This window comes from Dendrobates tinctorius, unplaced genomic scaffold (genome assembly GCF_039654945.1).
Source record: "Dendrobates tinctorius isolate UK_male_01 unplaced genomic scaffold, ASM3965494v1 ptg000163l, whole genome shotgun sequence".
NCBI classification, from domain to species: Eukaryota; Metazoa; Chordata; class Amphibia; order Anura; family Dendrobatidae; genus Dendrobates; species Dendrobates tinctorius.
This window is the reverse complement of record NW_027361830.1, coordinates 6,016,461-6,304,818: the sequence shown is the minus strand read 5'-3', so window position 1 is coordinate 6,304,818 and position 288,358 is coordinate 6,016,461. Positions and strand designations below refer to the sequence as shown.

Here is a 288,358-nt window from a genome sequence, read left to right as displayed (position 1 = left end):
GGGAAAGGTCAGAGAGGCCCAGTGCCTGTGCACTGCAGTAATTTGCTCTGCCCTCAACAGGACAGAGAAATACGCCTGCACAGAAGTGGGATGCCGGAGAGCGATGAAGCAAGCAGGAGGATGGGGTAACAAGAACATGGGAGGCGCCGGACCCGGACCTGCGACATCCATCGGACCGGACCACCCCCCCAGGTGAGTATAATAAAACTTAATTTTTCTTATCTTTCAGATCGGACCGGGGCTCATCTACAGCATTATAGTATGCTGTGGATAAGCCCTGAAAGGCAGTGGCTGCATCTTATAGTGGCCAAAAGAGGTTCCCTTTAAGTAGCATAAACCTGCTGACAGATTCCCTTTAAGAAAGGCCCAAATGTTTTATTAAGGTTTAGGTCAGGAGAGATAGAGGGACATATCAGACAAGCAGTGGAGTACTTAAATGCATGCAATGGGGCATTGTCCTGCATAAAAACCAAGGTTTTCTTGAACAATGCAGACTTTCTAGTTTTCTAGTACTACTGCTTGAAGAAAGTGTCTTCTAACAACTGGCAATAGGTTGGGAGTTGATTTTGAGTCCATCTTCAACTCGTAAAGATCCAACTAGATCGTCTTTAATAATACCAGCCCATATCAGTACCCAAACCCTACCTTACTGGCATCTGAGTGGAAGTGGAGGTCTGTGCCCCTTTATTGATAAAACACTGGCCCATCCATCTAGTCCATTAAGTGTCATTTTCATCTCATCAACCATAAAACTTTGGAAAAAGCTATCTACAGATATTTCTTGGCCCAGTCTAGACATTCCAATTTGTATGTCTTGTTTAGTAGCCGCTGGGTTTCGCTTCAGGTTTGATTCATTAATGAGCATGTTTTATCTAAACACATTTTTGTGACTCTGTTGACTGTTTTGAAAAGTACTGCATCTGTCACGCTGCTGCAATGCAGGTAGATGCAAGCTCCATTAGATGGCAATAGAGTGGAGGGAGAACTGCACACATCAAGAGCAGACCTGCAGCGAGGCTACCAGTAGGTGGCAGCAGAATAGTCAAACAAGTCTGGTCGATATTAGTCTGTAGCGCACTACCAAAGGAATAAACAAACACAGAGTCAGAAACAAGCCAAATGGGTGAGTACCGGTCAGGAGTAGATATGCCAAAGACAAGAGACAAATAGCAGGTCAGGGTCCAAGCCAAGTCAAATACCAGAGAGTCCAAAACATGAAAGGGGGAACACAGAGTCGGGACGGGAAGAGGGGAACAAACAGACATGGGCAAAGTCAGCAACAGCAGAAGCACAAATCAGGATTTACACAGGTTCAGCCATAGGCAGAAACTATAACTGACACCGCCTACAGGATGCAGTGAAGAGAAATAGCCAGCCTGGCGCCAGAACAAGGCAGAGAAAAGTTAATCCTTGACATGATCAGACAGGAAAGGGAGACAGGATACAAAACCAGGCCTATGTCATGACAGTACCCTCCTCTCAAGGGGGGCCACCAGACCCCCAGGCTTCCCAGGATAATGAGCGTGAAAGGCCCAAACCAAGCGATCAGCATGGACAGATTGCACCAGGACCCACGATCGATCCTCAGGACCGTAACCCCCTCCAGTGAAACAAATACTAAAGTGAACAGCGGACCATGCGAGAATCCACAATCCATTCCACTTCATACTCAGTCTGACCATCCACAGAGACAGGTGGCGGAAGGGATGGTGACCCAACAGAGGAAGGTACAAATGACTTCAGGAGGGACTTATGGAACACATTGGGGATCCAAAGCGATGGAGGAAGGTGCATGCGACAGGCAACTGAGTTGACAACCTCCATGATCTCATAAGGGCCAATAAACTTGGAACCCAGCTTAACAGAAGGAACCTTCAACCGTATGTTCTTGGTAGACAACCAAAACTTATCTCCTACTAAAAATACCGGCCCTAAAGACCATTGCTTGTCAGCAAAATGTTTATGTTTGCCCCTGAGCCTCCCGAATGTTCCTCTGGACCTCCCTCCACACCTCCCCCAACCGCTGAATTGCCGAATCAGACCCTGGACACCCTGAATCCAGCCTGAAAAATGCACCAAAATGGGGTGAAAACCATAGTTACAAAAGAACGGAGAAGTGCCAGTGGACTGATTAATCAGATTATTAAATGCAAACTCAGCAACGGGCAATGAAGAGCACCAATCATCCTGCTGAGACATGGCAAGACACTGCAAAATTTGTTCAAGTGACTGGTCCTCTCCGTCTGACCGTTGGTCTCGGGATGGTAGGTCGAGGAGAAAGTCAGGCTAATACCCAACCTTTTACAAAAGCCCTCCAAAATTTGGACACAAATTGTACCCCATCTATCAGAAACCACTCTCAGAGGCACGCCATCTAACCGCACCACGTGCTCAACAAACAACTTAGATATTGTTTCTGCTTTAGGCAGACCTGCCAAAGGTACAAAATGTGCCTGTTTACTGAATCTGTCAACCACCACCCAGACCACAGTTTTGCCATTGGAAAGAGGGAGATCAGTGATAAAATCTATGGACAAATGAGTCCAACATCTATCCGGAATTGGCAATGGCACCAATTCCCCAGGTGGCCGGTAATGGGAAGCTTTAGCACGGGCACACGTATGACAGGAGGACACAAACGCGGCAACATCAGAGACCATAGAGGACCACCAAAACAGTCTAGCAATAGCTCTTCGAGTGGCTGAGATTCCAGTATGCCCACTAAGAGCCGAATCGCGGAACTCCAGGAGCACCCTCAACAGGTACTGACCAGTAATGAAGAGCTTGTTATCAGGCAATGATGGAGGAGCAAGAGATTGAGCCTCACAAATTTTCCACTACAATTCTGAGGACATGCCTGCCATGACCACCCCTTGCTGAAGAATGCAGGAAGGAGGTTTGGGAGGTGATATAGGATCCAAGCTGCAAGATAAGGCATCAGCCTTGACATTCTTGGAACCAGGTCAAAATGTGATGGAAAAATGAAAGCGTGAAAAAAAAGCGATTACCTTGCCTGTCTAGGAGTCAAACATTTGGCAGACTTAATGTAGGACAGGTTCTTGTGGTCCATAATCACTGTGATTCGATGAACAGCCCCCTCCAAAAAATGCCTCTATTCTTCAAAAACCAACTTGATGGCTAAACTCCCGATTCCTGACATCGTAATTTCTCTCGGCAAGAGAAAATTTCTTAGAGAAGAAGGCACAAGGTCTTAAATGATTTAAAGTGATAGGTCCTTGGGACAACACCGCCACAACCCCCACCTCAGATGCGTCCAACTCAGCAATGAACGGTTCAGACGGATTGGTCTGGATGAAAACAGGGGCAGACATAAAACATTCCTTTAATGAAGAAAACGCTGACACTGCTGGAGCCGACGAGTAAGATCCGTGAGGGGCTTGAACACCTGCGAAAACCCCATAATGAATTTCCTTTAATAATTGGCAAACCCCAAAAAACGCTGAAGATTCTTAAGGTCTTTGGGTTACACCCAATCCACAATGGCCCGTACTTTCCCAGGGTCCAAATGAAACCCCTTGCAGACAAGATGAACCCCAGAAAGGACAGCTCTTGGCCGAAAAATGAGCACTTTTCAGGCTTAGCAAAAAGAGAGTTCTCCCGTAACCTTTGGAGAACTGCACGTAGATGACCAATGTGATCTTGTTTGTCAGATGAAAATACAAGGATATCATCTAAATAAACCACCATAAAGCGCTCAATTAAATCAGAAAATACATGGTTAAAAAGTTCTGAAAAACTGCAGGCGCATTAGTTAGACCAAAGGGCATGACCAAATTCTCAAACAAACCCTCAGAGATGAGAAATGTCATTTTCCACTCATCACCTCCCAAATACAGATAAGGTTATACACTCCCCTGAGGTCCAATTTAGAGAACCACTTGGCCCCAGATAATTGGTTGTAATTCCCAAAAATCGAGGCACGGGCGCCAAACAACATCTTTTTTTTACAAAAACAAATCCAGCCGCCACAGGAAAGACAGCGGGACAGATGAGACCTTTACGTAGGCTTTCTGAAATATACTCCTTCATCGCGATTCGCTCCAGGCCGGAAAGGTTGTACAGACAGGTCTTAGGCAATTTAGCACCCAAAATCAATAGTACAATCAAAAGGGTGGTGTGGTTGTAAGACCTTGGCCGCCGTTTCGGAAAAAAACATCCTCAAACTCCTTCAGGTACTCCGGAATACCCTCCAGATTAATGGATGACACAAGTACAGTAGCAAGACAACCCTTAGAACAATTACGACCCCATTTAGCAATATCCTGAGCTTTCCAGTCTATAACAGGATTGTGTAACTGTAACCAAGGAAATCCCAACACCCGTACCTCAGGAAGATTGTCCAGAACCAAACATGAAATAAGTTCCTGATGCAAGGAACCCACCTTGATGAGAAACCCCTTCAAGACAAATTTAAAAACATTCTTAGCCAGCGATGTTTTGTCAATGGCCACAATATGAATGGGAGTCTCAAACCTAACTGTCCCTAACTTACACTTGGTCACCAAGTTAGAGTCAATAAAGTTCATGGATGACCCACAGTCAATGAAAGCTGAAGTGGGCATGTAGCAATTCCCACTAAAAAGTTCCACTTCCAACAATATCTTATGAAATGAGGAAAAAGGTACCTGAGAGTCTGTGTGACCTCCTCGACATTCACCCAGACTCGGCAACTTGTTAGTCGGTGCGCAGGAGGGGCAGTCCTTTTTCCAATATCCGGGATATCCACAGTAAAAACATAACTTTCCTTCACGTCGCCGTCTCCTCTCCTTCTCCTTGAGGTTGGCGGCCCCCACCTCCATAGGTTCAGAAAGTGGCATAACATCAGGATTAGTAGGAAGCAAAGGAACATCTCGCTGCATTACACCTCTCTCCCCCAGCCTATGATCGATACAGATGGCCTGAGTCATAGCCTTCTCCAAGGAGCTGGGTGGTGGATGGAAAGCCAGAGTGTCCTTCAGATGATCCGACAGTCCCCTCCTGAACTGACATCTAAGTGCAGAGTTGTTCCAGGACACCTCAGTGGACCATCATCTGAACTCAGAGCAATACCATTCGGCAGAGAGCGTACCCTGGAACAGACCCATGATTGTGTCCTTTGCCACCCCGACAAGGTCTAGTTTGTCAAAAATAAGTCATAAGGCCTCAAAGAACCTATCCACAGACACATTCAGGGGCAGTCACAGGTAAAGAGAAAGCCACAATTGAGGACCCTAACGCAGTAAGGAAATAATTATCTCCACCCGCTGACTCTCATCTCCAGAGCATCGGGGTTTAAGACAGAACAGCAGCTTACAACTCTCCCTGAATGTACGGAATTTCTCCTTTTCTCTGGAGAAGGTATCTGGGAGCCTGACCGTAGGTTCAAGAGAGTGCAGCAAAACATCAACAGTGTCAGAGTGCTTACAGACAGTTTGGAAAATAGATCCTTGAAAAGATTTAACCATCCCAAAAGCTCCCTGTGCAGTTGGTCATGAGAAATGGCCAGAGCCCTATGTTCCACAGACAAGTCCTGCATCATTTACGTTAAACTAGACATCTGATCCGCCAAGTTACGGAGCGAATCCATAGAAAAGAGCAAATAAAAAAACTGTCTGCGGTCAGTTATAATGGCACGCTGCTGCTATGCAGGTAGATGCAAGCTCCCCTAGATGGCAATAGAGAGGAGGGAGGACTGCACACAGCAAAAGCAGACCTGCAATGCAGCAGTGAGGCTACCAGCAAGTTGTAGCAGAATAGTCAAAAAAGTCGGGTCAATATTAGTCTGTAACGCAGTACCAAAGGAATAAACAAACACAGAGTCAGAAACAAGCCAAATGGGTCAGTACCGGTCAGGAGTAGATATGCCAAAGACAAGAGACAAATAGCAGGTCAGGGTCCAAGCCAAGTTAAATACCAGCGAGTCCAAAACATGAAAGTGGGAACACAGACTCGGGACGGGAAGAGGGAAACAAACAGACACGGGCAAAGTCCACAACAGCAGAAGGACAAATCAGAGTTTACACAGCTAATCACACAGTAGGCAGAAACTATAACTGACACCGCCTGCAGCATGCAGTGAAGAGAAATAGCCAGCCTGGCGCCAGAACGAGGCAGAGAAAAGTTAACCCTTGACATGATCAGACCAGGAAAGGGAGTCAGGATACAAAACCCAGCCTAGATCATGACAGCATCCTTGTATCAGACAATTCACAAATTTTGACTTTTCAGAGTCAGTTAAATCTTTTTTTGGTCCATTTTATGTGAGAAACACCTGTTGTTTAATAATTCTGCACACCTTTATAAAGGGTCTTGATATCCTTAGGCCATACATTCCCTCATTAGTCGTTACACAAATATAAATCCCCTCATATGCTTCATCCAATAAGCATTCAAGGTTATACAGCTTGGAGTTGGAAAATATTCATAAAAATGATGATACTCACCTGCCTAATAATTGTGCTCACACAGTGCTTTGAAACAGTATTAATATCCAGTGAATGTTTCCACATTTTTTCACATTACACCCTCAAACTTAAATGTATTTTATTACGATTTATGTCATATACCAACACTAGGTAGCGAGTATTTCTGAAGTGAAAAGAAAATGATACATGGTTTTATAAATATTTCAAAAATCTAAATATGAAAATTGGTTTGTGAATTTGTATTCATCCCCCTGTTGTCTGATATCCCTAAATAAAATCCTGAGTTACTACTAATTGAATCCAAAAGTCACCTAATTTGTAAATTTAGTACACCTGTGTGTAAGTTAACCTCAGTAAAACTAAAGCCATTCTCAATGTTTGAAAACATTAAGGATCAAACAACATCATTAAAACCAAGGAACACACCAGACAGGTTAGGGATATAGTTGTGGATAAGAGTGAAGAAGGATTAGGCTATAAAAGAGAATCCCAAGCTCTGAACATCTCATGGTACACTGTCCAAACCATCATCCAAAAATAGAACAAGTATGGAACATCTACAAACCTACCAACACATGGTCATACAGCTGAATTGACATATCAAGCAAGGAGAGCACTGTCATATCTCCACCAAAACCTGCTTCTGCGCTATCCAGCCACCAAGGTTAGAGTGGCTAGGACCTGCACTGCACTCCAGTCTGACTGTGTGGGTGTGCCTGCTGCCCAGAAAAGGTTCAGCTTCATGCTCCTACCAATTGTAGAGCACCACACCCTACTAAAGCTTCCAGCTTGTTGCTGGAAGCTGCAATATATAGCTTTGTGCTTCCCTGGTTTAGGTCTGTGTTTTGAGCTTTAAATGTGTCTCTGTCTCTCATGCGTCTATCTAAACAAACAGCCAATGTCATAGCTTCCTCTAGTGACTGTGGGCAGGGACTATAAACCAACATGTCTCAAATCTTTCACAAAAGTCCCTGACAGTACTGACTACAAATGGTGGGGTCTACTGCCCAGTGTCTAAACTATGAGTAGCAGCCCTCAACTCTATTGACTCTGTCACCCTACGTACTTACCGATTTTGGATTTAGCAACAGCGACTTTGTCAGGGTCATCATAGATGAGGCCCAGAGCTGAAAAAAATGCCTCAACAGCGAAAATGCTGGGGAATCCTTAGGCAAAGAAAATGTTCACGTCTGCAGATCCCCACCGAGTAAAGACAAAATAATGCCCACTTGCTGACTCTCATACTCAGAGGAGACAGGACAGAAGCGAAAGTATAACTTACATGAAGTAGAGAAAATTGAGAACTTACTTCTCTCTCTGTCGAAGCAGTCCGGTAACTTTACCTAGGGTTCCACTGCGACATTAGCGTGTTGTTGATGACGCCTGATGTCATCAACTTCCAAGGACAAAGTTTAAAGCTGTGCAGCCAAAACTACACACAGTGCGTACTCCAAAACAACAACAGAAAGTAGTCCAAACAAGCAGAGGGTGAGAAGAAAGGCTAAGGACATGTTCACGCAGTCACACAGGAAAGACGGAAGAAAGTAAAATGAAACAAACAACAAACATAATACGTGGAAAACCTCCCAGACCCTAAAAGTAAAAGAAAGAAAAGGGAGTTAGGGAAGGGAGAGACAAACTGCAAGAAAAGTAACAGAGATTAGCAAGGTAAGATAAGGTCTCCAAACACCATCAAACTTGGAATATAATGAGCAAAGACTGCAAGTTCACGAGAGTAAAAGTAGCCCCCACCAAGATGTGGTTTAGACATCCAAAACGAGGAAGTGAAAACACCTTTAAGCCCTGTGATAAAACACTCCGGGATCGCCTTTGCTGGGGTCAAAGGTCACGTGCGTTCAGCATGAAACTCAGGCGCAGAGCTGGGATTCGGGTGTAACTGACCCTGAGTCAGGTTTATTAACGGTGAAAGCAATGCAAAAGGAAATAAAACATAAAACAAATCCTTGCCTGTCCGGCACTAACTAAACAATGGACAACCTAACTACCAACTGGCGGGCTTCTCCCGTCCAGCCAAACCACAGTTGCAGTGGGCACTGCTTCCACTCACGTGTGTCTCTCACACAGACAGGCTCTCTGTGTTCCCAGGCTGAGACACTCACACAACCACCTGGCATCCTTTTATATCCACCTCCCATTATTCATTAGCAAGCAGGTGCGATACTGACCAGACTAGGCCACATAGGAAAGGAATCTGGGCGAGATATACCTGCCCTCATCCACTATTCCCACATGATTCTCACAGCCCGTAACGACCAGGGGTATTTTTGATTTTGCATTTCCATTTTTCCCTCCCTTCTTTCCAGAGCCATAACTTTTTTATTTTTCCATCAATGTGGCCATGTGAGGGCTTTTTTTTTTGTGGGTTGAGTTCTACTTTTGAACGATACCATTGGTTTTACCATGTCATGTACTACAAAACGGGAAAAAAAATTCCAAGTGCAGTGAAATTGCAAAAAAAGCGCAATCCCACACTTTTTGCTAAGTTGACTAAATGCTAAAAGTGACCTGCCATTATGATTCTCCAGGTAATTAAGAGTTCATAGACACCAAACATGTCTAGGATCTTTTTATCTAAGTGGTGAAAAAAAATTCCAAAGTTTGTTAAAAAAAAAATGCCCCATCTTCCGAGACCCGTAGTGTCTCCATTTTTCTTGATCTGGGGTTGGGTGAGGGCTAATTTTTTGCACGCCGAGCTGGTGTTTTTAATGATACCACTATTGTGCAGATACGTTCTTTTGATCACCCGTTATTGCATATTAATGCAAAGTCACAGCTACCAAAAAACATAATTCTGGCGTTTTGATTTTTTTTCTCGCTACGCCGTTTAGCGATCAGGTTAATCTTTTTTTTATTGAAAGATCGGGCGATTCTGAACACGGTGATACCTAATATATGTATGTGTGATTTTTATTAATTGTTTTATTTTGAATGGGGCGAAAGGGGGTGATTTAAACTTTTATATTTTTTTATTTTTTTCACATTTTTTAAAATATTTTTTTTTTAATTTGGCATTCTTCAGTAGCCTCCATGGGAGGTTAGCTGCATCCCATACTTGATTGGCTCTGTTACATATAGGCGATGAGCAGATCGCCTATATGTAGCTGAATTACTGCATTGCTATGAGTGCTCATAGGTCTCCAGGAGACCTCTGGTTGTTATGCCAATGCATCGCTGACCCCCGATCACGTGACGGGGTCAGCGATGTGTGCATTTCCAGCCGCGTGGCCGGAAGCGATGGATAAATGCTGCTGTCAGCGTTTGACAGCGGTGTTTATCTAGTTAATAGGTGCAGGTGGATCGTGATTCCACCTGCGCCTATTGCGGGCACATGACAGCTGTTCAAAACAGCTGACATGTCCTGGTTTGATGCGGGCTCACCGCTGGTGCTCTCATCAAAGCGGGGGAGACGTCCAATGACGGACTATGTCCGTCATTGGACGTTAAAAGGTTAAAGAAGCAACCCTGCAAAGAAAGACAAGAGCATTAACAGCAGCTGGACAGAAAAAACACAGTCTGTGGTCCAGCAGGGAGGGAAACCATCCCATACACAGAGATCACCAGATCAAGTACCGAAGACAAGTCATTTGTTTCCACCCTTACCAACATTTTTACGTTTTGCATTATATCAATAAAGAAAAACGTATTTTTTAATAATTGGGTTGTAAACTCGGTCATTTTTCTCCGTCTTCCACGTGTATTGCCGATATGCCCTTGAGTATTTCCATGTTACACATTTAATGGCACATATGGTATTATCCCATATTGTACACGAAGAAACATATATTTCATTGCAATTTTGACTTTATGGTGTGTATTGCTTTTTCAGTTTGTAATTACATTTTTCTGACAATAGTAGTCTACAAAACTGATATTTGTGCCACCTGAGTGTGGCTGAGCATGAAAGCAGGTTCAGCTGTTCCTTGTGGTATCAAAGATCCCAGTACAGCAGGCGTACACCGATCCCTCACCCACCTCGCCTTTCTTTGACGTTCAATTCAAAGTTGTAAATTCTGGCCCAGACCCCGATAACTCATGCATGACTGATTGCTGCGGTGCCATGCTACAATTTATACTGTGGGTGTATTGAGGCCACTTTCCTGGTATCTGTCCCTCATTTGATGTGTTTTGCCAGCTTTTGGGCCCGTTTCAAGGTGTTGTGTATGAGTTTGTTTTTGCCTCACATTAACATGAATGGCATTTGGTTAGGTTTGGTGAATATTCAACTAATAAATAGTCGAATATTGGAAATTCAGGGATCATAATCCGAACCGAGCATTGAAATATTTGCTTATCTCTAGTAGGTACCAGTAGTTTTCTACATTTTTGTTAGCTGGCACTCTGACAAAGTCAGTTATCCAGGGGCATGTCAGTGGACTAAAGATCCGTTTACACAGAGCGACCGGTTGCACTAAATCACTGGTTGTAAAGCTGGTGGGTGTGAACTCATTGTGTCACAGTTGGACTTACCCTGGAGGGGCATTACTAAGCATCTACTGGATGTTCACTAGAGCCTCTGATGGTGAGGATAGGTTTTGTCGTCGGTAGTCATCAAGTAGCACTCCAGGCCAGTTCATGGGTCTGAAGCTGCTGATCGGAGGGCCAGAGACACACATACGAGGTACTGGAGGGAGAAGGCAAAGACATGGTCAAACAATCCGGGGTCAGGGCAGCCAGCACAGGTTCAGTATTCATTGCCAGAGTCAGGAGTGGAGAGGTTAGGATAAACCCAAGCAACTGGAAGCCAACAATCAGGCAAGGACTAGTGCGTGGACCTGCCTAATAAACCCACTGCTGCCAATGGATAGTTAACACCTATACAGTAAATAAACCAAACGTACAGTATGTAGAAGGGCTCAGGGGTGTACGGGGCGTGGAACAAATCTCTACCTCCTTTCCTCATTACAATACTACTTCCATGTACATCATTTATAGCCCGGAATCCTGCGCTTGTGCCCTGCACTCCCTCAAAAATTCATACCTTCTCCTGCCTTGTATGGGAAGAGCATGCAGCGATCTTCTGTGCAGGCGCCGGCAAGTCACTGTGACCTCCATCATGCTCTCCCCACTTCTTCCTTGCACAGTCATCGCTAGGGACCATGTGCACATAGCAATGACTAAGTAGGTAGAAAGTAGACACGTCACAACACATGCATGGGGAGCCTGTGTGTTGTGACTGTCACACAGCTGCGATATATGCAGCTTCGGTGCTGGACACCTAATTATCAGGAGCGATCCATGTATCTGGGCTCCTGCTGCAGGTATTCGGTAAGCTCTATTAGCGAGCCGAATAAGGAGGGAGCCGACGATTTTCGCTCATGACTAGTAGGAAATGGGGAGAGCACCTTATCGGCGCAGACACCGAAGGTCACTGGAGCGGAAGTCACAGACGCCTGCACAGAATATCCCTGAATTCAGCTGCCATAGAAGGGAGGATGAGGTATGTATTTCTGTGGAAGTGCAGGGCACAGGCGTACGATTCTGGGGCCATAATTGACTTGCATGGGAGGGCAATTATATTATAATGAAGGCAGGAGGCAGGGATTTTGTCCCAGAGCCTGGAACAAATCATTAAAATGAAGACAAAATATAACATTTCTCAGCAACAAGACCATTAATATGAGGCATACAGGTAGGACTAGTTTACCATTTCTATTACCTGTATGCCCATATTAATAGGTCATATTCATCCCTGGGGGTGACAGATTCCCTTTAACTTCCCAAGCACATAATGCCCAAAAAAGAGGGAAGTATGAGAGAAACCCAAGTATAAAATGAATAACTTTTATTGAGTATATAGATTAAAATATTATTAAAATAAGATATAGGGGAAAAAATGGAGCAGAGTGAAAGCCACCCTGAGGACAATCACAAACATCAATATCAAGTTACAGCACAGGTATGTATGGAATTGTTGAAAGAAGTCTCTATAAATAAACATATAAATCACATGATATCCTCCTCCATGATATCCTCCTCCAGAATAGGAGGCCTTGGATCAAGTGAACATCTTATACAGGGAAAATAAACCTGCCATATATATGGTGTATACCAGAAAAATGTATCTAGTCGTGTAATACTGCACTCTAGTGTACAGATAATAGATGGCAGACTAGAAACCTATAGAGCATGTATATTTGTATATTATGCATAGTGGCTCACTGAGACAATACCTCACAGGAATACAAAGTATATACACAATATGGAGACAAATGCAGCATTGCTAGGTAAAGATAAAGTGCAAGAGTGTGAAGAGCTAATCCAGTTAGCACTGAATGCAAAGTATTGAGAGAGACAATTCTTATAACATTTTAGCATGAATAGTACCTGAAAAAATGTGATGTCTGCTGTGGTGGATGAAAGCTGCAATGCACGTTTCACACTAGCTTCTTCCTATGGGCCATCTCGGCATGCTTGACATATCATTATCTGCAAGGAGAAACCGTACCCATTGAATCCCAGTCAGACACCTATCACCTGGCATAGCTACCGGGGGGGGGAGCAGAGGGGTCCATTTCCCTGAGCCCCGCGCTCTGAGGGGGCCCACCCAGAGCTATGCTACTGTAACTGTATTGGCATGCGCATCGCGACGTCAATACAGTTACATTCTGCAGCAGAGCAGGGAAAATCTATCTCCCTGTTCTGTCGCCAGGCCACTATGGGGCCCCTGAGCAGGCGGGGGGCCACAGTGCCAGCAGTGGGCACCCCGCCCGTCATCAGAGGTTCAGCTTCTACAGCAGCACTTAGCTTCTTCAGCTACACCAGAGTGGACCACAAAATGACAACGGAACGAGGAGCCCGGTGAAAACGTCATTTCGACCTCTCTTCCTGAGACCGACTTCAGCCCGCGAAGGTACCCGTCTACTAGGTTGTCCACCCCATTTTGGTTATCCTGTCTGTGCACGCGGCTGGTGGCCCACTCGACTACTATATCAGCTCTGATACAGGAAAGATGTATATCTTTGTACCGTGTTAGCCAGTAGATAGAAAAATATTCAGAATTGAGAGTCCTCAGTGGTTGATACCTTTTAATGGCTAACTGAAAAGATGGTAACACATTGCAAGCTTTCGAGACTACTCAGGTCTCTTCTTTAGGCTAGACTAATACAAAATCTGAAGAGTCACATATTTATGCACAATACAACACAGAAAAAATGCAATGGATAAGACAAGTGACGTGAAGCAGAACTATCAATATGGGAGAGGGAGAAACATAAATATAGGACCAGTGCATAGATAAGGAGTCTGGATGTTTTATAGTCCTCTGATTGGGGTCTCCTAATGTGTTGTGATGCCCCCACCAGGTTTTGAAAGCAAATTCCTTAATTGATGTAAAAAGACAAAAATCCATGCGACACATTCATTCCAGCACTGAGCGTGTCAAAGGTCGTCATAAATTTATACTCACAGACTCTTCTCTCTCTCTGAGATGTGAAGTTACCTTTCAATACCAGTAATTTCATATCCATGGTGTTGTGGTCCATCATACAAAAATGTTTTCCCACAGGTAGATCCATTCTTTTTTCTCTTATTGGGTGACGATGAGCATTCATCCTTGTTCTAAGCTTTTGCCCTGTCTCCCCCACATACAGACCCCCAGTTGGACATTTAGTACAAATAATTAAGTACACCACATTAGATGTAATGCAGCTGAAAGTACCTGGGATCTTGTAGTCCTGATGTAAGTTGGGGATCTTTATATTGTCCGTGGTCATTATAAATGGACAAGTTTTACATTTTTTCTGGTTGCAAGGAAAGGTTCCTGCAGCTGTTGGAGAGGACAGGGAGCTTCTGACAATGATGCTTCTTAAATTTGGGGGCTGCCTAAAACACAGCAGTGGGGGGTCTGGAAAAATGGATTGTAATCGGGCATCTTTTTGTAGTAAAGGTTGTAATTTCCGTGCAGCTCCCCTTAGCACTTACAGATTTGGGTTGTAGGTGACTACTAGAGGCACCCGGTTATTTTCTTCTTTAGCTTTGTAATGTAGCAGGTGATTCCTTGACATTCTGGTGGCTCTTGTAATTTGGTTTTCAATTGTTCTTGGATGGTAGCCCTGATTCAAAAAGGTCTTTTTGAGGCGACCAAGGTGTTTGTCTCTATCCATGGGGTTGGAACATATACAATTGTATCTGATGGCTTGGCTATAGATAATAGAGTTCTTTATGTGTTTTGGATGGAAACTGTCCCATTTAAGGTATGTTGGACGGTCGATTGGCTTTTGTTACAGGGATGTCTCTATTTCATTGTTTTTTAGCTTAATGATGGTGTCCAAAAAGTTAATCTCAGTGCTAGAGTAGTTGAGTGTTAAATTGACAGTGGGATGTGTTAGGCGTCAGATTCCTGGCACTGCACAGCAGGAACCCAGAGCCAGACATCCTGTGGTCTCCCATTCTCCTCCAACCGCTCAGACTCGTGCTCAGCAATCACAGTGAGCTAGGCATTCTCCTCAGACTCGTTCTGTGAGCCTGGATGTTGCTGCCACCTCAGGTGCAGCAATGGTAGCGCAACCTGCTTTGCAGGGAACCGCTCCAGAGGCTAAGTCCTCGGGCCGTGCTATTGGGCATGCCCGCAACGTGCCCTCTCAGTGGAGAGCAGGGGTCACATGTGCAGGTCCTGTGTCGGATCTGATTGGTCCTTCCCAAAGTATTGGAAGGTCCCGGAAGCGCATGGCTATAAAAGCCCCGCATGGTGGCTCGGCCATGCGCTAGTGTAGCATATTATTCTGTGTGTGTATGGTGATGGATGCATGGACTGGTGTCTGACTCATTATGAAACCCCTACCCTCGGATATTACGAGTGGTGACCGAGTGTGTATAGTCAGCTCCAGGGCTGTGGCAAGCTGCACGCCACTTGCTCCACGCCTACACTAGCGTCCGTCGGTGCCCGGTCCTCGGAGCCGACGCTTGCGGCTTTCTCTGCCGCTGCGCTGTAGTAACAGCAGCTATTGGTGTTCGCGGCTGCGACGCCACACGCAGGCCTCTGTGACGCTAACAGGGCCCGCGCCTTTGCTTTAGTGTTCGCCAAGCGACTCTGTGTTTGTACGGAGCCGCCCTTAGCGTTCGGGTGACGTTAACCCGAGCGCAGTACTGCACCTACTAGGTGCATCTGCCATTGTTCAGCAGTGGTCTTGTCACCTACCGCACGGTGGACCCCGGGCGGCGAACGCACCTACTATTATTTATATTTGGTGCGTTCCGCCGACCCTAACCTTACACTAGCGCCAGGGTCTGGCTGGCAATGGCAGACGTGCAGCAGCTGCAGCACTACATTCGGCAGCTGGAGAGCAGGTTGGTGGCTATTGAGAGCACCAACTCAGCTGCGAATGCTGCGCTAGCTGCTGCTCAGACAGTCGCCGAGGCTGTCTCACATGCGCCCACACTTTTGCCCTCGCCAACAATTTCTCGCCTCCCGCTCCCCGATAAGTATTCGGGTGACAGCGCCACCTGTAGGGGATTCGTTAGCCAGTGCTCCATTCAGCTGGAGTTGCTGGCTGCACGGTTTCCTACAGAGCGGGCTAAGGTTCGGTTCATTGTCTCCTTGTTGTCTGGCCGGGCATTACAGTGGGTCACGCCATTGTGGGAACGTGATGATCCCGTGGTTCAGGGACCTGCTCAGTTCCTCGCGGCTCTGAAGCAAGTCTTCTTGGGACCACGGGTCACACACGATACGGCTCTCCAACTGTTATCCCTAACACAAGGCTCACTCTCGGTTAGCCATTATGCTGTCCGGTTTCGGACACTGGCTTCCGAATTAGAGTGGTCGGACAAAGTCTTAGTCCCGATGTTTTAGAGAGGCCTGGCTGAACACGTCAAGGATGCTCTAGCCACTAGGGAGATTCCCACAAGTCTGAAGGAATTGATCGCCGTTTCCACCAGCATCGATCTCCGCTACACGGAGCGCGGGTTGGAACGAGCGCAATCCAGATGTAGGGTTAATTTGGCCCCCACCTTTACCGTGCCGCTGGAGGACCCCGCACAAGAGCTCTCTTCCTCTGAGCCTATGGAGGTGTCTCGCACCGGCACTAAGCCGCGTCCGATGCGAAGCTCTGTGCGCTGTTATCAGTGCCGACAGTTTGGCCATTCGGCTGGCATATGTCCTCAGCGACCGAAAAGACGACCACGTCCAGTGGTCGTAGGTGGTGGTCAATCCAAAATGGGACCCTTTTCACCCAAACCAGTGTTCCGGGGTACTTTAGATAGTGGGTCCTCCACCTGGGAGGCAGAGGTTACCCTGCATTCCGGGGCCGAGGGGAACTTTATGTCCTCGACTTTTGCCCAGAGTCACGCTATCCCTCTGGTGTTACTCTCACAACCTCTGTCCATTAGGGTGGTAAATGGGGCACCGTTATCGTCTCAGGTGACCCATCAGACAATCCCACTCGGACTCTCTATTTCACCCTCACATCAGGAGACTCTGTCCCTGCTTATCATGCCCAATGGCATCGATCAGGTGCTCCTCGGAGTTCCCTGGCTTCGTTGCCACTCCCCTCACGTTGACTGGGTTTCGGGGAGGATACTGGGCTGGGGCAAGGACTGTGAGGGAAGGTGTCTAAGGGGCATTGTTCAGGTGGCTTCCACTGAAGTGCCTGCGGATCTCTCCGCGCTCCCCAGGTCCTACCACCAGTACGCGGACGTCTTCTCTAAGAAGTCTGCGGAGACGCTCCCGCCACACCGTTCCTATGATTGCCCGATCGATCTCCTGCCAGGTACAGAGCCTCCCCGGGGCTGTGTTTATCCGTTATCACTCCCTGAGACTGAGGCTATGTCTCAATATATCCGGGAGAACCTGGCTAGGGGTTTTATCAGGAAATCTGTGTCACCGGCTGGTGCAGGGTTCTTCTTCGTACAGAAGAAGAATGGAGAGTTACGTCCCTGCATTGACTACAGAGGTCTCAATGCTATCACGGTTAAAAACAAATACCCCCTACCGTTGATCGCGGAGTTATTTGACAGGTTGCGGGGGGCCCGGATCTTTACTAAATTAGATCTGCGGGGGGTATACAACATGAACCGCATTCGCGAAGGAGATGAATGGAAGACAGCTTTTAATACCAGGGATGGCCATTACGAATACCTGGTTATGCCCTTTGGCCTTTGTAATGCGCCAGCTGTCTTCCAAGATTTTGTCAACGACGTCTTCCGCGACATGCTCTCTACCTCGGTGGTGGTCTATCTGGATGACATACTCATCTTTTCGCCAGATTTGACCACCCACCGGAGAGACGTCTGCAGGGTCTCCGACCGTCTGCGGGCGAACTCGCTATTCCCCAAGCTGGAGAAGTGCCAGTTTGAGCAGGAGTCCTTGCCGTTCCTGGGCTATATCATCTCGGCCCAGGGGCTGGCCATGGATCCTGCCAAACTACAAGTGGTAATGGACTGGCAAGAACCCATTCCCTCAAAGCGGTGCAGCAGCGCTTTTTGGGGTTCGTGAATTACTACCACCAGTTCATACCACACTTTTCCACACTGGTGGCTCCTTTGGTTGCTCTCACCAAGAAAGGAGCTAACCCCAATGCTTGGTTGGAACACGTCTCCAAAGCCTTCTCGGCTATAAAATCGCATTTTGCTGGCGCTCCCATATTACATCGTCCCGATGTGGATAAGCCGTTTATCCTTGAGGTAGACGCTTCTTCCGTAGGTGCAGGAGCAGTCCTTTATCAAAAGGATGCTCAAGGTCGAAAGCATCCCTGCTTCTTCTATTCCAAGACCTTTTCACCGGCGGAGAAAAATTACTCCATCGGCGACAGGGAGCTGCTAGCCATGAAGTTGTCTTTTTCCGAGTGGAGACATCTCCTGGAAGGAGCCCGGTTCCCCTTTCAGGTATATACAGACCATAAAAACCTGGTCTACCTACAGATGGCCCAACGCCTGAATTCCCGTCAGGCCAGGTAGTCGCTCTTCTTTTCCCGATTCCGCTTCACCCTGCACTACCTCTCTGGAGAGAAGAACGTCCGTGTGGATGCTCTCTCACGCTCGGTGGTCTCAGCGGAAGAAGGAGAAGCTGAGCCTCGGTTAATTCTCCCGCCGGAGAGTTTTACGACCGTGGCTCCAGTCGCTCTCGAGTCAGTACCACCGGGCAAGACCTTGGTGCCTCCTCAGCTATGGCCGGAGGTCCTCGCGTGGGCACATGCCTCCAGGGTGGGTGGCCATTTTGGCAATAAACGGACCACCGAACTACTGGCAAGGTCATATTGGGGGCCACATATGGCTCGAGATGTCAAGGAATACGTGCAAGCATGCGTCTCGTGTGCTCGGAACAGACCCTCTAGACAGAGGCCGGCGGGGTTGTTGTTTCCCCTGCCAGTGGCGGATAGACCATGGGAGATGGTTGGCATGGATTTCATAGTTGGCCTGCCCAAGTCTGGTGGCAGTACGGTCATCTGGGTGGTCACCGACCATTTTTCCAAAATGGTGCATCTGGTGCCACTTGCACGCCTGCCTTCCGCTCGAGGTCTGGCCACCTTGTTCATTAAGCACGTATTCCGTTTACATGGCATGCCAGACAAAATCGTGAGTGAACGAGGTCCTCAGTTTGCGTCTCGGTTTTGGAGGGAGCTCTGCAGTTTACTTAGCATCGAGCTAAATCTATCCTCCACCTATCATCCCGAGACGAATGGCTTGGTCGAGAGAGCCAATCAGACCTTGGTCACCTATTTACGGCATTTTGTCTCTGCCAGGCAGGATGACTGGGCATTAGGGTGACCGCAAAAAATCGATGTCGGAATTTTGTCCGTCTGGACCCCACAAAACGATTCCCCTTTCCAGATATTGAGATAGCCAAAATTTGAGCTCGATCAAACGAAGTTAACCCGTGCCGCTCGTCGCTCAAAGTTTGAAAAAATCCAAATTGAGGTTTTTTAAGATTTAGGTATTTTGCATAGTCTGTTAGACTATAAAGAATGTGACAACAACATTGCAGAAATAGCCCTGACCAAATTTTCGAACCATTTTTGGTATTTGAATGCAGAATTGGTGGGATTATCGTTTTTTGATCCCACCATTACAGACAATGAAAAGTTGTTAATGGCTAATAAATTGCTCAGTAGCACAGATGAACCATCAGAGCATGCTAGGGTTGTAAAGCCAAAAGTTAGGAAAGAAAAATTAAAAGAGGTAGGAAGTAACCGACTTTAACGACCTTCTGACAAAAGATGAAGAACAAAAGCAATATGTCCTGCAAGTTGTAAGCAAATGCCGAGCATTATATTCTGACGTTTCAAAAACTACTTTAATAAAAGCTCTAGAATAGATTAGATAACTATGTAAAATTATCAACTCATGTAGGTTAGCGTGCTCTGATGGTTCATCTGTGCTACTGAGCAATTTATTAGCCATTAACAACTTTTCATTGTCTGTAATGGTGGGATCAAAAAACGATAATCCCACCAACTCTGCATTCAAATACCAAAAATGGTTCGAAAATTTGGTCAGGGCTATTTCTGCAATGTTGTTGTCACATTCTTTATAGTCGAACAGACTATGCAAAATACCTAAATCTTAAAATACCTCAATTTGGATTTTTTCAAACTTTGAGTGACGAGCGGCACGGGTTAACGTCGTTTGATCGAGCTCAAATTTTGGCTATCTCAATATCTGGAAAGGGGAATCGTTTTGTGGGGTCCATACGGACAAGATTCCAACATTTTTTCCCCCCATGTGAGATCCGGTCACCCTACTGGGCATCCTTGCTACCTTGGGCTGAATTTGTCCTAAACAATGCGGTGGCTGATTCCACTGATCAGACGCCCTTTCTCCTAAACTATGGTCAACATCCACGCGTCCCTGTCCCGATGCCAGTGTCCTCCACTGACTCCAGGGTGGCAGACTGGGCAGTGGAGGCCCGGGACATTTGGGATCGCACTCAGGATGCTATTCGGGCATCTAAAGAAAGGATGAGGGCGTCCGCCGACACGCATCGGCGTACCGCGCCAAGATTCTCCCCTGGCGACATGGTATGGCTCCCTACCCGAAATATTAAACTGCGGGTCGAGTCTCCCAAGTTCACACCATGATACATTGGACCATTCAAGGTCCTCGAGCGACTTAGCTCGGTGGTCTACCGCCTGGCTCTTCCTCCACATTTGACCATTTTGGACGTGTTCCATATGTCCCTCCTCAAACCAGTTCACATGATCCGGTTTTCTGAGTCATCTGCCGGGTCATCAGACTTGTCATCTGACGAGTTTGAGGTTAACGCCATCGTGGGGCGCAGGTTTGTCCGTGGCAAAAAATTTTATATGGTGGACTGGAAGGGTCATGGTCCCGAGGCTCGGACCTGGGAGCCAGTGGAAAACATTCATGCACCGCTCCTGATCGCGGCCTTTGAGCGCAGTGAGGCTCAGAGGGGGGGGCCCTAGGAGGGGGGTAATGTTAGGCGTCGGATTCCTGGCACTGCACAGCAGGAATCCAGAGCTAGACATCCTGCAGTCTCCCATTCTCCTCCGACCGCTCGGACTCTTGCTCAGCAATCACGGCGAGCCAGGCATTCTCCTCAGACTCATTCTGTGAGCCTGGATGTTGCTGCCACCTCCGGTGCAGCAATGGTAGCGCAACCTGCTTTGCAGGGAACCGCTCCAGAGGCTAAGTCCTCGTGCCGTGCTACTGGGCATGCCCGCAACGTGCCCTCTCAGTGGACAGCAGGGGTCACATATGCAGGTCCTGTGTCGGATCTGATTGGTCCTTCCCAAAGTATTGGAAGGTCCCGGAAGCGCATGGCTATAAAAGCCCCGCATGGTGGCTCGGCCATGCGCTAGTGTAGCATATTATTCTGTGTGTGTATGGTGATGGATGCATGGACTGGTGTCTTACTCATTATGAAACCCCTACCCTCTGATATTACGAGTGGTGACCGAGTGTGTATAGTCAGCTCCAGGGTTGTGGCAAGCTACACGCCACTTGCTCCACGCCTACACTAGCGTCCGTCAGCGCCCGGTCCTCGGCGCCGACGCTTGCGGCTTTCTCTGCCGCTGCACTGTAGTAACAGCAGCTATCGGTGTTCGCGGCTGCGATGCCAAACGCAGGCCTCTGTGACGCTAACAGGGCCCGCGCCTTTGCTTTAGTGTTCGCCAAGCGACTCTGTGTTTGTACGGAGCCGCCCTTAGCGTTCGGGTGACGTTAACCCGAGCGCAGTACCGCACCTACTAGGTGCATCTGCCATTGTTCAGCAGCGGTCTTGTCACCTACCGCACGGTGGACCCTGGGCGGCGAACGCACCTACTATTATTTATATTTGGTGCGTTCCGCCGACCCTAACAGGATGAAATTGATTAAACTGTTCGTGGAACGTCTTTAGCTGTTGCTCAGATTCCGTCCAGATGATTAAAATATCATCAATGAAGCTGTAGTAGGCCAGGGGCCTGATGGGGCATGAGGACAAAAAGTCGCTTTCAAGCTTGGCCATGAAAAGATTTGCATACTGTGGAGCCATTTTACTTCCCATAGCTGTGCCAGTCTCTTGTAGATAGATTCTGTTGTCAAATTCAAAGTAATTGTGGGTGAGGATGAATTTTGTAAGTTTCACCACAGCATCAGCATCAGTCCCTGTGTTTTCCATGAAGAATTTGCAGGCATTTAATCCATCTTGGTGGGGGATATTAGAGTACAAAGATTCCACATCCATGGTGGCCAGGATGGTTCCTTCTGGTAGAGGACCTATTGCTGCTAGTTTATTCAATAGGTCAGTTGTGTCCTGAATGTAGCTAGCTGTATCCTTCACCAGTGGTTTAAGAATACCCTCTACCCATCCAGATACCTGCTCAGTAAGGGTGCCCACACACGAAATAATTGGTCTTCCTGGATTTCCAGACTTGTGGATTTTGGGAAGCATGTAGAATGTCCCTATTCTTGGAGTCTCTGGTATCAGGTCATCATCGGCTCTTATGGACTGGTCAGGCAGACAAGATACCAACTTGTTTAGTTCCTTGTAATAGTCCTGTGTAGGATCCGACTCCAATTTTCTATAGTAGCGTGTGTCCATAAGTTGCCTGTTTGCTTCCTTCATGTAGTTTGACGTATTCATCATGACTATTGCACCTCCCTTGTCAGCAGGTTTAATGATGATTTCTTTGTTGGTTTTTAAAGACTGTATGGCCTTTCTCTCCTGGGCACTGATGTTGGATGCTTGTCTCCTGTTAGTGTCTATGATTGTGGATTTTATCAAATGTCTGAAGGAGTCTATATATTTATCCAAATGAGGGTTGCGTCCAGGTGGGGGTGTCCAGTCTGACCTTTTCCTAGTTGTTAGGATCCCTTTTCCTTCGGTCTTCCAAATCTGGAAGTGCTAGGGGAGCTGCACGGAAATTACAACCTTTACTACAAAAAGATGCCTGATTACAATCCATTTTTCCAGACCCCGCACTGCTGTGTTTTAGGCAGCCCCCAAATTTAAGAAGCATAATTGTCAGAAGCTCCCTGTCCTCTCCAACAGCTGCAGGAACCTTTCCTTGCAACCAGAAAAAATGTAAAACTTGTCCATTTATAATGACCACGGACAATATAAAGATCCCCAACTTACATCAGGACTACAAGATCCCAGGTACTTTCAGCTGCATTACATCTAATGTGGTGTACTTAATTATTTGTACTAAATGTCCAACTGGGGGTCTGTATGTGGGGGAGACAGGGCAAAAGCTTAGAACAAGGATGAATGCTCATCGTCACACAGAGAAAAAAGAATGGATCTACCTGTGGCAAAACATTTTTGTATGATGGACCACAACACCATGGATATGAAATTACTGGTATTGAAAGGTAACTTCACATCTCAGAGAGAGAGAAGAGTCTGTGAGTATAAATTTATGACGACCTTTGACACGCTCAGTGCTGGAATGAATGTGTCGCATGGATTTATGTCTTTTTACATCAATTAAGGAATTTGCTTTCAAAACCTGGTGGGGGCATCACAACACATTAGGAGACCCCAATCAGAGGACTATAAAACATCCAGACTCCTTATCTATGCACTGGTCCTATATTTATGTTTCTCCCTCTCCCATATTGATAGTTCTGCTTCACGTCACTTGTCTTATCCATTGCATTTTTTCTGTGTTGTATTGTGCATAAATATGTGACTCTTCAGATTTTGTATTAGTCTAGCCTAAAGAAGAGACCTGAGTAGTCTCGAAAGCTTGCAATGTGTTACCATCTTTTCAGTTAGCCATTAAAAGGTATCAACCACTGAGGACTCTCAATTCTGAATATTTTTATATCAGCTCTCACACTCTGGCTGCCATTTCCACAGGGACTCTTCCACTGGCCTCCCTTTCTCAACAGCTCCCAGATACAGGCTGACTTTTCCACAGTGACTCTTCCACTGGCTTCTATATCACATCAGCTCCCAGTCTCAGGCTGACGTCTCTCCAGTGGCTCTCCCACTGGCTGCTGCTGTAAGCACTTCACTCTTCTTCTCTAACAAGGATGGCTGAGGGACTCCGCTTCACACCGTGTGTGTCAGTTAGGCTTCTCAGGAGCAATGCCTTCTAACTAGTACCAAGGGCTACACCCGGCAGAACTGAACTACTGTACACCAGGAAATCTATCTCCACTCAGTTCCCAGTTAACCACTCCTCTAATGTCCCCCTAGTTAACCCTCTAGTGTCCTCCTAGTTAACCCTCTAGTATTCTCCTAGTGGCCCCAATTTGAATGTGCTCAGTGCCCCATCTTGTGTCCATTCTCTATAACTACTCTATCTTTAACTAATACACATATTATACAATATGGCAGTGGAAACATATACACAGATAAGTACATATAACACATACAAGCATGACAATCATGAAAGCAAACAGTTGTAACAATATCTACAGGGCTAGGCCCTGGCACCTCATTACACCTTCAATGGTTTTTTAATTGTTTTTAACATGTGGTCTGTACCTTGTTTGTGTAATCCTGAGTAATCATGCTTTAATAAAATGTATTGTTTCTAATATTTGAAATTTATTCATGGTTATCCTGGCCATTTTTTGTACACACTCCTTTTTTCTTGAGTATTAACATAGTCATGTTTCAAGTGTGGGGCTAGTGATCCCTAGTATTAATTTGTGGTGCCCTCAGACTTCTTTTGTGTCAGTATTTGGCACCTGCAGTCAGAGATGAGCAGGAGCAGGAAGCAGCGCAGGAACCAGGATGAAGAGAGGTGAGTATTTATTTTATGGGGCTGCATAACACTACCGAGGCAGACTATGGGGGTGCATTACACTTCAGAGGCTGCCTATGTGGGTGCATTACACTACAAAGGATGCCTATACGGGTGCATTACACTACAAAGGATGCCTATGGTGGTGCATTACACTATAAAGGATGCCTATGGGGGTGCATTACACTACAAAGAATGCCTATGGGGATGCATTACTGTTATGAATGAGTCACCGTAGGAGGCAAAAACAGAAATACTAGCTAAGTCCCGAAAACCAGAGAAGTTGGCAGCTATCGGATTGCAGACCCCTGGACCTATCAACAACAACTAGCAGTAGCCGTGGGGGTTCCTACCGTGCCCTAGACCCCTCAATCACAGCTGGAGAACTACATAGCCTAAAGACAGAAAGGGAAATCTAAACTGCCCCAGAGCAGGCCCCAAAGCAATAGGCAGACCCCAACATATAATGACGGTGAAGCAAGATGAAAAAACGCTCACACAGATAGAAAAATAGGCTGAGCAAATGATGGGGCCCAAGCTAACTAGATAGGACAGGATAGAAAAGCTGCTGTCCGTAATCCGCCAAAACCCTATCAAAACAAGAGCCAACAGCTGATAGGGAAAAAAGCCCTGAAGACGCTAGGCTTCAAAAAGACTATATCAGTACTCAGGTATTTTTCTGAAGACAGAGCAAAAAGGAATTCAGCTCACCCCAGCAGGGAATGGCAGAAATCAAGGAAAACAATGCAAAACAAAACCAAAACACAAATGCAAAAAGTAGAGCAGAAAACTTAGCTTTTGAGGAGCAGGAATCAGACTGGTCTCCTAGAATCCCTCAGAGAGATCACCAGCAAGGCAGAAGGGCATCGGCTGCCTTATATCCAGTCAGTAATTCCTGTCACCCAGTCATCATCATCCTGCCCAGGTGCTTGGTAATCAGCCTCACTACCTTCCTTCACCAGAAGAGGAAGTTCATCAGACCTCAATGGTGAAGGGGAAAATGAACTCACAACAGTACCTCCCCCTTGAGGAGGGGTCACCGAACCCTCATCCACACCACCAGGGCGATCAGGGTGAGCCCGATGAAAGGCACGCACCAATCTTTTGGCATGAATATCAGAGGCAGAGACCCAGGAATTATCCTCCTGACCATAACCCTTCCACTTAACCAAATACTGGAGTCTCCGTCTAGCCAGACGGGAATCCAGTATCTTCTCTACCTCATATTCCATGTTACCTTCAACCAATACAGGGTCCGGAGGTGCCACCCCAGGAACTACTGGTTCAACAAACCTCTTCAACAAGGACTTATGAAACACATTATGGATTTTAAATGTAACAGGAAGAGCCAAACGAAAAGAGACCGGATTTATAATCTCCAAAATCTTGTAAGGTCCAATAAATCTAGGCTTAAACTTAGGAGAAGCCACCTTCATAGCGATATTTTTTGATGATAACCAAACCATATCACCAACCTTAAACTGGGGACCAATGGTCCTATGTCGGTTGGAAAACTGCTGGGCCTTTTCCTGGGAGAGAGATAACTTATCCACCACTTGGTCCCAGATCTGGTGCATTCTCTCCACCACAGTGTCAACACCTGGGCAGGCAGAAGGCTCCACCTGCCCTGAAGAAAATCGAGGATGAAACCCAAAGTTACAAAAAAAAGGTGACATCAAAGTGGCAGAACTAGCTCTATTATTTAAAGCAAATTCGGCCAAGGGCAAAAATGAAACCCAATCATCCTGATCAGCGGAAATAAAACATCTCAAATACGACTCCAAGGTCTGGTTTGTCCCCTCTCTGTCTGCCCATTGGTCTGAGGGTGAAAAGCAGAGGAGAAGGACAACTGAATTCCCAGCTTGGAACAGAAAGTCCTCCAAAATCTAGACACAAACTGAACTCCTCTGTCAGATACAATGTTCTCAGGAATCCCGTGCAAGAGAACCACCTGTTGCAAAAACAGGGGCACCAACTCAGAGGAAGATGGCAACTTAGGGAGTGGTACAAGATGAACCATCTTAGAGAACCTATCACAAATCACCCAAATAACAGTCATTCTCTGAGAGACAGGCATATCAGAGATGAAATCCATTGAAATATGGGTGCATGGCCTCCTGGGAACCGGCAAAGGCATCAATAACCCAGTAGAGCGAGAACAAGGTTTAGACCGGGAGCAAGTCCCACAGGACTGCACAAAATTCCTGACATCACGAGACAAGGCGGGCCACAAAAAAGACCGACTCACCTGATCTCTAGTACCAAAAATACCTGGATGACCAGCCAATGCAGAGCAATGAACTTCAGACATCACTCTCTTCTTCCACTGGTCAGGAACATACAACTTTCCACTGGGACAACGCTCAGGTTTGTCCTCCTGGAACTCTTCCAGAGCACGTCTCAAATCGGGCAAGATGGCAGAAAGAACTACCCTTTCGCCTAAGATGGTAGCAGGCTTGGTCACCACAGGAGAATCAGCAAAGAAGCTCCTAGAGAGAGCGTCAGCCTTGACATTCTTAGTGCCAGGAAGAAAAGAGACCACAAAATCAAAACGTGTAAAAAACAAGGCCCACCTAGCCTGTCTAGGGTTCAAGCGTTTGGCCGACTCCAGGGAAATCAAATTCTTGTGGTCAGTGAGGACCACGACTTGGTGTTTAGCTCCATCCAACCAATGTCTTCACTCCTCAAATGCCCATTTCAAGGCTAACAGTTCCCGATTCCCCACATCATAGTTACGTTCAGATGGAGAGAACTTTCGGGAAAAAAAAGCACAGGGATTCATTTTAGATGTTACAGGATCCTTTGGGACAAAACAGCTCCTGCACCAATCTCAGAAGCGTCCACCTCTACCTCGAACAGGAGTGAGACATCAGGTTGCCGCAAAACCGGGGCAGAAGTGAATCTTCGCTTCAGCTCCTGAAAGGAAGAAACAGCCTCCGGAGACCAATTCAACACATCAGCACCCTTCTTAGTCAGATTAGTCAATGGCTTGGCAATACTAGAAAATTTTGCTATAAATTTCCGATAAAAATTAGCAAAACCCAAAAACTTCTGGAGGGCCTTCAAAGAAGTGGGCTGAACCCAATCATAAATGGCCTGTACCTTGGCCGGGTCCATTTCAATAGTTGACGTAGACAAAATAAATCCCAAAAAAGAAATCCTCTGTACCCCAAAAAGGCATTTCGATCCTTTGACATACAGGGAATTCTCCCTCAAGTTCCGGAACACAGTCCGAACATGTTCCACATGAGAATCCCAATCCTTGGAGAAGATCAAAATATCATCCAGATAGATAATCAAAAATTTATCCACAAAGTCTCGGAAAATATCGTTCATAAAGCACTGGAAGACAGAAGGGGCATTAGTGAGCCCAAAAGGCATCACCAGGTACTCAAAATGTCCCTCCGGAGTATTAAACGCCGTCTTCCATTCATCCCCATGCTTAATGCGGATAAGATTATATGCCCCCTGAGGTCAAGCTTGGTAACCCAGCAAGCACCTTTAACTCTGGAGAATAGATCCGAAATCAGGGGTAACGGGTACTGATATTTAATAGTAATTTTGTTGAGGGCACGATAATCAATACAAGGCCTTAATGAACCATCCTTTTTAGCCACAAAAAAAAACATCACCAAAGGGTGAAGAGAATGGTCTAATATGACCCTTCTCCAACGCCTCCTTAATATAGGATCGCATAGCCTCGTGCTCGGGTACAGATAAATTGAAGAGCCGACCCTTGGGAAATTTACACCCCGGGCTCAGTTCAATTGCACAGTCATAACTCCTATGAGGAGGCAAAGATGCAGACTCATTCTCACTAAATACATCATAAAATCCGCCAAATAGTCAGGAACATCATGCGACTGAGGAGAGGTGGAAAAAACCGGAGCCTCACTAAGGGCACACCGACAACCCCAACTCACCAAAGACACAGATTTCCAATCCAAAACTGGATTATGAATTTGCAACCAGGGAAACCCCAGAACAATGGTATCATGCAAATTATGCAACACCAAAAATCTGCAATTTTCTTGATGGTCTGGGGCGACCCGCATTACCACCTGGGTCCAAAACTGAGGTTTATTTTTCGCCAAAGGAGTAGCATCAATCCCCCTCAAAGGGATAGGCGTCCGCAGAGGTGTCATTGGAAATCCACAACATTTAGCAAAATCCAAGTCCATTAGGTTCAGGGCTGCTCCCGAATCCACAAAAGCCTTGGCGGAAAATGTGGACAGGGAGCAGATCAGAGTAATTGCCAGAAGAAACTTAGGTTGAACACCACCCACAGAAAACGTGTGTGCAAAAAGTTTCTCTCATTTAGGACAGACAGAAATAATATGCGAGGCATCTCCACAAAAAAAACACAGTTTATTACACCTTCTGAACTCCTGACGTTGCTCCCTGGACAAAACTCTATCACATTGCATAGGTTCAGACATTTGTTCAATAGGTGGCAACACCTCTCGTACAGTCCTGCGTTCACGTAAACACCGATCAACCTGAATGGCTAATGACATAGAATCGTCAAGACCAGAGGGAACAGGAAACCCCAGCATGGTATCTTTTACGGCTTCTGACAAACCGTTGCGAAAGAGAGCTGCCAAGGCGTTATCATTCTAGGTAGTAAGGACCGCCCAGTTTCGGAATTTTTGACAGTACAATTCTGCAGAATCTCGACCCTGGCTAAATGCCCACAGGATCTTTTCAGCCTGATCAATAGCATTAGGTTTGTCATACAACAACCCCAAGGCTTGAAAAAATGCATTCACATTAGTCAGAATAGGATCATCTGGTTTCAAAGAAAACGCCCAATCCTGGGGATCGCCACGCAGCAAAGAGATGACAATTTTAACCTGCTGCGTGGAGCTCCCTGACGAGTTAGGCTTCAAGGCAAAAAATAATTTACAATTATTTTTGAAATTCAAAATTTAGACCGATCCCCAAAAAACACATCAGGAGTAGGGATCTTTGGTTCAGCAGCGTGTGAATGAGCAAGATAGGCGGAAATTCCCCGCACTTCCGCAGAGAGCTGCTCCACACGATCAGACAATTGCTTTATCTCCATTGAGAGAAAAAAAATTCCCCCTACGGCCTCAGAGACATAGAGGAAAAATATACACACTTTTTTTTTTTTTCAATTCTTTCCTGCTATTGAGTACCCTAGGATCTGCGGTATGGCTGGTGATTCTGTTATGAATGAGTCACTGTAGGAGGCAAAAACAGAAATACTAGCACAGTCCAGAAAACCAGAGAAGTTGGCAGCTATCGGATTGCAGACCCCTGAACCTATCAACAACAACTAGCAGTAGCCGTGGGGGTTCCTACGGTGCTCTAGACCCCTCAATCACAGCTGGAGAACTACATAGCCTAAAGACAGAAAGGGAAATCTAAACTGCCCCAGAGTAGACCACAAAGCAATAGGCAGCCCCCAACATATAATGACGGTGAAGCAAGATGAAAAAACACTCACACAGATAGAAAGATTGGCTGAGCAAATGATGGGGCCCAAGCTAACTAGATAGGACAGGATAGAAAAGCTGCTGTCTGTAATCTGCCAAAACCCTATCAAAACAAGAGCCAACAGCTGATAGGGAAAAAAGCCCTGAAGACGCTAGGCTTCAAAAAGACTATATCAGTACTCAGGTATTTTTCTGAAGACAGAGCAAAAAGGAATTCAGCTCACCCCAGCAGGGAATGGCAGAAATCAAAGAAAACAATGCAAAACAAAACCAAAACACAAATGCAAAAAGTAGAGCAGAAAACTTAGCTTTTGAGGAGCAGGAATCAGACTGGTCTCTTAGAATCCCTCAGAGAGATCACCAGCAAGGCAGAAGGGCATCGGCTGCCTTATATCCAGTCAGTAATTCCCGTCACCCAGTCATCATCATCCTGCCCAGGTGCTTGGTAATCAGCCTCACTACCTTCCTTCAACAGAAGAGGGAGTTCATCAGACCTCAATGGTGAATGGGAAAATGAACTCACAACACATTACACAACAAAGGATGCTTGTAGGGGTGCATTACACTACAGAGACTGCCTATGGGGGTGCATTATGCTAAAGAGGCTGCCTATGTGGGTGCATTATGCCATAGAGGCTGCCAATGGGGGTGCATTATGCCATAGAGGCTGCCTATGGGGGTGCATTATACTATAGAGCCTGCCTATGGGGACTGAAGTATACTATATGGAGATCTATGGGAAGTGCATTATACTATATGGAGGCCTATGGGGAGTGGATTATACTTTATATAGAGTCTGTCTATGGGGATTGCATTATACTACATGGAGACCTATGGGGAGTTCAATATACTATATAGAGTCTGCCTGTGGGGAGTGCATTATACTATATGGAGACCTATGGAGAATGAATCATACCATATGGAGGCCTATGGGGAGTACATTATACTTTATATAGAGTCTGTCTATGGAGAATGCATTATATAATATATAATATACAATATAGAGTCTTCCTATGGGGAGTGCATTATACTATATGGAGACCTATGGGGAGTGCATTATACTATATTGAGGATTATCTGGTGTATTATGCTATATGGAGGGTTTCTAGGGGGCCATCATACAGTGTGGAGATTACAGTGAAGGGGCCATCATACAGTGTTGGAGCCATTAAACAGTTTGGGGGATATTAAGGGGTCAGTATATATACAGTGAGGGGGCATTGTACTGTGTATAAGAGCATTATACTGTGTATAGAGGAGCTGTATATCAAGAACCCTGCTGCAGACTTACAGCAGGAGTCTGTGCACGAGATACAGAAGGACAAGGGGTGAAAGGGGAACGCTGCTGTGAGACTACCTGCCGAAGCGCAGGATGTTGTGAGTTCATTTTCCCCTTCACCATTGAGGTCTGATGAACTCCCTCTTCTGGTGAAGGAAGGTAGTGAGGCTGATTACCAAGCACCTGAGCAGGATGATGATGACTGGGTGACTGGAATTGCTGACTGGATATAAGGCAGCCGACACCCTTCTGCCTTGCTGGTGATTTCTCAGAGGGATTCTAGGAGACCAGTCAGTTTCCTGCTCCTCAAAAGCTAAGTTTTCTGCTCTGCTTTTTGCATTTGTGTTTTGGTTTTGTTTTGCCTTGTTTTTCTGGATCTCTGCTATTCCCTGCTGGGGTAAGCTGAATTCCTTTTTGCTCTGTCTTCAGAAAATACCTTAGTACTGATATAGTCTTTTTGAAGCCTAGCGTCTTCAGGGCTTTTTTTCCCTATCAGTCTGTTGGCTCTTGTTTTGATAGGGTTTTGGCGGATTGCAGACAGCAGCTTTTCTATCCTGTCCTATTTAGTTAGCTTTGGCCCCATCATTTGCTCAGCCTATCTTTCTATCTGTGTGAGTGTTTTTTCATCTTGCTTCACCGTCATTATATGTTGGGGGCTGCCTATTGCTTTGGGGTCTGCTCTGGGGCAGTTTAGATTTCCCTTTCTGTCTTTAGGCTATTTAGTTCTCCAGCTGTGATCGAGGGGTCTAGGGCACCATAGGAACCCCCCACGGTTACTGTTAGCTGTTGTTGATAGGTTCAGGGGTCTGCAATCCAATAGCTGCCAACTTCTCTGGTTTTCTGGACTGTGCTAGTATTTCTGTTTTTGCATCCTACGGTGACTCATTCATAACAGAATCACCAGCCATACTTCAGATCCTAGGGTACTCAATAGCAGGAAAGAATTGTAAAAAACAAAAAAATAAAAAAAAGTGTGTATATTTTTTCCTCTATATCTCTGAGGCCGTAGGGGGAATTTTTTTTCTCTCTATGGAGATAAAGCAATTGTCTGATCGTGTGGAGCAGCTCGCTGCGGAAGTGCTGGGAATTTCCGCCTACCTTGCTCATTCACATGCTGCTGAACCAAAGATTCCTACTCCTGATGTGTTTTTTGGGGATCGGTCTAAATTTTGAATTTCAAAAATAATTGTAAATTATTTTTTGCCTTGAAGCCTAACTCGTCGGGGAGCTCCGCGCAGCAGGTTAAAATTGTCATCTCTTTGCTGCGTGGCGATCCCCAGGATTGGGCATTTTCTTTGAAACCAGATGATCCTGTTCTGACTAATGTGAACGCATTTTTTCAAGCCTTGGGTTTGTTGTATGATGAACCTAATGCTATTGATCAGGCTGAAATGACCCTGTGGGCATGGAGCCAGGGTCGAGATTCTGCAGAATTGTACTGTCAAAAATTCCGAAAGTGGGAGGTCCTTACTACCTGGAATGATAAAGCCTTGGCAGCTCTCTTTCGGAAGGGTTTGTCAGAAGCCGTAAAAGATACTATGGTGGGATTTCCTGTTCCCTCTGGTCTTGACGATTCTATGTCATTAGCCATTCAGGTTGATCGGTGTTTACGTGAACGCAGGACTGCACGAGAGGTGTTGCCACCTGTTGAACAAGTGCCTGAACCTATGCAATGTGATAGAGTTTTGTCCAGGGAGCAACGTCAGGAGTTCAGAAGGCGTAATAAGCTGTGTTTTTTTTGTGGAGATGCCTCGCATATTATTTCTGTCTGTCCTAAACGAGAGAGACGTTTTGCACACACGTTTTCTGTGGGTGGTGTTCAACCTAAGTTTCTTCTGGGAATTACTCTGATCTGCTCCCTGTCCACATTTTCCGCCAAGGCTTTTGTGGATTCGGGAGCAGCCCTGAACCTAATGGACTTGGATTTTGCTAAACGTTGTGGATTTCCGATGACACCTCTGCTGACGCCTATCCCTTTGAGGAGGGGTTGATGCTACTCCTTTGGCGAAAAATAAACCTCAGTTTTGGACCCAGGTGGTAATGCGAGTCGCCCCAGACCATCAAAAAAATTGCAGATTTTTGGTGTTGCATAATTTGCATGATACCATTGTTCTGGGGTTTCCCTGGTTGCAAATTCATAATCCAGTTTTGGATTGGAAATCTGTGTCTGTGGTGAGTTGGGGTTGTCGGTGTGCCCTTAGTGAGGCTCCGGTTTTTTCCACCTCTCCTCAGTCGCATGATGTTCCTGACTATTTGGCGGACTTTTATGATGTATTTAGTGAGAATGAGTCTGCGTCTTTGCCTCCTCATAGGAGTTATGACTGTGCAATTCAACTGAGCCCGAGGTGTAAATTTCCCAAGGGTCAGCTCTTCAATTTATCTGTACCCGAGCACGAGGCTATGCGATCCTATATTAAGGAGGCGTTGGAGAAGGGTCATATTAGACCATCCTCTTCACCCTTAGGTGCCGGGTTTTTTTTCGTGGCCAAAAAGGATGGTTCATTAAGGCCTTGTATTGATTATCGTGCCCTCAACAAAATTACTATTAAATATCAGTATCCGTTACCCCTGATTTCGGATCTATTCTCCAGAGTTAAAGGTGCTTGCTGGTTTACCAAGCTTGACCTCAGGGGGGCGTATAATCTTATCCGCATTAAGCATGGGGATGAATGGAAGACGGCGTTTAATACTCCGGAGGGACATTTTAAGTACCTGGTGATGCCTTTTGGGCTCACTAATGCCCCTTCTGTCTTCCAGTGCTTCATGAACGACATTTTCCGGGACTTTGTGGATAAATTTTTGATTATCTATCTGGATGATATTTTGATCTTCTCCAAGGATTGGGATTCTCATGTGGAACATGTTCGGACTGTGTTCCGGATCTTGAGGGAGAATTCCCTGTATGTCAAAGGATCGAAATGCCTTTTTGGGGTACAGAGGATTTAATTTTTGGGATTTATTTTGTCTCCGTCAACTATTGAAATGGACCCAGCCAAGGTACAGGCCATTAATGATTGGGTTCAGCCCCCTTCTTTGAAGGCCCTCCAGAAGTTTTTAGGTTTTGCTAATTTTTATCGGAAATTTATAGCAAAATTTTCTAGTATTGCCAAGCCATTGACTGATCTGACTAAGAAGGGTGCTGATGTGTTGAATTGGTCTCCGGAGGCTGTTTCTTCCTTTCAGGAGATGAAGCGAAGATTCACTTCTGCCCCGGTTTTGCGGCAACCTGATGTCTCACTCCCGTTCCAGGTAGAGGTGGACGCTTCTGAGATTGGTGCAGGAGCTGTTTTGTCCCAAAGGGATCCTGTGACATCTAAAATGAATCCCTGTGCTTTCTTTTCCTGAAAGTTCTCTCCATCTGAACGTAACTATGATGTGGGGAACTGGGAACTGTTAGCCATGAAATGGGCATTTGAGGAGTGGAGACATTGGTTGGAGGGAGCTAAACATCAAGTCGTGGTCCTCACTGACCACAAGAATTTGATTTCCATGGAGTCGGCCAAACGCTTGAACCCTAGACAGGCTAGGTGGGCCTTGTTTTTTACACGTTTTGATTTTGTGGTCTCTTTTCTTCCTGGCACTAAGAATGTCAAGGCTGACGCTCTCTCTAGGAGCTTCTATGCTGATTCTCCTGTGGTGACCAAGCCTGCTACCATCTTAGGCGAAGGGGTAGTTCTTTCTGCCATCTTGCCCGATTTGAGACGTGCTCTGGAAGAGTTCCAGGAGGACAAAGCTGAGCGTTGTCCCAGTGGAAAGTTGTATGTTCCTGACCAGTGGAAGAAGAGAGTGATGTCTGAAGTTCATTGCTCTGCATTGGCTGGTCATCCAGGTATTTTTGGTACTAGAGATCTGGTGAGTCGGTCTTTTTGGTGGCCCGCCTTGTCTCGTGATGTCAGGAATTTTGTGCAGTCCTGTGGGACTTGCTCCCGGTCTAAACCTTGTTCACACTCTAGTGGGTTGTTGATGCCTTTGCCGGTCCCCAGGAGGCCATGGACCCATATTTGAATGGATTTCATCTCTGATATGCCTGTCTCTCAGAGAATGACTGTTATTTGGGTGATTTGTGATAGGTTCTCTAAGATGGTTCATCTTGTACCACTCCCTAAGTTGCCATCTTCCTCTGAGTTGGTGCCCCTGTTTTTGCAACAGGTGGTTCGCTTGCACTGGATTCCTGAGAACATTGTATCTGACAGAGGAGTTCAGTTTGTGTCTAGATTTTGGAGGACTTTCTGTTCCAAGCTGGGAATTCAGTTGTCCTTCTCCTCTGCTTTTCACCCTCAGACCAATGGGCAGACGGAGAGAACAAACCAGACCTTGGAGTCGTATTTGAGATGTTTTATTTCCGCTGATCAGGATGATTGGGTTTCATTTTTGCCCTTGGTTGGCCGAATTTGCTTTAAATAATAGCGCTAGTTCTGCCACTTTGATGTCACCTTTTTTTTGTAACTTTGGGTTTCATCCTCGATTTTCTTCAGGGCAGGTGGAGCCTTCTGCCTGCCCAGGTGTTGACACTGTGGTGGAGAGAATGCACCAGATCTGTGACCAAGTGGTGGATAAGTTATCTCTCTCCCAGGAAAAGGCCCAGCGGTTTTCCAACCGACATAGGACCATTGGTCCCCAGTTTAAGGTTGGTGATATGGTTTGGTTATCATCAAAAAATATCGCTATGAAGGTGGCTTCTCCTAAGTTTAAGCCTAGATTTATTGGACCTTACAAGATTTTGGAGATTATTAATCCGGTCTCTTTTCGTTTGGCTCTTCCTGTCACATTTAAAATCCATAATGTGTTTCATAAGTCCTTGTTGAAGAGGTTTATTGAACCAGTTGTTCCTGGGGTGGCACCTCCGGACCCTGTATTGGTTGAAGGTAACATGGAATATGAGGTAGAGAAGATACTGGATTCCCGTCTGGCTAGACGGAGACTCCAGTATTTGGTTAAGTGGAAGGGTTATGGTCAGGAGGATAATTCCTGGGTCTCTGCCTCTGATATTCATGCTAAAAGATTGGTGCGTGCCTTTCATCAGGCTCACCCTGAGCGCCCTGGTGGTGTGGATGAGGGTTCGGTGACCCCCTCCTCAAGGGGGAGGTACTGTTGTGAGTTCATTTTCCCCTTCACCATTGAGGTCTGATGACCTCCCTCTTCTGGTGAAGGAAGGTAGTGAGGCTGATTACCAAGCACCTGAGCAGGATGATGATGACTGGGTGACTGGAATTGCTGACTGGATACAAGGCATCCGACGCCCTTCTGCCTTGCTGGTGATTTCTCAGAGGGATTCTAGGAGACCAGTCAGATTCCTGCTCCTCAAAAGCTAAGTTTTCTGCTCTGCTTTTTGCATTTGTGTTTTGGTTTTGTTTTGCCTTGTTTTTCTGGATTTCTGCCATTCCCTGCTGGGGTGAGCTGAATTCCTTTTTGCTCTGTCTTCAGAAAATACCTTAGTACTGATATAGTCTTTTTGAAGCCTAGCGTCTTCAGGGCTTTTTTTCCCTATCAGTCTGTTGGCTCTTGTTTTGATAGGGTTTTGGCGGATTGCAGACAGCAGCTTTTCTATCCTGTCCTATTTAGTTAGCTTGGGCCCCATCATTTGCTCAGCCTATCTTTCTATCTGTGTGAGTGTTTTTTCATCTTGCTTCACCGTCATTATATGTTGGGGGCTGCCTATTGCTTTGGGGTCAGCTCTGGGGCAGTTTAGATTTCCCTTTCTGTCTTTAGGCTATTTAGTTCTCCGGCTGTGATCGAGGGGTCTAGGGCACCGTAGGAACCCCCCACGGCTACTGCTAGTTGTTGTTGATAGGTTCAGGGGTCTGTAATCCGATAGCTGCCAACTTCTCTTGTTTTCTGGACTGTGCTAGTATTTCTGTTTTTGCCTCCTACGTTGACTCATTTATAACAGCAGGACCTAAGAAAACACTTGACCACCAAGGGAGTGGCCGGAGGCAGAGCCAGACGCGGTGAGACTACCTGCCGAAGCGAAAGACCTAAAAAAACACGTGACCACCAGGGGAGTGGCCGGAGGCAGAGCCAGACGCCGAGTAGCGGCAATAACCGGAGAGTAGTGTGAACATGCCTAAGTCAAGCCAAGAGGTCAATGAAGTGCCAAAGAGTGAGACGCTAAGAGTGGTCAGGACGTAGCAGAAGGTCAGGTAGCCGAAGATAGCGGTGCATTATAATCAGAGCAGACAGGAGATTCGTAATAGTTGCAAGCCAAAGGTCAGAGCCAGAAACAGACAGTAAGGACAGAATCACAAAGCAATGCACAGAACGAGAAAACGGACCAGATCATACACGAGAAGGCAAATCTACTACACAGTATGCAAGCACACCAGGGGGTCAGACACGCAGCCAGAACAGATGTATCACTGACAAGGATCCCCAGACGAAGGCATGTAAATCTAGCCCTCCCCAAACCAAAAGGAGGCTATACAAAATTAACCCTGAGAGGACAGGGAAGGAACCCTATCCACAACCATAACAGTACTCCCCTCTTAATGGGGGACCACTGAACCCCCAGGCTTCTCAGGATGCCTGGCATGAAAAGCCCAAACCAACCGGTAGGCATGCACTGAACCAGCCGAGACTCAAGACCGATCCTCCAGACCATACCCCTTCCAGTGCACCAAATACTGCAGATTCTGGTGCACCCATCAAGAATCAACGATGCATCCCACCTCATATTCCAGATGGCCCTCAACCAATACAGGAGGACTAACAGACAAGGAGTCCTCCTCGACCGCTTCAAATGGTTTCAGAAGGGACCTGTGAAAAACACTAGATATTTTGAAGGAGGTGGGAAGTTGCAACCTGTAGGCCACCGGGTTGACGACCTCCACAATTTTATTTGGGGCAATGAACTTAGGACCCAGTTTTGCGGAGGGGACCTTGAGCTTAATATTGGGGGTGGATAATCACACCTCACCAACATGGAAAGCGGGACCCGATCCCCTTCTCTTGTCCACAAAAAATGTATACCTTCCCTGGGCCTTGGTGATGTTTCGCTGAACCCCTACCCACAGGGTCTTTAAGCATTGCACCCTCCGCCCCTGGACAGCCTGAGCCCATGCAAGAAAATTCCCCAAAATGCGAGTTAAACCCATAGTTGACCAGGAAGGGAGACATTCCCATGGACTGACTCACACGACCATTGAAAGCAAACTCTGTCATGGGTAACGCATCACAACAGTCCTCCTGTCTGGAAGATGCCAAACATCTCAGAATTTGCTCCAGGGACTGATTACTCTGGATGATAGGCAGAGGAAAAAGACAGAGTGATTCCCAACTTCTTACAAAAAGCCCTCCAAAACTTGGCCACAAACTGCACACCTCTGTCAGACACTACATTCATAGGCACCCCATGCAGATGAACCACATGCTGCACAAACAACCTGATCAAGGTTTCAGCAGAATGCAACGTGGACAGAGGTACAAAATGAGCCTGTTTGGAAAATTATCCACCACCACCGATACAATGGAGTTACCTCTGGATGGAAGGAGTTTAGTGATAAAATCCTTGGACAAATGTGTCCACGGTCTATTCGGAATTGGAAAAGGCACTAATTCCCCGGCCGGCCGGCAATGAGAATTTTTAGAACAGGCACAAACCCCACATGCAGACACAAACCTTTTAATATCTGCAACAAAAGAGGGCCACCAGAAAATCCTAGCAACTGCCTCCCGTGTGGCCAAAATACAAGGATGAGCACTCAATGCAGACTTATGAAACTCCCGTAGGAGTTTAAGATGGAAGTGTTCCGGTACAAGCAATTTACCCACAGGTTTATTACTGGGAGTCAGAGCCTGGGCCTCAAAAATCTCTCTCTCCAAAGCAGATGAGATTTCAGCGACCACCACCCCAGGCTGAAGAATGGAGGATGGAGGTTCAGGAGGAGACACCGGATCAAAGCTTCGGGACAATGCATCTGTCTTAACATTCTTAGACTCTGGATGGAAGGTTATAGAAAATTGAAACCAGGAAAAAAAGCGACCACCGGGCCTGCCTCGGGGGGGTCAATCTTTTGGCAGACTCGATATAGACAAAATTTTTGTGATCGGTGATCACGGTAACAGGATGAACAGCCCCCTCCAAAAAATGCCTCCATTCTTCAAAGGCCAACTTGACCGCTAGAAGCTCTCTACCCACATCGTAATTTCTCTTGGCAGAAGAGAACTTTCTGGAAAAGAAGGCACAAGGTTTGAGGTTGGTCAGCGTAGCGGGACCCTGAGACAAAACTGCCCCCACTGCCACTTCAGAAGCATATACCTCCACGATAAAAGGTCTAGATGGGTCTGGCTGGACCAACACTGGGGCAGAAATAAAACACTTTTTTAAAGTCAGAAAATAATTTTTCGCCAACATAGACCAATTCTTAACATCAGCCCCTTTGAGTGTGAGATCAGTCAGGGGCTTAACCACCTGCGAAAAACCCTTAATGAATTTACGATAATAGTTTGCGAAGCCCAGAAAGCATTGCAAACCCTTTAAATCATGAGGTTGAACCCAATCCGTAATAGCCTGGACCAGATCATACATGAGAAGGCAAACGGACTACACAGTATGCAAGCACACCAGGGGGTCAGACACACAGCCAGAACAGATGTATCACTGACAAGGATCCCCAGACAAAGGCGGGTAAATATAGTCCCCCCAAACCAAAAGGAAGCCATATAAAATTAACCCTAAGAGGACAGGGAAGGAACCCTGTCCACAACCATGAGACTACAGGGGGGAGACTCAGGACGTTATTAAATGTAAAGTGGGCACTTATTGTTATAGGGGAATTCAGGTTACTGTGACTGTCAAAGGGGCACACACAGGGCAATATTACTTTTTAGGGGACAAAATGTGGGTACTGTTTTCTAGGGCACTTGCACCTGGCATTACTATATTCTAGAGGGGTGCTTTAGAATTTAGAGGGCACATAGTGCCACACAATAATTGAAGTAATAGGGACACATATGGCAGCAGCGGCTCAACATTGAGGTATCAGCAGGATGAGGATGTAACGAATGGAGAATGGAGAGATGGTGAAGTTCACATTCCTTTTTTATTTTTAAAGTGGAACCTCGGGACCACGGTCCGGGGGGCTCCGAAGGGGGTGTAACTAGTGAGCCCCGGGTACCCGTAGTAAAGTCCCTCGGACAGGACCAGAATGGAATACCCGGAGGACACAGGTGCTACCTCCAGTTAGACCCCGGACACGTTGCAGCTTTCCCAGTGGCACCAAAAGGAGTAACAGATATAATAGCAGAGTCCATAGAGAAGTAGACACAGGTGAGGAAGATCCTGGTTTACATGCACATCTCCACTCTGCACACCTCGTACATGCGCGGCTCCACTCCACACACCTCGTACACACGTGGCTCTGCACACCTCGTACATGCGCGGCTCCACTCCGTACACCTCGTACACACATGGCTCCGCTCCCTACACCTCGGTGCTTGTACACACACGGCTCCACTCCATATACCTCGTACACACACAGCTCCGCTCCGTACACACATGGTTCTGCTCCCTACACCTCGGTCTTTGTACACTCACGGCTCCGCTCCATACACCTTATACACACATGGCTCCACTCTGTACACCTCGTACACACACGGCTCCGCTCCCTACACCTCGTTCACACACTGATCCGCTCCGTACACCTTGTACACACGAGGCTCCGCTCCGTACACCTCATACACACACGACTCCACTTCACACACCTTGTACACACGTGGCTCTGCACACCTCGTACACACGCGGCTCCGCTCCGTACACTTCATACACACATGGCTCCACTCCGTACACCTCGTACACACACGGCTCCACTCCCTACACCTCGGTCCTCGTACACACACGGCTCTGCTCCATACACCTTGTACACACACGGCTCCGCTCCGTACACACATGGCTCCGCTCCCTACACCTCGGTCTTCGCACACACATGGCTCCGCTCCATACACCTCGTACACACATGGCTCCGCTCCGTACACCTTGTACACACAGCTCGGCTCCTTACACCTCGTGCACACACGGCTCCGCTCCGTACACCTCGTACACAAGCAGCTCCGCTCCGTACACCTCGTACACACACGGCTCCACTCCGTACACCTCATACACACACGTCTCCTCTCCGTACACCTTGTACACACACGGCTCTGCTACATCCACCCTGTAAACCCCTACTGACCCCACACATAAACTTACCCGCATCCAGCACCATGGCAACCGGCACAGACACAGACAGCAGCGTCCTGCATACGCTGAGGCCCCTGATCATGTGACCCCTAACTCCTCCCCCTCCTGTGACCTCATCCCAGGTCCTGTGCACACAGAGCAGCCATCGCACGCTCCTGAAGGTGTGCCTTCCCCTTTCTACCTGCCTCAGGGGGTGAGACATGTGGTGCACCGTGGGCTGCGTGTTTGAGACCTCTGCTTTTCACTGACGAGGGGCAGCACCCGAAACACAGAGTCTGCAAACATAAATTCTGGTTTGGGATTTTATACTAAGTCATGTAACAAGGCTCGCTAACAGGGTCAACATTGACTTTTAGGATTGCTACTTCCTATAGGTGGCACTAGGGTTCTAGTCCTCTTCCTCTCTGAAGAGATCATTTGGAGATGGACTTGTAACTAGAGATGAGCGAACCTTTCAAGGTTCAGTTCGGTTAGATTCGCTGAATGATTAGACGTACCCAAACCCAATTAGATTCAATGGGAGGCCAAACCAAACGTATACACAACACCTTAAGGGGTGACAAAAAGCTTCGCAAATGGCTAAACGTAGGACTAGACACTATGAAAACTGGCATCAATTAACTTACAGTAGAAATTTGCAAATGGCACAGCAGCAGTTAGTCATGGGCCAAGCATGAGGTATCAGGGTGTGGCCCAGCATTTACAGCTTTGAATTGAAGTTTCAATGAGGACATGGTGGTTAAGGGAGCAGTGTAAGCCTTCTTAGCTGGGAGACCAGATTCCTCATGCAAAATCTTCAATTTTTTTTTTATTATTCCAGCCACACTCAGATGGCACAAACATCAGTTTCATACAGTACTACTGGTAGAAAAATATAAAGAACGTTACACTTGTAGGTGACTAAAAGTAAGTGTTTGCCTGCAGGTCTGGGAGCCACACTGCAACAAGCACCACACATGAAGGAGACCCAACTTGGAGTACAAATATTTCCCTGAAATATGGGCAGACAACAGGAAATGTTGCATCAATTTACCTACGGTAGAGATTTGATAATGGCACAGTAGAAGTCAGCCATGTGCCATGAATGAGGTATCAGGCTCTAGACGAGCATTTAGAGCTTAGACATGGTGGCTAAAAGAGCGATGTAAGGGTTCGTGCACACGCTGCGGATTCCGCTGCGTTTCCGCAGCGGTTTTGGCCGCTGCGGACCCGCAGCAGTTTTAGCTGCGGTGTACAGTACCATTCAAATGAATGGGAAAAAAAAACCCGCTGTGCCGACGCTGCGGAAAAATCCGCGCGGATTTGCTGCGGTTTTGAATCCGCAGAAAGAATTGACATGTCAATTCTTTCTGCGGAAACCGCTGCGGGTTCCTATCTCCACCATTGTGGAGATAGTGAATCCGCAGGACCAAAACGCAGGCAAAACCGCAGATAATCCGCAGGTCTTTTGACCTGCGGATTATCTGCGGTTTTTGCAAAATCCGCGCGGATTAATCCGCAGCGGATTCCGCAGCGTGTGCACGTACCCTTAGACTTCTTATCTGGGAGCACTGATACCTCATGCAACACCTCTTTTTTTCCCATCCACACTCAGGACAAACATCAACTCTTCCACTGGGACCATCACCTACTCATGCAGACTATTCAAAGTGTGCTCCAGCATGTAGATGATGCTGATAACGGCATCGTCAGTGCTAACCATCTTAGAAGCCATTTCAAAACTATGCTGAAGGGTGCAGAGGTCCTTCACCTGTGCCCACTCCGCAATCATGATTTGCCCCACATCCGGACCTCATTGGCCCAGGCTATGCAAAAAGACATACGGTACCAGGGCTCATTACTGCTGCCACAGATACTGCAACATGTGCAGAGTGGAATTCCACTGGGCCGGAATATTGCTAATCAAACTGTTAACCGGAAGGCCAAAAGACCTCTGTAACGATGCAAGTTGATGACCTGCAGGTTGCAATTGTCAGAAGTGAGCACACAATGATAGTGGTTTCTGCAGCAGCTCATCCAGGCAGAGATAGTTGCAGAGAAATTTCTCTACCATCAGGTTGAAGATGCGAGCCATGCAAGACACATGTGTGAGGTTGGCCCGGTGTAGGGCAGCCACAAGGTTTGCACCATTATCGCACATGGCCTTCAATGGCTTCAGGTTGAGTGTAGACAGCTATTGCTTACAAGTAGAGGGCAGGTGCCGGAATATTCACTGCTCTGCATGCCCGGGACTATGGATGTGTGGAGCAGTGAATATTCATCTTCTTTAATAGCAGGCACAGTGTTAGCCGCAGCCACTTGCTTCCCGCAGCCAGGCAATCACGTGTGCCTGCTACTAAAGAGAATGAATATTCACTGCTCTCCATTCCCATGGGCGTGGAGAGCAGTAAATATTCATTCTCTTTAATAGCAGGCACAGTGATCACCCAGCAGCTGCAGGAAGCCAGCGGCTGCTACCACTGTGCCCGCTATTAAAGATCAATGAATATTCACTGCTCTCCACACCCATGGGAGTGAAGAGCAGTGAATATTCATTCCCTTTAGTAGCAAGCACACTTGATCACCCAGGTACATCTGGACTATAAGACACACTCCCCATTTTCCTCCAAATTGTTATCACCACTCCTTCTTGTTGTGTCCTGAATGAAATGTGAATGGTAATTTTCTTTTATTATTTTCAAAATCTGTTTTCTTTGCTAGATATTCAGGTTTCTGCTCACCAGTTTATATTAAATGAAGTCCCCCATAATAATTTCTTCTCCCTGATTTGCTGCCTCATCCATTTGCTTTATGAGGATATTTTCTGACGCTTCCATTATATTTGTACACTTATAAGAAACTGCTACCAGTACTTTATTATTCTTTCTTGCTCCCCTTGCATCTCCACCCACAAAGACTCTACATTTTAATTGGCCTCACATATATTATCAATTAGGATGGGTTTTAGGGAAAATTTTACATATAAGCAAACCTCTCTCCCGTGCTTACTTGTGCTGTCATTTTCAAACAGACTACACTGCACAACACATTTCAGGGAAGTTCTTGTCCCCTGAGAAAATTTTATTGTATCTTATAGATTTTGATATGCTGAACATGAATATGTGCTCCAAAAGTCTGTATCATGTAAGGTTTTTAAGAAACAACAGTTTATAGTCTACATTATGACTTTCGAGACACTACATACATGTGCATCGATGTCAGTAGCAAAAGTCATTGTTCAAACGTGTTTTGCAGATGACTTTCGCTTATAATCCGTGTCAGATGCTTCTCGAATAAGATTCCAGCAATAGTCAGCCAGCATTGATGTACACCACTTTCCCTGGTACCTTTTCTCCATCCGTGCAATGTGTCTTGGTGAAATCTTTCACAGTGTTCATCGCTAACGGCACCAAGATTGGCTGGAAAATAGTCCAAGTGAGAATATAGAAAATGCATTTTTAGTGACATATTGCATTTGATCAAATGATATGCTTTGAGCATGTCGTCCATGAGTTGCTCAAAGTTCAGTGCCCTGCTGTTGCCAAGGAATTTGAAGGTCACATCTTTAAAGGCTCTCCATGCACTTGTTCAGCACCTTGCGAAAGACCATCAAAGCTACTGTCATTCATTATATCCCTGATCTATGGGCCAATAAAAATACCTTCTTTAATCTTTGCATCACTTATTCTTGGAAATTTCTGTCGCAAGTAAGAAAAGGCTTCCAATTCTTTGTTCATTGCTTTGATAAAATTCTTCATAAGCCCAAGTTTAATATGCAAAGGAGGGAGAAATATCTTTGATGGATCAACGAGAGAATTATGCTTAACATTCTTCTGTCCAGCAACCAGGTTTTCGTGTAGTGGCCAGTCCTTTCTGAAATAATGCATTTCTTGTGCATGACTGTCCCACTCACAAATAAAAGAACAATACTTGGTATATCCAAGCTGCAGTCCAAGAAGAAGTGCAACAACTTTTAGATCACCACATATGTTCCAGTTATAACTTCTATTAATGTGGGTGAACAGTAACTCCATATTCTCATACATTTCTTTCATGTGTACGGCATGTCCAATAGGTATAGAAGAATAGACATTTCCATTGTGTAGTAAAACAGCCTTCAGACTTAAAACTGACGAGTCAATGAACAGTTGCCATTCCTTCGGGTCATGTTCGCATCCAAGAGCACCAAACAACCCCAAGACGTTGTTGCAAAAGGTTAAAATGTCGACATGGTTGAAAAATTGAATAAGGTCTCCTTGTCAACTGCGAAAAACAGAAACTCTTGTTCCTGGTAATAAGAGATTCTGTTCTTGTAGCCTTGATCACGATAATTCTGCCTGCCTCTTTGACAATTTCAAATCTCTGACCAAGTGACTCAGATCAGCTCAAAGTCTGGGTCTGAAGCAGTTTCATTTTCCACTGACATTGTTAGTTCATCTTCATCGTCCTCCATTGTCCATACTTTGGGTGGCTTTAGAACACGAAGACTTTCATCGTGTGGCACTGGTCTTATGGCTGAAGGAAGATTAGGATATTCTATTGATTTCTTGTTCTTTGCTGAATATCCTGTTACATTTGTAAAGCAGAAGTAGCAATCTGTTACATGATCTCTCTGCTCTCTCCATATCATTGGGACAGCGAGTGGCAATGAAGGTCGTGATCCATTCAGCCATGGTCTAAGTATGTCAGTATTGTCTTTTGATTCCTCCCCTGCCCAGGAGATGTGGTATGCTCCTTACACGGTCAGCCGAATGATTCACTGCGCCTGCGTTGAATTCGCATAATAAGTGCTTGCATATGTGTTGATGAACGATTTATGTTAGTTCAGTGGAAAATTCAGAATATATTGTTTCAGAAAAAGTTCATATATGTGTTTTTAGAATTATAACATAATATTATGTTTCATATCATTTGTCCAAAACCTTACATGATAGGAAAAATCTGAAGTCATTTCTGAAATCAACATAAAAAAATCTATCAGGAACACTCTAAAATGTCAGAGAGACAAAACCTTGGTAACACAATGCTATAGCCCTGTGCATTAACAGCAGAGTCATAGCTGTTTTCTAGCCATGCCTTTCTGTTAGCCCCATGATATCATAATTTTCTTTAACAATATTAATTTTTGTTCATTGCTATTGTTGGTGAGGCTGCTGGCATCAGTAAACATGCATTTTATATTTTATTCTATCTCTTTTCCTTCTTTGTGCATTTTTCACCCCATGCCATCCACACTTTCATTATTTTTGCCCAGGTCACTATCTACACAATCTTCTCCTCCTGTACAGCCTTCTAGCAATTTTTTTTCCCCTAGTACAGTTGCACCCACTTAATTGAGGTGTAGCTCAGCCCTAAAATATAGCATGTACCCGACAGAGAAATCAGCCCAGTCCTCCATGAACCTGAAACCCTATTTAATGCTCCAATTGGTGAGCCACTTATTTATCTCCCTTTTCTTCCTTTGCTTCTCAAGTGTGGCACAAGGTATATTTTGTTTTTCAGACAATACTATTTTATTGCTTTAAGGTACTGTCACACTTAGCGATGTACCAGCGATCCCGACCAGCGATATGACGCGGTCAGGATCGCTGGTACATCGCTAAGTGGTCGCTAGTGAGCTGCCACACAGGCAGATCTCACCAGCGACATCGCTGGGGACGGGGGTCGCTACTTACCTGTCACACTAGGCAATCCTGCGTCCTCCCACCCACGTCCACGCTCGTCGCTCGTCTCTCCACAGGAAGCGCCGCAGGAAGCTGACGACGAGAAGCGGTCCTGGACGTTCTCGCGCGATCAGCGATAAGCAGCGGGGGGGAGTGGGATGTAGGTAAGTATCACACACAGCGATATCGCTAGCAATATCGCTATAACGTCACAAGTTATAGCGATATTGCTAGCGATATCACTTAGTGTGACAGGCCCTTTAAACTTACAGCCTAAATCTCTGAAATCATTATTCAGGGACATTCACTTTTTCATTGGTGTCAATATGCACCATGACCGCTGGGTCCTCATTAGCCTCTCAAAGTAATCTATAAAGCTGATCAAAGAACCTAAAACACTATTCAACAATATATTTCTTTCTGACAGTGTAAGGCAGCCAGGGTGGTAGCCTTGGCAACTGGCTATTCCGTTCCCACACCCTGGCACCTCACAGATGAAACAACAAGTCCCTTCAGCTCTGTATGCAATACTGTACTCACTTCAGCTGCTTGAGTTTCCACGTTCCCTGTTACTTCAGCCTCTGATGCATAAGTCCCATAAATCAATCGGTACTCCATATTCTTGCTCAACAGTGTAACTTTACTTAACAATAAAGCAGTCTTTACTTTGGCGGCACACATCATATACAGAGTAATTTTCCTTTCTTTCCCTGTCATCTGGACAGGTCCTGTTCTCACTAGCAGCTTCCTCTGCCTGGCAATCCCGGCTGTATCTTTTGAGACATTATGTGTCCCTCCTGTTCTTCCCATCACCACCTTCTTGTCAGCCCCATGTCCAGCTCCAATGGGAAGAGGTGCCTGGAATGCTTTCACTGCGGCTCTCACCCCGGTCATAGAACCGGATCCTAATTAGGGATGATCTCTTTAAGCTGGTGCCCATCAGCACGGTTACTCCCTGGGGCCCCTTACTGTCTCCACAGCTTTATCCCCATGGCTATAATCCTTTGTTCTGTCTCTCTCTGCTCACACGTCCTGCCCTTGGGCAGGCTGCCCAGCATCTGACACAACCAGGAAGTATCCTGACTAAACTCTTCTGCTCTGTGCTACCCCTCCTATCTAGTTAACCCCTGTGCTGCCTATCTCCTAACCTATTCTATAATACTTTCTATCTCTAGTCCTTAGCTCTATAATGCCCCCCCATCCCCTCTATTCTACCCTACTATGGTCCTATACTACCTAAGAGCCTTTTCTATTCCTAGGCCTATAAACAGTACATGACAGATACAATATCTAAACATTACATTACACATTACAGCACATGACATTACAATGTATAAATGGATCGCCCTCCAGGACAGTGGGGATACTTGGTACCAGGCCAGTATTTAAAGGGGATGTGTCACGGCAGCGGTGACCGGGTCCGTGGCCCTAGGTGTCCAATTAAAGGGATATTTACAAGGAAATAAAGTTTGTAATAAAGTGTTCGTGATGCCACCCGTGGTATTCGGTCAGGGAACCGACGCTGTAGTGCAGATCCTCTAGGATTATGATAGGGCAGCAGAGATGGTTAAGCTCTCCATGGGTAGAGCTGTATCCCAGGGCAGCTTGGATATAGATGTAAAAGTAATTTGGTAGATGTGGTGCAAGGCAGTTGACGCAGGAATAATTAGAGGACACAGCGGGTTGCAGTTCCAAAGGTTTACTCACTGTTGCCATGTCCTCCAGGTGAGGGGTCCAGCAAACTCCTAGGTAGATCAGGATACACCTTCACAGGACTCCTCTCAGTATATTCCTCTCCTGGCCGTCTCACTGTGCTGGCTTTCCACCTTTCCTGCCCAACACCTCACAGTCAGTGTTCCAAGCCAGCAGTCACAGACCTTGTTGGGTAACGTTCTCTCTGCGTTCCCTTGCTCCCTTATGGCTGCCTTTGCGGCAAAGATAACTGTGGCTTGTGGCTGAAGTGGGTCATCCTCACACCCAGGGCGGCGGGGTACTCGGTACGGGCCCGCGGATCTCCACGAGTGGGGTTGTTGTCATGGCAGCTATGACCCGGTCCGTGGCCCTGGGCGCCCATTGTAAATAGCAGAAATGTTCATTGAATGATTCGTGACGCCACCTGTTGTGAGTTCATTTTTCCCTTCACCATTGAGGTCTGATGAACTCCCTCCTCTAGTGAAGGAAGGTAGTGAGACTGATTACCAAACACCTGGGCAGCTAGATGATGACTGGGTGGCTGGAATTGAGGACTGGATGTAAGGCTGCCGACGCCCTTCTTCCTGGCTGGTGATTTTCCTGCTGGATTCTTGGAGACCAGTCTGATTCCTGCATCTCAAAGCTAAGTTTTTCTGCTCTTCTTTGTACTCTTCAGTTTTGTTTTTGTTTTGCCTTGTTTTTTGGGAGTTCTGCCATCCCCGGCCGGGGGTGAGCTGAATTCCATTTTTGTCTCTGATCTGTTGATATTTTGCTCTGTCTTCAGAATATACCTGAGTGCTGATATAGTCTTTTGAAGCCTAGCGACTTCAGGGCCTGTTTTTCCTATCAGTCGGTTGGCTCATTTTGATAGGGTTTTTGCGGATGGCAGACAGCAGCTTTCCTATCCTGTCCTATGTAGTTAGCTTGGGCCCCATCATTTGCTCAACCTATCTTTCTATCTGTGTTAGTGTTTTCATCTTGCTTCACCGTCATTATATGTTGGGGGCTGCCTATTGCTTTGGGGTCTGCTCTGGGGCAGTTTAGTTTTTCCCCTTTCTGTCTGTAGGCTATATAGTTCTCCGGCTGTGATCGAGGGGTCTAGGGCACCGTAGGAACCCCCCACGGCTACTGCTAGTTGTTGTGGATAGGTTCAGGGGTCTGCAATCCGATAGCTGCCAACCTCTCTTGTTTTTCTGGACTTAGCTGGTATTTTGTTTTTTCCTCCTTCGGTGACTCATCATAACAGCCACCTGTGGTGTTCGGCAAGAAAGGTGTTAAGCCGACGCTGCAGACAGATCCTCTGGGACAGATGGTGTAGTGCAGCAATGATGTTGTGGCCCTCCACAGGTAGGGCAGTAGTCCCAGAGCACTATAGGTGAAGAGATAGGGGAGAGACGTAGATGGTGCAGTGTCAGGCACAGAGATGTAGCAGTGCTGAGGGTGTTGGCGCAGGAATAAGCAGAGGACACCAGGGCATGTAGTTCCAAAGCTTTACTCACAGTCTGTTGAGCATACAGGTGCCCGCATCCTTGCCGTGTCCTCCAGGTCAGGAGCTCAGCCAACTTCCAGGCAAGATGAAGTACTCCGTTCCAACACTCCGCCAACATATGTGCCTTTTCTGAACGTCTCCCTTTTGCGCCTATAGTGAAGTACTCTCAGTACTGAGTTACACTGGAGTTCCTCCTGTCAGATGTTCCTATGAACTCTACTTGTATGGCAGACAGCTGTAGCCTGCTTCGGGGACACCTTGCAACCAAGTCCCAGCTCACTCACGTTGCTGTTGTGCCCCCAAGTCTTGTGTGGGAATAAAGTGGTGACAACTTCTATTCCTCTGGTGTCTGCTGCAGGACCATTAGTATCCATACAACTTCGGGGACCGTACCCCGGCCCTACGCTGTGAACTTGGGAAGGGTTCTGCTCTAACCCTAATACTCAGTCCTCCTTTTCTCTTTACGTTCCGTTCAAATCTATCTTTCTTATGAAGAGTCAGGCTTTCCATCAATGTCTCTTTCCTGTGCCAGCAGACCCAGGTCACTGAGGTCTGCTGCAGCACTTCCCTCGTCCATTACATTATTATTGTAATGCCTTTATGCATCTGTATCTGTACTTGTTCCTGCCTTGCTGCTGTAATGCTCTGAATTTCCCCATGGGGGGACGATTAAAGGATTATCTTATCTTATCTTATCCCTCTCCGGGGATCTTCTCTCACTGACTGACTGAGTCAGACTCACCAAATCCTAAGCTCTTCCCAATATTTTGATGCAGACTAAGCTCCACCCACCTCCCAGCACTCTTCGTGTTCCAAGCAGGAAGCCACCAAAGGGTGCTTTGCTACACTACTATGCTGTGTGTGATGCAGGTGTTGGAGTGTGGTCAGGTGTCTCCACCTTACCTGAATGGTGGGGCACCACACCTCAGGAGGAGGTGCAGTACTTCTGTAGCGACTGAACCCTCAGGGGCGCCACACAAGCACCTACAGGCGCTCCTGCCTCTGGCTTGCTAGTTGAGTCAGGTGATTTCTCCAGTAGCCTAGGGGGCCGGTACCCTACTGCAACCCGGTCTCTCCACTACTGGATCGGGCCCCATGGGTGGCATCCGCATTTCCCGTGCCCCTAAGACCCTTCCTGCCCTCTGGGGTTTCTATCTGTCTGTTTCTCTCCATCTGCAGCTCCTCTTGACAGGGAACTGCTTCACCACATGTCTGCTCACTTTCCTTCCCCTCTCTCAACTGTTCTGTTCAGCTTTCTTCCTACCAACTCCACCCACCTACCAACACCCTTTACTACCCAGCCAGGGATGAGACCACTCTCCCTCAGGGTACATCTAGGGTGCCCTGCTACTGTAGTGTGTGTTGGGTGCAGGTGTTCCCTCCTTACCTGAGAGTGGGGTACCACACCTCTGGATAAGGTGCAGTACCTCTGTGGAGACTGGACCCCCAGGTGCACCACATAAACATTCATAAACAATGAGGTGCTGCATGGGACTGTGTGAACAACGTCCCAAAGAAAGGAGACATGTCAGGTTCCCCGCCACCTCCTTACAACAGACTGTCCTATCTGTTCTCCTGATAATTGAATGCTGACTGCCAGACACTTTCCAGGCAGGCACTCCTCTGGCTTTCAGAAGTCACTCTGATGGCTTTCAGAGGACATGCATTGCTGCAGAAATGCTACCCCTTTACGGTCATCCCCTTCATTTGCCATCTTAGCAAACACTCTTCTCTATACCCCGCCTTCTGTCACCCAGCTAGCTGCTTCATTGTCCTGTTCTTCCATGCTACCATAGTCCTGCACATCACTGAATCTCGTCCGAATTTAGGACAAAACACACTTAGATCAAAACACTTGCTCACTACATTTTCCAGATGCATTTAAATGTATTTTATTATCTTTAGCTGCAGTACATCCTGCAATTCACTGCTCTTTTTGCAAAGATGAACAATATTTCATATTATTGCTGTGCACTCTACACCTACAATAGTTATATGTTTTACAAGTTTCTTCTGCGCTGTTTGCTGATGTAAAACTTTTAAACTTTTTAGCATTTAAATTCAAATCTTTCAAACAGATTATTACAACATCTCAACAAATCCGCTAAACCACAGGATATGAAATCTTATTACATAATGGACACATACACATACCAACTGTCCTTTTTAGTGTTGTTTTTTTTTCATCATAAAAACATTGTTTATTACCTCCTTCAAGGTCAGTTAGGGCCAATTTGAAATATTGAGTTGCATGCAAATCTTTAAAAACAGACTTACATTACTGTGTTGTATTTCATAAAGAGGTTCACACCTGTTAAAAGTTAATGTCCACTATTGCATATTTATATGCTGCTTTCACTAATAATAGAACATTTTTGCTATTCTGATCTAAAAAAATAATGTGATAATTTAATCTTGTCTGCCTGCATGCACCTCTCGTGACATACCTTCTTTTGTCTTTAGTGGCAGTTTCACATCATGCAGGAAAATCAGTTCAGTGCTGAGATCTTTGTAGCACTCATATATCCTGTGTTTATACTGTACATGAATCGGATTGATGATAAACAGAGGTTCAGTAGCGAAGGTTGTAGGTTTAAAAAATTGATACAAATCACATGCCATAATATTCTTGTCCACTACTGTAATACTGTACATTCTTGTTCTACTATAACAAGAACCAGAACGTTTGGCCGGGGCACAAGTGATCAGCTGACTTCAAGTAAAGAAGATACGTGTGGTCTATATATAGAGATGATTCACATAACAATTTTAACCACATAAAATTTGAGACATAAAACAATTCTTTACTGACATAAGGTTAAAATACAATGAGTACATACTAGGCGGCTACAAACAGCAGTAAGAGATGTGAAAATAAACCGATAGACAATTATAATTAAATCCATAAAGAGCTATTAAAGTGCATGGCTCCAAAAATAATTATATACACTGCTCAAAAAAATAAAGGGAACACTAAGATACCACATCGTAGATATTACTGAATGAAATATCGCAGCTGCAAATCATTATTCATTACATAGTGGCATGCGTTGAGAACAAGAAAACATAAAAATGATCAATGTAAATTAAAATTAATATCCCATGGAGGTCTGAATTTGGAAGGATACTCAAAATCAAAGTGGAAAATCAAATTACAGGCTGATCCAACTTCAGAGGAAATGCCTCAAGACAAGGCAATGATGCTCAGTAGAGTGTGTGGCCTCCACAGGGCCGGCTCCAGGTTTTCCTGGGCCCCAGGCGAAAGAATCTCAGTGGGCCCCTTTAGCACATACCATTATTCATGATGCACAGATACAGGAGAGAAATATAGGTATAGTACAATGCCAATGAATTCACCTACTTCTTAAATTACATGAGTTATAGCTATTGTAAATTCTATAATAAGTCAGAAACCGGCGAATCCTCACAGGACATAGAGTGACTGCAGACTTATCATTTTAGATCGGACAGTATAGTCCTCCAAATACACAAATAGTCCACAATATACATACATTTGGACAGAGAACCCTTAATTAACTAATATAACACAAGGAAACTTTGAGTATAATCCAAAAATTAATTTTATTCCAATATAAAAAATTTTCTTTGAATAATAAAGCAGAGGCTACTATTACACACTGAAGTACTATACACTGGCAAAATGTCTAAAAATAATGCACAGAGCCCATAATAAATAGTAACATTTCAATAAATATCATAAGGGCAACGAATGCAGTATATAATCATGATTTGCAAGATAAAAATGCTTAATGTATCACAAAAATGGTCATGACTAAATGCTGCTAGAGACCATAAATTTAATGAAGTATAATGAATTTCATAAATAGGTGTATCAAAATAACAAAATTATATATATAATTATTTAAATTAATGAAATAATTTATGTGTATACAAATCCATATACTAGCACAACAATAAAGTGCAAAATGAGTGCTTTATCTTGATAAAAGGCCAAGTGGTCACAATAAACAGACCAAGGACTCATGCAGCATTGTATAAAGAGATTTCAATATAAAGCAAAGACAGCAAAAGTTATCTTACACATAGCCAGTGGAAGTCCAGCGCCCCAATGCACGTTTCGTGACTCACTTCATCAGGAGGCCTTTATATAATGCTGCATGAGTCCTTGGTCTGTTCTAATGTGTCTCTCCCGTCCCATGTTTCCACTCCTAATGTGTCTACTTCGATCCTTGATCTCCCAGACCCCACACATTTATTAGCCCCTTCCCCTGGAACCCCTTCATTGTCCACCCCGAGCCAATCCTCCCGTCTCCACACCCCCCCTGGTCCATAACATTTCCCTCACATTTTGTAAAAAGTAATTTATTTTATTTTGTAAATAAAAAAGTGTTTGCCCCTTATCACTGCTTGTTCTTTGTCTCTTTTGTCGTTGGCAACATACACCGTGCGCCGTCAACACACAGATCGCCGTATACACACACACTGTGTTTTTTTCCACCTCATAGCTCCATGAAATACAATCTTCTCTTCCTTTTCTTTCTTGTGTCTGTCGTGGAGCTATGAGGTGGCAAAACCACAAAGATGACTGAAAATCCTCTCCCCAAAAAAAGTAAAACAACACTAGGGGTCAGCAGTACTCACCTGCCCAGGAGTCAGTACTATTTCACTCAGGATGCTGTGTTTTCTGTATCCTGAGTGCAGTAGTTCTGACACATGGGCAGGTGAGTAAAGATATGAGATGGATTTCCTCCATCATCTCTTCAGTGTGCATTAATCTATTGGACTAGCGATTAATGCAGACTGAAGAGACGATGGAGCTAATGAGAAGTTACCTACCGGGCGAAGTGTAAAGCTTGGGGGACATAACCAAAGTGGACAGGTGTTTTACTAAATTTTTTTTATTTAACATAAAACATTTAAAGTACATGTTAAAATTACAAGGCCATAACATTTAAGAAAATTACAAGAATATTCTAAACCATTGCATCTTGCCATACCACAAGTCCAATCTCAGAAACAAAGTAGTCTGCAAATGTATCCCTCATTTGGACAACTTCCCTTGTTGTCTTCAGAGGGTGATGATGGTAATCTGGCAACGGGTTACAAACAGGTTCACCAAGTTCGACGTTTGGTCGCTCTTTAGCCATTATGCTGTTGTGGAGAACCACATACGCCTTGACCATTCATCGACTGTCTCAATTTTGAGATTAATTGCTGTCCCTAAAATATGCCATTTCAAGACGAATACCAAAGGCACACTCAACATTTCTTCGTGCCCTGGTCAGTCGGTAATTAAAAATTCTTTTTGTGTGGTTCAAGTCCCAACTGGAGTATGGTTTCAGTAGGTTTCCACACATCTGAAAGGACTCATCACCAACCACAACAAATGGCATTGTCGGGCCTTGAGTGTTGAGAAGAGGTCGTGGGAGGGAGAAATTAAAATTATTACTATACAACCGTTGGCCCATGTCAGAGTTTTTAAAGGTCTGGGAGTCATTTCCACGGCCAAAAGAACCAATGTCCATGGCAATAAATCTACAGTCTGCAGCTGCAATGGCCATGAGCGCTATGGAGAAGTATTTTCTATAATTAAAGTACTTGGATCCACTTCAAGCCAGTTTGGTATTCCTAATATGTTTCCCATCCACTGCTCCCAAACAGTTGGGGAAATTAAAAATTTCCAAGAATTATCTGGAAGTTTTCTGCCAGATTTCCCTGGTGGGTAGGGGGATAAATTCTTGATGCAGAACGTCCCACAAAGCCCGGCAAGTGTCTGCAACAATCCCAGAAAGGGTGGAAAGGCCAATACGGAACTGGAAATGGAGCGATGATAGGCTCTCTCCGGTAGCCAGGAATCTGCCAAACAGAGAGAGAAAAAAAATATTTTGAATAATAATATTTCCGACAGGGGTTTTGAAAAAAAAAAAGGAAAAAAAAATAAGGGCATTGCAGAACAATAATTCTGACAGTCGTTTAGTTTAAAATATTATGCACCTTAGTGTCACCAGCAGACGTTCCTCAGCTGGAATCGCTCTACGGAGCTGGGTGTCCGGCCTGCTGATGTACACGACCCAGCAAATCCCTGAAGCTCTCTTGAGACATCCTTGTGTAGTCAAAATATTTCTCCGGGTTTTCACAGCGCTCACTGAATAAGGAGTGGTAGGCTCCACGGCTCTCCCGGACTTCAAGAATGGGGTGTTGCCAAAAGCTCAGACGCCGCCTTCTCCGTCTTTGTCCTTTCCGTTCTTGCTCACAAGCAAAGGCAAGAAACAAGTTGATATCTAAATCCAGATTAACCCCTTCACCCCCAAGGGTGGTGAGCACTTTGAACCCCCCAGTGCTTCACAGAAGTTTATAACGCCCGGGCGTGAAAATAAAAAATTCGTATTTTTTCCACAAACATGATCTTTTAGTCACCATTTTTTTATTTTCCCAAGGGTACCAGGAGAAATTGGACCCCAAAAGTTGTTGTCCAATTTGTCCTGAGTATGCTGATACCCCATATGTGGGAGAATACTACTGTATGGGCACACGTCGGGGCTCGGAAGGGAAGTAGTGACGTTTTGGAATGCAGACTTTGATGGAATGGTCTGCGGGTGTCATGTTGCCTTTGGAGAGCCCCTAATGTACCTAAACAGTGGAAACCCCCCACAAATGACCCGATTTTGAAAACTAGACCCACTAAGGAACTTATCTAGATGTGAGGTGAGCACTTTGAACCTCCAAGGGCTTCACTGAAGTTTATAATGCCAGGGCATGAAAATAAAAAAATCGTATTTTTTCCAGAAACATGATCAATTAGTCCCCAATTTTTTCATTTTCCCAAGGGTAGCAGGAGAAATTGGACCCCCAAAAGTTGTTGTCCAATTTGGCCTGAGTACGCTGACACCCCATATGTGGGAGAAAACTACTGTATGGACACACGTCGGGGCTCGGAAGGGAAGCAGTGACGTTTTGGAATGCAGACTTTGATGGAATGGTCTGCGGGTGTCATGTGCGTTTGGAGAGCCCCTGATGTACCTAAACTATTGAAACTCCCCACAAGTGACCCCATTTTGGACACTAGACCCCCCACGGAACTTATCTAGATGTGTGGTGAGCACTTTGAACCCCCAAGTGCTTCACAGAAGTTTATAACACTCGGACGTGAAAATAAAAAAATCATTTTTTTCCACAAAAATGATATTTTTGCCCCCAATTTTTTATTTTCCTAAGGGTAACAGGAGAAATTGGACCCCAAAAATTGTTTTGCAATTTGTCCTGAGTAGGCTGATACCCTACATGTGGGGGTAAAACACTGTTTGGGCGCATGGCAGAGCTTGGAAGGGAAGGAGCACCATTTGACTTTTTCCACTCAGAATTGGCTGGAATTGAGATCAGACGCCATGTTGCATTTGGAGAGCCCCTGATGTGCCCAAACAGTGGAAACCCCCAATTATAACTCCAACCCTAACCCCAACACACCCCTAACCCTAATCTGAGCCCTAACCCTAGCCCTAACCCTACCCCTAACCCTAGCCCTAACCCTAACCCTAACCCCAGCCCTAACCCTAGCCCTAACCCTAGCCCTAACCCTAGCCCTAACCCTAAGGCTGTGTGCACACGCTGCGGATTTTGCTGCGGTTCCGCAGCGGTTTTGGCCGCTGCGGACCCGCAGCAGTTTACAGTGTACAGCGGTGTACAGTACCATGATTCCCTATGGGAATCAAAAACCGCAGTGCAGACGGTGCAGAATTTTCCGCGCGGATTATCTGCGGTTTTCAATCCGCAGAAAGAATTGACATGTCAATTCTTTCTGCGGATTCTCCTGCGGTTTGCCATCTCCTCTATTGAGATGAAAAACCGCAGGACAAAACCGCAGAGCAATCCGAAGGTAAAACCGCAGGTCTTTTGACCTGCGGTTTCACCTGCGGATTTTACAAAATCCGCGCGGATGAATCCGCACCTAATCCGCAGCGTGTGCACACAGCCTTACCCTAACAGGAAAATGGAGATAAATACTTTTTTTTTAGTTTTATTATTTTTCCCTAACTAAGGGGATGATAACGGGGGGTTTGACTTACTATTTATGGCGGTTTTTATGTTTGGTGGCTGTCACACGCTAAAAGACGCTTTTTATTGTAAAATAGTTTTTGCATCACCACATTTTGAGAGCTATAATTTTTCCGTATTTTGACCCACTGAGTCATGTGAGGTCTTATTTTTTGCGGGACGAGTTGACGTTTTTATTGGTACCATTTTCGGGTACGTGACATTTTTTGATCACTTTTTATTCCGATTTTTGGGACGCAGAATGAACAAAAACCAGCGTTTCATGAATTTCTTTTGGGGGGGTGCGTTTACACCGTTCTGCGTGCGGTAAAATTGATAAAGCGGTTTTATTCTTCGGGTCAGTACGGTTACAGGGATACCTCATTTAGGTCGTTTTTTATGTTTTTGTCGGTTTTATGCAATGAAAACTATTTTATATAAAAAATAATTATTTTTGCATCGCTTTATTCTGCGAGCTATAACTTTTTTATTTTTTCGCTGATGATGCTGTGTGGTGGCTCGTTTTTTGCGGGACAAGATGACGTTTTCAGCGGTACCATGGATATTTATATGTGGCTTTTTGATCGCACGTTATTACACTTTTTGTTTGGCGGTATGATAATAAATCATTATTTTTTGCTTCGTTTTTTATTTTTATTTTTTAAGGGGTTCGCTAAAAGGGTTAACTAATGGGACAGTTTTATAGGGCGGGTCATTACGGACGCGGAAATACCTAATATGTGTACTTTTATTGTTTGTTTTTTTATTATTTCCAAAAAATGGATTTATTGAGGGAATATTTTTTTTTTTTTCTAATTTATTTGGCGATTTTTTTAAATTTATTTTTACATTTTTTTTTAATTTTTTTTTTACTTTATTACATAGTCCCAGGTGGGACATCACTGTCCTGTGACAGATCGCTGATCTGTCACATCACAGATCACTGTGACAGATCAGCAATCTGTCACAGGCATTGAAGAAGACTTCCTCTTGCCTGCGCTTTGCAGGCACTGAGGAAGCCAGCTTCCTCAGGTCCCTGAAGGCCCCCGTCGCCATCTTGGATTCGGGGGGCCTGGAGGATAGGAGCCCCCCCGCAGCAGCGCTGCACATTGCGCTGCCGTGGGGGGCTCAGGGAAGCACGGAGGGAGCCCCCACCCTGCCGATGCTTCCCTTTAACTCCCGGTACACCGCGATCATGTTTGATCACGGTGTGCAAGGGGTTAACGTGTCGGGGGCGGTCCGTGACCGCCCCTGACACATAGTGCCGGGTGTCAGCTGTGATAATCAGCTGACACCCGGCTGCGATCAGCGGCGCTCACCACGTGGGCGCCGCTGATCGCGGTAGACGTACTATCCCGTCCACGGTCATACGGGCCCGGGTACCGTGGACGGGATAGTACGTCGGATGTCAGGAAGGGGTTAAAATAGAAACTCTCCTTGCCAAGATACATCTTGACACAGGATGCAGGAGCAAAATCTGATGATTTCAGCTCTATAAGGGTCTATATAATGAAATTCCATGAGACACGCCGATTGGGCATGGCTTGTGTCCCAGAAAATCTCCTGGAAAAATTTTTTCACTATGGGAAGCATGCGAATAAAAAACGGAAGTGCATGCAAAAACGTATGCGTTTTTATGTGTTTTCATACGTTTTTGCATGCGTTAATGGTTGCGTACGAAACGCTGCGGACTCAACCGCAAATGTGAACCTAGCCTTAGCCCAGTGTGGTGCGGAAGCAGATTCCCTGTCTGCTTGGCTCTTCCTCCCAGTTAGTACAACCTCCCACATTCAGCCTTTGCAAAACATCTTCACACACAGAGCTGGGATCTCCACTCATCTCCTGGGCCAAGTGCTCAACGGCCATCAATTCAATCTACTATTGGTGCCATTAGAGCAGCAGTGACAGGAGGCAGCCCTGTCAGAGATTACTAGCTGTGATTTAGTGATGGTAAGTCTGACGCTCCGAGTTGGCTGATCGGTGCAGTATCAGATTTCTCATCCCAACACTGCACCGACCAGTGAGCTCCGAGCACAGACCCTAAATCTCTGTGTCCTGTCACTACTGCTCTCATTAATTCAGGCTGACCTCTGATCCTATCTCCCACCTACAGAGAATATATTCTGTGTATTATACCTGTGTACTATACACACATGCACACATACTCACAGATACACCTCTCTGCTCTATAGTATTCCTGCCTGCTTTCTGTTGCCCCATCTTTTCTCTGTTGCTCCTGTCTGTTCTCTGTTGCCCCTGTATGCCCTCTGTTGCTCCTGCCTGTTCGTTTGCTCCTGTCTGCTCTCTGTTGCTGCTGCCTGCTCTCTCTTGCATCTGCCAGCTCTCTCTTGCCCCTGCCTGCTCTAAGTTGCACCTGGCTACTCTGTTTCCCCTGCCTGCTCTCTGATATGCCTGCTTGCTCTCTGTTGTTTCTGCCTGCTCTCTGTAGCCCCTTCCTTTTGTGGCGCCCCCAGGAGTATGGCCGCCACAGTGGCTTTGCCTTCCTCCAGGGAGGGTGAAGTCTTGCTTGGAAGCAGTGAAGGGTCTCTCTTGCAGTTAACCTATACATGCAACACAGTTCCACTCCAGGAAAGCAGGGGGGACTCTGCACTGGAATTGAGGGGAGGAGTGCTCTCTGAGGGCTAAGAGGAAGGAGTGGTCAGTTAGTGTGAGGAGGTCCACGTGTGTAGACGTGTGGAGAGAAGCTGGAGGTTGAGCTGAGAAGGAGAGCTCCCTCACAGCGAGAGCGTATGAACTGGAGCCTGGTCTCCACGGTTGTACGGATTCTAACGTTCCTGCAACAGATACCAGAGGAGTAGGAGGCTGTAAATGCCCTACTCCGATCTAAGAATCGGAGGCACAGCAGCACAGAGTGAGCCAAGAGAGGAATACGGCTACAGCTGTCTGCCATACGAGGTAGTTCTAAGAGACAATAAGAGAAGTAGGAAGAACTTCAGTGTAACTCAGTACTAGGAGTACTTCACTCAAATAAGCACTAAGAAGGAGACTGCACAGCCCATCTGCTGAGAGAGAATCCCTGAGCTGCTTCCAGGCTAGCCTGCTCCAGTACCATCTGTAATCAGGACAGGACCCTGGACTGCATTTATCAAGTAAAGGTACAGAAATTGCACCCCGCTGTGTCTTTGTCTGCTTCCTACCCTTCCGGCACTGCTACATCCCCGTGCCAACCACATCTACACTGCCCTGGGACTACAGCTTCACCTGTGGGGAGCTTTTACATCTTTGCTGCACCATACCATCAGTCCCAGTGGATCTGCATGCAGCATCGGCTTAACATCTCACTTGCCGAACACCACAGGTGGCGTCACAAACTATTCCATTAACTACATTCCACCATTTCAATTCCCCCGTTGCTTGGGCGCCCAGGGCCACGGACCGGGTCACCGCTGCTGTGACACATCCCGCTGACACCGGCCCGGTACCGAGTACCCCACAGCCCTGGGAGGGCGACCCAACTTGGCATCACGAACAGGATCATGGAGCCCGGTACCCCCCCGGGTCCTGTGTGCCATAGACTGTGTTTGTGTAAAAGACTGTGTGTGAAATTGGCGTCAATTGCCGCCATTGCTGCGCTGCTTGGCGCACACGGGAAGAAAGTGGGGTGGGCCTTTGTGGACGGAGCCTGCCGCAGAGCGCGAAGAAGTGAAGTGCCGCGCGTGAAGAGAGGACAGCACGCGAGAAGGGGAGGAGCTGAGGCCTACAGCCCGGAGCGTTGGGCCTGCGAAGCGGCCGCCAGTGAGCTCACACATCCCTCAGCCCTGGCTAACTAGGGGGGGAAGAGAAAGTCTGCGCCGAGCAACAATGCAGCGGCGGACGCCGTTGCCAACCCTGCAGCACCGCAGGAAGGAGCGCCCGCCGCAGCGGTCTCCATAATGCCGCTGTCTTTGCCCTATATACCGGGAGCGGCCTGGCTACCACAGTACTCGGGCGAGTCACATACCCTGAGTGAATTTAAAGAGAGACTGTGCAGTTTGTTTAAAGTATACCCTCTGTCTGAAAGCCAGAAAGTGAATATCCTTATTGGACAGCTAACGGGTGCAGCACAGAGAGAGGTGAAAGCCTGGCAGCACACTGACAAAGAGACTGTTAAAAAGATTCTAGCCAAGCTGAAAAGCACCTTTGACACCTGCATGCAGCTGAAATCAAGATGCGATTCTTTGGATGAAAGCAGAGAACGCAGGACAGTATAAGGGACTATGCTCTTAACCTGCAGGAGGCGCTGCGAGCAGTTAAGCAAGTTGATCCTGACAGTGTGAAGGAGGAAGATAAGCTGTTAAAGGAGCAGATCAGTGAAGGACTCCTCTCCAGTACCCACAGAGGACAGTTGCGCATCATAACCCTGCAAAACCCTAATCTGGACTTTGCTGATTTTAAGGACAGGGCTATTCGGGTACTGCAGGAATCAACTGACAGCTGTCCAGCGCCCCCTAGGCACCCAGTGATCACCTACCACCAGGAAGCATCATCTTTCCCTTCCATCCCTGTGGAGGCTGATGCACAGACTCTGGATAAAGATCCTACAGAAGAGCTGCGTCTTCAGGTCCAGGAGTTGACCAAAGGGATAGCTGCACTTACTAAAACCGTGCAGTCCCTGCAGGTGTCCTCCAAAGAAAAGATCCAGCTTGCTTCCAGTCCAGAGGATGTCCCGTGGCTCCGGAGGAGGAGAGCCCCGCCACTCCGAGGAAGGAACAACGATCGCTATGACCAGGACGGACGTCCCATCTGTCGTCGCTGCTACAAGGCAGGTCATCTTGCAAGATTTTGTCCTTTAAACGAGCAACCCCTGGGGCAGAGGGCCAACCCCCAGGAGTAGGATCACAAGGCCCAAGGAACTGGCGAGCCAAGTATGTGGGAGGGAGACCGATCCTTCCTGTGGTAATTGACGGCATCCCCATGAACGCTTTGCTGGACACTGGCTCCCAGGTGACCACTATGCCCTATATCCTGTACAAGCGGTATTGGGCTGACTCTGAACTCACTCGTGGCCCAACTGATGAACTAACAGTAGTTGCCAGTAATGGTCAGTCTTTGCCACAGATTGGATGTAAAGAGATTACTGTTAAAGTGGGTCGGGTAGAGCTAAAGTCTCAAGGTCTGATAGTTGGGGATATTGATCGACGTGAATGTAATCCCATGATGACTCTTGGTACCAATGTAATTGAAAATTGTCTTTCCAAGGTTATTGTCTTGTTGCAACAGGTGGCTGAGACTGCTGGTTCCAGTGAACAACGAGTCCTGCAGAAGGAGATCAGAGCCGTGATGCAAAGACGACAGGTAGAACTCTCTGGCGGAGAAATTGGTAGTGTCAGAGTGAGTGATGCTTTCCCCATTGCAATACCCCCCAGATGTGAAATGTTGATTTGGTGTTGGGCAGCCATAGGCCTCAGAGGGAAGGATTACCAGGCATTGGTAGACCCAGTATATTCTGATAGCAGGCCCACTGTCCTGACAGCCAGAGGGGTGGTTGATGTACGTAAAGGGAGAGTACCTGTACGCCTTTTGAATTGTGGGGAGGAGGAGACCACAATACCTCGGTACGCCACAGTTGCTATGCTGCTCACTGTTAATAACAACTCTTTCCAGGCAGCAGAGCCCTTGGTCTCCCCTGATCAGGTGGTGGACAATGGCTCTGTGAAGCAGATGGAGGATTGGCACCAGCAACTGCAGGTGGGAACTGACTCTACACCTTCATACCAGAAAAATGGGGTTTACAGAGTGACACAAGAATATGAGCGGGTATTCAGCAAACACCCACTAGATTTTGGGCAGGCAAAAGGGGTCCAACATCATATCCCCACTGGAAACCATCCACCCATTAAGGAGAGGTACAGACCTATACCCCCAACACAATACCAATGTGCAAAAGGGATGTTGAGAGAGATGAAGGAAGCAGGGGTTATCAGAGACAGTTGTAGCCCCTGCCTGGGCAGCTCCAATAGTTTTTGTAAAGAAGTAAAGAAAAAGGATGGTACCATGAGAATGTGTGATGATTACAGGAAAATTAACAGCATTACACATAAAGATGCCTACCCATTACCTAGAATAGAGGAGTCATTAGCTGCACTTAAAACTGCTAACTACTTTTCCACCTTGGATCTCGCCAGTGGGTATTGGCAGGTTCCCGTAGCAGAGGCAGACAAGGAGAAAACAGCATTTACCACTCCAATGGGTCTCTGTGAGTTCAACTATATGCCATTCGGGCTCTGCACTGCCCCAGGAACATTTCAACGGCTGATGGAGTGCTGCCTGGGACACATGAACTTTGAGACAGTCCTGTTGTACCTTGATGATGTCATTGTTTTCTCCAAGACTTATGAAGATCATCTGGAGCACCTGGCTGAGGTGTTTGAAGCTTTGTCCAACTTCGACCTGAAGGTGAAGCCTTCCAAATGCCACCTCCTGAAGCCCAAGGTACAGTACCTCGGTCATGTAGTGAGTGCAGAAGGTGTGGCACCAGATCCTGACGAAGTCACAGTCATCCGGGACTGGCCGAAGCCCAGCAACCTCCATGAAGTACGCCAATTCCTCGGGTTGGTAGGCTACTACCGAAGGTTCATCAAAGGCTTCACTGAAATAGCAACTCCTATGCAAAATCTTCTGGTGGGGCAGTCCAAGAAAGCCAAACAGAAGAATTCCACATTTGAATGGACTGAGGAGTTGGAGTGGTCCTTCACCAGATTGAAGATGGCTCTCACAGGAGATGAAGTTCTGGCCTACCCAGATTATGACAAACCCTTTGTGTTGTACACTGATGCCAGCAACGTGGGATTTGGAGCAGTACTGTCGCAGGTACAGAATGGCAAAGAAAGGGTGATCTCCTATGCCAGCAGGAAGCTTCATCCCACCGAAAGGAACCCAGACAACTACAGTTCCTTCAAGCTGGAGTTCCTCGCCATAGTCTGGGCTGTGACTGAGAGATTCAAGCATTACCTAGCTTCAGCCAAGCTTACCATCTTCACGGACAACAACCCGTTGACTCACTTGGACACTGCAAAACTAGGGGCACTGGAGCAGCGATGGATGGCTCGGCTGTCTAACTATGAGTTTACCATCAAGTACTGGGCAGGGCACAAGAATGCCAATGCTGATGTGCTGTCCAGGATGCCTAATCTGCCAGATGCAGGAGAAGACCCTGAGGCTCTTGAAGAAATAGAGTTACCTCCCTTCCACCGGCCACTTGCGGCCCAGCGTGCACAAGGAGTGAGAAACAGATGGTCTGGTTTGAAAGAAGTCACCCTAAACCCATTGCCCCATCATGACTGGGCAGAAACTCAGGATAATGACCCCACAGTCCGCCTGGTGAAGGAGCTACTGTCACAAGCTGACTCCCGCCCAGAGTCGAATGCTCCTGAAGAAACACAGCAGTTGTGGAAGGAAAGAGGTCGGCTGTTCATTTATGAAGGAAAGCTGTGTCGGAGGAGTATCAATGCTCGCACTCATGAGCTGGTTTGGCAGGTGATAGTCAGAAAGAGGCATCAATGGTCCTGGAAGCATACCACAATGGAGCTGGACACTTCGGATGGAAGAAGTTGGAAGCATTGCTCCGGGAGAGGTTCTACTGGGCTGGTATGAGGAAAGCAATTGAGAGGTGGTGCCGGGAGTGTGGACAATGTAACCTGCGCAGAAAGGATTGAAACAGCCAGAGAGCTCCTCTACAGCCAATCATCACCAAACAGACACTGGAGTTGGTAGCCCTGGACCATGTGAAGCTGGTTCCAAGCCGGTCAGGCTACATCTATGCTCTTACCATTGTAGATCAATACTCAAGATTCCTGGTAGTTGTGCTTGTCAAAGATCAAACAGCCAGGACAGCAGCCAGAGCTTTCCAACAGCACTTCTGTAGACCACATGGATATCCTGAGCAGGTGCTTACAGATCAAGGTCCCGCCTTTGAGGCAGAAGTGTTCCAGGAATTCTGTAACTTGTATGGTTGTAAGAAGATCCGGACAACACAGTATCACCCACAGACCAATGGCATGTGTAAGAAGATGAACCAGGTAGGTATTGACCTGCGGAAGACCTTGCCTTTGGTGGAGAGGAATCTGTGGCCAGAAAAGTTGCCAGATCATGTAGACCTCTACAACCACATCCCTGTGAAATCCAAAAATTGCACTCCAGCCTACCTAATGAGAGCAAAGCCTGGTAAACTGCCTATTGATTTGGACATGGGAGTCCTGACACCTGAAGTAACATCACCAGATGCTGACTGGGATACAGAGAGGCAGCAACAGTACTGAAGAGTACAAGAATGTGTGGAAAAGAGTTTAGCTCAGGCAAGACAAAAGCAGGAGAGGAACTACAATCAGCATGCACCTGCAGTTCCCTTGTCACCAGGAGAACAAGTCCTCAAGAGGAAAAGAAGACTGCATAAGCTGGATGATCAATGGGAAGCTGAACCCTATACCATTCTACCCTCAAACTTTGACAATACCAAGGTGTGCCTTAATAGTAAAGATGGAGGAGAAACCTCAGCAGCGGTATCGAAGGATCGTTTGAAATTATGCACTGACCAGTTAAAAGAAAGAATGGAAGAACAAGATAACGTCCAACCCATAGAGGAAGAAAAGGTCAGCACCATACTTGGAGAATTTCCTGCAAATTGGACTAAAGTAAATGATGCAATAGTGGTGCCAGTGTTGACATTTCCCCAATTGGTAGCACAGGAAGACGTGACTCAAGAAAATCCTGAAGTTCAGGAAAATCAGGCAGCAGATGCCACACCAGCAGTGGAGCCAGAGAACCCTTGCCCTGCCAGTGGTGAACCTGTTGTGCCCATGGTGAGTCTAAGAGTTCGCAGACAATCTAGTATCCCTGTGCCATGCAGAGCCACCAGTAGTGTATCCAGTACATTACACACTACACCAGTATTACGCAGGTCTACCCATACTACACAAGGTATACCACCCATCAGATATCATATCTAGCTAAGTTAATGTAAATGTTGAAATTGTATATATATACAGTATGTAACTGTTCTCAAGTTTTGTGCCTACAGGTAACCTGTAAGAATTTCCTTTGAATTTGTCAGTTTTGTTTTATGGACATTGTACCACAGGACTTGTGTGGTCACCAACCTGTATATAGTTCACCATTTGCCCAGGAATGGACCATGGACATTGATGCTTGGACTTGTCATCACAGGACTATTTTTGAGCTCTTGGTTTTTGTACATTTTTCCCTTTTTCAAATCTTGTACAATTATATTTGCTATGTGTTCATATGTTTTCATGTTTTGTTCAGCCCCGCAGTGCTGACTTGCACTAGGGGGAATGTGGCACCCCCAGGAGTATGGCCGCCACAGTGGCTTTGCCTTCCTCCAGGGAGGGTGAGGTCATGCTTGGAAGTAGTGAAAGATCTCTCTCACAGTTAACCTATACATGCAACACAGTTCCACTCTAGGCCAGCAGGGGGGACTCTGAACCAGAATTGAAGGGAGGAGTGCTCTCTGAGGGCTAAGAGGAAGGAGTGGTCAGTTAGTGTGAGGAGGTCCACGTGTGTAGATGTGTGGAGAGAAGCTGGAGGTTGAGCTGAGGAAGGAGAGCTCCCTCACAGCGAGATCGTATAAACTGGAGCCTGGTCTCCACGGTTGTACGGATACTAACGGTCCTGCAACAGATACCAGAAGAGTAGGAGGCTGTAAGTGCCCTACTCCCATCTAAGAATCGGAGGCACAACAGCACGGAGTGAGCCAAGAGAGGAATACGGATACAGCTGTCTGCCATACGAGGTAGTTCTAAGAGACAATAAGAGAAGTAGGAAGAACTTCAGTGTAACTCAGTACTTGGAGTACTTCACTCAAATAAGCACTAAGAAGGAGACTGCACAGCCCATCTGCTGAGAGAGAATCCCTGACCTGCTTCCAGGCTAGCCTGCTCCAGTACCATCTGTAATCAGGACTCTGGACTGCATTTATCAAGTAAAGGTACAGAAATTGCACCCCGCTGTGTCTTTGTCTGCTTCCTACCCTTCCGGCACTGCTACATCCCCGTGCCAACCACATCTACACTGCCCTGGGACTACAGCTTCACCTGTGGGGAGCTTTTACATCTTTGCTGCACCATACCATCAATCCCAGTTGATCTGCATGCAGCGTCGGCTTAACATCTCACTTGCCGAACACCACAGGTGGCGTCACGAACTATTCCATTAACTACGTTCCACATTTCAATTCCCCCATTGCTTGGGCACCCAGGGCCACGGACCGGGTCACCGCTGCTGTGACACATCCCGCTGACACTGGCCCGGTACCGAGTACCCCACAGCCCTGGGAGGGCGACCCACTTTTCTCTGTTGCCCCTTCCTTCTGTCTGTTGCCCCTACACACGTGGTAAAAATTAAAAAGCAAAAAATAGTATCGGCAATAGAGTTGAGCGACTTTTGGTTTTTTAGGGTCGCGTTTCGTTTCGTGAAACCCGACTTTTCCAAAAGTCGGGTCGAGCAAGATCGTCCGATTATAAGGAAAAGTCGGGGTCGTCCCGAAACACGAAACCCAATGTAAGTCAATGGGGAATAAAAGTCGGCAGTGAGAGGAGGACAGGAAACACACCTACAGTGCCCATTTGAATGCCAAAAGCATCAATTCTTCTTACTTAAGCTTGTCAACCTTAATTAACTTCATAATACAAGTTATGCACTGAAAAATGGGGGTTATTTGGCTAAATTTGTGGGGGGGAGGGCTGGCTGCAGGTTTTCATGTGCCCTGGGCGAAAGAGCGCCCCTTTAACACATACCACAACTCATCATGCTCCGATACGGCAGAGAAATAGCGGTATAGTACAATGAAAAATACCTCACTTTTTACATCTCATGACGAGGCCCATCTATTTCTCCATACAAAATCATTGGTCCCATATAATGTTTGAAACAGTATATGATGAGCTCCACATAATGCTACAGTATATGTTGGTCCCCATGGATGAAGCTCCACTGTCTTATGGGCCCAAATAATGCTCCAAACATAATGGGCCCCATTTCTAATGCTCTAGTGTATAATGGGCCCTGTAAATGCTGCTCCAGTGTCTGATGTCCACCTTTGGAATGTTGCAGTGTATGGTGGGCCCCATCTATCATTCTCCAGAGTATAGTGCTCCCCAAAAATTGCTGTCCCAACATAGAAAACAATCAAATAAGTCTCCTCGCTAGGGAATCCCTGTACTTGTCTGGACAGGTGCTGTAGCTTGCTTAACAGCTCGCCAGCCGTTCTCACGCCCAGTATGGATTGCACGTGATTGCACAAAGGTTAGAAAGGGTACCGTATCCCTGGATAACATGTATGGATAGCGTACACATTCAAAATATATGTCTATACAGCATGAGGCAGGCTCAGACGGTGTTAGGCCCAGTATGGATTGCACGTCATTGCACAAAGGTTAGAAGGGGTACCGTATCCCCGGATAACATGTATGGATAGCGTACACATTCAAAATATATGTCTATACAGCATGAGGCAGGCTCAGACGGTGTTAGGCCCAGTATGGATTGCACGTCATTGCCCAAAGGTTAGAAAGGCTACCGTATCCCCGGATAACATGTATGGATAGCGTACACATTCAAAATATATGTCTATACAGCATGAGGCAGGCTCAGACGGTGTTAGGCCCAGTATGGATTGCACGTCATTGCACAAAGGTTAGAAGGGGTACCGTATCCCCGGATAACATGTATGGATAGCGTACACATTCAAAATATATGTCTATACAGCATGAGGCAGGCTCAGACGGTGTTAGGCCCAGTATGGATTGCACGTCATTGCACAAAGGTTAGAAGGGGTACTGTATCCCCGGATAACATGTATGGATAGCGTACACATTCAAAATATATGTCTATACAGCATGAGGCAGGCTCAGACGGTGTTAGGCTCAGTATGGATTGCACGTGATTGCACAAAGGTTAGAAAGGGTACCGTATCCCTGGATAACATGTATGGATAGCGTACACATTCAAAATATATGTCTATACAGCATGAGGCAGGCTCAGACGGTGTTAGGCCCAGTATGGATTGCACGTCATTGCACAAAGGTTAGAATGGGTACCGTATCCCCGGATAACATGTATGGATAGCGTACACATTCAAAATATATGTCTATACAGCATGAGGCAGGCTCAGACGGTGTTAGGCCCAGTATGGATTGCACGTCATTGCACAAAGGTTAGAAGGGGTACCGTATCCCCGGATAACATGTATGGATAGCGTACACATTCAAAATATATGTCTATACAGCATGAGGCAGGCTCAGACGGTGTTAGGCCCAGTATGGATTGCACGTCATTGCACAAAGGTTAGAAGGGGTACCGTATCCCCGGATAACATGTATGGATAGCGTACACATTCAAAATATATGTCTATACAGCATGAGGCAGGCTCAGACGGTGTTAGGCCCAGTATGGATTGCACGTGATTGCACAAAGGTTAGAAAGGGTACCGTATCCCTGGATAACATGTATGGATAGCGTACACATTCAAAATATATGTCTATACAGCATGAGGCAGGCTCAGACGGTGTTAGGCCCAGTATGGATTGCACGTCATTGCACAAAGGTTAGAAGGGGTACCGTATCCCCGGATAACATGTATGGATAGCGTACACATTCAAAATATATGTCTATACAGCATGAGGCAGGCTCAGACGGTGTTAGGCCCAGTATGGATTGCACGTCATTGCACAAAGGTTAGAAGGGGTACCGTATCCCCGGATAACATGTATGGATAGCGTACACATTCAAAATATATGTCTATACAGCATGAGGCAGGCTCAGACGGTGTTAGGCCCAGTATGGATTGCACGTCATTGCACAAAGGTTAGAAGGGGTACCGTATCCCCGGATAACATGTATGGATAGCGTACACATTCAAAATATATGTCTATACAGCATGAGGCAGGCTCAGACGGTGTTAGGCCCAGTATGGATTGCACGTCATTGCACAAAGGTTAGAAGGGGTACCGTATCCCCGGATAACATGTATGGATAGCGTACACATTCAAAATATATGTCTATACAGCATGAGGCAGGCTCAGACGGTGTTAGGCCCAGTATGGATTGCACGTGATTGCACAAAGGTTAGAAAGGGTACCGTATCCCTGGATAACATGTATGGATAGCGTACACATTCAAAATATATGTCTATACAGCATGAGGCAGGCTCAGACGGTGTTAGGCCCAGTATGGATTGCACGTCATTGCACAAAGGTTAGAAGGGGTACCGTATCCCCGGATAACATGTATGGATAGCGTACACATTCAAAGTATATGTCTATACAGCATGAGGCAGGCTCAGACGGTGTTAGGCCCAGTATGGATTGCACGTCATTGCACAAAGGTAAGAAGGGGTACCGTATCCCCGGATAACATGTATGGATAGCGTACACATTCAAAATATATGTCTATACAGCATGAGGCAGGCTCAGACGGTGTTAGGCCCAGTATGGATTGCACGTCATTGCACAAAGGTTAGAAGGGGTACCGTATCCCCGGATAACATGTATGGATAGCGTACACATTCAAAATATATGTCTATACAGCATGAGGCAGGCTCAGACGGTGTTAGGCCCAGTATGGATTGCACGTGATTGCACAAAGGTTAGAAAGGGTACCGTATCCCTGGATAACATGTATGGATAGCGTACACATTCAAAATATATGTCTATACAGCATGAGGCAGGCTCAGACGGTGTTAGGCCCAGTATGGATTGCACGTGATTGCACAAAGGTTAGAAAGGGTACCGTATCCCTGGATAACATGTATGGATAGCGTACACATTCAAAATATATGTCTATACAGCATGAGGCAGGCTCAGACGGTGTTAGGCCCAGTATGGATTGCACGTGATTGCACAAAGGTTAGAAAGGGTACCGTATCCCTGGATAACATGTATGGATAGCGTACACATTCAAAATATATGTCTCAGGAGGCAGGCTCAGACGGTGTCAGGCACAGTATGGATTTGACGGCCCAGATTACACAGCGGAGGAGCAGGGAGAGGTAAAGATTGCAAATGCTGGGGCCCTGGCCAAGCAAGGGGGGCCCACTCGTGGGCGTCGGTACTGGCACTGGGCCCCTCATAGTACAGCGGTGTGTCTGACGGCGGGTGTGCACCACCACCGTCAGAGACACTTGATTGCACTATGAGGGACCCTGTGCCAGTGCCCGCGCCCAAGAGTCGGCCTACCCACCTGTCCAGGGCAACGGCACTCGCACGGTGTCGTGCGCTAGGTGGTGACCCCGGCCATGGGGGGGGAGGCAGCACAGTTAGGGAGTTTTAGAAAGTGGCATATGTTGATGTTGGACATTCAACTGATGCAAAAGGCGAAATAGGTGAAGTACCAGGAAGAGGTGGACCAAAGCAAGCCATTTTTCTGTCACCCTATGTGTCATCAGGGGAAGGTGGGACAAAATCCTTGGAAATCCATGCATGGTTCATTTTAATGAAGGTTAGATCATCCACATTTTGGGTTGACAGACGGGTCCTTTTTTCTGTCAGGATTGATCCAGCTGCACTGAAGACTCTTTCCGATAGCACACTTGCAGCTGGGCAAGCGAGCTCCTGTAAGGCATATTGTGCCAATTCAGGCCAGGTGTCCAGTTTAGCGGCCCAATAGTCAAAGGGGAATGACCTGTGTGGGAGAACATCGATATGGGAGGAAAAGTAGTTTGTAACCATAGTTGACAACTGCTGTCTCCTGTCACTTTCCATCGATGCAGTATTACCAGTTGTGTGAGCGGTATTTGAAAAATCAGTCCACAACATTGTCATGAAACCCCTGTCTCCAACGCCACTTCTGCTGTGTGCACCACGAACACCTCTGCCAAGCTGCCCCCGGCCCGTACGGCTCGTGTGAGAACCATCACCGCTGCTGTGTGCTGGGAATGCCTCAAGCAACCGATTTACCAGAGTTGCTTGTTTATTAGCCAATATTAGGTCAAGGTTCTCCTGTGGCATGATGTTTTGTAATTTGCCTTTATAGCGTGGATCCAGGATGCTGGCCAACCAGTAGTCGTCATCGTTCATCATTTTGGCAATGCGGGGGTCCCTTTTTAGGATCCGCAAAGCATAATCTGACATGTGGGCCAATGTTCCCGGTGTCAATGATGCACTGCGAGTGCTGGGTGGAGGAGCACTTTCTGGCAAATCCACATCCCTCCAGTCATGCACAAACCCTGTACCAGACCTTGCCACGCCAACATTTTCACTTGCCCCACGAGATGCATCCTCCTCCCCTAAGTAATCATCCCCATCATCCTCCTCCTCCTCCTCCTCTTCTTCCTCCACCTCGTCCAGGAGAGGTCCCTGAGCAGACAATGGCTGAATGTCATCAAGGATTCCCTCCTCCTCTTCCTCCTCATCAACATTGGCTGCAGACGCCTGCTCCTTAAGGTGCGTCAAAGTTTGCATGAGCAGACGCATAAGTGGGATGCTCATGCTTAGGATGGCGTCGTCTGCGCTTACCAGCCGTGTGCATTCCTCAAAACACTGAAGGACTTTACAGAGGTCTTTCAGCTTCGACCACTGCACGCCTGTCAACTCCATGTCTGCTCTCAAAGTGCCTGGCCGTGTATCCTCCCACAAATGCATTATGGCCTGCCTCTGCTCACACAGCCGCTCCACCATGTGCAGGGTGGAGTTCCACCTTGTTGCAATGTCGATAATGAGGCGGTGGTTGGGAAGGTGGAGCAATCGCTGCAGCTTCTGCATACGAACGGAGTGTACAGGCGACCGGCGGATGTGCGCGCACAGTCTTCGCAACTTCTGGAGCAGGGCTGTTAACTCCGGATAATTTTTGAGGAAGCACTGCACCACCAGGTTCAAGGTGTGAGCCAAGCAAGGTATGTGGCTGAGTTTTGAAAGGGCTATGGCTGCCACAAAATTACGGCCGTTATCACTAACTACCTTGCCTGCCTCAAGATGTACACTGCCCAGCCATGACTCAGTTTGTCGCTTCAAGTACTCGGCCAGCACCTCGGCGGTGTGTCTGTCGCCCAAACACATCATCTGCAACACAGCCTGCTGACGCTTTCCACTAGCTGCTCGATAGGGGGACACATCGTGTGCAACAGTGGCAGCTGCAGATGGAGTGCTCGTACGACTGCGCTCTGTGGACGAGCTGTCGCTTCTGGAGGAGGAGGAGGAGGAGGAGGGTCGAACGCCTACAGCCAACTGTTTCCTATACCGTGGGCTAGGCAGCACTGTCCCACCACCGCTGTCCCCTGTGGACCCTGCATCCACCACATTAACCCAGTGCGCAGTGATGGACACGTAACGGCCCTGGCCATGCCGACTGGACCATGCATCAGTTGTGAGGTGCACCTTTCCGCTCACTGACTGCTTGAGTGCATGGACAATGCGGTCTTTCACATGATGGTGGAGGGCTGGGATGGCTTTGCGAGAGAAGAAGTGGCGACTGGGTAGGTCATAGCGTGGTACTGCATAGGCCATGAGTTCGCGGAAAGCTGTGCTTTCCACCAACCGAAAGGGCATCATCTCAAACGAGATTAGTTTGGCAATGTGGGCGTTCAAACCCAGTGTACGCGGATGAGAGACTGAGTACTTTCTTGACCTACTCATAGTGTCTGGGAGGGTGAGCTGGACTTGAGAGCTGCATATGGTGGAAGTAGCGGTGGACAGGGCGGACTGAGAGAGGGTTGATGATGGTGATGGAGTTGTTGTTCTTTCTGATGGCCTAGAATCAGTCTTTCGTTGATATAACAGTGGGATTCCCTGACTGCTGTGGCCTTGCAACGACACCTCAACATTTGCTGCTGTGCTAACCGGTGGGCTTACAGTGGGGGAAACAATGTAGCGTTGCTGACTACATTCGTTGTGATCAGTTGCACATGTGGCACTTGAGGTTTGGTGTTGTGTCCACGCTTGCAAGTGCATGCTGGCTAAATGTCTAAGCATGCAACTGGTATTCAAATTTTTCAGATTTTTCCCTCGGCTAAAGGTCTTTGCGCACTTCTTACAGATAACCTTGGCCTGATCATGAGGATTTTGTTCAAAAAACTGCCACACTGCACTCTTCCTACTTTGGCAGACATTTTGCGGCCTAGCATGCTGTGATCTTTTGACCCTCTGGACAAGCTGTCCAGCAACTCTTTTGATGTTTGGAACCTGTCTTTGGAGTGCTCCGGGCCTGCCAGATAACAGCTGTTGCGATGTCGATGTCTGCTGTGGATGCTCCTCATCTGAGCTATTGGAAGCAGCACCCTCTTCCCCCAATGGATGCCAATCTGGGTCAACAACTGGGTCATCCATCACCTCCTCTTCTATGTCATGTGCACCTTTCTCTGTGTCACCGTGTATGGTGGTATAGTGTGCGGGAAGGGGCACCTGAGTCTCATCAGGGTCAAAATCTGGCTCTGTACACTGCGAGGACAATGTAGTGCTCTGAGTGAATGTACCAGCAGAATCATCCATCAGCGGCTGTGCATCAGTGCACTCCATGTCAGATTCATCTTGGCCTGGGTAATTCACCATTTGACTTGATAATCCAGGCATGGTATGTGAAAACAGCTCCATGGAGTAATCAGTAGTATGGCCTGCGTCATCCTTCAATCTTGGTTGGGGTGAAGGACACAAGGAAAGGTGTGGTTCATGAACATGAGCCTCCAATGATGACTCAGTGCTTTTACTTTTTACAACTGAAGAAGAGGAGGCGATAGAGCTGGAGGCTGAGTCAGCAATGTAAGACAAAACTTTTTCCTGATGCTCTGCCTTTAAAAGCGGTTTGCCAACTCCTAGAAAACTAAGCGTTCGAGTCCTTATGTAGCCAGACGATGACGCAGGGTCAGCACCTCCTGCATTCGGTCCTATTTTGCTCTTGCCACTACCATCAGATCCACCACCAACACCATCATTACCAGCTGCCAACCCCCGCCCAATTCCACGGCATCTTCCACCAGCATTCCTCATTTTTGGTAGAAATGTAGACAAAATCCAACAAACTATATAGTAATGTAAAACAAGGTACAAGGTGTCTATAGGACAGGGGAGTTTTAGAATTTCTGCACACACTTGTGGACAGTGGACACTTGTGGATTGTGTGCGGCCCACTGATATCTGAGCGCTATGTGACACGCTCGATGGCACAGCTGCCTGTGACCAAAGTGACGAGAGGATAATGGAGATTTTGAATCTCTGCGTACACTTGTGGACAGTGGACACTTGTGGATTGTGTGCGGCCCACTGATATCTGAGCGCTATGTGACATGCTCGATGGCACAGCTGCCTGTGACCAAAGTGACGAGAGGATAATGGAGATTTTGAATCTCTGCGTACACTTGTGGACAGTGGACACTTGTGGATTGTGTGCGGCCCACTGATATCTGAGCGCTATGTGACACGCTCGATGGCACAGCTGCCTGTGACCAAAGTGACGAGAGGATAATGGAGATTTTGAATCTCTGCGTACACTTTTGGACACTGGACACTTGTGGATTGTGTGCGGCCCACTGATATCTGAGCGCTATGTGACACGCTCGATGGCACAGCTGCCTGTGACCAAAGTGACGAGAGGATAATGGAGATTTTGAATCTCTGCGTACACTTTTGGACACTGGACACTTGTGGATTGTGTGCGGCCCACTGATATCTGAGCGCTATGTGACATGCTCGATGGCACAGCTGCCTGTGACCAAAGTGACGAGAGGATAATGGAGATTTTGAATCTCTGCGTACACTTGTGGACAGTGGACACTTGTGGATTGTGTGCGGCCCACTGATATCTGAGCGCTATGTGACACGCTCGATGGCACAGCTGCCTGTGACCAAAGTGACGAGAGGATAATGGAGATTTTGAATCTCTGCGTACACTTTTGGACACTGGACACTTGTGGATTGTGTGCGGCCCACTGATATCTGAGCGCTATGTGACACGCTCGATGGCACAGCTACCTGTGACCAAAGTGACGAGAGGATAATGGAGATTTTGAATCTCTGCGTACACTTTTGGACACTGGACACTTGTGGATTGTGTGCGGCCCACTGATATCTGAGCGCTATGTGACACGCTCGATGGCACAGCTGCCTGTGACCAAAGTGACGAGAGGATAATGGAGATTGTGAATCTCTGCGTACACTTTTGGACACTGGACACTTGTGGATTGTGTGCGGCCCACTGATATCTGAGCGCTATGTGACATGCTCGATGGCACAGCTGCCTGTGACCAAAGTGACGAGAGGATAATGGAGATTTTGAATCTCTGCGTACAGTTTTGGACACTGGGCACTTGTGGATTGTGTGCGGCCCACTGATATCTGAGCACTATGTGACACGCTCGATGGCACAGCTGCCTGTGACCAAAGTGACGAGAGGATAATGGAGATTTTGAATCTCTGCGTACACTTTTGGACACTGGACACTTGTGGATTGTGTGCGGCCCACTGATATCTGAGCGCTATGTGACACGCTCGATGGCACAGCTGCCTGTGACCAAAGTGACGAGAGGATAATGGAGATTTTGAATCTCTGCGTACACTTGTGGACAGTGGACACTTGTGGATTGTGTGCGGCCCACTGATATCTGAGCGCTATGTGACACGCTCGATGGCACAGCTGCCTGTGACCAAAGTGACGAGAGGATAATGGAGATTTTGAATCTCTGCGTACACTTTTGGACACTGGACACTTGTGGATTGTGTGCGGCCCACTGATATCTGAGCGCTATGTGACACGCTCGATGGCACAGCTGCCTGTGACCAAAGTGACGAGAGGATAATGGAGATTTTGAATCTCTGCGTACACTTTTGGACACTGGACACTTGTGGATTGTGTGCGGCCCACTGATATCTGAGCGCTATGTGACACGCTCGATGGCACAGCTGCCTGTGACCAAAGTGACGAGAGGATAATGGAGATTTTGAATCTCTGCGTACACTTTTGGACACTGGACACTTGTGGATTGTGTGCGGCCCACTGATATCTGAGCGTTATGTGACACGCTCGATGGCACAGCTGCCTGTGACCAAAGTGACGAGAGGATAATGGAGATTTTGAATCTCTGCGTACACTTGTGGACAGTGGACACTTGTGGATTGTGTGCGGCCCACTGATATCTGAGCGCTATGTGACACGCTCGATGGCACAGCTGCCTGTGACCAAAGTGACGAGAGGATAATGGAGATTTTGAATCTCTGCGTACACTTTTGGACACTGGACACTTGTGGATTGTGTGCGGCCCACTGATATCTGAGCGCTATGTGACACGCTCGATGGCACAGCTGCCTGTGACCAAAGTGACGAGAGGATAATGGAGATTTTGAATCTCTGCGTACACTTTTGGACACTGGACACTTGTGGATTGTGTGCGGCCCACTGATATCTGAGCGCTATGTGACACGCTCGATGGCACAGCTGCCTGTGACCAAAGTGACGAGAGGATAATGGAGATTTTGAATCTCTGCGTACACTTTTGGACAGTGGACACTTGTGGATTGTGTGCGGCCCACTGATATCTGAGCGTTATGTGACACGCTCGATGGCACAGCTGCCTGTGACCAAAGTGACGAGAGGATAATGGAGATTTTGAATCTCTGCGTACACTTTTGGACACTGGACACTTGTGGATTGTGTGCGGCCCACTGATATCTGAGCGCTATGTGACACGCTCGATGGCACAGCTGCCTGTGACCAAAGTGACGAGAGGATAATGGAGATTTTGAATCTCTGCGTACACTTGTGGACAGTGGACACTTGTGGATTGTGTGCGGCCCACTGATATCTGAGCGCTATGTGACACGCTCGATGGCACAGCTGCCTGTGACCAAAGTGACGAGAGGATAATGGAGATTTTGAATCTCTGCGTACACTTTTGGACACTGGACACTTGTGGATTGTGTGCGGCCCACTGATATCTGAGCGCTATGTGACACGCTCGATGGCACAGCTGCCTGTGACCAAAGTGACGAGAGGATAATGGAGATTTTGAATCTCTGCGTACACTTTTGGACACTGGACACTTGTGGATTGTGTGCGGCCCACTGATATCTGAGCGCTATGTGACATGCTCAATGGCACAGCTGCCTGTGACCAAAGTGACGAGAGGATAATGGAGATTTTGAATCTCTGCGTACACTTTTGGACACTGGACACTTGTGGATTGTGTGCGGCCCACTGATATCTGAGCGCTATGTGACACGCTCGATGGCACAGCTGCCTGTGACCAAAGTGACGAGAGGATAATGGAGATTTTGAATCTCTGCGTACACTTGTGGACAGTGGACACTTGTGGATTGTGTGCGGCCCACTGATATCTGAGCGCTATGTGACACGCTCGATGGCACAGCTGCCTGTGACCAAAGTGACGAGAGGATAATGGAGATTTTGAATCTCTGCGTACACTTTTGGACACTGGACACTTGTGGATTGTGTGCGGCCCACTGATATCTGAGCGCTATGTGACACGCTCGATGGCACAGCTGCCTGTGACCAAAGTGACGAGAGGATAATGGAGATTTTGAATCTCTGCGTACACTTTTGGACACTGGACACTTGTGGATTGTGTGCGGCCCACTGATATCTGAGCGCTATGTGACACGCTCGATGGCACAGCTGCCTGTGACCAAAGTGACGAGAGGATAATGGAGATTTTGAATCTCTGCGTACACTTTTGGACACTGGACACTTGTGGATTGTGTGCGGCCCACTGATATCTGAGCGCTATGTGACACGCTCGATGGCACAGCTGCCTGTGACCAAAGTGACGAGAGGATAATGGAGATTTTGAATCTCTGCGTACACTTTTGGACACTGGACACTTGTGGATTGTGTGCGGCCCACTGATATCTGAGCGCTATGTGACACGCTCGATGGCACAGCTGCCTGTGACCAAAGTGACGAGAGGATAATGGAGATTTTGAATCTCTGCGTACACTTGTGGACAGTGGACACTTGTGGATTGTGTGCGGCCCACTGATATCTGAGCGCTATGTGACACGCTCGATGGCACAGCTGCCTGTGACCAAAGTGACGAGAGGATAATGGAGATTTTGAATCTCTGCGTACACTTTTGGACACTGGACACTTGTGGATTGTGTGCGGCCCACTGATATCTGAGCGCTATGTGACACGCTCGATGGCACAGCTGCCTGTGACCAAAGTGACGAGAGGATAATGGAGATTTTGAATCTCTGCGTACACTTTTGGACACTGGACACTTGTGGATTGTGTGCGGCCCACTGATATCTGAGCACTATGTGACACGCTCGATGGCACAGATGCCTGTGACCAAAGTGACGAGAGGATAATGGAGATTTTGAATCTCTGCGTACACTTTTGGACACTGGACACTTGTGGATTGTGTGCGGCCCACTGATATCTGAGCGCTATGTGACACGCTCGATGGCACAGCTGCCTGTGACCAAAGTGACGAGAGGATAATGGAGATTTTGAATCTCTGCGTACACTTTTGGACACTGGACACTTGTGGATTGTGTGCGGCCCACTGATATCTGAGCGCTATGTGACACGCTCGATGGCACAGCTGCCTGTGACCAAAGTGACGAGAGGATAATGGAGATTTTGAATCTCTGCGTACACTTGTGGACAGTGGACACTTGTGGATTGTGTGCGGCCCACTGATATCTGAGCGCTATGTGACATGCTCGATGGCACAGCTGCCTGTGACCAAAGTGACGAGAGGATAATGGAGATTTTGAATCTCTGCGTACACGTTTGGACACTGGACACTTGTGGATTGTGTGCGGCCCACTGATATCTGAGCGCTATGTGACACGCTCGATGGCACAGCTGCCTGTGACCAAAGTGACGAGAGGATAATGGAGATTTTGAATCTCTGCGTACACTTTTGGACACTGGACACTTGTGGATTGTGTGCGGCCCACTGATATCTGAGCGCTATGTGACACGCTCGATGGCACAGCTGCCTGTGACCAAAGTGACGAGAGGATAATGGAGATTTTGAATCTCTGCGTACACTTTTGGACACTGGACACTTGTGGATTGTGTGCGGCCCACTGATATCTGAGCGCTATGTGACACGCTCGATGGCACAGCTGCCTGTGACCAAAGTGACGAGAGGATAATGGAGATTTTGAATCTCTGCGTACACTTGTGGACAGTGGACACTTGTGGATTGTGTGCGGCCCACTGATATCTGAGCGCTATGTGACACGCTCGATGGCACAGCTGCCTGTGACCAAAGTGACGAGAGGATAATGGAGATTTTGAATCTCTGCGTACACTTTTGGACACTGGACACTTGTGGATTGTGTGCGGCCCACTGATATCTGAGCGCTATGTGACACGCTCGATGGCACAGCTGCCTGTGACCAAAGTGACGAGAGGATAATGGAGATTTTGAATCTCTGCGTACACTTTTGGACACTGGACACTTGTGGATTGTGTGCGGCCCACTGATATCTGAGCGCTATGTGACACGCTCGATGGCACAGCTGCCTGTGACCAAAGTGACGAGAGGATAATGGAGATTTTGAATCTCTGCGTACACTTTTGGACACTGGACACTTGTGGATTGTGTGCGGCCCACTGATATCTGAGCGCTATGTGACACGCTCGATGGCATAGCTGCCTGTGACCAAAGTGACGAGAGGATAATGGAGATTTTGAATCTCTGCGTACACTTTTGGACACTGGACACTTGTGGATTGTGTGCGGCCCACTGATATCTGAGCGCTATGTGACACGCTCGATGGCACAGCTGCCTGTGACCAAAGTGACGAGAGGATAATGGAGATTTTGAATCTCTGCGTACACTTTTGGACACTGGACACTTGTGGATTGTGTGCGGCCCACTGATATCTGAGCGCTATGTGACACGCTCGATGGCACAGCTGCCTGTGACCAAAGTGACGAGAGGATAATGGAGATTTTGAATCTCTGCGTACACTTGTGGACAGTGGACACTTGTGGATTGTGTGCGGCCCACTGATATCTGAGCGCTATGTGACACGCTCGATGGCACAGCTGCCTGTGACCAAAGTGACGAGAGGATAATGGAGATTTTGAATCTCTGCGTACACTTTTGGACACTGGACACTTGTGGATTGTGTGCGGCCCACTGATATCTGAGCGCTATGTGACACGCTCGATGGCACAGCTGCCTGTGACCAAAGTGACGAGAGGATAATGGAGATTTTGAATCTCTGCGTACACTTTTGGACACTGGACACTTGTGGATTGTGTGCGGCCCACTGATATCTGAGCGCTATGTGACACGCTCGATGGCACAGCTGCCTGTGACCAAAGTGACGAGAGGATAATGGAGATTTTGAATCTCTGCGTACACTTTTGGACACTGGACACTTGTGGATTGTGTGCGGCCCACTGATATCTGAGCGCTATGTGACACGCTCGATGGCACAGCTGCCTGTGACCAAAGTGACGAGAGGATAATGGAGATTTTGAATCTCTGCGTACACTTTTGGACACTGGACACTTGTGGATTGTGTGCGGCCCACTGATATCTGAGCGCTATGTGACACGCTCGATGGCACAGCTGCCTGTGACCAAAGTGACGAGAGGATAATGGAGATTTTGAATCTCTGCGTACACTTGTGGACAGTGGACACTTGTGGATTGTGTGCGGCCCACTGATATCTGAGCGCTATGTGACATGCTCGATGGCACAGCTGCCTGTGACCAAAGTGACGAGAGGATAATGGAGATTTTGAATCTCTGCGTACACTTTTGGACACTGGACACTTGTGGATTGTGTGCGGCCCACTGATATCTGAGCGCTATGTGACACGCTCGATGGCACAGCTGTCTGTGACCAAAGTGACGAGAGGATAATGGAGATTTTGAATCTCTGCGTACACTTTTGGACACTGGACACTTGTAGATTGTGTGCGGCCCACTGATATCTGAGCGCTATGTGACACGCTCGATGGCACAGCTGCCTGTGACCAAAGTGACGAGAGGATAATGGAGATTTTGAATCTCTGCGTACACTTTTGGACACTGGACACTTGTGGATTGTGTGCGGCCCACTGATATCTGAGCGCTATGTGACACGCTCGATGGCACAGCTGCCTGTGACCAAAGTGACGAGAGGATAATGGAGATTTTGAATCTCTGCGTACACTTTTGGACACTGGACACTTGTGGATTGTGTGCGGCCCACTGATATCTGAGCGCTATGTGACACGCTCGATGGCACAGCTGCCTGTGACCAAAGTGACGAGAGGATAATGGAGATTTTGAATCTCTGCGTACACTTGTGGACAGTGGACACTTGTGGATTGTGTGCGGCCCACTGATATCTGAGCGCTATGTGACATGCTCGATGGCACAGCTGCCTGTGACCAAAGTGACGAGAGGATAATGGAGATTTTGAATCTCTGCGTACACTTTTGGACACTGGACACTTGTGGATTGTGTGCGGCCCACTGATATCTGAGCGCTATGTGACACGCTCGATGGCACAGCTGTCTGTGACCAAAGTGACGAGAGGATAATGGAGATTTTGAATCTCTGCGTACACTTTTGGACACTGGACACTTGTGGATTGTGTGCGGCCCACTGATATCTGAGCGCTATGTGACATGCTCGATGGCACAGCTGCCTGTGACCAAAGTGACGAGAGGATAATGGAGATTTTGAATCTCTGCGTACACTTGTGGACAGTGGACACTTGTGGATTGTGTGCGGCCCACTGATATCTGAGCGCTATGTGACACGCTCGATGGCACAGCTGCCTGTGACCAAAGTGACGAGAGGATAATGGAGATTTTGAATCTCTGCGTACACTTTTGGACACTGGACACTTGTGGATTGTGTGCGGCCCACTGATATCTGAGCGCTATGTGACACGCTCGATGGCATAGCTGCCTGTGACCAAAGTGACGAGAGGATAATGGAGATTTTGAATCTCTGCGTACACTTTTGGACACTGGACACTTGTGGATTGTGTGCGGCCCACTGATATCTGAGCGCTATGTGACACGCTCGATGGCACAGCTGCCTGTGACCAAAGTGACGAGAGGATAATGGAGATTTTGAATCTCTGCGTACACTTTTGGACACTTGTGGATTGTGTGCGGCCCACTGATATCTGAGCGCTATGTGACACGCTCGATGGCACAGCTGCCTGTGACCAAAGTGACGAGAGGATAATGGAGATTTTGAATCTCTGCGTACACTTTTGGACACTGGACACTTGTGGATTGTGTGCGGCCCACTGATATCTGAGCGCTATGTGACACGCTCGATGGCACAGCTGCCTGTGACCAAAGTGACGAGAGGATAATGGAGATTTTGAATCTCTGCGTACACTTTTGGACACTGGACACTTGTGGATTGTGTGCGGCCCACTGATATCTGAGCGCTATGTGACACGCTCGATGGCACAGCTGCCTGTGACCAAAGTGACGAGAGGATAATGGAGATTTTGAATCTCTGCGTACACTTGTGGACACTGGACACTTGTGGATTGTGTGCGGCCCACTGATATCTGAGCGCTATGTGACACGCTCGATGGCACAGCTGCCTGTGACCAAAGTGACGAGAGGATAATGGAGATTTTGAATCTCTGCGTACACTTTTGGACACTGGACACTTGTGGATTGTGTGCGGCCCACTGATATCTGAGCGCTATGTGACACGCTCGATGGCACAGCTGCCTGTGACCAAAGTGACGAGAGGATAATGGAGATTTTGAATCTCTGCGTACACTTTTGGACACTGGACACTTGTGGATTGTGTGCGGCCCACTGATATCTGAGCCTTATGTGACACGCTCGATGGCACAGCTGCCTGTGACCAAAGTGACAAGAGGATAAGGGAGATTGCATTGCTTTTAAAAAAGCAGTTTGCGGAGCAGTGGGTAAACAGCAATGCCAGCGTGTCAGGAAGCCTTAAAAGGCAGCCCAACAACCAACACCACTGATACACCACAATATAGCCTCCCCTTGCACTGCACACACAGTGACTTGTGTGTTGTGCAGGCCAAATCGCTAGCAGCAGAAGCAGTTTTTTTGTCTTCTTCCCTGCCTAACGCTCTCCCTACAGAATCAGCAGCAACCTCTCCCTATACTAAGATCGGCAGAAGTAAGATGGCGGTCGGCGTGCACGCCCTTTTATACCCCCTGTGACGCCCACCAAAGCAAGCCAATCACTTGCATGCCCTTCTGAAAGATGGTGGTGACCCGTGCCTATGTCATCACGTTGCCCACAGTGTCCGTGGATCCTGATTGGCTGAAAAAGAGCGCAAAACAAACTTTTGAAACGCGACTTTGGCGCGTAAGTCGCCGACCTCGTGGCCAACCTCATCCTAGGGTCGGGTTTCGTTTCATGAAACCCGACTTTGCCAAAAGTCGGCGACTTTTGAATTTTTTCGACCCGTTTCGCTCAACTCTAATCGGCAAGCATCATATGGTGGAAAGAACAGGGTAGAAGAAACCTCCAATACTATCATGAAATTCAATATAATAGGTAATTCCACATATCATATGGACCAAAATAAGGGCCAACTGCAGCCAAAAGCATATACAAAACAACTGAAGAGAAACAGTCATAATGCCCATTATAAGTAACCAAAGTATAAATCTTTATTAAATACTAGTGATGAGCGAAGCTGTTCGCCACTACTCGTTACTCCCCTGAGTATTACTGTACTTGGATTACACGGCGAGCAACAAACATTTCCGGGATTGCTCAGCAGGAACTCGGGTCTCCACCAGCAATTTTGGCAGACTTTAGAGACCCAATCACGCTGCAGGGATTGTCTGCCAGGCTATGAAACGCCACAGCCATATTTGTTGTGGTCGCGCAGTGATTGGCTGGCCGCACAGCATCATCAGGGGTATAAGAGACCGGACACCGCCCTGCTCAGCGCAGTCAGGAATCAGAGAGAGTAGGGAGAGCTGCAGTCGAAATAGGGTCAGAATTATTGCTATATTAGTTAGTGTGGGGTCTACCATCCTATATCCTCACATCCAGCTAAACTAACAGTCACCGCACAGCCTCGCATACCCCCGCACAGACTCCCACACAGCCCCACATATCCCCGCACAGCCTCGCACACCCCGCACAGACTCCCACACAGCCTCGCACAGCCCCACGCACAGCCCTGCACAGCCAAGCACCCTCCGAACAGACCCCCACACAGCCGCGCATACCTCCGCACAGCCCCGCACAGACCCCCACATAGTCCCGCACAGACCCCCGCATAGACCCCCACACAGACCTGCACAGACCTGCATACCCCCTCACAGTCCCGTATACCCCCGCACAGCCCCGCATACCCTTGCACAGACCTCATACCCCCGCACAGCCCTGCATACCTCTGCACAGCCCCGCATACCTCCACACAGCCCCACACAGACTCCCGCATACCCCCGCACAGACCCGCATACCTCAGCACAGCCCCTCACAGACTCCCGCACAACCCAGCTTACCCCCGCACAGCCCCGCATACTCCCGCACAGCCCCACATACCCCCGCACAGACTCCCGCACAGCCCTGCATATCTGCGCACAGCCCCGTACAGACTCCCACACAGTCCCGCATACCTCCGCACAGCCCTGCACAGACCCCCGCATACCCCAGCACAAACTCTCTCACAGCCCCGCACAGACCCCCACATAGTCCCGCACAGACCCCCGCATAGACCCCCACACAGACCTGCACAGACCTGCATACCTCCTCACAGTCTTGTATACCCCCGCACAGCCCCGCATACCCTTGCACAAACCTCATACCCCCGCACAGCCCTGCATACCTCTGCACAGCCCCGCATACCTCCGCACAGCCGCACACAGACTCCCGCATACCCCCACACAGACCCCCGCACAGCCCCGCATACCTCAGCACAGCCCTTCACAGACTCCCGCACAACCCAGCTTACCCCAGCACAGCCCCGCATACTCCCGCACAGCCCCACATACCCCCGCACAGACTCCCGCACAGCCCTGCATATCTGCGCACAGCCCCTTACAGACTCCCACACAGCCCCGCATACCCCCGTACCGCCCCGCATATCCCCACACAGACCCCTGCACAGCCCCGCATACCCCCGCACAGACTTCCACATAGCCCCACATACCCCCACACAGCCCCGCATACCTCCGCACAGCCCTGCATACCCCCTTCACAGACTCCCGCACAGCCCCCCACACAGACATGCACAGACCCCCACACACCTCTGCAAAGCCCCGCACAGACCTCCGCATATTGACGCGGAGGTCCCTGCACAGCCCCGCATACCCTTGCACAGACTCCTGCACAGCCCTACATACCTCTCCGTACAGCCCCACACAGACCCCCGCACAGCCCCGCATACCCCCGCACAGCCCCCCTCACAGCCCTGCACAGCCAAGCACCCCCTCGCACAGACCCCCGCACAGCCCTGCATACCTCCACACAGCCCCGCACAGACTCCCGCATACCCCTGCACAGACCACCGCACAGACTCCCACACAACCCAGCATACCCCCGCACAGCCCCGCATACCCCCGCACAGACTCCCACACAGCCCCGCATATCTGCGCACAGCCCTGCACAGACTCCCGCACAGCCCCGCATACCACCGCACAGCCCCGCATATCCCCACACAGACCCCCGCACTGCCCCGCATACCCCCGCACAGACTCCCGCACAGCCCCTCATACCCCCGCACAGCCCCGCATATCCCCACACAGACCCCCGCACTGCCCCGCATACCCCCGCAAGACTCCCAAATAGCCCCACATACCCCCGCACAGCCCCGCATACCTCGGAAGAGCCCCGCATACCCCCTTCACAGACTCCCGCACAGCCCCCCCCGCACAGACCCGCACAGACCCCCACACCTCTGCACAGCCCCGCACAGACCTCCGCATATCCCCGCACAGACTCCTGCATAGCCCTGCATACCTCTCCGTACAGCCCCACACAGACCCCCACACTGCCCCGCACAGACTCTCGCACAGCCCGCATATCCCCGCACACCCCCGAACAGCCCCGCATATCCTCGCACAGCCCCTCTCACAGCCCTGCACAGCCAAGCACCCCCCACACAGACCCCCGCGTACCTATGCACGCCCCACACAAACCGCCGCATACCCCCGCACAGCCCCGCACAGACTCCCACACAGCACCCCATGCCCCTGCAGAGACTCCCGCACAGACTCCTGCACAGCCCTGCATACCCCCGTACAGACCCCTGCACAGCCCTGCATGCCCCCGCACAGCCCCACATAACCCCACAAAATCCATTTTGGTTTTGTTTTGCTGTTTTTTGGTGCACTGGTAAAAATGGCATGAAACTCTGACATTGTTTAAAGCTGTGAACTAGGAATCAGGAATGCTTCCAGGGGTGATCCCCATGATGTCTCTGTGTCATTTGAGCAGTGTTTCCAGCATTTTCAGGCGTTTTTAGACCTTAGACCTGAGCAACGAGCACCCGAGCATTTTAGTGCTCGCTCTGAAGAGACATGAGTGGTCTCGAAAGCTTGCAATGTCTTACCATCTTTTCAGTTAGCCATTAAAAGGTATCAACCACTGAGGACTCTCAATTCTGAAATTTATCGCTCATCACTAGTAACTATTTCATCCATCCAAGAGAACTTTTATTCCTGTATTTTACATTAAAATATCATGTTCACAATTAGAGATGAGCGAACTTGTTCGGAAAACCTTCACCAATCTCAAATTCAGCAAGAACATAGCACATTCTTATTCGGATTCTGTTTCACAAGCAGTTTTACTCAAGTCGGTCACAGTTCGGTAAATCATCACATTTCAACTAATGCTTTTGTTATTACTTTAGCTAGGATAGTGGTGCTGTATGATGAGCTGGGTGGATGGGGGACGTGTTTGATTAGGGTATGGGGGTGTCTAGGTCAGAGAAGTTGCAGAATGTAATTTTTTCTTCTTTATTAACGTAATGTGTGTACATTCCGGCAGCCAATAAGGGTGCAGAAACGATCCACAACGTCATGACACAAGGTTTTCAATGATTGGCTGCCGAAGTCACATGTCTGGGCAATAAAAAAAGCAGACATCTAATTTTGCTGGCGCCATTTTCTCAGTGTCACAGAGCAGAGAGGTCGCTACTGCTAGTGCTGCAAGTGAACTTGTCAGTTAGCTAGATAGGATCTTGTACTGTGTGAAATCAATATTTCAGCATCTAACTAGATTAAGCAAAAACTATGTTGCAGTCTCAGGAGGTGAAATTTACTAATCCAAATTGTTTATGATAAAACTGTGTTTCAGTGAGAAATCAGTAGGCCAGATTTCCTCTTAAAAATCACAAGGTCTAATATTGGGGTGCAGGCAGGAAGCCCAATTTGCTAATCCAAATCATTTGAGATAAAACTGTGTTGCAGTGAGAAATCAGGAGGCCACACTTACGCATCAAAATCGTTAGGTATAAGAGTGTTGTTCAGGCACACTATCTAAGAAAATAAATAGCGATTGTTAATTTAGTGACAGGTGACTGACAGACAGGGCCAGCGTTAGGGGCAGGCAGACCAGGCAGCTGCCTAGGGCCCCCACTTCTGCAGGGACCCCCAGCCAGTGACATGTCACTAATAGCGGCACCCCCATCGCTCATTCAACTTATTGGTGTAACAAATGGAAACGGAGGCAGAGGTGGTGAAGTTCACATTTGTTTTTTATTTTTAAAATGGAACCTCGGGACCACGGTCCGGGGGGCTCTGAAGGTGGTGTAACTAGTGAGCCCCGGGTACCCATAGTAAAGTCCCTCAGACAGGACCAGAATGGATTATCCGGAGGACACAGGTGCTACCTCCAGTTACACCCTGGACATGGGGCAGCTGTCCCAGTGGGACCAAAAGGGATAACAGAAATAATAGCAGAGTCCGTTTTGAGGCGGGTCCTGGATCCGGGTAGTTGGTAGACAGCAGGCTCCAGTAACCTTGTCACAGTCCTCGGACTCAGATGGCTGTTGGCGGAACGGGATGGCTTTTGCACAGATGATTGCAGACATAGCAGGGTTATCAGGATACAGATAATTTGTGGAGAAAGATAGCATGAGAGAATGCACAGAGACTGCAAATGCAGTGCAGACAGGTTAGCAACAGAACTGGATGTAGCAATGGTTGATACTCATTGCTCTGGCGCTCTCCCTATGGAGGAGAGACCAGAAATAGCAGCCAGTGCGCTGTCATTGGATAATTACCAGATTTTGAAAAATGCACGCTGGCCCTTTAAGAAGCCAGGGGAACACGCGTGCGTGATCTAATAGCTTTGCTTAGAGAGCTGCTGGCCGGATGCCAGACCGGGGCGCAGAGCCAGAACTGGGACCGGGTGTAACAGTATCCCCCTCTTTACGCCCCCCTCTTTTTCAAGCCTGCGTGAAATCTTTTAAGAAGAAGAGGAGCCTGGATGTTCTCTCTAGGCTCCCAAGATCTCTCCTCAGAACCAAAGCCCCTTCGGTCCACCAGGTAATAGGTCTTACCCCATACTTTCTTAACGGCCAGGATATGTTTTACCTCAAAAACATTATCCTCTGAGACAGGATCAGGAGTGGTACCCGGGTCCTTAAAGAAGGGGCTCAAAGCAACTGGGTGGAGGAGAGAAACATGAAAGGAGTTAGGCACACGTAAAGAAGTATGCAACTTCAGCTTATAAGAGACTGGATTGATTCGTCCCAAGACTTCAAATGGTCTAATGAACCGGGGACCCAATTTGTAGGATGGCAACTTCAGGTGGATATACTTGGAAGAGAGCCATACCTTGTCTCCAGGGCGAAAGGTAGGCGCATCCAAACGTCTCTTGTCCGCATACCTTTTCATGCGTTGGGAGGCTTTCTCCAGGGCAGTCTTGGTATCCTACCAATTCCTCGAAAAATCCTCAGAGAAAGTATCGGCAGCCGGAACGCCAGATGAACCAGAGATGGGAAGAGGTATTCCGGGTTGCAGTCCAAAGACAATCTGAAAGGGAGACTTTCCAGAAGATTCACTTACTGTATGCTGAGAAAAAATCCAGTTCTATTTTTACCAGCTTACAAACTGCTCTCCAGGATTTTGAGGTAACATAGTAATATAGTAACATAGTTTTGAAGGCTGAAGGAAGACCTTATGTCCAACTAGTTCAGCCTATTTTTAGTGCAGCTGTTCTGCATTGTTGATCCTGGGGAAGGCAAAAAACCCACAGAGTAGAAGCCAATTTTCTCCATAGGGAAAAAAATTCCTTCCCCTAAGCTGGGTCAACCATCTACCTATAATATTATGTTATTCGTAACCTTCCATACTGTTACTCACAAGAAAAGCATCCATTCTTTTCTTAAATTCATTCATTGAGTTGGCCATCACCACTTCCTCAGGAAGAGAATTCCAGAGCCTCTCTGCTCTTAGGTGAACTGGACTCCTCTATTGGACACAATGAGGAGGGGAAAACCATGGAGACGGAAGATGTGCCGGATGAATAGATCCACCAGTTCTGGAGCAGTCGGAAGACCGGGTAGCGGAATGAAGTGAGCCATCTTAGAGAAGCGGTCCACCACTACCCACACCACTGAATAGGCAGATGAGATTGGAAGATCTGTGATGAAGTCCATCGCGATGTGCTGCCAGGGAGAGGACGGAATTGGAAGAGGCTGAAGCCTTCCTGCAGGTAGGTGTTTGGCCATCTTGTTATGGGCACAGGAAGGACAGGCTGCGATGTACTCCTGGATATCCTTAGCCATAGTAGGCCACCAGTAGTAACGGGTGATGAGTTGCAGAGTCTTCCTCAGATCGGCGTGACCAGCCAACTTGAAAGAGTGACCCCACCGAAGGACACGTCTATGTTCAGGAACAGACACGAGAGTTTTCCCAGGGGGGAAGCCGGGTAAGATCAGCAGACTAACCTTGAGGGCTCAATGATGTGCTGAGGTTCTTCCTCTTGATCAGGAGGCAAAAAGGCTCTGGAAAGTGCATCTGCCTTGACATTTTTGTCAACTGGACGAAAATGAAGAACAAAATTAAATCGAGCAAAAAACAAAGCTCAGCGGGCTTGACAGGGATTCAGCCTCTGTGCGGTTTGGAGGTAAGCAAGGTTTTTGTAATCGGTGTATACGACTACCTGATGAAGAGCTCCTTCAAGAAGATGCCTCCACTCCTGCAGAGCCAATTTGATAGCCAACAATTCCCGATCTCCAACAGAATAATTCCTCTCTGCGGAAGAAAAAACCATGGAAAAGAAACCACATGGGTTCATTCGACCAGTGGACGATTTCTGGGTAAGCACCTACGAAGGAAGCATCGACCTCAAGAAAAAATTGCTCATTAGAGTTAGGACGGTGGAGGACAGGTGCGACAGCAAAGGCCTTTTTAAGAGAAACAAAAGCCTCCTCTGCATCAGGAGGCCAATCCTTGAGATTTGTGCCTTTCTGAGTCAGAGCTGAGATGGGCGCCACTCGGGTGGAAAAGTTAGGAATGAATTGTCTGTAGTAGTTAGTATGGCCTGCAACCCTGATGGACGAGGCCACCTGAGTACGGCCGACAACTTCTCTAGATCCATTTTCAATCCTGTGGAGGAAACAATGTAACCGAGGAAAGGCAAAGAAGATTGCTCAAAGAGGCATTTCTCAAACTTGGCATACAGTCTGTTTTCTCTGAGCCTCAATAAGGTAAGGCGTACTTGCCTCCGGTGCGAGGCCAAGTTAGTTGAAAAAATAAGAATGTCGTCCAGGTAGACAACAACACAGTTATAGAGCAGATCCCTGAAGATGTCATTGACAAACTCCTGAAAAACAGCGGGTGCATTGCTTAGGCCAAACGGCATTACTAGGTACACCTAGTGCCCATCATGGGTGTTGAAGGCTGTTTTCCATTCATCTCCTTCTTGGATTCGGATCAAATTGTAGGCACCCCTGAGATCCAGCTTGGTGAAGATCTTGGCCCCTCGGAGACAGTCGAACAGTTCTGAAATGAGAGGCAAAGGGTACCTGTTTTTTACCATGATCTGGTTTAGTCCCCAGTAATCAATACAGGGCCACAAGGATCCATCCTTTTTCTTCACGAAGATGTGGTAGGGGCTGGCCGGGCTAGGGGGGTGGGCCACTGCTTACCAGACGAGGCAAAGATGAGACGGAGACAGCTTCCACTTGTAACAGTTCCGGATTTATTTGTCGTCCTCCTGACGACCACCAAACATGCACCGCAGCTTCTTTACACCACTGTATCGCCAGGCCTGGGTACCTATTCTTCAGCTGCAGTCACAGTGACGCACCTTGCGGATCTTTCACTGGGGGCTATCCTAGACCAATCTACCCCCAGCGCTTCACCTGCCCGAGATTGTCTTCCAATCGGTACCCCGGGGCCTCGTCTGTCTTGCGGTACGTCGAGTCAGGGTCTCCCCCCTGGCTGCCTCTTCTCCTTGCCTGTCCTGCAGTCCGTCGGGTCAGGGCCACCCCCTGACTGTCTCTCCTTGGTCCGTCCCCCTGGCGGAGCTCTTCTCACTTTTTCCATCTTCTTCTGAGCTCCTCCCGGGACTAAAACTCTCCTGGAGCCCCGCCTTCTTCTATTTATCCCCTCTCTCACAGGGGAATTTCCCACCCGGGCTCCTATCTCCCCACCCCCCATGACTAAGCAGATTCCTAAGCCCTAAGCTGATGTTAAGTCCTGTACTACTCTCCCCTGCCATCTTGTGGTCATTTCACGGTACTGCACTCCCTTTTCTGTCTTTCCCTGCTGTTACCTTTCTAACCTGTCAATCTCTGTCACTAGTGCACAAACCGTCCCCTCCTTCTACCAGTCACGTCTGTCCGTCAAGTCACCTTCCCCACAAAGTATCCTGCTCCTGCCAGTGACGATGATTTTCGGATAAATCCTCTGGCCAAATTCTCCTTGATGTAGTCCGACATAGCTTGAGTCTCTGCTTGGGAAGGAGGGTAAACTCTCCCATGGGGAGGAGATGTTCCAGGAAGAAGATCTATTGGACAGTCATATGACCTGTGAGGAGGAAGTCTCTCAGCCTCCTTTTTCCCGAAGACATCCGAGAAGGCCCAGTAAGTGGACGGTAACCCAGGCAGGGTAACAGGTTGGACAGGGGATGAAACTGGTTCAATCCGGGTTAAGCATCGGTCCATGCAGGAATCTCCCCAACACAGAATCTTGCCTGTTCTCCAATTAAGGACTGGTTCGTGTTTCTGGAACCATGGCAAACCTAAAAGCAAGGGGGAGACAAACCAGGGTACACATAAAAACGGATTCTTTCAGAATGCATTAGACCTACTCAGAGTTCCACTGGCTCAGTCTGGAACTGGATGGGTTTGGTCAGTGGCTTGCCATCAACAGCGGTCACCCGCAATGGATTGGGAAGAGACTGGACTGGTAAGCGGTAATGATCCACAAGCGTCTGCTGGATAACATTCCCGGCAGCTCCGGAATCTAACTGACAGAGTCCAGAAAATGTTATTGCTCCGTAGGACACAGAGACCGAGATCTGCAATGAAGGAGAGGAATATTCTCTACCTAGGGTGACCTCTCCAACCAAGCCTAGGCACTGGAGTTTCCCGACGTCTTTGGACAGGAGCGGATCAGGTGTTCAGAACTACCACAATATAGACAGCTTCCCTCTTTGCGACGTGCCTCCTGATGGAGGCTGGCCAAACTTACTCGGTCAACCTCCATAGCTTCAGGAGACGGAGGTGAGGTAGCCATTTTGGAAGAATTAGAGTCCGGGTGGTAGGACCTCCTGTCTCGCTTGATCTCCATGGATTGCTCCTGAAAACGCAGGTCAATCCGGGTTGCCAAGGATATCAGATCATCCAAGGTGGTAGGCCTGTCCCGTCCTGCCAGCTCATCCTTGATTTTTCCAGATAGACGCTCCCAGAAGGTAGCCACCAAGGCCTCATCATTCCAGGATAACTCAGATGAGAGAGTGCGGAACTTAACAGCATACTGAGCCACCGTGAGTGTTCCTTGGCGTAAGCGAAGCAAGGCAGAAGCGGTCGACGTGACACGGCCAGCTTCATCGAAGGTCCTGCGAAAATTCTCTAGAAAAGATTGAAGATTATTAACCAGCGGGTCTCCTCTCTCCCATAACGGGTTTAGCTAGGCGAGAGCCTCTCCTGCTAGATGTGACATAATGAAGCCCTCTTTGGCACGGTCAGAAGCAAACATGTACCCCAAGATTTCGAAGTGTAGGGTACACTGATTGAGAAAACCCCGACACTAAGTGGGATCACCATGGAAGCGGGTAGGAGCCACCAGGCGAGGGCCCTTGCTTGCCAGGACGGCAGGTACCTGGGTGCTCATAGATGAATCAGGAGCAGCCAAGTTCAGCAGAGAATCCTTGCGGGTGGACAGGTTACGTAGATAAGTCGTGATCTTGTCCTGCTGATCTCTTAAATGGGTCACCTCTTGGCACAGTTCCATAGTCGGAGGCCTCTGGGGTCCACCGGATTCCATGGCCCGAGCAATCTGTAACGAATGGAAGCGGAGGCAGGGATGGTGAAGTTCACATTCGTTTTTTATTTTTAAAGTGGAACCTCGGGACCGCGGTCTGGGGGGCTCCGAAGGGGGCGTAACTAGTGAGCCCCGGGTACCCGTAGTAAAGTCCCTCAGACAGGACCAGAATGGAATACCCGGAGGACACAGGTGCTACCTCCAATTAGACCCCAGACACGTGGCAGCTGTCCCAGCGGGAGCAAAAGGGATAACAGAAACAATAAGGCTGTGTGCACACGCTGCGGATTAGGTGCGGATTCATCCGTGCAGATTTTGTAAAATCCGCAGGTGAAACCGCAGGTCAAAATACCTGCGGTTTTAAATGTGAATTGCTCTGCAGTTTTGCCCTGTGGTTTTTCATCTCCTCAATGGAGGAGATGGCAAACCGCAGCAGAATCCGCAGAAAGAATTGATATGTCAATTCTTTCTGCGGATTGAAAACCGCAGATAATCCGCGTGGAAAATTCCGCACCGTCTGCATTGCGGTTTTTGATTCCCATAAGGAATCATGGTACTGTACACCGCAGCAAAAACTGCTGCGGGTCCGCAGCGGCCAAAACCGCTGCGGAACCGCAGCAAAATCCGCAGCGTGTGCACACAGCCTAACAGAGTTCGTAATGAGGCAGGTCCTGGATCCGGGTAGTTGGTAGATAGCAAGCTCCAGTATTCTTGTCACAGTCCTCGGATTCGGATGGCTGTTGGCGGAACGGGATGGCTTTTGCACAGGTGATTGCAGAGATAGCCAGGGTTATCAGGATACAGATAATCTGTGGAGACAGATAGCATGAGAGAATGCACAGAGACTGCAAACGTAGCGTAGACAGGTTAGCAACAGAACCGGATGTAGCAATGGTTGATACTCGTTGCTCCGGTGCTCTCCCTATGGAGGAGAGGCCAGAAACAGCAGCGAGTGCGCTGCCATTGGATAATTACCAGATTTTGAAAAATGCACGCTGTCCCTTTAAGAAGCCAGGGGAACACGCGTGCGTGCTCTAATAGCTTGCTTAGAGAGCTGCAGGCCGGACGCCAGGAGCTGGAGGAGGGGGAGGGAGCAGAACGCTGAGAAGCAACATGGGACACACAGGAAGCCTGCTGCTGCACAGGGACAGCATGCAAGGCACGAGGTGAGTGGCCTGAACGGGAGGCAGCGGCAGACCAGGGCGCAGAGCCAGAACGGGGACTCGGTGTAATAATCGGCATCATAGACTCCGATACAGTTGAAAGCAGTGATGGAGGAGAGAGCGTCAGACGCTCCCTCTCCCATCACTCCCCCTCTGTTTGTGACTCAGCGGGCGTGCATTGACGTCACCTCATAGTGCACCACGCTGTGCCAGCAATGGAGCCGATGAGCCTGGAGCAAAGCCTGAAGTAGCGCAGTGAACATGGAGGAGGGGTAAGTATTGTGTGAGTGTGTGTGTATGCATTATTGTGTGTGTGTGAGTGCAGGGGCTGAATTATACTGTGTGTGTGTGCATGTCTGCACTATACTGTGTGTTGGGGAGCTGCACTATACTGTGTTGTAGGGATCTGCACTGTACTGTGTGTTGGGGAGCTGCACTGTACTGTATGTGAGGGAAGCTGCACTGAACTGTGTGTGGGGGAGCGGCACTATACTGTGTGTGGGGGGAGCTGCACTATACTGTGTGTGGGACAGCTGCACTATACTGTGTGTGTGGGGCTGCATTACACTGTGTGTGTGGAGGGACTGCACTATATTGTGTGTGTGGCTGCATAATACTGCATGTGGGGGTCTTCATTACACTGTGTGTGGCTGCAGTATATTCTAAGGTGGGCTTCAGTATACTCTGAGGGGAGCTGCAGTGCACTCTGAGGAGGGCTGCAGTATACTCCGAGGGGGTTGCAGTATACTCTGAGGGGGAGTTGCAGTATACTCTATCAAGGACCATGGGAGTGCATTATACTATATGTACTACATGGGACCTGCATTATACTGTATCGAGGACTATCTGTGCCCATCATTCTTCCTCAACCGGTGTAAAGAAACTCAGGAACACAACAACTTCATTATTGTCGATCACTCGTTTAACGACCTGAACTCAGCGCATGGAAATCCAACCAAATTGTTTGTGTGATGTGGAATATGTCAGCATTTGAGGTCCCACATTAAACTTTTGCCCAGGGCCCCATTTTCTCTAAAACCAGCTCTGCTGACAGGTGTGGGCCTAAGGTTGTGAAACAGTAGGTTAAAAGAAAGGAAGGGTACATACAACATGAGTGGCAACATGAGTGGGAAAAAAGCGAGGTTGTGGTGGAAGGAGGAATAGGATTGGTGCTTGACGTGTACGTGGGTTAGATGTTAATGAAAGATCAACCGAACAAACACCATCTCATCCTATCCAAAGACCACTGACAATATCTGTTACTGGAAGGGCTACTCAATTTCCTTTCTTTCGCTGCCTCACAGCGGTACGCCTTCTAAATGAGGCTCAGAAAGAGCATGTGCTCCAGTGGATGGGAAGCGCTGTATCAACCATACCACTTGGTGTGAACCCATAGGTACACAGCTGAGTAGCTCAGTAGAGAAGGTGGAGGATAAGGGAGACGAGGAGGTTACATTGCAGCTTCCCACACAGACACGAAGTGATGTAACTACAACAAGCACTGCATCTTCAGCCTCAACTCTGGCTGTGGCCAAACCAGTTGTGAGTGTGCAGTTCACTGGGGCGGCAAGGGTTACCTAGCCTGGGCCTTTTTTTGAGACCACAAGGAATGACCCAACTCACGCCATCTGCCAAATTTGCAAAAAAACTCAGTAGAGGCAAAAATTAAAATAATTTGACAACAACATGCATGAATCAGCATATGCCTGATGAACATGCCTTAGTGTAGATTCTCACTGTGCTAAAATACTGACTAGCGGGCTGTCCCATCAACCACATCTGCTGCTTCTTCAATCTGTTGACCATGGAAATACTGCCTTTTCACCTGGTGGATACAGATGGTTTCAGAAAGTCGATTGCCGCTGCAATCCCCCAGTACCAGCTGCCCAGTTGTGAATACTTCTCTAATAAAGCTATGCCTGCTCTACAACAGTATGTTACAGACAACATCACCTGTTCCCTGAAAAAAATCTATGTCTGCCAGAGTGCATTTCACCACTGACACCTGGACAAGCAAACATGGGCAGGGGCATTATATCTTGCTGACTGGGCATTGGGTGACTCTGGTGGCTGTGGGGGCAGGCAGTCAAGGGGCTGCTCCACAAGTCTTTGAATCCCCAAGGCTTGTAGGACAAACCTCTGTATCTAACACTTCCTCCACTGCTTCTGGCTCCTCCAACTCCTAGGGCCTTCACCTGTACCATCATCCTCTCCCTTCATCAGACATGCATTCCAACAGTGCAGAGAGAATCAACCCCACCTCCATACTGCACAGCTATGGCTCACCGCAATTAGGCTGTGTTAAAATTAATATGCCTTGGAGATCATAGTCACACAGCTCAAGAGTTGTGGAAAGCTATTCAGGCCGAGTAAGAGCAATGACTGTCTCCACTGAACCTGGATAAAGGGAAGGCCATGTGCAATAATGGTGCAAACCTGGTGACGGGGCTATGCCAGGGCAATTTCAAACACATGCCTTGCATGGCTCACCTCCTCAACTTGGTCATACAGCAATTTCTCCGCCAATATCCTGCCTTTTGAATGCGCTGCTGCAGAAAAACATCGTTTTTGTGTGCTCAATTCCAACTATTGTGACTTGCATCGCTACAGAGGTATTTCAACATAGCAGTTAACCATTTGATTTGCTATGTTCCGACACAGTGGAACACCCCTTTGCATATGTTGCAGCGACTGTGGCAGCAGCAATGAGCCCTGGTGCAATATGTCTTTTGCATAGCCTGGGCCAACGCAGTACGGACGTGGTGCAAATCATGCTTTCAGAGTGAGCACAGATGAATAACATTTGCACCCTCCTGCACAGTTTTAAAATGTCTACTAAGATAGTTAGCGGTGACGATGACATCACCAGCATTACTATTCTGGTCATCTGCATGCTGGAGCACACTTTGAACGGTTTGGGTGGGGAGATGGTGGTCCCAGAGGAAGAGGTGGAAGCAGAGGAGCAAACGGAAGGGATAACAATATCTCAAATCTGTCATTGCACAGTCTGGTGCCATGGGATGATTGCTTACAGCGATCAAGTGGGGCTCATTGTACCAGACAAACTGTTAATGAATGTGCAGGAGCTGAGGAACAAATGGAGGAGAATGAGGAAGAGGTGATGGACACGCAATAGTCAGGAGAAGAAGAGGATAATGATCCCCTCTCTGTTGTCCGTGATGGGATGGAGAAAGCAAACTTGAGTGTTACCCCGCCACCAACACACCTTAGACCTCATGAAAGCGCCCAGCACATGACCTCCTTCTTGCTGCCCTATGTTCAACATGATGCCCGTATTCTTAGGGATAGAAATAGTGCTGACTACTGGGTTGCCACTCTGTTAGATCCTTGGTGCAATAGTAAATTTACATGCTTGAAGATAATCTTAAGAGTGGTTTTCCCCAATACAGCAGTGAGGCACACAGTGTGCATCACAGTTCTAGACGTCCAACTCCAGGAACGTCACCACAAAAACACTAGCAGCAGCAGTGTAAGTGGCATAACCAATTTCTGTGAGTTGTTTCACACATTTTGTAGACCAACCCATGCGCCAGCTGAACAGAGTACAAGTCTGACACATTGTGAATGACTGGAGAGGATGGTGCAGGAGTATCTCAAGCTCAATATCAATATCAATGTCATCAGGGAGGTTTGGACCCTTTTGCATTTTGGTCTTCAAAAATGGAAGAGTGGCCTGAGCTTACCTGTCATGCCTTGGAGATTTTGTCATGCCTGGCAGCCTCCGTTCTCTCAGAATGAGTCTTCAGCACTGCTGGTGTTGTCCTGGTGGATAAGCACATCCACTTGTCACTTGAAAATGTAGACCACCTAACTTTCATCTAAATGAACAAGTCATGGATCTCCAATGACATTTGAACCCCAGACGCAGACTGGGCAGAGTAGGCGATGGTGTCATTTTTAATGTAATATATTGATTTTGCATTATTGCAGTCTGTGACACCTTTGTCGTGGCTTCTTTGCCTGATGTGGCTACTGCTGCTGATGTTGCAATTTTTTCAAATGTAGAGACTCCAAGTTGGGTCTCCATCTGGTGGCTTGCATGTAGTAGAAATGTGTGTCAGAGGCCTATTATATTGTTTCTACTCCATGAAAATTGATGCCACTTTAGTGGTGTGTGACAATTATTTTTTTTAAATGTGGAAACTCCAAGCTGGGCCTCCATCTGGTGGGTTGCCTGTGTAAGTAGGGTTCCCAGATAGGCAGGCCTGCACTCACTTTCAGTTAACTACTTGTGTTACTTTCCATACATTTTTCTACCCATAGTACTGTATGAAACTGATGTTTGTACCATCTGAGTGTGGCTGGAAAAAAAGGTGTTGCATGAGGTATCAGGGCTCCCAGATACTGTAAGAAGGCTTACACCACTCCCTTAGCCACCACATCTTAATTGAAACTTCAATTCAAAGTGCTGGCCCAGACCCTGATACCTCATTCATGTTACATGGCTGACTTCTGCTGTTCCATTATCAAATTTCTACTATAGGGAAATTGATGCCACATTTCCTGTTGTCTTCCCCTAACTTTGGGAAATATTTGTAATTCAAGTTGGGTCTCCTTCATGTGTTTTGCCTGTTGCCGTATGGCTCCCAGACTGGCAGGCCTGCACTTACTTTTAGTCAACTAAGGCTACTTTCACACTTGCGTTTTTCGCGGCTGCGTGCGCGGTGCAAACGCATATAAAAACGCATCAAGCGTTTGTATGCGTTTTTGCACATGGTTTTTAAAAAAAAGCATGTGTTTTTTGCGCTGACTTGCGCATTACCATGCGCACATCAGTGCACCCATAGACTATAATGTGTTTTTGGGTGAATTTTGTGCGCATTGCGTGCGCATTGCGTCCGCATGCGGTTTTTTGAGACAGTTCGGATGCACAAAAAATGCAACAGGATGCATTTTGTGTGCCAGGGCGCACACTACAAAAAAACGCATGCGCATACAAAAGCGTACAAACGCATGTGTATGCACACCCATGTTAAGTATAGGGAAAAAACGCATGATTTTTTTGCGCAAAAAAACGCAAGTGTGAAACCAGCCTAACAGTGTTACTTTCCTTACATTTTTTTTACCAATACTACTGTATTAACCTGATGTTTGTGCCATCTGAGTGTGGCTGGAATAAAAAAAATTGAAGATTTGGAGATGTTGCATGAGGTATCAGGTCTCTCAGCTAAGAGGGCTTACACTGCTCCCTTAACCACCAGGTCCTCATTGAAACTTCAATTCTAAGCTTTGAATTCTGGCTCAGACCCTGTCTCACTGCTCCCTGTTAGCCACCATGTCTTAATTTAAACTTCAATTCCACGCTGTAAATGCTAGCCCAGACCCTGGTACAACATGCATAGCCTATTGCTGACTGCTGCTGTGCAATTATAAAATGTTTTACTTTGGGTCAATTGATCAGTCACGTACCTGTGTTACTATCCTTACATTTTTCTAACAATAGAAGTCTATTGTAACGATAATGTAAAGTATCACACCTTCTGGAACATTCCAGAATCTTCTATTCACATTCTGAACTCTGCTATGCAAGTTGTGAGGGCTTGACCCCCCTTTTCTTTTCCCTTGCCTGTCATGCCTGCAAATTTCTGCTCACTCACAGCCTGTGACACTGTCCACCCCCCTTCCCCCCCTCAGCTTCCACACACACTCCTTGTAACCTGAGATACCAGTGAGTGATTTCCCTCCTCCCAGCAGGGAGCCCCTTTGTCTTCCCATGTGCTCTGACTTCTCATAGACTACAATTGGAATCTAATCTTTTGGTCATAAAGCGACGCAAATTTATGCTAGAAATATGAAAACTACATATCCGGGATGATCTTCGACGGGACTATTTAGCCTGTGTTTTTCCAAATTCTAGCTTCAGCAGAATCCGAGAAGTGGATTCCTTTGCAGCCGGGGCAGCCCGATGCTTCGTGTTTGGTTTTGAATGAAAGCCAGCGACAAGCTGAATAAGATGACACTATGTGCGTTTCTATACGAGGTACCCTCCGTGAGGTATGATTATTATAGTTGCTTAGCCAGATTGTAACTCTGAAAGCAGGGGGAGGACTGCCACAAACCAGCCCCTTTAATGATGTCACAAGCCTAGAGGTATAAGGTTCTTTCCCTCAGTCTGCAGCCACTGGGTGCCTGGGAAACTGCTGCAGCCAGACCCCTCAATGCATTTTGACATCTGGCTCCTCCCACCAGCATGGTTTTGCCTAAGATGACCTAAGCAATAGTTTTATTTCTACTCTTAATCCCCTTTTATTTGTATTTGCTTTGTACATAATTTAATTGTCTCATATTGTAAAATCTTTTTATATCTTCTTTAAACACTGCCTACCTTTTGAAGTAAAATATAAAACTACTAGTCCATCTCCGTCACCGAACTTTTACATGCCTGAAGTAATTATGCTACTAATTTGGGTTGGCTTTGTACCCCTTTATTAGTTTTAAATATTAATAGAGAAACCGGAGGCTGGTGGCAGCGAAGTGTGCTCTTGCCTAGGTGGGCTAGCTGGCAGTGACGGAAGGGGTTTATAAGCTGATTGTCTGGCTGTGGCTATAGCCTTTATAATTCCCTCGCTGCAGCGTGCCTAATAGCCAGTGCACAACAATTGGCCCGTCCGGCGACTAATTATCCAAGGTGCAGTTCCCTGACTGACCTGAGGGTAAAGGGGGCGCCGGAGAGCTGCAAGTTCCAAAGTGGAACTGGAAAGTGGGATATACATAAATCCCGGCAGTTTGTAAAACATCGTTGGCAGTGGTGGGATAACTAAAATAAGCCCCCTTGCGGTAAATTGTTAGGTCAAGACTAGCTTGCTGTTTTTCATCACAGTGTGGCAGTGGAGGGATAACTAAGATAAGCCCCCCTGCACATGTGATAGCCATTTGCAGCCAAGGTCAACAAGCCCTGATTGTGACATATATGAAACTCATGTTTGTGCCAGTGTGGCTAGGAAACTAAAAAAAATGAGCTGTTATATGAGGTTTCGGGGCTCCCAGCACAAAAAGGCTTACATAGCTCCCTTACCCAACATGTCTTAATTGAAACTTCAATCCTTTGCTCTACATGCTGGCCCAGACCCTGACACAACATGTTGACTGCTTTTCAGCCATTCTAAAATTTCTACTGTGGGTAAATTGATTACTATCCTTAATTTTTTCTACCAATAGTAGTCTACCAAGCTTATTTTTGTGCCACCTGAGTGTGGCTGAGCAAAAAGGAAGTTTGAGCTGTTGAATGAGGTATCAGGGCTCGCAGCACAGCCAGCCTACACTGGTCCCTCACCCACCTCGTCTTAATTTAAACTTCAATTCCTCACTCTAAATTTAAACTTCAATTCCTCACTCTAAATGCTGGGTCAGACCCTGAGACGACATGCATGACCTATTGCTGACTGCTGCTGTGCCATTATAAAATATTCTACTGTGGGTCAATTGATCTGTTACCTACCTGTGTTACTATGCTTACATTTTTTCTATGAAGGGTAGTCTATGAAACTGATGAAAATTAGCTGTTGCATGAGCCACCACGTCTTAATTGAAACTTCATTTCAAAGCTGTAAGGCTGGTTTCACACTTGCATTTTTTGCGCTGTATTTTAGCGCTAAAAAACGCATGCGTTTTTTCCTATATTTTGCATGGGATGCGCTTATGTGTGCATACACATGCGGTTGTATGCGTTTTTACGCGCATGCGTTTTTTGTGGTGTGCGCTCAGGCACACAAAATGCATCCTGTTGCATGTTTTGGGCGTCCGACTTGCCTCAAAAAAACGCATGCGCGCAATGCGTTTTTTCTACAGCAAGACACCCATTATAAGTCTATGGGTGCGCATATGTGCGCATTGGCATGCTCATGTATGCGTTTTTTTGCGCATGCGTTTTTTTAGAGTTAGGGTTAGTTAAGGGGGTTTAGGGTTAGGGTTAGGGTTTGGGTTAGGGTTAGTATGGTTTGGTTAAGGGTTAGGGTTTAGGGTTAGTTAGGGTTTCGGGTTAGGGTTAGGGTTTGGGTTAGGGTTAGTATGGTTTGGTTAAGGATTAGGGTTAGGGTTAGTATGGTTTGGTTAAGGGTTAGGGTTAGGGTCAGGGTTAGGGTTAGGGTTAGTATGGTTTGGTTAAGGGTTAGGGTATGGTTTGGTTAAGGGTTAGGGTATGGTTTAGTTAAGGGTTAGGGTTAGGGTTAGTAAAGTCATGGTTTGGGTTAGTGTGAGGGGCCAACTAATGTTGGAAAAAAACGCAAACGCAGTAAAAACGCATACAAACGCATAAAAACGCTGCGTTTTTTCATGCATGTGCATAAAAATGCTTGAAAAATGCAGCGTTTGTATGCGTTTTTTCCATGCGCTTTTTTGCGGGAAAAACGCGCTGCAAAATAAAGCAAGTGTGAAAGTAGCCTAAATGCTGGCCGAGACACTCATACCTCATGTATGGCACATGGCTCACTGCTGCTGTGCCAATACCAAATTTCTACTATGGGTAAGTTGATGCCACGTTTCATGGTGTCTGATCCTAATTTTAGCTGTTTGGGAAGTTTTTTGTTACCTCTTAAAGTGTTGTGTATACATTTAGTTTGGCCTCCCATTGAGTTTAATGGAGTTTGGGTACGTTCGGCGAACTTCTAAACATTCAGCAAATCGAACAGAACCTTGAAAAGTTCACTCATCTCTAATCTGCAGCAATTGAGGTGTGCCTTATGATGATCTGTAGCAGTTGAAGTGTGTATTATAAGGTTCTGCAGAAGCTAAGGTAGGTATTATGAGGTTCTGCAGTGGCTGAGATGTGCATTATGATGTCCTGCAGCAGCTGAGGTAGGTATTATAAGCTCCTGCAGCTTAAAAAAAATGAATATTGTAGGGGCAACAAAGGGTAGTTTTCACAAAGCCCCATTTAGGCTTAGGCTAGCCTTCTTTCTTGTTTCATGTCTGTTGGCACATTTATATACAATTTGTTAAAATGGAACAGAACATGTTGAGTCAGAGATAAAATTATACAGGAAACATTTGTTGCTTAATTTGATGAAGAAATCTTTCTTTTTACACTGGTGTAGCAGCAAGGAGTGTCAGTCTTCACTGAAGAATCTGAATTCTCACATACAGGTAGTCTAGTCATACATAATAGTACAAAGAGTGACTAAAGTCTAAATTGTATATCAACATTTGTACTTACTTAGCATTTCAATTCTGAATTGCACAGGATGACAATACCATGTTGCACCATGTTGCATTGTTTTTACTACAAAATATTAACATATAGTATGCATTTGCAGTTCTATATACAGTATTTAATACTTAATATTTTTTCTTTAAGGTCTGCTACGAAGAGTACTATGGAGGCCTTGGTCACATCATATAATACATTTGCTGTGAACATTTACAAGAATCTGACTGAACATACCGACAAAAACATCTTTTTCTCTCCCATGAGCATTGCATCTGCCCTAACTGTGCTTTATCCAGGTACTAAAGGCAATACTGAACTCCAGATGGCAAATGTAAGTATTATTACTACTATTGCAAATTGAAAGATATTTAAATTACAAAACAAAAAAAGAGTTGGTCTTTTTGAACATATAAATAGTATTTAACGATTATAATTAGCATATGCCATAAAAAAATACGTGTCATCACACTAATAATGTTATAGCTGTGCAAGAGTCAATCTAAGTGGAAGGCATTCGGTACTAGTGAGGAGACATAACAATATGTCTTTGCAAAGACTTATAAGGGTTTGTGCTCATGGCGTCTTTTAGACAATGGTGTACCCGCTGAGTTTTGAAGCCAGCTGTGTTTTTCCTGAAGCTCCTTCTTTGCATCTTTTTTGGTCATCTTTGTGGCAGCTTTACTGGCAGCATATGGAATATACAGTGGAACTTTGTTTCATTGCAGCCATATGGTAAATTCAAAAAGGTCATTTTTTTTCTCATTAATGTACACTCTGCACCCCATCTTGACTAAAAACAGAAATGTAGAAATTTTTGCAAATTTATTAAAAAAGAAAAAGCTGAAATATCACATTGTCATAAGTATTCAGACCCTTTGCTCAGACACTCATATTCAAGTCACATGCTGTCCATTTCCTTGTGATAATAATAATAATAATCTTTATTTATATAGCGCCAATATATTCCACAGCGCTTTACAGTTTAACAGTTTCAAAATACAAGTCACAAGTAACAACGTTAACAATACAATAATTAAAGCAAAATAAGACGAAATAAGACGACCCTGCTCGTGAGAGCTTACAATCTACAATGAGGTGAGAGAGAGACAGAGTACAGGTGTGTATTTACAATTGTATATTTACAATGAGGCTGGGGTCACACTAACCGACGCAAAATACGGTCAGTATTTTACATGCGTAATACGGATAAATGGCCCCTAAACAGTGCTCCGTATGTCATCCGTAATCAAGGTGTGGTCGCGTATTTTGCGCATGTAAGCATCCATATGTAATCCGTATGGCATCCGTATGGCGAGATTTTCTCGCAGGCTTGCAAAATGGACATATAATGGAGCCCTATGACAGGGTTTCTAAACAGAAACCAAAGAATAGATATAGACACATAGAATGCATATATATATATATATATATATTCTATGTGTGTATATCTATTCTTTCGTTTCTTTATTAAACCTGTCAGTGTGACTTTACTGTATAGCGCACTGAATTGCCGACTTTGCTAAAAGACACCGGGTGCGTATTTCTCGCAAGTCACATGTGTGGTCCGTGTGTAATCCGTATTTTTTGCGCACCCATAGACTTGCATTGGCGTACTAAGGGCGTAGTACGCTGACAATCGCAGCATGCTGCGATTGGCACGGACCGTAGAATACGGATGAGAAATATACGGCTGGTGCGAGGGACCCCATAGAGAATTATTGGTCCGTGTCTAATGCGTGCTTTTAGCGCCTCTCACTCGGCCGTATTCCTCGCCAGTGTGACCCCGGCCTGAAGGTCCAGCCATCTTGAGGGAGTGAAGGATGGATGGAGATAGTGAATGGGCTACACACGCACACTTACACATAGAATGACTTTGATTAGTGAACGTGATAAGCCGCTCTGAACAAATGTGTTTTGAGGGAGCGCCTAAAACTATGCAAATTGTGGTTAGTCCTAATTTCCTGTGGTAGAGCATTCCAGAGGATAGCAGCAGCACGGGAGAAGTCTTGGAGTCGGGAGTGGGAGGTACGGATTAGTGCAGAGGTTAGTTGAAAGTCGTTTGCAGAGCGCAGCGATCGGCTAGGCCAATAGACAGAGATGAGGGAGGAGATGTAGGGGGGTGCCGCACCATGGAGAGGTTTCTGGGTGAGAACAAGTACTTTGAATTGGATCCTATAGTGAATGGGCAGCCAGTGTAATGACTGACGAAGAGCGGACACGTCCGAGTACCGATTAGCCAGATGGACGACCCTGGCTGATGCATTAAGTATGGACTGGAGAGGGGATAGTCGAGTGACGGGGAGGACAATTAATAGAGCGTTGCAGTAATCCAGGCGGGAGTGGATCAATGCTACAGTGAGGGTTTTTGTTGTTTCCATGGTGAGAAAAGGGCAGATTCTAGAGATGTTCTTTAGGTGTAAGCGGCAAGATCGGACAAGAGATTGTATATGGGATGTGAAGGAGAGATTGGTGTCAAACATAACGCCTAGACAGTGTGCCTGCTGCCGGGGTGTTATTGTGGTACCACCCACGGAGAGGGAAATGTCAGATTTAGGGAGGTTAGTAGACAGCGGGAGCAGAAGTTCAGTTTTGGAGAGGTTGAGTTTCAGATAGAGAGTGGACATGATATTGGAGACTGTGGACAGACAGTCACTGGTGTTCTGTAGTACAGAGGGGGTAAGGTCGGAGGGAGACGTATATAGTTGTGTGTCATCAGCATAAAGATGGTACCGAAAGCCAAATCTGCTGATGCTCTGTCCAATTGGGGCTGTGTAGAGAGAGAAGAGAGGGGGGACAAGGACTGAGCTCTGAGGTACCCCGACAGCAAGAGGAAGAGGAGATGAAGTGGAGCCAGAGAACAAAACACTGAAGGAGCGGTCAGAGAGATAGGAAGAGAACCAGGAGAGATCAGTGTCCTTAATGTCTAGTGACTGGAGCCTAGAGAGTAGGAGATGGAGGTCAACAGTATCGAAAGCTGCAGATAGGTCAAGAAGAATGAGCAGAGAGTGGTCACCGTTACGTTTTGCTGTCAGAAGGTCATTGGTCACTTTGATGAGTGCAGTTTCAGTCGAATGTAGGGGACGGTGTTGTGAGTTCATTTTCCCCTTCGTCACTGAGGTCTGGTGAACTCCCTATTCTGGTGAAGGAAGGTAATGAGCCTGATTATCAGGCACCTGAGCCTGATGAGGATGACTGGCTGAGTGGAGTCACGGACTGGATATAAGGCTGCCGACGCCCTCCTGCCCTGCGGGTGATTTCTCTGTGGACTTCTAGGACACCAGTCTGATTCCTGCTCCTCTAAGCTAAGTTTTTCTGCTTTGCCTGTTTGCATTAGTGTTTAGTTTTTGTTTTCCTTGCTTTTCTGGATTCTGCCATTCCCTGCTGGGGTGAGCTGAATCTCCTTTTGCCTGTAGCTCTGTCTTCAGAATATTCCTGAGTACTGACATAGCTTTTTTGAAGCCTAGCGTCTTCAGGGCCTTTTTCACTGTCAGTTTGTTGGCTCTTATATTCATAGGGTTTCTCACGGATTGCAGACAGCAGCCTTCCTGTCCTTTCCTATCTAGGTAGTTTGGGCCCCGTCTTTGCTCAGTCTATCTTTCTGACTGTGTTAGTGTTTTCATCTTGCTTCACCGTCATTATATGTTGGGGGCTGCCTATTGCTTTGGGGTCTGCTCTGGGGCAGTTTAGTTTTCCCCTTTCTTTCTTTAGGCCTAGTTATTTCTCCGGCTGTGATCGAGGGGTCTAGGGCATCGTAGGAACCCCCCACGGCTACTGCTAGTTGTGTTAATAGGTTCAGGGGTCTGCAATCCGATAGCTGCCAACTTCTCTGGTTTTCTGGACTTAGCTAGCAGTTCTGTTTTTGCCTCCTACGGTGACTCAATCATAACAGAATCACCCGCCATACCGCAGATCCTAGGGTACCCAATAGCAGGAAAGAATTGTGTTTAAAAAAAAAGAAAAAAAAAAGGTGTTTGTATATTCTTTCCTCTATATCTCTGAGGCCGTAGGGGGGAATTTTTTTTTTTTTCTCTCAATGGAGATAAAGCAATTGTCTGATCGTGTGGAGCAGCTCGCTGCGGAAGTGAGGGGAATTTCCGCCTACCTTGCTCGTTCGCATGCTGTTGAACCAAAGGTCCCTACACCTGATCTATTTTTTGCGGATCGATCTAAATTTTTGAGTTTCAAAAATAATTGTAAATTATTTTTTGCCTTGAAGACTAACTCGTCAGGGAGCTCCGCGCAGCAGGTTAAAATTGTCATCTCTTTGCTGCGTGGCGATCCCCAGGATTGGGCATTTTCTTTGAAACCAGATGATCCTATTCTGACTAATGTGAACGCATTCTTTCAAGCTTTGGGGTTGTTGTATGACGAACCTAATGCTATTGATCAGGCTGAAAAGACCCTGTTGGCATTGAACCAGGGTCAAGATTTTGCAGAGTTGTACTGTCAAAAGTTCCGAAAGTGGGCGGTCCTTACTACCTGGAATGATAATGCCTTGGCTGCTCTCTTTCGGAAGGGTTTGTCAGAAGCCGTAAAAGATACTATGGTGGGATTTCCTGTTCCCTCTGGTCTGGACGATTCTATGTCATTAGCCATTCAGGTTGATCGGCGTTTACGTGAACGCAGGATTGCACGAGAGGTGTTGCCACCGGTTGAACAGACGTCTGAACCTATGCAACGTGATAGAGTTTTGTCTAAGGCGCAACGTCAGGAGTTCAGAAGGCGTAATAAGCTGTGTTTTTTCTGTGGAGATGCCTCGCATATTATTTCTGTCTGTCCTAAACGAGAGAAACGCTTTGCACACACGTTTTCTGTTGGTGGTGTTCAACCTAAGTTTCTTCTGGCAATTACTCTGATCTGCTCCCTGTCCACATTTTCCGCCAAGGCTTTTGTGGATTCGGGAGCAGCGCTAAACCTAATGGACTTGGATTTTGCTAAACGTTGTGGATTTCCGATGACACCTCTGCAGACGCCTATCCCTTTGAGGGGGATTGATGCTACTCCTTTGGCTAAAAATAAACCTCAGTTTTGGACCCAGGTGCTCATGCGGGTCGCCCCAGACCATCAAGAAAATTGCAGATTTTTGGTGTTGCATGGTCTGCATGATGCCGTTGTTCTGGGGTTTCCCTGGTTGCAAATTCATAATCCAGTTTTGGATTGGAAATCTGTGTCTGTGGTGAGTTGGGGTTGTCGGTGTACCTTTAGTGAGGCTCCGGTTTTTTCCACCTCTCCTCAGTCGCATGATGTTCCTGACTATTTGGCAGACTTTTATGATGTATTTAGTGAGAATGAGTCTGCGTCCTTGCCTCCTCATAGGAGTTATGACTGTGCAATTGAACTAAGCCCGGGGTGTAAATTTCCCAAGGGTCGGCTCTTCAATTTATCTGTACCCGAGCACGAGGCTATGCGGTCCTATATTAAGGAGGCGTTGGAGAAGGGTCATATTAGACCATCCTCTTCACCCTTAGGTGCCGTTTTTTTTTTTTGCAGCCAAAAAGGATGGATCATTAAGACCTTGTATTGATTATCGTACCCTCAACAAAATTACTGTTAAATATCATTATCCGTTACCCCTGATTTCGGATCTATTCTCTAGAGTTAAAGGTGCTTGCTGGTTTACAAAGCTTGACCTCAGGGGGGCGTATAATCTTATTCGCATTAAGCATGGGGATGAATGGAAGATGGCGTTTAATACTCCGGAGGGACATTTTGAGTACCTGGTGATGCCTTTTGGGCTCACTAATGCCCCTTCTGTCTTCCAGTGCTTCATGAACGATATTTTCCGAGATTTTGTCGATAAATTTTTGATTATCTATCTGGATGATATTTTGATCTTCTCCAAGGATTGGGATTCTCATGTGGAACATATTCGGACTGTGTTCCGGATCTTGAGGGAGAATTCCCTGTATGTCAAAGGATCTAAATGCCTTTTTGGAGTACAGAGGATTTCTTTTTTGGGATTTATTTTGTCTCCGTCAACTATTTAAATGGACCCGGCCAAGGTACAGGCCATTTACGATTGGGTTCAGCCCACTTCTTTGAAGGCCCTCCAGAAGTTTTTGGGTTTTGCTAATTTTTATCGGAAATTTATAGCAAAATTTTCTAGTATTGCCAAGCCATTGACTGACTTGACTAAGAAGGGTGCTGATGTGTTAAATTGGTCTCCGGAGGCTGTTTCTTCCTTTCAGGAGCTGAAGCGAAGATTCACCTCCGCCCCGGTTTTGCGGCAACCTGATGTCTCACTTCCGTTCCAGGTAGAGGTGGATGCTTCTGAGATTGGTGCAGGAGCTGTTTTGTCCCAAAGGGATCCTGTAACATCTAAAATGAATCCCTGTGCTTTCTTTTCCCGAAAGTTCTCTCAACAGAACGTAACTATGATGTGGGGAATCGGGAACTGTTGGCCATGAAATGGGCATTTGAGGAGTGGAGACATTGGTTGGAGGGAGCTAAACATCAAGTCGTGGTCCTCACTGACCACAAGAATTTGATTTACCTAGAGTCGGCTAAGCGCTTGAACCCTAGACAGGCTAGGTGGGCCTTGTTTTTTACACGTTTTGATTTTGTGGTTTCTTTTCTTCCTGGAACTAAGAATGTCAAGGCAGACGCCCTCTCTAGGAGCTTCTTTGCTGATTCTCCTGTGGTGACCAAGCCTGCTACCATCTTAGGCGAAGGGGTAGTTCTTTCTGCCATCTCGCCCGATTTAAGACGTGCTCTAGAAGAGTTCCAGGAGGACAAACCTGAGCGTTGTCCCAGTGGAAAGTTGTATGTTCCTGACCAGTGGAAGAAGAGAGTGATGTCTGAAGTTCATTGCTCTGCTTTGGCTGGTCATCCAGGTATTTTTGGTACTAGAGATCTGGTGAGTCGGTCTTTTTGGTGGCCCTCCTTGTCTCGTGATGTCAGGAATTTTGTGCAGTCCTGTGGGACGTGCTCCCGGTCTAAATCGTGTTCTCGCTCTAGTGGGTTGTTGATGCCTTTGCCTGTCCCCAAGAGGCCATGGACCCATATTTCAATGGATTTCATCTCTGATATGCCTGTCTCTCAAAGGATGACTGTTATTTGGGTGATTTGTGATAGGTTCTCTAAGATGGTTCATCTTGTACCACCCCCTAAGTTGCCGTCTTCCTCTGAGTTGGTGCCCCTGTTTTTGCAACAGGTGGTTCGCTTGCACGGGATTCCTGAGAACATTGTATCTGACAGAGGAGTTCAGTTTGTGTCTAGATTTTGGAAAACTTTCTGTTCCATGCTGGGAATTCAGTTGTCCTTCTCCTCTGCTTTTCACCCTCAGACCAATGGGCAGACAGAGAGAACAAACCAGACCTTGGAGTCGTATTTGAGATGTTTTATTTCCGCTGATCAGGATGATTGGGTTTCATTTTTGCCCTTGGCCGAATTTGCTTTAAATAATAGAGCTAGTTCTGCCACTTTGATGTCACCTTTTTTTTGTAACTTTGGGTTTCATCCTCGATTTTCTTCAGGGCAGGTGGAGCCCTTTGCCTGCCCAGATGTTGACACTGTGGTGGAGAGAATGCACCAGATCTGGGACCAAGTGGTGGATAAGTTATCTCTCTCACAGGAAAAGGCCCAGCGGTTTTCCAACTGACATAGGACCATTGATCCCCAGTTTAAGGTTGGTGATATGGTGTGGTTATCATCAAAAAATATTGCTATGAAGATGGCTTCTCCTAAGTTTAAGCCTAGATTTATTGGACCTTACAAGATTTTGGAGATTATTAATCCGGTCTCTTTTCGTTTGGCTCTTCCTGTCACATTTAAAATCCATAATGTGTTCCATAAGTCTTTGTTGAAGAGGTTTGTTGAACCTGTTGTTCCGGGGGTGGCACCTCCAGACCCTGTATTGGTTGAAGGTAACATGGAATATGAGGTAGAGAAAATACTGGATTCCCGTCTGGCTAGACGGAGACTCCAGTATTTAGTTAAGTGGAAGGGTTATGGTCAGGAGGATAATTCCTGGGTCTCTGCCTCTGATATTCATGCCAAAAGATTGGTGCGTGCCTTTCATCGGGCTCACCCTGATCGCCCTGGTGGCGTGGTTGAGGGTTCGGTGACCCCTCCTCAAGGGGGAGGTACTGTTGTGAGTTCATTTTCCCCTCCACCACTGAGGCCCGATGAACTCCCTCTTCTGGTGGAGAAAGGTAGTGAGCCTGATTATCAAGCATCTGAGACTAATGATGATGACTGGCTGAGTGGAGTTACTGACTGGATATAAGGCCGCCGACGCCCTTCTGCCCTGCGGGTGATTTCTCTGAGGGATCCTTGGAGACCAGTCTGAATTCCTGCTCTTCTAAAGCTAAGTTTTCTGCTCAGCTTTTTGCATTTGTGCTTTGACTTTGTTTTGCTTTGTTTTTCTGGATTTCTGCCATTCCCTGCTGGGGTGAGCTGAATTCCTTTAGTTCTGTCTTCAGAAAATACCTGAGTGCTGATATAGTTTTTGAAGCCTAGCTGCTTCAGGGTCTTTTTCCATATCAGCCTGTTGGCTTATGTCTTTGATAGGGTTTTGGCAGATAGCAGACAGCAACCTTCCTTTCCTGTCCTGTTTAGTTAGCTTGGGCCCCATCGTTTGCTCAGCCTATCTTTCTATCTTTGTGAGTGTTTTTTCATCTTACTTCACCGTCATTATATGTTGGGGGCTGCCTTTTACTTTGGGGTCTGCTCTGGGGCAGTTTAGATTTCCTTTTCTGTCTTTAGGCTATTTATCTCTCCGGCTGTGATCGAGGGGTCTAGGGCTCCGTAGGAACCCCCCACGGCTACTGCTAGTTGTGTTGATAGGTTCAGGGGTCTACAATCTGATAGTTGCCAACTTCTCTGGTTTTCTGGACGTAGCTTCTATTTTTGTGTCTGCCTCCTACGGTGACTCTATCATAACAGCCTGCCTTATCTCGTGATGTCAGGAATTTTGTACAGTCCTGTGGGACTTGTTCTCGGTCTAAACCCTGTTCTGGTTCTAGTGGGTTGCTGATGCCCCTGCCGGTGCCCAAGAGGCCATGGACCCATATCTCAATGGATTTTATTTCTGATCTTCCTGTCTCTCAGAGAATGACTTATCTGGGTGATTTGTGATAGATTTTCAAAGATGGTCCATCTTGTACCACTCCCAAAGTTGCCATCTTCCGCTCAGTTGGTACCCTTGTTTTTACAACAGGTGGTTCGGTTACACGGGATTCCTGAGAACATTGTGTCGGATAGAGGGGTCCAGTTTGTTTCCAGATTCTGGAAAGCCTTTTGTTCCAATCTGGGAATCCAGTTATCCTTCTCCTCCACGTTTCATCCCCAGACCAATGGGCAGACTGAGAGAACAAACCAGACCCTGGAGTCTTATTTAAAATGTTTTATATCTGCTGATCAAGATGATTGGGTCTCATTTTTGCCCTTGGCCGAATTTGCTCTGAACAATAGAGCTAGTTCTGCCACTTTGATGTCACCCTTTTTCTGTAATTTTGGGTTTCATCCTCGATTCTCTTCAGGGCAAGTGGAATCTTCGTCCTGCCCAGGTGTGGACATTGTGGTTGTGAGAATGCAGCAGATATGGGACCAAGTGGTGGATAAGTTGTCACTCTCTCAGGAAAAGGCCCAGCGTTTTTCCAACGGCATAGGACCATTGGTCCCCGGTTTAAAGTGGGTGATATGGTTTGGTTGTCATCTAAGAATATTCCTATGAAGGTTGCATCTCCAAAATTTAAGCCAAGATTTATTGGACCTTATAAGATTTTGGAGATTCTTAATCCTGTTTCTTTTCGATTGGCTCTTCCAGTTACGTTCAAAATCCATAACGTATTTCACAAGTCACTGTTGAAGAGGTTTGTTGAGCCAGTAGTTCCTGTAGCGGCACCTCCTGACCCTGTATTGGTTAAAGGCAATGTGGAATATGAGGTAGAGAAAATATTGGATTCTCGTTTGGTTAGACGGAGACTCCAGTATTTGGTCAAATGGAAGGGTTATGGCCAGGAGGATAATTCTTGGGTCTCTGCCTCTAATGTTCATGCCAATAAATTGGCTCGTGCTTTTCACCGGGCCCATCCTGATCGGCCTGGTGGCATAGATGAGGGTTCGGTGACCCCTCCTCAAGGGGGGGTACCGTTATGAGCTCATTTTCTGCTCCACCAGTTGAGAGTTCTCCTTCCGTTCTCCCTCTGGTGGCGACAGAAGTAGTGAGGTTGGTTTAAGTGGTAGTGATCTGCCACCTGATGAGGAGGATAACGATTGGATCTCTGGAGTATCAGACTGGATATAAGACAACCGACGCCCTATCCTGGTGCTGGTGATTCAGTCTGCTTCTCAGGTCTTGGACTTCAGCTCTCTTCCAGTCTTCTCAAGTTAAGTTTGTTTTTTGCTAATGTTCACACTTGCGCTTGTTGGTCAATTTAGTTTCTTGTGTGGTCAGCCAGCCCCTGCTGGGGCTATGCTGAATTTCCACTTCTATTTATCTGTATTTGCCAATTTGCCTTTTTTGTCCCTTATTAGATTGGCCTCTTTTTGCTTTGTCTCAGAATATTTCAGAGTGCTGATATAGTGGGAGAAGTCTAGTGACTTCAGGGTTAATTTTGCTATCAGAAGTGTAGGACATTATTTTGGTAGGGATTTTTTGGCGGATTGCAGACAGTGTCTTTCCTTTCCTGTCCTTTCTAGTTAGTCGGGCCCCATCGTTTGCTCAGCCTATTTTCCTGCCTTTGTTTGTGTTTTCATCTTGTTTCACCGTCAATACATGTGGGGGGCTATCTTTCCTTTGGGGTCTGCTCTGGGGTAGTTAGTTTTCCTCTTTTCCTGCTTTAGGCTTATGTAGCTCTCCGGTTGTGATGAGGTGTCTAGGATCATCGTAGGAACGCTCCACGACTGCTGCTAGTTGTGTGGTTAAGATCAGGGATCTGCAATCTGCATAGTTACGAACCTCTCTGGTTTTCTGAGACTTAGCTTGTTGTTTTTTTCCTCCTCTGTGACCCATTCATAACAATCCACCTTCCCAGGACTCCCTTCAGTATGTGCCTTTCCTGGCCATCTCACTGTGCTGGCTTTTCTACTCCTCTTCCTTCCCAACACCTCACAGTCAGTGTCCCAGGCCACCTGCCACGGACCTTGTCAGGTAACGTCCTCTTTGCCATCTGGTGCAAAAAGCAGGACTATTCTGTGGGGAGATCTCCAAGAGAAAGCATTTCAAGCTCTGAAGGTGGCTTTGACTGAAGTGCCAGTGTTAGCCTATGCAGACTTCTAAAAACCATTTATTCTCCACACTGATGGAAGCCTGCATGGACTCGGAGCTGTGTTGTCCCTGAACCAAGATGAAAAAGAGCGAGTAATCGCCTACGCGAGCCGGTCCTTCCATGACTCTGAATGGAATCCAGAAAACTACAGTTTATTCAAACTGGAGCTGTTGGCATTAGTGTGGGCCATGACTGAGAAGTTTGCGGAATACTTGTCTAACTATGAAGTCCTTGTATGCACTGCCAATAACCCTCTAGCCTTCATGGGAAATGTGAAACTAGGGGCCCTGGAGCAGCACTGGGTGGCTCGGATGGCGAAGTATCGATATAGAATCACCTACAAGAGGGGAGTTGAGAATGCCCATGCAGATGCCTTATCCAGAGTGACACATGAGAAGAATGGACCCAACCGAGATGAAGAACTGGAGGCTGAAGAGGTCCCTGAGTTCTGTGATTCTGTCAGGACGTTGGTGATTACGCAGGAACAGGTACAGGCTGTGTCCCAGAAATGCATACTGGGACAGTCCTGTGATGAGTGGGTCCAGTTACAACAGGAAGGTGGGAATTCATTCAAACGAGACAGTGGGTAACTCTAAAACAACTTCCCAGTCAGAGAGATGCCCTGTCCCCATGGACTTTGCAGATCCTTCGGGAATGGGATAGGCTCCAACTGAAGAATGGGCTGTTGTACTGAAAGATCCAATTACAACGGGAACTGGGTGTCAAGGAAGCACACTGCGGTCAAGAGAAGACCTTTCAGTGGCTGCAAAAGCTAGTTGATCATTCTCGACTGAAAGCTGTGGTGGAAGAGGCCTGCTGGTAATGTAGAAATTGTGAATTAGCTAAACCTCCAGAGCAAAGGGGTCCCACACAGACTATTTTGACTTCTGCTCCTCTCGAAGAAATGATGATAGTGTCAGGGACACCGCACTGCACTTGCACACTGAGCCATTGCGCGTGTCCTGAGTAAGACAAACTGTGCTCAGAGATACCTGTGGAGCAGGGAGCAGCGGTGACGATGCGTGCTTCAGACTAACAGGACCTGAAGCACGTGACTTTTTTGGGTGTGGCCTAAGCACCAGAGAGCTAGGAGCTGAAGGAAAACTCCTAGAAGGGTAACTATGGGACAAAGTTACCAAGGGGCATAGACAGAGACATAAACCAGATCAAGCTGGGGTCAAAACATGAGATAGCACGACAATACCAAAGGACTAGACAGAACGGATAGTCAGGATGTAGCTAAGAAGTCATAAACCAGAGAAACAGATATACAGTACAGAATCAACAGGCAAATTCACAACGGGGGACAGAACCGAGTCAGAACCATAGAAGCAAGCTAGAAGGCAGGCAAAAGGCACAGGCACACAGGGGTCACCACACTGCCAATGGCAAAAGTACAACTGACAGGGATTGGAGCTTCCCAGGGCTATAAGAAGCTCTCCCCAAACCAAAAAGAGGCCACAATAATTAACCCCTGGTATACAGGTCAGAACCTGCACTGGGATCAAGACATTAACCCCTGGTGTGCAAGTCAAAACCTGCACTGGGATCATGACAGATAGATTACCTGACGATTGGTCTGGCCCACCACGGATATGAGCATTGTCTTTTGATGACGGACCACTTCACTAAATTTTCTGTTGTGACTCCGACACATGATCAAACTGCCAAATCAGCAGCACATGGCATTTGCAAGAATCTCATTCAAGTGTACAGCTGCCCAAAGAGAATCCACTCTGATCAAGGCGCCTATTTCCTAGGGCGAATGATGGAAGAACTGCATCGTCTGTGCCAGATCGAAAAATCTTGGACAATGCCTTATCATCCTCAGGAAAATGAAGCCTGTGAACGGTTCAATCAAACTCTAATCCAGATGCTAAAGACACTAGAGTAAGACCAAAAAGTCCGGTGGCCTGAATTCGTAGCTGAGTTAGCGGGGGTGTACAATAACTGAGTACAGCACACCACCGGTTACACTCCATATACCCTGCTGTTCAGCCAACCAGGAAGAAAGATTACCGAGCTGGAATTGGATCCAGAAGAGGACTACCCATGGACGGGGGTGTCCACCTGGGTCCGAGAACATCTTAATAAATAATAATAATATTTATTTTTATATAGTGCTAACATATTCCGCAGCGCTTTACAGTTTGCACACATTATCATCACTGTCCACAATGGGGCTCACAGTCTAAATTCCTTATCAGTATGTCTTTGGAATGTGGGAGGAAACCGGAGGAAAACCACGCAAACACGGGGAGAACATACAAACTCCTTGCAGATGTTGTCCTTGGTGGGATTCGAACCCAGGACCCCAGCGCTGCAAGGCTGCAGCGCTAAACCACTGAGCCACCGTGCTTCCCACATCTTCATCATCTGCAGACACTACATCACCTAGTGCAGACTAAGTTTCTGGAACTTCAGCATCCAGAGACAGCTCTTCTACAAGGGAAAGCTCTCCAAGTCGGGAACCGTGTATTGGTCCGAGATAAGCATCATCGGGACAAACTGGAGTACCGGTGGGAAAAAACCCCATATCAGGTGAAACAGAGAATCAACTCTGAAGGGCCTGACTATGAAGTTTAACCTGAAGGGGACAAACATGCTCCCACTTGAGTAGTTCGCCGGAATATGCTATGTCACTGCTTGTCGAGAGATCCTGACCAAGTAGAGAAAGTGCAAAGTGCTCCTGAAATACCCCCTCCGGCAGTTGCTGATTGTGAAGAAGAATTTCCTGATCTGTCGCCTGTAGGCCCAGGAGAGGGACAGGTTCCTGAAGTCCCTGAAGTAGCGGCTCTGTTGGAAACTTGCGCATCCACGCCCACATCTATTCAGCCCGACTCGACTACTCAACCAGACTCGACTACTCCTTCTGACTTACAGCACTCCAAACGGGCAACGGCCAGGATACCCCCCCAACAGATATGATCAAGATCAATTTATTTGGCAATGAATTGTCCAAGGAATAGAAGAATGTCAACGAGTACTACAAGAACTCTCGCCCATGGAATGGCGAGCAAAATGAGAGGGGGAGTGTAAGAAGAAGGACTGGACCGGGAGTACCTCTCTTGCGCCGGGTTCGGAGCTGTCAGGGCTGTCACCTTTGTTGTGCGGGGGAAAGCTTAGAAACCTGGACTGGCCCTTGCACTCAACAGTAGGGGAGTTGCTAAGCTAAAAGACCACAGCGTGCAAAAGAGCGGGGAGACTTGGCGGGAACATGCAGCTCACAGCAGGGGAAGTTTGGTGCTCCATCCTCTGAGCACCGTGACAGCAAAGGCACGCTCTATAGAGCCCCTGCAACCACGCACAAAGACTGTGACCAGAGACGTGCTGTGTGCTCGTTGGCCCCTGCAATTAAAGGTGCCAAACACTCCGAGCCAGTAAATATCATGCACGTGCTGCTGCTTAAGAAAGACTGGGTGACTCACCGAGAACTGTGCCCTTTCTCACCCGCATACTTCTGTTGAGCTACATTAATGTCATGATCCATTTTTGATCTGTTTCAGATTCTGGATTCTCTTATATAATTTTTTTTCCTTTAGTTAGTCTGCTGGTGGTTTTTTGCCCCCGGTGGCCGCTGGTGTTACTACATGTTTAGTTAGTCAGCAGGTGGAGACCACTCCCACCATCCTATATAAGGTCACCTGGTACACCAGCTGACTGTTGGTAATACAGGTCCTTTGGAAACCAACCGTTCTAAAGAGAGGATTTATCTGGAGCAGTGGTGTTAGCAGCTTATCTGGTGCAGTGGCCGTACAGCTGAAAGCGGTGTTCAGGTGCCTTACTCTGCTGTCCGGTGCATGACAGCAGATGAAGCTAAGTGCTGTTTGCTTTTCCTTGTCTGTTATTTGTCCTTATTAGTACAGCAGTGGGACCAGTGTCCGCACTTGCCAATTCCCTAGTAAGGGATAGGTGCAGGGCAAGTGAGAGACCAAGGTGTCCTGGTCAGTGACAGGTTGAAAGAACCTGTATAGGGAACATCGAGTTCAGGGCACTTCCTTAGGAGAGTGCAGGAGGTGTCTATTTCCCCAGTCCCTATTGCAGGGCCCACCGTTGTAATTGTGTCCCCGGTGTCCCCTTGTTTGTTTTTGTTGGTTTTGTGACCGACCGATCGTCGGGTCGCGTCACGCAAGGCCAGTCACATCGTGACATTATTACCAACCGCCCAATTTTTTTTCTGGTGAGTCATGGCCCAAATGCAGACCTTTGTCCAATTGCTGCAAACCCTCACTGAGGAGCATGGGGCGCTGCATGGTGTGGTGGGGCAGCTGCAGCTGTTGGTGGGTTCAGGGCCTCAGCTCAGATGCAGGCTCAACCAGAACCCAAGTTATCTTTCCCATACAGGTTTTCTGGAGGGAGAGATCATTTTTTGTTTTTTTCAGGAGACCTGCAAGCTACACTTCAGGCTCTGCCCTCATTCATTAGGGAATGAGGAACAGCGGGTGGGATTCATCATATCCCTCCTTATAGGTGATCCCCAATCCTGGGCCTTCTCCCTGCCGGCCGATTCACCATCTCTATGGTTGGTGGACGAGTTTTTTGCTGCTTTGGCGAATATGCAGTCTTTGCTAGGGAGGACTCACTGGTGCAGTCAAAGGAGCCCAGGCAGGTGGGAGGAGTTGGTTCCCCAATGGTGTTGCCTGCGGTTCATCGTGGTTTGGGGGCATGTATTAGCTGTGGGCAGACTGGTCATTTTAACAGGGTCTGCCCAGCTCGTGCCAAAACTTCCGTACCACCTAAGAGGCCTCGTCCCCCTGGTCGTGTGGAGGGAGGCGACCAGGGAGTGTATATTTCCTTCATTTTGCCCTCTCTGTGTACTTTGTCAGCAGAAGTGGTGGTTGGCGGAGTACCTGAGGGCATACCGGTGTTTGTGGACAGTGGAGCGGGAGTCAACCTGGTGGACGCTCACTTTGTCCAGACCCATGGCCTGAGGTGTAGGACGCTGGCCAAACCCCTAAGCGTCCAGGCCATTGGCTCTGTCCCACTGAGCCAAGGGAGGTTGACCCAAGTCGTGGAAAATATACATCTGCGTATAGGTACTTATCATGTAGAGTTCCTGTCATGCTACGTCTTGGGGGGAATGCCATCACCTATCGTTTTAGGCCTCCCTTGGTTGGAAAAACACAACCCGGTTGTCACGATCCCACCGCTGACACCGGTATGTCACGGACGGGGGAATGCGACGCACTGCCGGCACACGGCTATCACAGGCACAGTGGGGGCATATCTTAGTTATCCCACCACTGGCACCATGTGACAAAAATTCAGCAAGCTAGTCTTGCCCTGACAATTTATCGCAGGGGGTTTATTTTGGATGCCCCACCACTGCTAACAACTTTCTACGAACTGCAGGATTTATGTATATCCCACTTTCTCAGTTCCACTTTGGAACTCGCAGCTCTCCAGTGCCCCCCTTAACCTCAGGTCAGTCAGGGAACTACACCTAGGATAATTGGTCACTGGCCAGCGGCTTCAATGAGGTCTGGCCACCCGGCACGCTGCAGTGAGGGAATTATCAATGCTATGGCCGCAGCCCCAATTAGCTTATCAAATCCCTATCTGTCACAGCCAGCTGAACCCGGGGCCCAAATCACATTTCGCCACCACCAGCTACGATTTACTTAATCAATGAGTTAATTAAGAGGGTCCGTAGCAAACCCCCAAATTAGTAGCTATTATCTAAAGGCGCTTAAGTTCGTTTCTTAGAGCATGAAGGCAGACTTATAACTTTGCGATTTATTCCCCAAAGTTGGGAAGTGATTGCAAATATAAAAAGTTGTTACAAAGTTGAGACATTAAATATGTACATTGCAAATATAAAATAGCAAGGATTAAAAAGACAGAGATTAACACTTACATGTGCTTAGTTGGTATTAGGCAAACCATGCGGGGGGGAGAAGGCAGAGCCACTATTCCCCCTGCATCTGGGGTTCTTGTCAGCACGGACTTTGTAGCATCAACTGAATGGTTTGAACCTTGGCATGCCTTATGGCCTCTGCTGTGTGACCTCACAGAAGGGGCCGGGCTGGAGAAGTTCAGCCCCCCTTTCTCTAAGTTGCAATTTAGCTAAAAAATTTATACTAACTTTATCTCGACGAGAAAGGCTCGCATAAACACGCTGATGGCATCATTTTTCCCAATTTATCGAATACAATAATTAAAACCTAAACATGTTCGGACACACCATTTGGGAATAATCCATATCTCAGTTCCTGGAGGGGTTAGAGCCGTGAAAATTAGGGGTTAGAAAGCTGGTTTCGTGTCCTACGCAGGGATGTGATTATTATATCTCTGTGGTGTATGGTTCTTGCGATAGAGCTTCTTTTAGTATTACTCATACTTGGATTGGTCGCATGGCCAGGACAAAGAGATTTCTTTCACGTAGCTAATCTACATTCCTTAGCTGTCCAGAGAATGGACAGGAAATGACTGGTGTCCTATTTTAGATGCAGGCAGAGCAGATACACAAACTCAGCTGCTAAGGAGTGAAGGGGAGTTGCGGGGGCTGACAAGCAGCATCTCCTCTGGAGTGTAATGTTCAGAGAACCTTACATCATATCATACAGTAATATCTTACTTAACATTACACCAGTCATGGATTTGCGGTCTAGGGAAGTAGTCAGCTGGGATCAGTCGTGTGAGGGCTGCTGCCTGGAGGCTATTGTCTCTGCCATCTTTCTACAACCATCCCCTTCTTCTCTAGTGGGGGCAGCAGAGGTGCTGCCAGGAAGTAGGGGCAAGTCTCAACCCTCGCCATTAGCCAACCCCGAGAGGCGGAGTCCTCGTAGGAGGAGGGGTCAGAGGAAGATGGTGGTTCCCTCTGTGAATAGCAGGGGTGTGAGTGTGGTGACACAGGGGGACACCTCTGTTGTCAGTTCCTGGAAGAGTTCACTGTCTTGTGGCAAACATGTTTGTGACAATAAACGTTCAGGTCCGGACCTGCATGTGAACGAGTATGTATGGGTGTCCACCAAAAGCATCCGGTGGAAGCGTGCTGCAGTGGTCTGGAGTTCTTGGGTAATCGGGCCGTATCAGGTGTTGGCCATTCTCGGCCCGGGGAATTACCAGCTGGAGTTACCCCCAGTAATGCCCAAACACAACTCATTCCCCAGGTCGGCGCTCTGGAGATTTGTGGTGCCTACGGAGCATACATTGTCACCTCCATCAGTCCACGTTTGCCATGAACCTGAGAGTCAGGTGGTTGTTGAGGTGAATTCTGGTGGATCTAGGCATCCTCACTGTAGGTGGTTTTCCAGTGAGGTGCAGTGTTGAGGGTCCAGAGGCCCCTCATTGAACGAGGGGTACTGACACGATCCATTTTTGGATGTGTCAGATTCCGAATTCTCTTATATAAACTTTTTTCCTTTCAGGCCATCAGAGGTTAATATTAGTTATTGCCCCCGGTGGCTGCTGGTGTTACTACAAGTTTGGTTAGTCTGCTGGTGGGTTTTTGCCCCCAGTGGCCGCTGGTGTTACTACATGTTTAGATAGTCAGCAGGTGGAGACAACTCCCACCTTCCTATATAAGGTACCTGGTACACCAGCTGACTGTTGGTAATACAGGTCCTTTGGAAACCAACCTGTTATGAATGGGTCACCGAGGAGGAAAACAAGACCAAGCCAAATCACAGAAAACCAGAGAGGTTGGTAACTACGTGGATTGCAGACCCCTGATCCTAACCACACAAATAACAGCAGACGTGGAGCGTACCTACGATGATTCTAGACGCCTCGTCACAGCCGGAGGACTAAATAAGCCTAAAGCAAGAAAAGGGAAATCTAAAACTGCCACAGAGCAGACCCCAAAGGAATAGACAGCCCCCACACATGTATTGATGGTGAGACAAGATGAAAACACGAACACAGGTAGGAAAATAGGCTGAGCAAACGATGGGGCCCACACTAGCTAGAAAGGACAGGAAAGGAATGCTACTGTCTGCAATCATGCCAAAAAACCCTGCAAAAATGTCCAACACTTCTGATAGCAAAAAATACCCTGAAGTCACTAGACTTCTTCCACTATATCAGCACTCTGGCATATTCTGAGAACAGAGCAAAAAGAGGCCAATCTAATAAGGGACAAAAAGCAAACTGGCACATACAGTGACATAAGAGTGGAAATTCAGCACAGCCCCTGCCAGGGCAGGCTGACCACACAAAAAACTGATTATGACTTTTGGGTTTTCATTGGCTGTAAGCCATAATCATCAACATTACACTTTAAATAGATCACTCTATTTGTAATGACTCTTTATAATATATGAGTTTCACTTTTTGTATTGAATAACTTAAATAAATTAACTTTCTGATGATATTCTAATTTTGTGAGAAGCACCTGCATATAGCCGAAAATGATTACAGAGTACACAGACTGCATTTGCGTCATAATTAATGGCCCATCAGCATGGGGTCGGGTGCAATTCCAGAACCTAGAGTGAAATTTGATGTGAACGCTGCCTTATATATTTAGTGCACAGTTTTAGACTAATAAAAAGGCCTTTTACTACAAATGTACCAACCTATTATATCATATGGTGTTCATTGTGTCACGCCGCGCTCACCTGGGGGCGGGACCTCGGCCCCGACGTCATCTCTTCCAGAGCCGGGGTCACTTCGGAGGTCCTGCCGGGTGCGCACGTGCACCTCTCGTACCTAGGTCCCTGTCTCCTTCATGTTATGTCTGCGCTTGCGCGCTTTTCTCAGTTCGGTCTCCTGGTCAGTCCTCTCTATGGTACTGGAGGACTTGATCCGGAAGCTCTCGTGATCATGTGCTATATCAGGCTACCTCTTCCTAGGGGAGGTGCCTGATTATTGTTGTGCTTCCTGGCTTGGTCTGCCGTGTCCCTGCCTGGCTGTGCGCTGTATTCGGGTCCCCTGCCTTGCACTCTGTTGTGCCTCTTGGCACACGCTCTGAACCTGCACTCTGCCTTGTACTCGGTTGTGCCTCCTGGCATACACTCTGATCCTGTGCTCTGTCTTATACTCAGTTGCGCCTCCTGGCACACACTCAGACCCTGTGCCTTGTCTTATACTCAGTTGTGTCTCCTGGCACATGCTCTGATCCTGTACTCTGTCTCTTACTCAGTTGTGCTTCCTGGCACACGTTCCAATCCTGTACTCTGTCTCTTACTCAGTTGTGCCTCCTGGCACACGTTCCAATCCTGCACTCTGTCTTATGCTCAGTTGTGCCCTCTGGCACACACCCTGCTCCTGTACTCTGTTACACCTTCTGACACACCTGCTGCCTGACTCAGTGCTCTGACTTGCTCCTTGCACGCATCCTGCTTCACTCACACCCAGACGTACGAAGTATCTGTATACCACGTGTTCCCGTGTCCACGCTTTACACGTTCCTGCAGACACATTCACCCACTTGTGTCTCCTGTGAGCCGGCCGCCTGGTGCCAGCAGTCGTGGTACCTCACCCCCTGGGGCTTGCCCCTGACACTCCCTGTATAGGGGCTGGTCTTCACTAGGTCAGCTCGCCCTGGGAGGGTTGGTGCCACGACCCAGAGGGTCCACTCCAGGAGTCGTCACACATTGCTACACTATTATATGGATTTCATATAAATACATGGTTTATGAAAATGTTTGATTCTGAATATTTCAAGGAAACTTGTCTGCCTGCTAGGAATTTATACTGTAAAACTTATGATGAAAAGTTTCTTATTTTCTTGTTAATGTTTACGTATTTCTTTTTCTTTCTATTTATGTATTAGGTTTTAAACTTCAGAAGACCATCAGGAAATATAGGCTGTCATTCACTGGTAAATCTATCCTGTATGAAAATTGTGTATATTGAGTACCAACATGAATGAGTCTCGTGTATTACTATTTTGTGAATTATTTACAGAATGTGAACCAAAATATGAGTAATTCTTCTAATTCTAAATCCATCTCATGCTTTCAAGCCCCAGTATACATCAACTCCTTTCCAGCAGGGCGATATTACAGTATGTCTTTATGTTTTCATTTTTTGCCTCCTCTTCTTTCAAGAGCCATAACTTTTTTATTTTTTCTATACACGTAGCTCTATCAGGGTTTTCTGCTTGTAGGACAAATATATGTTTTGAATGATAATTCAAGTGCGGTGAAATTGCACAAAAAATGCAATCCCACAATTGATTTTTTTTTTTTTACGACATTCATTGTACTGTATAAAATCACTGTCAATATGATTCTTCGGGTCAGTATGATTACAGTGATAACAAACTTTTATAGTTTTTTTATTTAAATTGGGAAGAATTCGTAAAAATAAAATAAAATTTCTTGTGTTGCTATTTTTGTAAAGTTTTACATTATTAGTTGATGGGGCTGCATCAGGGCTTGATTTGTGTGTAGGGAGTTTGTGTATTTTATTGAAATAATGTTGGGGCAGATATAATATTTTAATAACTTTTTTTTGCATTTTCTTGCACTCTTGTGTCAACTAAGAAGACGCAATTTTGGTGTTTTGATGTTTTCCCTTTACAAACTTTGCTGTTTGGGTTGATTGATTTTATATTTTTATAGATCCTGTTTTTACAGATGCCAAATATGACTTGTATTTTTGACACCAAATATTTTGGGATTTTCAATGTATTTGGATTTTTTTTACTGATGGGAAAGGGGAGATGATTTTATTTTTTTTTTATTATTATTTTTACTTCATTTTATTTCACATTTATTTTTCTTTTACTTTATTTTTTATAAGTGTCCGACTGCTCATACTATATATTGTAATATCACAGCAAATAAAAATGAGGTTGGCCTGATTTGAATTACCTCGTATATAGCGTTACTTGCACAATATATCTAGCATATCATATATTTTGTAGGTTGCATATTATTGCACCTTTTGCTACTATTATGTAACTTATTGGAGCACTACACTGTATTTTACCAATAGTGATGTGACTTTTAATCCACCTTCTGCTACACATACAATTTGTGTTATGGTGACACCTACTGGTTTTACACTTTTTAATCATTTTTACTTATTTGTGCTTGTGTTTTTCAATAAAACTTTACCCTTTTTATGATGGTTCTTTGTGTAAAATTTTTTTGTAGGATTTTGCATTTACTTTACTGAACCCTGTAATATAGGTTCCATTTATATATATATTTCGGCACTATATCTTTCTAAGTACTTACAAATGTGCTGTGACTGTTTGATTCTTTTACCATAATTCTCTCGTTAGAAATATTGCAATTAAAAATGTTCTCAACAGGCTTCTGATGCCATTCAAATACTAGACATCCCCCAAGTTTTTGAAGAATTTTCTTCAAGCATCAATCAGACCTCCAACAGTTATACTATGAAAATGGCTAACAGGCTATTCAGTGAAAAAAGTTTGAAAATCATTCAGGTAAATTGACTCATATGTAATCTATTTCACATGGATGCAAAAGTGTATTTAATAATTCAAAGGAGCATTTAAAGGGAATCTGTCAGCAGGATTTCATGCCCCTACACTATTTGTAAGTGCATGTACATTTTTTAAACAGAACCTGTTAAGTGAAAAAACGCCTTTAACCTGCAGAAATGAACCTGCGCCAATGTCATCCTATGGCCGGGGTCAGACTTGCAAGTACAATGCGAGAAACCCGCGCGAGTCTCTCTCATCAATACCCAGCACTGCTCCTGGCACTCGGGACCAGAATGTGCAGCTGCATAAAAACACATGCATCCACACACTCCTGTCCAAGTGCCGGCGACAGTGCCAGGTATTGATGCGAGTTTCTCGCATCACACTTGCAAGTGTGACCCCGGCCTATGACTGAAATCTGAATGCTGTCAGGGGGTACAAAGTTAATTTCCTCCTGGCATCAGGGCTCTAAGTGTGGACACCGGGCAGGTTCAGAATGCTATTAACCTGCAGATTAACCCCATATCTACAGGTTAGTAGTGTTTTTTCATGCGAGAGGTTCCCTTTAAATACAAATCCAGCAATAACTTTACATGACCAGTCTGTCCCTCTGTTACTGAGAAAACTGAATTTGAATTAATATGCAAATTAGCCTGTTGAACTAAAGCCTCTGTCCCTCCAGCTCTATTGCACAATCAGTGTTGCATCTTTCTTTTTGACTGAAAGCCTCAATGCTGGGTGACTTCTATTAAAGGAGCACTCATTTAAGCAGGAGTAGGCTGCACTGTCCAGGGAATAGGGCTGAAGTGACAGAGCCTTCAAAACTACAATAGGTCTTCAGTCTCATATCTACATCAATTTATATGCTGATTTCTCAGTAATGGAGGAATGGACTGGCCATGTAAATGTATTCTTGGGCTTGTCTTTCACAGAGCTTAATGTGCATATAAATGCTGTAGTTTGGGATTTGAAATACTGCTGACAGTTTCCCTTAAAAATCCAGTGAAAATCTGACCCTTTATAATGTGTGTAGATCTCTTTAATGAAGAAAAAATCATGTTGTATACAACTGTAATTAATAGACAAGAAGGGAAGGAGAGAGATGTAGCTGTAGTTCATCTCCCTTTAGGAGTGAGTGCGTGTATGTACAGTATTAGTAAATAGTTTGGACACGCCTGTTCATGCAATTGTTTTCCTTGTTCATATTGTAATGTGCACATTGTAAGTTCAGACTGAAGGTAACAAAATCGTAAAATAATAAACATGGAAAAAACGAGTTAAGAAATGTGTGACACTGACCAGATTATGTTGTAAAACCTTAGATTCCACAAATCACCTCACTTTCATTTTGATGACAGGTTTACACTCACTTAGCATTCTCAAGCAGCTTAATTTGGTAGTCACCTGGAATTACTTAAAAGCAACAGGTATATGGATCACCCCTCACCCAGGGCAGCGGGGTACTCGGTACCGGGCCTGTGGAGTTCAATGGGAGAAGTCACGGTAGCTGTGACCCGGTCCGTGGCCATGGGCGTCCATTGTAAAAAGGGGAATGTTGAGTGTGTGAATGATGATTAAAGTTTATTAGTGAATGATTCGTGACGCCACCTGTGGTGTTCGGCAATGAAGATGTTAAGCCGACGCTGCAGACAGATCCTCTGGGACAGATGGTGTGGTGCAGCAATGATGTTGTGGCCCTCCACAGGTAGCGCAGTAGTCCCAGGACAGTGTAGGTGAAGAGATAGGAAGGATACGCAGATGGTGCGGTGTCAGGCACAGCGATGCAGCAGTGCCGAGTGTGTAGGCACAGGAATAAGTGGAGGACACCAGGGCATGTAGTTCCAAAGCTTTACTCACAGTCTGTTGTGCATACAGGTGCCCACCTCAGTGCCGTGTCCTCCAGGTCAGGGGCTCAGCCAACCTCCAGACAAGATGAAGCACTCCGTTCCACCACTACGCCAACATATGTGCCTTTTCTGAACGTCTCCCTCCTTAGCGCTCGTAGTGAAGTACTCACAGTACTGAGTTACACTGGAGTTCCTCCTTTCAGATGTTCTTAGAACTCTACTTGTACCGCATACAGCTGTAGCCTGCTTCGGGGACTCCTTGCTACTAAGTCCCGGCTCAATCTCGTTGCTGTTGTGCCCCCAAGTCTTGTGTGGGAATAAAGTGTCGACAACTTCTATTCCTCCGGTGTCTGTCACAGGACCATTAGTATCCATACAACCTCGGGGACCTGACCCCGGCCATGCGCTTAGAACTTGAGGAAGGGCTCTGCTCTAACCCTAATCCTTAGTTCTCTTCTTCTCCTTACGTTCCGTACAAATCAATCTTTCTTATGGAGAATTAGGCTTTCTGAATATCTCTTTCCTGTGCCAGCAGACCCAGGTCACTGAGGTCTGCTGCAGCACTTCCTTCATCTATCCCACTCAGGGGATCCTCTCTCACTGACTCCTCGTCAGACTGACTGTCCGAGTCCCAATCATATCTCGTTCTCTGGTGCAGACTAAGCTCCACCCACCTCCCAGCATTCTTCGTGTTCCAAGCAGGGAGCCACCAAAGGTGCTTAGCTACATTACTATGTTGTGTGGGATGCAGGTGTTGGAGTGTGGTCAGGTGTCTCCACCTTACCTGGATGGTGGGGCACCACACCTCAGGAGGAGGTGCAGTACCTCTGTGGCGACTGAACCCTCAGGGGCGCCACATATACATCCTCAAGAGTTCATTTGCTGAATCACCTGCCTTCATAAAGTCTATAACCAATATAATCCTATACAGTGCTAAGCCCTATAACGCAAACGTTTTCAGCCAGAATCTAGTAAGACCCACCAACTAAGTAGAAAGAAATAACAGTCTATCATTACTGTTACACTCGGACTGTTTAGCACAAGGACGGGCCAAGACTGACCCCGAATGCACATCAAGTGACGGTGCCACAATCCGAGGAGACCCTGGGGGGTCATGACTAGATGCTACACCAAGACTGACATCGGTAATCACAACAGTTGACACTCAAAGAGATATGAAGGTGCTGACAGACATGACTGGTATACAGGCATTCAGATGTTGAGCCCACTTCAGACTGGACATGCAGTAACAGCTTCAGGAAGTACTGGGTCACTGGCAAGTATGACTGGAATACAGGAATGAATAGGACCCAGTTCAGACAGGATGGGCAGGACCGACTTCAGGAAGAACTGGGTCTCTGGCAAGGGGTTACTGGACAGCAACTGCGGACAGACAGGGAACCGCAGATGCAGGTCCACATAGTACAGACTGGGTCAGGTAAGGACAAGTACATAAGGACAGACAGGACCAAATTCACACAAGACCAATACAAGGACACACAGGACAGCCAGAGCTAGTCTCACACAAGGTACTTAAAACAAAGTAGCAAGAGTACATGAAAACAACTAATGTTGCACAGAGGCAACAGATTAGAGATAGGTACAGGTTCAGACGCTGGAAGTTTTAGAGACAGGTACTGCTTCAATCACTGCAGATTTCAGAGACAGGTACAGATTCAGACACAGGAAATTTAAGAAAAGATCTAGGTTAAGATACAAACAGGTTTAGGGATTGGTCCTAATTCAGACAAGGATAGAAACAGGGACAGGTTCAGTGTTCATGCCTGGGTATTCAGCCCTCAGGGTGGCAGGAACAGGAAAGGACCTGGCAACTCAGTGGGTCGCCCTCCCAGGGCTGTGGGGTACTCAGTACCGGGCCAGTGTCAGCGGGATGTGTCACAGCAGCGGTGACCCAGTCCATGGCCCTGGGCGCCCAAGTAATGGCGAGGTAATGTAGTAATGGAATAGTTCGTGACGCCACCTGTGGTGTTCGGCAAGTTGGATGTTAGGCCGACGCTGCAGACAGATCCTCTGGGACAGATGGTGTGCTGCAGCAGTGATGTTATAGCCCTCCACAGGCAAGGCTGTTGTCCCAGGGCAGAATAGGAGAAGTGACACTTAGATGGTGCAGCGTCCGGCGCAGGGGATGCAGCAGTGCCAAGCAGGCGGACGCAGGAAGGGAGGACACCAGGGCATGCAGTTCAAAAGCCCCACTCACAATCTGTAGTGCCCGCCTCTGTGCCGTTTCCTCCGGGTCAGGGACTCAGTCAACCCCCAGGCAAGATGGAATGCTCCCTTCCAACACTCCAACTTATGTACCTTTCTGAACGTCTCCTCTATAGCGCCTTTAAGTGTGACGATCTCCTAGCACTGAGCCACACTGGAGTTCCTCCTATCCGATGCCCCCAAGAACTCCACCCGCACGGCAGACAGCTGCAGCCTGCCCGGGGACCCCCCACCCCTGAGTCCCGGCTCCCTATCCGTATTGCTGCCGTGCCCCAAGTCTTAGATGGGAGTAGTGCATTTACAGCCCACTACTCCACCGGTGTCTGCCGCAGAACCACCAGTATCCACACAACCCCGGGGACCGGCCCCGGCCCCGCGCCCAGAACTCCTAGGCAGGGCTCTCTCCCAACCCACGTCCTCTGTGTTCCCTCTTCTCCCACGTTCCGTACTTGTCTTTCCCTCCCATGGAAGCTCAGGCTTCAGTTCAACGTCTTACTCCTTCTTTCCTTTCCCGTGCCAGCAGACCTGGGTCACTCAGGCCTGCTGCAGCACTCCTTCCTCCATCCCTCTTCCAGGGATCTCCTTCCCTCACTCCTCTCCGAGTGACTTCCTCTCTCAGACTGACCTGTAATCCTAAACCTTCCCACTCTTTTATGTATCATCAACTCCACCCACCTCCCAGAACGTTTAGTGTTCCGAGCAGGGAACCACCAAAGGTGCTCTGCTTCTCTCTAAGCAAGGAGCTGCAATGTGGTTTTGTTGAACTACTCTATTGTGTGGGGTGCGAGTGTTGGAGCGTGGTCAGGAGTTCCCACCCCACATGGATGGCAGGGCACCACACCACAGGAGAAAGTGCAGCACCTCCGCGGTGACCGAGCCCCAGGGGCGCCACATCAGCAGTTGCACAAACACACTGAAAAAGAATGTTGCTACTGCACAGGTGCCAACACCGGTGTCATTTTCATGGAGCCAATTTTCTTTTCTTTAGCAAAATGGCAGTATTTCGTGGTCCAAACTATATTACTGTGCAAGCATGGCCACTGTCTCCATTTTGATCAAGATAATCTTTTTTCTGAAATAATTTATATAACAAAATAAAATGAAAATATGGATATCTTATTATGCTACAGCGCAGGAGCCGCCGTCGGCGCATACATGATGAAAGTATTTTTCATTTTTTCAAATAATAAGATAAACAGTATGTAAAATAGGGGGCAGGTCACTGAGGGAACAGTGACCTGTCATAAGTCATAAGGATGAATATCTAAGCACAACAAAAAGACCCCCACACAGGCCCGCATCGAAGCATGAGAATCAAATGAACTGAAAACTGCAAATAAAGATTAAACAACAACCACAAGACAGATTTCAAACCAAGGTAGCATTTTAATCAGTATAACAGTGCCAACCTGACAGTGCCTGTAGGTTACTCAGCAGAATCCTGCTTACAGGTTCACTTTAATCAAAAACTTATCAAGCAGGAAGTGAGAAAATGTACATTTACAGAGACTACAGGTCAGAGGAAGACTTAAAAGACCCAAAACATTTATATTAGATAGAAAAAAAGTGTACCCCTACTAAAAAATATTTAACACGGTTAACTTTTAGTGTAAGTCCAAATTATAGTTATCAAATTATTATTATAAATTTTTATAGCACCATTTATTCCATGGCACTTTACATGTGAAAAGGGGCAAATATGGACAAGTACAATAAACATGAGCAATACAAGACACAATAAACATGAGCAATACAAGACACACACAAGTACAGAAGGAGAGTGGACCCTGCCCTTAAGGTCTCACAGTCTACAGGGGATGGGTGAGGATACACTAGGAGAGGGTAGAACTGGTCATGCGGCAGTTCAGTAGACTGAGGATCACTGCAGGTTGTAGGCTGGTCAAAAGAGGTGGGTCTTCAGGTTCTTTTTGAAGGTTTCCTTGGTAGGCGAGAGTCTGATGTGTCTGATTGATGGGGTAGAGAGTTCCAGAGTATGGGGGAAGCATGGGAGAAGTCTTGTATGTGGTTGTGGGAAGAAGAGATAAGAGGGGAGTAGAGAAGGAGATTTTGAGAGGATCGAAGGTTGTGTGGGGGTAAGTACTGGGAGACCATGTCACAGATGTATGGGGGAGACAGGTTGTGGATGGCTTTGTTTGTTATAGTTAGAGTTTTGAACTGAAGCCTCTGGACGACAGGAAGCCAATGAAGGGCTTGGCAGAGAGGAGAGGCTGGGGAATAACGAGGAGACAGGTGGATTAGTCGAGCAGCAGAGTGTAGGATGGATGGATTTGAGTGGTGCCAGAGTGCTAGAGGGGAGGCCAGAGAGTAGGAGGTTGCAGTAGTTGAGGCAGGAGATGATAAGGGCGTGCACTAGTGTTTTTGTGGTTTTATGGTCAAGGAATGCACGGATCTGGGAAATATTTTTGAGTTTGAGACGGCAGGAGGAGGCAAGGGTTTAGATATGTGGCTTGAAAGAGAGGGCAAAGTCGAGGATCACCCCGAGGCACTGAGCATGTGGGACTGGGGAAAGTGAGCAGCCATTGACATTGATTGATAGGTCTGGTGAAGGGGTAGCGTGAAATGGGGAAAGATTATGAATTCTGTTTTGTCCATGTTTAGTTTTAGAAAGCGAGCAGAGAAGAAAGCTGAAATAGCAGACAGACATTGTGGGATTTTGGTAAGTAAGGAGGTGAGGTCAGGTCCAGATAGGTAGATCTGCGGGTCATCGGCATAGAGATGATACTGCAAACCGTTGGATTCTATGAGCTGTCCCAGACCGAAGGTGTAGATGGAGAAGAGTTGGGGTCCTAGAACTGAGCCTTGAGGAACACCGACAGACAGGGGGCGAGGTGAGGAGATGGTGTGGGAGAGGGAGACACTGAATGTTCGGTTTTTTAGATATGATGAGATCCAGGATAGGGCCAAACCTATGATGCCAAGAGATGAGAGAATCTGTAGCAGGAGGGAAAGGTCCACAGTGTCAAAGGCAGAAGACAGGTCCAGGAGAAGGAGGAAAAAATAGTATCGCTTGCTCTTGGCGGTTAGTAGGTCGTTGGTGACTTTAGTTAGGGCAGTTTCAGTTGAGTGATGCAGTCGGAAGCCAGATTGTAAGTGGTCAAAGAGGGAGCAGGAGGAGAGGTGGGAGGACAGTTCAGGATGGACATGCTGTTCCAGTAGTTTTGAGGCATAAGGGAGAAGAGATATCGGGTGATAGCTAGACACAGAGGATGGGTCAAGGGAGGTCTTTTTGAGAATGGGTGTGATCGAGGCATGTTTGAAGCATGTTTGAGGGAACACACCATTTGTAAGTGAGAGGTTGAAGAGGTGTGTTAGAGTAGGGATGAAGACTGTGGCGAGGTTAGGGATGAGGTGGGGTGGGAGCGGGTCAAGCATGCAAAGCTAAGATACTAAAAAAAATTACATAGCAAGCAAAGCTGTAATAAATTGATTATCTGAATGCAAACATTAACTATCCATATATTGGTCTGGTAAATGATGTCTCTGTGCTACTAAAAAAATTATGAACATGAAACTAAACCAAACCAAATAATGTATCTTTTTTTTACTAGCAATATTCAAAACTAATTGAAAAATCTTTCCAAGCTAAAATTCAACCAGTGAAATTCTTGCAAGCTACAGAAATGAGCAGAAAGTCAATTAATACATGGGTGGAAGAACAGACAGATGGTGAGTACTGTTAGGGTATATTCACACATGGCAATTTTAGTTCATTTCAATAGGAGCTGAGCTGCAGTTCTTGGCAATGATAACTACCCAGTGAATGAAGCTGTTCCACCATTGATGGAGATGATAACTGCTTTTAAGTGGTTGTGCTGGGTGTTGAACTGATATTGATGACCTATCATGAAGGTCATTAATAAAAAAAATCTAAAGATGCATGACACTCTTCCGCCTTATGGTATGTGTGCACCTTAAAGTGAACTTGTCACTAGTTTTTTAGCCTATGAACAAATGGCACCACCTTTAACTCGTTAGTGACTACCATTACGTCTTTTTACTGACCTGCGATATAAGAGACTAGCACGATCAACGGGTGACAATATTGTAGCTGTCAGCTTTACACTATAACTGACAACTTGCTGCATCAGCCATGATCAGTTTGGGTACTTACTGTAGTTGTTTAACCCCTAAATGCTGCTGTCAGTAAAAAGACTACAGCTTCTATGTTACGAATGGAAGCGAAGGTTGAGATGGTAAAGTTCACATTCGTTTTTTATTTTTAAAGTGGAAACTCGGCACCACGGTCCGGGGGGCTCCAAAGGGCGCGCAACTAGTGAGCCCCGGGTACCCGTAGTAAAGTCCCTCAGACAGGACTAGAATGGAATACCCGGAGGACACAGGTGCTACCTCCAGTTAGACCCCGGACATGTGGCAGCTGTCCCAGTGGGACCAAAAGGGATAACAGGAATAATAGCAGAGTCCGTAATGAGACGGGTCCTGGATCCGGGTAGTTGGTAGATAGCAGGCTCCAGAAACCTTGTCACAGTCCTCGGACTCCGATGACTGTTGGCGGAACGGGATGGCGTTTGCACACATGATTGCCGAGATAGCCAGGGTTATCAGGATACAGATATTCTGTGGAGACAGATAGCATGAGAGAAGGCACAGAGATTGTAAACGCAGCGCAGACAGATTAGCAACAGAACCGGATGTAGCAATGATTGATACTCGCTGCTCCAGCGCTCTCCCTATGGAGGAGAGGCCAGAAATAGCAGCCAGTGCGCTGCCATTGGATAATTACCAATTTTGAAAAATGCACGCTGTCCCTTTAAGAAGCCAGGGGATCGCGCGTGCGTGCCCTAATAGCTTTAGCTGAAGACCTGCCGACGGGACACCAGGAGGTGGGGGAAGGGGAGAGAACAGGACGCTGAGAAGCAGCATGGGACACACAGGGAGCCGGCTGCAAGCACAGGGACAGCGTGCAAAACACGAGGTGAGTGCCCTGAATGGGGAGCCGCGGCAGACCGGGGCACAGAGCCAGGACAAGGATCGGGTGTAACAATCTAGATGATTAACAGAGTATGGGGGCTTCCTTTTGAACACCATCGACACTCTGAGATCTTGATCGTGTGGTCCTGATATTTGCCGTGGCAATTCATGGCCAAATAACGGCCTTAGTCTCCCGAATACAGTGGCCTCTTCAGAAGTTATCGACATTTAGGTGGTAAAAATCCATTTCTTCGTTCCTGTTATACCACTTTGCATTAACTCCTGAAAAGAACCTGAAGGGTTAATAAACTACCTGAAAACAATTTTGAAAACTTTGAGAGGTGCTGTTTGTAAAATAGTATCACTTTTCGGGGTTTCCAATATATAGGACCCCCAAAAATGACTTCAAAACTTAATAGGTCTCTAAAAAAATAAGTTCGTAAATTTCCTTGAAAAAATGAAACATTGCTGCTACGTTTTTAAACCTTCTAAAATGCTAACAAAATAAAACAACATTTCACAAATGTGCTGATGTAAAGTAGACATGAGGGAAATAAAATGTATTAATATTTTCGTGTGGTATAACTATCTGAATTAAAGGGATAATCATTCAAAAATTGCAAATTTTTGGAAATTTTCTTGACATTTCTGGTATTTTTATTACTAAATGTGACATTAATTTAGCATTATCATAAAGTACAATGTGTCATGAAAAAAACATTCTCAATATCAGTGGGATATGTTGCAGCATTCCAGAGTTATTATCACAAAGTCACGCTGGTCAGATTTTAAAAAAATGGCCTGATCGCTAAGGGGTTAACTGTGCTGCATCCCACAAACATGGCTATCAGCTTCCAACTCCCTTTGTACACCCAAAAAAAAAACCATTTGATATGCTCCCGCGCTGTATGTAAATAAGAGTGGTCCGGTTCCATGGGGGTCCTTGCTGCAGCGCCTGTCCCTCCTCTCTGCTTCTAATCGCGTCCTCTTGCTTTGATTGATGTATTGCACCTGCACAGTAGCCTGCCATGACTGTGCAGGTGCACTCTGCTATGTCTTACTGTGAACAAAGCACAAAACAGCACTGAGCAAGCGCATAGTGATATAATCAGAGTCATTAACACCAATCAAAGCTAAGCGCTTGCGCATTGCTGTTTTTTGCTCTGCTCACAGTAAGGTAGACCAGAGTGCGCCTGCACAGTCCTGTGATCCTACTGTGCAGGTGTGATATCTCGGTCCGCAATGTGGATGACGCATAGATAGACTTGCATTGTAAAGTGAACTCTGCACAGTTCCATGAAACACAGGAGCTGAAAGCAGGAGCATTGGGATAAAAAGGTTACCTCCGGTCACAAGCGATTTGGCTGATGAGAGAGTACTGCTCCCATTAGCAAATGCCTGCTGTCGCTGATAACAGTGAAAGCAGGTTCCACTGATGGGAGTATTCAGACAGCGCCTGAGCTATAAATAAATAAAATAAAAAATGACATGGAGCCTCTTTTATTTTTGATAACCAGCGCAAACAATACTGACGGCTGCGGGCTGCAACCCTCAGCTGTCAGCTTTACCATAACTATCAAAAATAGATGGATCCCATGCCGTTTTTTAAAATTATTTAAATAAATAATCTAAGGCCTCTTTCACACTTCCGTTTTTTACAATCAGTCACAATCCGCCAGGTTTTGAAAAAAACGGATCCGCAATTTTCTTTTGAGGATCCGTTTTTTTCCCCATTGACTTCCATTATTGGCGGATTCTGACGGATTGCCGTCCGTTGCATCCGTTTTTTTTTGCGGATCCGCCAAAAGTTCCTGTCCGTCACCATCCTCAAAGATTTCAAAACGGAGCTTGCAACGTTTTTTTCTGTGGCGGATCCTCCAGACACTCATTTAACCCGAAATTCTTTCTGGGTGCCGGACAAAAAAAAAAAATTCTCTCTCTCTCTCTCTCTCTCTCTCTCTTTTTGGCGGATTATAACTGATGCAAAAAACTGAAGTGTGAAAGAGGCCTAAAAAAACAGCGTGGGGTCCCCTCCATTTTTGACAACAGCTGGGGACTGGTATTCTCACGGGCCAAGGATATTGACCCCCCTCCCAGCCGAAATATAGCAGCCCACAGCCGCCTCAGAAAAGGCGCATCTATTAGATAGGACAATTCAAGCGCTTTGCATGGCTCTTTCCACTTGCTCTGGTGCTCATAGGGAATACTGTGTCCAGTTTTGGGCTCCACATTTTTAAAAAGACATTGACAAACTGGAGCAAATTCAGGGTAGAGCTACCAGGGTGCTAAGCAGATTGCAAAGTATGTCCTACAAGGAACGGTTAAAGGATCTGGGAATGTTTAGCTTGAAAAAAAGAAGGGTAAGAGGAGACTTAATAGCTGTCTACAAATATCTGAAGGATGTCACAGTGTAGAGGGATCATCATTATTATCTACATATGGAAACACGAGAAGTAATGGAAATAAACTGAAAGGGAGAAGATACAGATTAGATAGCAGAAAAAACTTTTTGACAGTGAGGGTGATCAATGAGTGGAACAGGCTGCCATGAGATGTAGTGAGTTCTCCTTTAACCCCTTTACCCCCGAAGGTGGTTTGCATGTTAATGACGAGGCCAATTTTTACAATTCTGACCACTGTCACTTTATGAGGTAATAACTCTGGAACACATTATCGAATCCTGGTGATTCTGATATTTTTTTTCTGACACATTTGTACTTCATGATAGTGGTAAAATTTTTTCAGCATGACTTGTGAACCCCTGATGTGCCTAAACAGTGGAAACCACACATAATTGACCTCATTTTGCAAACTAGACCACCCAATGAATGTGTAGTGACCCAGTCCAGAGTGTGTCCATCCCTTTAAGTAATACTGAATTGTGAGTAGCTTCTGTACACTACTGCTCACTCTCTAACTGGCTCTCTACATTATTTGTGAGCTGTAACTCTCCATTTCTAGTCATCTACATTTTAGATGCAATGCATTTCTCATTTGCTGTGTTCTTTCGCCATCTAATGGTGAAAGTGTACAATGACTCAATTATTATTTTTTAAGGATCTGAGATGTGAATTCGGTCTCCTATTGGCCAGCTCCTAGTCACATGGTCAATAGGAGGAGCTGTTTTCCAGGCAAGTCTAGAATGTTCTTTAGTCTGAGGGATGCCTTCAGGGAGAACAGAACACACGTGGAGGATGAATTTACCTCAAGATTTCCTGCAGGCCTAAAAGCCTGAATTCCCTCTAACCTGTACAGAAATCATTCTAAAGTCTTTCTGACACGATTCACCACATCTAAAGTATTTCTGACAGGATTCACCACGTCTAAAGTCTTTCTGACAGGATTCACCACATCTAAAGTATTTCTGACAGTATTCACCGCATCTAAAGTATTTCTGACAGGATTCACCAGTTTCTACATTCTCCTGTAAGTACTCGAGCACGTACCATGACACACTGTGGCGATAACCCCGAGTACAGGTCTGTAACCTCTAATTGCTGCGTCTACCTCCTTCTGTAAAATACCAAAAGACACTGTCCAGTGCTCTTAAAGCTCCAGACCCCAATCACATCTCAGTATCTAAGTGTGAACTGTAATTGCCATGGTCTACCCACGAGAGACTGTTTCTAATTTGTTGCAAGTTATAATTCCCGTTCCTGCTGAAGTAAAAGCAACTGTTATCCCCGAGACCGATGTGTGTCGTAATTCCTTCAGCTGCAGGTGCCATGACCAAATGGGAGAGCCCATGAGGTGCCAGAACAGTAGAACCCCCATAAATCACCCCATTTTACAAACTACACCTCTCTATGAATTCATTTAGGGTTGCAGTGATCATATTGACACCATGGGTGTGTCACAGAATCTTATACCATTGGGCAGTGAAGAAAAAAAAATGTTTTAGCCTCATATTTTACATTTTCACACAAGTGGGTAAAAATGGCATCAAAATTTGTACCACAATTTCTACTGAATGTGGTAATACCCCATATGTGCCTGTACAGTACTACTTAGCCATACAGAGACACTTGGGAGTATCGGAGCGCTATGTGCCTCCTGGAGCGCAGATTTTCCTAGAACAGTTTGCGGACTCCATGTACAGAGCCTCTAATTGCTAGAAGAGCAGAATTCCCCTCAAGTGACCCTATTTTGGAAACTATACCCATTGGGGAATTTATCTACAGGTGTAGCGACGATTTTAACTCCATGGTTATTCTCCAGAAACAAGTAGCAATGAATGTTGCAGAGTGAAAATTGCAAACTGCCATTCTTGTGACCAGTACGTTGCAGTCACCAGTACGTTAGAATCACCAGAGTTAGAGTCCCCAGTACGTTATGCCCATCCCATGTTTCTGCATTCATCCGTAAGTTAGGCAGACTTTCATCACTTTAGAAATGCCAAATGTGGATGCTGTATGTGGTTTAAGCAACTGTGGGGCTCAGAAGGGAGGGGGGGCATGTGGATTTGTGAGTGGAGAATTTGCTGAGTTTCTTTTGACGGGTGAGGAGCCATTTTGCTTTTCCAGAGCCTTTGTGCTACCAGTAACATGGAAGCCCCCTATATTTCCATTAACAGATGACAGACCTGAGTGAGAGCTTGTTTTCTTTGTGGATTGAGTTGAAGTTTTCATTGGGAACATTTTACATAACGTTTGGGATCACAATTATTCGGCACTCTATGCTGCCCACTTACTTTGGGGTTTCCATCTAAATCTCTGAGTGACGTGATTCAGATGAAACCCCCCAAGGGATTTATTCACTATAATGAGGCAGCAGAGTTACTCTGGACTCCGTCTGGCCTCTGTTCAGTGGTGTCCTTTTCAGAAGTGCACAAAACTGTGACCGACGGCTCTTTTATGCAATCCTAAAAAGGACAGGTCAGACTGCATCCATAGTGCCTCCATCTGCCTCATTATGGGGAATTTTGCATCAGAAGTTCCATCTGAATCATGTATTTCAGAGATTTACATGGAAACCCCTGTGCAAGCACTCAGCGCAGAGTGCAGGATAAATGTGCACCAATCCTTACTGCAATCTTTGGAAGGCAGAATGAAAAAATCCACAGCAGAATTGGTTTTATTTACTTTTTACACCATTTCACATGCGGTGTAAGTGACTAGGCGACTTTATTCCTCAGGTGGGTGTGATTAAAAATGAAAAAAGCATATACAGAATGGGAGGAATTTGGCTAAGCAACAGCACATGTGAAAAAGACTTGGGCAAACTAATAGATCATAAATGGAACATGAGACAACAGTGTGATGCAGCAGCAAAAAAGGCAAATGCAATTCAGGGATGTATTAACAGAAGCATACCGTCTAGATCACGTGAAGTCATTACTGCCCTCTACTCCTCTCTGGTCAGACCTCATCTAGAATACTGTGTACAGTTTTGGGCACCACATTTTAAAAAAAGACATCAACAAACAGGTGCAAGTTCAGAGAAGAGCTACCAGAATGGTGACCGGTCTGCAAACCATGTCCTATGAAGAACGGTTACAGGATTTGGGAATGTTTAGCTTGCAAAAATGAAGAGAGGAGACTTAATAGCTGTCTTACAAATATCTCAAGGGCTGTCACACTGTAGAAGAATCATCTGTATTCTCATTTGCACAAGGAAAGACTACAGTAGAAGCAATGGAATGAGAGTGAATGGGAGGAAACACAGATTAGATATTAGAAAAAACTTTTTGACAGTTAGGGTGATCAATGAGTGGAACAGGCTGCCACGAGTGGTGGCGAGTTCTCCTTCCATGGAAGTCTTCAAACAGAGGCTGGACAGATATCTGTTTGGGATGATTTAGTGAATCCTGCTTTGAGCAGGAAGTTGGACCTGATGACCCAGGAGGTCCATTCCAACTCTACCATATGATTCTATGATTACAGTGATATCAGATTTATATCGAGTTTTTATGTTTGGCTGCTATCACACACTAAAAGACCCTTTTTATTGCAAAAATAGTTTTTGCATCACCATATTTTGAGAGCTATAATTTTTCTATATTTTGGCCCACTGAGTCATGTGAAGGCTTGTTTCTTGAGGGACGAGTTTACGTTTTTAATGGTACATTGGTACTTTTTTCGGGCACATGACATTTTTTGATTGCTTTCTCTTCCGATTTTTGGGAGACATTATGAACAAAAACCTTCAATTCATGAATTTTTTGGGGGGAAGGGGATTCATGCCATTACGTGTGTGGTAAAATTGATAAGGCAGTTTTATTACTTGGGTCAGTACGATAACAGCGATACCTCATTTATATAGTTTTTTATGTTTTGGCACTTTTATACAATAAAAACTATTTTATAGAAAAAAATAATTATTTTTGCATCGCTTTATTCTGAGAGCTATAACTTTTATTTTTCCGCTGATGAAGCTGTATGGCAGTTTGCTTTATTTGTGACAAGGTTATGTTTTCAGTGGTACCATGTTTATTTATATCTGTCTTTTTGATCGTGTTTTATTCCACTTTTTTTTATGGTGTTCCCTAAAGGGGTTTAGTATTGGGACAGTTTATAAGTCGGGTCATTGCGGACGAGGTAATACCAAATATGTGTACTTTTATTGTTTTTTTTTTTTTTTATACAAATACTTATGTATACAATATCTTTTGATATTTTTATTATTTTTATTTTTAAAATATTTTTACAATTACTGAAAAAAGTTGTTTTAACTTTTTTTACTTTGTCCCACTATGGGACTATCATTTTTTGCAGGCTGATTGCTTGTACAGCATGGGGATGCAGCAGCATCCCTGTGCTGTACAAACTGTCAGCTCTGCACTGACAGAGAAAGTTGCTGATCATGCACTGCACATGATCAAGCAACTTTCCTAGCTCTTGTGACCCGGATGTTGTCATGACGACATCAGGTTATCATGGCAACAATCGGGATTCCGAGTCACGCTGCTGAATCTCTGATCCAAGCATTCGATCGCAGCATTTAGGTTGAAGTGCCGGGAGCAGTACATGACCACTCCTGGCACTTAATGCCGGATGTCAACTGTCAGAATCAGCTGAAACCTGATGGCAATCACCCACCCACAGCCCGTGCAATAATGTAATAATCCATCCCTGGTCAAAATGGTCCTGGGCAGAGCGACGTATTATTACGACAAATGTAAACAAGGAGTTAATGAAAGTCTTCACACAGAGGCTGGATAAACATCTGTCTGAGATGGTTTAGTAAATCCGGCATTGAGCAGGGGGTTGGACACGATAACCCTGGAGGTCCCTTCCAATTCTAACATTCTATGATAGTTTGAGGGATATTTTAAGGTTACTGGAGTTCCAAGCTGTTGGAACACCTGGAGGTTGTGAACTAAGGTTACATTGGTTGTGTATTTTACTCTACTTGTTAATAAAAGATAAATGAAAAAAAATGCATGAGGTCCCCTGTAATTTCATAAGCAACAGAGGGAAAGCCAACAACTGAGAGGTGATATTAATATTCTGGGAAGGAGGACAATATCTCTAATGGTTCTCAGGCTTTTAATATCAGCTCACAGCTGTTTAGCTAGCCCCTACTGGTTATTTTTTAGGGGGACCCCAGAAAAAAATGAGTTATTGTCTCCCCATAATTTCCAAACAGCAAAGGCTAAGTAGAGAGCTGTGGACCGATATTAATTGACACTTAACGGGCCAGGGAAATTGGCCCTCATCCCAAAAATTCTCAAACAGCAGACAGTGCTGTAAGTGAGGTCACCAGGGTTAATCAGGTTTTAAATCCAGTGAATTTTCTCACAGCAGATCAGCACTTGACACTTCAGGAGTGATTAAGCTCCTGTCAGTGTGTTCTAGCTGGTGGGGATAGCAGTTACATCACTGATTTGACCTCTATCCAAATCATTCAGATCCTCAGACAGTATGGATTATCTTCACACCGGACAGGTAAGGGATATGGTTGTTTATTGTATCACTACTCCAACTCAGGTCAGTCCATAAAAGTGAGTATAACTGTGCTTTTTTATTTTTATTTCAAATAAAGGAGTGTTACTATTTCAATTAAAGAATTTTATTCTGGCTGTGTCTTTTTTTACAATCTAACTATGGGATTAGTAATGGGGACATCTTATAGATGCTTCTCCATTACTATCCGGTGGTGTTGTGAGCTCATTTTCGAGTTTGCCTCTGGCTTCTGGTGAGGGTTACGGAGCTGGCTGTGCTGACAGAGGAGTAGTGAGTTCTCTATCTGGACTCCCTCTGTTGGTGAAGGGAGGTAATGAAGCTGATCTAAATGGCAGAGACCGGCCACCTGAGGAGGAGGACTGCGATTGGACATCAGGAGTTTCTGATTGGCTTTAAGGCAACCGACTCCCTAGTTTCTTGCTGGTGATTTTTCCTGACTGTGTCTCCTGGTTTCCAGTTTGGTTCCTGCCTTCCTAAAGCTGTTTTCTCTGCTATTGTTCATATGAGTTTTTGTCTGGTTTACTTAGTTTTTGTGTTCAGCCAGCCCTGGCTGAGACTGGGCTGAATCCCCATTTTTGTCTCTGATCAGTTGATCTCTTTTGCTCTGTCTTCAGAATATACCTGAGTGCTGATATAGTGTTTTGAAGTCTAGCGACTTCAGGGCCTTTTTCTATCAGATGTGTTGGACATTCTTTTTGACAGGGTTTTTTGCGTGATTGCAGACAGCAGCTTTTCTTTCCTGTCCTTTCTAGTTAGCTAGGGCCCCATCGTTTGCTCAGCCTATCTTTCTACCTGTGTCTGTGTTTTCATCTTGTTTCACCGACAATACATGTTGGGGGCTGTCTATTGCTTTGGGGTCTGCTCTGGGGCAGTTTAGATTTTCCCTTTCTTTCTTTAAGCTTATTTAGTTCTCCGGCCGTGACGAGGCATCTAGGACCACCGTAGGCACGCTCCACGGCTACTGCTAGTTGTTGTGGATAGGATCAGGGGTCTGCAATCTGCTAGTTACCAACCTCTCCGGTTTTCTGGGCTTAGCTTGCTTTTTGTTTTTTCCTCCTCGGTGACTCATTCACAACAGAATCACCAGCCATACCCCAGATTCTAGGGTACTCAATAGCAGGAGAGAATTGTAAAAAAAAAAGTGTCAGAATTTTTTTTCTTATATGTATATTTTCTCCTCTTTTTCTCTGGGGCTGTAGGAGGATTCTTTTTTTTTTTTTCTTCTTCTTCTTGATGGAGATTAAGCAATTGTCTGATCGTGTGGAGCAGCTCGCTGCTGAAGTGCGGGGAATTTCCGCCTATCTCACTCATTCACATGCTGTTGAACCAAGGATCCCTGCTCCTGATGTGTTTTCTGGGGATCGGTCTAAATTTTTGAATTTTAAGAATAATTGTAAATTATTTCTTGCCTTGAAGCCTAACTCATCGGGGAGCTCTGCGCAGCAGGTTAAAATTGTCATCTCCTTGCTGCGCGGCGATCTTCAGGATTGGGCATTTTCTGTGACACCTGAAGATCCGGTTTTGACTAATGTGGACGCATTTTTTCAAGCCTTGGGGTTGTTATATGATGAACCTAATGCTATTGATCAAGCTGAGAGAGCCCTATTGGCAATGAACCAGGGTCAGGATCCTGCAGAGTTATACTGTCAGAAATTCCGAAAGTGGGCGGTCCTTACTACATGGAATGATAGTGCATTGGCAACTCTCTTTCGGAAGGGTTTGTCTGAGACTTTAAAAGATACTATGGTGGGATTTCCTGTTCCCTCTGGTCTTGACGATTCTATGTGATTAGCCATTCAAGTTGATCGGCGTTTACGTGAACGCAAGACTACACGGGAGGCGCTGCCACATTTTGAACAAATGTCTGAACCTATGCAATGTGATGGAGCTTTGTCTAGGGCACAACGTCAGGAGTTTAGAAGGCGTAATAAGCTGTGTTTTTTCTGTGGAGATGCATCTCATGTTATTTCAGTCTGCCCTAAATGAGAGAAACGTTTTGCACACACATTTGCTGTGGGTGGTGTACAACCTAAGTTTCTTTTGGCAATTACTCTGATCTGCTCCTTATCCACATTTTCCGCGAAGGCTTTTGTGGATTCAGGAGCGGCCTTGAATCTAATGGACTTGGATTTTGTTAAACGTTGTGGTTTTCCAATGACACCTCTGCAGATGCCTATGCCTTTGAGGGGTATTGATGCTACTCCTTTGGCGAAGAATAAACCTCAATTTTGGACCCAGGTAATAATGCGGGTCGCCCCGGACCACCAAGAAAATTGCAGATTTTTGGTGTTGCATAATTTACATGATACCATTGTTCTGGGTTTTCCCTGGTTGCAAATCCATAATCCGGTTTTGGATTGGAAATCTGTGTCTGTGGTGAGTTGGGGTTGTCGGTGTGCTCTTGGTGACACTCCTGTTTTCTCCACCTCTCCCCAGTCGCATGATGTTCCTGACTATTTGGCTGATTTTTATGATGTATTTAGTGAGAGCAAGTCTGCATCTTTGCCTCCTCATAGGAGTTATGACTGTGCAATTGAGTTGAGACCTGGGTGTAAATTTCCCAAGGGTCGACTTTTCAATTTATCTGTACCCAAACACGAGGCTATGCGATCTTATATTAAGGAGTCGTTGGAGAAGGGTCATATTAGACCATCCTCTTCGCCCTTAGGTGCTGTTTTTTTTTTCGTGGCCAAGAAGGATGGTTCATTAAGGCCTTGTATTGACTATCGTTCCCTCAACAAAATTACGGTTAAATTTCAGTATCCGTTACCCCTGATTTCTGATTTATTCAACAGAGTTAAAGGTGCTTGCTGGTTTACTAAGCTTGACCTCAGGGGGGCGTATAATCTTATTCGCATCAAGCATGGGGATGAATGGAAGACAGCGTTTAATACTCCGGAGGGACATTTTGAGTACCTGGTGATGCCTTTTGGGCTCACTAATGCCCCTTCGGTCTTCCAATCCTTCATGAATTATATTTTCCGGGACTTTGTGGATAAGTTTTTGATCATCTATCTGGATATTTTCATCTTTTCCAGGGATTGGGATTCGCATGTGGAACATGTTTGGACTGTGTTCCGGATTTTGAGGGAGAATGCCTTGTATGTTAAGGGATCGAAGTGCCTTTTTGGTGTACAGAGGATTTCATTTTTGGGATTTATTTGGTCTCCGTCAACTATTGAAATGGACCCGGCCAAAGTACAGGCCATTTATGATTGGGTTCAACCCACTTCTTTGAAGGCTCTCCAGAAGTTTATGGGTTTTGCTAATTTTTATCGTAAATTTATAGCTAATTTTTCTGGTATTGCTAAACCACTGACTGATTTAACTAACAAGGGTGCTGATGTGCTGAATTGGTCTTCAAAGGCTGTTTTGGCCTTTCAGGAGCTGAAGCGGAGGTTCACTTCTGCTCCGGTTTTGCGGCAACCTGATGTCTCACTTCCCTTTCAGGTGGAGGTAGACGCTTCAGAGATTGGTGCAGGAGCTGTTTTGTCCCAAAAAAATCCGGTGACGTCTAAAATGAATCCCTGTGCCTTCTTTTCCCGAAAGTTCTCCCCATCTGAACGCAATTATGATGTGGGGAATCGGGAATTGTTAGCCATGAAATGGGCATTTGAGGAGTGGAGACATTGGTTGGAGGGAGCTAGACATCAAGTTGTGGTCCTCACTGACCACAAGAATTTGATTTACCTTGAGTCAGCCAAATGCTTGAATCCTAGACAGGCTAGGTGGGCCTTGTTTTTTACGCGTTTTAATTTTGTGGTCTCCTTTCTTCCAGGCACTAAGAATGTTAAGGCAGTCGCCCTTTCTAGGAGTTTCTTTGCTGATTCTCCTATTGTGACCAAGCCTACTACCATCCTAGGTGAGGGGGTAGTTCTTTCTGCCATCTCGCCCGATTTGAGACGTGCTCTGGAAGAATTCCAGGAGGACAAACCTGAGTGCTGTCCTGTGGGAAAATTGTATGTTCCTGACCAGTGGAGGCAGAGAGTGATGTCTGAAGTTCATTGCTCCGCATTGGCTGGTCATCCAGGTATTTTTGGTACCAGAGATTTGGTGAGTCGGTCTTTTTGGTGGCCCACCTTATCTCGTGATGTCAGGAATTTTGTGCAGTCCTGTAGGACTTGTTCCCGGTCTAAACCCTCTTCTCGCTCTAGTGGGTTGTTGATGCCATTGCCAGTGCCTAAGAGGCCATGGACCCATATTTCAATGGATTTTATTTCGGATCTTCCTGTCTCTCAGAGAATGACTGTTATCTGGGTGATTTGTGATAGATTCTCTAAGATGGTCCATCTTGTACCACTCCCAAAGTTGCCATCTTCCTCAGAGTTGGTACCCTTGTTTTTACAACAGGTGGTTCGGTTGCATGGGATTCCTGAGAACATTGTATCAGACAGAGGAGTTCAGTTTGTTTCCAGATTCTGGAAAGCCTTTTGTTCCAAGCTGGGAATTCAGTTGTCCTTTTCCTCTGCGTTTCACCCTCAGACCAATGGGCAGACGGAGAGAACAAACCAGACTTTGGAGTTCTATTTGAGATGTTTTATATCTGCTGATCAGGATGATTGGGTTTCATATTTGCCCTTGGCCGAATTCGCTTTAAATAATAGAGCTAGTTCTGCCACCTTGATGTCGCCCTTTTTCTGTAACTTTGGGTTTCATCCCCGATTTTCTTCAGGGCAAGTGGAATCTTCAGCCTGCCCAGGTGTTGACACTGTGGTAGAGAGAATGCAGCAGATTTGGGACCAAGTAGTGGATAAGTTGTCTCTCTCCCAGGAAAAGGCCCAGCGGTTTTCTAACCGGCATAGGACCATTGGTCCCCGGTTTAAAGTGGGTGATATGGTTTGGTTGTCATCAAAGAATATCTCTATGAAGGTGGCTTCTCCAAAGTTCAAGCCAAGATTTTTTGGACCTTACAAGATTTTGGAGATTCTTAATCCGGTTTCTTTTCGATTGGCTCTTCCTGTAACGTTTAAGATCCATAACGTGTTTCATAAGTCGCTGTTGAAGAGATATGTTGAGCCAGTAGTTCCTATGGCTGCACCTCCTGACCCTGTATTGGTTGAAGGTAATGTGGAATATGAGGTAGAGAAAATACTGGATTCTCGTCTGGCTAGACGGAGACTCCAGTATTTGGTCAAGTGGAAGGGTTATGGCCAGGAGGACAATTCCTGGGTCTCTGCCTCTGATATTCATGCCAATAGATTGGTTCGTGCTTTTCATCGGGCCCATCCTGATCGGCCCGGTGGCGTGGATGAGGGTTTGGTGACCCCTCCTCAGGGGGGGTACTGTTGTGAGCTCATTTTCGGGTTTGCCTCTAGCTTCTGGTGAGGGTTACGGAGCTGCCAGTGCTGACAGAGGAGTAGTGAGTTCTCTATCTGGACTCCCTCTGTTGGTGAAGGGAGGTAATGAAGCTGATCTAAATGGCAGAGACCGGCCACCTGAGGAGGAGGACTGCGATTGGATATCAGGAGTTTCTGATTGGCTTTAAGGCAGCCGACTCCCTAGTTTCTTGCTGGTGATTTGTCCTGACTGTGTCTCCTGGTTTCCAGTTTGGTTCCTGCCTTCTTAAAGCTAAGTTTTCTCTGCTATTGTTCATATGAGTTTTTGTCTGGTTTACTTAGTTTTTGTGTTCAGCCAGCCCTGGCTGGGACTGGGCTAAATCCCCATTATTGTCTCTGATCAGTTGATCTCTTTTGTTCTGTCTTCAGAATATACCTGAGTGCTGATATAGTGTTTTGAAGTCTAGCGACTTCAGGGCCTTTTTCTATCAGACGTGTTGGACATTCTTTTTGACAGGGTTTTTTGCGTGATTGCAGACAGCAGCTTTTCTTTCCTGTCCTTTCTAGTTAGCTAGGGCCCCATCGTTTGCTCAGCCTATCTTTCTACCTGTGTCTGTGTTTTCATCTTGTTTCACCGACAATACATGTTGGGGGCTGTCTATTGCTTTGGGGTCTGCTCTGGGGCAGTTTAGATTTTCCCTTTCTTTCTTTAGGCTTATATAGTTCTCCGGCCGTGACGAGGCATCTAGGACCACCGTAGGCACGCTCCACAGCTACTGCTAGTCGTTGTGGATAGGATCAGGGGTCTGCAATCCGCTAGTTACCAACCTCTCCGGTTTTCTGGGCTTAGCTTGCTTTTTGTTTTTTCCTCCTCGGTGACTCATTCACAACAGAATCACCAGCCATACCGCAGATTCTAGGGTACTCAATAGCAGGAGAGAATTGTAAAAAAAAAAAAAAGTGTCAGAATTTTTTTTTTTTTATATATATGTATATTTTCTCCTCTTTTTTTCTGGGGCCGTAGGAGGATTCTTTTTTTTTTCTTTTTTCTTCTTGATGGAGATTAAGCAATTGTCTGATCGTGTGGAGCAGCTCACTGCTGAAGTGCGGGGAATTTCCGCCTATCTCACTCATTCACATGCTGTTGAACCAAGGATTCCTGCTCCTGATGTGTTTTCTGGGGATCGGTCTAAATTTTTGAATTTTAAGAATAATTGTAAATTATTTCTTGCCTTGAAGCCTAACTCATCGGGGAGCTCTGCGCAGCAGGTTAAAATTGTCATCTCCTTGCTGCGCGGCGATCTTCAGTTACCAACCTCTCCGGTTTTCTGGGCTTAGCTTGCTTTTTGTTTTTTTCTCCTCGGTGACTCATTCACAACACTGTGGGCTTGATGTCAGCAGCCATAAAACAGCTGATATCAACCCCACGCCACCATACAAGGGCATTTGTGAAGAGCCAGACAAAGCGCCAGAATTGACGCATCTAATAGATGTGACTTTTCTGGAGCAGCTGCAGGCTGATAGTTTTAGGATGGGAGAGCAAAATCCATGGCCACGTACCTGTATGAGAATACCAGCCCCCAGCTGTCTTCTTTAGCTTGTCTGGTTGTCAAAAATGCGGGGATTCCAAACCATTTTTTTAAATAATTTTAAAAAAACAGCACCTCTATTCTTGATAACCAGCCATGATAAAGCTGACAGCTTAGGGTTGCAACCCGTAGCTGTCAATTTGAGCTGTGCTGGTTAGCAAAAATAGAAACTACACCCACATCATTTTTTTTAGTTACAGCACAGACACCGGCTGATGAATACTCCCATCAGCAGCGCCTGCTCTCACTGTTATCAGCGACAGCAGGCATAGGCTGATAAAAGTAGTAGTCACTCATCAGCCGACGCCTGTGACCGGACATAGCATTTTTACCATCGGTCACAGCTGCTTGCTCAAACTGTCCACTGACAGCATGGGAATCGCAGCTCTGACTGGCGGTACTGATCTTACCGCCAATCAGAACTGCCAGTGTCTCTAGCACTGTCATGCAGATGACTGCGTGGGAAACACCCGATGTTCAGGCTGCCTAGAGAAGCCCATGTTTAGGGTCCATGCCCGAACACTAGGTTTTCGGTATAGACCCTGAATTTTACTGTTGGGTTTGCCAATCTCTAACAATAATTTATTAACACATTGATAAATCTTCCATAGAACATTGTTGTTCCTCAAAATCTTCAAAGAGCAAACACTAGTCTATAATAATAATAAAATGAGAGGCATATGAAATATTATCTTAAGGTGAAGTCACAACTACTTTTTAATGTTTTTTCTATATTTGTTAATCTTCTTTACACTTTTAGGTAAGATAAAAGACATCTTGCCACCGGACTCCATTGACTCACTAACAAAACTAGTCTTGGTAAATGCAATTTACTTTAAAGGAAGTTGGGAGAAGAAATTTCCAGAAGAAAACACCGAACAAAAATCATTTAGACTTAGCAAGGTGAGAACATGTTATATACTTTTGATCAGATTTTCAAGAGATTCACCTGTTTGTACTAACAAATAATGAAAGAAAAGTCTGTTTGCTTGGCTTATTCAAGGATGGTCTCATATTTTTTAAATTTCTTTAGTTAGACAGCATAAAAATAAACAAGTCTTCAATTCCTTGTTTCTTCTATCTGCTGTTATTCTCATTCAAGGGGAATTTTTATCTTATAGTTGTTTTTCATGAAACATGGCAACCAGAGCCTAGCCAAGTATGCACAATAGTTACATTATAGAAGCGGAGTTACCTCTTAATATCCCAGCCACCTCTCTTGAGTCCATTGATTTTTATATAGCAGTTATCTGCTCACCTCTTTCCCCCACCCTCTCAGCTCCTGACAAACCGCTGTTACAGGTATATGCTCCAAGAGCAGTTCTCCTTATTAAAGATCTTACTTTCCTGAGCCATATGCTTCTTTGACAAATGTACTCAACTACAAAAAAGAGGATGATCCTATAAATGGCATGTTAGAAAAAATATTTAATTTATCAAAAAATACAGTATATAAAATGTAAAATTTTATAAATTTAAGTAATAAAGTGTGTATTTTTTGTAGACTAAAACTAAACCAGTGCCAATGATGTTCCAAAAGAATAAATTCAACATATCTTACATTGAAGAACTTAAAACAAAGGTGTTAGAACTCCCTTATACTAATAATATCATTAGCATGATAATAATGCTGCCAGAAGACATTATGGACAACTCTACTGGACTGGAACAGGTGAGACAATGATATCTGGATGCTTCAACTTACAATGTACAAAGTTCAAGTAGAGTGAGAAAAACAGAGACTTATTTACTATAGTTGCAAGCTGCATAAATCTTTTATTATAACTGAATATTAATTACATTTTTCAATATAAAATTGCAAAGTAGAATTACAAAACATAAGGTAGTAACAGTCAATGTATATCAGTAATGCTATAAAAAAAAAACTACAATTAACGAGTGGACATGACAGAGAAGTGTCCAACTTGTAAATTCATAAGAAAACATTTACAAATGAGGGAAAGGAGGGGAAAAGAAATGCCCAGCTCAAAAGAGCCTTTTAAAACTACACATCAGGACCACATCCATTAAAAGTCTCTGTCACGCTGGTGCCTTGGCAGGTTGGTGCAATCGAGGGGTTGTGGCCCCACTGTGCCACAAACCATACTACCCTGGAAGGGGCGTGACTAAGGCCTCTTTCACACTTCCGTTTTTTACAATCAGTCAAAATCCGCCAGGTTTTGAAAAAAACGGATCCGCAATTTTTTTTTGCGGATCCATTTTTTTCCCCATTGACTTTCATTATTGGCGGATCTTGATGGATTGCCGTCCGTTGCATCCTTTTTTGTGCGGATCCGCCATAATGTTGCTGTCCGTCAACATCCTCAAAGATTTCCAAACGGAGCTTGCAACGTTTTTTCGCCGGCGGATCCTCCAGACACTCATTTAACCCGAAATTCTGTCTGGGTGCCGGACAAAAAAAAATTCTCTCTCTCTCTCTTTCCCGGCCAGCGGTTCCTTTAAATTTCCTCATTTTGCAGATCCGTCAAAAAACGGATCCTGTAGCATCCGTTCACATCAGTTAAGAACGGATCCGCTTGTCCGCCTTTTTGGCAGATTGTAACTGACACAAAAAACTGAAGTGTGAAAGAGGCCTTAGACAGCTGCCTTGGTGTTCACTGGAGCCTCTGATGGTGAGGTCAGTCTGGAGCGGCAGGCAGCTGCCAGGTACCACTCCAGAGTGGTGTCTGGCTGTGGCTGCTGATCCCACTTGGGGAGACGAAACACTAGGACAGGTACGGGCGACAGGCACGACTAGCAGACAGGCAGGTGAGCACGTCGGGCATGGCTGAGACACAGGCAGGTGGGCACGACTGAGAAACAGGCAGGCAGGCACGGCTGAGACATGCAGACGGGCATGGCTGAGACACTGGCAGACGGACACGGCTGAGACACTGGCAGGCGGGCACGGCTGAGACACTGGCAGGCAGGCACGGCTGAGACTGAGGGGCAGGGACCACCTCAAAAGGCACAGGGACACGGACAGGAAGGAGTGATGTATGGAATAGGTAGGGTCCTGTTCACACAGCAGGTGCAGGTACTGGTACTGGCAGGAAGGAATGGTGTATGAAGGAACAGGTAGAGACCTGTTCACACAGCAGGTGCAGGTACTGGCAGAAAGGAATGATGTATGAAGGAACAGGTAGAGACTTGTTCACACAGCAGGTGTAGGTACTGGTCCTGACAGGAAGGAATGGTATATGAGGGAACAGGTTGAGACCTGTTCACACAGGAGGTGAAGAACCACAAGGCTGTGGTGAGGAGCTGCAGCAGCAGAAGCAGGGCACAGGCAGAACCGCAGGAGTGCGGAGCATAAGCAGAGCCGCAAGAGTACGGAGCAGGCAGAGCCGCAAGAGTGCGGAGCACAAGAAGATCCCCAAGAGTACAGAGCAGGCAGAGCCGCAAGAGTGCAGGGCATAAGCAGAGCCACAAGAGTACAGAGCAGGCAGATCCGCAAGAGTGCAGAGCATAAGCACAGCTGCAAGAGTATGGAGCAGGCAGAGCCGCAAGAGTGCGGAGCACAGGCAGAGTCACAAAAGTACGGAGCAGGCAGAGCCACAAAAGTGTGGAGCACAAGCAGAGTAACAAGAGAATGGAGCAGGCAGAACTGAAAAGGCATGGAGCAGGCAGCCGCAAGAGTGCAGAGCACAGGCAGAGTCATAAGAGTATGGGGTATAAGCAGACAGAGAGGACACAAGGATAAACACAGCAGGGAAAGTAGCCACAGACAGGGAGACCAAGAGACAAAGGTAGGACTGAGTTCAGACAAGGTAATGGAACGAGACAGGATACAGGAACAAAGACACAGGGACCAGGATATTCTGCCTCCTGGAGTGCAGCAAGGACAAGTACAAGACAAGGTCAGGCGGAGTTCTGTGGAAACTGTTTGGGTAAGAATACAAGGACAGAACAACGGAAAGGACACCATTGTAGGCATTTACTACAGGCCGCCTGTGCAAACTGAAGATATGGATGAACTCTTTATGCATCAAATGGCCAAGTTCTCCAAAAAATATGACATAGTTGTCATGGGAGATTTCAACTATCCTGACATTTGTTGGGAATCTCTCTCAGGCAAAACTAACAGGTCAAGGAAATTCTTATCCTCTCTTGCTGACAACTTTATCTTCCAAAAGGTAGGGGAGAAAACAAGGGGATCTAGTCCTTATAAACAGGGAGGAAATGGCTGAGAAGGTAAAAGTGGCAGGGACCCAAGGAGGTAGCGACCATGCTATTTTAGAATTTTGGATAACTACAGGAGGAAAACCTGTGAAGACTCAGACGTCAAGGTTAGATTTCAGAAAGGCAGATTTTGAGGGATTCAGAAAGAGAATTGGAGGGATCCAATGGCTGGATATCCTTAAGGACAAAAATGTCCAGGAAGGATGGGAAAGCTTGAAAATATGAAATTCTCAAAGCACAATTGTTAACAATTCCGAAAAGAGTGAATAGGAAGCATTTAAGGAAACCAGGATGGATGAACACAGAACTTAAGCACATGATAAAAAGGAAAAAAGAAATGTTTATAAAATGGAAAGAGGGAGGCATATCTAAAGAAGAATATAATGCTGTCTGCAGAACCTGCAGGGTACAAATCAGATTACTAAAGCTGACAATGAATTGAAGCTTGCAAGAGACGTCAAAAGCAATAATAAAGGATTTTGGGGATATGTCAAAAGTAAAAGAAGAGTCAAAGATGCTATAGGATTTTTACAGGATGAAAATGATGAAATGGTAATACAGGATGTTGAGAAGGCCAAACTTTTAAATTCTTATTTTGCATCTGTTTTCTCTCAGAAAGGAAATGTAACATCAACTGTTCTTCACTGTCCTATTAAGGGAATAGAAGAATCCAGGATATCTATAAATAGAAATATAGTGAGGAAACACTTAGCTAACCTAAATGAATTCAAGTCTCCAGGTCCAGATGAATTACACCCCAGAGTACTGAAGGCGATAGCAGAAGAAATTTTTGAACCCCTCTCTATAATCTTTGAAAATTCTTGGAGAACAGGAGAAGTCCCAGAAGACTGAAGAAGAGCAAATGTTGTTCCTATCTTCATAAAGGGGAAGAAGGTGGACCCAGGCAACTATAAGCCAGTGAGTCTGACTTCTATACCAGAAAAGATCTTTGAACAAATTATTAAACAACATGTATGTAAGTACCTAACTTAATTTCCTTCTATGACAGAATCACTGATTGGGTGGATCAGGGAAATGCTGTAGATATAGTATATCTTGACTTCAGCAAAGCATTTGACAAAGTGTCTCACACAATCCTTATTGAAAAAATGGCTAAGTATGAAATGGACAAGGCAACTGTTAGGTGGATTCATAACTGGCTTAGTGATCGGACCCAAAGAGTGGTTGTAAATGGCTGAACATCCAGTTGGATGAATGTCTCAAGTGGGGTACCACAGGGCTCTGTTCTGGGCCCTGTATTGTTCAACATCTTTATCAACGATTTTGATGACGAAATTGAGGGTAAACTGATTAAATTTGCTGATGACACAAAGCTTGGAGGGATAGCTAATACTAGAGAAGAGAGAGAGGATTCAAAAATATATAAATAAACTGGAGCAGTGGGCAGCAACTAACAGAATGGTTTTTAACAGGGAAAAATGCAAAGTACTACATCTGGGCAATAAAAATGAAAAAAGCATATACAGAATGGGAGGAATAGGGCTAAGCAGCAGCACATGTGAAAAAGGGTATACTAATAGATCACAGACTGAATATGAGTCAACAGTGTGATGCAGCAGCAAAAAAGACAAATGCAATTCTAGGATGTATTAACAGAAGCATACAGTCTAGTTCACATGAAGTCATTATTGCCCTCTACTCCTCTCTGGTCAGACTTCATCTGGAATACTGTGTCCAGTTTTGGGTGCCACATTTTAAAAAAGACATCAACAAACTGGAGCAAGTACAGAAAAGAGCGACCAGAATGGTAATTAGCTTGCAGAATGCTAGCATTTTCCAAGCGATCAGCAGCATCGCTTGGAAAACTGATTGACAGGTTGGTCTCACTCGTCAAACATAGTATTTGACAAGTGTGACCAACTTTTTACTATTGAGGCTGTCTATGCAGCATCAGTAGTAAAAGATATAATGTTAAATAATTAAAAAAAATAAAAAATCGTGATATTCTCACCTTCCGATGTCCCCCGCAGAGTCCCCAGGCCTCAGCGATGCTCCCAGCAAGTCTAGTTCCCAGCGATGCCTTGCGACAAAGACCCCAGATGACGTAGCATCTCGTGAGACCGCTACGTCATCACAGGTCATTGTCGCATAGCATCTCACTGGGAACGGGACTTGCCAGGAGCATCGCTGAGGCCTGGGGAAGCTGCGGGGGGCACCGGAAAGTGAGAATATCACGATTTTTTATTTTCATTCTATTTTTTTTACAGGGATATGGTACCCAGGGTCTGGAGGACAGTCTCCTCTCCTCCAGATGGTTGGTACCATCCGCACATTTTCCACTTATTTTGCGCATGGTTGGCTTAGCCACATAAAGAAAGTAAGCGGGACAATGCATTCCTATGTGTGCGGAATTCCCACGATTCCGCAAATAGAATGGGCATGCCTCGTATTTTCAGCGATGCGAATCTGCCGCAGAAAAATACGCAGCATTAGCACAGCATGTGCGACATGCCATTGGATACAATGGGTTACTTATTTTATGCGTTTTCACAGCGAAAAAACACGGCAAAAATGCATAAAATCCACGGGAATTCCGCACGTGTGCACATAGACTTAAATACACAGCGTTCCTGAGTCTTCCTCCATATGCAGCCGAGTGAGCCAATCTACCTTAGTTGGTGTTTCAAATGTGGGCAATGCCCAAGGAACACGTGTAGGTTCTGCGGACATACCGCATGTGCTGAGTAAATACAGCCATAAGCCAGGAAACAATGACAGACAGCATGGAGGACCTTATCAAGCACCTGGTAGAGGTACATCTACAGCAGCAGAAAGTAAAGCAACAGCAGCAGCTGGCGCAACAGGAATGAAATAAACCATTGGTACAGCAGCTCCCACAGCAGCAGCAGTAGCGACAGCAACAGAAGGTGCTTAAGCGGCAGATTGAACTCCTCGCAGAGGCCATTCATGGCAGCCCCTTCCCCAAGTCAAAGTGATGACTCGTACATCCAGAAAGCGGTAAAACGAGCCATGCAACAGATGATCCCAGGGAATAATATGGAGGCATTTTTGACTGTTTTTAACTGAGTAGCAGCTAGTGATGAGCGAGCACTAAAATACTCAGGTGCACGTTGCTTGGGTCGAGCAAATTGGAATACTGGGGTACTCGACCCGAGCAACGAGCCCAATGTTAGTCTATAGGAAATCCAAGCTTTTTTGCCGCGATCCCCCTGGAGGTCTTTCTAGGGTATCAAAACGTCGGAAATGTATGGAAACAGTGCACAAACGACATGGGAACATCATGGGGAAGGGCCCTGGAAGCATTTCTGACTCCTAGGTCACTGCTGTGACCAATGTTGTCAAGTGTGACGCAACTTTTATAGGCACACAGTAAAACATATAAAAATGAAAACAAAATATATTTTTACAGGGAAATATGTTAAGGGACATCCTTTCCAGGGTAATAATTTGTATGTAAGGCAAAAAAATAACCCCCCAAAAAAAGTTCCTCCACCACTTTGACTATGTTCACAGTAGCGTTTTTGATGCATTTTTCAATGTTACCATTGCTTTCAACCAATACAAATGCATTTACTGGGAAATGTCATTGCAGCATTTAACAACCTTAGCTGACCGTGTGGTGTGTGACACATCTTGTTTTATTTATGAAGGAGTGACTCAAAGTCACAAAGCCTATTTTTATTCGGGTATCAGTCTGCATTACTATTCTTAAAGGGCCATTATTAAACAGTGGGTCTCCTATACTGCTATTGCCTATGCATTGAGTGGCTGGGCTGCCAAAAATTAGGACGCACCCCAATACACCTTTCACGAGAAGTACAGGAGGGCCTCCTGAAAAAATGTTCCCATTATGAGAAAGTGGGTCTCCCATAGTGTTTGCCTATGCATTGAATGCAAGGGCTGCCTTGCCCCAAAGTTACACGCACCACAATAGCCCTTAGAAAAGACATTCTGGATGGCCACATGAAACAAAAGTTCCCATTATTTTTCATTTGGTACTGCCATACTGTTAGCCTATGCATTGAATGCAAGGCCCGCCCTGCCACAAAGTCACATGCACCCCAATAAGCCTTTGAACCTACGTACAGGATGGCCCCTGAAAACCAAGCTCACATTGTTCTTTTGCTACTGCCATACTGTTAGCCTATGCATTGAATGCAAGACCTGCCCTGCATCAAAGTTACACGCACCCCAATAAGCCTTTGAAACGACGTACTGGATGGCCACAGGAAAACCAAGTTCACATTATTCATTTGGTTCTTCCATAATGTTAGCCTATGCATTGAATGCAAGGCCCGCCTTGGCACAAAGTTACACGCACTCCAATATCCCTTTGAAACGACATACTGGATGACCACAGGAAAACCAAGTTTACATTATACTTTTGGTATTGTAATAATTATATGGGTACTACGGAATCCGATTGCGAGGGACAATAGGAGACAGAGACCAAAGTTGCTGCAAATAAGTACCGTGTATTTCACAAGAGTGACAAAACTAGACAGAGTACTTCCTGCAACTCTAACAGAAACACAGCACAATATGGAATATTACAGGTAAAGCAAAACTGGCAGTATACTTTCTACTGTACAATTGTAATGAATACTCAGCACAATATGGAAATGTCCTAAGTGACTGAAGAGCGGGGTAAGACGGCTAGCAAGAACCAGTCCAACTGTATTAATTCGCAAGTGCGCACAAGGCACCGAACGCAGGAGTCCAGCAGCAGATGTATGAATAAGTACATCGTATTAATGATGCAGTCTCATGATGTAATGAATCAACACGCACACAGCACTAGGGTGTAATAGTCCAGCAAACATAAGGGTGAAATGCACATGGTACTCAAACATAGAAGTCCAGCGTGATACAGGAGTGGCAAAAACAGGAGACGGTCGCTATGTGTACCTAAGGCCTGTTTCACACTTCCGTTTTTGTGTCCGCCAAACGGATCCGTTTCCGTTTTTTTGACGGAAACTGATGCAAACGGATCCGTTTTTTTAAAAACGGATCCGTTTTTTTGACGGATCCGCGGTAACCGTAATGGAAGTCTATGGGACAAAAAAAACGGATCCTGCAAAAAATGGCGGATCCGTTTTTTTACGGAAAACAACGGATTTTGACGGATTTGAAAAAACGGAAGTGTGAAACAGGCCTAAAGGGCTGAAAGTCTAGCCACAGAGGTTCCAAGGGTGATCAGCTCCACATCAAAAGTCCAGACTGCAGTTGAGAACAGCAGGGCAGCAGGCAGCAAAGCGCAGAGAGGCAAAGCACCGAGTAACGAGCAGCAGCCGTAGCAGAGAGTCCACTAGCAGATGGGCAGGAGCTCAGGAGCAAGACAGCAACACAATACTCAGGAACAGGAGAGCACAAGACCTGGACTTAAATAATCAGGACGGACAGGAAGTTCCATGACAGGGTGAGATCCAAAACTCCATCTTGGATCAGGGTGAACAGACACATAGGAAAGTCCGGAATCCTTACAGGTACTGCCATACTATTAGCCTATGCATTGAATGCAAGGCCTGCTCTGCACCAAATTCACAAGCACCCCAATAAGCCTTTGAACCCACGTACTGGATGGCCACAGGAAAACCAAGTTCACATTATTCTTTTGGTCCTGCCATACTGTTAGCCTATGCATTGAATGCAAGGCATGCCCAGCACCAAATTCACACGTACCACAATAACCTTTGAACCCACATACTGGATGGCCACATGAAACGAAAGTTCCCATTATTACTAAGTGTATATGCTGACAAACATTTCCCCCTGGGGGGTACACATCAACATAGTGTGTAAACTTTTTTTACGGGCATCATAAACACTCTGGAAAACAGTAACATGGTTTTCTACAGTAGCTGCTGGGAAGGTGCAGGTTTTTAACAAAAAATATGGCGAATGAGTCATTGGATGAGGTGATCAGGAAAAGGGGCATGGTGACAGCAGCAATGGGAACGTACAGGATTAATAACAGCGGTGGCTATGGGCGGTATGAGATCCAGGATACAACCTGGATTAGTTGTTTAGCCACTCTCCACCAATTACCAGAATGCGTTTCATGCCTGTCAGAAGATCTGTGTAACAGATGCGCATCTGAAGCTCTGTATAAAGATGCCATTAAGAAATATGTTGCCAAAGATGCATGTTTCCATATAAAGGGCAAAGTGCAACATGCTCGTGAGATGCTGAATTATACAAAGAAGATCAGGGATGGAGGAAAACCAAACAAACTGATGGATGCTTGTGAAAAACTAAGTTTAAAGAGGAGTGCACCGGCCGTTATTATCAACAAACCCGTGGCACAAGGTTTTTCATCTTCACCCATACATATTACCAATAATATCCAAATGTCACAACCGATAAATATTTGTTTCAGTGTAACGAACACTGTTAAAGGAATGCCAATAAATGTAGTTAACCACGAACCTGGGAAACAGCTGATTATCCCTTTACAAGATATGGACGATTATGGTATTGATGACAACTGGGAACTTTAACACAACCCCACCAAAAAGATGAAGACCACAGCTGCAAGCAATGTTCAAAAAAGGCCATGATTGTCTGGAAATTAATTTTCTCTTGGGCAAACTTTACCTCTTACTAAAGTGTCTCAGAATGATGAATACACAGCTCCCATGTCTACTCAGCATGACACTTCGCCAATCGCCACCTTTATTGCTCACAAAGGCTCTAACCAACGAGTCACAGACACTTGTCACAAAGGAGGCCAGTTCATCAGTAGGGCCCACTCATAAAGAGTCTGTCTTTAGCTCTTTAGAAGTCACAAAAATGACCGTTACTAATTTGCATCCAAGAGTCACCGAGGAAAATAGCGTGGAGCTTTTCTGTGCATACTTTGCCTTGAAGCGCACCTGCTTGTTGAGTTCCAGAGTTGCAGAGGTTGTGTTTGTAAGAAAGGAAGATGCTTTTGGTGCCTACAAAAAATACAACAGATATCTAGATGGACAACTAATGAAATCCAATCTTCCTTTGAACGGCAGTGTGATAACATCAGAACAGCCCATACTTCTAAGATTAAGTGACACCCCATCAAAGAAGGAATGTTAATGTCGAAGAAACACAAACTCCTCCTCCAGTGTTGCTTAAAATCCTCCAGCTGAAGTTGATTCTGATACTGTATTAAAAGCACACTTTAAATTATCAGGGTCATCAGCAATCATCCAACCACCTGCATTTAAGATTAAGCTCTGATGACACAAACACAACTTGGAGACTGTAATAACAGAGATTCACAATTCACATATGGGCTCAGGGACTCCTTTAAAAATAATTTAAAAAAAATATTTTAGTTTTTTGTTTAATGCTGGTGATGAACACCAGCAGGTAGTTGGTGTTTGAAGGAGTCTGGCATCAGACATTGGACAATTTATCCTGTTCACAGCATTGTAGTATTGTAGTACAGTTCACCTTTGTTGTGGGGCAGTTGCGTTATTGCATCAAGAATTTCTGTTTTCCCCTTGGTCTAGTATTGTGATACAGCACTATCACAATCCCACCCGCCGACACCAATATCTCACTGACGGAGGGATGCGACACACTGCCGACACACGGCTATCACAGGCACAGTGGGGGCTTATCTTAGTTATCCCACTACTGGCACCATGTGACAAAAATACAGCAAGCTAGTCTTGCCCTAACAATTTATCACAGGGGGATTATTTTGGATGCCCCACCACTGCTAACAACCTTCCACGAACTGCGGGGATTTATGTATATCCCACTTTCTCAGTTCCACTTTGGAACTCTAAGCTCTCCGGCGCCCCCTTATCCTAAGGTCAGTCAGGGAACTTCACCTAGTTTATTTAGTCACCGGATGGGCTGCTTGTTGTGCACGGGCGATCAGGCCGCTGCAGTGAGGGAATTATCAATGCTCTGGCCTCAGCCACCCAATCAGCGTATAAGACCCTTCCGTCACTGCCAACTAGCCCAACCAACTAAAACACACCACGCTGCCACCAGCTCCAGATTTCTCTGCTTAAGTTATAGACTTAATAGAGGGGTTCGAAGCCAACCCAATCAGTAGTGTAATTATCTTAAAGGTGCTTAAGTTCGTTTCTTAGAGCATGAAGACATACTAATAAGTTTACAATTCATTCCCCAAAGTGGGGCAGTGATTACAAAGACAAAACGATTTTACAAAGTTGAGACATCAGATATGTACATTGCAAATATAAAATAACGGGATTAACATAGATCAACACTTACAGTTGCTTAATGGTCTTTAGGCAAGCCATGTGGCCGGAGGGAGGGGCAGCCAGCCATACATCCCCGCTCATCTGCGAACCTCTAGGCATGAAGTCTCAGGCAGAACTGCCTGGTTTGTTCAAGGGAATGCCTTATGGCCTCTGCTGTGTGACATCACAAAAGGGGCAGTCTGGAGAGGGTCCGCCCTCGTTTCGCTAAGTTGCAATCTAACTAAAAACTTCTAATGATTATATCTCGCCGCGGGTAACTTGCATAAACACGTACATGATATCATTTTTCCCCATTTATTGAATACAATAATTAAAAACCAAACATGCAGTAGTTCTGTTACACCATTTGGGAGTAATCCATATCTCAATTTCTGGGGGTGCTAGAACCGTGAAAATTAGGGATCAGAACGTCAGTTTCGTGCCCTACGCAGGGATGTGGTTTTTATATCTCTGTCGCATATGGTTCTTGCGATATGACTCCTTTTAATATTTCCCATAGCTGGATTGGCCTCATGGCTTCAAACAAAAGAAATCCTTTCACTTAGCTAATCAACATTCCTTGCAGGGGGGAAGGGGAGAGAGAAGAATCCGCTTGCAGAGGAAGTGTCCGGTGTCCTATTTCAGATGCAGACACAGAGCTGTGGCTGAGGAAGGGGGGTAGTTTCAGCTGTGACAAGCAGATTTATCATCTGTGTGTAGAGAAAGGGAAGATTCTAGAGTGTTCCAGAAGACAACTCTCACTTAACATTACAAGCACAATTATGGTTCTACTGTTCTGTCAAGGAAGGCTACATAAATGTTGAATAACTTTTTTAAATGTCTTCAATAATCTGTTTAAACTTTAAAGATATCTGTTGTTTGGTATCTTTAATATATGGATTCCTACAAATGGATCTCAAGACCTTCATATTCCACTAAATGGGAGGGGGGGAATTAATAAGTGCCCACTGACTGTGTTCTAGAGAAATAAATTTTTTAGGACTAATTAATATTTCACACTGTAAAAATGTCATCCAGAACTGTTCTATCGTAGGCCATACTTGTTGCCCTGCGACTGAAGAATGTTGTGATATCTGTGATCTTAAGACAGGGAAATGTTAACCCCTTTACCCCCAAGGATGGTTTGCACGTTCATGACCGGGCCAATTTTTACAATTCTGGCCACTTTCCAATTATGAGGTCATAACTCTGGAACGCTTCCATGGATCCTGGTGATTCTGACATTGTTTTCTCGGGACATATTGTACTTCATGTTAGTTGTAAAATTTCATTGATATGGCTTGCGTTTATTTGTGAAAAAATGGAAATTTGGCAAAAATTTTGAAAATTTCGTAATTTTCCAACTTTGAATTTTTATGCCCCTAAATCACATACATATGGCACACAAAAAACTTAATAAATAACATTTCCCTCATGTATACTTTACATCAGCACAATTTTGGAACCAAAATTTTTTTTTTGTTAGGAAGTTATAAGGGTTAAAAGTTGACAAGCGATTTCTCATTTTTGCAACACCATTTTATTTTTACGGACCACATCACATTTAAAATCACTTTGAGGGGTCTATATGATAGAAAATACCCAAAAGTGACACAATTCTGAATACTGCACCCCTCAAGGTGCTCAAAACCACATTCAAGAAGTTTATTAACCCTTCAGGTGCTTCACAGGAATTTTTTGAATGTTTAAAAAAAAAATGAACATTTAACTTTTTTTCACAAAATTACTTCAGGTCCAATTTTTTTTATTTTACCAAGGGTAACAGGAGAAATTGGACTGCAAAAGTTATTGTGCAATTTGTTCTGAGTACGCTGATACCTGATATGTGGGGAGAACCACTGTTTCGGTGCATGGCAGAGCTCAGAAGGGAAGGAGCGCCGTTTGACTTTTTCAGTGCAAAATTGGCTGGAATTCAGATCGGACGCCATGTCACGTTTGGAGAGCCCCTGATGTGCCTAAACAGTGGAAACCCCCCATAAGTGACCCCATTTTGCAAACTAGACCCCCCAAGTAACTTATCTAGACATGTGGTGAGAACTTTGAACCCCCAAGGGCTTCACAGAAGTTTATAACATACAGCTATACAATTAAAAAATAATTTTTTCCACAAAAATGATCTTTTCACCCCCAATTTTTATTTTCCCAAAGGTAACAGGATGCCAAAAGTTATTGTGCAATTTGTCCTGAGTACGCTGATACCCCATATGTGGGTGTAAATGACTATTTGGGCGCATGGCAGAGCTCGGAAGGGAAGTAGCGCCATTTGACTTTTTTGGCTGGAATTGAGATTGGACGCCATGTCGCGTTTAGAAACCCCCTGATGTGCCAAAACAGTGGAAACCCCTAATTCTAACTCCAACCATAACCCCAACACACCCCTAACACTAATCTCAGCCCTATTCCTAACCCTAGCCCTAATGGGAAAATGGAAATAAATACATTTTTTATTTTATTATTTTTCCATAACTAAGGGGGTGATAAAGGGAGGTTTGATTTACTATTTATGGCAGGTTTTATGTTTGGCAGCTGTCGTACGCTAAAAGACGCTTTATATTGTAAAAATAGTTTTTGCATCACATTTTGAGAGTTATAATTTCTCCATATTTTGACCCACCGAGTCATGTGAGGTCTTATTTTTTGCGGGACAAGTTGACGTTTTTATTGGTACCATTTTCAGGCACGTGACATTTTTTGATCGCTTTTTATTCCAATTTTTGGGAGGCAGAATGAGCAAAAACCAGCATTTCAAGAATTTCTTTTGGGGGGGTGCATTTACACCGTTCTGCGTGTGGTAAAATTGATAATGTGGTTTTATTCTTTGGGTCAGTACGATTACAGCGATACATCATTTATGTCTTTTTTTATGTTTTGGCGCTTTTATGCAATGAAAACTATTTTATATAAAAAATAATTATGTGATGACATGGGTGACTGGATACACCACCTCCAGCAAGGCGAATTTCTATGACACCCATGACCCTGGATACACCGCCTCCAGCTGGGCGAATTTAAACAATGTAACGTGCAGCCGGATACACCGCCTCCAGCAGGCGCATTTCAATAGTTACACATGTATCTGGATACACCACCTCCAGCAGGGCGAATTTACAGAGTTAAGGGAAACACCAGGGAAACCGATACAATGGAGGGCCCTGCAATAGGGAACGGAGATGTGGAGACCTCCTGCACTCCCCTGAGTCAGTGTCTCTACACTCCTGATGGTCCCTAGGCAGGTTCCGCACCTGGCGACGAGCAGGATACCTAAAGACCCTAGCTCACCCTGCACCTATCCCTTTCTAATGAATTGGACGGTGCAGAAACTAATCCCACCACTGCACTAAAACACACATAAGGAAAGTTACAAACAGGGAAAAACCACTTAGCTTTGCTCTGTTGCTATTGCTCCCAGCAAGAGTCCAGCACCTGAGTGTAGCTTTCCTCCTGAATAGCTGCTACTTCACCAATGCTTTGTCAGAGCTGCAAGGAACTCCTCACTGTTGCTCCTTCCACACCAGGACTCTGACTGAGCTGCAAGGAACTCTTCTCTAGCTCCTTCCTCCACCAAGGATGGTTGGAAATGACCAATATCACTAACAGTGAGTGAGACCACCTGACTCCTTTAAGGGCAAGAGCCAGAGCAATCACACCAGCTAGTGATTCCCATGTAATAATACTAGCCACAACTGGGGGCAAAACTAGAACTAAAGACACCACTGTGTAATGACCCTAATGGCCACCGGGGGCAAAACTAACTTTAAGCAAACAGCTAAAAGTTAAAAAAAAGGTTACATGTGCTTTTATCTGTCACAATCCAGCATGGATCATGACAAATTATTTTTGCATCGCTTTATTCTGCGAGTTATAACTTTTTATTTTTTTGCTGATGACGCTGTATGGCGGCTCGTTTTTTGCAGGACAAGATGACGTTTTCAGCAGTACTATGATTATTATTTATATTCGTCTTTTTGATCGCGCGTTACTCCACTTTTTGTTCGGCGGTATGATGATAAAGAATTGTTTTTTTACTTCATTTTTTATTTTTTTAAGGGGTTAACTAGTGGGACAGTTTTATAGGGCGGGTCGTTACGGACGCGGCGATACTAAATATGTGTACTTTTATTGTTTTGGGTTTTTTTTATTTCCAAAAAAATGAATTTATTGGGGAATATTTTTTTTAATTTATTTAGCGATTTTTTAATGTTATTTTTACACTTTTAACTTTATTACATTGTCCCAGGGGTGGACATCACTATAAGATGTCAGATCGCCGATCTGACAGTTTAGACAGCACTCTGTCAGATTGGCGATCTGACAGGCGCTGCAGAAGGCTTCCGCATTGAGGAAGCCTGCTCCCTGCAGGCCCCCGCGGCCATATTGGATCACGGGGCCTGCAAGGAGGACCCTCGGAGCAGCGCAACACATCGCGTCACTCCGGGGGTCACAGGGAAGCACTGAGGGAGCCCCCTCCCTGTGTGCATGTTTGATCGCAGTGTGCCAGGGGTTAATGTGTTGGGGGCGGTCCGTGACTGCCCCTGACACATAGTGCCGGGTGTCAGCTGTGATAATCAGCTGACACCCGGCTGCAATCAGCCGCGCTCCCCCCGGGGGCGCCGCTGATCACTATGATGTACTATCCCGTCCTTGGGAATTAAGTCCCAGGGCACATGGATGGGATAGTACGTCATATGGCAGAAAGGGGTTAAAGGAAAATAGATAATGCTAATAGTGATCAAAATACTGAGATGTGTACAGAGGAATGCTGGGAGGACATAGATTGTGATTTTCTATCAACTTCATCTGCATGTAAAAATGTGTTTAATTACCAGCATTACATAAAAATTTAATGCTGGTAAGTAAACAAAAGGTACTCTACTGTTGAGAAGGTGAAGTGCCATACCACAACTATCTATTTGCTCTTTCTGTACAACCTTATAATTTTTTTAATTGATATTTATTTGTACTCCTCATTGGGAGGGGGGAAACCACAAGAAATGATAGGTGAACTCTACTGAGACCACAAACATCCCTTTTCAAACAATAATCTGGCATTTGCATCATGGAACATGTTAACCCTGGTGTTCTAGTGGTGGTATCTGAAGAGATGTGGAGGAAATGTTGTATCCCACTAAGAAGCCATTTCTATGGGATACCGTATATATTGTGCGTTTTCATATAAATGCTCTCCATTTTTATGTGGACTGGGCATTTTAAATACATTGTGGGACCTTCTGACAGGCAGCACAAAAAAGGTTAATCTTCTCCTCCCAGGCCTTATCAGGTGACCCATCTCAGTTTTAATAAGCATAAGGTATCAGGCCTCCATCAATTTTTTTGGGTTGTGTCTTAGCCTAGTTATTCACACAATTTTTCTGGCCCAAAAATAACAAAATACAGCCAAGATATTTGAAAGTGTCCTGTCTCCGTCAGATGCCTCATCTATCTGTGTGCTATAAATTGTGGCATTTGAGTCCTCCATTGAACTGTTTTTCATGTCTCTTGAAAAGTTAATGACACCAGTTTGATGAAAACTTTTTTTTTTTTTTTTACCTACAGGCCAGATATTTTAAACTGTGGGTTTCACACACACGGATAACATATAAGTTCGCTCAAAATTCAGCCATTTGAAGTGAAAGTGGAAAATAATGTAGTACATTCAAAAGGGGCAAGGCGTGTGGCAAGGGGCGGGGAAGTGGACATGATGGTGATGGTGCATGCAGAGGCTGAGGCTGTTGGCAAGCTGAAATTGGGCCACACCAAACACCCACATTTTTGTCGCTCAACTTTCCTGTCCCAATTACTAGGGGAACGCATCTGCACACCACGTATTGAACCCACAGCAGTGTCATAAGTTGTTGGTTGGATAATGCTTCAAGTCGCTTTGCCACCACCACCAGCACCTTGTCTTCCACACGGTCAAGTCTGAGTAGCCATGAGTCTGGACCGTATATTCCTCACCCTGATCCTCCTTCCTCCCACCATGCTGATTGCCAGTAGACAACTGATCCCATACTTGGACACTCCCAAGAGCTGTTCAATTTACGATTTATAGATTCAGGCCTCTCGTACCGTACACTTGAAGTGGGGCAAGATAATATCGCATGTAGTGCTGCCCAAATATTTGAGCAGCCACGGTCACACGAAGGTGACAGTGGAAACATGTCCTATAAGGTGGATGATGATGAGACACAATTGCCAGAAAGTCAGGAGGAGGACCAGAGTATGGAAGTAGAAGACGAGATGGTGGATGATATTATTATTAGTCATTTTTATAGCGCCATTTATTCCATGGCGCTTTACATGTGAAAAAGGGGCAGACATAGACAAGTACACTAAACATGACCAATACAAGGCACTCGCAAGTACAGAAGGAGAGAGGACCCTTCCTGTGAGGGCTCCCAGTCTACAGCGGATGGGTGTGGATACACTAGGAGAGGGTAGAGCTGGTTATGCGAATCAGGAGACTGAGAATCACTGCAGGTTGTAGGCTTGTCGGAAGAGGTTGTTCTTCAGGTTCGTTTTTTAAGTCTCCATGGTAGGCATTAGTCTGATGTGTTGGGGTAGAGAGTTACAGAGTATGGGTGAAGAACGGGTGAAGTCTTGTATGCGGTTGTGGGAAGAAGAGATAAGAGGGGAGTAAAGAAGATGTTGAAAGGATCGAAGATTGCATGTAGGCAAGTCCAGGGAGACTATGTCACAGATTTATGGAGGAGACAGGTTGTGGATGGCTTTGTATGTCATATTTTTAGGGTTTATAGAAGAGAGGCTGGGGAATAACATGGAGACAGGTGGATTAGTCAGGCAGCATAGTTTAGGATAGATTGGATTGGTGTAAGAGTGCTATAGGGGAGGCCAGAGAGTAGAAGGTTGCAATAGTCGAGGCGGGAGATTATGGGTGCATGCAAAATTGTTTGTGCTGTTTCTTGGTCAAGGAATGCAAGGATCCAGGAAATGTTTTTGAGTTGGAGTCACAGGAGGAGGCAAGGGCTTGGATATGTGGCTTGAAAGAGAGGGCAGAGTCGAAGATCACACCGAGGCACTGATCATGCGGGACTGGGGAAAGTGATCAGCCATTAACATTGATGGTTAGTTCTGGTGGAGGGGTACAGTGAGATGGTTGAAAGATGATGAATTCTGTTTTGTCCATGTTCACTTTTAGAAAGCGAGCAGAAAATAAGGAGGAAATAGCAGACAGACATTGTGTGATTTTGGTCAGTAAGGAGGTGATGTCAGGTCCAGAGAGGTAGATCTGCGTCTCATCGGCAAAGAGATGATTTTGCAAACCGTGGGATTCTATGAGCTGTCCCAGGCCGAAGGTGGAGATGGAGAAGAGTAGGGGTCCTAGAACTGAGCCTTGGGGAACCCCGAAACATGGGGCAAGGTGAGAAGGTGGTGTGGGAGAGGGAGACTCTGAATGTCCCTGTAACACCAACACGACGGAAGTTGCCAGTGCAACTGTTAGGTGTTCCCGAGTCTGGTGGTTTTTTAAAGACTTTGCTGATAACCTCAAACAGGTCTTTTGCACCACCAGTCATGCCAGCATCAGCAGGGGTAGCGAAAATGCCAGCCTGTCCACCACCAGCATGATCAGGCACATGGCAGCAAAGCACCCGACTTTGTGAGCGGAAAACACTAGGGTCCAGGAACAGTGTCTGTGGGTGATATCACTGTTTCTTCCACTGTCGTGTGTGCAAGCAAATCCCCTGTCCATGATGCATGCGAAGATGCCTCCTGCCCTGCATCTGTTGTTGCACATAAACTCAAATAGCACCATCAACAAGTATGTCCACATCCTTGTCCCCAGTCCTTGGAACGCAAGCGGAAATATCCAGTCAACACCCCAAAGAACATAATAAATGCACACATGTCTCGTCTGCCTGCGCTCAGAATGTTGCCTTTTAGCCTCATGGAGACGGAAGCTTTCTCCAACCTGATTTTGGCATCCATCTAAAAAAAGGACTTTGTCCCCAGCCGCCACTATTTCTCCCTGTGTGCCATCATGGCATTATACAAGCACGTGTCCCACTACATTACCTGGGCCCTTAACCATGCTGTTACTGGGAAAGTTCACCTAACCACAGACACGTGGACTAGTGCCTGTGGGCAGGGACAGTATATCTCGCTGACGACACACTGGAAGCGGGGACTCAGTTGGACATTGCGATGGAACATGCCCTCCCGACGCTGAGGACTGCGGGCCCAACATCAATCATGCTTGCCCCCAGTCTACTGCTCATGCACCTTCTCCTTCTCTTCAGCCTCCTTTTCCGAAATGAACACATCAGTCACAAGCTGGAGGCACTGCAGCACTGCCTCAGCCAAGCGGCAACAGGCTGTGCTGAAGCTAATATGCTTAGGTGACAAACCAAAAAATGCTGAAGAGCTGTGGACAGCTCTGAGAGCAGGCAGATGTGTGGCTGACACTGCTGAACTTACAGCCAGGCATGGTCATGTGTGACAATGGCCGGAACCTGGTGGTGGCTCTGAGGCAAGGTGAGCTCACACACAAACCATGGCTGGCCCATGTGCTTAGCCTTGTTGTTCAGCGGTTTCTCAAAAGTGAAATGAAGCTGCCGGATCTGCTTCTAAAAGTACGCTGCCTTGCGTGCTCATTTTAGAAAGTCAGCTACAGCTTCATCCGCCCTTACCGTGCTTCAGCAGCGTTTGCAGCTTCCGGCTCACAGACTGGTGTGTGATGTGCCCACGGGTTGGAACTCTTCACTGCACATGTGGGAAAGGATTTGTGAGCAGAAGGGGGCAGTTGTTGACTACCAGAATCAACAAGCCCATCTGTATTAAGTTTAGACTTTACACATAAGATCTCAGGAGTGGACATGGATGTAAGACATATGTACCATCCTCCCAAACTTTAAGGAATCCACCAAGATGGTGAGAGGTGATGACGCCATAATTAACATTACCATCCCACTTTTTGTGTTCTAATAATACTAATAATCGTTATTTATATAGCGCAAACATATTTCCAGTTTAACATTTTCAAACACAACAGTCCTAAGTAACAATAACATTGTTAACAATAATACAATAATTAAATCAAAAGAAAATGACCCTGCTCTTGGGAGCTTGCAATCTACAATGAGGTGGGGGAGATACAAAGTACTGGGGTGTATTTACAATGGTGCATTTACAATGATGGTGCAGAGGTTAGTCAAAAGTCATGGATGGCCTGAGGACGAGGAGGAGAGCATGGTCAGTTGTCCTCTTGGTGAGGACATGGAAGCCTTTCCTATTAGCAGTCTGGCACGCATTGATTGAGTTTATGTTACGCTGCCTTTCCCGTGACCCTCGCGTTCTAGAAATTTTGGCTGACAGCCAGGCAATACTGATTGGTGACACTTCTAGACACACGCCAATTATATGAACTTGATATCTCTTATTTCAGAGGTAGACAGGTGTACAAAAATGTTGCAATACCAGAGGGCCCTTCTTGCGGAATTATTAAAAAAATTCCCAACTCAAAACGCTAACGGCAGAGGTTACACTTCCTTGGACAACCAAGGACTGCAGGCGAGAGAGACACAACTCCAATCCAGCAGAGGCAGTGGAACACTGGCAGTTAAGGAAGAGTTTTCTCAGACCCTCCCATTGCCCTGAAGCATGGGGTACTCTCATAGGGAGTGCAAAGTTTTGGAAGATGCTGAGTACCTTGCTGACCGCACCAACATCCTCTGTAATTCCTCTGTGCCTTATAATTATTGTTTATCCAAGCTGGACACATGGCATGAACTGGCTCTCTACTGCGCACGTGCCCTGCACGCATGGTCACAGAGATCACGGCGCCTCGCTCTCTAGCGGTCACTGGGCACACGGTGCCTCGCTCTCTGGCAGTACTGCTTGTAGTGGCTGGAGCCGATGGGAACAATCCTTCACGGCGTCACTGCTCTAAGGATGGAGCACGCTGCTCAGCCTACTACATGCTGCTTGTCCCCACCAAAAAACTCTGCTGTCATGCCCGCTTTCTCTTAGGCTCGCCCCCTGCCTCTAGGTTACTGGGTTTTCTGCTGCAGTCCGTTGCAGCGCCACCCCCCTTGTTGCTCACTTGCTGAGAGCGGGGGACTCACTCCTGCTTTGCATTTTTTACCATCAGCTTCCAGCCAGGTTCCCTATCTAAACATGCCCCCTCTTCCTGGGTAATGGGGCCTGTCCGTTCCCCTATTCCTTCCCCCCAGGAAACAGGGGATGCAGTTTTGACAGTTACGGATCTGATGCAGCACAGGTACCCGGAGCCCTGTCTTCCTGAGTCCATACATATCTGTCCAATCAGTTCTTTCATGCAAGCATCATAGAAGGCATGTTCTAATTTTTGTGAGCAAATTGTACATTACATCCAGAACAGTTTCACTTTGAAGGACATTGCGGCTCACATCAATCCACAAGATACTAGTCTCATACTTCAAAATTTTGGTGGTAAAATTAGTGCCACACAGATAGGTTGTGTATGTTCTGGGGTGTGTATGTTCTGACTTCTGTAACATCATTTGGGTGATAATTATTCATACCTATTTGCTTCATAATATATTCACCATCTTCTTCAAGGCTTCGGAATATGTTGTAAAAGTGAAAGCAAGTTGGTGAAGTGTGTGGTAACTCATTGGTGAAAGTAATTGTAATCTTTACTATTTCTACATTGCGTGTGCAGCTAACCATCTCATTGATCTTACTTAGTTTCTTTGTCAAGAAAAGAACAGCTCCATCAAAACCACATGCTTTGCCTATTAATTCATCATGCTGGTAGAGGTGAGATTAGGGATCTGGATAACATCTGTGGACTGTAGTCAACATGGCACTGTGACAAGACCCACTGGGGTCCAGCTATCAATTTGACATAGTTTGTGCACAGCTGAATAGAGTTGCGAGTAAAGCCAGATTTTGATTCACTAACATGTTGGATGGATTGTCTCGTGGAAACACCCATATCATAGAAGTCACATCTTCAACCACCACGCTCTCCAATTGACACATCTTGATGGATCGTGATGGATTCTCATAATCCGGCCCAGGAACATTAGGCTACGGTAGTTGCGAGTCCTGGCCCCATGTTCTTCCACGTGTTCTTGCTCTTCCAGTCATGATTTAATCTAGAAGATTTCGCCTTCATAATCCAGAGACAGAGTACAACACCACCCAAGGGTTCACCCTCTGCTCCTCAGACTTTCTATCTGCACAGTAACTGCCTCTAGGCAAAGATGATGATGGTGGTAGTATTTGGTGCATTTAAGACACAGTCATGAAGCAGCCAAAACAAATTGAAACAGAAGTATTTTTACAGAGATACTAAACTGTTCAATATGTGACCTGTATTTTTGTTTTTGACAGCAAAAGTGTTTAGAACTTGGGTAAGACAGCAAAAAAGTTGAATGGAGCCCTCATATGCCACATTTTGTAGACCACAGATACATGAGGCGTGTCACGGAGATACCACACTGTAAAATATGTGGCTTGTATTTATATTTTTGACAGAAAAATAGGGTAACACACAGTAAAAAAATGTTTCATGGAGGCCTGAAATGCCACAATTTGTAGCCCAGATAGATCAGGTGTCTGACGGACATACCACACTGTTCAATATGTGGCCTGTATAGTTGTCTTTTTACAGAAAAATACTGTATAGAATTATGGTAAGACACAGCCAAAAAAGGAGAATGTAGGCCTGAAATGCCACAATTTGTAGGACACAGATAGATCAGGCGTCTGACGGAGATAGCACACTGTTAAATATGTTTCCTGGATTTTTTTGGGGGGCCATCAAAATTGTGTCAATAAGTAGGCTATGACACTACAAAAAATTCTTTTGAGGACTAAAATTGTAAAATATTTAGCGCAATGATATGCGATGCGTGTGGCGGAAAAAACAGTGTTAAATATATGAACTGTAGCTAAATAATTTTTTTGGCAGATAAAAAATAATATTTAGCTGCCAAAAAAATATTTATCAGTGGTTGTGTGTGAGCAGGTTGCGGGATGCAGTGACAGACAGAAGGCAGAGCAAGAGTTAAAAACTTTACTTAATAGGGAATACTCCATGCAGGGAAGCAAATGGTTAAAACAGTTCAAAGGATATACAATATGCAGAGTTAAAAAACAGCAGAAAGGGTATCACAGTTCTTATTGGGTCACATCCTGTCAGACGTTCCCCAGGATGGGATGAATCATGGAGCAGGAGATGATGTCCACAACGGCCGGCATAGTACTTGTCCGGTGGGGGTCCTGAAGATAATGTGGATCCGCCTTCTGGCAGCATTGGTCAGTCTCTGGTACCTTCCACTGCCCCTAGTCCATATACTGATGCAGCCGGGAGAGTGTGGGCCACCGCGCTGTCTGCACCCACCATGGTCCAGCAGATGTACACTGGGGAATCAGAGCGTGAGTAATGGTCCCGCACACAGTCTCTCTCGGGCGGCACGCGCACGGTATTCACAGGTCCGGATTGTCTGGCTAATCGCTTCATGGTGACCGACAACACAACGGCAGGTCTATCCTCACAGTCTCTGCCAGCGACGGAGGCGGCGGTGCTTGGGCGCATGCCTGTGTTGCACAGATGCTCCGGGGCCGGAGCACTCACAGCGCGCTGTCTGTTCCTGACAAATCTGCCTGTTTCCGCGCGCGCTGCAGCTGTACCCCCTTAACTACGCCCCCTGCTTCCACATGAAGGAATTGGTCCATTCCTTTAAGCTTTCCCCCAGACAGCAGAGACAGCCCCGACAGTTCGGGAACCAGCACAGAACAGGTACCCAGGGTACGGTCCTTCTACTTACACTCCCCCTTCTCCTTTAGCTCGACATTCCACGGGCGAGAGTTCTTGCAGTAGACGTTGACATTCCTCCATCTCCTGAATGATCTGCTGCCAAATAAATTCGTCTTGTTCATAATGGTTGGGTTGTCTTCCAACCGTGGTCCGTTCTGTATGACGGAAATAATGTTGAATAGTGGGGAAAGGCACGGAAGTGGAGTCAGGTTGAGCAGGTGAGGACGGAGACGCATCCAGATTTAATGGAGCAGCCCATTCGGGTGCTTCAAGTTCCTGTTCTTCTTCTGGGTCGTCAAGTGGCGGGTCGGAGAATTCTCCCTCATCATCGACAGCTGTGGAGGGGAGCGTTTCAGGAACAATTGGTGTTCTCTCTGTTTGATCAGGGTCCTGTGACAAGCAAGGACACAACATGTTCTGATGAACTACTCGAGTGGGAGCATCTTCTTTCCATTCTGGCTGAACCTTACAGACGGAACCTTCAGACCCAATTCAGCGTTTCACTCAATACGGGGTCTTTTCCCACCGACATTCCAGCTTACCTCGAGGACATTTGTCTTGTACCAGAACATGGCCTTAAGAGCTGTCCCTCGCAGGGGTTACTTCATGATGTTCAAGTTCCCAGAACTTGGTCTGCACAAGTCGATATAGAGTCTGCAGATGGTGGCGATGTTCGCGGACCCATATGGACACCCCATCCGTGGGTAGTCCTCCTCTGGATCCAATTCCAGCTCCGTGATTTCTCTTCCCTTGCGGACGAACAGTAGGGTGTATAGTGTATATCCAGTCAGACTGTGCACCCAATTGTTGTACACCCAGACTATTTCAGCCACGAACTCAGGTCAGCAAATCTTCCGGTCTTCCTCCAAATTTCTCAGCACCTGAATCAGCATCCGATTAAAATGCTTGCAGGCCGCATTCCCTTGAGGTGGTGCAACTCTTCCATAACCCGTCCTTGAAAACAGGTGCCTTGGTCAGAGTGAATCCTCTTTGGGCAACAGTACACTCGGAAGAAGTCCCTGCAAATGGCCTGTGCTCCAACTCAGCAGTCTGATCCCAGGTTTGGGTTACCACTGCGAATTTGGTGAAGTGATCGGTCATTACAGAGAGTGATAATATCCAAGGTGAGCTGGGCCTATAGTCCGGTAGTCAATCATCAACACCTCAAAGGGAGCAGAAGTCACAATGGTTTGCGTATGGGCCCTCTTTTCTGGGGGCTTCGCCAACTCACAGTTTCTGCATTGCCGACAAGCTTCATTCACTGCAGCTTTCAGATGATGGTAGACCTACTTCTGCAACCACTTGAATGTCTTTTCTGGACCAAAGTGGGCTCCTCTCTCGTGAGCTTCGGTGGCCACCTCCTGGAGCAACTTTCCCGGGAGCACCACTTGCCAGGTGATCCCCATCTCCCTTGCTAACTGCACCTTCCCATACAGCAGGCAATCTTCCAACTGGAGCCTCTCCCACTGTTGAAGGATTTGTAGGGCTCCCGGAGACAGTGTGTCTCGCTCTTTTTGGTTGGGAAGTTGCTTCAAGGACACCCATTACCTCATCTGAGCGAGTTACCAATCTTTCTGTTGAAGTCGTACCCAGTCATCATGGGGTCGCACCAGCGTGTGTCCCCTGGACATCTTCCCCGATCTGTCCCTGTGTTGCCGCCATAGTCCTGGCGGAGTTGCAAAACTCAGGGATTTCTTCACCCTCTAGCTCTTCATCTCGGTTAGGTCCAGGTCGTTCGTGATTTACTCTGGATAAAGCGTTAGCATGGGTGTTCTCTGCTCCTCTCCGAGGCAATCTTGTACCGGTATTTGGCCATACGAGCCATCCATCTCAGAGCCAGCTATCATGGAGCAATCTGGACTTCGACTCCTTCAAGAGGGGTACAGGCTTGGATGGGCAACGAGAGCACAGTCTGACCTGGTAGTAAGATGAGGTTGGTGGAGGCCAGAAAGATCACCTTGCCCGATGCTTTTCCTCCACTTGGTGTTTCTTGAGCAACTTGTATCAACTGTTGGAACACTTTTCTCTGGGGGGGTGCGAGGGCTCCATCGATTCAGAAACACATCAGTTGACTCGCTGACCAGGAGGTTCTCCAGTTCCCTCAGTTCGTTCATTCCTAAAGTCACAGTGGGGTCGGTAACGGAGTCCCCAGCAATCAACACGACTCCTTTTCAGTCCACATCCTTGCCACCCACGGTGATTTGCATCGAGACCACACCTGTGACCGGGATGGGCAACTGATTGGCTGCTGGCAATCTGATCGCGGGACCCCATTTAGGCCACATCATCTCGGAAAAATGATATCTGAAGTAAGCCTAAGGCATAGTAGTTACTTGAGAACCGGTATCAACTAAGCAGCAGCCCATCCATTTCGGCCCAAACAAGAGGACTTGAAGAAACTAAACTTGTGGGACTTCTCTCTCCTTGGCTGCTCAGGCTCCGGGCGGCGTCCCCCAGCCACAGCACCCACTAGTTTATCGGCCGGCGATGGAGGGGCCTTCCCCGACGTGCACATCCTCGAGCAAAATGTCCAGCATCTCCACAATTGAAACAGGTCGGCAGCCCCTCTATGCAAGGTGGTTTCGGCCCCCGATGAGGCTCGGGGCCAAGTTATAACCCCGGAGGGGTCCAGGAGTGCTGAAGGTTTCCTCTACAGGTCAGTCCATTACTCTCGCAGGTCATGGATTTCCATTCAAGTTCTCTCACCCAGCCTGGTTCAGTTGCCAACGGGACGGATACCCCTGCCAGGACTGTCACCCTCTGCTCTTGCTTGCGCTTCGGCCCCTACTTCTAAAAAGGACATGCGCGGATTAACCCGCAAGCGCTCCTGCAAGGCTTGTTTAAGCAGTGCATCTGTAAAGCCTGCTACTAGGTGAACTCTCAGAACTTTGTCAGGGGGTCCTACGTCATCTCGCTTAGCAATCGCAGTGCGGATTTCCTGCAGCGCATTCATGTACTGAGTCACGGATTCCCCCTCACTTTCCTAAAGGAAAACTACAATTTCGCTGATTCAATTTTTTTCTCTTTACCGCTTTCACCACAAGGGTACGTTAATTCTATATTTTCATAGACTGCTTTGCTTTACCAAATTGTTTTTTATTACTTTCAAAGGAGGAAAAGGATGTTAATTGAAATTTATTAGGGCACTTGAACCTGAGATCATCTGATCACTTGTTCCATAAACTGAAATACTATGGTATTGCAACACATAGAGGAACGCACAGTGAACCATAGAAATCAGACAGCAGCGAGGCTTTGCAGGTGTACCAAAATGGCAGCCATGGCGTTCTTCAGCAAGCCGCTAGGCTTTCATGGCAACTCAGCGGCATCCTGCAACTTCGCTGGAAGTAGCTTTATGGGCAAAACTGTACGTCCTAAATGCTGCTTTTAGAGATTAACTGCGGATTGTAAGAGGTTAGCTTAGCTCCAATTGATGCTGTTGCAGTCAGTCAGATACTGGGTTGGTAGGTCTTCAGCTCTTGAGCTCACGGCATACATAGGCCCCTACCATTGGACGTAATAGTACATCCTCTGTCGAGAAGATGTTAAAACAAAATAATCTTATCTTGACAACTATTCTAAATGAGTATTATTTTTATTTATTATTCTTACAGCACCATTAGAATTCGCGAGAAGTCTTGGAGGAGACTGGGAGAGGAACGCATGAATGTGGAGGAAAGAGGGTGAATCTTGGTGAAATCCACTGGCCCACCACCAAAAATCTATGGCCGAGTGCTCTTATTTAAAGTGAACCTGTCAGCGGGATTGTGCTTAGTAAACTACAAACACTGTCAGGTTGGCACATTATACTGATAAAATTATACCTGGGGTGAATGAATCCGTCTTGTGGTTGTTGTTTAATCTGTATTTGTAGTTTTCAGTTAATGAGATTCTCGTGCTTTGGGGCTGGCTGTGGGGGGGTCTTCATGTGATTTTCTGCTTACACATTCATCTCTATGACTTATGACAGGTCACTGATCCCTCAGAGACCTGACTCCAATTTTACACACTATATTGTTTTCTTGTGAAAAAAACTAAAATTTTCTTAATCAAAATGGCACGGACGGCCGCGCCTGCGCAGTTGCATCACTCGGAACGCGAGAGATGCTACTGCGCAGGTGCCACCGCCATTTTGTTAGAGAAAAAAATTGGGGGGCTCCATCAAAAAAACAGCACCTGCGCAGTAGCATCTATCGGATCACAGATAGATGCTACTAAGCAGGCGCAATTTTGATGAAGCCAATTTTTTTTTCTCTAGCAAAATGGTGCCGGCGCCTACGTAATAGCATCTATTGCGTTCTGAATGCAACTGTGCAAGTGTGGGCGCGGCGCAATTTTGATTACGATAATTTTTTTTTCAATGAAATTTATATGACATATGGATTTCTATGACATATGGATTTATATAACATATTGTGGCAGGGCTGAGGGTCGTGTAATCGATGGGAGATATGTGTCTCATAATTGGCTTGTCTCCATAATGTAAGGCATAACAAATATTGCTGTATTATTATTGTTTGAAGGACCTGTGGTGAGGTCACAGTCATGTAACCAGGCAGCTGCTGGGTTCGTGGGTGTGACTACACCCTTATAATGTGGCCTGCTCTTGAACCAGGCAGCTGTATGTGAGGGGGTATACACCTCCTGTGTGCGCTGAGGCTCGCGGACTGAGCCTGAAGGAAAGGACATTTTGATGTTATTTTGTCACCTGAACTGCAGGCTGTTTATTTTGGAGACATGCTGTTTGGTTTATGACGTAATAAACCGCATGAACTTCAAGGGAACCTGCCTCCTGACTGTCTCCCGTCGCACCTAAGCGAGTAGAATCCCTACAATATGGATATTATAAATCGTATCATGCTAGAACGAAGGCGCCACCTGCACGATGAATGTAATTTTTTTCTTTTCTTTTCAAACAATAAGATATGCAGTGTGTAAAATAGAAGGCAGGTCACTGAGGGATCAGAGACCGATCATAAGCCATGAGGGTGCATATGTAAGCAGAGCACCACATAAAGTCCTCCGACAGGCTGCCTTGACGCACGAGCATATCATTAACTCAAAACTGAAAATAAAGATTAAACAACAATAATCACAAGATGGATTTCATTAACCAAGGTATCATTTTAATCAGTATTACAAACACCAATCTGACACTGTAGGTTACTGTTTATTAATCTCATAGTCTTTTCTTTAAGGCAAGGTCACTGCAATACTGGGCTCAACATGTTCCACAATGGTATACATCATGTGGAAAAAAAGTGAAGATGACAGAAAATGTGTTTACAATGGTCATTCTTTATTAAATGTAGTTAAAAGATGAAAAAATTAAAAAGACAGGGCAAAAGGCCTACAAAAAAGGGGGCTAAGCTGCGGCAGAAGGGATAAGCAGTAACATGAAAGAATCAATAAACAACCCTATAAGTTAAATGTGAATACAAAAAGGTTCTTGCATACAAATTAGTCCATACAAGAGTCAACATGCCATAGTAGATGACAATAATCTACCATTGTTTGTTCCTACTAAGTTTTGCAAAAAAGAAGCAATATTGCACGTCGCCCATATGACTATTAAAGAACTGGGTATAATATGAGGGGTGATAAAATAGGGTACACCTGGAGCTGCACAAAGTAACAAGTTGTAAATAAAGTGCTTATGCATAGAATGAAAGAATAGTTGTTAGTACCTGATATTAAAGGGTGTACCAGAACAGGTGCAGCGTCCACCGGTGAAAGCAGGTTAAATGCCGCAGGATGTCTACCCCCGCCTGCTTTCACCAGTGGACGCTGCACCTGTTCTTCTGCCGCAGCTTATCCCCCTTTTTTGGAGGCCTTTTGCCCTGTCTTTTTAATTTTTTCATCTTTTAACTACATTTAATAAAGAATAACCATTTTAAACACATTTTCTGTTATCTTCACTTTTTTTTCCACATGATATATATCATTGTGGAACATGTTGAGCACTGTATGTTACTGTGCACAATCCTGCTGACAGGTTCCTTTTAAAGAAGCCACATATAATGTGGTATTACATTGCACGTGTTGTCCGGATTAATAAATAAAATAAAAAAAATAAGATTTAGGTGACAGGGGGGCGTCCAATGCCATTTTACTTACCGGATCCCCACACTCACGCCCAGGGCAGTGGATGCAATGATCAACCTGGAAAACTGCACAAGAAATTTAAGTGCTTGACATTTTATGTTTTATTGGGCTCATCTGTACTTTTTATAAATAGTCTATCAGTTATTATTCTATAAAACCACAAAGATGTTTGATAATTTACTTTTTTTCCATAATTAGCTGGAAAAGGAACTGAGCTACGAGAAGCTGAAAGACTGGAGCAATCCTGCTATGATGGACAAAAGTGAAGTGGAAATCGAGTTCCCGCGTATTCTATTAGAAGAGAGCTATGACTTGAAAACACACCTCACCGAAATGGGACTAGGTGACCTTTTCAATGCAGATAAAGCTGATCTTACTGGGATATCATATAAAGGCAGCCTATATGTAAAAGAGATCTTTCACAAAGCATTTGTGGAAATTAACGAAGAAGGCACAGAGGCCGCAGCAGCTACTGCTGCTGTTATAACGGCCAGAAGGCTCCCAATTGTAGAGAAATTTAATGCAGACCACCCATTTATGTTCTTCATAAGACATAATCAGACACAAACCATACTTTTTCTTGGAAAATATTCCTCCCCATAAAATATTTCAAAAGGATGACAACTGAATTATATTAAAACATATTCCTATCAAGATAGTTTAATTCGCTATACAAATATAAGTAAAAATAAGAAATTACAGCAGTTTTCTAGTTGTTTGCATGTATCACTATTTTGTATATTCTTTCACTTTATTTTTTTTTCATTTCTACTAAAAACCATTGTTTACTGAGGTTTTCTATCATTACATTTTTTTTTGCTTTGTGTAAAAGTAACAAAATGAGCCTCTTACCCCACACTCCAACTTGAACATCAATTTGCACCATCTCTCCTATTACTTCAGAATATGTTTACATAGGGTTTTTCCATCATTATTTTCTGAATAAAAATTTATGAAAAAAAGAGGACTTAAGTGTGAACTATACTTTTTAAAAAACCTTTTCAGAAATCAATAGTACAGGTGATTATTAGAAACTTTATAATATCTTATCAGAGAAATCTGCTTCTTTCTCCACTTACAAGCCACTTGATCCCCTCTCTCCCCACCCACCCCAAATGTCCTAAATTTATCATCCAGTTTGAGAAAAACAGCACAAATCAAGATAAACACTGGTACATTATACTCTGTAGATAGTGGAGGATGAGTGAGGCTAGAGGCAGAAGGAGACAGAAAGATTGTGCTGAGCTTTCTAACAAAAGAGCTGGATTCACATTTACACAGCTCAATACTGACTGCTGTGTAATTTCCCGTATGCTAATGTTTTGGTTTTGTTAGTACTAAAAAGGGAACACAGGACAATAATCCCTCTCTGTGTTGTGTATATAGTAGAGATCATGGTTGCAAGGTCTCCACCCACTAACTAAATTATGCAGAGGGGAAACCTGGTGAAAATGCAGGATATCCCTCATATAATGGCTAGAAACAAGAGTAGTGTTTTCTAAAAAGTTACTTGAAAGAACAGCTATAAAAAAAAAGTCTTATTTTGTGTAAGGGACATCTTTTTCAGCAGTTCTTAAAATTGAAGCATCTTTTCAGGGAGAAATACCGCAAATATTGGCATATTGCTTCTTTTTATGGTGTAGAAAAAACAGCATATGCACGAAATGTTGGCCCTTTGAAATCAGAAAAAAATCTCATTTTCCCGAAAATTTGAACAAGTTTAGCAAAATCCACTTAAAATCCAAATGTCAAAACACTCAAATGTGAGAATAGCAAAAAAAAAAAAAAAAAAAGTACCGTAAGCAGATTCCTGCATAAGATACTGGGATATCTCAGAATCAACACAGATGAGGCTAGTATAACTTTAGAGATGAATATGGTGCTAGAATTTCACACAAAGCTACATTTACGGGTCTAAGGGCATGTGCACACATTTAGTATTTGTTGCAATGAAAAAAAATAGCAACTTATGCATGAGAATTCAGAAATGTCATTTACTTTGTTGGAAGAATAAAATGCCTATTTCAAGGCAAAAATGCAACTTGTGCACATATCCTTAGTTATCCGTTTAAAGGTATGTACAACATTACAGGAGTTCTTGACACAGCTGACCACTTGTACTAATCCATTTAATCTTTAGTGCTCATGTCCTATGCATAAACACCTCTACTTATATTTCCAAAAGGCTTTCTTATATAGGCTAGACTTGTGTAATTTCATATCATGATATTGGAATTTTGTTTCATCATTTGCTACTTCTAGATTATTTTTTTTCTCCTTAATGTAACTGCTGTAAGAATGGATGTTGATCTTAAATATATTGCTTTTCCAGCAACAATTGAACAATCATTGTTGTTCTTGTGTCCCGCTGTAGCATTTACCGGTTTATTAAAGGGAATCTGTCACCCCTTTTTTCGAATATGAGCTGCCAGCACCGCTGTAATGCTGTAGATAAGCCCCCCCCCCGATGTAACCTGAAAGATAAGAAAAAGGAGTTAGATTATACTCACCCCGGCGTCCGTTCCGGTCCGATGGATGTCACGGTCCGGCGCCTCCCATCTTCTAACGGTGACGTCTTCTTTTCTGCCTGTCGTGGCTCCTGCTCAGGTGCACTACTCTGCCCTGTTGAGGGGAGAGCAGAGTCCTGCAGTGCGCAGGCACTGGGAGAGGTCTGGCGCCTGCGCACTGCAGTATTCTGCTCCGCCCTCAACAGGGCAGAGCAGTGCGCCGGAGCCATGACAGAAAGGAAAGCGGACGGTATCGTATGAAGATGGGAGGTGCCGGTTCGCAACACCCATCAGACCAAGACCGGACCGCCACCCCCCCCCCCGGTGAGTGTAATCTAACGCTATGTTCACACACCACATAAATGCTGCATTTTTTCTGCTGCCACTTATCTGCATGTTTTCTGCAGGTGTCTGCACCAACCATGCAATAAATTGTAAGGCATTTTTGTTGCATTTTTATGCTTTTTCCCCTTTCATATGTTTTTTTGTGCAAATTTTTAAATTTTTTTCATAGTACACTGAATCTTTGATTCTGCGCTTAAAGTTACAACTGCAACTTTTAACTGCAATTTTTTCAGGTTTCACATAAGAGCATATAGAGCAAAAATGCACCAAGACCGCACCGACAAGTTTTCAGGAAATCACATCCACTTTGCTTAGACATTTGGACCATGTCCATACTTAGAGTAAATGCTGCATTTTTTTGCTCAGTAAATATGCTGTGTTTATCTGTCCAAGCAAAATGGATGTGATTTCATGAAAACGTCTGCCCACGATGTGTCCAAAGACTCTGTTGAAGGGTGCTTGTTTTCTCTATAGACTTCTTCATGTGAAAATAAAAAAAAAAAAAGTTGAATTCTAGGTGCAGAATCAAAGTTTTTTAATATTATTAAAAATGCTGCCTCAAATCTGGACTAAAAATGCATCACAGAAAGGGGAAAATGCATAGAAATTGCATAAAAAGCAATAATTGGAGAGGATTGTTATTGTGTAGTTTGCTACAAACACATGCAGAAAATATAACACTCATGCTACATATGATTACGGTCTTACAGACGTGTTTAGCAAAACGGCACTTAAAAAAAACTGTGGCTCGTTCCACAAAAAAGCAAGAGCCAATATTGTGAAACTTGCGTAAAAAAAGAAAAAGCTATGGATGCTACAACTATGAGTGAATGAACATAACATAAATCTATAGGTCCTACCGTCCTTACAGCAGGACAGTTCTGCATTTTATTCAATGCACTGCTGTCCTGCGAGGTCTGCTGAATGTCACTTAACTGCAATCATGCCTCATCTAACATTTCATCCTGCCAGGATAGAGAACTGCTAAATAAATGTGGCTAGGGATGTCTGGTTAGGGGGATGTAAAAATTGTTGCCAAGGACTTTGAGCGCTGCATAATTTGGCCCTCATTCTTTCCTCTAAAAGTTGGGATATATGCTGAGACTGCTATATACACATCACATAGGAGACAACACTTCTGTAGATATATCATATAGGAGACACAGAGACTGCTCTACATACATCATATAGGAGACACCAAGACTTCTGTATAAACATCACATAGGAGACACAGAGAATGCTGTAAACATCACTTAAGGGATATTGAAGTTGCTGTACTGAGACTGCTTAATACACATCACATGGGAGACACCAAAATTGCTGTGCATACATCATATAGGCAACACCAAGACTGCTGTATACATCACTTAGGAGATCTTGAAACTGCTCTACACATCAAATGAGATACTGAAACTGCCTACTAGACATTACATTGGAGACACCGAGATTGCTCTAGCTACATCACTTAGGACATACTAAGACTGCTATAAATACACCATTTATAGGAGACACCCATACTGCTGTATATTCAGCCTATAGGACACTATAAGACTCTGCTGAATTCATCACATAGGAGACAATGAGACTGCTGTACATACATCACTTTGGAAACAGACTGCTGTGTATACATCACATAGGAGGTAAAGAGTCTGCACAATATAAATCACAGATCAGCTACATGCACACTACACAAACACAGCTGTGCTGCATATTACACACATAGCTCAACTACATGTACACTTAGGGCTGGACTGGCCATCTGGCAAATGCCAGAAGGGCCTGTCTGGTCGTGGGCCACCTTGTCTGCTACGTGTCAACAGAATTGGCGTTCTGAAGACACCCATACACTTTAGGCTATGTGCACACGTTGCGGAATTCTGCAACTCCCTGCCGCGGGAAATACGCTAAATTCCCCATGTGTAATTCCCGTGTTTTAACAAGTGTTTTGCAAGCGTAATTAGCTTGCAGAATGCTAATGTTTTCCAAGCGATCATAGCATCGCTTGGAAAACTGATTGACAGGTTGGTCACACTCGTCAAACATAGTGTTTGACGAGTGTGACCAACTTTTTACTATTAAGGCTGCCTATGCAGTATCAGTAGTAAAAAGATATGTTAAAACTAAAAACAAATAAAAAATGGTGATATTCTCACCTTTCGGCGTCCCATGCAGCGTCACCGATCCTCGCGATGCTCCTGGAAAGTCCCGTTCCCAGCGATGCCTTGCGACGAGGACCTTTAATGACATCGCGGTATCGAGACTTCATCAAAGGTCATTGTCGCAAGGCATCGCTGGGAACGAGAGTTGCCGGGAGCATCACTGAGGCCTGGTGACGCTGTGAGGGACGCCGGAAGGTGAGAATAAGACTATTTTTTATTTTAATTCTTATTTTTACAGGGATATGGTACCCAGGGCCTGGAGGAGAATCTCTCCTCCTCCAGAGCCTGGGTACCATCTGCACATTTTCCGCTTACTTTGTGCAAGGTGAGCACAGCCAAAGGCGGAAAGTAAGCAGTACAATGCATTCCTATGTGTGCGAAATCCCCGCAATTCCGCACAAAGAATGAGCATGCTGCGTATTTTTCGGCGATGCGATTCCGCCACAGAAAAATCCGCAGCATTAGCACAGCATGTGGAATGCCATAGGAATGTATGGGATGCTTTTTTTGCCTTTTTGCGGCAAAATCACGTTAAAAATGTTGTGATGATGCAAAAAGTCACTGACTCCATCACCTACCCCAGCAGGCCACGGATATCATTAGAAATATTTGTCTTGTAGTAAATCTATCTTTCCTCCATTCAGGGTAGTATTAGTAATATATCCAATCTGGTGCTAGAGGACGGGGACAGCATGGGCCTGTGTGATTGCAAATGCCAGGGGTGAATTTCAGTCTCAGTCCGTACCAGGGCTGTGGAGTCGGAGTCGTGGAGTCGGTGCTCATTTTGGTGGAGTCGGTATAAAATGGACCGACTCCGACTCCTAAAATATATAATAAATTGGGTACAGTAGTTCAATGCAGAATATGCTGAATATTTTTTCTTAGGAATTTGGGAAGGCTATGAAATGTCCTATAAATGACTGTTCTATTCCTGATCTAAGGCTACATTCACACACAGCGTTTTTCCTGTGTTTTTTGAGGATACGTTTTTCAGTTGCAAAAGCAGATCAGCTTTTTAAAAAAACGCATCAGCTGAAAGGTTTTTGAGCTCATAGATAATGTTTTCAATAGCAAAAGCAGATTAGAAATCTGCTCTATCTATCCATTTATCCATATCTGTCTATCCATATCTTATCTGTACCAAAAAGAATGAAAGCCGGGTAGCACACAGACTAACACTCCTTTTTTTTTTTTTAGCACCAGTCAGGTACACCTCATAGCTGCCCAAAAGGACGCCCAGGACAGGCATTGCTCGTCTTTAGTAACATCAACATCAACTGATAGTTTGAATAAATAGACTGCATTCATCACCACATCTTCTTAAGGTGCAGGCTTTATTTTCAAGTGTAGGGGTGTGAAGTATGAGGTTCTGCAGCAGCTGAGGTGTGCAGTATGAAATTCTGCGGAACAGTATGAGATTCTGCCCCCCCCAGGTTTGATCCTGGCTACGCCCATAGTGTGAATGTAGCCTGAGGAGCTAGGCTTTATCTTAGCTGAGATAAGTCATAGTGTGTTGTGTGTGTGTATTGTGATAAAACACTCCGGGATCGCCTTTGCTGGGGTCAAAGGTCACGTGCATTCAGCATGAAACTCAGGCGCAGAGCTGGGATTCGTGTATAACTGACCCTGGGTCAGGTTTATTAACGGTGAAAGCAATGCAAAAGGAAATAAAACATAAAACAAATCCTTGCCTGTCCGGCACTAACTAAACAATGGACAACCTAACTACCAACTGGCGGGCTTCTCCCGTCCAGCCAAACCACAGTTGCAGTGGGCACTGCTTCCACTCACGTGTGTCTCTCACACAGACAGGCTCTCTGTGTTCCCAGGCTGAAACACTCACACAACCACCTTGCATCCTTTTATATCCACCTCCCATTATTCATTAGCAAGCAGGTGCGATACTAGCAGACTAGGCCACATAGGAAAGGAATCTGGGCGAGATATACCTGCCCTCATCCACTATTCCCACATGATTCTCACATATCCCCCCCTCTGCTCAGACCACTCTGGTCGAGCAATGACACCCGCCAAACAGTGCACTCGGGACAGGGCATCTGCATTCCCCATCTGTACCCCTGGGCGGTGCTCCACCGTAAAAGTGTAGGCCTGCAGGGCAAGGAACCACCGGGTCACCCGGCTATTCCGTTCCTTGTTCAAGTGCATCCACTTGAGAGGGGCATGGTCAGTGATCAGCCTGAACTTTCGGCCCACCAGGTAATATTTGAGGGCCTCTAGAGCCCACTTAATGGTGAGGCACTCTTTTTCTACGACTGCATACCTTTGCTCGTGTTTATTCAGCTTCCTGCTGAGATAGAGGACTGGGTGTTCCACCCCGTCCCTCACTTGTGAGAGTACGGCCCCGATACCGGTATCAGAGGCATCCGTTTGTACCACAAACTCGCTGCGGAAGTCCGGAGTCACCAGTACGGGCTGAGAGCAAAGTGCCCGTTTTAGGCTATGGAAGGCTTCTTCAGCCACTAAACTCCATTTAATCATGACGGAGTCTTTCCCTTTTGTAAGATCCGTCAGGGGGGTAGCGATGGCTGCAAAATTGGGTATGAACCGGCGATAATAGCCGGCGATCCCCAGGAAGGCTTGCACCTGCTTCTTGTTGACAGGTTGTGGCCAGTCCTGAACCGCCTGAATCTTATCAACCTGGGGTTTAACAACACCCCTCCCAATTACATACCCCAAATACCGGGCTTCTTCTAGCCCGATGTGACATTTCTTGGGGTTCGCGGTTAGACCTGCCTCCCACAGGTAGTCAATCACAGCTTGTACTTTCTGGAGATGAGTCTCCCAGTCCAAGCTGTAAATGACAATGTCATCCAAATAGGCCGAAGCGTACCGCCTATGTGGCCTCAAGACTCGATCCATCAGTCTCTGGAAGGTTGCCGATGCCCCGTGCAGTCCAAACGGCATATACACATACTGAAATAAACCTTCCGGCGTAGCAAATGCCGTCTTTTCTCTGGCAGCCTCAGCCAGAGGGATCTGCCAATACCCCTTTGTTAGATCTAGGGTCGTAATATACCGGGCTTTTCCTAACCGATCTATTAACTCGTCGACCCGGGGCATAGGATAGGCATCAAATTTTAAGACCGCATTCAGTTTCCTGAAGTCATTGCAGAACCGGATGGTGCCGTCCGGTTTAGGAATTAGCACAATCGGGCTGGACCACGCACTGTGCGATTCCTCAATGACTCCTAACTCTAACATTGCCTTCACTTCTCGGGAAATGGCTTCACGGCGCGCTTCCGGGATTCGGTAGGGCTTTACGTGAACTGTGACACCAGGTTCCGTTACGATGTCATGTTTCATTAGCATAGTCTGCCCGGGTTTTTCTGAGAAAAACTTTTGGTTGTGAAGTAGAAACTGCCTGACCTCAGTCATTTGCCGCTCCGAGAGAGTCTCTGCAACCCGTACCTCCGGTACGGTATGCGAGCAGACAGGACGGGCCAGCTCCGCTGACAAGGCAGACCGATCCTTCCAGGGCTTTATCAGATTTACATGATAAATCTGTTCAGGTTTCTATTTACCTGCCTGGTATACTTTGTAGTTTACTTCACCAACTCTTTCCTTGATCTCAAAGGGGCCCTGCCACTTTGCCAGGAACTTACTGTCCACCGTGGGGACCAGGATCAGCACCCTATCTCCGGGTGCAAACGTATGGATCTTGGCGCCCCTATCATAGATTCTTTTTTGGGCTCCTTGAGCCTGTATCATGTGTTCTTTGATGATAGGCATAACAGCCGCAATACGGTCCTGCATTTGTGTGACGTGATCTATCACTGTTTTAAATGGAGTGACCTGACCCTCCCAGGTTTCTTTTGCAACGTCTAACAGTCCGCGAGGACGTCGGGCGTACAATAACTCGAAAGGCGAGAATCCCGTGGAAGACTGGGGTACTTCCCTGATGGCAAAAAGCAAATACGGAAGTAAATAGTCCCAGTTCTTCCCATCCTTGTCTATCACCTTTCTCAGCATCTGCTTCAGAGTTTTATTGAACCGTTCAACCAACCCGTCTGTTTGAGGGTGATACACGGATGTGCGTAACGGTTCGATTTGTAACAATTGGCAGAGCTCCTTCATTATCCTGGACATAAAGGGGGTCCCCTGGTCGGTGAGTATCTGTTTTGGTATACCGACCCGACTAAACACATGCACCAGCTCCTTGGCAATCGTCTTGGTGGCCGTGTTACGCAAAGGGATGGCCTCCGGGTAACGAGTGGCATAATCCAAGATGACCAGGATATGTTGGTGTCCACGTGCAGACCGTGGAAGGGGCCCAACTAAATCCATCCCAATCCTCTCAAACGGGACTTCAATAATAGGTAGGGGTACCAAAGGGCTACAGAACCGGGGCTTAGGTGCAGAGGCTTGGCAGTCAGGACAAGACTCGCAATATACACGAATATCGTGATGCATGCCTGGCCAAACAAAACAGTGTAATATCCTTGCGGTGGTTTTCTGGACTCCCAGGTGACCTCCCATCACATGTCCGTGGGCCAGGTCCAGCACCTGCCGCCGGTAGGGTTTTGGCACGACTAATAGTTGCACCGTATCTTCCCCCTTTTTCTCTGATAGAGTAAATCATTCTCCAGAACCATGTAAGGATATGCCAGCCTAGAGCCAGGTTCTACGGGTACCCCATTTATCACTTTCACATTTGTCCTAGCCTGAGAAAGGGTAGGATCCTTTATTTGCTCGCTTTGGAAGTCATCTTTCTGAACTTCTACATCCGGCAAACGGGGAGGTGGACGGCTGTCAGCCTCCTCCTCTTCCCCGGTCTCCTCATTATCACCCGCCATGACTGAAAACGGGAACTGCAGGTCATTTCCCGCAGACTCTTCCCCAGAGTCTTCCGGGGAGACCTCTTCCAGGGGTTCGGGACCCACACGCTCCCTGGGAGAAGAATCATGTACACTATTACCCGAGGGCATCAACTGATTCTCCCACAATTGCCAGAAGTGGGGAAAATCCCGGCCCAGGATAACATCATGCAATAACGCCGGGACGAGTCCCACTTTATGTTGCACAGACCCATAGGAAGTAGTAATGCATATGACAGTGGTGAGGTACGAACAGGTGTCTCCATGCACACACGTTACAGAAAATTTGTCTGATGGTCCAGTCGGGGCTGACACCAGACTGGCCTTCACCAGAGTCACCACACTTCCCGAGTCTAACAATGCCACCACATTTTTGCCATCAACAGTTAAATCACACAAGTGTTTTTCCACATCCTTTTGACCGGTATTCACACTCACTACCCGTGCAACCATAGACATGCCGTTTTTAGAGTCTGTGACGTCGCACTGCATGGGTTCAGTAGTGACCGGACAGTTCGCAGCAATATGTCCCATCTCTTGGCAGCGGAAACACCTAACGGGCCCCTTGCTTAGACCATAGTTCGTTACTCTCGGCCTCGCAGTGCGGGCAGTCCCGTTTTCCTCCCCCACTGTCTTAGGGATTTTTCCATCTCCCCTACTCCCTGGAACAGTCTTACCGGTTCCACGTGGAGATGATGAAGAACGAGGTGGGGTAGCGTCGTCTCGGAGTCCTTCCGCCACGGAGTAACGTTCAACCAGATCCACCAGTTGATCTGCCGTCGTAGGATTTCCATGGCTTACCCACTTCCTCAGGGCTGGCGGTAGAGCTCTCAGGTACTTGTCCATGACGACTCTCTGGATTATCTCTGGCGCTGTCAACACCTCGGGTTGTAGCCACTTCTTCGTCACGTGGATCAGGTCGAACATCTGGGACCGCGGTGGTTTATCTGGCTGATAAGTCCATTGATGCACTCTCTGTGCACGGAGAGCGGTCGTCACTCCCAGCCGGGCCAAGATCTCGGCTTTCAGTTTGTCAAAGTCCTGCGCCGCTTCAGGCTCTAAGTCATAATAAGCCTTTTGGGCCTCACCGGAAAGAAACGGGGCAATCAGGCCGGCCCATCATGCCTTCGGCCATTTTTCTCTCACCGCCGTCCGTTCAAACGTGGTCAGGTATGCCTCGACATCATCTTCGGTCGTCATCTTCTGCCAGTACCGACTCACGTGAATCACTCTCGACTCGGCTTCCAGGTTAAGCTCAGGTAAGCTTGCCAAGCGCTGCGCCACCTGCTGGAGAAGCGAACGATCGGTAACTGTCATGTCCACCAACTCCTTCAGCTGGGCCATCATCACCCGATTAGCTTCTTGCTGGACGGCGGTGGACTGTACCAGCGCTTTCACCACGTCCTCCATGCTCATGCTTGCAACGTGATGCCCGCGTTCTCCACCACAATGTGATAAAACACTCCGGGATCGCCTTTGCTGGGGTCAAAGGTCACGTGCATTCAGCATGAAACTCAGGCGCAGAACTGGGATTCGTGTATAACTGACCCTGGGTCAGGTTTATTAACGGTGAAAGCAATTCAAAAGGAAATAAAACATAAAACAAATCCTTGCCTGTCCGGCACTAACTAAACAATGGACAACCTAACTACCAACTGGCGGGCTTCTCCCGTCCAGCCAAAACACAGTTGCAGTGGGCACTGCTTCCACTCACGTGTGTCTCTCACACAGACAGGCTCTCTGTGTTCCCAGGCTGAGACACTCACACAACCACCTTGCATCCTTTTATATCCAACTCCCATTATTCATTAGCAAGCAGGTGCGATACTGACCAGACTAGGCCACATAGGAAAGGAATCTGGGCGAGATATACCTGCCCTCATCCACTATTCCCACATAATTCTCACAGTATATATACATACACACAGTACAGACCAAAAGTTTGGACACACCTTCTCAATCAAAGCGTTTTCTTTATTTTCATGACTATGAAAATTGTAGATTCACTCTGAAGGCATCAAAACTATGAATTAACACATGTGGAATTATATAATTAACAAAAAAGTGTGAAACAACTGAAAATACTGTATGTCTTATATTCTAGGTTCTTCAAAGTAGCCACCTTTTGCTTTGATTTCTGCTTTGCACACTCTTGGCATTCTCTTGATGAGCTTCAACCAGAAATGGTTTTCACTTCACAGGTGTGCCCTGTCAGGTTTAATAAGTGGGATTTCTTGCCTTATAAATGAGGTTGGGACCATCAGTTGTGTTGTGCAGAAGTTTGGTGGATACACAGGTGATAGTCCTACTGAATAGACTGTTAGAATTTGTATTATGGCAAGAAAAAAGAAGCTGAGTAAAGAAAAATGAGTGGCCATCATTACTTTAAGGAATGAAGGTCAGTCAGTCCGAAAAATTGTGAAAACTTTGAAAGTGTCCCCGAGTGCATTGGCAAAAACCATCAAGCGCTACAAAGAAACTGGCTCACATGGGGACCGCCCCAGGAAAGGAAGACCAAGAGTCACCTCTGCTGCGGAGGATAAGTTCATCCTAGTCACCAGCCTCAGAAATCGCAGGTTAACAGCAGCTCAGAATAGAGATCAGGTCAATGCCACACAGAGTTCTAGCAGCAGACACATCTCTCCAACAACTGTTAAGAGGAGACTTTGTGCAGCAGGCCTTCATGGTAAAATAGCTGCTAGGAAACCACTGCTAAGGACAGGCAACAAGCAGAAGAGACTTGTTTGGGCTAGAGAACACAAGGAATGGACATTAGACCAGTGGAAATCTGTGCTTTGGTCTGATGAGGCCAAATTTGAGATCTTTGGTTCCAACCACCGTGTCTTTGTGCGACGCAGAAAAGGTGAACGGATGGACTCTACATGCCTTGGTTCCCACCGTGAAGCATGGAGGATGAGGTGTGTGATGGTGCGGGGGTGCTTTGCTGGTGACACTGTTGGGGATTTATTCAGAATTGAAGGCATACTGAACCAGCATGGCTACCACAGCATCTTGCAGCGGCATGCTATTCCATTCGGTTTGTGTTTAGTTGGACCATCATTTATTTTTCAACAGGACAATGGCCTCAAACACACCTCCAGGCTGTGTAAGGGCTATTTGACCAAGAAGGAGAGTGATGGGGTGCTACGCCAGATGACCTGGCCTCCACAGTCACCAGACCTGAACCCAATCGAGATGGTTTGGGGTGAGCTGGACCGCAGAGTGAAGGCAAAAGGGCCAACAAGTGCTAAGCATCTCTGGGAACTCCTTCAAGACTGTTGGAAGACCATTTCTGGTGACTACCACTTGAAGCTCATCAAGAGAATGCCAAGAGTGTGCAAAGCAGTAATCAAAGCAAAAGGTGGCTACTTTGAAGAACCTAGAATATAAGACATATTTTCAGTTGTTTCACACTTTAATTATATAATTCCACGTGTTAATTCATTGTTTTGATGCCTTCAGAATGAATCTACAATTTTCATAGCCATGAAAATAAAGAAAACTCTTTGAATGAGAAGGTGTGTCCAAACTTTGGTCTGTACCGTATACGTGTACATGTATACAGTGTATTACATATTTACAATTTATTACAGTTTTTTGTATTCCAATAAATAGATATTATGTTCTATCTAAATATCTTGATGATTGGATCATAGAAATGATTAAATGTCTGATGTTCACATTGTACTACAATAAATTTTTCACTTAAATATAAGCAATATATGTGGGAGTCAGTGTAAGGGAAATTGAGGAGTCAGAGTCGCAGGTTTGGCTTACCGACTCCACAGCCCTGGTCCGTACCTGTGTACACCACACAATACTAAGCTGCAAATTACAAAGCTTGGCTCATTACGCACAGTTATCCTGTATAACATACACACAGCTCAGCTGCATGCAGACTACACATAAGGCTATGCTGTATTAGATACACAGCTCAGCAAAATGCACACTACACAAACACAGCTGTCTACACATTACACACACAGCTCAGCTTCATGTACGTATATCCACAGCTGTGCTGCATATTACAAACACAGCTCACTACATGCAGACGAGAAAGACAGTTAGGCTGGGGTCACACTGGCGAGGAATACGGCCGAGTGAGAGGCGCTAAAAGCACGCATTAGACACGGACCAATGATTCTCTATGGGGTCCCTCGCACCAGCCGTATATTTCTCATCCGTAATCTACGGTCCGTGCCAATCGCAGCATGCTGTGATTGTCAGCGTACTACGGCCGTAATACGCCAATGCAAGTCTATGGGTGCGCAAAAAATACGGATTACACACGGACCACACATGTGACTTGCGAGAAATACGCACCCGGTGTCTTTTAGCAAAGCCGGCAATTCAGTGCACTATACAGTAAACTCACACTGACAGGTTTAATGAAGAAACGAAAGAATAGATATATACACATAGAATATATATATATATATACACTCACTGGCCACTTTATTAGGTACACCATGCTAGTAAGGGGTTGGACCCCCTTTTGCCTTCAGAACTGCCTCAATTCTTCGTGGCAGAGATTCAACAAGGTGCTGGAAGCATTCCTCAGAGATTTTGGACCATATTGACATGATGGCATCACACAGTTGGCGCAGATTTGTCGGCTGCACATCCCTGATGCGAATCTCCCGTTCCACCACATCCCAAAGATGCTCTATTGGATTGAGATCTGGTGACTGAGGAGGCCATTTGAGTACAGTAAACTCATTGTCATGTTCAAGAAACCAATCTGAGATGATTCGAGCTTTATGACATGGCGCATTATCCTGCTGAAAGTAGCCATCAGATGTTGGGTACATTGTGGTCATAAAGGGATGGACATGGTCAGCAACAATACTCAGGTAGGCTGTGGCGTTGCAACGATGCTCAATTGGTACCAAGGGGCCCAAAGAGTGCCCAGAAAAAATTCCCCACACCATGACACCACCACCACCAGCCTGAACCGTTGATACAAGGCAGGATGGATCCATGCTTTCATGTTGTTTACGCCAAATTCTGACCCTACCATCCGAATGTCGCAGCAGAAATCGAGACTCATCAGACCAGGCAACGTTTTTCCAATCTTCTACTGTCCAATTTCGATGAGCTTGTGCAAATTGTAGCCTCAGTTTCCTGTTCTTAGCTGAGAGGAGTGGTACCCAGTGTGGTCTTCTGCTGCTGTAGCCCATCTGCCTCAAAGTTCGACGCACTGTGCGTTCAGAGATGCTCTTCTGCCTACCTTGGTTGTAACGGGTGGCAATTTGAGTCACTGTTGCCTTTCTATCAGCTCGAACCAGTCTGCCCATTCTCCTCTGACCTCTGGCATCAACATGGCATTTCCGGCCACAGAACTGCCGCTCACTGGATTTTTTTTCTTTTTCGGACCATTCTCTGTAAACCCTAGAGATGGTTGTGCGTGAAAATCCCAGTAGATCATCAGTTTCTGAAATTCTCAGACCAGCCCTTCTGGCACCAACAATCATGCCACGTTCAAAGGCACTCAAATCACCTTTCTTCCCCATACTGATGCTCGGTTTGAACTGCAGGAGATTGTCTTGACCATGTCTACATGCCTAAATGCACTGAGTTGCCGCCATGTGATTGGCTGATTAGAAATTAAGTCTTAACACACAGTTGGACAGGTGTACCTAATAAAGTGGCCAGTGAGTGTATATATGCATTCTATGTGTCTACATCTATTCTTTGGTTTCTGTTATAAACCCTGTCATAGGGCTCCATTATATGTCCATTTTGCAAGCCTGCGAGAAAATCTCGCCATACGGATGCCATACGGATGCTGACATGCGCAAAATACGCGACCACACCTTGATTACGGATGACATACGGAGCACTATTTAGGGGCCATTCATCCGTATTACGCATGTAAACTACGGACTGTATTTTGCGTCGGTTAGTGTGACCCCTTATGCTGCATTACAGACACAGGTCAGCTACATGCAAACTACACAACTGTATGCTGTAACACACACCGCCCAACTACACCAACACAGCTCTGCCACAAGCTGACTACACATGAACACAGTCAGGCTGCACAGTAAGGCGCGGAGCCGTTCCTGAAATCCATGCAGGGCTATGGAGCAGTCTGTACACCGCCACACAGCCTTTCGTACACACGGCTCAGAGCTGACAGGCACCAGAAACGATCTAGCGCCTTCTATCCTGCCATCAGCTCCAGTCCGGCTCCTCCTACAGCAGTCACATGACCATGACGTCAGCCTGGAGCTTGTCCCCTTTGCTTTCTGCAGCCGCCCTGAGTGAGCACGTGACCTCTTCCTGCACTGGTAGAGCAGCCCGGCCCCGTGGCGCGGTTCTCATTAGTACTCTGGACTGTACGGAAGGCGGCGGCACACCCAGCACTCCGGTCACACGCAGCAGTACCGCAGGTGAGTCAGGAGCGCTGTTATACGCTTATTAATTAGTTGGATATTATTTCATAGAGGAGCAGTGTGCTAATCACAGTGATAGAAGTGATGGGGTGTGCGTCTCCCGGTCTCAGTACATGCTGCAGCAAGTAAGCAGACAGCTGTGTTCTCATACCCCAGTCAGTGTAGTACTACATGTCCCAGCTACCGTCCCCATATCGTGTCCACAGTGGGAGGGACATGGGCTCATGTCATAGTCACTAGAACTATCTTCTCCACCTGTGTTCCCCCTGTATGTGCTGTGTAGCAGGTTGGTCCCTGTGAGCAGATCTTGGGGTCCCCATCATCCCCCTCTTCCTGTCATGGCCTTTATACCCTCCTGACGGAGTCGGTTTTTACGTACGCGCTCTTCTTTCCCGAGCCATGATCATCCCATAGCCACACAAGGGCTTGTCTGCAGGCACCATTCATTTTACCTTTTAGAATTTGCTGAAAAACAAAATCAAAGTGGCAGAAAATAGTATAGTGGAGCAGGACTTTATTTTCTTTAAACGTTGTTGCTGTTCTAATATTTAGAATGTAGAAAAAAAAATTGGCTTTGTGTCACCGTGTTCTTCACACCCATAACTTGTTTACTGGTAACATTTTTAGTTAATTATGACTTTTTGATCACCTTTTATTACACTTTTTTGTTAAGGTAGGTGATTTTTGGCAGAAAAAAAACAGCAATGATGGCATTTAGAATTTTTTTTTTTCTCTGCAACATTTTTCTGTACTGATTAAATGAATTTATATTTTGACATATCGGACAACTGTATTCTCAAGAATACCAGACATGCTTAGTCTTTTTTTTTAATCATTATTATTATACTAGATGGAGACCCGATGCTATCGCACTGGGCGGGAGGTAATGTCATGATGGGGGCAGGCTTTGCAGCGTTGAGAATCTCCCCCCCCCCCCCAAATGTGCTCGCCACCTATCCACTCTCTCTTCCCCATGTGCTCCATGGGCTGACTTCTCCTGTCTGTGCTTTCTTCTTTGACCTGTCTACCCCATGTGCTATCCCCCTTGTCTTCTGTCTCTCTCCTTCCTGTGTTCTCCCCTCATGTGCTGTCCCACTTGGGCTGTCTCTCTCTTCCCTGTGTGCTTTTTCTCTCCCCCATATGCTGTCTTTTCCTCTCATGTCATCTCTTCTTTGACCTTTGTACCCCATGTGCTTTCCCCCTTGTCTGCTCTCTCTCCACCACTGTGCTGTCTTCTTCCCTCATGTGTTCTCTCGTTTGAGCTGTCTCCCCACAGCTCCTGGGTAGGGGAGGAAGCAAAAGACAATACTGACATTACAGCAGGAGATCGCAGAGGATACATTTTGTGAGGCAAAATATTGTTTAAAAACAGTCAGTGAAATATATTACCTCACAAAATGAATCTTCTTTTGCTTTCTCCCCTGCCCAGGAGATGTGGTATGCTCCGTACACGGTCAGACACAGACAATTTTTAAAATGAACTTTCGTTCATAGGAAAACCCCTTTCATGTGACCGGCTCCCTCTGCCTGTAGACACGTTGCGCATCTGCCGCCGGGATCAGCCAAATGATTCACTGCGCCTGCGTGGAATTCACGCAGGCGCAGTAAATCAGACCACTGCCATCTTTGTGCAGACAGATAGCGGTGGTCACATTAAAACTGCGCGTGTGCTTCACCTGTGCAAAGATGGTGGCAGTCAGTGAATCATTCAGCTGATCCCAGCGGCGGCATGTTCGCGACGGTGTTCCGCTGGTGGTACCGCTCGAGGTTGCGTACGGCGTATACAGTGTGTGGTGTGTACGGCATATACAGTTTGTGTGTGTGTGTGGTGCGTACGGCGTATACAGTGTGTGTGTGGTGTAGTGCAATGTTGTTCTGCTGGTGGTGCCGCACAGGAGGCCAGTACCACCAGTAGTTTCATATTGAGACATCCATCGCTTGGGTGTCCCAATTGTGGCAGTCAGTGAACTTCCGCCGCTTGGAATTCTGGGATCTGGACGGAACAGGATGTGAAGACATTATAAGGTCAGTATATATTTGATTTTTTCAGAATAAGAATGAGAAAAAAGGTTGATTCAAAGTTTTATGGTTATTTTATACATACCGTGTGTGTGTGTGTATATATATATATATATATATATATATATATATATATATATATATATAATTTACATTTTTAGTCATTCTCTGAGAGCCTGCAATATGTTCTTTGCATAGGAGTACAAAGATGGCAGTGAAAGGAACTACCATATTAACCTAATCATCCGCCCACTATATATTACGGCACAGCATTGAGCAACTTAAAGCGAACCTGTCAGCAGGATTGTGCACAGTAACCTACAGACAGTGTCAGGTTGGCGCCGTTATACTGATTACAATGATACCTTGGTTGATGAAATCTGTCTTGTGGTTGTTTTGATATTTACTTTCAGTTTTGAGTTAGGGTGGTTCCACATTAGCGCTTTTTAAGCGCACGCACGGCCGGGGGTAGCTCCGCCCCCGAGCCGGCTCTCTGCCCGGCGTGCCCGCCCCTTGCTTGTAGCGCCGCCTCCTAGCGCACAGCGGCACCTGCGATCGGCGCACCCTATCTTTAGCATAGGGTGCGCAGGCCGTGCGCTAGTTGCGCTTTGACCTGCGCTGCGCACTTTTGACGGTGCGCCGTGCGCGCCAAAATCCGAAAAGTTTGATTTTGGCGCGCACGGCGCACCGTCAAAAGTGCGCAGCGCAGGTCAAAGCGCAACTAGCGCACGGCCTGCGCACGATCTGCGCACCCTATGCTAAAGATAGGGTGCGCCGATCGCAGGCGCCGCTGTGCGCTAGGAGGCGGCGCTACAAGCAAGGGGCGGGCATGCCGGGCAGAGAGCCGGCTCGGGGGCGGAGCTACCCCCGGCCGTGCGTGCGCTTAAAAAGCGCTAATGTGAAACCACCCTTAATGATATGCTCGTTCTGCGGGGCGGTCTGTGGGGGGGGTCTTCATGTGGTGCTATGATTAGCTATTTATCTGTATGAAGTACCAAGAAAGAGGCATGTAAATAATAGGGATCACCAATAAAGTATAATGAAGTACAAAGTTATAAACCATTTATTGAAACATCCATGTCAAACAACACGCAGTGCAAGTGTAAAAACAATTAAAACCGCACAAATGCATACATTTTGCATACACAAAAAGGGTAGAAAGCCTCTGCACAAACCCTACATAATTCTTAATATGGCATATATACGAACAATAAAGCAGTTATAATAATACAATCAGTCATCTGATGATGGAAAAACTATAATACACTACACCTAACACCTAGTTCAGTAATATGTGCAAAATCACTATTAGGTCTAACTGACAACTAGAGCCACATGCATGCATCAGGAGCTCCTGATGAAGCCAGCTGTTCTGGCGTAACGCGTCGGGCGTTCTTTGAGCCTCTGCCTCACCCCTCTTTCTATCTACACCGTTTACTGGATCTAGGCCCTTCATGCCAGCATCTTAGTGCCTCCAACAGGTTGTATGCAGGGGACCATTTGTTACTAGGCCCCTTGATTTTCTGCTTACCTATACAGCATACCATTTTTACCTTGGATTGAGCACTTTATACATGCCAGGGGCATTCTTTTATCCAGGACTCATGCATTTTTCTACCGCATGCATGTGGCTCATTACACATGCGATCATGCTACAACACAGGCATCGGCGCATGCTTGTTGCAGGTGATTTTTTTTTTTTCCTCAATATATATAATATTAATTATGTACACTAGTGGGCAGGTCACTGAGGGATCAGTGACATGTCAGACGCCGTACAGATGAATACCTAATCAGAGCAACACATGAAGATCCCTCCACAGGCTGCCCCAGAGCACAGGCATATAATTAACGCAAAACTGAAAAAGATTGAACAATGGGTAAGTAACTGGCTTAGTTACAGAAAGCAGAGGGTGGTTATAAATGGGATATTCTCTAACTGGGTCGCTGTGACAAGTGGGGTACCTCAGGGGTCGGTGTTGGGACCTATTCTCTTCAACATATTTAATAACGATCTAGTAGAAGATTTACACAGTAAAATATTGAGATTTGCAGATGATACAAACCTATGTAAAGCAGTCAATACAAGAGTAGATAGTATTCCGCAACAGATGGATCTGGATAAGTTGGAAACCAGGGATGTGGAGTCGGTGCACATTTTGGTGGAGTCTGTATAAAATGGACCAACTCCTAAAATATATAATAAATTGGGTACAGTAGTTCAGTGCAGAATGTGCTGAATATTTTTTCATAGGAATTTGGGAAAGTTATGAAAAGTCCTATAAATGGCTGTTCTATTCCTGATCTAAGGCTACATTCACACACAGCGTTTTTCCTGGGTTTTTGTGGATACGTTTTTCAGCTGCAAAAGCTGATCAGCTTTTTAAAAAACCGCATCACCTGAAAGGTTTTTAAGCTCATAGATAATGTGTTTTCAATAGCAAAAGCAGATTAGAAATCTGCTCTATCTATCCATATCTGTCTATCTATCCATATCTGTGTATCTATCCATATCTGTCTATCCAAATCTTATCTGTACCAAAAAGAATGAAAGCCGGGTAGCACACAGACTAACACTCTTTTTTTTTTTTTTTTTTTTTTTTTTTTTAGCACCAGTCCGGTACACCTCATAGCTGCCCAAAAGGACACCCAGGATAGGCATTGCTCGTCTTTAGTAACACATCAACAGCAATTGATAGTTGGAATAAATAGACTGCATTCATCACCACATCTTCTTAAGGTGCAGGCTATATTTCTCTAGCAACCTTCCACGACAGCATAGGAGGTCGTCTCCACGCCCTAATGGGGGACAGGAAGGTCCCTCCCACCTCCCTCTCACCAGTGTCTTTCCTGTCCCCCATGGGGCATGGAGAGGTTCGGTATGCTGTGTGGCCGGCTGCTGCAGCGTACCTGGAATCCTTAAGCCGGGCAGTGGTGGTCGGCGGCGCTGCCTCCCCTCCTCCGTACAGCTCCCGTCTTCTTAGAACACGGGACCTTTCCTGGCCCACCCGCGCTCCCCTAGGGGAAGTAAAGCGGGCCAGCAATCCCCGAGCGGAGGCCTCCCGCAGCTCTCCGGTCTCTCCTCCTGCTGCGCGCCGTGCGGCGACCCGGAAGTGACGTCACGCGCGGGTCACTTCCGGGGTAGGTGTGACGACTTCCGATCATGGCAGCCCCCACTCAGCTGCTGGCGTGTGGAGCTCGCCAGCGCTTGCTGTGCCTGCCCAGGAACCCAAGGAGGAGGGGGAGAATGAAAAAACTGCGCTGAGGGCGGGGTTAACCCCTTATTAACCCGCCGGAAGACGCCGACAGGTAAGGCAAAATCCCCTGTCAGCATGGACGATTCTTCCTGCCCAGCGTCTGCAGAGCCCAGCGCTGCCCCAGCCACAGTAAGTGTACCTGGGGTGGGTTCTAGTGGTGCGGTCCTGGGATAGAGGTCCTCAAAAATACTTCTTCCCTTTTTTTATAGGGAGAAAAGTCTGCCCACAAAAGCACCAATACCACCAGCAAGCCGGTTAAATTTGCCATATGTAGTGCAAAACTTCCCTCAAATTGGGTGAAAAAATTGTGTCAAGCTTGCACGGACAGGGTAGTTAGGTCTGAGCACGCGTCATTGATTGACGAAATCTGCAGCCTGGTCACTCAACAGATTCAGACCTCTCTAGCCGCCCTGTCCCCCCCTCCACCACCTCCACTCCCTCCGATTGTGGGCTCACCATCCCCAAAGAAACGAAAAATTCAAATAGAGGACACAGAGTCCAAATCTGAACAGTCATACAATTCAGGCTCCGAACATTGGAACCAACCGGGAACCTCTAAATCAGCCGAAACTAGAAAATACCTCCTTTTTGCGGAATATGTGGAGGAGCTGGTCAGTGCAGTACGTGCCATGTTCGGGGGATTTGAGGGACCCAGACAAACAGGTTTCCCAGTACATAGGAGCATAGTAGATATGATCTCCCAGGAATGGGAGTACCCAGAGAAGCGCTACTCGGCCCCTTCAGACCTCAGGCATAGATTTCCCCTGGAGGGAGAGGAGTTTAAATGGGACATCCCAAGGATTGATGTCCAGGTGGCAAGGGTGGTGAAGAAGACGGTACTTCCCTTTGATGATGTGTCCCAGCTTAGAGACCCGATGGACCGTAAAGCAGAGAGCCTCCTAAGGAAAGCCTGGGAAACCTCTGCCTTTGCCTTAAAGTCAGGAATTGCGTCTACATGCGTCTTTAGGTCTCTCTTCCAATGGATAGAAGAACTAGTCATATTTCTCGAGGAACCTCAAGGGGTGACCTTCTTAACTCCCTTCCTATACTACAGAGAGCTACAGGCATCCTGGCGGATACATCAATGGAGATGATCCGCACCTCTGCCAGGGCTATTGTACAGTCCAATTCTGCCAGGCGGGCCCTCTGGCTTAAAACGTGGAGCAGGGACGTTACCTCCAAGGTTAAACTCTGCTCTTTACCCTTCAAGGCTGAACATGTCTTCGGCCCTGCCTTAGATGAAATTCTTGAAAAGGCCACAGATAAAAAGAAGGTGCTTCCTGAGCAGAGGACCACAAAAAAGCATCTTTTTCGAGCCCCCCAGAATCAGCCATCCCAGCCGAGAGGGAAGGGAAAGACAGGAAGATGGAGTTATGCTAAAGGGAGAGGCAGGAACATCCTGGTCCCCCAGCAGCAGCAACAACAGCCACAAGAAAAACAATGTCTCGACCCCGGTGGGGGTAAGGCTTTCGAGGTTTTTTCACTCTTGGCAGTTGATTTCCAACAGCCCCTGGGTCCTCAGCGTGATCAAGGAGGGCCTTCTGCTAGAATTCGAATCCTCCGCCCCGCGGGGTATAAGAGTCACCTCCCTACCTCCTCGGGAGACTCCAGCACTAAAATCCGGCATTCAGCTCCTTCTACAATCAGGCGCCATCTCTCAGGTCCCTGTGGAGGAGCAGGGAAAGGGGCATTATTCCAGACTGTTCCTAGTAAGAAAGCCCACAGGAGAGGCAAGAATAATAATAAATCTGAAAGGCCTCAACCGACACATCGCATACCGCAGATTCAAGATGGAGTCGGTAAAGACCGCCATTCCTCTGATAGGGCCGTCTTACTTCATGGCAACCATAGACCTGAAGGATGCCTATTTCTACATTCCCATACATCCTTCCCACAGGAAGTATCTAAGGTTTGCGATCCGTCAGGGTCCAGAAATCAGGTACTATCCCTTTGGGATATCCTCTGCCCCTCGAGTATTTTCCAAGATTATGGCGGAAGCTGTGTCCCACATCAGAAGCCAGGGTATATGCATTGTACCCTACCTGGACAACCTACTGATAATAGGAGCCTCTTACCAGACCCTGGAAGACCAGGTGACTCAAACTCTGGGTATTCTCCGATCGCTGAGGTGGATCACGAACATAAAAAAATCGCAGATCCAACCCTCCCAGTAAGTAAGATTCTTAGGAATCCTCCTAGATTCAAAGAGACAAATGTCCTTCCTCCCGGAGGAACATCAGAGGTCTATAATATCAAAGATCTTGAGTTTCAGGAAACAGAGGTCCCCGACCCTCAGGTCAGCCATGTTCATACTAGGGTCAATGACCTCCTGCATCCAGTCAGTGCCTTGTGCACAGGCCCACTCCAGAATACTCCAGTCCCATATCTTAGGAAACTGGAACAGAGATCACACCTGCCTGAACAAAAGGGTCCAGACCCCAGGAAGAGTGAAAGCTTCACTAGCATGGTGGATGGACCACAAAAATCTGTGCAGGGGAATCAACTCGTCCCAGATCCCCTTGGTCACGGTAACGTCAGACGCCAGCAAGAAAGGCTGGGGAGCCAAAGTGTCCCGACAACCATTCCCGGGGTTGTGGAGCCAGAAAGTGAGTACAAAATCCTCAAACTTCAGGGAGCTGAAAGCAGTGGAGGAAGCTCTCCTGGCGGCAAGACACCTAGTCCAGGGCCATCATATCAGAGTCTACTCAGACAACATAACAGCAGTGGCCCACCTCAGGCACCAGGGTGGCACAACATCCAGCAGCCTAGAGGGCCTTTCAGGCCGAATATTTTGCTGGGCCGAAAGGCACCTCTGTTTTCTAACAGCAGTCCACCTAAAGGGTACCTCCAATCTTCGGGCAGATTTCCTGAGCAGAAAATGTATCCAGCCTGGCGAGTGGAGCCTGAATGAAAGAAAGAGAATCTTTCAGAGGCTGGTCAACAGGTGGGGCCTTCCGGAGGTGGATCTACTAGCATCAAGAGAGAATGCTCGAGTGAGAAACTACTTCTCCCTGAACCCCAGGGACAGATCCATGGGGGTAGATGCCTTCGCCCACAAGTGGAAGTTTCGTCTGGCATATGCCTTCCCGCCAGTTCCAATTCTTGCCACAACCTTGAGGAAGATCCGGGAGGATCGAACCCAAACCATCCTGGTAGCTCCGCTATGGCCAAAAAGGAACTGGTATTCTCTAATTACAGAACTACAGGTAGACGGGCCAATCCTCCTACCCCTGGAAGACGATCTCCTCTTGCAGGGCCCTCTACATCACCCAAACCTCCGGGGAATGAAGATAGCGGCCTGGTTACTGAGACCCAGATCTTGAGGGCCAAGGGTCTATCAGAGGCAGTAATAGAAACCCTTCAGAAATCTCGGAAACCGGTCACTATTGCTATATATAACAAAATATGGAAAAAGTTTTCCTCGTGGTGTCTGCCAGATTTGCCTGACCCAGAAAACCCTAACATTTCCCTTATCCTAGATTTCTTACAGAGGGGGCTTGAGCTAGGTCTAAAGCCTAGCACACTGAAGGTGCAGGTATCAGCGTTAAGCTCCATGTTCGACTGTGACTTGGCCAACCACAGTTGGATAAGAAGATTTATTACATCAGCCACTAGGCTACATCCAAAAAAGCTAGTTGTCATTCCACCATGGGACTTGAATGTGGTACTTACGGGACTCACTCAATCACCCTTTGAGCCCCTAGCATCTTGTACTTCTCAGCTCCTTTCCTGTAAAGTGGACTTCCTTATAGCAATAACCTCAGCAAGGCGAATAGGAGAGCTTGAAGCTCTCTCAATCAGGGAACCCTACCTAACCATTAGAGATGATTCCATAGTTCTCTCCCTTGATCCATCGTTCCTACCAAAGGTTGTGTCTGACTTCCATAGGTCACAGATTATAATTCTTCCCTCATTTTGTCAAAACCCAGCAAACCCTAAAGAAGGTGTTTCATACGCTGGACGTAAGGCGCATAATTTTCCACTACTTAGAATGTACCAAACCCTATAGAATCGACCACAACCTATTCGTTCATCATACGTCTGGTCCAAACAAGGGAAAGAAGGTGGCAAAGAACACTATTGCAAATTGGAATAAGAAAGCCATCTCTGAAGCATACCTAGCGCAGAACATCACACCCCCTATGGGGATCAAAGCGCATTCAACACGATCCACCTCTACTTCATGGGCTGAGAGGGCAGGCGCATCTTCAGAGCAGATTTGTAAGGCAGCAACCTGGTCCTCCTTACATACTTTTACTAAACACTACAGGTTGGACCTTGTGTCCAACAGGGATTTAGTCTTTGGCCGAAAAGTTCTTCAGGCCGTTGTCCCCCCTCTAGTGCAGTATAGGTTGTTATGCCTCCTATGCTGTCGTGGAAGGTTGCTAGAGAAAATAGAATTAGACTTACCGGTAATTCGGTTTCTAGAAACCTTCCACGACAGCACTATTTCCCTCCCTGTATTCTTGGACAAATTCTGAGAATCTTAAGGTAACCGGTACTATGGTGATCAGTTGTAAGTCACTGGTGAGAGGGAGGTGGGAGGGACCTTTTAACCTCTCGTGCTTCCTGTCCCCCATTAGGGCGTGGAGACTACCTCCTATGCTGTCGTGGAAGGTTTCTAGAAACCGAATTACCGGTAGGTCTAATTCTATTTTTCAAATGTAGGGGTGTGCAGTATGAGGTTCTGCCCACCCCCCTCGTTTTGATCCTGGCTTCGCCCATGGTGTGACTGTAGCCTGAGGATCTAGGCTTTGTCTTAGCTGAGATAAGTCATAGTTATATATATTACACACACACAGTACAGACCAAAAGTTTGGACACACCTTCTCATTCAAAGAGTTTTCTTTATTTTCGTGACTATGAAAATTGTAGATTCACTCTGGAGGCATCAAAACTGTGAATTAACACGTGGAATTATATAATTAGCAAAAAAGTGTGAAACAACTGAAAAAAAATACTGTATGTCTTATATTCTAGGTTCTTCAAAGTAGCCACCTTTTGCTTTGATTACTGCTTTGCACACTCCTGGCATTCTCTCAATGAGCTTCAAGAGGTAGTCACCGGAAATGGCTTTCACTTCACAGGTGTGCCCAGTCAGGTTTAATAAGTGGGATTTCTTGACTTATAAATGGGGTTGGGACCATCAGTTGTGTTGTTCAGAAGTCTGGTGGATACACAGCTGATAGTCCTACTGAATAGACTGTTAGCTGCTTTTTTATTGCCATAATACAAATTCTAAGTAAAGAAAAACGAGTGGCCATCATTACTTTAAGGAATGAAGGTCAGTCAGTCCGAAAATTCAGGCAAGCTTTGAAAGTGTCCCCAAGTACAGTGGCAAAAACCATCAAGCGCTACAAAGAAACTGGCTCACATGAAGACCGCCCCAGGAAAGGAAGACCAAAAGTCACCTCTGCTGTGGAGGATAAGTTCATCCGAGTCACCAGCCTCAGAAATCGCAGGTTAAAAAGCAGCTCAGATTAGAGACCAGGTCAATGCCACACAGAGTTCTAGCAGCAGACACATCTCTACAACAACTGTTAAAGAGGATACTTTGTGCAGCAGGCATTCATGGTAAAATAGCTGCTAGGAAACCACTGCTAAGGACAGGCAATAAGCAGAAGAGACTTGTTTGGGCTAAAGAACACAAGGAATGGACATTAGACCAGTGGAAATCTGTGCTTTGGTCTGATGAGTCCAAATTTGAGATCTTTGGTTCTAACCACCGTGTCTTTGTGCGATTCAGAAAAGGTGAACGGATGGACTCTACATGTCTGGTTCCCACGGTGAAGCATGGAGGAGGAGGTGTGATGGTGTGGGGGTGCTTTGCTGGTGACACTGTTGGGGATTTATTCAAAATTGAAGGCATACTGAACCAGCATGGCTACCACAGCATCTTGCAGCGGCATGCTATTTCATCCGGTTTGTGTTTTGTTGGACAATCATTTATTGTTGAACAGGACAATGACCCCAAACACACCTCCAGGCTGTGTAAGGGCTATTTGACCAAGAAGGAGAGTGATGGGGTGCTACGCCAGATGACCTGGCCTCCACAGTCACCAGACCTGAACCCAATCGAGATGGTTTGGGGTGAGCTGGACCGCAGAGTGAAGGCAAAAGGGCCAACAAGTGCTAAGCATCTCTAGGAATTGCTTCAAGACTGTTGGAAGACAATTTCCGGTGACTACCTCTTGAAGCTCATCAAGAGATTGCCAAGAAGGTACAAAGCAACAATCAAAGCAAAAGGTGGCTACTTTGAAGAACCTAGAATATCAGACATATTTTCAGTTGTTTCACACTTTTTTGTTAATTATATAATTCCACATGTGTTAATTCATAGTTTTGATGCCTTCAGAGTGAATCTACAATTTTCATAGTCATGAAAATAAAGAAAACTCTTTGAATGAGAAGGTGTGTCCAAACTTTTGGTCTGTACTGTATATGTGTAATCGATATTACATAGTGTATTACATATTTACATTTTATTACAGTTTTTTTGTGTTCTAAAGTTGTATTCCAATAAATATATCTTATGTTTTATCTAAATATCTTGATTATTGTATCCTAAAAATGATTAAATGTCTGATGTTCACATTGTACTACAATAAGTTTTTCACTTAAATATAAGCAATATATGTCGGAGTTGGTGTAAGGGAAATTGAGGAGTCTGAGTCGCAGGTTTGGCTTACCGACTCCACAGCCCTATTGGAAACTTGGGCCGAAAGGTGACAGATGCGGTTTAACATTGATAAATGTAAGGTTATACACATGGGAAGAAGGAATCAATATCGCCATTACACACTGAACTGGAAACCACTGGGTAAATATGACATAGAGAAGGACTTGGGGATCCTAGTTAATGATAAACTTACCTGGAGCAGTCAGTGCCAGGCAGTGGCTGCAAAGGCAAACAGGATCATGGGGTGCATTAAAAGAGGTCTGGATACACATGATGAGAGCATTATACTGCCTCTGTACAAATCCCTGGTTAGTACCGGTGCTCAGGAAGGATATAATGGAACTAGAGCGAGTACAAAGGAGGGCAGCAAAATTAATAAACGGGATGGGGGACCTACAATACCCAGAGAGATTAGCAAAATTAGGATTATTTAATCTAGAAAAAAGACAACTGAGGGGCGATATATTAACCATGTATAAGTATACAAGGGCAAAATACAAATTTCTCTCCGAGGATCTGTTTATACCAAGGAAGGTGCCGGTCACAAGGGGGCATTCTCTGCATCTGGAGGAGAGACGATTTTTCCACCAACATAGAAGAGGATTCTTTACTGTTATGGCAGTGAGAATCTGGAATTCCTTGCCTGAGGAGGTGGTGATGGTGAACTCAGTTGAGCGGTTCAAGAGAGGCCTGGATGTCTTCCTGGTGCCTAAAAATATTGGATCTTACAGTGATTAGGCTCCCTTTAAATGCTGCTGTCAGCGACTGACTGCTGCTGTTTAGCCACATAGATGCCACCATCAGAGCCTGCACTAATTGCTGCTGCGAGTGGTCTGCAGTGCTCTTGTGACATAATGACCTGCATGAGCTGCACTGGTCTGTGAGGATGGGATGTGGCTGCCTTTTTTTATTTTATCGTGGACGTTTTAGCACTTGAGAGGTGGTTGTCCAGTAGCGTTTCTGAAATCTGCCAGTTGTCAATTCTTCCAGTATTTTTGCACCCATAGAAAGCAATGAGAGAGTGCAAAAAGCAACCTGCAGCATTTAGCATTTTTGGTGAATAAAGCTAATTTCATTAATCATGTTCTACAGACAAATTACATATGTAATCCACGGCAAAAAAAAACGCTGCAGAAATGCCAGGTAACCTGCCTTTTGAATGTAGTGGTTTTACCACCAAGGCTGCAGGAAAAAAAGGCTGCAAAAGCATGGGTGTGAGCATAGCTTAAAATTGAAGCATGGCCCAATGTAAAATGGATGACTAGTCTTAAAGTTATGTCCCTACCCTCATTTCCCACCCTATGCATCTAGAATGACACCCCTGTCCCTGTGTGTGTGAACAGTGTCAGAGCTATCAGTCTAATGAATAGGAAAGGTGAACAACACCTTCCACTCACACAAGCCAATTGGCAGATATCTATAGACGTGACATTACTGGCCCCCTCACCTCTGATGCAAAATTGAGCAGAGCCGAATTACTTCTGTAAATTAGACAGAACCTGTATGGCATCTCTTCGATTGGTGTCGGGAAAATATGATGAAGCAGCATAAATTCACCCGACGATCCCTTTGATCTCCAGTTAATTAGCCTCTGCCAGAAGTGGCTTCCTGCACTCGCCCCATAAAGAACACATGAAGGTTCAGCCGAGCATTGAACTTAGATATGTAATAATGACCTCATCTCTCGGAATGTGCAGTGACTAATATCTCATGTGGGTGAGGCTCTCCGGACTCTTCACTAGAATAATAACTGCTTCTAGCCTTATATTTAAAGGTTATTCTTCTCTATCGGAAAAATGGTTGCCTGTTCTGTTACGTTATTTACCATTTTCTTCTAGAACGACAGTAATAAAATTTAATAATCTTAAATGGTCATGAATCTATTCCTGCCCTGTGTTGTAATAGTTTGGTGCAATAGACAGTTCACGTAAGTAAAGCACTTTCACAGCGAAGCCAGAGAAGGCTGCAGTGCAGTTTAACCCACTACTGATCAAGGCATCTATGAGGTGTATATGACTGTCAGTTGGAATAAAGGAGTGTCAACACTTATATTGGTTGACTGATGTATTATGCCACGCCTGTCTCTTGGTTTTTCTAATAGAGAATAATGCTTTAAAATAATATAATATAAAAAAAAAAAAAATAAAATGAAAAAATTGAAAGTATGGGAGCTTGGATAAACTATTCAGAATAAATAAAATAAAAATCACAAAGGGGAGTTTTAATCGATACGTAATAAAGTGCAACATATAGTATTGATAGAGCTTAAAATAAAATGAACAAATACACTGCAGTAAGTAAATAAGTGCTTAGTACATGGAGGTAACATAAGGTTCATAGTTGACACTGTTTTGATCAAAAAAGTGTATAAGCCATACCACGGCAACAATGAGTATTCACTCAGGGTAGTCAAACATCTAGAGTAAAAGTTTTCTGTGCTAGCTGGCCTCAGTAGTTGTCTCATCTGGTGAGGTGAATGCTCAAAACCGTCAATCTGGAAGACCAGATAGATGATGGGGATACAGCAGGGTGGTTCGGTTGGAAATACAGAGGCTAAATATACAAGATGGCTGATGTAGAAGTAATAATATAATATTAATAAATTTTATTTTTATAGCGCCGACATATTCCGCAGCACTTTACATTTCAGAGGGGATTTGTACAGACAATAGACATTACAGCATAATAATAATCACATACAGTAGATTATAACAAATACCAAGAGAAGTGAGGGCCCTGCTCGCAAGCTTACAGTCTATGAGGAAAGAGGTAGACACGAAAGGTGGGTGGTAACAGTTGCCCTGATTGTATGGACCAGCCATAATGTTAAGTGTGTAACAGTACAGACACAGAGGGCTAATGGATGCATAAAGCATGTGGGAACATGATGCTGGGAACCTGGTTATGGTAAAACTTTTGACTCTGCCACACAGGGATAGGTTAGGTTAATGTGTTGAGGCGATAGGCCAGTCTGAATAAATGCGTTTTCAGGACACGCTTAAAATTGTGGGGATTGGGGACTAATCGTATTGACCTGGGAAGTGCATTCCAAAGAATTGGCGCGGCACGTGTAAAGTCTTGGAGACGGGAGTGGGAGGTTCTGACTATTGAGGATACTAACCTCAGGTCATCAGCAGAACGGAGGGCGCGGGTAGGGTGGTATACTGAAACAAGGGAGGAGATGTAGGGTGGTGCTGAGCCATGGAGGGCTTTGTGGGTGAGGGTAATAAGTTTATACTGAATTCTGGAGTGGATGGGTAGCCAGTGTAATGACTGGCACAAGGTAGAGGCATCGGTGTAACGATTGGTGAGGAATATGATCCTGGCTGCAGCATTCAAGACAGATTGGAGAGGGGAGAGTTTGGTAAGAGGGAGACCGATTAGAAGAGAGTTACAATAGTCGAGACGAGAATGAATAAGAGAAACAGTAAGAGTTTTTGCAGAGTCAAAAGTAAGAAAAGGTCGAATTCTAGAAATGTTTTTGAGGTGCAGATGACAAGAGCGAGCCAGTGATCGAATGTGGGGGGCAAAGGAAAGCTCGGAATCAAGTATGACCCCAAGACAGCGGGCATGTTGCTGGGGAGTAATAGTGGAACCACACATGGAAATGGCAATGTCGGGTGTAGGTACATTAGTAGCGGGAGGAAACACAAGGAAGTAGAGCAGAGTAGATCAGGAGAGTCTGATGTAGCAAAGTAAAGAGAAGTAGCTGAATTTAAAATGTCAGAGAACACTGTAGCAAAGAAGCAGAGCCCAGAGAAGTGTGTTTCAGGAGGCTTACAATCAATATAGCAGTGCCCAACAGCGTAGTAAAGCTGTGTATGTCAGTAGGCATACTGTGACAATGAAGCTGAACCTAGCAATTTAGCAGATTTGGATACATCAGCAGAATTACTGTACTGACATAGCAGAGCTGTACAGGGCAGAAACTTCAATACAACAGTGTAGGGCCAGATATAGCAGAGCTAACCCAGAATAGTAGAGCATGTTAGAAGCAATGTTTAGTACAGTGCTGCGTCAAATTTAGATGAACTAACTTAGAATGGCAGTGTTGAGTTAGCAGTAAAGTCAAGAATTATAGAGGAATCTAAGGGCCCCATCACACATAGCGACTCACTGTCAAACAGGCAGCTTCAGCAGCGATCAGGACAGCGACACGCGGGTAACAAGCTACGTACGTCAGTTACCCACTGTGTACCTTAGTTTCCAGCACGCTGGTGCAGGGAGCTGGTAACCAAGGTACACATCGGGTTTCTAAGCGTCGCGTGGCTCTTAGAAACCCGATGTGTACGTTACTTACCAGCTCCCTGCACCAGTGCGCTGGTAACTAAGGTACACATCGGGTTTCTAAGCGCAGTCGGAAAAAAAAGGGTGACAGATTCCCTTTAATTGTTCTTTTGTATCTTAGTCTGCATTAAGGTGTTATTTACCGTTGTTTGCTCTTTTTTAATTGTTTTATTCTTTCACATTATGTCATGCATTGTTTTGTCTAGATGGGTGTGCATTGATCTGTCCACACCGTGGTGATGATGGAAGGGGGAGGTATTTTGAGACCTGTTCCACATATATACCTCGTCACTTCCCTTTTCCCACAGGACCCGTAGAAGCGCATTTGCGCGAAACGATCGTCTTCCTGTTCATTCCACAAGAGACTCTCTTGTCCTGTATGTTTTAATTTGCCGAAATAAAGTGGATTTTAAGAGACGAGGAGTGCAACCCTTACGCTCTATTTTTTTTTCTGTGCATGGACATACTGATTACAATGATACCTTGTTGATGAAATCCATCTTGTGGCTGTTTCTAAGGCTAGCTTCACACTAGCGTAAGGAGGAGCTGCGGACTTCCTCAGTGAAGCTCCACCCACTGCCGCACCTCCTCCGGTCAGCTCCGTCGGCATGCGGCCTGCGTACCCTATCTTTAGCATTGGGTACGCAGGTCGTGCCGATGTATGCGGATGCCTCCGCATGAGTCTTTTTGACGGTGTTGCATTTTGTTGCGGTCGCTCCTCCATACGGTAGTCTGAAACTAGCTTTAATCTTTATTTTCAGTTTGTAGTTAGTGATATGCTCGTACCCTAAGGCGGACCTGGAGGGGGGTCTGCATGTGGTGTTCTGATTAGATATTCATAATACAGATTGCTGACAGGTCACTGATCCCTCAGCGATCTGCCCACTAGTTTTCATAATGAATATCAGCACATAAACTGTGTTCCAAATTATTATGCAAAAAGAGTTTAGGAGTGATAAGGTTAGAATTTTTTTGTTTGTCATTTAAACTCGTTGATGGTGATATGTGTCAGAGCTCTTTATATCACTGAAAGCAATTGCAGATACCAGTGCAAATTAGTTTGGCAGGTGTGTCCAATTAAAGGCAAGACTTCTTAAGAAGGCTGTTCCACATTATTAAGCAGCCTACATTTTTTGCCAAAATGGTAAAGAAAAAGGATGTGTCGGCTGCTGAGAAGCAACAAATTGTGGAGTATTTAGGTCAAGGCATGACTACAATCAACATTGCCAAGACACTTCATCGTGATCATCGCATCAAGAAGTATGTAGCTGATTCCCAGCACACACGTGTGCGTGCTGATAAGGAAAAATTGAGGATTCTTTCCAACAGGCAATTGCGTCAGGTTAAAAGAGCAGCTGCAAAAATGCCTTGTCATAGCAGCAGACAAGTTTTTGAAGCTGCTGGTGCCTCCAACGTCCCCCGAACAACAAGATGCAGGGTCCTTCAGAGGTTTGCAGCTGTGCGTAAGCCATCCTGTCGACCACCTCTATCCACTGCACACAAGCAGAAACGGCTCCAGTGGGCCAAACGATACATGAAGACTGACTTCCAAACTGTTTTGTTCACCGATGAGAGCCGTGCAACGCTCGATGGTCCAGATGGATGGAGTGGAGGATGGCTGGTTGATGGACACCCCATGAAAACACGGCTAAGGCGCCAACAAGGAGGAGGTGGAGTAATGTTTTGGGCTGGAATCATGGGGAGAGAGATTGTCGGCCCCTTTAGGATCCCTGAAGGGGTAAAGATGAACTCCATAATCTATGTGGAGTTTCTAAAGCAGCACTTCCTGCCATGGTTCAAGAGGAAGAACCGTGCTTTCCGCAGCAAGATCATTTTCATGCATGATAATGCACCGTCTCATGCTGCAAATAACACATCTGCATATCTGGCTGCTATGGGCATAAAAGAGGACAAAAAAAATGGTGTGGCCACCATCTTCCCCTGACCTCAACCCCATTGAGAACCTCTGGAGCATCATCAAAAGGAGTGTCTATGATGGCGGGAGGCAGTTCACCTCTAAGGCTGGTTTCACATTTGCGTTTTTTAGCGCTGGAAAAAAACGCATACGTGCGCATGCGATTTTTCCCCTATATTTAACATGGGTGCGCATACCTGCGCACTTGTAAGCGCATGTATGCGATTTTCATGCGCTGCGTTTTTTTGGGGTGTGCGATGGTATTTTCCAGACGCTGCATGTTGCATTTTTTGGCCCTTGAAAAAATCGCATGCGCACGTATGCGCACGTTTTGCGCTAAAAATGGCCATTATAGCCTATGGATGCGCATACGTGCGCACTGGCATGCGCAGGTATGCGCTTTTTTAGCGCAGCGTTTTTTGGGTGGTGTCCACTTTTTATCCTAGTTAGAATCTTCTAAAGTCCAAAAAAAAAAGGCTATATAAAGGAGGTGCCTGCCAAAACTCTGCCACTACTACACTAGACAGATTGAAGAGCAGACATTCAACCAAGAACACATTATATCAGCGAAGAATGTGAGTATATTACATTATATGCCTGTCCTTTTAAATTATGTATGTACTAATGATTTTTATTATTTTTACATGCAGTATGTCTTCAGAATCGGAGTATTCCCCATCGCGGCAGGAATTGGCGCAAGCAGACCGTGAGGTGATTATTTTCGTGCATCTGGTAAGTATATCTGCTGCTTCTCCAAATCTCTTACGTTTTTTTCAACTTTCAGACATCGTCATCATCATCTGCGGACGGGAATAGTGAGGGCGAACAGCAGGAGCAGCGAAGCCAAGTCCCGGTGGTGATACGTAATGTAAGTATCAAATGATTTGTAATGTTTTTTTTTTTTTTTTATCTTCTATTTTTACTCTTTTTTTTTTTTCTTTTTTTGTAACTTTTTAGTCAATTTAAATTTGATTATTCTAATGAATGTGTTTTGTCTAGGTTCCACAACGGGATGAAGACGTCTACCTGGATAATGAGCAGCTCATCAGCCTGGTCCAGGAGCGTTCGCCGTTGTGGGACAGCCGTGACCGGCTGTACAAGGACAATGTGGTGACACGGCGGCTATGGAATGAGGTGGCCGCAGCGTTGATGGATGGCTGGGACAGCGCCACAGCATCCGCCAAAAAGGCGTTTAGTGAGTATTTCCCTGCTCTGTATTGTGCCGCAGTGACTGTTGTCCTTGACGGCACTGTTGGGTTTCGTGCTAGGCGTATTCTAGCAGGAAACCCAACAGTGTCATCGTGGTCTACAGTGACTGCTTTGAGTATTGTATTGCTACATTGTGCCGCAGTGACTGTTGTCCTTGACGGCACTGTTGGGTTTCGTGCTAGGCGTATTCTAGCAGGAAACCCAACAGTGTCATCGGGGTCTACAGTGACTGCTTTGAGTATTGTATTGCTACATTGTGCCGCAGTGACTGTTGTCCTTGACGGCACTGTTGGGTTTCGTGCTAGGCGTATTCTAGCAGGAAACCCAACAGTGTCATCGTGGTCTACAGTGACTGCTTTGAGTATTGTATTGCTACATTGTGCCGCAGTGACTGTTGTCCTTGACGGCACTGTTGGGTTTCGTGCTAGGCGTATTCTAGCAGGAAACCCAACAGTGTCATCGGGGTCTACAGTGACTGCTTTGAGTATTGTATTGCTACATTGTGCCGCAGTGACTGTTGTCCTTGACGGCACTGTTGGGTTTCGTGCTAGGCGTATTCTAGCAGGAAACCCAACAGTGTCATCGTGGTCTACAGTGACTGCTTTGAGTATTGTATTGCTACATTGTGCCGCAGTGACTGTTGTCCTTGACGGCACTGTTGGGTTTCGTGCTAGGCGTATTCTAGCAGGAAACCCAACAGTGTCATCGTGGTCTACAGTGACTGCTTTGAGTATTGTATTGCTACATTGTGCCGCAGTGACTGTTGTCCTTGACGGCACTGTTGGGTTTCGTGCTAGGCGTATTCTAGCAGGAAACCCAACAGTGTCATCGTGGTCTACAGTGACTGCTTTGAGTATTGTATTGCTACATTGTGCCGCAGTGACTGTTGTCCTTGACGGCACTGTTGGGTTTCGTGCTAGGCGTATTCTAGCAGGAAACCCAACAGTGTCATCGTGGTCTACAGTGACTGCTTTGAGTATTGTATTGCTACATTGTGCCGCAGTGACTGTTGTCCTTGACGGCACTGTTGGGTTTCGTGCTAGGCGTATTCTAGCAGGAAACCCAACAGTGTCATCGTGGTCTACAGTGACTGCTTTGAGTATTGTATTGCTACATTGTGCCGCAGTGACTGTTGTCCTTGACGGCACTGTTGGGTTTCGTGCTAGGTGTATTCTAGCAGGAAACCCAACAGTGTCATCGGGGTGTACAGTGACTGCTTTGATTATTGTATTGCTAAATTGTGAAGCAGTGACTGTTGTACTTGACGGCACTGTTTTTTTTTATCAACAGTGGACAAAGTCCGAACACGTTGGCGTTCGATCAAGGACCGCTTCAACAGTGATGTTCGTGCTGAGGGCCAGGTTCGCAGTGGATCTGCGTCAAGGACCAGAACTAGATACCGTCACTATCACGCGTTGCAGTTCCTAAGACCGGTCCTTGCCACAAGATCGTAAGTATTATACATTTTGGGTTTTTATTTTTATTAATCTGTGTTTTTCTAATCCACAGCTGATGCTTCTTGTAAAGGCATGGTAGTAATGATTTTCCTTTCTTCCACAGCACCTGGAGCAGCACCCTGCAACCTGGCCCTGGAGCGGTCCTTCGTCGGACGTCCTCTGACCCGTCCCAGCCATCCGACAGCCAGGAAGCACCTTGCAGGTCCCACACACACACAGCTGGTGACCAGGAAGCTGGGCCATCAGGTGTTCCCCTGTCCCAGGTCTCTGCCACTGGTTATGCGGGCACTACCCGCCAGCGGCAGAGGGCCTTGGACAGGAATGTCTTGCCCGAGTTTATGCATTTGAGCGAGACATTTAATTCCAGCCTCAAGTCACTGTCCGACAGAGTTGAAAGCGGTTTTGCACTGATGGAACGTGGTTTTAACCACTTTGAACACCGCTTCAATTCTGTAGAACAGCGCCTTGACCGTCTGGAGGCCGACCTCAACAGACCAGCACACCATTTTTTTAGTAAGATTGAAAAGGGCATGGCGGAACACCTTAGTCCTGATCAACAGCTGAATGTGCTGCAGGCCTGCAACAATGCTTTCTTGCAGGCTATGCAGCATAATCGGTACGGTCAGCAGTCAGTGGTGTCCTTTCCACCTGTGCCACCATTGACTCGCTTCACCTCACTACCGACTTGTGCTGCATACCACTGCACGGACACCTCTCTTCAAAGGCTGGACACCCACCGTTACACCACCACAAGTCTGAGTGCAGCTGGTCACTTCACCGACACCACCATGGCAAGCGCTGCTCCTGTCTGGAGCACCACCGCCAATCCCATGCATGCGTGGAGCTCAGCCACCACTAGGCAAACATGGAACAGCCCTGCCGCTACAACAACATGTAGTAGCCCTGCCACCACCACTCTGCAAACCTGGGCCATCACTGCCGCCACCAGTCCTCCTGCAAGGACGAGCACTGAACAAGAAGAGCAGCATCAGCCACCTCAGCAGCATCAGCCACCTCAGCAGCAGCAGCCAACTCAGCAGACGCCACCTCAGCAGCAGCAGCCACCTCAGCAGCAGCCGCCACCTCAGCAGCAGCAGCAACCACCTCAGCAGCAGCCGCCACCTCAGCAGCAGCAGCAACCACCTCAGCAGCAGCTGCCACCTCAGCAGCAGCTGCCACCTCAGCAGCAGCCGCCACCTCAGCAGCAGCCGCCACCTCAGCAGCAGCCGCCACCTCAGCAGCAGCCGCAACCTCTGCAGCAGCAGCCGCCACCTCAGCAGCAGCAGCCATACCAGCAGACGGGGGACCTACATTCCATATTTGCCCCTACTTCAAGGCGAAATCAATCAAGGCGGGCATTGGGCCAAAGTCGGTCCAGGCACACAAGCCTACGGCGACATGCCATTACAACTAATGTAACTGAACAGATTTCCTCTCCTACAAGTGTTCCAAGTTTAATTCCCTTAACTGGACTACCTTCCCCCACAAGTTTTGTTGCCCCTTCCCCTCAAACACCGTCTTCAACTGCAAGTGTTGCATATTCCCTGCACACCCCCAAATTGAAACCATCTGCCCCCAAACGCCGTAAAAAATAATTTTTAAATTTTTTTTTTGTGATAAAAAATAAATTTACATTTGTGGTTCACCATTAATAAGTTTCATTAATGTTGTTTGCGCCGCTCACACACACTGATGGGTAAATACATGTTAAAAACCAACCCAAGGGCTAGTATAGTCATATGTGAAATAACATGGACTAGTATAGTCATTCAAAGGCCTAGTGTAATAACTCTAGTTTTACAAAATAGAATCTGGTTTCATGAAAAACAAACTGTTGAAACTTGTCTAAAAAATAAGTTTCTTTCTAGTTTCACCAGTTTGTTTTTGGTGAAACAAGATGCTAGTTGTTAAAAATCGAGTTATTACAGTAGGCCTTGGTATGACTATACTAGGCCGTGGTATTTCACATATACTACTAGCCCCAAGGCCTAGTATACTCATATTTGAAATACCACGGCCTAGTATAGTCATTCCAAGGCCTAGTGTAATAACTCTAGTTTTACAAAATAGAATCTGGTTTCATGAAAAACAAACTGTTGAAACTTGTCTAAAAAATAAGTTTCTTTCTAGTTTCACCAGTTTGTTTTTGGTGAAACAAGATGCTAGTTGTTAAAAATCGAGTTATTACAGTAGGCCTTGGTATGACTATACTAGGCCGTGGTATTTCACATATACTACTAGCCCCAAGGCCTAGTATACTCATATTTGAAATACCACGGCCTAGTATAGTCATTCCAAGGCCTAGTGTAATAACTCTAGTTTTACAAAATAGAATCTGGTTTCATGAAAAACAAACTGTTGAAACTTGTCTAAAAAATAAGTTTCTTTCTAGTTTCACCAGTTTGTTTTTGTTGAAACAAGATGCTAGTTGTTAAAAATCGAGTTATTACAGTAGGCCTTGGTATGACTATACTAGGCCGTGGTATTTCACATATACTACTAGCCCCAAGGCCTAGTATACTCATATTTGAAATACCACGGCCTAGTATAGTCATTCCAAGGCCTAGTGTAATAACTCTAGTTTTACCAAATAGAATCTGGTTTCATGAAAAACAAACTGTTGAAACTTGTCTAAAAAATAAGTTTCTTTCTAGTTTCACCAGTTTGTTTTTGTTGAAACAAGATGCTAGTTGTTAAAAATCGAGTTATAACAGTAGGCCTTGGTATGACTATACTAGGCCGTGGTATTTCACATATTACTATACTACTAGCCCCAAGGCCTAGTATACTCATATTTGAAATACCACGGCCTAGTATAGTCAATTCAAAGGCCTAGTGTAATAACTTTTAATGGAGCAGATTACATTCATCCACTCAATGCTGACTTGTATTCCCCATGGACTTTCATTGGGGTTGGGTTTTGAGTGTTGTGTTTTGAGAAAATCACATACTTTGTTTTAAACTATTTGCACAATTTTATCTTGAAAAAAAATGGTTTCCTGATTCATGGCCTGCAGCTTTGCTCATTCCAATATATTTCACGCAGACTAGCAATGCTGCATTTTAACTCGTATGTGTATTTACCTGCCCAGGTGTGTGAACATAACAAAATTCAGTTATACATGGGAAGTTTTTTAATTAATCGGAGTTTAAAAAATATAGTGCACTCAGTAATGGTATCAAATAAGGATTTTTATTACCATAAACAACAACATTACACCATTTCATCTTGCCAGTGCACCCGTCCTACATCAGAAATAAAGTAGGCCGCAAATTTGTCCCTCATTTGGCCAACTTCAACGGATGACCTGAGAGTGTGCTGAGTGAATTCAGGCAATGGGTTAGGAGCATCATCGTCCAGTTCAAAGGTCGGGTGCTCTTTAGCCATCACAAAGTTATGTAGAACCACACAGGCCTTCACCACCTCATCGACTGTTTCAAGTTTAAGATTAATGGCCGTGCCCAGAATTCGCCATCTGGAAACAAGAATCCCAAAAGCACACTCGACAGTTCTTCTGGCCCTGGTCAGCCTGTAATTAAAAATTTTTTTGGTGTGGTCCAAGTCCCGGCTGGAGTAGGGTTTCAGTAAGTTTCCGCACATTTGAAAAGCCTCATCGCCAACCATTACAAAGGGCAGTGGCGGAGCTTCGGTGTGAGGAAGAGGCCGTGGCATAGGGAAATTAAATTGGTTGCCATACAACCTCCGGCCCATGTCTGAGTTTTTAAAAGCCTGCGAGTCATTACCACGGCCAAATGCTCCAATGTCCACTGCTACAAACATACATCCGGCATCCGCAATTGCAATGAGTACTATTGAAAAGTACTTTTTGTAATTATAGTACTCAGATCCCGTTCTTTGGGGTTTGATGATCCGTATGTGTTTCCCATCAACAGCTCCCAAACAGTTGGGAAAATTGCATACTGTCCAGAATTTGTCAGCAATTTCCATCCACTTTTCAGCGGTGGGCAGGGGCATAAATTCTGGGCAAAGAACATTCCAGAGAGCCCGGCAGGTGTCAGCAACAATTCCAGACAAGGTAGAGATTCCAATACGGTACTGGAAGTGTAGTGAGGATAGGGTTTCTCCAGTCGCCAGGAATCTGTGAACAGACAAAGAAGTAAAATTAATATTTATGTATATTATTTTTAAAAACTATAAAAAAAATATTAGTACATTCACGAAAACTAATTACCCAAGGTTTTGAATACTAAATTTACAAAAAAAAACATCAGACCACACCCCTTTGTTTTTAAAACATACCGTAATGTCACCAGTAGCCGTTCCTCAGGAGGAATCGCACGACGGAGCTGTGTGTCCTGTCTCCGGATGGATTGTTGGACACGAGCAAGCAAATCCATGAAACTTTCGTGGGACATCCGGATATAATCTGTAAATTTCTCCGGGTTTGACTGGAGCTCGCTGTAGAGGGTATGGTATGCCCCACGGCTCTCCCGGAGTTCAACAATCGGATGTATCCACATACGACGCCGTCTTCGCTGCCTCTCTCTCTTCCTTTGTTCATGGCAAGCAACTGCATACGCCTGAGCCATCGCGATGTCCAAATCCAAGTTGAAGTGAAAACTCTTCCAGCGCAGATCCATGGTCACGAGAAGAATCAAGCAAATGTGAAGAATACTGTAGACAGGGTGTATATATATTAACATACCACACCCACAATGAAGTCCCATTGGTCTTGTGTGTTGTTGAATGGTTGTTTTTTCTTTTTTGTGGGGTTTTTCCAAAATCTGTAAAAAAACGCAAACGCACAAAAAACGCATACAAACGCGCAAAAACGCTGCGTTTTTTTCCTGCATGCGCATTAAAATGCTGGAAAAAAACGCAGCGTTTGTATGCATTTGTATGCGTTTTTTTAATGCGTTTTTTTGCGGGAAAAACGCGCTGCAAAAAAAAGCAAGTGTGAAACTAGCCTAAGCAACAGCTCTGGGAGGGTATTCTGTCCACATGCAAAACAATTGAAGCACAAACCATCCAAAAACTGACAAATTCAATGGACGAGAGAGTTCAGAAGCTTCTTCCGAACAAGGGGTCCTATGTGCAAATGTAACATCACCTAGAATAAAGTTTTGACTTGAAAACTGTTTGATTTCATTTTGTAATAAGCTGATAATGCTTATCATTTCACAATTGACTATTTTTTTGTTCAAAATAAAAAGGTTAAACTCCGCTGTGCATAATAATTTGGAACATGCATTTTGAGTGTTTCTTATTTTTGAAAATATACTGTTTTCATAGGCAGTTTGTTCAAAAACATTGGAATTATACTAGAATATTAGATGACTGGAAAATAACAATGACTGCAATTCATATAGGTAATTTAGAGAAAATATGAGGAAATATTTTTTGCATAATAATTTGGAACACAATGTATGCCATCCTACAACCTGCAGTAACCACCGAACAACCAAACCGCTGCACGACCAGCTCTGCCGTCGCCTACTGTATCCTCACCCGTCCCTTGTAGATTGTGAGCCATCGCGGGCAGGATCTTCTCTCCTACTGTACCAGTCGTGACTTGTGTTAAGATCACTGTACTTGTTTATGTTATGTATACCCCTCCTCAGATGTAATGCGCCATGGAATAAATGGCGCTATAATAATACTGAATTAAAAAATAAGTAAATAGCTTCTGCAGGCAGGTGACAGCCGTGGCACCTGCGCTGCAGGATAATCGCATGGTTACTGTGCACTTAATTCCTTTTGCTTATTTAATTGATCAAAGGGAGAAAAAAAGAAAAGGTCAATTTGAAAATGGCGCGCCTGCGCAGTAGCAGCTAACGATGTGTATGGAGATCCGATAGCTGCTATTGCGCCTGTGGTGCCATCTTGCTGGAGAAGAAAAAAAAATGTCCTCCCAAGATGGCGCCACCTGCGCAGTAGCAGCTCTCGGAGGTCGCCAATAGTGTGAACGTATGTGAGCACACCCAAAATTAAATGTTACTACCCAGAAACAAAAGATCTGGTGGTCAGGAGTAAAGGGACAGTCACCCTATTCTGTCCACTACTCTCTTCCCTGCCTATCAACGCAGGTTGGCACCCTCTTTAACCGCAAATAGCGCCCCCGCTCCCCGTCGGCTAGCCCTCAAACTACCTATAAGACGCTACACCAATGACATATCAAAAGAAATCTAATTTCAATAGTAAGGATATGGATTAAATCATAATATACCTATATTAAATAGCAAACACGCTAAGCTATATGTCCAATCCGCTATGAAAAAGCATAGGACTAGCATTCCTTATGTGCAGATCCCTTGCATGGGAAAGGGCACACACTCAATATTTATAAATTGTCATGGACAATATCCCAAATAGACCAGACATGTTTTAAACTAAATATATAGTCAGTCACCCCTGAAAACATCTATATTTATTTATTTTTACTCATTTATATAGCGCCATTAATTCCACAGTGCTTTGCAGACATTATTGGCATTGTCCCCGATGGGGCTCACGAACGTCTTTGGAATGTGGGAGGAAACCAGAGAACCCGGATGGCTAAAAGTAGTAAACCTATAATATAGCAAATAGAATGGGTTAAAACCACTGATATAAAGCCACAAAATTGTGTAGTATGCTAAAGATAGCAAAAAGTGATTTTACATCATGTGCTTCACCCAATGAAGTGTAAAGTATGATTAGCTCTCAATGATGTACATTCAGTGGCATTTAAAGGTTTGGGCACCCCTGGTCAAAATTATTGTTATTGTGACCAGTTAAGCAAGTTGAAGATGGAATGATCTCTAAAAGGGCTAAAGGTAAAGATGACACATTTTCTCTGTATTTTAGGCCAAAAAAATTATATATTGTCATTTTTTTACATTTTAAAAATTACAATAAGGAAAATAGGCTAATGCAAAAGTTTGGGCACCCTGCATAGTTAGTACCTAGTAGCACTCCCTTTTAAAATATCACAGCTTGTAAACACTTTTAGCAGCCAGCCAAGAGTCTTTCAATTCTTGTTTGATGGATTTTCATCCATTCTTCCTTGGAAAACTCTTCCATTTCTGTGAGATTCCTGGGTCGTCTTGCATGCACTGCTATTTTGAGGACTAGCCACAGATTTTCAATGATGATCGAATCGGGGGACTGTGAGGGCCATTGAAAAACCTCTAGCTATCGCCTTTTGAGGTAGTCTATTGTGGATTTTGATGTGTGTGATCATTATCCATTTGTAGAAGCCATCCTGTTTTCAAATTCAGCTTTTTTAGGCTGTGTGCACACGCTGCAGATTTTGCTGCGGTTCCGCAGCAGTACAGTACCATGATTCCCTATGGGAATCAAAAACCGCAGTGCAGACGGTGCGGAATTTTCTGCACGGATTATCTGCAGTTTTCAATCCGCAGAAAGAATTGACATGTCAATTCTTTCTGCGGATTCTCCTGCGGTTTGCCATCTCCTCTATTGAGGAGATGAAAACCCGCAGGGCAAAACCGCAGAGCAATCCGCAGGTAAAACCGCAGGTCTTTTGACCTGCGGTTTCACCTGCGGATTTTACAAAATCCGCGCGGATGAATCCGCACCTAATCTGCAGCGTGTGCACACAGCCTAACACATGGTGTTATGTTTGCATCAAGAATTTGTTGAAATTTCATTGACTCCATTCTTCCCTCTACCTGTGAAATGTTCCCTGTGCCATTGTCTGCAACACAACTCCAAAGCATGATTGATCCATCCCCATGCTTAATGGTTGGAGAGATGTTCTTATTTTAACTTCAACAATTCACAGGACTTGTTTCTAAAATGCATTGGGCTTGTTTAGATGTTCTTTTGCATACTTCTGATGCTAAATTTTATGGTGAGGGTGCAGGAGAGGTTTTCTTCTGATGACTCTTCCATGAAGGCCATATTTGATAAGGTGTCTCTGAACAGTAGAACAATTACCACAACTCCAGAATCTACTAAATCTTTCTGAAGGTCTTTTTCCGTCAAGTGGGGGTTCTGATATGCCTTTCTAGCAATCCTACAAGCAGCTCTCTCTGAAATTTTGCTTGGCCTTCCAGACCTTATCTTGACCTACACTGTTCCTGTAAACTGCTAATATTGAACTGAGGAAAGGACAACTTGAAAACGCTTTGCTATCTTCTTATAGCCTTCTGCTTTGTGGGCCTCAACCATTTTCATTTTCAGAGTGCTAGGCAGCTGCTTAAAAGAACCCATGGTGCCCAAACTTTAGCATCGGACCATTTTTCTTTTTGTAATTTTTAAAATGTGAAAAAATTACAATGTGTATTACTTTTTATCCTAAAATACAAAACAAATGTGTCATCTTTAACTTTAGGCCTTTTAGAGATCATTTTATCTTCAACTTGCTTAACTGTTCACAATAACAGTAATTTTGACCAGGGGTGCCTAAACTTTTGCATGCCACTGTAGTATGCTAGACTCTACGCATTTTTCGTAAAAATAGCCTCATCATGAGTACATACTGTGCAAGTTCATTAAAAATTATTAATGTATTAGAAAAAAATAGACCACTTAGCTTATGGAAATATTGATGGCCCCATTGGTAAATTGCCTCGTGCATACAGTGGATGCAGTGTCCAGATTGGTGGAAGTCCTGCTCAATAGCAGTGTAAAACTTTTCCACCATACAGCATGCCATCCATTTGAACTGAATGTGCATCCAAAGACGTAAGATGTACAGTCAACTGAAATAAAGCTCTGATGACGGCCTCCCCTGGACTAGGCTGTGATCGTCAAGGGGTTTATGGTGCCCGCGGGACGCATGAAGTAGCCTCAGAGGTCGCATTCGGCCCTCGTGTTTCAGACCTCTGCCGTAGAGGCAACATGTAAAACCTGGATTTGAAATGTATTGCCGCACAGAGACCAGCTCTTCATGTAGCATTAACAACGCCAGCCATCGCGGCCTATCAGAGGCCAGCAGCTGATAACGGCGTGCCGGAGCTGCGGCTTATGATGTCAGAGCCAATGCGTTAGCACGCCGATGTCAGCTCCTGGGCGCCGATTTACAATTGGTTGACATTAGTGCTGTGCAGAGAACTTGTCTCCGCGGCAATACTTTTCAATTGAATGTTCATCCAAGCACGCACCTTCAGCTGAAAGAAAAATGCTGACGACGGCCGCTCCTGGACCGGGCTGCTATCATCAAGGGGTCTACTGTGCCTGTGGGCCCCACGTGCAGAAAGGATGTCAAGGGAACGGAGGACAGGTGAGAATAATTTTTTTTTTTTTTTTATGTGAAGAACGGCACAATAGGGGACATCACTACAATATGCGGACCAGGATATGGCATTACTAAATGAAGGGGACCAGGATGGGACGCATTACATCAAAAAGGAGATCAGAATGGGGCATTACTACAAGAAGGGGACCAAGATAACTCATATTACTTCAAGATGTTTACCAGCATTAATATATGGTGCTAATTGTAACACTATTACTGTATGTAGCCAATTAAGGGAAGCAAAATTGTTTAAAAAAAAAAAAAATCAAAATAAAGCATGAAAAAATTCTACTTTACATATAAACTGAAGTAAAATATATATATTTATGAATGTGTTAAAGTGCACTTTTTCACTTTTTTTTTTTTATCTCCCACATCCATAGCGACCCTAGATATAAAACTGCACCATAGCCCATACTATGAATGTTCTAAAAAAGCTCAAAAGATGTATTAAAAAAAAGATGGTATCACTAAAAATGTCACTTTTATCCTGCAAAGAATGCGCCCCCCCCCCCTCAAATTGAATCCTCACAGTCCTGTGCCCTAAAGATAGAAAAAGTTAATTTCCTCTGAAGTTGAGCAATCACCCACCCGACTGTTTGCCCAAAGTTACTGTGGATGCTGCCAGCCAGAGCCCCACAGCATGAAGATATTGCTCTGCAAGTGGAGGATATGTTTCGCCGCACTTGATAAGTAAGGTTCAGACATTTTTAGACAGTGACCAAACCTTTGTGATTTCCCCGTTGTATGCCACAATTTTTTTTGTTAAAATGAAACCACTGAGATGCAATTGGAGTGGAGACTTTCAGGTTTAATTAAAGGGGTTGATCAAAAATATCCTGTGAAACATTTAGGCATTGCAACCATTTTTTCTACAAAGCCTCGTTTCAGGGGCTCAAAAGTTGGACAAATTAACTTTAGGCTATGTGCCCACATTGCAGTTTTGAAACGTTTTTTTTTCTGAGCAGAAGCGCACACCCTTGCCAGGGAACACGCATGCGGTTTTTGAAGCGATTTTGATGCGTTTTTCATGCGTTTTTGCATGCGTTTTCCTATGCGTTTTTTTTAAGCGTTTTTGAGGCCAAATAAAGTTGGGACAAACAAACAAAAAAAAAGGCTACTATGAGGTCATTTCCTTTTTCGAACCCCTTTTCTCCATTTTGTTTTCTTGCTGTTTTCAATATGCCTCCCAGCCAGTGCCCCCATACTACTGCTGCCAGCCAGTGCCCCCATACTACTGCTGCCAGCCAGTGCCCCCATACTACTGCTGCCAGCCAGTGCCCCGATACTACTGCTGCCAGCCAGTGCCCCCATACTACTGCTGCCAGCCAGTGCCCCCATACTACTGCTGCCAGCCAGTGCCCCCATACTACTGCTGCCAGCCAGTGCCCCCATACTACTGCTGCCAGCCAGTGCCCCCATACTACTGCTGCCAGCCAGTGCCCCCATACTACTGCTGCCAGCCAGTGCCCCCATACTACTGCTGCCAGCCAGTGCCCCCATACTACTGCTGCCAGCCAGTGCCCCCATACTACTGCTGCCAGCCAGTGCCCCCATACTACTGCTGCCAGCCAGTGCCCCCATACTACTGCTGCCAGCCAGTGCCCCCATACTACTGCTGCCAGCCAGTGCCCCCATACTACTGCTGCCAGCCAGAGCCCCCATACTACTGCTGCCAGCCAGTGCCCCCATACTACTGCTGCCAGCCAGTGCCCCCATACTACTGCTGCCAGCCAGTGCCCCCATACTACTGCTGCCAGCCAGTGCCCCCATACTACTGCTGCCAGCCAGTGCCCCCATACTACTGCTGCCAGCCAGTGCCCCCATACTACTGCTGCCAGCCACTGCCCCCATACTACTGTCGCCAGCCACTGCCCCCATACTGTCGCCAGCCAGTGCCCCCATACTGCTGCCAGCCAGTGCCCCCTATACTGCTGCCAGCTGTTACATCATCCCCAGTCATGGGCCTTTACTGTTAAAGTAATCAATCTTTTTATTTTTTACAAAATTATCACACAGAGTTTCTTTAGAAATTTTTTTTTAATAAACAATGTTTTAAATTAAAAAAAAAAAAGGCAAACAAATAGCACCCCTCAACAGGACAGAGTAGGGGGAGTGGGACATCCAGCATGGTTGGTGGTGAGACCAAAAAATATTTAAAAAATTTTCGTACTCTGGATCGTATCCATATGCTGGAAACATGTCTTGTGAAGATACAGTGGAGTTGGGTGACATAATATTACTACCAGAGGTTTGACGTGCAGGTGGTTGGCCATAAGAAAATCCTGCTGCAGCGTCAGGCCTGTATGCTGCCACCTGCCCAAAACGCTGCCATGCAGCTGGTGGTGGTGGTGGTGGAGGCCCACTTTGGGGATTGAATATATTAAGAATCCCCGTCATTATAGCTGATGACAGGGGAATTGGGGATGGGACATTAACAGTCATTAAAAGTAAATTGACTGCTGACATCAACAGATTCTGCCGGTCCCGTGTCATGGATCTTAGGCGGCTGGCTACAAATAAGCCGAATTTGTCCAGCTCATCTTGCTTCGACGAAGTGTCGAGCATACTGAGGGTTCGACTAGTGAGGTTTTCTAACGCACTAGTCGAAGTCTCAGTATTTGGGACCTTCTTGGGTGCCGCCCTTCTCCATGCCACGGGACGGGCAGAAGCAGCCCCCATCCTAGTGGGCTTTGACATGCCACCAGCAGAGCTACAGGCAGCGCCCGAGGCAGGAGCAGCAACACAAGACTCTGACGCCACCTCCACCCCAAATGCCGAAGTGCCAGCTGCAGAAGATGTTGGCGTTGCAGATGATATATCAGAGGGCGCCAAGGATGATTGCCTGGACTCCAAACCATCCAGTGAGGAGTACATTAGATGTTCCTCGGCTTCCTCTCCCAGACCCTGCTCTGGGCTGTTTTGATGGACCGGCGGAGTTTCTGCCCTGATGTTGCCGTCAGTTCTGTAGAAGGAAGAAAAAACCTGTGTTAATTAAAGACTACTTTAAAATGTTAACAAAATAAAAAAAAAAAAAATATACCGTATTTTTCGCTTTATAAGACGCTTCGGATTATAAGACGCACCACAATTTTTGAGGAGAAAAATAAGAAAAAAATATTTTTTAATAAAATGGTGGTGCCTCTTATAATCCTTGCATCTTATTGCTTACCGGGGTTGGTGGCTGCGGTGTAGAGGGGTCCCAGGCTCGCTGCTGGAGGAGGCAGGCGTGGAGTGATGCTGCAGGCCGCATTCAGGGATGAGGGGGGGCTCCGATGTGTGCTGTTGCTGCTGCAGAGTCTTGTGCTGGTGTCAGGTTTCTCCACTTGTCCGGCGGTTGGAGGCCGGTGCTGCAGGTGCTCCGGTGCGGCGTTGTGTGTCCATCGATGCCCGGGGCTCTGCCGACATTGTTTGACAGACCAGAGCCCCAGCATTTCCTTGGTTCCCTGTATATGTGCGCTGAAGTGCCGGTAAAAAAAAAATGGCCGCCGGCGCGTGCGCAGATGGGATCTCGGGACCAGTTCTCGAGAGATGAGATCTGAAATCTCATCTCTCGAGAGCTGGGTCCCGAGATCCCATCTGCGCACGCGCCGGCGGCCATCTTTTTACCGGCACACAGGGAACTGAGGAAATGCCGGGGCTCTGGCCTGTCGCACAATGTTGGCAGAGCCCCGGGCATCGACGGGCACACAACGCGGCACCGGACACACCTGCAGCAGCGGCCAGCAACCGCCGGACGCCCCCGATCACAGCCTAGGTAAGGCATGTCCGCTTTGTAAGACGCACCCCTGTTTTCCCCCCAAATTTTGGGGAAAAAAAGTGCGTCTTACAAAGCGGAAAATACGGTATATATATATATATATATATATATATATAAAATTTAGGCTGGTTTCACACTAGCGTTTGATCGCGCAGCGCATCGTGCGCTATAGAGCGCACGCGCAATGTTCCCCTATCTTTAACATGGTGGTTGCAGGGTCTTGTGAATGTACGTGCTCATCAGCGTTTAGCGTGCGCTGCGCATTTTACAGGTGTGTGCCCAGATGCGCCGTACGCTACATGTTGCATTTTTTGTTCCGCCTACATCGTTAAAAAGATCGCACGTGCGCCCAAAAATAGCATTACAGTCTATGTGGTCGCTGACGAGCGCTTGGCAGCGCGCACGTCAGCACCTTGTGCGCGCACGCGATTTGAGTGAACAATGTCTAGACACTTGTCTAAAACTCCCCCTAAATAAGCAACATTGTTTGGGAGGAGTGTAGATAAAAGAAGGTGTCTTCAGGGACAATGACTCTACAGACAGCCTTGCAGAGAGCAGACGAGCCCAGAAGAGCCTTCCAAGTGTGGATTCAAGCTTCAGGAGCTAAAATGTGAGTATTCTTCAACATAATGTCTGTGTGTCCTGTACAATTTTATAATGTACTAATGTATTTTTTGTTTTCATTTCAGCATGTCTTCTTCTGGATCAGTCTATTCGCCATCTCGGCAAGAACTGGCCCAAGCTGATCGTGAGGTGAGGATGTTGCTGCCTTTGGGTAAGTATATCTGCTTCTAGAAATGTGTTTTAATTTTTTCTTTCTTTACAGACATCGGACACGGGCACTGAAGATGAAGTGCGGGAGCGGTCTGAGCGGGAGGATTCTGAGCGGGAGCAGCATAGTCAAGTCGTGGCGAGGAGACGCAATGTTAGTATATATTATTTTATTTTATTTTTTTCTGTCTTTATTTATCTTGCTTTTTCTCTGTTTCTTTTTGTATCTGTTTCATTTTCCAAAATTCAAAGCATTATAATATTATTTTTTCTAGGTTCCACAACGGGATGACGAAGAAGTAGTGTACATCGCCAACGAGCACCTGATCCACCTCGTTGAGGAGCGTATCCTGTTGTGGGACAGCCGTGACCAGAAGTGCAAAGACACAGTGGTGACCCGGCAGCTCTGGAATGAGGTGGCTGCAGCTATGATGGATGGCTGGGACAGCGCCTCTCCAAGTTCAAAAAGGGCGTTCAGTTAGTATAAAGATGCTCTGTGATACTGCATTGATTTTTGGACCTGATGGTGCTGATGTGTTTTTTGCAAGATATATTCTTGCATTAAACACATCAATGCCTTGTGGAATACATTGATTGATTTTTGTCTTCAACTGCTGCATTGCATTGTGGTCCTGATGGTGCTGGTGTTTTTTTGGCAATATATATTCTTGCATTAAAAACACCAATGCCATGTGGAAAGCAGTGATTGCTTTGTCAACTGCTGTCTTGATCCGGTTTTCACTCTTGCTCCGGATGAAACTGTTGTTTTCACTGCTACATATATTCTAGCAGAAAACATAACAGTGTCCTCAGTATTAACAGTGACTGCATTGTGTCTAGAATTTTATTTGTGCTGCAGAATTGACTGTTTGCAAAGTTCTATCCGGTGTGTGTGCTGATAACTAAGTTGCCTTAAGTGCATTTTCTAATTTTTTTTTTTTCCCCAACAGTGAACAAAATCCGCACACGTTGGCGCTCGATGAAGGACCACTTCAACACTGATGTTCATGCTGAGGGACAGGTTTGGAGTGGTTCAGTGGCAAGGCGCAGAAGAAAGTACTGCTATTATCAAGAGTTGGCTTTCCTGAGACCGGTCCTTGCCAGCAGAGCGTAAGTATTTTATTTTTTTTTTTTTTTTTATTACTACTTTTCTATTCCACAGCTGATGCTTCTTGTTAATGCATGATACTAATGTTTTCCCTTTCTTTCCACAGCACTTGGAGCAGCAACCTGTCCCGGGAGCGGTTCTTCATCGATCGACCTCGGACCCGTCCCAGCCATCCGACAGCCAGGAAGCATCTTGCAGGTCAGCAACACAGACAGCTGGTGACCAGGAAGCTGGTCCATCAGGTGTTCCCCTGTCCCAGGTCTCTGTCACTGGTTATGCAGGAACTACCCGCCAGTGGCAGAGGGCCTCGGACAGGCCTGTCATGCCCAAGTTCATGCTCTTGAGCGAGGCCTTTAAGGGCAGCCTCAAGGCTCTGTCCGCCAGTATGGAAAGCGGTTTTTCCCTGATGGAACTTGGTTTTAACCACATGGAACACCGCTTCCATTCTGTTGACCAGCGCCTTGACCGTCTGGAGACTGACCTCAACAGACCAGCGCACCATTTTTTCAGTAAAATTGAACAGGGCATGGCGGAACACCTTAGTCCTGAGCAACAGCTGAGTGTGTTACAGGCCTGCAACACTGCTTACTTGCAGGCTATGCAGCAGAATCGGTATGTGCAGCAGTCAGTGGTGTCATTTCCAACAGTTCCACCGCTGACTCACTTCACCACACTACCGACTTCTGCATACCACTGCACGGCCACCTGCATTCCCAGCGATGCCGGACACCACTACACCACCCCAAGTCTGAGTGCTGCTGGACACTCCTCCGCCACCACTACTATGGCAAGCGCTGCTCCTGTATGGAGCACCACCACCGCCACAGCACCACCAGCTTGGAGCCAAACCACCACAGAACCTGCTTGGGCCACAGAGCACCGCCAGCACTCTTCAGCAACGGAGCACCGCCAGCACTCTTCAGCAACGGAGCACCGCCAGCACTCTTCAGCAACGGAGCACCGCCAGCACTCTTCAGCAACGGAGCACCGCCAGCACTCTTCAGCAACGGAGCACCGCCAGCACTCTTCAGCAACGGAGCACCGCCAGCACTCTTCAGCAACGGAGCACCGCCAGCACTCTTCAGCAACGGAGCACCGCCAGCACTCTTCAGCAACGGAGCACCGCCAGCACTCTTCAGCAACGGAGCACCGCCAGCACTCTTCAGCAACGGAGCACCGCCAGCACTCTTCAGCAACGGAGCACCGCCAGCACTCTTCAGCAACGGAGCACCGCCAGCACTCTTCAGCAACGGAGCACCGCCAGCACTCTTCAGCAACGGAGCACCGCCAGCACTCTTCAGCAACGGAGCACCGCCAGCACTCTTCAGCAACGGAGCACCGCCAGCACTCCTCATCAAAGGAGCACCGCCAGCACTCCTCATCAAAGGAGCACCGCCAGCACTCCTCATCAAAGGAGCACCGCCAGCACTCCTCATCTTAAGATCACCGCCACCAATACTCCTCCTCGGAGTCCCCCAAGAACTTTGGCTGAGCTCCCAGACAGGCAGCCTCCTGCTCGGAGCACCGACCCAACTTTCTCCCCTTCTAGGAGCACCGCCACTGCCACTTCTAGCAGCACCGCCACCACAGAGCAGCAAAGGGGTGATCCGCATTCCCTATTTTACAGGGAAACGACACAGTCCACCATCACCAGGCGGTCGACCAAAGTAAGGCGGTCACAGGCTGCAAGTCGGTCCGGGCAGGATATTCCTGCGCCAAAGAAAAAAAACAAAAAACTTTGTTCGTCCATCCACCCTCTCCTCCTAATGTGTCTCAACCTGCCTCTATTTCCAGAGCTCCCTTCCCCCAGTACTTTCGTCACCCCTACTCCTAGAACCCCTTCCTCAACCCAGGGCTGTGGAGTCGGAGTCGTGGAGTCGGAGTCGGAGTCGGTGCTCATTTTGGTGGAGTTGGAGTCGGTATAAAATGGACCGACTCCGACTCCTAAAATATATAATAAATTGGGTACAGTAATTCAATGCAGGATGTGCTGAATATTTTTTCATAGGAATTTGGGAAAGTTATGAAATGTCCTATAAATGGCTGTTCTATTCCTGATCTAAGGCTACATTCACACACAGCGTTTTTCCTGTGTTTTTTGAGGATACGTTTTTCAGCTGCAAAAGCTGATCATCTTTTTAAAAAACCGCATCACCTGAAAGGTTTTTGAGCTCATAGATAATGTTTTCAATAGCAAAAGCAGATTAGAAATCTGCTCTATCTATCCATTTATCCATATCTGTCTATCCATATCGTATCTGTACCAAAAAGAATGAAAACCGGGTAGTACACCAATATATATTCTGTCCTATCTAAATATCTTGATTATGGGATCATAAAAATGATTAAATGTCTGAGGTTCACATTGTACTACAATAAATTTTTCACTTACCGTATTTTCCGCTTTGTAAGACGCACTTTTTTTCCCCAAACTTTGGGGGGAAAACAGGGGTGCGTCTTACAAAGCGGACATGCCTTACCTAGGCTGTGATCGGGGGCGTCCGGCGGTTGCTGGCCGCTGCTGCAGGTGTGTCCGGTGCCGCGTTGTGTGCCCGTCGATGCCCGGGGCTCTGCCAACATTGTGCGACAGGCCAGAGCCCCGGCATTTCCTCGGTTCCCTGTGTGCCGGTAAAAAGATGGCTGCCGGCGCGTGCGCAGATGGGATCTCGGGACCCAGTTCTCGAGAGATGAGATTTGGCGGCCATTTTCCCTGGGTTCCCTGTGTGCGCGCGGTGGTGCCTGTAAAAAAAATGGCCGCCGCGCGTGCGCAGATGGGATCTCGGGACCCAGCTCTCGAGAGATGAGATTTCAGATCTCATCTCTTGAGAACTGGGTCCCGAGATCCCATCTGCGCACTCGCCGGCGGCCATTTTTTTTTTTTTAACCGGCACTTCAGCGCACGTATACAGGAAACCGAGGAAATGCTGGGGCTCTGGTCTGTCGAACAATGTCGGCAGAGCCCCGGGCATCGATGGGCACACAACGCCGCACCGGAGGCACCCGCAGCACCGGCCTGCAACAGCCAGATAAGTGGAGAAACCTGACACCAGCACAAGACTCTGCAGCAGCAACGGCACACATCGGAGCCCCCCCTCATCCCTGGATGCGGCCTGCAGCATCACTCCACGCCTGCCTCCTCCAGCAGCGAGCCTGGGACCCCGCTACACCGCAGCCACCAACCCCAGTAAGCAATAAGATGCAAGGATTATAAGAAACACCACCATTTTATTAAAAAATATTTTTTTCTTATTTTTCTCCTCAAAAATTGTGGTGCGTCTTATAATCCGGAGCGTCTTATAAAGCGAAAAATACGGTAAATATAAGCAATATGTGTGGGAGTCGGAGTTGGAGTCGGAGTCGGTGTAAGAGAAATTGAGGAGTCGGAGTTGCGGGTTTGGCTTACCGACTCCACAGCCCTGCCTCAACCTCCAGTCGTTCCTCGTCTCTCCACACACCCAAAGTATCCCAATCTTCCCCCAAACGTCATTCCTAATAAAGTTTTTTTTATTTTTTGTTACAAAATAAATGTGCAATTGTGCTTTCAAAATATTTTGATTGGTTACTGTGTCAATCGCCAACTACACACACTGCGCCGTACACACACTGCGCCGTACACTTAGCGTTTTTGCCACCAGATATCTCCATTACTGAGACATGTTTCTTGTGTCAGTCTTGGAGATATGTTGTCAACGAAACAAATCTACATGACTTGTCTTTTCAACAACAGTCTCTACATTCTTGTAATATTGCACAGACTGGATCCAGCAGAGTTCCACAACTCTAGTCCTCAAAATACACCATCAGATCATGTTGTATGGAATCCTCTTTTTTTTTTTTTTTGTGCTCTTGTGAAGCAGTTAGTATCGGAGCTATGGATTTCATTACAACATGATCTGTTGGTGGACCTTGAGGAGTGGAGTTGGGGAACCCTGCTGGATCCAGTCTGTGCAATATTACTAGAATGTAGAGACTGCTGTGGAAAAGACAACTCGTATAGATATGTGTTGTCCAAAAAACAAAACCAATCTACATGTCTTTTTCACAGCAGTCTCTACATTTTTTTAATACTGCACAGACTGGATCCAGCAGGGTTCCCCAACTTCAGTCCTCAAGGTCCACCAACAGATCATGTTGTAATGAAATCCATAGCTCTGTTGCTACCTGCTTCACTGCTTCTATATATATATATATATATATATATATATATATATACCGCACCGCCCTGAGTTCACCCGAGCAGCGCAAGCTGCCTTCAGGTGAAGTCGGTATACAATGAACCGGGGCGCTTTACGGCCCCGTTCATTGTAGCAGCGTCGGTGGTTTAGAGCGGCCACATGGTATGTGGCTGCTCTAAACTGTAGATCTTCGTGGGACACTCGTTTTTTTGAGATTCTGCGGTGGGTAGGTATTTTTGTGGTTTGTTATTTTATATTTTTTGTTAGGTGGAACATGGTCTTCGGGGAATTAGCTGTGTAGGTGAGTAGGGTTTTTTTTATTTTAGTTGGCAACGTCGGGGACAGGTATTATTTTTTTTCCACAGGTAACCACTGGCCACCAATGAAAAAAAAAATATTGGACAAATTTGAAAAAAAAAATGGATTTCAAAATATTGGGGGCCCATAATAAATATTTTAAATAATTTATTTAGAAAAATAAGGGGGGGGTTATTTTATGGACGGACCGGGGAGGGGGGGGGGGTGGAAAAAAAAAATTTTTAACAGCAGGAACAGCTCGATGGGAAATACTGCTCCCATCGTGCTGAGCCTGCTGCCACTTGTGTGTAGGGCAACGGACATAGGCCGATGGGAGGAGTAGTCCTTTCGGCCTATGCCAGACAGCACACATACGCCGCACACACCACATATACACCGCACACACACCACATGTACACCGCACACCACGACACACACACCGAGACACACTTACCACACTGATCAAGAGGCCCACATCCAGGTCCATCCTGCGATACCATTCCATACCGGCAGCCATGATCCAGGAAGACAGAAATTATGGGATTGATTCTCGTCTTCCTGGATTATGGGATGCTCATGGGATGGCATTATGGTATGGCCTGATGTCACTTCCTGTTGTGTGCGTTTTGAGATGCTTGAAAAACCGCAAATATTTGTTACATTTTAGATTTTCAAGCGTTTCAATACAAGTCTATGTATTCGGAATCGCACGCGATTCCGCAAATTAATGAACATGCTGCGATTTTTACCACTTAGCGATTCTGCAGCGGTAAAAATCGCACCGTTGGCACAACATGCGTTTGCAATTAGGAATGCTTTTTTTAAGCTTTTCCGCGGCAGAATCGCACGTTTAAAATCGCCTTACTATACAGTCTTACTATATGTAAAATATTCATTTTTAATACTTTGCACAGAATAATTTGCAGGCAGTGACTACCTGAAGTCTGGAAGGCATGGACGTCGCCAAACACGGGGTTTCCTCCTTTCTGATGTGTTGCCAGGCCTTTTACTGCAGCTTACCTCAGTTGTTGCTTGTTTGTGGGTCTTTCTGCCTTAAGTTTTGTCTTAAGCTTGTGAAATGCATGCTTAAATGGAATCTGTCACCTATTTCTTCGACTATCAGCTGCCAGCACCACCATCAGGGGCTTATCTTCAGCATTCTGTAATGCTGTAGATAAGCCCCCGATGTAACCTGAAAGATAAGAAAAACAAATTAGATTATACTCATCCTGGCGGGAGAGCGCCTGCGCAGGAGCCACGACGGGAAGCAAAGAAGAGGATGTCACCTTTAGAAGATGCGAGGTGCCGGACCAAACTGCGACACCCATCAGACCCGGACCGCCCCTGGGTGAGTATAATATAACTCGTTTTTCTTATCTTTCAGGTTACATCGGGGGCTTATCTACAGCATTACAGAATGCTGTGGATAAGCCCCTGATGGGGGTGCCGGCAGCTGATAGTCGAAAAAATAGGTGACAGATTCCCTTTAATGGTGTTCAGATGTGGTGACTGACTCGGCCATTGCAGAATATTCTATTTCTTTGCCTTAAAAAACTGCCAGGTTGCTTTCACAGTATGTTTTGGGTCATTGCCCATCGGTTTAGTGAAGCGCCGTCCAAACAACCTTGCTGCATTTGGTTGAATTTGGGAATGTATAGCTCTGTACACTTCAGTATTCATCTGGCTGTTTGTCTTTATGCACCTCGTCAATAAACACTAGTGACCCATTGAATCCATGCATTCACATGCCACCACACTACCCCCACCATGTTTTACATAGGATGGGTTGTGCTTTGGATCATGAGCTGTTCCAATCTTTCTCCATACTACTTTCCATAATTCTGGTACAGGATGAACTTACTTTCATCTGTTGAAAAACTGCTTTTCCAGAACTGGTCTGGCTTCTTTAGATGTTTTTTTGGCAAAGTCTAATCTGGCCCGTATGTTTTTAAGGCTGATTATTGTTTTTAACCTTGTCATGAACCCTCTGTATTTGCTCCAGGATTGTCAACCATCCAGAAATTCCAGGACAGTCCATAAGAAAGGGCTGTGTTGCCATGACCATCAAAAAAAATTTAAGGCATCTGATTTTTTTTTTTAAGCTGAATTAACTTATGCCTATTGTTTTGACTGTCATCATTTTACATTATACAATGAATACAGCCAACATCATATCAGAATCATGGGCTGTAAACATGTATCACTTATTATAGTGTATTATGGTTTTTCAATATGTCCATAAAAAAATATTGTCTGTTTGTGATTTTTTTTTTTGATAGGCTGTCGAGAAAAAAATGGTTAGGTTGGCAACCCTAATTTTCTCTCATGCAGTCTTTTCTCTATGGTAGACTTAGATACTGAAACACCTTCTTCCTGGATAGTGTTTTTCACTTGGGTGGATGTTGTGAAGGGGTTTTTCTATGCCTTGGAAATGATTCTGTGATCACCCACCACCGTTTTCTGTGGACTTCCATGCCTTTTTGAGTTGCCAAGCTCATCAGTGCACTTTTTTTTCAGAATGTACCAAACTGTTGATTTGACCACTCTTAACACTTCTGCTATCTCTCTGATGGATTTCTTCTTTTCAAATTAATGATGGTCTTTTTCTCTTCCACTGAGAGCTCCATTGACCACATATGAGTTCACAGAAACGGCTTCCAAATGCAAAGGCGACACCTAGAATCGGCTCCAGACCTTTTGCCTGCTTGATTGATTATTAATTAACGAGGGGTAGCTCATGTAAGAGCTTTTGTCCATTTACTTTTAGTCCCTTTAAAAAGTCAGCCACATATTAAAGAGCTGTAAACTAAACCCTTACTCCAATTAGGATGTGAATACTCTCAAACTAAAGCTGAGAGTCTGCACTTTAAGGGTACCATTACACATAGTGACGCTCCAGCGATCCCGACAACGATACGAACTGGTAAGGATCGCTGGTGCATCGCTACATGGTCGCTAGTAATCTGTCAAACAGGCAGATCTACTCAACGATGCAGCAATGATACGGCGATCCGTATAACGACCTCAGCGGTCGTTGGGACCTTGTCACACAGCATCTATTCTGATGACTCAGACCTCGATAGGCGTGCTTCAGCGTTGCATTTTGCACGCCCCTCTGCTCCGATTGGTGGCCACTACGCAATCACTACGCGGTTTGCCTCAGTGTCCCTGTCTGAGTCGCTACTGCGTGGATCCACAGTCACTGACACGGGGACACGCGATTATTATAACTGTACATGTTAAATGTTATGATTGCATATAGCTGACCTATAAATGAAAACGCTACAAAGATCCTAATTTGAGACCACCAATCGGAGCTGACGGGGCATTGAAAAGACAAAGCAAAATCACGCCTGCGTCCCTGAGTCGCCAACGAGGTCGCTCGTCGTTGTTATGGCGTCAAACACAGAGATGCATGCTGGCCAGCGGGACACCAACGATCAAAAAATGGCCTAGGACATTCAAGCACGATCAGCGATATCAGGCGTAGGGGCCGGTCGCCGCTATGTGTCACACGTAGCGAGATCGCTGGCGAGGTCGCTGTTGCGTCCCAAAACCTGTGACGTTTCAGCGATCTTGCTAACGATCTCACTATGTGTGAAGTACCCCTAAGCCAATATCAATTGTATCTTGAATATATTTTGGTAAACAGCTAAAATGCCAAAACTTGTCTTACTGTCCAAATATTTCTGGAACTAACAGTATGATACCTGCGAAACCCATAGACAACTATTATGGACCATTCATCACACGGACAAATGCTGGACTTTTTCACTACTGTGGTGAGAAGGAAATCCGCTCATGTTTTATGTATATTTTTGAAACATTTGGCAAACCCTGTTTACCATTAAGCTGGTTCTGTGGTGCTATTTTCATTGAGGTGCACTCTATTTAATTGTCTTTGACATTTGCTTCTAATTATTTACTGCTTTTTGTAATTACCTTTTGTACTACTAGCATAGCAATTTATTGTAAGTTTTGTTTTTTGTTTTTTTTTATACTTTTAGTAATGGCGGCAGAAGACACCTGAAGAATGGTTGCGTGACCTCTATTAGCTGCTTCACAGTTTTAGAAGCTTGAAGCGGTTAATAGAAGTTATAAAAGTTGGACAGCGTTATTTTGACTTACCCAAAAACAAGTCAGACAGCGGAACAATTAAACTTGTGTCTGATCATTGCTGACAGGGAGATGAAGAGAATTGAGATTCTGCTTTGTTAGCAGGTTGTTTATGAAAATAAAGGGAGTGACTCAAACCCTAAGAATATGAATATAGAGAACTATTCATGTAACTTGTAAAGTCATCAAACTTATTTACAAGCTGCATAGTACTTTTTCTACCCATTGTAGTATGATACGTGACTGAATTGCACTTACATTTTAGGAGACTTTTTCATTTTCACGAGACATAGAAACGTGGAAATAGATTACATCATCAGGTCGTACATATGCCAAACTTATAAGCCATAAAGTAGTCAACCTTCTTTGTCAAAGTGCTATATACTGTAAATTAACAGAGATGGCTATTTACCGTGTACTTGTAAGCAGATGAACCAAAGCATTGAGGGCCATGGTGTTTCTGGGCCGGAACTATTGGGACTGTCACCTAAGTTACAGGGGGAACGGGTTCCTGACCGGGACAGACCTGTGACCTCTGGGACGAAAGGCACAACAGCGATAAAAGGGGCTGCGCGCGCCAACTGGGGGCTTTTTGCGGGAAGACAGAAGGGACTGCAGGTGAAGGTTGGTTCCCTCCCTGCGGTAGACCTAGCAGACTGCATTCCAGTGCACCCTTCCCTGTGCCCAGCGCAGCACTAGTGACTGCATACCCCGGGGATGACAATATCCGGACGCGACCACTGGCAAGACTCCCTGACCGCACTGTGCGACGCTTACCCACTGACAGCTTGTGCAGTGCAGCCCCTGTGAGCGACTCCGTAGCCACAGCTGCGGCCTTGATACCGGACTCCTCCTCCCCACCCCCCTGAAACAGCAGCTACAAGTACCTGGACACCGAGTGGACCACGGAAAGTTCCAGGACTCTTCGCCTCCGCTTAGAGACAGTGCCTCCAGTACATTCAGGACCGCTCCTTCGTTGTGACATACCGGCTGCGGCGCCATCGTGGTTTCTTCCAACCACCGCCATCCGGACGACAGAGACTGATAAGTTGAATCTAACGCTATTACCCGCTGTTTGTTGTGTTTTACTGTAGTTTTGCAGCTGAAAACAGACCGTTCCCTTATATTGTCCACCAACCTATCTGTCATCGCGGTACTACTGTGCATGCTGTGTATACCAACTCCCTGTGTGGAGAAAGCATTGTTAATCCTTTTTTTTTTCATTTTATATATAAAACACCCGTTAACACTTGCTCTGCCTCCTGCTCTTCACTGCATTCTACGCACCTGCTAGTATCTCACAATTGGCGTAATCGGCAGGATGCAGTTAACAGCATGGAGGCGGCAGACCAAGGAGTTGGGAGTGGCCCAAGGTCCAGTATATCATTAGGGGCCATGTTGAGCAATTTTCCCAAATTCACAGGCAGTAACACCATGCTGTGGAGCCGGACCGAGCGGATACGGGGCATGATGAGAATGCACCTGATGTCCCCTGCACTAGAGGCTGAGGTGGCCATTATGGCTTTGGATGGAGAAGCCCGGGACTCAGTAATGCTGCATCCTACGCACCTGCTATTATCTCACACACTCATTTTCTATCAGTCCTATAGTTTTTAAATAGAGAACACGGGAGCCCCATCCTGATTAGTGGGGAGTTGCCAGTGGTTGAACAACAGTTGTATGGTGTGGGAGATTTCCAGTGATAGTGCTTGAATAGTCCATGTTTTTGTCGCAGTCTCTTTGACTCTATTACTGTAGTCTTTTATCATGTCCGAGGAACAACTTTAGGTTTAGTCGCCCTTTTAAAAATTCTTTCTGAACAACAGAAGTCCTGCACAGGAACTATTTTGGTTTGTGTCCCAAGAAGAGGGTAAAGTAGGCCAATCTCAAGGAAGTTTATCCTGCAAAGCAAACATTGAGATTCTACTGGCTGATGGCCCAGGAAATGGAATAGCGAATGAGTATGTGGTTTTCTTTACCTGCATCGGCACATGGTCTGAATATGCATATAATGGTATCGAATCCAGATTTTGTGTAGCTTAGATTAGATATGGCTTCTGCATTGCTTAATAATAATAATAATAATAATCTTCAGCAGTACAATAATAAAAATACAATTGATGTGGAATCCAGTAGTAAGAAAGTGAGGCAAAGTTTAGTTTTTTTTTTTTTTTTTTTTTTAGTCTGTCGGCTGAAACTGACAGTATAAACTAAGCACATAGCGTTATAGAGGATAAAGTCTCTAAAGGGCCTGTCACACTAAGTGATATCGCTAGCAATATCGCTATAACGTCACTGGTTTTGTGACGTTATAGCGATATTGCTAGCAGGGATGTGGAGTCGGTAAGCCAAACCTGCGACTCTGACTCCTCAATTTCCCTTCCACCGACTCCACCTCCAACATATATTGCTTATATGTTAGTGAAAAATTTATTGTAGTACAATGTGAACATCAGACATTTAATCATTTTTATGATACAATAATCAAGACATTTAGATAGAACATAATATATTTATTGGAATACAACTTCAGAACACAAAAAACTGTAATAAATTGTAAATATGTAATACACTATGTAATATTGTTTACATATATATATATATATATATATATATATATATATATATATACACGCTATGTAATAAACTATGTAAGTGGCAAAAAACCGTTTTCAACAAAAACATATTAAATAACATTTGTGCAGTCTATGAATTTGTTCTAAGAAATAGAATTGCCTCCATCAGATCCTCCTTCATAGATGACCTAAAATTTGACTTAATACTTTTAACGCCAGAGAACAACCTCTCTACACTAGGGTTGGAGGCAAAGCCGTAACCACATGGGCAACATCTCTAACAATTTCCAAGTATAAAGGAATTGCCTCATGCACAGTCAGTTTTGATGAACAGTTGAATTTTTCTTTTTCTTTGAGAGCAAGTGAAACATTTTGCTGAAATATGGTCAATCTGCTTACTATAGGAGACGGAGTGAAATCTTTTTCCTCGCAGCAACGCTTTGCCTGCTCCGTATCCAAATACTTGTCAAAGTCAAACTCCTCATGTGATGAGGATGAAGATATGGCAGCAGTAGCGCTGTCAGGACCCAAGTCCTGTGGCGCCTGGCAGTCCTCCTGTAGGCCACTCATCCTAACTGCTACCTCAGTCAGAGCTTCTTTTCCTTTAGTAAGCTGTTGATCATCAAGCAATATACGATGACTTGGGTCCACATAAACAGCTGCCAGAAAAATTTTATTTTCCAATAGCTGTGTCTCTCTCTGTTTCATTGAAGCAGAAATGCCATCTGCGATTAAATCTCCTCTTTGGGACAGGCTAAATAGAAAGTTCTTCCACTCCCTTATGAAAATGCCCGGAGTTAAATCCTCAGCTTGTAATTTTTTAGTCACGGTAAATAGGTGATTAAGCAATTCCATCAATTCAGCCACCTGTGTCCATTGACCTTCATTTAGGGTTACCTGAGGGTTTGCCATATCTATAAGAAACGGTTTTAGCCAGGATCAAAACTAGGGGAGGGCAGAACCTCATACTGTTCTGCAGAATCTCATACTGCACACCTCAGCTGCTGCAGAACCTTATACTGCACACCCCTACACTTGAAAATAAAGCCTGCACCTTAAGATGTGGTGAATGCAGTCTATTCCAACTATCAATTGATGTTGATGTGTTACTGAAGACGAGCAATGCCTGTCCTGGGCGTCCTTTTGGGCAGCTGTGAGGTGTACCTGACTGGTGCTAAAATAAAAGGAGTGTTAGTCTGTGTGCTACCCGGCTTTCATTCTTTTTGGTACAGATAAGATATGGATAGACAGATATGGATAAATGGATGGATAGAGCAGATTTCTAATCTGCTTTTGCTATTGAAAACATTATCTATGAGCTCAAAAACCTTTCAGGTGATGCGGTTTTTTAAAAAGCTGATCTGCTTTTGCAGCTGAAAAACGTATCCTCAAAATACGCAGCAAAAACGCTGTGTGTGAATGTAGCCTTAGATCAGGAATAGAACAGCCATTTATAGGACATTTCATATCTTTCCCTAATTCTTATGAAAAAATATTCAACACATTCTGCATTGAACTACTGTACCCAATTTATTATATATTTTAGGAGTCGGACCATTTTGTACCGACTCCACAACTCCAACTCCACAGCCCTGATTGCTAGCGATATCGCTATATCTGATACTTACCGCCGACTGGCTCCCCCGCTGGTTATCGCTGATCGCGCAAGAAGATCCTGGACCGTTTCTCGTCGTCAGCTTCCTGCTGGGCTTCCTGTGGTGCCGACGAGCGACGTGTGGACGCGGGCGGGAAGACGTCTTCATCGCCTCATCTGACAGGTAAGTAGCAACCCCCGTTATGTCGCTGGTGAGATCTGCCTGTTTGGCAGCTCACTAGCGACCACTTAGCGATTCACCAGCGATCCTGACCACGTCATATCGCTGGTCAGGATCGCTGGTGCATCGCTAAGTGTGACAGTACCTTAAGAATCTCACCTTAAGGACTTGTTCGCATGCTGTGTCTTTCCACAGGTTTTTCAATGGTAAACAAATGCTACACTTTACAGTACTAGCAAAGTGATGAGATTTATGAAATCTCATGCATATTTTCCTTTTTTTGAGTGGGGAGGAGGGATTTGATCCGTCAATTGCAGGTTTTTTTTTTTCATAACTGCGGTATGTCAATTCTTTCAGTGTTTTTCTCCCATCTCAAATAGGTGAAAAAGCACACAAAAAATGCATATTTTGTGCAGTGTTTTTCCAGCTAAAACATGAGTATTTGCATTAGATTTTTCTGTACCAAAAACCAGAGTCTTGAAAGGAAAAAATGCTGCTTGAAATATGCACATTTTTATGGGTTTTTTTCCCCCAATTCATTTGAATAGGTGAAAAAAAGATAAAAGATTTGACATGCTGCAGATTAACTTTGCTGGTACTCTTTAAATACTGCGTTTTTTTTTTTCTTTGGGAAAGCCTTTAGGCCATGTGCACACGGTGCGGATTCTGCTGCGGATCCACAGCGTTTCTGGCCCTGCGGGTCCGCAGCAGTTGTACAGTACCATTCTTTGCAATGGTGAAGCCAAAAACGCTGTGCACATGCTGCAGATTTTTTTGCGCGGATTTGCTGTGGGTTACAATCCGCAGCATGTCAATTCTTTGTGCGGATTCCGCTGTGGTGTCACACCTTCACCATTGTGAGGTGTGAAACCGCAGGTAAACTGCAGATATTTTGACCTGCGGATTTTCCCAAATCCACGGGGACAAATCCGCAACACCTAAAACTACGTGTGCACATAGCCTTAGTGTTCTAATCCCTGCCTCCATTTTGGAAAAAATGAAATTCTATCAAACATGCTAATTGGACTGCTTGGTGTGTGTTATAGATTTAATTGGAAACAGGTTAATAAAGAGAATCCTTTAATGGATAGCAGTAGTGAGTCCTGTCCCAAGCTTGCCTAAGAATGTGGAAGGGATAGCCTGCCACCTCGAGCATCAGCTGGAACAGAAAAACAAGCAGAGTACTTAAAATCCTTTAACTCCCATTTATAATTTATGAATTGAGGTTTCTTGAACGGCGTTGGTATGATGGATATGAAAGTCATATATTCAGAGTAGTGACGAAGTGCTGAATGTAACACGTTGTCTTGTCACTGGGAGGTGACCCTAACACCTTCACTGTGCCTGATGGATTTTGCTATCCATGCCATGTTTTCTATCTATTAAAGGTAAAATCGTGATCGGAGACATGACCATAATATCTCCCGCGTGCGCTGTATTTAAATAATGCTTGGGTTATCCAATGCTGTCAATCGCCAGTGAGATGATGGGGATATGTAAATAGAATGGAGGCAGTTATTACGTGTGTGTGTGTGTGTGTTTCCTTCCATCCATCCCTATTTTCTCACTTTAGGTGTGTGCACATGGAGCATATATGGAATGGATTTTCTGTTTGAAAATCTTATGTGTTTTACAGTACCACATCATCCGTCCATCATGCCCCTGTGCGCCCCTGCCTCCTCCTGTGTTGTATTCCGGTGCCTGCGCTGTGACAACAGTTCTCGGGCATGCGCAGTGCGCGCTGCCTTGGAACTGACATCAGGCTATCAAGCCTGCGTGTTTTGGAGTCCCCCGATTCCCAGCCCCGCAGTGTGAATACTTCATAACACACTTGTTTGAAGCTTTACGAGAATGGAGGGCACAACTAATAAATATCGGCAAGAGTGCTCACCATGGGCAGGCTAAGACATGATAGGACAAAAGAAAAGAAAGATCATGCCCATATATATGGGAGACACCTCAATTGCATACAAAAAATATTTTATTGAACATATATCAGACTGACAGACAGTGCATGAGAACAAAGCACAAAAAGACTCTTTTTAAAAACATTTAAAAAAGTACATGTTGTACATAAAAAAGCAGACCTATCATGAGCCCAACCATAATATAGAGATTTGGGCAAACCACACCAAGTCCAGAAACAGCCACAATACATAGTTGAAATGGCAGTTAATCCACAAATCCTTAAATGTGCAAAAGAGAGCAGTAAATTAAGAAATACTCACAGTACCATATGGGCCCCACTAGATAATAGAAGTGAAAGGCAGACAAAACTTAAGATTAAGTTGCTGCTTGAAGCACATAAGTAGCACATGGGATGCATAAGCACATAAGGAAAAGGAGCTCTTTAGAAAAAGCAGGCACAAGTACCCCAAGACATAAATAAGCCTGGGTTGCACTGCAAAGTGCCAATATACAGGACAAGGTGTGGGATAGCATCCCACGCGTATCGCCACAGACAAGTGGCTTCCTCAGGGAAAGATAGTGTGCTAAGCTCCCAACCCCACACCTATAAATATATACAATCCATTTATCAAAAAAAGGCTTCACCTGTGAGAAAGAAGCGACAACGGTCGAGCACATGGTGGAAAATGCGGTGGCGGACATCTTGTTAGTTTGCATACTTCTTGTTACTAATAAAGTTTTGCGGTTGTTCATCGTGTCAGAGACACAGCGCTTAGGTCGCATAGTAGCCCATACTGCGCATGCGCAGTCGCATTCACATTATCAAGGGATCATCCTCTGCGCAGGCTCTGTGAGGTTATAGGACTTTATAGTAAAGCAAACTGCGCATGCGCTGCACAATTTCCGTTGTGGAAAATAGTTCAAGAATACCACTATCAATATACTGGCACTGTAACGGCGATTATGCACAGGCGCTGTCAATACATCAAGTCACCCCTGAAAAGACTCTCTAAGAGGCAATTTGTAAACAGTGCATAATAATAGTTATATAGACATGATAGAAGTGCCAATATACAAGCGCTAAAAAGACACTTAAATCATATATATAACAAAGGAGGCTGTTTATAGTCATGACCTCATGGTAAGACGCATTGCGCATCAGATTTCTATAAATCCCATCCACTTTGCCAGAACTGTAAGACGCTGCGTTTCCAACACAGAGAAAATACACCGCTTCAGAAAGTCGCCAAAAACTCATCGTGGGAACACAGCCTTTAAGAGTTTGTCCAAAAACTAATATTGATTTTCATCCTAAATGTCTATTTGTTATAAAATATATATATATATATATATATATACACACAGTATGTGTGTATGTGTATATGTGTATATATATATATATATATATATATATATATATATATATATATATATATATATATATATATATATGTGTGTGTGTATATATATACACTCACTGGCCACTTTATTAGGTACACCTGTCCAACTGTGTGTTAAGACTTAATTTCTAATCAGCCAATCACATGGCGGCAACTCAGTGCATTTAGGCATGTAGACATGGTCAAGACAATCTCCTGCAGTTCAAACCGAGCATCAGTATGGGGAAGAAAGGTGATTTGAGTGCCTTTGAACGTGGCATGATTGTTGGTGCCAGAAGGGCTGGTCTGAGAATTTCAGAAACTGCTGATCTACTGGGATTTTCACGCACAACCATCTCTAGGGTTTACAGAGAGTGGTCCGAAAAAGAAAAAAAAATCCAGTGAGCGGCATTTCTGTGGCCGGAAATGCCATGTTGATGCCAGAGGTCAGAGGAGAATGGGCAGACTGGTTCGAGCTGATAGAAAGGCAACAGTGACTCAAATTGCCACCCGTTACAACCAAGGTAGGCAGAAGAGCATCTCTGAACGCACAGTGCGTCGAACTTTGAGGCAGATGGGCTACAGCAGCAGAAGACCACACTGGGTACCACTCCTCTCAGCTAAGAACAGGAAAATGAGGCTACAATTTGCACAAGCTCATCGAAATTGGACAGTAGAAGATTGGAAAAACGTTGCCTGGTCTGATGAGTCTCGATTTCTGCTGCGACATTCGGATGGTAGGGTCAGAATTTGGCGTAAACAACATGAAAGCATGGATCCATCCTGCCTTGTATCAACGGTTCAGGCTGGTGGTGGTGGTGTCATGGTGTGGGGAATTTTTTCTGGGCACTCTTTGGGCCCCTTGGTACCAATTGAGCATCGTTGCAACGCCACAGCCTACCTGAGTATTGTTGCTGACCATGTCCATCCCTTTATGACCACAATGTACCCAACATCTGATGGCTACTTTCAGCAGGATAATGCGCCATGTCATAAAGCTCGAATCATCTAAGATTGGTTTCTTGAACATGACAATGAGTTTACTGTACTCAAATGGCCTCCTCAGTCACCAGATCTCAATCCAATAGAGCATCTTTGGGATGTGGTGGAACGGGAGATTCGCATCAGGGATGTGCAGCCGACAAATCTGCGCCAACTGTGTGATGCCATCATGTCAATATGGTCCAAAATCTCTGAGGAATGCTTCCAGCACCTTGTTGAATCTCTGCCACGAAGAATTGAGGCAGTTCTGAAGGCAAAAGGGGGTCCAACCCCTTACTAGCATGGTGTACCTAATAAAGTGGCCAGTGAGTGTGTATATGTATATATATATATATATATATATATCCACTCTGTGTGCTTGGATACTGAAATGATCCGTCATCAGGGGGCAGAGGCCACGGTTACTGACACAGCCTTTGTCCCCGCCGTGAAATTAGTGACGTCTGTTTCAGAGGCAGGTTTAGTCCCTGCTGTACTGAACATGTCGGTGTTAAATCCGTATACTCGGTACGAGCTCTCTTCTTGCTGTGTAATTTTCTTCTCATAGACTAGTGACTGTGCACTCCCTCACCTGCTCTGATGAGAAGTGACAAGCCGACAGAGTGCACTGTCAGTATGCATAGTAAGGAGATCAGATTACCTGATGAGAAGAAACCAGCCCCGCCCCCGAAACCAACGTCACTTTCGGTTTAGGGCTGGTTTCTGTTCTTCCTGCTTGCCAGCGGTTTCGGGACAATGGCACCGGAAATGGCACAGCTGCAGAATGAGATCTCTGTTTAATGATGAGGTGAAATCTCATTCAGCACATGTGCCGCCTCCCAGTGCCATTTTCCTGAAGACCGCCGGAGGTCGATTTTGAGCGTGTGCCAGCGCCATTTTCATGAAGACTACCATAACTTGAATCTGCAAGAGCACCGCCTACAGCTAGGACGGCGCCAAAGATCCTATCCACAGTCCCACCCACAAGTCCCGCCCTGCAGGACAAATAGATGAGGAAACCGAAATGTATCATGTTGATTTAATGAAAACCAGGCTGCAAATTTTTGCACTAAAAGTATGTAGAAAATCAGTATGACAGCGCCATTCTGCCCATACCTTTAGTTTAACATGGACATTCCTTCTGACAGGTTCTCTTTAAGAAAGGAGGAGACAAACTACTAAGTAAAAAAGTAGGACAACCTATAACATACATTATAACCTAACTTTTACAAGTTAATATTTCCACAACAGAAATGAGACAAAAAAATATATTTTTTTTTTACTCCACTCTGCAGTGACTATTCTATGATATGACCAGTTTAACATGTTCAAACTGGTGAGAGGTCCTGTTTAATAATATCCCCTCTACAGTGGTATTCCTTTTGTTGGATGCATATTAATTACCCTTGATTTCTCTCTTAATCTTGCAGGCTCTGAACAATGGATTCTCTCAGTGCAGCCAATGGCAACTTTGCTATTAATATGTTCAAGAAGCTTACAGAAAGCAACAACAAATGCAACTTGTTCTTCTCACCAATAAGCATCTCCTCTGCTCTAGCAATGATTCATCTAGGCGCTAAAGCAAATACGGCCTCCCAAATGTCAAAGGTGTGAGCTACATTTTCAATGTCTGAGATATATCTGTAGTCAGATTGTGATTTCTGACTTAAATTTTTATGTATTTATTGTTTAAAACCATTATGGTACAATTGTTCACTATTGCCAAGAGGGTTGGCTTTGCTTTTTATTTTTTATTTTTTTGTTAGCAAAGTCAAAAAGAGCATTAGATTGAAACTGTCATCTGTTCACTTCAGAGTGTGGGTGTTCCTTATAAGGTTTCCATCAAAGTTTCTAATATTCTATTCTAATTTCCGGGAGTACAAAATAAATTGTCTTCCGTTGTCCCATTGTCCTCTCAGTGCTCTGCATTTTATTATACTCTGGCTGTCAGTTCTACATCCAATTACATGCTATTTTTCACTAAATCCTCCTCCACCATTTACTTTCTTTTACATTTTTAGCTGTAATATCAGAGATCACTATTCGCCCTCATCCCCGAACCCTAGAGTGGTTCAAATGAGACCTTCTCTGCGAGGTCCTATAGCAGTAGCTATGTATGCTACTGTGGTAGTTACACCTTTTGGGATATTATTATTATTATCATTATTTAGAGCACCATTGATTCCACGGTGTTGTACATGAGAATGGATTACATACAAGTATAAATTACAGTCAAGAAACTAACATTGACAGACTGTTACAGAAAGAAGAGGGCCCTGTCCTTGTGGGCTTACAGACTACAGGGTAATGGGGGAGGGAGACAGTAGGTTGGGGGTGTGGCAGCAGGTCCGGTGTTGGTGAGGTGGGTTATTGCAGGCTGTAAGCTTTCTTGAAGAGATGCATTTTCAAGTTCTGTCTGAAAGTTCCAAATGTGGTGGATTATCAGACATGTTGAGGCACATAGTTTCACAGGATGGAGGATACTCTGAAGACGATTTGGAGGCGATTGGGTGAAAAACGTGTAAGTGTTGAAGTGGGCTGGAGGCTAGAAGATGTCAAGAGATAAGTTCAGAGATATGTAACATAGTAACATAGTTATTTTAATGTTGAAGGGAGACTTTAAGTCCATCTAGTTCAACCCATATCCTGTCCTAACCTGCCCTAACATGTTGATCCAGAGGAAGAAAAAAAAAAACCCATGTGGCAAACAGTAGGCTTCACATTGGGGAAAAAAATTCCTTCCCGACTCCACATAGGGCAATCAGACTAGCTCCCTGGATCAACGCAATATTAAGGAAACTAGAGTATATACCCTGTAATATTATACTGTTCAAGAAAGGCATCCAGGCCCTTCTTAAATTTTAGTAGGGAATCACTCATTACAACATCATATGGCAGAGAGTTCCATAGTCTCACTGCTCTTACAGTAAAGAATCCGCGTCTGTGAGTATGCTTAAACCTTTTTTCCTCCAGACGTAGAGGATGCCCCCTTGTCCCCATCACAGGTCTAAGAGTAAAAAGATCATTAGAAAGGTCTTTGTACTGTCCCCGCATATATTTAGGCTAAGTGCACACGTACCGGAACTCTTGCGGAAATTACCACGAGAATTCCGGAATTCCATTCCGCGGGAAAATCGCATTTTAAATTCCCGCGATTTTCCCGCGGAAAAACTAGCATTTTGCAAGCGTAATTAGCTTGCTAAATGCTAGCATTTTCCAAGCGATCTGTAGCATCGCTTGGAGAACTGATTGACAGGTTGGTCACACTCTTCAAACATAGTGTTTGACGAGTGTGACCAACTTTTTACTACTGAGGCCGCCTATGCAGCATCAGTAGTAAAAGATAAAATGCAAAAAAAAAATAAAAAATGGTGTTATTCTTACCTTCCGACGTCCCGCGCAGCCGTTCCCAGTAATCCTTTGCGAAAATGCCCGCGATGTCTCTCGGTAATTCGCGATGACGTCGCGCGAATGACCGCGAGACTTCGCGATCCCGCGAGAAAGGATGCCATCGCTGGCATTTTCGCAAAGGATTACTGGGAACGAGAGCGTGGAGAGAGGCGGGAAGGCTGCGCGGGACGCCGGAAGGTAAGAATAACAATATTTTTTAGTTTAAATTCTATTTTTTACAGGGATATGGTACCCAAAGCCCGGAGGACAGTCTCCTCTCCTCCGGACCGTGGGTACCAACCGCAATTGTTCTGCTTACTTTCCGCATGGTGTGCACAGCCACATGCGGGAAGTAAGCGGAACAATGCATTCCTATGGGTGTGGGATCGACGCGATTCCGCAAAATTAATGAGCATGCTGCGTTTTTTACCACAAGACAGATTTCATCAACCAAGGTATCATTTTATTCAGAATACTGGCGCCGACCTGACACTGTCTGTAATAATAATAATAATCTTTATTTTTATATAGCGCTAACATATTCCGCAGCGCTTTACAGTTTGCACACATTTTCATCACTGTCCCCGATGGGGCTCACAATCTAAATTCCCTATCAGTATGTCTTTGGAGTGTGGGAGGAAACCGGAGTGCCCGGAGGAAACCCACGCAAACACGGGGAGAACATACAAACTCCTTGCAGATGTTGTCCTTGGTGGGATTCGAACCCAGGACTCAAATCCCACCACAGCTCACCACTGAGCCACCGTGCTTCCCCTTACTGTGCACAATCCTGTTGACGGGTTCCCTTTAAAGAGCTGCACTAAAATATGATAAAAGTGGTGCCGAATTCATTTAAAGTACAGTCATTAGCAAAGCTAAACACTTAGGTCGTACATCATAATTCTGACCTGTTATTTTGTTGGATCCCCTTAGCTGTTTTATTGACTTCAGAGTTGACATGGAAGAAAAAGGTGGTGACCAGTGTTGCTTCGTGTAGTTACTGACAATTTGTCTGGAATTGATACCCATTAGATACACAAGAGTAGTGAGGTGGTAATAACTAGTGCAAGATATCTGCTTTGTAAATTACTCAATGTGAAATATTTTGTTCCAGGTGCTGCAGTTTGAAAAGGCAAAGGATGTCCATGCTACATTTGAAGCCCTGATAAGTGAAATCAACAAACCAGGCACAGATTATCTTCTAAGAACGGCTAACCGCCTGTATGGCGAAAAGTCCTTTTCATTTCTTGATGTAAGTAACATAGTTATTAAGGTTGACAGAAGACTTTAAGTCCTTCTAGTTCAACCCATATCCTATCTATCCTAACTTGCCCTAACACGTGAATTCTTCTTGTAAATTTGTACAAAACACAAATTATTTTAGCCCATCCAGGCCAGACCTGGGAAAACTTGTGGACCACATCCATCACTTGGTTTACCCATTGTGTGGCCAGACAGAATCAACTAATGGGCTAGAAACTGTGTCACAGCACCTGTGAAATTGGGGTAGCCTGGTGTCCGCAATTCGATTTCAACAGTGGTATATTAAGGTGCCTCTGGCTCCCTATTCTACCATTCACTGCTGGTGTGTCGGACTCAGCACTGGTCTAAGTGTGTCCTGGAAACATTCACTTAAAGATCATTCATGGACTAGCGACTGAAACAAATCGTATCATTAGTCGTCTGAATGTTCTGGTTGAAAGGCTAAATTTTCAGCTAATTCACTTAAATGTGGCCACCTTAAAAGTCATTATTTCTGTTTTTTATTTTTTTTTATTTCTTCCAAAGTTCTTGCAGAAAAAACTGAAGTTTGTAGTGTAAAGCCTCCACTTCTCACTTGGTACTAGAAACCTCCTAGCAGAGTAGTGATGTGAGAAATTCATGACAATATCTTCCTCCAAACAAACCTAATTTTGTGAAGCCTCCTGGTAATCTTGTTTGCAGACTGATGTAGCTAAGGTGCTATTTGCAATTTACAGGAATTCCTGAGATCTACTCAGAAACACTATCATGCGGATTTACAGTCTGTGGACTTTTCTACAAAGACAGAAGACTGCAGAAAGGAAATAAACTCCTGGGTTGAACAAAAGACAGAAGGTACTGACAGACACTACTTTATCAATCTATGCTATTCCCTCCAATGTAAAGAGGTTGTCCAATCTGGGAAAACGATGGCATGTCCTCAGACGAGACAGCCACATTTTTCTGCTTTTAAAGTAGGAAGGAAAGAAGAATCCCTTTGCTGCTATGTGTTTTTTTTCTATCTTTGAAAAGCATTAATTAAGTTTTTTTTTTGTTATTAAGGGACAAATGAATGGCGTAAATTGTCAGTGCATGACATGCGTTTTATGCACTATGTCAGACCTCTTATAATTACCGTATATACTCGTGTATAAGCCAGACCGTGTATAAGCCGACCCCCCCTAAATTTGCCACAAAAAAACTGGGAAAACTTATTGACTCGCGTATAATCCTAGGGTGGAAAATGCAGCAGCTACTGGTAAATTTCAAAAATAAAAATAGATACCAATTAAAGTAAAATTAATTGAGACATCATTAGGTTGAATGTTTTTGAATATCCATATGAATCAGGAGCCCCATATAATGCTCCATACGGTTCATGATGGCCCCATAAGATGCTCAATACAAAATACACCCCATATAATGCTGTACAAAGGTTAATAATGGCTCCATAAGATGCTCCATAGAATAATATGCCCCATATGCTGCCCCATAAAGGTTATGGCCTCATAAGATGTTCCATAGATTATGCCTCATATGCTGCCCCATAAAGGTTATGGCCCTATAAGATATTCTATATATGCTGCTCCATAAGATGCTCCATAGATCATGCCCCCATAAAATGCTCCATAGATCATGCCCCATAAGATGCTCCATAGATTATGCCCTCATATGCTGCCCCATAATTATGCCCCCATATGCTGCCCCATAGACTATGCCTCCATAAAATGCCCCATAGATTATGCCCCCATAAAATGCCCCATAGATTATGTCCCCATATGCAGCGCCATAGATTATGCCCTCATAAGATGCTCCATAGATTATGCCCCATAAGATGCTCCATAGTTTGTGCCCCCATATGTTGCTGCTGCCGCTGCAAATAAGAAAAGAAAATGACATACTCACCTCTCGTCGCTGGTGGTCTGCTGCCGGTGTCCTGAGCAGGCGGGGACAGGTTTCGGTGTCGCCGCTGGCTCAGGACCCCGGCACTGGCGATATTTACCGATCTGCGCTCAATGGCTGCACGTCGCTCTGTCTGCCGGGTCCCTCTGTCAGTGACGTTCAGGCAGAAGCGCCGGCTTGCACTTATACGTCACAGCGCCCTCTGACCTGAACATCGCAGATGAAAGGACAGAGCAGCGATGGACCGGGGACAGGTGAATATAGCTTATACTTACCCCCTCCTGGCGTGGTCTCTGCAGCCCCCCTGCTTCTCCCGGTCTCAGGCTCCTTCCTTCACCGGTCACGTGGTACCGCCCATTAAAGTCATAAATATGCCCATATTCATGACTTTAATGAGCGGTACCACGTGACCGCTGAAGGAAGGAGCCTGGGAGAAGCAGAGGGGCTGCAGAGACCGTGCTGGGGGGGTAAGTATGACCTGACACCCCCGCTCCGCCTCCTCCGCCGACCCCCGTTATATGACTCGCTTATAAGCCGAGAGGGGGACTTTCAGCCCAAAAAATGGGCTGAAAATCTCGGCTTATACGCGAGTATATACAGTAAGTATAAAATACATAACGCTTTATTTGTCAAAAATATCTCTAGAAGACAACGGACCTGAAGCCCTGTTAAGTGTAGCAGAATTGATTATCTGTTATGAACACCGGCCACGGGGCGGTGCTCATAGCAGATCAGCAATGACAACCACAGGGGTCTCCTCGGCACCCCGCGATCGTGTGACACCAGCACTGTTGGGCGGAGTTAGTAACTCCCATCCGGTTTGTGCTATTTAAATGCTGCTGTCAGAGATTGATAGTGGCATTTAACTTGTTGACAGCTGCGAGTGGATTGCAATTCCACCCACGGCTGTTGGCTGATCAGATCAGCTACCATGTGCCTGAAAACACGTGGGCTCAGCACCGGAGCCCGCAAAAAATGCCAGGGCACGACCTATGAGAGAGATAGAGAGAGAGATATATATATATATATATATATATATATATATATATATATATATATACACACACACGTCATAGGTCGTGAAGGGAGTTTGTCAGCAGATTTTTGCTGTGTAATCTAAGAGCAGCTTGATGCAGGGGCATAGACCTTAATTCCAGAGATGTCACTTTCTAACCTTTGTTTTGCTGTTTCAATAAAATCAGTGTTTTTCAGCAAGAAATTATCACTAGAGGACAAACTGGTCTCATGCCTCCTAGTACAACCCTGTTCCCAGCAGTGATTGCCAGTTTTGTTATATATAATGTACACAAAGTGTGCGGAGTTATACATAGCTCAGCATTTGAGCTGTTAGATCTGCAGCAGAGAAAAAGGATTCTATCACAACTGCTGCACTCAGTAAACTAGGCGATAAATCTCTGGAATCAGAGTCTCTGTCCCTACATCATGCTGCTGTCAGAGTATGTAGCAAAAATATGCTGATAAACTCATTTTAGTAATTTAAATTCAGGCCTTTCAGTATGGCCCATTGCCTCAGGTGTAAAAAGTCCATCCACAAACTTTACAAGCAAGAGGGAATGGGTCATTAGACGGAGCTTTCTAAATTCAAGCATGATACTGTAATAGGATGCCGCCATCGCAAGAAGTCAGCTTGTTAAATTTCTTCCCTCTTTAAAGATCAACTGTGTCTGAGTTTCTGTGGTTTCTAAATATTTTCACTTGTCAATTATACCAACCAAAAAGAACAAGTAAAGCTAAAGAGCGGGGTTGCTGAGGCACATAGTGCGTTTCTAACCCTAACTGCAGAGTCCCTAACCTCCCATGGTGTTCACATCGCCACAAAAACTGTGTACTGGGAGGCTTATAAGCCTTTACATCACCAAGCACATTGACAAACATCATAGTGTAAGGCACCTCGCCAGTACACTCTGGAACAGTGGAAATGTGCTCTGTGATGTGAGAAATCATGCTCCCTTATCTGGCAGTTTGATGGGTAAAGCTGGATTTGTCAAATGACTGGAGAACATTGTGTCTGACTGCATTGTGCCAATTGTAAAATTTGGTGCAGTAGAGATATGGCTATGGGGTTGTTTTTCAGGGGTTTGACTAAATATTTGAGTTCTCTTAGGGTGTTTTGAGACTTTGCAACTTGTTGTGGCCAGGAAATTTTTTTGCGCAAGTTAGTTCTCAAGGGCCTTTAGGGGGCCTATATATTTAAGACAACTCTCGTAGTATTCAAAATAGTGTATAAGAAGCAGACCCTTCAGGTGCATCACGTGCGCTTAGTCTATGTGGAATATTTAACCTTAGATGTTTCATTTACACAAGGAAACATAGCAGCAAAAGCCCTCCACAATATTTACCCAATTTCTCATGAGTACAGCAATTTCCTGAGTGTGGTCAAACACATCTGTTTTTGCACATACCGGAACAGAGCTCTGAAAGGATGGAGCACCATTTGACGTTCAGAGCAGACATTTTTCTGGATTAGTTTTTGGTTGCCATAGCACATTTACATCTTCTCTCAGGGTATTTTTAAAGGGGTGTAGTGACCATTTTCACCCCAACATTACCTGCAAGAAGTGAATGTTCAGCAGATGGCAAAAAATGACAATCCATTTCCTTTTTTGTCTTGTGGTATTAGTTGCTACTTTTGGCGCCAAATTCTTCAAAATTACGTATATACAGTGCCTTGTGAAAGTATTCGGCCCCCTGGAACTTTTCAACCTTTTCCCACATATCATGCTTCAAACATAAAGATACCAAATGTAAATTTTTGGTGAAGAATCAACAATAAGTGGGACACAATTGTGAAGTTGAGTGAAATTTATTGGTTATTTTAAATTTTTGTGGAAATTCAAGAACTGAAAAGTGGGGCGTGCAATATTATTCAGCCCCTTTACTTTCAGTGCAGCAAACTCACTCCAGAAGTTCATTGTGGATCTCTGAATGATCCAATGTTGTCCTAAATGACTATTGATGATGAATATAATCCACCTGTGTGTAATCAAGTCTCCGTATAAATGCACCTGCTCTGTGATAGTCTCAGGGTTCTGTTTGAAGCACAGAGTGCATCTTGAAGACCAAGAAACACATCAGCCACGTCCGTGATACTGTTGTGGAGAAGTTTAAAGCCGGATTTGGATACTAAATGATTTCCAAAACTTTAAACATCCCAAGGGGCACTGTGCAAGCGATCATATTGAAATGGAAGGAGTATCATACCACTGCAAATCTGCCAAGACCCGGCTGTCCCTCTAAACTTTCATCTCAAACAAGGAGAAGACTGATCAGAGATGCAGCCAACAGGCCCACGATCACTCTGGATGAACTGCAGAGATCTACAGCTGAGGTGGGACAGTCTGTCCATAGGACAACAATCAGTCGTACACTGCACAAATCTGGCCTTTATGGAAGAGTGGCAAGAAGAAAGCCATTTCTCAAAGATATCCATAAAAAGTGTTGTTTAAAGTTTGTAACAAGCCACCTGGGAGACACGCCAAACATGTGGAAGAAGGTGCTCTGGTCAGATGAAACCAAAATCGAACCTTTTGGCGACAATGCCAAATGATATGATTGGCATAAAGGCAACACACCTCATCACCCTGAACACACCATCCCCACTTTCAAATATGGTGGTGGCAGCATCATGGTTTGGGCCTGCTTTTCTTCAGCTGGGACAGGGAAGATGGTTAAAATTGATCGGAAGATGGATGGAGCCAAATACAGGACAATTCTTGAAGAAAACTGTTGGAGTCTGCAAAAGACCTGAGACTGGGATGGAGATTTGTCTTCCGACAAGACAATGATCCCAAACATAAAGCAAAATCTACAATGGAATGGTTCACAAATAAACGTATCCAGGTGTTAGAATAGCCAAGTCAAAGTCCAGACCTGGATCCAATCGAGTATCTGTGGAAAGAGCTGAAAACTGCTGTTCACAAACGATGTCTATCAATCCTCACTGAGCTCGAGCTGTTTGCCAAGGAAGAATGGGCAAGAATTTCAGTCTCTCGATGTACAAAACTGATCGAGACATACCCCAAGCGACTTGCAGCTGTAATCGCAGAACAAGGTGGCGCAACAAAGTATTAAGTTAAAGGGGACGAATAATATTGCACGCCCCACTTTTCAGTTTTTGAATTTCCACAAAAATTTAAAATAACCAATAAATTTCATTCAACTTCACAATTGTGTCCCACTTGTTGTTGATTCTTCACCAAAAATTTACATTTGGTATCTTTATGTCTGAAGCATGATATGTGGGAAAAGGTTAAAAAGTTCCAGGGGGCAAAATACTTTCGCAAGGCGCTGTAATTAATGAATTTGGCACAAAACTGTCTTTATTTTCTGTCTTGAACTGTTTTTACGACTTTTGGCACCAAAAGTTGCATGTTTTGTAAAATAAGACTGGAGTGGAGTTGTTCCAAATTTAGTTATTTTATTTTGTTGCAATTGATGAATCTGGTGAAAACATCTGGAATCACTAAACGCTTCCCACAAAGAGGGGAAAAACAGGGGAGCACATATAACCTTCATAAAAAGGCGCAAATAGAATAGTAGGGCGCCAACAAATGTCTCAAAACACACAAGATATGAAGAACAAACTAGAAGAAAAATAGAGCGTGATACGTCTTAACTGATAACACAATAAGATGCAGAAAAAGGAATCTGCTCGCCTGTTGATGTTTCACCTAAGGAACAAGATTCGCACTTATCAGCCGCTGCAAGACGCTGGTCCAAAAGGTTAGAATGGAATGGAGTCCGGGTAGCTTGGATGCGTTGCTTATGAATATAGTCAAAAGATCGATATATTTTGAAGAGCTGTATTGAGCAGGTTTCAGGTCAATGCGTTTCGAAGACATATACAGGACTTTATCAGGACAAAACCTACCTGGACTCTGTATCAAAACACACAAGAAAATAGATGAAAAACTGGCACAAAGGCAATGATGAATCTTAACGGTTTTATTTTCTGTTAACTGATCTGTATGAGGGCTTAATTTTAGCAGGATGACTAGTTTTTATTGGTTCTTTTTTCTGTCCTATATATCGCTTTTTATTCCATTTTCTTCTGTGACAAAGTGTGCTCATTTTATACAGTATTTTTCGGATTACAAGACGCTCCGGATTATAAGACTCATCCCAAAATTTGAGAAGAAACATAGGAATTCTTTTTTAAAAAAAATGGTGGTGCTTCTGATAATCCATGCGTCTTATTGTTTACCGAGGGTGGTGGCTGCGGTGAAGCAGGGTCGCTGCTGGGGGAGGCAGGAGTGGGGTGATGCTGCAGGACGCAGGCTGGGATAAGGGGGTGCTCCAATGTATGGCGCGCAGCTGCGGGTGTCTCCGGTGCTTAATCGGGGGATCTGCCGACATTTTGTGAAAGGCCAGAGCCCCCGCAGTTCCATGGTTTCCTATGCCGTGGACTCCGGGATAATGGCCACCGGGGACGGCGCATGCTCACATGGATATCTCGGCACCAAGATCTTGGGAACTGAGATCTCATCTCCCGAGATCTTGGTGCCGAGATCTCCATCTGCGCATGCGCCTCCCCCGGCGGCCATTTTCCTGGAGTCCACTGCTCTGGCCTTTCACAAAATGTCGGCAGAGCCCCCCCCCCGCAGCACCGGAGACACCCGCAGCACCACCGGACACCCCCTAATCCCAGCCTGCAGCCTGCAGCAACGGTACCGGTAACGTATGTCCGCGTTATAAGACACACCCCCATTTTCCCCAAAAAAATTTTTGGGGAAAAAGTGCATCTTATAATCCAAAAAATACGGTACTTTGTGACGTTACAAACCTGAAGATGCCAAATATGTTTTTTTTAATTTTATTCACAAAAATCAAATTCCTGCCCCTCACCCACAAAAAAGACATAACAGTTTGTGAGTTGCCTTATTGTAAGCCGTAATTGTTTGAGGGCTTTAAGACATGCAATTTTAGCTCTTTTTTTATCTATAAAGTTATGGCTCTAAGAATATGGTGGCAGATACTGAAGGACTAAAAAGAACTTGGGTTTTGAATATAGGACTGTGTTGCATTAATGATTTTGCGACTTTAATTTTAGGTAAAATACAGGACCTGTTGCCCAGTGGCAGCGTGGATTCCCTTACCAAGTTGGTGCTAGTCAATGCAATTTACTTCAAAGGAAACTGGGCAAACCAGTTTGACAAACAACGCACACATGAAATGCTCTTCAGGCTAAATAAGGTATGCACAAATGTGTATGTTTTTAATATTTATGCTTCTGCATAACCAAATACTATACCTCTAGGGAATATGGCACCAAAGATTGGAACATGTTCTTTAGCCTATCTGCCCAGAATACCTAATGAATTGTGCCGTTTGGTCAAAGGAAATTATATATAAAAAAAAAAACACATCAGACACATTTTATTAGTCCACTGTATTTTTTCCTTACACAAGGCTTTTAGTTTCTACACATAGACCATCACAATTTGATTTGATTTTTAACCCCTTCGCGTTGATTGCTGTACATGTGTGCTATCACTGTATGTAGCAGACTCAGGAGCTTTGTTTAACGCCGATGCAGGATGTGTTACATGCAACACCATCAACAACTAAAAAGTAACTGATGCTCCATTCATGTCGGTTTAATCTCCTAAATGCCACTGTCAAGCATGACAGCCTTCTCATCCCGCTCTTCTTAATTGTGGGATGTCGAATTATCGCTATGGCCACTTGGGACATTCTGAGGACCCCATGTCGGCCATGTGAGATTGCATGTTCAAGTTCCCTAAGGGGACTAGTTAAAAAGGTAAAAAATAGTGTGTATGCATTTTTGTGTGTATATGTATGTACAGTTGAAACTAGAAGTTTACATACACTATATAAAAAGACACATATGCATGTTTTTCTCAATATCTGACATGAAATCAGAATAAACCTTGCCTGTTTTAGGTCAATTAAGATTACCATAATTATTCATATTTGCCAAATGCCAGAATAATGAGAGAGAGAAAATGTTTTAAGGCATTTTTTTTTTTTTTACTTACTGCAAAGTCAAAAGTTTATATACATTTCATTAGTATTTGGTACCATTGCCCTTAAACTGAATGACTTGGGGCAAACGTTTGGGATATACTTCCACAAGCTTCTCACAATAGTTGGTCAGAATTTGGGCCCATTCGTCCTGACAAAACTGGTGTCACTGATCCAGGTTTGTAGGTCGCCGTGCTCGCACCTGCCTTTTCAGCTTTGCCCATAAATTTTCAATAAGATTAAGATAAGGGCATTGATAGCCACTCTAAATCCTTGACTTTGTTATCCTTAAGCCACTTTGTTACCATTTTGGCGGTATGATTCTAGTTATTGTCCATTTAACTTCCTGGCTGATGTCTTGAGATGTTGCTTCAGTATTGCCACATAATCTTCTTTTCTCATGATGCCATCTATTTTGTGAAGAGCACCAGTTCCTCCTGCAGCAAAACAACCCCACAGCATGATGCTGCCACCACCGTGTTTCATAGTTGGGATGGGCTTCCAAGCTTCTCCCTTTTTCCTCCAAACATGACGATGATCATTATGTCCAAAAAGTAAAATTTTAGTGTCATCAGACCACAGGACATGTCTCCAAAAATTAAGGTCTTTCTTCCTGTGTGCATTTGCAAACATTAATCTGTATTTTTTGTGTTTCTTTTGGAGTAATGGCTTCTTCCTGGAAGAGTGGCCTTTCAGCCCATATTGTCACAGTACTTGTTTCACTGTGGATTTTGACACAATCTTACCAGCTTCCTCTACCATCTTCACAAGGTCTTTTGCTTTTGTCCTTGGGTTGATATGCACATGTTGGACCAAATCACGTTCATCTCAGGGACACAGAACCCGTCTCATTCCTAAGCGGTATGATGGCTGGACATTCCCATTTTGCTTGCACTTGCATATAATTGCTTGTACAGAGGTACAATTCACCTTCAGGTATCTTGAAATTGTACCCAAGGATGAGTCAGACTTGTGCAAGTCCACAATTCTCTTCCTGATATCTTGGCTGGTTTCTTTAGACTTTCCCATGATGCCACACAAAGAAGCAGTATGTTTCAGGTGTGCATTAAAATAAATCCACAGGTGTGTCTCTAACTCAAATGTTGGCAAAAAAGAAGCTTCAAAACACATGACATCATCATATGGGCAGTCCAGAATAGTGTAAAGGTATATTAAACTTAGTTTATTTTAACTTTGCAGTAAGTAATAAAATGCCTTAAAACATTTCTCTCTGTCTCATTATTCTGGCATTTGGCAAATATTCATAATTATGGTAATCCTAATTCACCTAAAACGGGAAAAGTTTATTCTGAATTCAGCACATTTTATTGTGCTGAAAACACCCCCTCGAATCATTGTCCAGAAAGCCGGAGGGGGAGCAGCGGCAAGAGCTGGCGGTTGTGGCACAGTGACAGCTGCAGCCGCCGGCTTCAAGAAGACATCATACTCGCCCTCCTCTCTCTGTCCCTGTATCTCTGTCGCGGCAGCCCTTCCCCTGTGCTGAGCGGTCACTTGGTACCGCTCATTTAGGTAATGAATATGCACGCGTCTCCACTCCCATAGGCGTGGATCGCATATTCATTACCCTAATGAGTGGTACCACGTGACCGCTGAGCACAGGAAGAACTGTGGGCACTGGGACAATGGAGATGCAGGGACGGCGGGAGGTGGTGAGCCATGCGGGACTGGGGAGCCACACATAGCAGGACAAAATGGGGGAGCCACATATCAGGACAGAGATAAGGGGACAATGCATACCCAGCTTATACTCAAGTCTATAAGCTTACCCAGTTTTTCGCGGCAAACTTAGGTGCATCAGCCTTTACTCGGGTCGGCTGTAGTTTTGCTGCATGTGTAATTGCCTGAGCTAATAAAATGTAAAAATGTTAATCGCATAAAGTGTAACGCAAAATGCAAAAAGATATCAAACCACCAGGATTGTTTCTTTATTTTTTTGGTTGCTGCAAGCCTGCAACTCCCTCCAAAAAAAAAATGCAACAAAAATGTTGTTTGTACCGTTAAATGAAATTATTAAAATCATCAGCTCAATACACCTAAACAAGCTCTCATAGAGATCCAGTGATTAAAAAAAAAAGTTATGGGACTTCGAAAAATGTGACACAAACCAATTGCTTTTTTATTTTTACAAAGGTCAGATATTTTTTAACCAATAAACTACAAGAAATAGAAAAATAACCATTGGTATCTCTATAATTGTACTGACCAGAAAAATCATGTTGGCAGATCATTCTTACCGATCAATGAATGCCATAAAAACAAAACCCAAAAAATAATCGGAGTGCGTTTTTGGTTTTTTTTTTCCCATTACTTTTCAGCACATTATATAGTAAAATGAATGGTGACATTTACAGCTGCACTTCGTCATGCACAAAACAAGTCCCTTCCACAATTATAGGTGCAAAAGGCATTTCCAGTGGATGTTAATTTGTATTTTTTTCTCCTTGCACTGAATTAAACCATGCCACATTTGTGCTGAGCCTTTTAAACCAAGGAGAACGTTATACAATTAAGTTTTTTTTTTTTCGTGTTTTTTTTCTGCAAATTACCGGTCATGTGTTTTCGCAATTAAAGGGCATGCTGTAGACTCTCAGATTCAAAGTATGCTTTTACTCTCAAGCTTCCTCGTGGAAATGCTGCCAGTTTATTTTGTTGTATTGAAAATGGTGAAAAAAAACCTTTCAAAAATCTTAATTTAGAATGTGCCCTCCTTTTAACCCAAGAACAATTCAGTTGTTTTATCCTCTTAGATTAGATTTGGTGCTCCTTGGTAAACATTTAGAGTGGACTTCAGATCAAAATAGAATTTGCTCACACTCCAAAGTTCTAGTTCCTTTACTTAAAAATAAGACTATCTTCAGTCATCCTTAACTTATTGTTAACCTTTTTATCACCTACACACTGGATATGTGATAACTTGTTGATCAGCCGAGTTCCAATCGCTGGGATCCACGCCAATCGCCAGAAGTGAGAACTTTCATCCCACTTAGGCTAAGCTCGCACTTGCAAACGGCTGGTCAGCGTAGGCCTGAGTACTCCCTCCCTTAAGGTCCGCCTACTTCAACAAGCGTCCGTACCTATCTTTAACTTTGGGTACGCAGGGACATGCGTTGTATGCGGATGCGTCTGCATGCGGCGTTTTGATGTGCCCGCCGACCACACAGGAACGTAACATTTGCATTCCCGTGCGGTCGGCGGGCACGTCAAAATGCCGCATACAACGCATGTCCCTGCGTACCCAATGTTAAAGATAGGTACGCAGGACGCATGCAGAAGTGGGCTGCGCTTAAGGGAGGAAGTACGCAGACCAGCTGTATGCAAGTGTGAACTTAGCCTTAGTGGCTGTGCTCTTGCTCGACCTCCACTTCAGTAATTCCCCTATGTGGTTCCCAAGCGCTTCACTCTGCTTTTTCCGCCAAATTTCATAGATAATGAAATTGATTGACAGTCAGACGTCCAACTTGCTCCATTTTGTAACGGGAATAATAAAAATCCTCTCTCTGTTTATCAGTGTGTGTCCTAGTGGATGGAAACCCAGAAATCAGCAAATTATCACCTATCCTGTAGATGGGTAATACAGTGCCTTGCGAAATTATTCGGCCCCCTGGAACTTTTCAACCTTTTCCCACATATCATGCTTCAAACATAAAGATACCAAATGTAAATTTTTGGTGAAGAATCAACAACAAGTGGAACACAATTGTGAAGTTGAATGAAATTTATTGGTTATTTTAAATTTTTGTGGAAATTCAAAAACTGAAAAGTGGGGCGGGTAATATTATTCGGCCCCTTTACTTTCAGTGCAGGAAACTCTCTTCACAAGTTCATTGTGGATCTCTGAATTATCCAATGTTGTCCTAAATTTCTAATGATGATAAATATAATCCACCTGTGTGTAGTCAAGTCTCCGTATAAATGCACCTGCTCTGTGATAGTCTCAGAGTTCTGTTTGAAGCACAGAGAGCATCATGAAGACCAAATAACACAACAGGCAGGTCCATGATACTGTTGTGGAGAAGTTTAAAGCCGGATTTGGATACAAAATTATTTCCAAAACTTTAAACATCCCAAGGAGCACTGTGCAAGCGATCATATTGAAATGGAAGGAGTATAATGCCACTGCAAATCTACCAAGACCTGACCATCCCTCTAAACTTTCATCTCAAACAAGGAGAAGACTGATCAGAGATGCAGCCAAGAGGCCCATGATCACTCTGAATGAACTGCAGAGATCTGCAGCTGAGGTGGGACAGTCTGTCCATAGGACAACAATCAGTCATACACTGCACAAATCTGCCCTTTATGGAAGAGTGGCAAGAAGAAAGCCATTTCTCAAAGATATCCATAAAAAGTGTTGTTTAAAGTTTGCAACAAGCCACCTGGGGGAGACACCAAACATGTGGAAGAAGGTGCTCTGGTCAGATGAAACCAAAATCGAACTTTTTGGCAACAATGCTAAACGATATGTTTGGCATAAAGGCAACACAGCTCATCACCCTGAATACACCATCCCCACTGTCAAACATGGTGGTGGCAGCATCATGGCTTGGGCCTGCTTTTCTTCAGCAGGGATAGGGAAGATGGTTAAAATTGATGGGAAGATGGATGGGGCCAAATACAGGACCATTCTTGAAGAAAACCTGTTGGAGTCTGCAAAAGACCTGAGACTGCAACAGAGATTTGTCTTCCAATAAGAAAATGATCCCAAACATAAAGCAAAATCTACAATGGAATGGTTCAAAAATAAACGTATCCAGGTGTTAGAATGGCCAAGTCAAAGTCCAGACCTGAATCCAATCGAGAATCTGTGGAAAGAGCTGAAAACTGCTGTTCACAAACGATCTCCATCAAACCTCACTGAGCTTGAGCTGTTTGCCAAGGAAGAATAGGCAAGAATTTCAGTCTCTCAATGTACAAAACTGATAGAGACATACCCCAAGCGACTTGCAGCTGTGATCGCAGCAAAAGGTTGCGCAACAAAATATTAAGTTAAAGGGGCCAAATAATATTGCACTTCCCACCTTTTCAGTTTTTGAATTTCCACAAAAATTTAAAATAACCTATAAATTTCGTTCAATTTCACCATTGTGTTCCACTTGTTGTTGATTCTTCACCAAAAATTTACATTTGGTATCTTTATGTTTGAATCATTATATGTGGGAAAAGGTTGAAAAGTTCCAGGGGGTCGAATACTTTCGCAAGGCACTGTAGCTTGTTTTCAATGGACAACCTCTTTAAGGAGACTAATCAAGTAGGTAGAAGGAAAGCAATGGATTTGGAGCTGTGTCACCAAGAAATGGCACCTTGACCTGTTTAAAGACAGTTTACAAAATGAATAAGCCCAACATTCTTGACTTACTAAATAAAAACACCATGAATGATAGGTGCACTTTATAGTCTGCAAAAGCTTGATTCATTTCTCTTGACATGAAAAGACAAAATGAATCACACAGAAGCCTCGTGTGTTTTTACCTTAAATGGTATTCTGTTATATCTTTCTGCAGTTGTACAAACATAACTCTTTGAGCATTAATCAAAATGTGTTGTCTTATTCAGAATGAAACCAAATCAGTGCAGATGATGTACAAAAAGGCCAAGTATCCAATGACTTATGTTGGGGAATTGTTCACCAAGGTCCTTGAGTTACCGTATGTTAATAATGAATTGAGTATGATCATAATGCTTCCTGATGACATTCAAGATGGGACTACAGGACTAGAGCAGGTAAAGAACTTTTCACTATAAGTCAATAGTCATTCTGCATTGATCTTAGTAAAATCTCAGGGATAACAGTTCTTCCTCTGCATGTATTGACTATTAAGAATCGGGTGCACTATTTTTCCTTGCGGAGATAGCCAGCTGACATAGGGAGTCTTTTAGGTTAGGCAATGTGCCTTGGGGGGGAAAAAGCACATTTAACTTTCCTCCAGAAGAAAGAACTGTATTTTGCTAACTATAAGACACACTTTTTTCCCCAAAAGATTTAGGAGGAAAATGTGAGTACATCTTATAGTCTGAATGTATCTTACGGAGGGCCGTGGAGCAGGGTTACAAGAGGCAGGGGTCGCTCCTGCATGAAGCCACCGGTGGCTGCAGGAGTGGGATGATGCTGCGAGCACCGGGCTGGGAGTAGGGGGTTTTCCTGACAGTGCGAGGCTGCAGACCTGAGTTTGAAGAAAATGTTGGATGTGAGGCATGCCTCAATGCCGACATTTTCTTGAAACCCGGGGTCAGCAGCCTAACACCGTAAAGACACCACCTCCTCCCAGCCCGGTGCCCGTAGCATCGTCCCACTCCTGCAGCAGCGATCCTGGCTCCTGTGACCCCCCCCCCACTCTGCCACTGCCCACCCTCCTTTTCCCTGTAAGCTACTGTAAATTCAGACTATGAGACGGAGCCCAATTTTATTCAAAGTTTTTATTTTCCTCCCCAAAATTTAGGGTGCGTCTTATGGTCCTGTGCATCTTATAGTCCGCAAAATACTTTAAAGGGAATCAGTCACCACTTTTTTCGCACATCAAAGAAAAATAGGATTGGATTCAGTGTCAACTATGCATTCTACCAGTACTTTTTATACCCTTTGACTCCCTGCCTTTGATCAATAAATACCTTTTATATTCCTCCTGCCGTGTATGTAAATCTTCTCGGTCTGGTCTGATGGGTGGGCTTATACCCCCCCCCCCCCCCCCCCCGGTTTGCTCTACGCATTTATTTGGTGTAATTCCTGCGTTCAAGTAGATTTAGAGCGCGTGCGCATTCAAATGTCCTCCCGCGCGTGCGCAGTATGCTTGTGGGCAAAGCATAAAATCATTATTGCGCATGCGCCGGCATACGCCATTACTTTCTATGGCCCGGAAGTATTGCGATACAACTCTGCATTCCCTCAAAAACTGTCAATGAAAGAAACTAAAGTCAAGCAGAATGTTTCCTAAGAAAGAGATGATGCCAAAATTGTCTGGCAGGACTCTAGCCACCCTCTCTGTCCTTGGGTGATCCTAGTTTACATTGTTTAGTAGAAATGCCTTGTGGCCAAACAAGTGACCATGAGTGACCAGCTTCATTTACTGTCCTTTTGCTGTCCCAGTTTTTTTTTTTCTGCCCTGTACACTCCTTTCCTGAAATGGCAGTATTTGTCCTGAGCTCCAAGCGTGGTGCACTGTCCTACCACATTCATAGTTTCTAAATTGCCAAGACCTCTTTGTTACGTAACTGTTGTAATGTTTTGTTCTTTTTCAGCTTGAAAAAGAGTTATCATATAGCAAATTTTTGGAATGGACAGATCCAGAAAGAATGGACATTACAGAAATGGAGTTGCAGTTACCAAAGTTTAAGCTAGAAGACAATTATGACCTGAAATCTGTACTTAGTGACATGGGAATGCCTGATGCCTTTGACCAAGGCAAATGTGATTTCTCAGGAATGTCTAGTAATAATGATCTAGTTCTGTCTAAAGTCGTGCACAAATCTTTTGTGGAAGTGAATGAAGAGGGTACAGAGGCTGCTGCAGCCACTGCTGGCATTATGATGCTTCGCTGTGCTATGATTGTGCCAAAGATTGTCTGTGACCATCCTTTTCTGTTCTTCATCACTCATACACAAAGTCGCAGCATCTTGTTTGCTGGTAGATATTGTGCACCCTAAGAAATTACATCAATACACTTCTAAGGGTCATTCAACCTATAGAAAAAGATGAACCATTATTATAGTCACAAATTGTCTAGGATTTCCCACTTTGCTCTCAATCCACAACTTAAATTCATTTAATTATGTGCCTTCTATATTACACTTATCACTTTTATCCACATAATAAAATAGCATTTAATTCTTTATATTTAAAAACTGTTTCTTAAGATACAACAAGTCCAGGTTTTACTTAATTAGGCAATATAAGCTCCATTGTACTATGCATCACAGCATTCTTGGTATGTTACCCCCCCAACAACCCTGTGGTTCTGTGATGCCATATTTACAGCACCTTAGATTTTATGTACAAGACCTATAGGTACCCATATAAGAAAAAAACTAAAGTTACAGTCCAATTTTTTTTGTTGTTTTTCAGTAACCCGCTCTCATTTGTAAGAATGTGTTGCTTTTCAATTGTTGAAACCTTCTGGTGTTTGCACAGATTTTTGCCATTACATTGATAATAAATCAGCTATTTCCAATGGTGTCTAGCCTCTTAAGGATTTGATTGTAGAATTTATTAATACAATTAGGCTTATATACACAGTCATGCTAAGGTAACCCTACTTAAACTGGTTTTACATATCCAGGAAAAAAATCTGGTCTCGTCCTTAGGTCTAAACATTAGATAATTACAACAATCAAATAAACAATACTATACCATTATTTGTTTAACATTAACTAGGCCGAAATGGAGATGCAGTGTGTGAAAGCCTAAAGTTACTGTCACACTTAGCGATGCACCAGCGATATGACGCGGTCAGGATCGCTGGTGCATCGCTAAGTGGTCGCTAGTGAGCTGCCACACAGGCAGATCTCACCAGCGACATAGCAGCGGTCGGGGGTCGTTACTTACCTGTCAGACGAGGCGATCCTAACGTCCTCCCGCCCGCGTCCACTCGTCGGCGCCACAGGAAGCTGACGACGAGAAACAGTCCAGGACATTCTCGCGCGATCAGCGATAACCAGCGGGGGAGCGGTCGGAGGTAAGTATCAGACATAGCGATATCGCTAGCAATATCACTATAACGTCACAAAAACCAGTGACATTATAGCGATATTGCTAGCGATATAGCTTAGTGTGACTAAGCGATATCGCTAGCAATATCGCTATAACGTCACTGGTTTTGTGACGTTATAGCGATATTGTTAGCGATATCGCTATGTGTGATACTTACCTCCGACTGGCTCCCCCGCTGATTATCGCTGATCGCACGAGAACGTCCTGGACCGTTTCTCGTCGTCAGCTTCCTGCTGGACTTCCTGTGGCGCCGACTAGCAACGTGTGGACTCGGGCGGGAGGTCGTCAGGATCGCTGCGTCTGACAGGTAAGTAACGACCCCCGACCGCTGCTATGTCGCTGGTGAGATCTGCCTGTGTGGCAGCTCACTAGCGACCACTTAGCGATGCACCAGCGATCCTGACCGCGTCATATCGCTGGTCGGGATCGCTAAGTGTGACAGTACCTTAAGTACACCCCATATATTAATACCTTGTGTAATGACTCGAGCAGTAATAACTTGAAGTAATCATTTTCGGTGTGAGTTTATGTGGCTCTCACATCGTTCTGAAGGAATGTTGGCCCGCTATTCTTTACAGTGTTGCTTAAGCGCATTGAGGTTTGTACATAATCGTCTGTGCACAGCTTCTTTATGGCTCCTCCAATTGGGTTGATGTCTGGACTTTGACTGGGCTATTGCAACACTTTATATCTACATCAAAATGGCTGATAAAGAATCGCTCATATGCTTTGGATAATTGTTTTGCTATATGACCCAGTTCCGGCCAAGCTTTAGTTTTTAGATCAGTGGCCTCATGTTTATCACTAAAATGCTTTGTGTCAACCATGAGCTCCTCTTTATACCAATCGATGACTGAAATGTGTTGGACCCATTGACTGTAAAACAAGTCCAAATCATCACCCCTCAATCATTGTGCTTCACAGTTGGTATGAAGTTTCTGCTGATATATGGCTTGCCAAAGGTAGCATAAGTTAATATGGCCAAACATCTGCACTTAGGTCTAGTTTGTCCAAATGACCTTGTCCCAGAAGTCTTTTGGTTTGTTCATATGCAACTTCGTAAATGTTTAAGCTGCCCTGTGCATTTTGTGGGGTTGTTTATATATAGCAATAAAGTTGGCCTATGTGAATGTGGGAAGATCGATCCCGAATGATTTGACGGCATGTGCATTTTTGCATGCGTTCTGCTTGCTCACGATGTGCTGCGCACAAGACGCAAATGTGAAACTAGCCTTACCACGAAGGACCGGAGATGACTTAACTCTTGTGAGAGCGCTACGTCATCAGTGGTCTTTCGCGCAAAGCATTACTGGGACTAGAAGATACCGGGAGCGTGGAGAGGAAATCGGGGGGCCGTCGGAAGGTGAGCATATCTCTGCCCTCCCGATGCGATAGCATCGGGCCTTCATCTAGTATGTAATGTTCTCATATTCATAGAATTCAAAAAGGGTTGTATATTGTCATTTTTTCAGCATATTTGCACTGTTTCTGAAATTTACTCTCTGTTCATATGACACTTGCAGTCAGGGCTGTGGAGTCGGAGATCATTTTGGTGGAGTCGATATAAAATGGTCCGACTCCTAAAATATATAATAAATTGGGTACAGTAGTTCAATGCAGAATGTGCTGAATATTTTTTCATAGGAATTTGGGAAAGTTATGAAATATCCTATAAATGGATGTTCTATTCCTGATCTAAGGCTACATTCACACAGCGGTTTTTGTTGCGTTTTTTGAGGATACGTTTTTCAGCTGCAAAAGCAGATCAGCTGTTTAAAAAACCGTAGCACCTGAAAGGTTTTTGAGCTCATAGATAATGTTTTCAATAGCAAAAGCAGATTAGAAATCTGCTCTATCTATCCATTTATCCATATCTGTCTATCCATATCTTATCTGTACCAAAAAGAATGAAAGCCGGGTAGCACACAGACTAACACGCCTTTTTTTTTTTTTTTTTTTTTTTTTTTTTTAGCACCAGTCAGGTACACCTCATAGCTGCCCAAAAGGACGCCCAGGACAGGCATTGCTCGTCTTCAGTAACACATCAACATCAATTGATAGTTGGAATAAATAGACTGCATTCACCACATCTTAAGGTGCAGGCTTTATTTTCAAGTGTAGGGGTGTGCAGTATAAGGTTCTGCTGCAGCTGAGGCGTGCAGTATGAGATTCTGCGGAACAGTACTAGTTTTGATCCTGGCTAAAATCGTTTCTTATAGATATGGTGAACCCTCAGGTAACCCTAAATGAAGGTCAATGGGCACAGGTGGCTGAATTGAAGGAATTGCTTAATCACCTATTTACCGTGACTAAAAAATTACAAGCTGAGGATTTAACTCCTGGCATTTTCATAAGGGAGTGGAAGAACTTGCTATTTTGCCTGTCCCAAAGAGGAGATTTAATCGCAGATGGCATTTCTGCTTCAATGAAACAGAGAGAGACACAGCTCTTGGAAAATAAAATTTTTCTGGCAGCTGTTTATGTGGACCCAAGTCATCGTATATTGCTTGATGATCAACAGCTTACTAAAGGAAAAGAAGCTCTGACTGAGGTAGCAGTTAGGATGAGTGGCCTACAGGAGGACTGCCAGGCGCAAGAGGACTTGGGTCCTGACACTGCTACTGCTGCCATATCTTCATCCTCATCAGATGAGGAGTTTGACTTTGACAAGTATTTGGATGATATGGAGCAGGCAAAGCGTTGCTGCAAGGAAAAAGATTTCACTCCGTCTCCTATAGCAAGCAGATTGACCATATTTCAGCAAAATGTTTCACTTGCTCTCAAAGAAAAAGAGAAAAATTCAACCATTCATCAAAACTGACTGTGCACGAGGCAATTCCTTTATACTTGGAAATTGTTAGAGATGTTGCCCATGTGGTTACGGCTTTGCCTCCAACCCAAGTTAGTTTAGAGAGGTTATTCTCTGGCCTTAAAATTATTAGATCAGATTTTAGGTCATCTATGAAGGAGGATCTGATGGAGGCAATTCTATTTCTTAGGCCTCATACCCATTGGCGATTAAAAAAAAGGTCCGATTTCTGGACTGGAAAAAAGTGTGGAGTGTTATGCCAGTGTCATGCGTTTTTTTTTTTGCGTTTTTTTTTTTTTTTTTCCCATCCGTTTTCCGTCCGTTTCGCATCCGTTTTTCATTTTATTCCAGCCACTCTTTTTCTACAGTCATTTACAGGACCATTTACAGTGTTCTATACCACAGAATGGTGATGTATCTGTTAAAAACGGATCAAAAACGGATGGTCCGTTTTTGGTCCGTTTTTTTAATCGCACCCATTGACTTGTATTGCCAAAAATTGCGGCAAATCGCAGCAGGCTGCGATTTTCTTTCTCAGACCGATTTTGGCTGAGAAAAAAATCGCAAGTGAGATGTCACCCATTGACTAACATGGGTCAGATTGCAATCTTATTAAAAATCGGATTGCAATGGTCCGATTTCATCGCCAGTGAGTATGAGGTCTTACAACAAATTCATAGACTGCACAAATCTTATTTAGCATGTTTTTGTTGAAAACTGTTTTTGCCACTTACATAGTTTATTACATAGTGATATATATATATATATATATATATATATATATATATATTCGATATTACATAGTGTATTACATATTTACAATTTATTACAGTTTATTGTGTTCTAAAGTTGTATTCCAATAAATAGATATTCTGTTCTATCTAAATGTCTTGATTATTGTATCATAAAAATGATTAAATGTCTGATGTTCACATTGTACTACAATAAATTTTTCACTTAAATATAAGCAATATATGTGGGAGTCGGAGTCTTGGAGTCGGTGGAAGGGAAATTGAGGAGTCGGAGTCGCAGGTTTGCCTTACCGACTCCACAGTGATAATTGCAGTGATAATTTCTTATTTTTATATAATGGTGATGTGTTCTTAAACCCATAACAATTAAAAGCCACAGTTAATTGTCCAAAGTAGTATAATGGATCTGTTCAGTTATTTTTTCTGTCAATGGTTTACATGTGTCCTTCACCAGAACAAGCACATTTTCATTCACTGAGATATATTATTGCATAATGTTGTGGGTCTTTTAACAGATGTATACTTGTTTAGCTCATGTTTTCGGCTTTATTTCTTATTAATTCTTGCAAGGCATTGGCAGTCATACAGATTGTTTTCCTACTGAAATACTTTGTAGAAAAAGCAAGCATAGAATATTGTAGAGACCAAGGAATTTCAAACGCATACAATAAGAAAATATTGGAAACTATTTAAAAGTTAAACTTGATGAGTTTAAGATTATATCATACTCTCCTTCCAGACTAGCGCCACTTGTCCACACTCGGTACTGTGTTCCCTGACAGTCTTTGGGCATCAGCATCCGGCAGGGGACAGTATGTATCTGGTACAGCTAATCATAGGACACTGGCTGCAGCAATAATAGAAGTGCTTCTTCCTGTGAAGAATGAAGAGAAATAGTATATAACTACAAACCAAAATATTTTTGGTTCTAAAAAGAGCCAAATTATTGCAGTATGAAAAATTCTTTGTTGTCGGCTCCTCTTCAATTTTCTCATCGATCCTTTGCACCATCCGTTATGAAGCCTAACTAGACCCGAATAGTCTCTACTTGCTGCAGCTGTTTTAACACACTAGAAATTGACTAAATGACAGTGCCGGTGATTGACTAAACGGGCAATATCCAGTGTGTTGAGAATGGCTTAGTAATGACCAACAGGAACAGAGAAAGTGTCTGATCGCAGCTGCTTTATTTTCACTCTTGGGGTGTGTGCACAGGCTGCGGATTCTGCAGAATCCACAGGTAAATCCGCAGGTCAAAAGTCCTGCGGTTTATCATCTCTACAATGGAGGAGATGGTAAACCGCAGCGGAATCCGCAGAAAGAATTGACATGTCAATTCTTTCTGCAGATTAGAAACTGCAGCAAATCCGCACCGTCTGCACTGCGGTTTCCATTTCCCATAGGATATTATGGTACTGTACCAAATACACTGCGGATCTGCAGCAGAATCCGCAGCGTGTGCACACACCCTTAATCTTTTAAAAAGTTCTCAACCCTAATCCACAGCAGAAATTCTAGGCTGACATTTTGATGTTTGTAAACCTGACCTGTTTCACTTTGTGACAAATGTATTATGTAGATCAGTGTCCTTTCCTAGAGCTAATCTTGCAAGGTGGACATAGTAAAACTGGAAGATCTTCCTGTTGCGTAGGTGAAACTATTGTATTTTAGTAATTCACTTTTCATTTTGCATGACTAATAATTATAATCAAACAAAAACACCTTTTATGTCTCTCTCTGGATTTTGTAATATTGGCTAAAGAATATCTTAATGTTTATTGTTTTGCAAATCATCCATAAATCATTGTCTAAATTGGTATAAATTAGCCATGATGGTGGAAAAAAAGCATTTCTCTAATTTTTTGGGTATAACTGAGAACAATCACCATAATCTAGCCTGAATGTGTCTTGTTTTACTCGTTCTCATCATGTTTGGTAATATGTTAATGTTTTATTTCCAGCTTGAACGGGAACTCACATATGAGAAATTTGCAGATCTGACAAATCCGGACAACATGGACAGAACTGAAGTGGAACTCTCTTTACCTAAATTCAAGCTAGAAGACTCCTATGATCTAGAATTGGTTCTTAGAGCTTTAGGCATGACGGATGCTTTTGACATGAGCAAATGTGATTTTTCAGGCATGTCTGGTGATCGTGATTTGGTTCTTTCTAAAGTGTTTCATAAATCCTTTGTAGAGGTGAATGAGGAGGGTACAGAAGCGGCTGCTGCTACAGGAGCAGTCATTATGCTACGTTGTGCTCGGATAGTGCCCAGATTCACTTGTGATCATCCTTTTCTATTCTTTATCATACACAAACAAAGCCGCTCCATTCTTTTCTTTGGTAGATTCACTACCCCTTAGAGCTGAATTTACACATTGCGATCCTTAACAATAGCTCAACTGTTTGAAAATCTATAGTGTATACACAAGTACTAATATGTGAATATTCATGCCATGGGTTTATCGTATCATAATGCCTTAGACGGAAAATTCAGACCAAATATAAACCAATAAAAAAATGCCTTAAATTTTAAAATCCACCGCATGCTCTGAAAAAATGTCCTTTTTTTTTTTTCTTTCTGCAGTGTGATTAGGGAGTAAAATCCCCATTTACATGTATTTTTTTATTCTACTTTGTGCAATGATCAAACAGTGGGCTGTTTTTGTGCTATAATCAAGCTGACATAGCGATATGTATTTAGATATTGGGTACCTTACTATTATTTCCTTTTGTTTTATTTTGAAATCACACTTTTACTGGGTGTTGTGCGATTTGTCATGGCACTCCCATTGTAACAGCCAACATTGGGGACCTCTCTAATCCCCATAGTTTATCCTAGCATAATTAAACTCCTTTCCGACATTGGGCGTAAATGTACGCTGATGTCGGACTCCCTCCCTTTGATGTGTTCTCCGGCGCTGAACTCACATCTTTTCCGGCACAATTTAGCTGTTTTGAACAGCTGACGTGTGCCTCTAACAGCCGTGGGTGGAATCGCGATCCATCCGCGGCTGTTAACCCATTAAATGCAGCTGGCAAATTCTGACCGTCATTTAACTCGTTCTTCTGGCAAGCGCCAGAAATCCCGCCCAGCGGTGTCCCCATCACGTGATTACGGGTCACCGATGGGTTGGCAAGACAAACAGGTCTCCAACAGACCTCTATAGTTGTCAATGCTGGATTGCTATGAGCGCTGCCCGGTGTTCGGCACTCATAGCAAGTGAGCAATTCTGCTACGTACTGTACAGGCGATCTGATCATCGCCTGCATGTAGCAGAGCCTATCGGATTATGGCAGCTTCTAGACTATTGAAGCATGCCAAAAGTAAAAAAAAAAAAAAAAAAAATTTTACACAATATTTAAAAAAATATAAAAGTTCAAATCACCCCCCTTTTGCCCCATTCAAAATAAAACAATAAAAGAATTCAAACATGCACATATTTGGTATTGCCACATTCAGAATTGTCCGATATATGAATATAAAAAAATAATTAACCCAATCCCTAAACAGCGTAACGAGAAAGTCAAAACACCAGAATTAAACCGACAGAGACTAACGGGGGAAGTTTCTCACGACTTGGTCTTTTCTTATTCCTGCACTAGCTACTAACCCCTTAATGACCGGAGCCTTTTTCGTTATTCGCTCCCCTGATTCCCAGAGCCATAACTTTTTTATTTTTCCATCTATATGGCCATGTGAGGGCTTATTATTTGCGGGACGAGTTGTACTTTTGAACGACACCATTGGTTTTACCATGTAGTGTACTCGAAAACGGGGAAAAAAATTCTAAGTGCAGTGAAATTGTAAGAGAAAGTGCAATCCCACAGTTGTTTTTTGTTTGGCTTTTTTGCTAGGTTCACTAAAAGCTAAAACTGACCGGCCATTATGATTCTCCAGGTCATTACGAGTTCATAGACCCAAAACATGTCTAGGTTCTCTTTTATCGAAGTGGTGAAAAAAAAATTCCAAAATTTGCGGAAAAAAAAAAATTGTGCCATTTTCTGAGACCCATAGTGTCTCCATTTTTCATGATCTCGGGTCGGGTGAGGGCTTATTTTTTCCGCGCCAAGCTGACGTTTTTAATAACACCACTTTTGTACATGATATGTTCTTTTGATTGCCTGTTATTGTATTTTAATGCAATGTCACAGCGACAAAAAAAAGGTAATTCTGGCGTTTTGATTCTTTTTCTCGCTACGCTGTTTAGTGATCGGGTTAATGCTTTTTTTTTTTTTTATTGATGGATCGGGCGAATCTGAACCCGGCGATATTAAATATGTGTAGGTTTGATTTTTTTTTTTTTTTGTTTTATTTTGAATGGGGCAAAAAGGGGGTGATTTTAAACTTTTTTTTTTTTTAATTTTTAAACACTTGTTTTTTTTTTTTTTACTTTTGGCATTCTTCAATAACCTCCATCGGAGGCTAGAAGCATCCCATACTTGATCGGCTCTGCTACATATAGGCGATGCTCAGATTGCCTATATGTAGCAGAAATACAGCATTGCTATGAGCGCCGACCACAGGTTGGCACTCAAAGCAATCTGCCATCAACAACCATAGAGGTCTCTGAGACCTCTGGTTGTCATGGCAACGCGTCTCTGGCCAACGATCACGTGACTGGGGTCGGTGATGCGCTCATTTACTGCCGCGCATCGGAAGTACTAGTTAAATGCTCACTGTCAGCGTTCCTGACAGCGGGATTTAACTAGTTAATAGGCGAGGGCGGAATCGCGCTTGCACATGTCAGCTGTTTATAACACTTGACATGTCGCGGCTTTGAGTTGGGCTCACCGCCGGAGCCCACCTCAAGGGGGATACTGACCACTGACGTACTATCCTGTCAGTAAGGGGTTAAAGATAGACTGAGAGCCCAGTTGATGGATACCAGATGGTATCTCCTTGACTGTATTGTTGGTCATATCCCGATTCCATAAACTCTAGATTTTTATGGATGCACGCAGAGAGGTGGGTGGATTACGAGTAGGGATTACAGAATAGGTAGAGTTTGGATAAGTTTTCTTGTTTTGACAATAATGTCATATTGATCAGAATGGAAAACACATTTTGACATGGATTTTATGACATATTATTGGTTTCATATGTACGGTTTAAAACTAATAAGAATTCTGAAGAAAAAAACGTCAATTACTTTTTTTTGGTCGTTGCAACATTGCATTAAAATGCAATAACAGGCAATCAAAAGATTGTATCTGCACCAAAATGGTATTAAAAACGTTAGCTTGGCTCACAAAAAATAAGCCCTCACCCAGCCCAGATCACGAAAAATGGAGACACGACGGGTATCGGAAAATGGCGCAATTTTTTTTAAACAAACCTTGGAATTTTTTTTTTTTCAGCATTTAAATGAAAAAAAACTTTTACATGTTTGGTGTCTATGAACTGGTAATGACCTGGGGAATCATACTGACAGGTCAGTTTTAGCATTTAGTGAACAAGGTAAAAAAAAAAAAAAAAAAACACCTGTGGGATTCTACTTTCTTTGCAAATTCACCGCACTAGGATTTTCTTTTCCATTTTTTTAGTACACAATATGTTAAAACTAATGATGTAGTTCAAAAGTACAACTCGTCCCACAAAAAACAAGCCCTCACATGGCCATTTTGACCAAAAAATAAAAAAGTTATGGCTCTGGGAAGAAGGGGAGCAAAAAATGGAAATGCAAAACCAAACACAGCTTTGGTTGTTAAGAGGTTAAAGTAATGGTATTAATGCACCCCACAATTGTACTTCCATATTAACTTTTCTAATGTCAGTAACTACAGATAACTTTTCTAGCATATTGGATACACCGTTTATTATTGGTTCAGAATAATGATGACTAACTTTTAATCCCTTACTAAGATTTAAAAAAATGCTTTAAAAAGTTAGTCATTTTTTTCCTCTGAATAACCTCTATCTACTTTATTACTCCTAGTAACAAGGTGTACTTATTAGATAACTTGCATCAGAAAATGTGTCTGATGTTCTGCTACAGTTTTCAATCACGCGGCACAGGAAGTTCTGTAGGTTCTTGCTGTTTTGGCTTTTTGATAGATTGCTACATGACTAATTAATAATAGAAACAAGGCACTCAAAAATAATAAGTCTCTAGTTGGTGCTCAAGTAGGATTTCCAGCCCTTGTATAAAGAGGTAATGAACTTGGCGCTCAATTTGTGATGAAAAAAGGAATCAATTTTATTGGCATCCAAAAAACACTCTAAACGTTTTCGGTCCAACACAGGACCTTCATCAGAGAATTTTTGATTGCTGTTATGACATATATAAAGAAAGAAAAGAAATATAAATGAAAGTTAATAATAATATGATGCACATAATTGATGATCAAAGGGGTATAGAAATATAATATATTCAATCGAATCAGTCAATACAGCGTATCTTCATAGGACGTGATGATTCACAAAAGACCACGTGATCTATGATTTTTCTGTGAACAATATCTATGTATAACTCGGTGTCAAGGAAAAAACATTCTAAGAACTTATTTCTGTGCTGGTTGGAATCAACGGTGTTCATGTTCATGTGCCCTTTAACCCCTTCATGACCAAGCCTATTTTGACCTTAATGACCAGGCCATTTTTTGCAATTCTGACCAGTGTCCCTTTATGAGGTAATAACTCAGGAACGCTTCAACGGATCCTAGCGATTCTGAGATTGTTTTTTCGTGACATATTGGGCTTCATGTTAGTGGTAAATTTAGGTTGATAATTTTTGCGTTTATTTGTCAAAAAATCAGAAATTTGGTAAAAATTTAGAAAATTTTGCAATTTTCAAATTTTGAATTTTTATTCTGTTAAACCAGAGAGTTATGTGACACAAAATAGTTAATAAATAACATTTCCCATATGTCTACTTTACATCAGCACAATTTTGGAAACAAAATATTTTTTTGTTAGGAAGTTATATGGGTTAAAAGTTGACCAGCGATTTCTCATTTTTACAATAAAATTTACAAAACCATTTTTTTAGGGACCACCTCACATTTGAAGTCACTTTGAGGGGTCTATATGGCAGAAAATACCCAAAAGTTACACCATTCTAAAAACTGCACCCCTCAAGCTACTCAAAACTACATTCAAGAAGATTATTAACCCTTCAGGTGTTTCACAGGAACTAAAGCAATGTGGAAAGAAAAAATGGACATTTTAATTTTTCCAACAAAAATTTTCTTTTAGCATCAATTTTTTCATTTTCCCATGGGAAACAGGATAAAATGGATGCTAAAATTTGTTGGGCAATTTCTCCGGAGTACAACGATACCTCATATGTGGTCATAAACCACTGTTTGGGCGCACGGCACGGCTCAGAAGGGAAGGAGCGCCATTTGACTTTTTGAATGGAAAATATGCTGGAATATTTAGCGGTTGCCATGTCGTGTTTGGAGAGCCCCTGTGTGCATAAACATTGGAGCTCCTCCACAAGTGACCCCATTTTGGAAACTAGACCCCCCAAGGAACTTATCTAGATGCATAGTGATCACTTTGAACCCCCAGGTACTTCACAAATTGATCTGTAAAAAAAAATACTTTTTTTTTCACAAAAATTTTCTTTTAGCCTCAGTTTTTTCATTTTCACATGGGCAACAGGATAAAATGGATCCTAAAATTTGTTGAGCAATTTCTCCTGAGTGCACAGATACCTCATATGTGGTCATAAACTACTGTTTGGGTGCACGGCATGGCCCGGAAGGCAAGGAGCACCATTTGACTTTTTGAATGGAAAATTAGCTCCAATCGTTATCGGACACCATGTCGCATTTGGAGAGCCCCTGTGCACCTAAACATTGGAGCTCCCCCACAAGTGACCCCATTTTGGAAACTAGACCCCCTAAGGAACTTATCTAGACGTGTAGGGAGCACTTTGAACCCCCAAGTGCTTCACAAAAGTTTATAACAGAGCAGTGAAAATAAAAAATAATTTTTTTTCCTCAAAAATGATTTTTAGCACACTTTTTAATTTTCACAAGGCTAACAGGAGAAATTGGACCACAAATCTTGTTGTCCAGTTTGTCATGAGTACGCTGGTACCCCATATGTGGGGGGGAACCACTGTTTGGGCACACGGCAGGGCTCAGAAGGGAAGGAGCGCCATTTGACTTTTTGAAATGCAAATTACTTCCAATCGTTAGCGGACACCATGTTGTGTTTGGAGAGCCCCTGTGTGCCTAAACATTGGAGCTCCCCCACAAATGACCCCATTTTGGAAACTAGACCCCCTAAGGAACTTATCTAGATGTGTAGTGAGCACCTTGAACCCTCAATTGCTTCACAAAAGTTTATGATGCAGAGCCGTGAAAATAAAAAAAAAATTTTTTTCCCTCAAAAAATTTTTTAGTGCGCAATTTTTTATTTTCACAAGGGTACCAGGATAAATTAGACCCCAAAATTTGTTGTCCAGTTTGTCCTGAGTACGCTGGTACCCCACATGTGGGAGGGAACCACTGTTTGGGCACACGTCGTAGCTCGGAAGGGAAGTAGTGACATTTTGAAATGCTGACTTTGATGGAATGGTCTGCGGGTGTCATGTTACATTTGCAGAGCCCCTGATGTACCTAAACTGTGGAACCCCCCCACAAGTGACCCCATTTTGGAGACTAGACCCCCCAAGGAACTTATCTAGATGTGTGGTGAGCACCTTGAACCCCCAAGCGCTTCACAGAAGTTTATAACGCAGAGCCGTGAAAATAAAAAATATTTTTTTTTCCACAAAAAAAAATGATTTTTAGCCAGCAATTTTTTTTCCACAGGGGTAGCAGGATAAATTGGCCCCAAAAGTTGTTGTCCAGTTTGTCCTGAGTACGCTGATACCTCATATGTGGGTGGGGACCACTGTTTGGGTACACGTCGGGGCTCGGAAGGGAAGTAGTGACATTATGAAATGCTGACTTTGATGGAATGGTCTGCGGGCATCATGTTACATTTGCAGAACCCCTGATGTACCTAAACTGTTGAACCCCCCCACAAGTGACCCCATTTTGGAAACTAGACCCCCTAAGGAAATTATCTAGATGTGTGGTAAGCACCTTGAACCCCCAAGTGCTTCACAGACGTTTATAACGCAGAGACGTGAAAATAAAAAATATTTTTTTTTCCTCAAAAAAAATGATTTTTAGCCAGCAATTTTTTTTTTCACAAGGGTAGCAGGATAAATTGGACCCCAAAAGTTGTTGTACAGTTTGTCCTGAGTACGCTGGTGCCCCATATATGGGGGGGGAACTATTGTTTGGGCACACGTAAGGGCTCGGAATGGAAGTAGTGGCGTTTTGAAATGCAGACTTTGATGGAATGGTCTGCGGTCGTCATTACGTTTGCAGAGCCCCTGATGTGCCTAAACAATAGAAACCCCCCACAAGTGACCCCATTTTGGAAACTAGACCTCCCAAGTAACTTATCTAGATGCCTGGTGAGCACTTTGGACCCCCAAGTGCTTCACAGAAGTTTATAACGCAGAGACGTGAAAATTAAAAAAAAAAATTTTTCCACAAAAATATTTTTTTAGCCCCCAATTTTTTATTTTCCCAAGGGTACCAGGAGAAATTAGACCCCCAAAGTTGTTGTGCAATTTTTCCTGAGTATGCTGATACCCCATATGTTGGGGTAAACCACTGTTTGGGCACACGTCGGGGCTTGGAAGGGAGAAAGCACCGTTTAACTTTTTGAACGCAAAATTGGCTGGAATCAATGGTTGCACCATGTCGCGTTTGGTGACCCCCTGATGTGCCTAAACAGTGGAAACCCCTCAATTCTAACTCCAGCCCTAACCCCAACACACCCCTAACCACAGCCCTAACCCAAACACAT

At 45.3% G+C, this 288,358-nt stretch overlaps 2 protein-coding genes across 4 annotated transcripts; both read left to right on the top strand.

Annotated features, from left to right (window-relative positions):
* Positions 1 to 105,873: 105,873 nt before the first annotated feature.
* LOC141052851 (serpin B6-like) lies at positions 105,874 to 186,084 on the top strand. The gene is made up of 8 exons (XM_073550156.1): positions 105,874 to 105,924; positions 106,136 to 106,319; positions 126,920 to 126,967; positions 128,411 to 128,548; positions 136,191 to 136,308; positions 153,101 to 153,243; positions 153,845 to 154,012; positions 183,790 to 186,084. Exons 2-8 carry the CDS (start codon positions 106,155 to 106,157, stop codon positions 184,192 to 184,194), a joined length of 1,185 nt encoding a protein of 394 aa, XP_073406257.1. The 5' UTR covers positions 105,874 to 105,924; positions 106,136 to 106,154; the 3' UTR covers positions 184,195 to 186,084.
* Positions 186,085 to 199,675: 13,591 nt separating this feature from the next.
* Positions 199,676 to 281,077, top strand: LOC141052850 (serpin B6-like). 3 transcript variants are annotated; one of them, XM_073550154.1, is made up of 7 exons: positions 199,676 to 199,832; positions 254,141 to 254,318; positions 257,215 to 257,352; positions 258,080 to 258,197; positions 265,315 to 265,457; positions 271,824 to 271,991; positions 280,494 to 281,077. In XM_073550154.1, exons 2-7 carry the CDS (start codon positions 254,151 to 254,153, stop codon positions 280,896 to 280,898), a joined length of 1,140 nt encoding a protein of 379 aa, XP_073406255.1. In that variant the 5' UTR covers positions 199,676 to 199,832; positions 254,141 to 254,150; the 3' UTR covers positions 280,899 to 281,077. The 3 variants fall into 3 exon arrangements, with proteins under 3 accessions (XP_073406255.1, XP_073406254.1, XP_073406256.1); XM_073550153.1 differs by lacking the exon at positions 280,494 to 281,077 and adding an exon at positions 273,504 to 274,435; XM_073550155.1 differs by lacking the exons at positions 199,676 to 199,832; positions 280,494 to 281,077 and adding exons at positions 203,711 to 203,734; positions 273,504 to 274,435.
* The last annotated feature ends 7,281 nt before the right edge of the window (positions 281,078 to 288,358 follow it).

What these genes read in the sequence shown, in the direction of transcription:
- LOC141052851 (XM_073550156.1), top strand. Translation starts at nt 106,155, where the DNA reads ATGGAGGCCTTGGTCACATCATATAATACATTTGCTGTGAACATTTAC. An exon ending in CTGAACTCCAGATGGCAAAT is followed by an intron (nt 106,320 to 126,919) that starts GTAAGTATTATT and finishes TTTATGTATTAG; the next exon opens with GTTTTAAACTTCAGAAGACC. An exon ending in ATATAGGCTGTCATTCACTG is followed by an intron (nt 126,968 to 128,410) that starts GTAAATCTATCC and finishes TGTTCTCAACAG; the next exon opens with GCTTCTGATGCCATTCAAAT.
- LOC141052850 (XM_073550154.1), top strand. Translation starts at nt 254,151, where the DNA reads ATGGATTCTCTCAGTGCAGCCAATGGCAACTTTGCTATTAATATGTTC. An exon ending in CGGCCTCCCAAATGTCAAAG is followed by an intron (nt 254,319 to 257,214) that starts GTGTGAGCTACA and finishes ATTTTGTTCCAG; the next exon opens with GTGCTGCAGTTTGAAAAGGC. An exon ending in TGCTCTTCAGGCTAAATAAG is followed by an intron (nt 265,458 to 271,823) that starts GTATGCACAAAT and finishes TGTCTTATTCAG; the next exon opens with AATGAAACCAAATCAGTGCA.